The sequence below is a fragment of the Mytilus edulis genome, chromosome 2, assembly GCF_963676685.1.
Source record: "Mytilus edulis chromosome 2, xbMytEdul2.2, whole genome shotgun sequence".
Taxonomy (NCBI): Eukaryota; Metazoa; Mollusca; class Bivalvia; order Mytilida; family Mytilidae; genus Mytilus; species Mytilus edulis.
The window spans coordinates 76759305-77016866 of NC_092345.1; the positions used below are offsets into that span (position 1 = coordinate 76759305).

Here is a 257562-nt window from a genome sequence, read left to right on the forward strand (position 1 = left end):
TCTCAAAGACACATTTCTAATGCAGCCATCAAAAAAGGTTACTTATAAAAAAATCCGTCAGTTGTTAAAGTGAAAGATAAAATAATACATGTTTTTAATATAGTATATTCTCTGTATGATATAAACATTTGGGTAGTGTGCATAGTTGCAGACAAACCTTGCAAACTGTATTAAATGTAAGTTCAGCATTCTATCATTCGTGAAAAATGATACAATAAAAAAATCTGAGAACATACATGCATCCTCTATAAGTAAAACATTCGGTGCATTATAAAAGTTCCACTTTGAAATTGTACACTGTATAATTAAGGAGGAAGTCGGACTATGTGCTCTGCGTGCCTTTATAAATGTTTAAAATACCAAATTTAGCAATCTATCTTTAAAAAAAAGTCTTGACTGAATATGCGCACTTTTGGTATATATATATCTATATTTAGTTGACATAAAAAATATAGCACTTCGAAATAAGTTGTATAAACCCTAAGCTACATTCTATATATACACCGATCAAGTGAGGTACGGGCGGCCAAATGGACACGGATAAAACAGTATATGGTCGTGGCATTTTGTCGAGGGACCAAAATATATAATAAGCGTTTATATGATTGTGTTCTATTTTACAAAGCATTTTGGTTACAACATTTATTTTTGAATAAGCAGCTAATGGTGGAATATAGTTGGGAAATCTCAATTGTATATTTTGTCCAACTCAACAACAAAACACACCCATCCCTGTACACCCAAGTGTAAATTAACATGAACCAAAATGCTATCAAAATGTAGGTGTTTTCAGTTTTTTTCTGCATTTGAAGAAATATAGGCAAACAAACATATTTCTTTATTCATTTTTTTAGCGTTCGGAGCGCTTTTCTCGGTTTACCTTAATCAAAATTTCAATTTATTTATTTATTATTGGCCACTGGGTTTTATTTAATGAATCGTGTGATTGTAAATTCAGGAAATAATTTTTGAGATACGGAATTGAAAGAAAAAATATGTAACGGGGTCTGAATGATTTTATTTCATCCCAAAATGACAGGCCTTTGTTAACTTATTCCTCATTCTGGTGTTGCTGTCCTGTGTTAACTGCGCTTATACGATTACAGAATTGGCAATCTATTTTTTACAAGCTTCCGGGAACCATATTTTCTGTACTGTTCAATAATATTCCAAAACTGGTTACACTTGTAACGTTTAAGAGAAAGTTGTGTGCCAAAATAACCAAGTTCAAAGACAATTTTATTATTCTTCTTTGTTAATTCCATTCCTAAAATCATTTTCTGCTTGTACTATGTATTTTCGATAAATTATATCCCGTATTATTTTCCAAAAGAATTTTATTCTATTTTGCAAGCAGCGTTTTTCGGCAACCATTTTAAAACGAATTGCTTTCTTACGAAATTGAACTAATAGTGTCACAAAAATTCCCCGTATTTTCACACATTTATCCTGCTTTTCTATAGTTTGAATTTATACGTTAAAAAAAATCATCGGGAAATGGCGTGCATCAGAGTTAAGCTGGGATCAAACATTTACGATTTTTACTGCCGTCCTTGCCAGGACTATTCCCGATTAAAATTTGTCAAAAATCGAAAATATGGGAGGTTGCTTTGGAATGTCCCTCCTTGATGGGAATGTGTATGCGTCTAATCATGTTTCAGGCATATTGCACCCTATCTGTCTATCAGTGTATCTCTTTTGAGCGCATCTCCTCCAAAACAACTGGATGAATATTGATGAAATATTTACACGAGAAAGTTCTAAATGTTAAAGAGGAGATACTCATTACTTTAATATATGGCATTACTAATCTTTTAAGCGAAACTCTTCCCAAATGTTTTAAGGATTTTAATGAAATGTATGTCGGAAAAGGTAAGGAAGAGACAAAGGGAGAGAGAAGGGAGAAGGGAGAAGGGAGAAGATGGCGGGATCAAGGAGAAACTTCCCCGCTGTCCAGCCCCTCTTTAATAGTAACAAGGATCATTGTATAGTACAAATCCTTGATAGTAACAATTTAAATATACGATTCATTGATAGTAACAATTTAAATATACAATTCCTTGATAGTAACAATTTAAATATACAATTCCTTGATAGTAATGAACATGAGTTGACGGCAGTGCCATTTATTGGGGGTCTCATTCGGGGTGGGGGTGGGAGGGGGTGGGGTGGTGTTCTGATCCCGGATCCCGCTTACTGTTTTGTCAGATTCCCGTATCCCGCTTACACTATGTACGTAAGCAATTCTCATTTTTTTGTAATTTCACGTGTCCCGCTAGATTTCATTTCCCGTTTTCACGGCACAATAATTTGACTTTCACGTGTCACGCTTACGAAAATTCGTCAATCCCGCGTCACGCTAAGACCCCCGATGAATAAGACCGTGTATATTATGTCTCTGTTGACCGCGGCAACTGCAATTACAGGGCCGTAACTAGCCTCTTTTAAAAGTGAGGCAAATATATAAAAAAAAAATTAGCGAGGGGTCTGGGGCCGCCTAAGGCACCCAGATCGAAGCTCTGAGGAAAATAATTCAAAATTGTGCATTCTGAGCGTTTCCCAAACTCTTTCTTACATTGAAACATAATTAATTTTCAGCTATTTTTTCACCAATATTCTGGTCTACAAGCAAAAACATGGATTCATTGTAATTTAAGATTTTTAGGTTTTAGGGACAACATTTAAAGACTAATATGTAGGATGAAGCAAAAATCGTAATTATCATACTCATTAATCCCGGATTTGTCTGTCTGTTCTTGTCTGGTACTTAAGACTTAGGTAATTTTTTTATGACTAGATTAATATATAGTGACAGACTGAGTGCAGTTTTATACTTTAATTACCAGTACTGCTTAAGTCGACACTAGGGAACATCTTGATCGTGTTTTACGATATTAATGATTCTTTTCTTGTTGAAGACCCTCCAGCAACTATCAAGATGTAGAACAGGAATAAAAACTTTGACCATTGATCATATCATGTATTTTTTCTATGCATCATGACTTTGTCACGGTGCGATTAGGCAACGTGCATGTTTACTCGATATTCCTTTATTTTCTGTTAAAGGGTCTGAACACGACTGAATGCAAGTTTAACCCTCCAATAGAAGAGGTCATATGGCAATACTTTGTTGGTTTTCCAAATTATGCTCGAAAAAAGCTAGCTAGACGCATGAAAAATTCCAGACTTGGATTGCCGTTAGCGTAAACATGGTAAACATGCAAGTCTTTGTCCTGTATTTAAAAAAGGTGATAAACACAATGCAATAAACATAATCCCATTTCACTTTATCTTGTACTAAACAGGGACTAAAGTCACTTTCTTTACTTTGTATACAGAAAGTCCCTGTACTAAAGCATCGATAAATATAATTGTCCGGTGGCCTAACCAGCTAACAGTACGTTAGTACTTTGATTCTAAAATGTTGTGACAATCAATATCCAGTGTAAGTCGGAATACAATTATTGATTCAAAAATTCATAAAATAAAATATATTTTTTTTTATGGAAACTCGTTATTTGTCAATATACACATGGCATGTGATATTAATTATTGTGAAATAAACAGCGCTTGCGAAATTAGACGACCTTGACCCTTTTTTTGTTTCGGCCAATCAACGACAAGCTTTTCATTCAGTTCGGCTTGCATAAACAGGAACTTGGATAAATTTTGTGGGGTTGGGTTCACAGATTTGCAAAAGTCTGCAACATGGGGTTCGAAACATGTGGACCGAACGAAGTAATGGTTGTTTCGGGTAAGATTTTATTATAATCAGGTCATAATTACGGTCATACATATCCCTCAAATAGACGCTGAAACATTTTTTTATGGGTTGCTACTTCAACTCTGTCTCTGTCCCATCACGGCATCATCTCATCATAAATACATAATAAAATTTAATATGGGATCATACAATATATACAGTCTGTACTTAAATGTAATACTCAGACTCAAGTCTCCTTTTATGATTTAACTTAGAGAAAGAAAATAAAACAGTTTTGGATCTGATAAAGTTATATGTGACACAATCAGTGAAAAGATTTGTTGGGAGTTTGCCAAAGGAGGTCATGAAAATAAATTTGTAGCTGTGAAGTTGCTAATATGAGAGTACCCAAATTGCACCTATATTTTAAATTTTTATCACCAACTTTTTTTTAAGAACCAGACAGATTGTGAATTATTGTTTTAAAATTTTGTTAAGTTTTGAATACACCTAATCACTATTTGTCCGCCATTACTGGATATCACACAGGTTCCCGTAAAATTTTGACGTCATAAACAATATATCTGACGCCACAATAGAAAAGTGATTGTTGTATGCTTCTAAAGTACAAGCGGCCGGGTCAGCCGGGATTAGTGATAAGGTGTATAAGTCTGTGGGCTACATGTACAATGAATAACAGTGATCATGATCACATTCAACAGTATAACCAATGTCATTATCACTGTTCTTTGATATGGGGAATTAGGCCGAGAAAAAAAAGATCGAAGTTTCCGGTAACCCGACCGACCCTGTTTTTTAGCCCCGACCCTAACTTTTTTATTGGATCTTCAAAAAAAAATATTAAAAAATTGTATCAACCGACCCCGTTTTTGACACCGGCTTCTGATAGATGACATAATATTTTTTCTCTCTTGCTTCTACTTGCATAGAAAGCCAGTAAAATATTTTATTAATGTCAAAAGGTATTCCAAATAGGTTAAAATCCAAGAAATTTGCACAGCAGGTGCTTCAAAAACATTGCAAATGGCACACTTCCGGTATTTGAAACTAATTACGGATCCGGACTTGGAAAAACCATGATAATTTTCCGGATTTCATTTACGATGTCAAAAAAAAAAAAAAAAAAAAAAAAAAAGAATTCCGACCTACCGACCCTATTTTTCAAAATGATGTTACCGGAAACACATATTTTTTTTTTTAGGCCTTATGTGGCAAATGTACATAAGTAGTCATGGTCAACCAGTGCACTGGAGTTTTCCCCCATTGGCCATTAAAGGCATTATAAAAAATCCTGAAATGTATTGCTTGCAGAGGTTTTTTCTGTGTTCTCATGGCTGGACCGACAGGCCAGGACAGAACTCTTACTCTAAATATGTTATCATTAATTAGGATTTTGTGACTTTAAATGAAGCTAGTACCTGTGATTATTTAAGAAATTTGTTTTGACCTCACTGATAATGGAAAAATAAAGCAGACGAAACTTGGCGTCAGATGTTGTTGTCCAAACTTCTGTAATTTCCGTGGTACAATAAAATTTAAATAAACTTCACAAGTTACCAAAATTTTCTGAATTCTTGTTATTGTAAAAAAACAAAAACTCATGTCGTATTTAACATTGAAATTATTCCGATGTGTCCCGTTTTTCGAGTTCTAGTTGAAACGTTAAATTCGGCAGCCATTTAAAAAAAATAATCATAAGAGATTTAATGAGAGTGATGAAACTTTCCAGATGGGTCTTGTAGATCTATAGAGAGTTATCTTTCTTTATTCCAAAACGATGCTTCTACCATAAGTGCCAGCTAAAGCTGGCATATTATTAGTGAAAACTAACTCAATCTGCACTGATGCGCAAAGACTGAAAAACCATCATGACAAATTGCAAGATTAATTAAAAATTTAAAACTGTCCCTTTGAAAATTATGTATGACAAATTGACAATGAAAAAGGCCTGATTACTGGCGTTAGACAAATTCTGAAATTGAGGTTCATCAATGACAATAGTCTAAATAATTATGATGTCTTGGAAGGCTATTTAAAATTTTTGCTTTGATGCCTTCCTGCGACCATGTAAGGCGTCAAAGAAAAAAATATAATAGCCTTATAAGATCATGAAGATGTCATAATTATTTGGACTACAATCACAATATAGAGACAATATACATGTACTTTGACAAAATAGGCTGTGTTTATACTGTCCGAAAAAATGCAGGTCGATCAAGGCTTTTATAGTTTTCTCTTAGATCTCACTCTTAGATCTCACTGTCTTTCAGTTTGTTTACTTTTGATAATGTTAAGTTGCTGTTACATCAAAACTGAACATTTCTAATGACAGTTGCTTGAGTTGGAAACCCTAAGGGACATTTTGGTCTGGTACATTAAATGACTGGAAATGTAACTTAGTGAAATTATTGTCTATTGTAGGATGTTGTCATGGTAGATCACTATTTGTTCCTGGTGGTCGATGCTTTGTATGGCCAGTTATACAGAAATTACAGAGGTAAATATACAAATATAGTACAGAACACTTATATTTATATATATTGACCATAAAATAATGGGATTATTGATAATTTCAACATATTAAGAGTGTACTCGGAAATCTTTTAATACATTAAGACTTCTTTATGTATAATTTGTTATGTAAATAAAACATTGCAAACATGATTCAGATTAAATACAGATGTAAAAAAAATTGTAATTGTACATGTACGATGTTCACTTCCATTTTGTGTAAGAACGTAATTGGCCATGATGTCTGACAAGTACTAATAATAATAATACATGTACTTTATTCAGAAGGAATACAGCTTATATAATATACATGTACATTTTTACAATAGTTTTAAATGCTAAATGTAGGTCAATGTTTGAAATACATGTATTCATGTGTTGTATTACTGTTATTTTAGCCTAACATGTATATATTTTGTGTTAAATCATTATGAACTACATTTTATGCTCCAATGACATGTTAGTATTAACTTTATACAATTTACCTTGACTTGTTTCTTATACGACCGCAAACATTTTTTGCGGTCATATATTGATATGACGTCGTTGTCCAAAGACACATTGGTTTTCTCACTATAACTTTAGTTTCAGTGAATAGAAATCTATGAAATTTAAAGGCTATGACCACAAAAGGAAGATTCATGGGATTGATTTTGGGGTTTTGGTCCCAACAGTTTAGGAATGAGGGACCAAAAAGGGGACCAAATAAGCATTTTTCTTGGTTTCGCACCATAACTTTAGTATAAATGAATAGAAATCTATGAAATTTAAACACAAGGTTTATGACCATAAAAGGAAGGTTGGGATTGATTTTGGGAGTTTTGGTCCCAACAGTTTAGGAATTAGGGGTCCAAAGGGTCCATGTTAGATTTTTGATTATGGACCCAGTTTTCAAGTTGGTTCAAATCCGGGTCCAAAATTAAACTTTGTTTGATTTCAACAAAAATTGAATTCTTGGGGTTCTTTGATACGCTGAATCTAAACATGTATTTAGATTTTTGATTATAGGCCCAGTTTTCAAGTTGGTCCAAATCGGGGTCCAAAATTAAACTTTGTCTGATTTCAACAAAAATTGAATATATGGGGTTCTTTGATATATGCTGAATCTAACCATCTATTTAGATTTTTGATATTTGGGCCCGGTTATCAAATTGGTCCACATTAAGGTCTAAAGGGTTCAAAATTGAACTTTATTTGATTTCATCAAAAATTGCATTCTTGGGGTTCTTTGATATACTGAATCTAACCATGTATTTAGATTTTGGATAATATTGGACCATAATAGCATGAATAGGTAAATGTTCAATTTAAAATTTTTAAGTTTTTTATAAGTTGAAGTTCTTAGACCACATTCATTCTGTGTCAGAAACCTATGTTGTGTCAACAATCCAAATTCAGAGCTGTATCAAGCTTGAATGTTGTGTCCATACATGCCCAACTGTTCAGGGTTCGAACTCTGCGGTTGTATAAAGCTGTGCCCTGCAGAGTATCTGGTTTTTCATATATTTTGGTTTGAAAATAGATTTGAAATTGGATAAAAGTCAGTCCAGATCAAATATGAAAGAATCTTGTACTTTTGATTTTGAGATACAAATGTACCTGTACATGTAAATGTATATAAATGAATAGAACATGTTAAAAGGAACAACATTGTTTCTAAATTTCTTTCAGTTTTGTTAGTACCATCAAATAAGGTGTGAAATGTTTTGTTGATCATACCACTATACATGTAGATAGAGGTTAAATACATATTTCATGATGTCATCACTGGAATATATTTTTGTAGGTGATTTTGAAAGAGGTGTGATTTAGGTGGAAGCATTCATAACATATCATATCATGTTATTCCCCTATAGTTGTTAACTTCCTCTTGTATCTTTGATCAGTTGTCTCATTGGCACAACTGCTTAATTTTAACATAAGATTTTTATAAATTCTTGGGCAGTAACTAAGTACATGTAGTAATGTCTTCTAAAATCAGATTACAAGTTAACTTTGCTTCTGATACATGATTACTAACTCTTTTGTGCTGACCAGAATGAATCTGAACACTTTGACATTGTCTATTGAGAGTCCACATGTATACACTGCTCAGGGCGTGGCAGTGTCAGTTACTGGCACGGCTCAAGTAAGTTAATTTACCCTGACTGTCACTATTTATTGTGATATATATGTATAACTTCTTGTTTTTATAGGTAGAGTATTGTTGCCTTGGGATGCTGCCTCCTGTTGTTATTGCCTGGCCATATTTTGGTTTTATTGCCTGACCATATTTTGGTTTTATTGCCTGGCCACGTTTTGGTTTTATTGCCTGGCCATGTTTTGGTTTTATTGCCTGGCCTCATTTTGGTCTTATTGCCTCACCATATTTTGGTTTTATTGCTGTTCTTTTGCATTGTTGAAATTCATTTCATGAAAGAGAATATTTTTTGCTACCTTTTTGTTTACACTAAATAATTTCCCACTTCTTAAATGCATTTTTATTTTTGTCTGTGAACAAGTTAAGTTATATCTATATATGATCATAAACTTTGTTGTCTCATATACAGTTTCAAAGATATAATGTACTCAATAACAAAATTGATAAAATTTAAAAAAAATAGATAGCTTTTTTTTAATAGTCAGAATGCATTTTACCAAAAATTTAGCTACAAAAGTGCTTTTTATGGACAACATAAATTGGAGTTTTGAAAAATGAACTTGAAAATATGAATGAATAATCCAAATTTTTGACGGAATATGATAGGTATATTTGTCTTGACCAAATTTTTGAACATAAACAACATCAGCATCTAAAATATTATGAAATATCATGACTAGAAAGGGAGACCCAAAGCATCATAAACACTCACTATTTTTCCAGGTGACCTGTATATTGGCATCCCTTGTTCAGTTTTCCCTATTAGAGATTAATTATGCATCTATGTGTAGATTTGCATAATCCTGTTTTAGTTTAGTTTTGTTTTATGTTTGCAATGGTTATGTTGTTTTGTATAATTTTGTTAATTTTGAAGCATTTGATTTTCAGACTCTCCCTAAACACCATGACTTTACACATTGAAAGTCCAAATGTGTACACCCAATTTGGTGTAGCAATATCAGTTACTGGTGTTGCACAGGTGAGAAAAGAACATTTTACAATATTCAAAAGTTTGGAACTTTCCACTTTAATTTATCTCTCTTAGTCCAATAAAGTAAGTTTTGAGGGTCATGATGATTCTATATACATGCATTTCAAATGAAATTTATCTTGTACATGCAATTCTGTTGGCATTTTCAAATTTTTATCATTGTACATGTATACTAAGACATTATATAGATTTGGCCCAAAATTCTTGTCAAGCAAAAATTAGTACATGTAATAAAAATTCATCTTTTTATATTAAAAAAAAGCCAACCTGATAGTTGAAGAAGTACACATGTATTAGATTTTAAAGATACTATATTACACATTGCATTTAAAGAACCAACTTTGACAAATTAAGAACTCATTTTATTGGACAAGGCATCCACTTGCTAACATTTGCATTTTTCACATACTAACAGAAGCCAGAAATGCATGGTTTTGGGAACCAGAAGTGGTAGTTTCTTTCAGTTTGCATTATGAGGTGATGCTCATTCAAGTTACATAAATTTTTATTATTATAATAAATTTATTTGTTTTTTTTTGAGGTTATTGAATTTTTTTTACAACATTTGAATTTAAATGCAGCAAATATGATATATAAATGGATTTTGATTTGGTTGTTTTTCATTATGTCTCATTTTTTGTCATTTTATTCTAATGAATTTCAGTTACTTTTCCTTGTGTTGTGTCAGAGTTAGTTATTTCTCTTTCATATTAGATTTTTGTAATTTTCTCTTTATCAAATCTTTTCTGTCAAATACAAATATTTATCCCTGTGTCAGCTGCAAAGAATGATCTTGATTGTGAGATGTAGGAATGTTAGTGCTCTCACATGTACAATTCTTGTCAAATTTTTTGGAAACTTATATCATATACATATGTAGCTTTATATATTAGAAATGTCTTGGACTAGATTTAAATCAGTGCCAATCAATTATTTTTAAAAGAGTTAACATTATGCCCCAGTCTGTACGGTTAGCCACTGGTCCGATGCCCCAGACTAGTAAAATTTCATTTGGACTAGTAAATTTTTACAAAACTTTGTTTGGCCAAATAAGAAAAATGTCAGAATATTGGTCTTCGGACTAGTAGTTGAAAAAGTTTTTGGTGCAGACTGTGCCCTTGGAAATATTGATTATATGGAAAATTGCATTGTTAGCACTCTCATGTGTACAATTCTTTGAAATTAATTATAACGAACATGGCATTGTATTTGCTCTGAAGCCTTCATTTCCTATAAGATATTTATAAAGAGTTTTTAAGAACCCCCCAAAAAGTGCCTTTTTAAGTAATTGCCTGGTACATTTGTACCTTGAAAAGATAAAATATGTGCAATTTGGGGGACATAGGAACCCTTGAGACAGCTTAGTCCAAGCAAAATTTATTTTGATTTCTGAGATCGTGAAATTGTCCATTTACCTTTTTCCCCTGTACAGATTGAGATACTTTAACATGTTTAATCTTCAAAGTGCTTAAACAGTGAAATAATTTACCACTTCTTGCATGTCTTGTATTAACCAATACTATTATGCTTTTTTGTTGGTAAAGCAAAAGAAATGCAGTTACTTGTTTGTACGCATGTCTTTGTTAAAATAAGCATATGTGTTTAAACATTTTTATAAACTAATCAATATTGGCAGACATTGCATTATGTACACCTATTGCTTTGCCAACAATTTTCTTCCTATACTTACTCAGTGTTTTTTAGTTTTGCATGCTTAACCTTATATCCTTTGTTGACATTTTATGATTTGTTTAGTTTTTGTTGTTGCTACTTGCTTATACATTGTAACTGCTTTGTTTTTAGATTATCACTGAATACCATGACTATCCATGTAGAGAGCTCAAATGTCTATACACAACATGGTGTAGCTATTTCAGTACTTGGTATTGCCCAGGTGATGTAGTGCATGGTCTGAGCCTGCAGATGAAGAAACCCCATGTTTTGGGTTGAATTATAGAATTTTTTCTGTGCATAATGATGCTTTGGAAATTTCTTCAAATTCAATATTGAGAACTGAAAATGAATTAAAAACTTGGCCATTCAAGATGTTAAATATTTCCTTTGAATTATTATGAATAGCAAATATTTACAAGATAAAAATTATCATCCCTTTAGCAAGTTTTTTTTAACTTCCATAAAACACTTCTTTTCTGTCTGTTATGTGTCTATATTTAACCAATATTGCCGACAAATTTTCAAAGTATCAAAAAAGATCACTTGAAACTTGCATGGTTTTCTGTTGATTTTGAGAGCTATGTGATTTCAGAGTCCGCCTTAATTTAATGACTCTCCATATAGACAGTCCTAATGTGTATACATTACAAGGAGTAGCAGTTTCTATGAAAGGGATTGCACAGGTAAGAAGTGAAGTCCGATATACCGGATGTAAATGTGTTTAGTTTTCATATTTCGCTGTCTTGAGCGTGGCCCCTGCACCTTTGCATGAGTTTTTCCCCATCATACCAGTTCACTTGATTTAGAGTAAGAAGGTAATTATCAGCAAGTCTAGACTTTTTTGCCATCATCCACTGTCACAATGTGAGTAAGTATAAATATTTACGTAAGTCTTCACTACACATGTACATATAGCTGTAGTAGAGGGTTGTCTTCCCTTTGTTTAATGTAATCAAACTACATGACATGTCTTCATGTTAATAAATAATAAAGCATACATTGTCGGTAGACCACTACAGCGTATAATGTAATGACTTTTCTGTTGAAATGGAGGAAACTGATTTGCTTTCAGGCTTGACCTTAATCTTATGACCCTCCACATAGATTCTCCAAACGTGTACACCCTGCAAGGTGTTGCTGTATCTATTAAAGGCGTAGCACAGGTAAGGACAGTTTGATTAAATAATACAATAGAAGTCAGATGAGTTTTTATCTTATTGTGGCCCAAGCCAGACAAGCTTAAAGGTTAAAGGTTGACATGAATGCATTCACAGTGTAACTGTAACTGAAAAAAGTGTTTAACTTTCTGAAACACAAATGCATACATAACTTACATATATTTAGATAATACCAAAAACTTCAAATTGTACTAGTTAAGCTGTATTCAGAACAAAATTTAGAGGTGTTATCTCTTTGTTATTATAAGCAGAAAGGTTATGACAAACCTTAACCAAATGTTATGATATTTAAATCCTGTCCAGCACTGACCATCTCTTTCCACTTCTTCTCTGCCTGTCTAGGGTTGTAATCATTTATGTTAAATCCTTAAATGCAGTTGTTTCAAGATGTGCATAATATTTGCTTTTATATAGATTTTGTATAAATTGTTGTTGAAATAGACCTTCACCATGTTCACCTTAAAGTCATATTTTAATATTGTTAAGTAAACTAATATAAATTTTGGCCCTGAAATGTTTATCTTTAAAAATGTTGTGAAAGTTCTGTGAGATTATACATTAAAATGTCCAATTGTTTCAGTGAAAAAAAGATTTTCACACATTGCGTTATTTTTGATGTATGTATGACATCAATATAAGTGATTTTCTCTAAAACCTAATTCTTTTCCTATTTTGGTCAAATTCAAGACAGTCTTCTGAAAAATTAATTCGCCAAAAAATGATTTTGCTCAAGTATTCTTTTGAACCATATTCTTTGATTTTGAACAAAAATTTCAATAGAGGAGTTGGTTCACTAACTGATAAGAGGTGAAGGTAGCACCACACACAAAACAATGAAAATAGGTAAAAAAAATGACCAATTTCTTAAAAAAATTGACAAATATGAAATTTCTTCCTATTTCAGACTTATATGTGTAATTATAGAGCAGATCTTCACTTTTACGTAGTAAACGTTCACAAATAATACATTTATCTATATATTCACATTAGATTAACTCAGACAGTTGAAGTTATATGAAACTACATTTTTCTTGTAATAGAAAACTATGCATAATATTCTATACCACAATTTTTACATTTAACTTGCATTTCAGATACAATGTAGCAGTAATATTTCAAAATTTGTTTTAAGATATTTCTCTTAGTCTTAAAAGATAATTCCTTTTATATTTTCAAAAAAAAAAATAGAGTGACAATTTTAATGTAATTTTGAGATTTGAAAACCATCAATATTAAACATTTACTTCTAAATTTAGATCAAGCAATAAACGTAATTTTAAATATCTATATATGACATTGTTTCAAGACTAATTTAGCTTCTCAGTTTGAATTGTTAACATAATACATAAAGTATTGTATATGTACATGATGTATGAAGATGCTTTTTAGCATAATCATTTATATTTTTACAACTTTTATTATAGGTAAAAATTCAAGGATCCAACCAGGACATGTTAGCATCTGCTTGTGAGCTATTTTTGGGGAAGTCAGAAGCCCAGATAAGAAATGTTGCCCAGGAGACACTTGAAGGACATCAGAGAGCTATCATGGGAAACATGACAGTTGAAGTATGTACACTTTGGTTACACTCAATCACAACCATTGTCCTAGTTTTTATAAGACGGCAAAAAATAAATAAATTTGGTCGTATATTGCTACCAAGTTGTCGTCGTGTCATCGTCAGCCTCGTCCGGAAATAAATGGTTTCCGGATAATAAATAGTATAAGTAAACAGAAATCAATAAAATTTTAATACAGGGTTTATAGCCACTAAAGGAAGGTTGGGATTGATTTTGGGGGTTATGGTCCCAACTCATTTCAGATTTCAGAATTTTAAGAAAATTTCTTCAAATATTTTTTTTTTTTTTGGGGGGGGGGTCAATTTGCAACAGCATAAGCATTGCACAAAAGCAAAAAAATGAATATAAATTCAAATCATACAACCAATTTGAAGTTCTTTGAATACAGTTATTATTAGAAACCTATTATGTGTCAAAAATTTAATTACAATCCAAATTCAGACCTGTATCAAGCTTAAATATTGTGTCCATTTTGGTCCCAACTTTTCAGGGTTGGACATCTGTGTATCCAGTTTTGCTCAGCGAAGCAATTTATTGACTTTGAAATGGCACTTTACCATGTGGCAGAGTAAATTTAGTAAACTGAAACTATAAGACATCCCATTTTGTCATGACTTGTACATAATGGATTGGCTAATGGGACCATTGTTTGTAGTAATAACATTGGTATTATGGTGTCATTTGCCATCATAAAAACAAAATATTCTCTTCAGAAAAAGTCTGAAAATTTAGATTTAAGTTAAGTCGTCTTGCAACAGGCATTGACATAATGTAGATGTCTGTGTGATGTTGAAGACAATGTGTTAATATGGAAATGTCATTTTTAGTTTAATTGTTTTTTAGTGAACGTTACATAGAAGAATAAACAGTAAACAATGGTTCAGATAAAATACTTTAAGTGCAATCTATTTTTATGCAATGCTAAATTTTTATTTGTATGGAACTTATGTGGTGGAAAAATTAAACATTTAAATCTTGTTTCAAGCAATATTATTGGTTACATAGTGTGCTAGTATATGGGGATCTTCGCTCTCACCCCATATGGAATTTACTGACCCCATATATACTGTATAAGGTAACTAGCACACTTTATAACGAATTTATCTTAACGTGTGAAATTTAGACTAGTGACCTATCAAAATGAGCAAGTCTTCAATACTGTTAGCATTAAGAAACTATATACTTCCATTGATCTTGCAAAAACAGATACCAACAATAACAACTTGTTAGGTTTTAATGTGCTTTATGAATTTATTACAATCTTAATCATCAATTTCTTTGTCTGTTGAAACTTTTAGAATTTTTTCTCAGTACCGTTTTGGTTTTATAAAGGAACGTAACACCACTACTAACTGTGTATGAAATAAGCCCAGCTTCCCTACTACCTTATATGGTATATAAAGGGATGTAACACCACTACTAACCGTGTATGAGATAAGACCTGTCTCCCTACTAACCTAATATGAAATATACAGGGTCTCCACGTGGGCGCTTTTAACCCATCACATTCCTAGAAATGTATAGGAGGTACACTGTAAGAAAATTATATGTCAATTAATATTGAGCCGAGCATTAGAAACCTTTATCCATAGATGTTTTCTGTCACAAAGGCACAAAAACTATATATAATGATTGTTTTGTTTTGATCAGGAAATCTACAAAGATCGTAAGAAGTTTTCGAAGGCTGTGTTTGAGGTGGCATCATCTGACTTGGTGAACATGGGAATATTTGTTGTCAGTTATACCATTACTGACATCAGGGATAGTGAGGTAGGCATATATATTATAACAAACTTGTTTCATGGAAGTTTTTAGAAACTTGTTTCAAAGGTTTCATGCTACATGTATTATATTCACATTTAATGTTTTGTATATTTTTCTTACTTCTGAAAGCAGTACCAAGAATATGAATTCGTCTAGAGCAAAATGTAAAAAATATGAACTGTTTAAAAATGCTATTCATTATGTCATATACAAAAAATATTCCAGTCGGTGAAACTGGTGAGACATTTCAGTGTGTATTCTGTTGTTACATGTATACTAAGCAATGATCTATTCATATGCTGTTTACTTCAATCTAATTTCATTTGAACATTATTTTTGTCATTTTATATGTTTACAGCTTGTAGAAAAATATTTGGTATTACATATGCAGTGACATTGTTTATCAACCTGAATCAGAATAACGCATATGTTTATAATTATTTAGTAGCTTTGGAAAGGAAATGGTTCTATCAGATACTCAGGTTAAGAGATGTCATATCAGAATTTATTTTTCAAATTTAACTTGAGAAATGATTGGTAAATGCATTACAAATTTCAGGGTTATCTACATGCTTTGGGTATGAAACGTACTGCTGAAGTAAAAAGTGCTGCTAGAATTGGTGAAGCTGAAGCCAAGCGTGATGCTGGAATCAAGGTGAAGTTTATCGCACATAAATTACATATTTATTTCAGGAATATTATACACGGCAGACAAAAGAATGCAGTCACTGCTTGCTGCTTGTATACATTGTACATTTATTTATGAAAAACCCTGTTCTCTCAAGTACTAACCTTTTTCATTAGGGATATTTGAAGTCACTTGGATTAGCTCGTACTGCTCAAGTTAAGCGAGATGCCCGTATTGGTGAGGCAGAGGCCAGAAGAGATGCCGGTATTAAGGTATCTTGTTGTGTGCTGCCCTCTCAGTGAGTGGGAGGAATTATTAGGAAATCACATTCACACTTCAGCAGATATGCTGCTAACATTTAATATCACTGCTTTCTGTAATATAAATAGGTGAAATATTATTTAATCTCAATATGTCATATTGATTTAAGATATATGATATATTCATGAGTTTTTATACAATTTTGAAAATGGTAATTAAAATTTTAAAAAATCAGAATTAAAAAAATCAATTTACTTTGCAAGCCACCTAAACTTTGTAAAAAAGGTAAAAGTCAGAAATTTTAAGAATTGGTATCTAGATGAATGATTTTCAGCTATGTATTGTAGAATGTACTGACACTACATTGACTATTTACCATGATTAGGATTTGATTTCTTTCTCCTGAACTTTCATATTAGTGCATGACGTGGCTATATTTGTTCCTTGTATCAGTAAAATTATTTTTTTTTTTAAGCCTGGCATATGGTATTTTTTTATAGATTTTCTGCCATGACCATGTGCATCTGTTGGAACATGGACTCCTTCACATAATAAATCTACAGTCCTGTCAAGACTAATGGATCTCTGTGAAAAAAGCATGTACATACATACTACATACATGCTTCTATTAGATATTTTTACCTGAATCAACTTTACTTTTTTGTTGATATGCCATCTTATTGAAATATCATCCAAAAAACAATTATTCATGCACATCATGTGACTGATGTCTGTAACATTTATGACCTGTTCAAGCAGTAAAGTTGATAAAGAAACTGATTGATTATTAGAATGAAATGCAAACCTATGCCTTTAACCAATCATATACTATGTATCAGTAGATATTTAATTTACCTTGTATCATTCCATGCTTAAACTTTCCCAATACGGTACCATGCATCAATATACATGTATGCTGTGCTATTCCCCATTTATACCATGTATCAGTCCTTGATCCCGTTTCATCTGTCTTTGATGGTACTGCAAGCCCAGTAGTCATGGTAGTCAGCACACCTATACTGACATAATATATTATTGTTCAGTCATTTTCATTTAGTTTTCTGTCCATACAAGTTTTGTCATTTGAAACACCAATTTGTTTCTACCCTGGGGAATAGATAGCTTTAAACATTTGGTTTTTAATTTTTTTCAACTTCATTTTTAATTTTGCCTTTAAACTGTTTTGTGTGCCATTAAAGAGTCTTGTGTAGACAAAACATGCATGTGTATGGCATACTAAATTATAAACCTGGTAACCTTGATGAGTTTTTACAAACTGTTACTTTTCTCTCATAACATGAATCAAAACAATTTAAACTTATCCCAATACCAACAATCAATGTTTAACTCCATACTGTATCATTCCATACTGTCCTGTTTTATGTTTGAAGTCATCATGTGACAATCCTTTGTCATGTGACTATCTGGTAAAGTATTTTATATTAGTAAAAGCTAATTACACAATTAAGGAGTTAGAATGTACAATGTGTACAATAACTGATAAACTAGTGGAATAAATTAAACTTAACTGATGTTTGAATGTGAAATTCCAATATCTCTTATTTGATACCTTTATACATGTAATTCATCATTGTGTTGTTCTAGGCTTGCTTACATTAATACACTCACACATGTCATCATTTTTCTTTTATCATTTTAATTTTCTAATGCTCTAGAACAGCTCTTTAGTTTGAATATGAATTGTTTTAGTGGTAGCTATAAATAAATGATACATGCATATTGAGCTCTCATGTGCATGTCATGTGCTTGTCTTGGTATCTGGAAACTCTATGTCGATACATAATAAAAAGGAACACATTCTCTGGCAAAAAGTAGTCAGTTGGGATTGTGTAAGATTTTGAGTTTACAAGAAGCAAGTTTCCCTAGATACATGATTTAAAACCTTGTTTCTACCTGTTTCACTAAAGACAAAAACAGGTCTAGTAACTGACTGTCAAAAAGACCTTGGGGTAGGAAACTTTAGTTTAATAGCTATATATAGAGGAATGAGTTTGAAACTCATGTTTTTATGCATCTATAATTTTTTTAACGAGTTTCTTCATAACTGTTAATATCAATAGTTCTTTTGAAATTGATAAAGATTTTAAGACTGCTGTAAAAATCAACTAAATATAGAATAAATGGAGGTAGAACCTTAATATGTCTGCTTTGGTCATATCTGGAAGAGCATTTTGATTCTCAAATACTTCAAGTATAGAATTCGGCATATCCCACAGTTTATTTCTGACTGTGAGAATTTTTTCCTTTGAGATATATAGGCTATTTTTGACCTGTTTAAATCAAATATGTAATAAAAAATATGCCTTCGTGTGCTACTTTTTGAGTAAATTGGGGTCGAATTTCAGATATTTGCTAAAAATTCTGAGGAATTTTTCCTCTCGACAGAAATGCATAACTTTTTTGTTTTAAAAGATAAACACAAGCTGTTTTTTGTTAAATTGTTTATAAGTTCTCTTTTAAACAAGTATCCTATAAATTTATGGAATATTTTGTTTAGAAATAACTGAAATTTATCAAATGTTCATGAATGTAGAAAAAAACAAAAGTTTTAGCTGTATATTTATGGAATTTAAAAAAAAATCCATCATTGACTTTTCATGAAATTTGGTACAAATAATCTTCATACGCAATCAAACCAAATGTCATTTTAAAACAACGGGGTCCATGAACTCGTTTAAAAGTTAAATCAGTTTGAATGATGAAAATCAGTCAAAAAATGCATCTTTTCCCGATATGGTGCAGTTTGACATCTCAAAAATAACATTTTACGTTAGTAACTTCATTACCTCCCCTGTCACTGTAACATATGCCCTTAAGTGACTGTTAAACTTAACTAAACCCATTAGAAAACTTTTCTATTTGCAATTAAAAAAATATAAGAACATATCAATGGGGAAATTTTTTGCCTGCCAAACTATAAATAGAATCGCTTTTATGTAGCGGTGCTAAGGCAGATTATTAAGACTTGCCCTGTTCAGTAATATTCTGTTTTCGTGATGTGAAACACTGCTAAATAAGGTGCTAAATGTTTTCAAATCGATAAGAATGTGTATATATGTGAAGATTTACTTGTAATAAATGTTTACTAATGATATACTAGTTCTGTGAAAAAAATAAAGTAAAATTGAAAATACTGAATAAATATCAATATCTAGCGAGTTTATTATTATTGATTTATAAATAACTTAAGTATCTTTCGTTATAAATGAGAACTAATGTTTTACACAAAAAATTTAAAGAAGTTTTTCATCCAATAGTCTTTTATTTGCTTCCTTTCCTAGTCATGACAATTCTTCTGACCATTGATAGTATTGTTAAGCATCTATATTCTATACTAAGGTCCATTAGAACATTTGCACTCACTTAACTATCACACTGAAAAAAACATAACTGGTTGTTTATTTGCATAGTGAAAACAAATGTAAATGATTTCTCTTGTTTGACTGAAATAGATTTTTTTGGTAATCTATTTTTCTCTGAATATAAATACTGTTGTAGTTTTCATGTTTATTTCTGATCAGATCAATATCAGTCTAGTTCTATAAGCATGCCTATTATTCTCATAGGAATGTCTAATTGATCATGCATTAATTTCTATTGATTTATGTTTCCAATGTCAATATGAGATATGTTTGTAGAAACAATGATATCTCCAACATGTCTAATATGTCTTTAAATATATGAATAATTAATTTTCAAATTTTGATTGATTTCCCTATAGATTTGATATTATATAACACTATTGATGTTTTGTTACATACACTTATAAGCTAATATCGGTCACTAGTAAGTCAGTATGGTTGTTGATGATAGCATTGTAGATCTACATAAAACTTCACTATCATCATGCTAAGTTGGGAATTAGAACAAATAAGTTGTTTGACCTTAATTTCTATGTTTAGCCCTCAGTTTGACCTTAATTTCTATGTTTAGCCCTCAGTTTGACCTTAATTTCTAGGTTTAGCCCTCAGTTTGACCTTAATTTCTAGGTTTAGCCCTCAGTTTGACCTTAATTTCTAGGTTTAGTATACTAATGTTTAACTTTTGATTCAAGTAGTTTGATGTGTATTGGTAATATACTTTTAAAAATGCATCAAATATGGAAAATACAGTAACACATTATGTTGGAAGATATGACTTGCTATCTTGTTGCTATTACAAAAAATGTATCTTATATATAACTTATAAAAAATATAATTTGAAAGGCAAATTGTTTTTGGACAAAAAGGAAAATCCCTACTGGTCAAAGAACTAAAAATCAATAAAAATACAAAAAATGTATAGCGCCATGTAGGTGTAGAAAAGGTGTTTCCCTAATGATAATTCTACGATTTGGCATGAGAATATAAGGAGAGGGAGGTAGATCCATATTTATTTTAGCTCCATATATCCAAGTTATAACATATCTCTCTCTGTATACTTTTTTATAAGGCCCAGTCCATCTTTTAAAATTTGATTGCCTAAAAGCAATAGTGAAATAAATCCATGAAGCAGTTTTTACCTTAAAGTTTAGATTGTTCCAAAATGATGTTAATAATAAATCATTTTGGTGGGAAATTTTTTATATAAATATTTATTGCAATCTTGATTAAAGAATTTAATGTTTGTACATGTATATCATTATTTTATGATACATTTTAAAACAGGAAGCCATTGCAGAAGAGGCAAGAATGACTGCTCGTTATGCTAATGATGTAGAAATTGCAAAGGCCCAGAGAGATTTCGAGTTGAAGAAGGCACATTATGACCTGGAAATCCAAACAAAAGCTGCAACTTCAGAACTAGCTTATGACTTACAGGTTATTTTTATTCATTTGTTAAATTAAATCTATGAATATTTTTGTAAAACAAAAGATGATTCTGTTGAAAATTTATTCTATGAAACACTGCAATATGGCCAATGAAGAAAATTAATGATATTGATATGAAAACCGAAGAAAGTGTAACAAGAAATTTGTCATTTCAAACATCTTATTGTCATTTCTATTTATTATCAAAAGGCTGCCAAAACTAAACAGGCCATCAAAGAAGAACAGATGCAAATCAAGGTCATTGAAAGGTCACAACAGATTCAGTTACAAGAGCAGGAAATCACCAGACGTGAACGAGAACTTGACGCACAAATCCGTAAACCAGCTGAAGCAGAGAAATTTAGACTGGAAAAAATTGCTGAGGCTAATAGGTAAGGCATAAAGATTTTTTGTTAAAGATTGCAAGAAAAAAATAATCTAAACCATTATCAGTCAACTACAATTATTAAAAAGGAAGAAAAATCAAATTAAAGAAATTGCCTAAATGTGTGTCATTGCTATTTAATGATTATTTTAATTTCACATTGCAAAATTAAAGTTATCTTTAACCTTCAGTGCTCACCAACACTCTGATTAAAGTTTTAAGTCAGTGTGAAAAGTCAGCATAAAAACCTCAAAGAAAATATATCTCTTCTCATAAATAGATGTATTTGCCACTGGATGTCAAGCAAACCCCAATAAATCACTATATTGTCTTTCCCATGACAACAAGCATTTATCACACTAGTCTTGAAACAACTAAAACATTTTGTTTAAACCATAATTGTTTGAAATTATTTCAAGTTGAATATGAAATCAGTACATGTATTCGTATGTTTTCTTGTGTCATTTATATAGGTCAATATTGACTATATTTTGTATGCCATGTTGAACTGTTTTATATATTATAGAAAGAGAATTGTTCTGGAAGCTGAAGCTGAAGCAGAGTCCGTCAAGGTATAATTACTTTAGTAAAGACATTATCTTACTTTAAAATTTAAGTTTCTTGGATACTGTTGAAATAAACATTTAACAATTCTTTTTAAAAGCAATTTTATAACTGAAGAAACATCACAAATAAATTTTAGATGACGAAGCAAGGAATAAATTAATTTTAGAATGTAATTTGTTAAATTTTTCCTATATTGTCATTAAAACTAAAGCTTTTACACATATGTTCATAGAAACTACTGAAGCAAATCTCATCCAAATATATATGGTATTCGTATCTTTGCATTATGATGGATCCATGTAAATGTCGGATTGAAAATAAGAACAGGAAAAACTTGGGGATTGAAAATGTTTTAATTCTTATTAATGAACCATTGAATATTGGACCTTATATTTTTTTTAATTTAATTTATCAATTTATCAAATATATTTTTACTAGAATTGATTTTGATTGTAGTTGAGGGGTGATGCCGAAGCCTACTCCATTGAAGCCAAGGCTAAAGCTGAAGCTGAACAGATGGCCAAGAAGGCTGATGCCTGGAAAGATTACCAAGATGCTGCTATGGTTGACATGATTCTAGAAACACTACCAAAGGTTTACATTTATTTTCATTTCAATGGATAAAAATCAGTATATTTATTTACTGTCTACTTCTTTTCAGTCTAAACAGTTCTTAAAATCATGGGGATGATATTTTGGTTATCTGTTCTGTGATTATGTAAAATTGTTAATTCAAGATAGACTTGCCACAATTTTTTTATCATGGGTGGGAAAATTTCAAACAACTGTCTTCGCTAGAAGCATTTGCTGATTCCAGGAACAAAAGATTAGACATCTTATCTATCTTAATGCCCTATTTTATTTGTAATGAAATCTGGTCAGTCGTTTGCTTTAGATTTTATTTTTATTATATCCCTGCTGTAGTGGAGGGAATATTACGGCTTACCCTTGTCCATCTGTGCGTACGTCCCAAAATTGGTTTCCATTCTCTAACTAGAGTTTGTCTCAACCAAATGTTATGAAACTTATACAAAATGCTTATTACAACATAACACAGATCAAGGCTAAATTTTGGTAGTATCACCTATACCATACTAGAGTTATGCCCCTTTATAAATGAAAAATTTGCAAAAGTTTTAGTTTCCGTTTTCTAACTAAAGTTTGCATCAACCAAATGTTATGAAACTTATACTCAATGCTTATTACCACAAAATACAGATACATATGTGAATTTTGGTAGCCTCACTTTAACCATTCAAGAGTTATGCCCCTTTATAAATGGAAAACAATGCAAAATGTTTAGCTTTCATTCTCTAACTCAAGTTGCCTCAACCAAATGCAATGAAACTTATACACAATGCTTTACCACAAAATACAAAGCTAGTTGAATTTTGATGGAATTATTTTAATCATTATAGAGTTATGCCCCTTTATAAATGAAAAAATTACAAATTATTTAAGTTTCCGTTCTGTAACATAGTGTATGAGACCTATACACAATACTCAATACTTATTACCACAAAACTCAGATCAAGTACACATTTGTGTAGTGTCACTTTTTATTGTTCTTGAGTTATGTCCCTTTATTTGGGGACACATTCTTCATTTATTTAAAGATAAAACAATTATTTGATAATGAAATTTTTATGATTGATTTCAACCATGAGCCAGAACTAGTTTACAAGTGTAAAATATAAATAATCTGAATATTAGTTTGCATGAAGTTAAATATTTGCCATTATGTTATAGATTGCTGCTGAGATTTCAGCCCCATTGACTAACTGTAAGAAGATCACCATGGTTTCCAGTGGTAAGGGACCAGTAGGAGCTTCCAAGGTCGCTGGAGAAGTTCTGGATATCATGGAGAAGATTCCTCATGTTGTAGAAAGTTTGACAGGAATTAATATTTCAAAGGTCAGTCAAGAAATCAGACTTCAAAACCCTGGCTAAAAACAACTCAAGCATGCTCTTATATTCATTATATTGAATCTGCTAATGTGTTTGTCAGTTTTTATGCCCCACCTACGATAGTAGAGGGGCATTATGTTTTCTGGTCTGTGCGTCCGTCCGTCCGTTCGTCCATTCGTTTGTTCGTCCGTCCGTCTGTTCGTTTGTCCGTCTGTCCCGCTTCAGGTTAAAGTTTTTGGTCAAGGTAGTTTTTGATGAAGTTGAAGTCCAATCAACTTGAAACTTAGTACACATGTTCCTTATGATATGATCTTTCTAATTTTAAAGCCAAATTAAACTTTTGACCCCAATTTCACGATCCACTGAACATAGAAAATGAAAGTGCATGTTTCAGGTTTAAGTTTTTGGTCAAGGTAGTTTTTGATGAAGTTGAAGTCCAATCAACTTGAAACTTAGTACACATGTTCCTTATGATATGATCTTTCTAATTTTAATGCCTAATTATATTTTTTATCCAATTTTGCGGTCCATTGAACATGGAAAATGATAGTGCGAGTGGGGCATCCGTGTACTTTGGACACATTCTTGTTCTTCTGGCTTCTAAATGATAAGGGTCAACCTACTAGCTATTTCATGAAATTTAATTGCTATATCTCTTTTAATATTTATATAATAAACATAGGTTCAGTTTGATGAAATAGATCTGTGAGAATTTCTGTATGTCGATGCACAATTTGATCAGGTACACTCTGATCCAAAAGTTGTTGAAGCCAAAGGTATAAAAATGTAAGGAAAGCAGGAATCAATCAATCAAAACAAACCACTGTTGTAACCTTAGTTGGTGTAGAAATAGCAAATTTGTCAGCTGAAAAATTGTTCAGAGTAGAATTATTCAAATATAAGGATTACTTGTAAAACTTCATGAGTCAACATGAAATTCCATACTTGATAGGTTTCAGACAAACACATTTTAAAATGATATGCATTTGCTTATGGTCTTTGTAAATAGGGTATTTGAGTTTATAAGATTTGGATACACTTGATTTGAGGTCAATAAGTAATTCATGAGGGGCCTGATGGGTTATTTTCGTTCTTCGTGATCAGCGCATTTTTGCTATCGTAATCCGTTTTTTTTTATATTTTCATGATCATGGAAATTAATTTTATGTGAATCGTGATTGACAAAAAAATCAACTCATGAATCTTGATGAGACTCCCCATCTGGCCCCTCAGTAATGGTAGGTTAATCATATAATATTTTTATGGCCCCACAACGAAGTTGTCGGTGCCATATAGTTTTACCCTTGTCCGTAATTCCGCCATTCCGCAACAAACCATTATACAGAGTTTTTTTCTAAACGCCTTCAGATATTGGGCTGATTTATGGTATGTGAGTTCACCATGATGAGTTACAGATCAAGTTTAAGTTTCTTTTTGCTCTGCTAGTTTTTGCCAAAATTACAGGCTTTGGACTTTGATAATATTGTTGAGAATCACAGTTATACAGACTTTTTCTAAACTCTTTCAGATATTGGGCTGATTTTTTGTATGTGAGTTCACCATGATGAGTTACAGATGAAGTTTAAGCTTTGTTCCGCTCGGCTAATTTTTGTTGAAATTACAGGCTTTGGACTTTGATAAATTGTTGAAAATCACAGTTATACAGACCTTTTTTCTAAACGCTTTCAGATATTGGGATGATTTTTGGCATGCGAGTTAACCAAGATGATTTACAGATCAAGTTAAAGTTTTGTTCCGCTCGGCTAATTTTTGCCGAAATTACAGGCTATGGACTTTGATAAATTGTTGAAAATCATAGTTATACAGACTTTTTCTAAATGCTTTCAGATATTGGACTGAGTTTTGGTATGTGAGTTACTCATGATGAGTTACAGATCAAGTTTAAGTTTCGTTCTGCTCCGCTAATTTTTACAAAAGTTAAGGGTTTACAACTTTGAAATTTGTTGAAAATCACAGTTATACAGACTTTTTTTCTATACGCCTCCAGATTTTGAGCTGATTTTTGATATGCGAGAAATAAAAATAAAAATGTAGGTAATGAGGCAATGACCTGCATTGAGAGAAAAAACTATGATAAAGATCAGTTACTAATAAATGTTCAACACATGGAAATGTTTTCACTGAAGTTGTTGACTTAACCAAGCAAAAGAAATAAAAATTCTTGTTATAATGAAACACTGTTTTTGTGTCCACATGTGTTTTTGATATTGCAGATTTTTCAACTTTTTGACACGGGGCCATTTGTGTCGCTTTGACACATCTAGTTTTTTTTCTATATTTAGAAAAACATCTAACAAAACGAACTATATACATTGAGGAGCTATGCACAGGCAATAAAAGAATGACATTTTAGAAATAAGGGTGACCTGAACTTAAGTTGCAATTCTAAAAATTTTGTAATTGGCGAAGTCCTTAGTTCTATTGTCTCCAAATTGTCAAAAAGTATCAGGACCTAAGAGCTACTGTTCCCAGCTAGGTACCAGTCAACTAGTAGACACTGTCTTTTTATAAAATTGTATGATAGATAAATAGTTGCATGTTATGTTAAGAATAATATTTTTTTTTTTATATATATTTCAGAACATCAAGGCTGCAACAAGACGATAAAAAGCATTTGAATGAACTTTTAACCTAGAATGAACTTTGAACCTTTTTCTGATACTCTAAAGTTGTAATTACGCATCATTTCATTTGTGTGTGTTATTGTTCGTTGTGTATATACTATCAGTATGTTGTTAACTTATATTACTTAGATACACTACAAGAGAATGAAGAGATCTAGATTGCCACTGTGTAATATTTATAGTTATTTTAACACTAAATACTATCATATAAGTGAATGATAATTCAGTCATTAAATGTTATTTAACATTCTGTATTTTATACATGGACTTTTATATTTTATTATTACTGTCAGTACCTTGCAGCTTTTGTCCAAACTACTGTTGACCACTGTGTATATGATTACTATGAAATATTTTTTTTTATATGATATGTGTCATTGTAAATTCATTGTAAGTTTTTCACGAGTAAATTTCATAATTGAATCAAGATTTGCTGCGATAACAACTTGTATGCTATGGAAAAAAGTAAATGTTTAACTGATTTGATATCAGACATCTTAATGTTTATTGTACATAGTTCACATGTTTCTATATGAAGCTGACATGGAATTTTTGGCCTTATATTTCAAACATGAAATTGCAGTATTTTATCCTCACAAAAAAATTATAGTATCTAACTTTATAATATTTTCAATAACTAGTCTAATTTTAAGTTTTAAAAATTTATATGCATTTTTTTTAATTTCTTGTTTTGTATGTAGAATTAGTTATTTATAAGAAGGGTATCTTTGTGGTATTTATCTATATGGAACAAGGATAGAGATAATTGCTAAGGGAAAGCACAGTGGGCAAACACAATTTATAAATTGTAATTTTCATTTGGATTTTTAATAACCTTCATGCAGATTTTCTCTGTAGTTTGATTGGAGATACATTTAAATTGGGATGAAGTAAGTGTTATGATGGAGACATTTAAAACAAAAATTCAATTGAAGCAAGCTGCAATTTTTCTTATATTTAATTGTGAGTCAACATCTGATAGAAGAACTAGCATTAAAAATTCCGGGATTTGAAGAAAGTGCAACAGTATTAAACTTTCCTTTTCTTCTTGCATGAGATTTACTTGAAAATTACTTCTTTTTTGTCCGATTCCTTAATTTGTTTTTAACTCAGGGTTATCTTGTATATTTTTATGGCAATTTGTTGTTACATTTGTTATTTTATTGATTAAGATAAAAAATTACATTAATACTTTGTTTTAATCAGATACTTCATTATAATTCTTTTTATCCTGAATTAAAATACTGTTGACAGTCTGAATATTTGCAGTTTAAAAACTTCTAAATTCTGAATGCTTAGATTTAAGTAACTATTGAAAAATGTATTTTTATGTAGGAAATTTGTTTTTTAAAATGATTAGATTTGTGTGTAATTTTAGATATGATCATGATTTATTTTAAACATCTGAATACAATCTTGAAGATGTTAATAATTTGGTGTGACCTTAATAGTCCGTAGATTTCTTTTTGTGTCCAAATTTTAACTTTATTGAATGGGTGGTATTTTTAGGAACAAAGATAAAACCATCCTATTGTTGGAATTAAAAAATAAGAATCATCCTGTTATTTATTGCAATATTTGACTATATTCATATAACAGTCCAATACAACATTATTTCATTGTCAATACAATCAAATATGTATAATCTGTATAGTGAATAAAATATTTGTACTCCTTATACTTATTCCTTTTTGTTTTGTTTTGTATTTTCTGTTTTGATCTTCTGATTACTTAATATTTGATGGCAGATGTCATGTTTGACCTTCTAGGAAACTATAAGCAAATACAATCCACATTCCACTTTTCATAAAGATTCTGAATAACTATATTCTTTTATGCTATTTTCATCTCTTTCAGCCCCTGTCTTAACTTTTACAAAAATCTTCTTTAAAATTACATGGACAAATGTAATCAACCTTGTCCACAACAATCAATGGGGTATTTGTTTTAAAAATGTGTACTATTGCAAAATATGCGGTATGGGCTCTTCTAATTTTGAAGGCCATACCGTGACCAATAGTTGTTAATTCTGTGTCATTTGATTTATAATGCATAGTTATCTCATAGGCAATTATCCAAGAATTCCCTTTTATCTATAGCATGGCTGACATGGTTAAAGATATGGGAGAAAAATCTGATTTTGGCAAAAATATTCAGAATGTTGAGGTCTACCAACTGTCCTTTTACATCAACATTCTTACTTGTTTATTGTATATGCTCATTATGTTGTAATGTATACTGTTAAGTCAGTACAATTGAGGAAAACTAAAGTAGTTTAAGAAACTTTCAACAGACACAAGGATATGCAAGACTAGATCTTCAAAGAAGTTAAAATTGCCTGAATTGTCAAACGACTCAATATGGATGTTATTACCCGTAAATGACAAATTTTGTCTCGCCTTAACAGAGCTGACAAATGGAGACTTGGATATGCTGTTTCTGTTTGAAGCACAACTTATTAAAAAATGTTGAGAATTAGTTCAGTTGAAGGGGAACAACTTATGATATGTCAATGATAATAGTTATGCTGTTGCATAAGCATTGCACATTTAATTTACGTAGAGATTGGTTGGTGCAATTCATTCAGTCATGGTTCCTTGACATTGAATATTTTATTTATGTGTTTCCCTGGGTTTTGGTTTGTAAACAGGATTTTTATGCCCCACCTACGATAGTAGAGGGGCATTATGTTTTCTGGTCTGTGCGTCCGTCCGTCCGTCCGTCTGTTCGTCCGTCCGTCCGTTCGTCTGTCTGTCCGTCTGTTCGTCCGTCTGTCCCGCTCCAGGTTAAAGTTTTTGGTCAAGGTAGTTTTTGATGAAGTTGAAGTCCAATCGACTTCAAACTTAGTTCACATGTTCCCTATGATATGATCTTTCCAATTTTAATGCCAAATTAGAGTTTTTATCCCAATTTCACGGTCCACTGAACATGGAAAATGATAGTGCGAGTGGGGCATTCGTGTACTGAGGACACATTCTTGTTTCTTCTGAATTGATTTATATGACTTTGATCTGTATACTACTGTTGCCTTTATTTACAAGGATCACTTAAACTTCATATTATCAATGATCAATAAATGAGGCCAGATGAACACTGTAAGTCAAACATTCACATCTTTCGATCATAAATATAGACCGTTACTTATAGTATCCAAGAAACAGACCATATAGAAATTGAACATTGACTGAGGAACCATAAAAATTTGGTCAAGGTATGAAGACCCTGCCAGACCAACATGTACACCTTACGGTAATTCCATAAACCAAAAAGTTTAGATCCATTGTCTACAGTATGATAAACGCACAAGACCATGCAGATTACTATTAGTAATGAAACCATGATTTTCATAAAGTCAAATCAACCCAGTCGACCAGACATGTACAGATTTTTACAATTACTCAATACACTAAATATAGCTGATCTCTTTCTAATAGCATCTAATAAACGGACAAATCATCAAAACCTTACATTTACCAATGAACTATGAAAATGGGACAAAGGTCCGAACGACCATGCCAGTCCGACACTTTAAATAATGATAATTTCATACATAAAATATAGTTGATCTATTGCTTACAGTATCCGAGATACAGACTTGAATACAAACACTTAACTTTGATCACAAATCCATGAAACGAGGTCGAAAGGTGTGATTACATAGAACGTATAAGGAACCCATATACCAAACATAGCTAAATATTTTATACAGCATCATCTAAACACTAAAAGATCTAAATACATGTATTCTACATTTAATGAAAGTTTTATTATTATTATTAACGTTAGATCAATTATAAACTTAAAATGGATGGACAAACATATATTGTGATACCATTATACATCTACTTTATGAAGGCCATTTGAAAAATTAGAATTTAGTTAGAATCTTTCAATTCATTATTTTTCCAAGTTTAGTTAAAACATGCTATGTGATAGCTATAAAACTGCCTCATCATTTTGTTATTCATAGTTGAAAGAAAAGCATATTACAGATCTTTCTATTCAAGGTGGTTTATAATAGAAAAGGCTAGACGACAAACACGACACTGTTTTTAACATGTTGCCTGAACACAACATTGTTTAAGATTTGTACAGAATTATGAGTACCCTTCTCACTGAGGTCTACATCATGTTCATTCGTAATCATGAAGATATTTAAGAAAAAAAAAAGAAATGAAAAGGCTTATAGTTGCATTAAGATCCGACAGTTTATGTCCTATCTTTTTGTAGTTATTGTACGAGTGATTAGATGATGCTAGCATTTGACGTATTGGATTTTTTTTTTATCATTTATCTTAACTACATATAGTAGGATGAGCTAAAAGAAAAGAAAGTTAAGTTACCTCCAAAAGTATTAGAGCATTTCCATTACATATAATCATGAACGACATCAATAGATATTCCTCAAACATAAACTGAGTTTTTTCTAAATGTGATCAAGTTTTTATTTTTGATGTTGTATCGCATTGCTTTAACTAGAAAACCATGCAATATAAATCAGAAAATGTGATAAATCATGTGTACCAATGAGACAACTCTCCATCCAAAAAGTTAATAAACAAAATTACAGAACTTCGCGGAAATTAAAAAACGTACTCCCTAATCAAATGGCAAAATCAAAAGTCACAATGTAAGAATGTAAACAATTGTAAGTAAAAGTATGGCCTTCAACACGGAGTCTTGGCTCACACTGAACAGCAGCTATAAAGGACTCAAAAAAGATTAGTGTAAAACATTTTTTTTGTAAATACCAAAATGATACAGTTTTAGATATGCTTAAAACAAATGTGAAGTGCACACACAATCAGTTTACTACCACATAGTTCTTATGGTGCTGCTGCTTTCAAACTGATATTTATAAATAACCTACTTAATAATACATGTGTTCATAACAAGGTCATTTGCTAGTGTTGTTATTTTGATGCCAAACAAACGTTCAATATGTTCTGAAACGTAGATTTTATGAAAAGACGATGTGAAATAAACATGATTAGTGTGCTATAGGATGGACAACTCCAAAATTCACTGGGATGACAAATTTGAAAAGAGTACTAAACGTTATACCCGGTCAAGACTGCACCAGTTAAACTTCAATCTGTCAATGTGTTTTGATGGAATTGCAGATTGATATTACATAAATTATTAAAGGCAACAGTAGTATACCGCTGTTCGAAATTCATAAATCGATTGAGAAAAAAACAAATCCGGATTACAAACTAAAACTGAGGGAAACGCACCAAACATAAGAAGAGAACTACGACCCAACAGAAACACGCCATTAAAATGTAACACTCACAGAAACGATTTATAATATAACAATGGCCATTTTCCTGACTTGGTACAGGACATTTTAAGAAGAAAAAAATGGTGGGTTGAACCTGGCTTTGTGGCATGCCAAACCTCCCGATTATATGGCAATGTTAGATATAACATTAAAATGACAACATTACATGACAGGACTACAATACACATAAAAGGGAGAACATATAGGACAGAGAAACACACGAATAATAGCCAACAAAAGGTTCCAGATCAAAATCGGATACATTACATAAAACAATTTAAACTAGCACCTGGAAATACACAGCGGAGTTAACCAAAGCCATCACCGCAGTGACTTCACATTTGAATTTCTAAAAAACTTTCCCAAAAATAAAATAGAATTAGGATTATTTTGAATAATTGAAAATTTCAATGCAACTTAATAAAGTAATTAGATAATTATTTGTATTTAGCTATGTCGGTGTTTCTTCTGAATCAAACTGTGAACCAAATGTAACGTATAAATTTCGTTGAAATTATTGTAACGATTTGTCACAGGAATTTTCCTTTGCAGTCTTGCAATATTCTTACTAGTAGGAAAATATATAGCATAACTTATCAACTCAGGTTCATTAGCATTTTGTAAAACTACGACATTACAGTTTTTGCATTCATTTCTATCTGCGCCTTCAGTAATCCAGTCTTTTAACATTCTGCTTGAGTGATATCAGTATCATGTTTCTTACATTTTAAAATATGATTTGAGACTAAATAAGTAAAGATGTCAATAATAGAGGAAGAAAAGTCAACATTGTGTTGTACTCTTAATCAATATAATTCTCCATTTTCCACATGAGGAAATGCCCGTACCAAGCCAGGGGCCGCGTCAACGAAGCTGTCCTAGGACTAGGACATGTCTTAGGATGGTCTTAGGATACGTCTTAGTCCTAAGTCAGGTTAACGAAAGTCTCCTAAAATAAGATGTGTCCTAAATTTGGTCCTAAAGTTAGGACATACAAATAGGTGTCTTAGGATAGTCCTAAAGGTTACAATGTCCTAAAACGTAATAAAAACAGCAAATATGGCATAAACTCAATACTAAAAATACTAATACAATATTAAACTATCAAACCATTATAAAAATTAAATTTATAAAACAATTTTTTTTTTCAATTTTTGTTAAAGATTCAATTGTATTACATTAAATGATTTCGTGTTGCCTTTTTTGAAGCCTAAAAAATACTATAAGTAAACAACATTTTTGCGACTTACCAAAACGGTGCAATAAAAAGTTAGATATGGGAAAAAAATTACTTCTTTTTTTAACTAATCCTCATTCGATACATGTAATGAAATCGAGTGGACCTATATACAAAACTAGTTTAGGTACTAAAATTGCAGCACGAATATCGCATTTAACAAAGTTTTGTGACTATTTACTTTTGTTTTCGTATTAAAATCTTTTATATCTTCCATCATATTTTTAATTAACGTATTTATTAGTATTACGTTAAATCTTTAACTTTTATTTTGCGTTAATTGTTTTCCGTATACAAGTCACCCTCCCTCTCTTTACATATATAAATATTAAAATACAATAAAATCTATGTCATAGAAATCTCTGTATATTTTTTCAATTAAATGTATATGTGTAAGGATGGTCCTAGGACCATCATAGTTAGGACTTAGGACAGCTTTGTTTTACATCCTAAGACATGTCTCAGACACGTCCTAAGACCATCCTAAATAATGTCCTAAGACCTATCATAGGACATATCCTAGGATACTTTCATTGACACGGCCCCAGGAAGATAACAGTTGTTTTTCCATTCATTTGATGTGTTAGAACTTTTGACTTTACCGTTTGATAAGGGACTTCCCGATTTAGATTTTACTTAGAGTTCGGAGTCTTTGTTATTTTTTTTTTTTTACCTTAAACCACAAAGTATTGTTCAATTTGGATGGGCTATTGATCCCCCGTAGGAGGAAGATGTTTATATAGTTTAGCTCCCTGATGATAATCGGTTATTTATGTATGATAATCTATGAAATACATTTTGAATTTAACCCAAATTAATCTAACCCAAAACTTTTTTAAAAACAAATCACAAATTTTCCCAAAACTTTTATTCTATTTTCCATACAAGTTATCTGGAACCGTTTCAAGGTTACAGTCATCTCCTTGGCAACAGAAAGAACATTCAAAGTGGGCATCCTGTAGAATGACGACATTATAGTTCTTGCATTCATTTCTATCTGCGCTTTCAACTATCCAGTCTTTTTCACACTCTGCTTTAGTGGCACATCTGAAAAAGATACAGACAGTTAATATGATTTGATCGTAACTAACAATGGCTAGACTGTTTAAATTGATCCCTTTTGCATGTCACTACAATGTATTTCCTACTGAAGATGTTACTTATAATAATTTTGAAATAATTTGATAATAAGAATTATACTTTGATCTTATATATTAAAAGTGCAATAAGATTCAGGCAAAACTTCAGTTTTTCCACAAATATATTTCAATTGAAAAGAGGAGATAAGAGAAGAATATTTGAAGACAGCTATCAGAATGATTGGTAATTGGCTTTGAGTCACAACATGTCCAAACTCTGAAGGTCGACGTTTTATACTTGACGACTGTTTGATGTAGTTTTTTTGGTCTCAACTGCTATATGCAAAAACTTAAAGGTAAGACCATATCCATAATTAAACGCACAACAATTCAAGTACGCAATGTCTTCTATAATGCTTCTATAATATTTATCTGTGACAACACAGAATGAACCAAACTTCCCCAAAAATCCCAAAAGGGATACAGAATTAAAAACAAATATTTCTGGACACAAAATGTCTTCTAAAAAATTCAGCATTATGCGAATATCATAATTAAGTACCGCAATGAGTTGCTTTATCTATTATGGGATATACTAGTTGTCATACAAATTAAATAAACGTAATATCTGTTAAATATAAATAAAGGCTACAATAATACACCGCAGATCAAAAGTCATAAGTCGATTGAGAGAAAACACAAAACCGAATTACAAAATAGAACCAAGGAAATCTCGTATTTACTACAATTAAGTTTATCTGAAAGAACTATCAACCTACCTTCGGGTAACATATCTGCTACCATCTTTAAGGTTTTCTACATCATTGATACAAAACTGTTGTGCTGGGTCAAGACATTTACTTGACACGTGACTCCTTTCACATATAAACTTAGGTCCACGACATAGATGACAAGATACTGAAAAAGTGAGACCGGAAATAAGTTCTTTTACTAAGTCAACAGTTTTTTTTTTATTTTACAAGATAAAATAATGTAAACGTACGGGAAAAAAAATCAAAGATACTTGTATTGGTTAACTTTTAAGATTTTACTTTTTTTGTAAGACAAACATCGAATTTATTATCACTAGAATGTGTGCTTATACAGAAACAATCCTTTTAAGTTAATAGCTCTGATCATATACTAGCGAACAGTGCAATGAATCACTGATTTTACCAAATGAAAAGCCCCAAAAAAGTTAAAGACAAAACGTACTCGGCTCTGCTGGAGTTGTAGGTGTAGTGGTTTGTGTTGTTGTAGGCGTGGTTGTAGGTGTAGTAGTAGGTATAGTTGTTGTCGTAGGAATAGGTGTTGTAGTAGGCGTTGTAGTGGTTGTTGGAATAGTTGTTGTAGTAGGCGTTGTAGTGGTTGTTGGAATAGTTGTTGTAGTAGGCGTTGTAGTGGTTGTTGGAATAGTTGTTGTAGTAGGCGTTGTAGTGGTTGTTGGAATAGTTGTTGTAGTAGGCGTTGTAGTGGTTGTTGGAATAGTTGTTGTAGTAGGCGTTGTAGTGGTTGTTGGAATAGTTGTTGTAGTAGGAGTGGTTATAGGCGTGGTTGTAGGCATGGTTGTTGGTGTTGTTGTTGTCGTCGGAGTAGCTGTTGTAGTGGGGATAGTTGTTTGTGATGGTGTAGGTGTTGTAGTGGGAATAGTTTTTGTAGTCGATGTAGCTGAGGGAGTTTGAGTTTGTGTTGTTTTATGCTCAGTGGAATGTATTGTAGTAGACGTAATTGAAGGTGTTGTTGTGCTCTTTGTTGTCACGATGTTTGACGTTAATTGAATTGTAGTTGTCGTTTTAGGTACAGTTGATGTATCCGATGTATATTTGTACGGAGTTGTTGATAAGGCTTTGTTTGTTGAAGTGATAGTTGGTAGACTTAAAAATGTTGTTGATGTAATATTTGTCGTAGGCTTAGTCAATGTAGCAGCAGCAGTCGTTATTGTTGTTGTAGTAGTGGCTGGCGTAGTTGTAGACATAGGGTTTGCTGATGTACTGGGAGGTATTTTGGTTGGGGCGAAAGTCTTTTGAGTCGGTGCTGTAAATAAAGGATTACTTAGTATATAATAATAATAATATAATAATAGTCATAAATAAAACTATTTGGTAATGATGTGATGTCATACGTTATTTTTGAATCAATAAGATTTTCTTTTATCTTTGTTATTGTGTGAATTCTTTAACTTTTATTTAAAATCATTTTTTTTTTCAACAGATTAAAATGTCCATTAGACATATTTCTTATATTTTTGCTTACAATAACAAACACAACTAAGTTTTTTATTCCATGAAAATGGAATTTACTTTTTTTAAAGTTCAATATTGAACAACAAACAAGTAAATGCAAAAATAAGAGGGACCATATATCAAGGTAGCATTCAACATCTCTAATGTATCGTTCCATTACATGTTTCTGATATAAAAATGTCTGATCATAATATCATCATAAGTTTAAGAGAGAAAAAAAACCCTGATAATACCATGGTTTGAATGTAAAACCAAGAAAACACTAAAACGCCTGGTAATCCACCAGAACTCAAACAAATAGTTAAGCGAGGAAAAGTTTACTAGGATTTCCTGTTGAGCTTTTTCTGGTACATAATATGAAACAATAAAGATGGGGTAGATAGACTTTTCATCAATTCATTGTCAATCTGTAATACATTTGCTAAATAGAAGATTGCCATGCCATATATAACTACATGTAAATGAGAGCTGGCCTCATTCATTACTCGGACCAATATAATTTAAAACAAGAATGTGTCCATAGTACACTGATTTTCTATGTTCAGTGGCTCGTGAGGTTTTGTCAAAAAAAATAATGAATTCATCAATACATGATATATATATATATCAATAATATAAGTGTTCTCTTTCGTCACTGTAAACGTATACTAAACAGCTTCATAAGAATATAATTTTGTGAAGCTGAATATTTCAGGTTGTGATATTCTGGAACGATTCTGACATCGTCTGTCGAATGAAACTTCAAACTAGTTAATAGTTAATTGTTAATCGAATACGACTGTAAAATTCTTGAAACCTCTGTATATATGTATAGTGGTTATCATATTAACGTGTATTATTGTTTTGACATCATTCCTATATCATTGAGTCTTGTAGACTTTATACCTGGTTAACTAGATTTTAAAAATACAACTATTTAGTATCTGTATTAGAAATGTCAAAATCAGAAACAAGTTAAAATGACAACCATTATACAGAAAGTTCGTGAATTTAATGCCTTTGACGGATGCATCTGAATGATTCGGGTGTTAAATTTTCAGATAAGAGACATAAAATAGTGTATGCCTCTGGTAAGACTTAAACCGTAAAATGGTGGATAATTGCAGAAGAATCAAAAGGTCATACGAATGATGGATAATGCGTAGGAGACCCTTTTTATATAGAATAGTATTCGTTTTAAATTACTTACGACAGGTAAAAGTTGCTGGACGAACAATTGTATGGTGCTTTTTTTCATCTGAAAAAAGAGTTTGGTTTATTTTTGCTTGATTAGTAATGTTTAGCGGCAAGCGAAAAAAAGTTACCAATAATATAAAAATAGGAGACGTATAAACAAATTCATACTATGATTAGGTGTCTATTTTATGAGGAGAAAAAAATCATAAATCTATTTTATAATTAATTTAATACACGCATGCAACAGCCTTAAAACATTATTTGAGTAATTCTTAAAATGAAGTATTCCTGAAATACTAATGTTGATATATACCATATCAAACTTTTAATCTACAACGAATAACTATTGTTAAACTCAGAAGTAAATATAATATATTGCGTACAACTTTAACTTGATCTACAATTGCGAAAACATTAATGCAGTTATCAGTTTAATTCTGAAATATCATTGATTGTCTTCATATGTTGAGAATGCCAATTAAATCAGTGGATATGGGTGTATTAATTATCTTGAATTTTAAGTTCTACGAAACCGAATATTCAATCCTTTATGGGTCGATTTCAAATACATACATAAAGAAGCAATGGATGTGGTTGTTAAATTTGATAGATGCGTTTGTGCTTCTTTGTTAAATACGTGTTTGTTTTTGTTCTAATTTAGATTGTGACACAGTGATGACTGCAATACCCCTATTTTGACAATTTTACTGAGTATGTCTGTTTTGTTCACGTATCATTGTTATTACAATGGAATTTGATGCGACCGTCTTACACGTGAGAGGTTTAGCGATATAAAACATGGTTCAATCCACCATTTTCTACATTTGAAAATACCTGTACCAAGTCAAGAATATGACAGTTGTTGCCTATTCGTTTGATGTGTTTTATCATTTAATTTTGCCATTTAATTAGGAACATTCCGTTTTGAATTTTCCTCGGCGTTCAGTATTTTTGTGATTTTACTTTTTTCATAGGATCTAGAGGTAAACATAAGGTCTTTTTTGCGATGCAAAAATTACGATCAGTAAAATCAGACAAGACATTGCAAGCATGCGCATAGTGAGGTGTCGTCTAAAAATCTTTTGAAAATATCTATCAAGTGTCACTTCGTTTATTTTTTATGAAGTCTACCTTTGAATGTACTTAATAACAGCAAAGGACCAATCCAACAATAAGAAGGACACAGTCAGCCCCCTTTAAATACCAAAAGTAATAACTAAATAAATTCACTAGATTAAAAGGTAGTTAACAATTTCAAGTCCTGAAACAAATAAAAATGTAAATTGTACACCAAATTTTAAACGAACATTACCTTTGTAATGGTCATTACACAACGTGGTGTTGCAGCACTTAGATGCCAACTGAACTTGGCGTTTGTTAACAGTTGGCAAGTGCTCGCATACCTGAAAAAAAAAATTTACCTTGGAATTTGGTGGAAACATATTCATATCAGGAGTCAAGTATTCGACTTATCTATTTTTTATGTGTGTTTCGAACCGTTCAAGTAAGCTGAACATTGCGATTTTACTTGTATTTCGTTGAAAATAAGGATTGTTATTTTATTAGACCTTGGATATTTTTTAGTTCTGGCAAAATAAGATAAAAAAAAAAAGGTAACTTGATATTCGATAATTGTACTAAACTCATGTCCATCCCAACTGACCGTCAATGTTTTTGATTGTTTTTGTTTGATCTTTTTGGTTATTATGATAGCATTATAAATTTTTATATATTTGAAAAATCTTATAAAATATTTGTTATCTTTTAATAGGTTTTGGGAACTTAAACTTGTCAATGATAAAGCTATGAAAAGTCTAGAGAGAACATTTTTCCGCCAAAATTTCAATGGCTAATATCTCGAAAACAAGGACACGGACCTATATTTTTTCCCGATCTTTTGGTTTCTTTATTAATCTCCTATCAATCTATACTAGTGTTATGAAAAGCTTGTTATTTTGAAACTGAGTAGCGAACTTCCTTAACCAAATCGGAAAAACCAAGGGTTTATTTCAGATAACTGAGTTTATGTTTTTAACTACTAGCACGTTGTCAGCATCTACCAAAGTTCCTTCTGTTCAGTATTCGATGCATTTTTTGACATGAATTAAGAAATAAGATTCATTTTATTTTTGATTTGATTTCAGACTATATGCAAGATGGGACCAAATGTACTAAACAATACAGGATTTTTTCTTTAATGTTCAGGGCTATTATGTTTTATTTTAATGCACGCATTCACAATTCAAAAAAAATTATTCGTAGTCAGATTATAAAGAAGTTAAATTATAATGAAAATGTTATTATTGAACTACTAAGTGTTTCAGTCGAAAAAAAAAGATTTGATAGTTCATACGATGTCTAATGAAGGAAGTTTGATGTGTACTGGTTTCAACGGAAAATTAAATAAGTTATATATCTAACAAACCTCTCGTTTGTATGAGAGTCGCACATAATTCCGTTATACCGACGGTGAAGTATGAGCAAAACAAACAGACATAAAAGTTCAAAATGTCAGAAAGTGTTGTATAACTATTTCAACAAAAACAACACAAAAGAAAAAGTAAAATGACACTTTATAGATAAAGCACATACCCAAAAAGTAAACAAAAATGACGATAGTACTATAAGACCATCATGTTTTATTTATGAAGTTGATACGAAATATTTATCATCAAGGTCTTCGTATCTTCTGATATAAAAAAGACGAGATGTTCATCAACTTTATGTTCAGACACTAGTGACGTTTTTACAGTCTGAATAGCAACTGCAATCTCTTTATTATCAAATAACTTTGTATGTCCACAATGTGGAGGAGTAGGCCGTGTCTTTTTTTCTTTAATTGTTTGTTGTGAAGAATATATCAATGGAATGCGATCATAAAAGTTTTGATGGAATGAACCTTAATATTCCTGAATGTGAAATTAAATGATTTTGATTCTTTTATCATCTTGTTTTGGAAAAGTGTTTGCAAGACCTCTGACTCGTACTAAAGTTGGCACACAGTCCGTTCTCATAGGAATGACGACAATTTGTTGAAACAGTATACCTCCAAATTCAACATATATGTTGTTAATAAGAAATCCCAGCATACTTTTCACTTGTTCTTCGGTGTAGCAGTATTTAAAATTTTGGTCACTTACACAATATGCCATATGGTGTTCTAAAGCAATACATTTATGACGTATGCTACCATTTTTATATTGAAAAGCATTGTGGATTATTTCTGTTAGACCAGTTTTTAATTTCATAAGGAGGACGGCGGTAAAAAGTGTTGAAAAATCAAAGGTTTTGGTGGAATTAATTTTAGAGAAAGATTGAGATTGAAGATTATACATTTCTTTTTTATATAATCAACATATGGTTAATGCCACTACGCGAATAAACAGTTTAACGTCGTTTCTAAAGACCATCTTTGACGGCGGATTACATTTATTGCTTTTCATTGTCTGATTCTGGTATTTTAGTTCACATGTTAAACGACTAAGATTGAAAAAGGAGATATTTGAATTTGCCACCTTTTATTCTGGTTCTGATCAATTGAGTGCAGAATTCACATTTCTACCTGTTTTTATGTTTGAAGATCTTGTTCTCAACAAATCAGACCTACACTCATAACGTCACCGAATAAACATATAGGTAAAATTGAACATTATTACAAACGTTCAAAAATTCACTCATAAGTTCTTAAATGATAAACAATTCCTATATCTCATGTAAATGTAAAGATTGTGCTCTAAACTCATAAACAGTAAAGGATGACGAATTTGATATTATAGACAGAGAGCTTTTTTTGTATTCCATCATTATTTCATCTAGGTCTTTCTAATGTAGGAATAACATTTTATATACTACCAGCAATATGAATTATATAATAGAATAATGACATCTTCATAATCCAAACAAATACATAACATCTTAATAAGAGAGGTAATATAAAAATAAGTCAATTACCGTCCTTTGCGTGCAGCCTAGATCATATCGAATGTATACGTCATTACTAGTTACGGCTTGTGCTCCTACACTACACATCTAGGTTAAAAGAAATTATAAAGCCTTTATCAACCAAATTAAAATTATTAAATTAGAATCTTGCTCATATCAAAATACCACAACCTGTCTTTTTTTTTTACTTGAGATTCACTTATTGCCATTTTTTTTTTTGGTTCCACAAAACAGAATTGTATTGAAATTGATTTTTTGTGAACACAAATAACCACGAAATATCACCTAGTATTGAACTTCCATTTCACATTTTCATGTAAATTGAAAACAACGAAAATGTTCATAATAAGTCAATTACCGTCCTGTTTTTAACACTTTACCCTTCGTATTGTTATTTGGATGGAGAGTTGTCTCATTGGCACTCATACCACATCTTCCTATATCTATATCAAATAATTTCGCTGAATGAATATATGTAACATAAATCATTGTTCGATATTTAAATGCATTTCTATAATGTCCATATGCATACAAAATACACCGAATTTAACATACATTCGCCTACAGAAAGAGCCATGGATTTGATGGGAAAAATAAAAAAAAAAAAAAGACATAGAAATGAACGAACGGACACACAACGTGAACAGATGTTGCCCACCAGTTTAATGAATATACAGTGTGTCTCAAAGCAAGTGCATAAATACACTTACTTGTGGAACATCTGTCTCATACGAGCCGGCAGGCAAATAAGCACAGTAAGATCTTACAGAATGTCATGTTAACTATCTGACGTACTATTACTCATATGCAAGTTCACACCCAAATGTCTCATTATTATCATCCGGAGGTTGTTACATTTCACCTCTTTACACATTTAGTCCCTGTTAAGTTTGCTTCGTATCTTAATGTTTTCCTCGTTATTGACACAGATGGACGACTTCAAAGTACAATATATGACAAACATAATGATTTCAAATTGTCAACTTCCCATTTTTCAAAAGACATGATACTCTATGCTCCATCGTATGACTTTAATATTTATCAGTAAATATGTTTCGGCCGTGTTTTTTTACACTTTATAGACTTCGTTAGCGGGTGTGTGCTCCTTGCCAACAAATTTGAGGAAGAACAACTGAAATCAACACTACATATGTTTACGGATACCATCATCACCCGTTTGATCAATACGATGTGTCGGTGTCTCAACTCACTAGCCAACTGTTTATCCCCTATTGTAGATCTTTATATATTTACATTATCGTGCGAACTGCAATTTTACTTGTTGTGTTTGATCCTAGATTTTGAAATTTTGAATGAGTGTTGATTCGAATTCTGTTGATGCATGCATAACAGGAGACGCTCCTTTTGGAGTAAATGTAATTCCCTTAGTTTTCATCTTTACCTTGATTGGTATAATCTTAATCAATTCATGAGATGTGAACACCCGGGTGAACTACTGTTGCAAGTAAACGCTTAACCATACAAGTCATACAAGTGTGGAAAAAGAATGGCCACTTAGGGTTTTACTTGAGCAACTTGTTCTCTTCTGCTACTTCTACTAATATATGTGATATTTAGTGACAAAAAAAAAAATTAAATTAAACAAAATCATAAAAAAACTAATAAAATGTGTTACACCAATGACTTCAATGAGTGATTTTTTCAAAATTTTACCAAATATAACTACACAATGTGTTTACCGCATTAGGAGGACAATCTACAATAGTGTGACATTTCGAAGGATCTCTGATGTTTTCACAGTTATAGCATGTTGTAAAATTTAAATGGTGATCATTTGGCACTGAAAAATAAATGCGTTATCTTTACTGTTATGTTGTACGAAATAATCTAAAATATAGTAAAAGCATAAAGTAGTCTTTATCATTATAAATATAAGTTAAATTTGAAAAAAAATATTTCATGGAAATTTACTCTAATAAACTTACCTTTAATTAATCTATTGAAACAACAATAATTGTCCTTTTTCCCCAATCAAAATCCTTATGTTTTATTTCTGTTTAATTGGATTCATTAGAAGCTTCAAAAAGTTTCATTAATAGTTATTGCAAAACTAACACCTTTAGGTGATTTAAGAAATGAGGTTGTATCCTCTGAGAGTTTACATACTTTCAGTGGACATATTTTACCATCTAATTCCACCTCTAAACCCTTGAGCCTTGAGGTTATTCTTTTGTTATATTTTTTAAAATTGCCATAATTTGAACTTCCAATACAAAGCTAACGAAGACATTGGACATCCTTGCCAAATTCCGCGAAAAATACTAAAACTGCTTGACAACCAACCATACCAGAGCTTCTCATTATCCAATTGTAATACTTGACCACCGTTAGATATTCTTTCACGATCTTTTTTCTCGATATACCGAATGACTCTTGTTATATTGTACTTGTTATACATGTTCACCCTACTTAAAAAAAATGCTTTTATCCGTTTTACTGAGATAGTTGCAATTATTATATGAAGAAGTCAAACAAGTCTTCATGTAAGTTTAATTCAGTAAAGAAATTTTTATTTAAGGTGTGTCTTGAACCCTTTTTATGTTTTTATAACGCAAGTTCAATCTGCAATCATTATATATTCTCAGCTACAGGTAAAGTATAAATAATCATTAAAAAATTATGTACATTTGTATTTGACATGAAAATTGTTTTCTGTTCGAATGAACTTAATAAAGATCTACGATATTTTACCATGAAACTTCACTGCTTACAGTTGCATAGTTTCCCATTACAATATGACGATGGACAACACTCTGAACAGTGTACAAGTTTTGTGTGATCCTGTCTTTTACTGTATTCATCTTTGAGGCAAGTCTGCAGATGACAGGTCTGAAAGATGTACAAAAATATTACAAGACATAAGACTATTACGAAGTCATTGAATACATTATGTCTACTTTATTATGACATTAGTATAGATATACTACTAACACAGTTTTGTTACATAGTAATTAATGGTTGTAAGTTTTATTATCAAATAATGTTCTGATATTATATTTAAGTATTTGTGTAGATGACTGTTAAACTGTCTTTTTGATTTCATGCATTTGATTGTTTGTAAAACCAAATTGCATTGTTGCCACAGAAGTCTGTACTTCAAAAGCCAGTGACAGATGCGGGAATTGGAACACAGCATTTTTTCATCGAATAAAGATTGTTCTTTCTTGTTTTAAAAAAAATTATTGCGGTATTTGAATAGCATCTGCAACAAAGTCCCTTAAAATGGAATGAAGATATGCTACGGTAAGCTTATTTGTTATCTTAAGTCCTTATAATTTCAGATAGCGTAAAAATTAAGTTTTCACACAGGAAGGTGGGTTCTACCATTAATATATGTTTTAACTATGTAGCTATATGAAGTTGCTTATTTTGGTTTCTTTAATTCTGAAATTTCTAAAAACATTTACCTAAACAATTTTTTTTAAATATATGAATTGATTTCTGTTTAAAATCAATGAAGAAAACTTTTCATTAGATTATAAATGAAAAATAGATAAATACATGTAAACAGTAGAAAAGCATGGGTATCACAAAATTTACACCAACTTCAATTCGGAAATCTTAAATTAAACTTATTTCAAAACAATTGTTAACAGAAACATTCTTGTCCTCACCCAAAGTTTCTCAGACTAAAATTTCTTATAAATTCGATGACATCTTAATATTAAAAGGTTCGATTCTTTGTATACCTGTTAATGGAAATGTCCGATAATCCAACTTTTGATGAAAATAAAGAATGACTCGTGTTAAAACAATAACTTATTTTGGAGCAGTAGCTAGAATGATGACATTGACCATTCTAAAGCTCTCGTAGAATGATATGTAAGTTATTGCCCGCGTCCCTGATTCGTTTTACTTTTCAAATGCCTTTTTTTGTTTTTACCTATACTTAATTATGCACAATGCTTCTGCTAATAGCATTATAAATAACGTAACTTTACGTTTGAGGTGTCATCGACAATTTGCCATGCAGAATGAGAATTATTAACAGTTGATGCATTAATTTAAAATATTGACAAATTAATTAAAATATAGTTCTCTGATTTCGTAATAATGTAGATATGAATTAATTAGATTGGCATATGATATGTAATAGGTTTATATTTATATCTATCTCACAGTGTAGAACACAGTGTATCAATTCAGTATAGTGCATATTTTGAAGTGCTTATCATGTAGCAACTTACATCTGAGGCACGACATCCTCCAACAAAATAATCTGTTCCCTTCTCCAAATCATAAATATGTTCTAAATAGCAATACTGAAAAAGTACAGTGATATATTATATGTAACAAACTTATATCTATACTCTCACTGAAAATGTACTTGGTAATGAAAATATAATGTAAATTGTGATTTTTTTTCGTCACTGCGACCAAGCGCAAATAGAACTATCAGAGTGAGATCGGGAAAATTATTTTCATTTGAATATTTAGATTTATTTACCAAAAATACATTGTCTATTAACTTGCTTTCTGTTACTGTGAGAATTCTTTGATTAACAAAGATGAATTTTTGTTTTTATGGTGTTCTATACCGGTTGTTCATATGTCATTTTTAGTGTATGTTTCCTAATATAGACTTTACTGATCTAATTTAAACGTGGTTTAAAGGGAAATGGTTGAGATCTATAAACTAATGAAATAGTTCAATACGGTCTCATTCATCAGCATGTCTCAAATTATGATCACATTCATTATCTTTTGTTATATCTTATAGTGTTCTGTCATTTAGATAATTTGGTATTGATAGCAGATATTGAGTAGTCTCTGTTTATTTATTGTTTTAACTTGGTTAAGGTATTGTCATATTGCATCAACATTAATATATAAATTTCTTGTGTAATTTGCGATCAACAAGGAAATATAAACGCCCAAATAATACAAAACTAAGTAAGGAAAAGGATAAAATTACAATGGCTGATCAAATAGTGCATACAGACAAAAACGCGAACGGATAAACAACAGTCCAGAAAAATAAACTACACAAAAGACTTAAGATTGGCCAAACCAAACAGAAAATCGGATGTAAAAAAGGATATGCATTGTGACTTTATTTGGCCTTTTTAACTTTTTGGGATTCGAGCTTCACTGATGAGTCTTTTGTAGACGAAACTCGCGTCTTGCGTAAATATAAAATTTAATCCTGGTTTCTTGATGAGTTTATTAATATTATATAGCTATTAACATATTGAATAATATTGTAGTCACGATAAAAATTATAGATTTCAAGAATAAAACTGATTGTAGGGGTTTTATGCTCTCGTTTATGCAGTTGGTTTGTAGCTAATCCGATGAAGGGTTCAGAAACACTAGCGTATTAAAATTGGTCGATCCAATGACGCTGTGCAAGCAGAAAGATTACACGCAAATTATTGATCTTTTGTGTGTGTGTGTGTAGATGTTACAGTAGAAAGTCAGTAATTCAAAGGTTTTTTTTTTTATCACGGAAAGTATTTGAACACCCCAATTGGAAATCTATGTTATAATTAATAAGACCCTCATTTTCTCTTGGGATATGTTTCTGGCTGATAAAATAAAAATAAAAATGTTAAACAACGTCATTTCATATTTTTTTTTGTATTCGCCTCGCCTATTACATTTAATATTTACTTTATATATTTTGTTTTATATGTTAAGCTGCAGAGGAGGATGTTTAATCTTTAACATTAATAAGTCATTCCAGATCTTACCAATGTACCATTTACATGGAATGCACAAAGTATAATTTTACCAAATGTAATACAAACTGAGAGAGTATTTAGTAATGAAAACTTACTTCACCAGGCTGACATTTTTGTAAGTCCGTGCAATCTGATAAATGTTTTGCTGGACTGCCTTCATCTCCTAGTCCACAAACATAGCAGGTTAAACCATCTAAGATGTCAGTCGCATTTGAATCTAAAATATGACGTTTTAATGATCAAATCAGGGACGAACACCAGTGCTAGAAATCAAATCATAATAGCAGTATTCAGAAAGATTTCAGTAAGGACTAGATCACACACCAGCTGATAGAGCACCTGCTGATATGTACCACTGTCAGCTGGCGATATGGCACATTTTTGGTAAAATTTGATTTGCATAAATTTAAATGATAACAAATAAATTCTTATGTTCATATATCAAAACAAGTTTGTTTTAAACTAGATTACAATTCTAAATAATAATTAAATAATGATCGAAAAAAAAAACACAAAATGTTTCAAGCTGCCATGATTGCTAGTATTATATCATATGTATATATTCTCTTTTGTTTACTTACTTCTCTTTATTATGTTTTTTCCACACACACTATATAATGTAAAACATATCAAACCTGCAAAAACAATTAAATGCATTTTTCATGTATAATTCAATTGTAGTTAAATATATACCATATTCTACATTGTAAGCCCCGCACAATCATAGTTTATTCAATGTAGTACGTCTGTTTTATAGTTATAGTACAGGCTAAAACCAATTTGAAATTAAACAAAAGAAATGTTACACAAGGTAAAAAAAGCAAAATTGGTATATTTGAATTGTTTACATCGGTTTCTACGCGTTTGACTTTTTTTTTTTTTTTTTTTTTATAAAAGTGCATAATTAAATATTTTATGCATCTCATATACATGTGTTAACTTAAATGATAGTATGGAGCTTTAAGACTATTGTAAACTTTCTATTATTTTCAGTCATTTTCATGTATTTCTGTTTAATAAGAATCTTTTTATAGCTGACTATGCGGTATGGACTTTGCCCAATGTTGAAGGCCGTACGGTGACTTATAGTTGTTAACTTCTGTGTCATTTGGTTTCTTGTGGAGAGTTGTCTCATTGGCAATCATACCACATCTTCTTTTTATTATATTTACTACGAATAACTTGTATTTTCAGTTGACTATACATTCCAAGTTTACCACCCACAGCGGATATTCAGTAACCGCTGTGTATAGTAAACTTGAAATACAGAACTAATAATACAGAAAAACGCAAAAATAATTGAAATCTTAAAATTCACAGTACTAGATAATTAAATGTATGGGTCGAGTGAAATACACTCCAAAAGATCCATTTCAAACGAGTGAGTGTGATCGAATAACTATTTTTTACTTATAAATTACTTAACGACAGACCTTAAAATTGGATCTTAAAAATACATAACTAAAAAAAAACTTTATGTGTACGTTATTTAAGGTTATTAGTCTTCAAATTCCTAAAATGTTTAGTCTGCCCTTCCACGAAATATTCAATTAGAATATTTTAGATGTTTTTGAACTTTCGAAAATTCAACATGACAACCGATCAGACAAAAGTTTTAAGTTGGCTGAATGCAGAAAATTACATCAAATAAAGGCAACAGTAGTATACTGCTGATCAAATATCATAATTCATTTGAGAGAAAGTAAATCAGGGGTTAATAGTTATCAAAGGTACCAGGATTATAATTTAGTACGCCAGACGCGCGTTTCATCTACACAAGACTCATCAGTGACGCTCATATCAAAATATTTATAAAGCCAAACAATTACAAAGTTGAAGAGCATTGAGGATCCAAAATTCCAAAAAGTTGTGCAAAATGCGGCTAAGGAAATCTATGCCTGGAATAAGAAAATCCTTAGTTTTTCGAAAAATTTAAACTTTTGTTAACAGGAAATTTATAAAAACAAATGACCACATTATTGATATAAATCAGGGGTTACAAACTATAACCGAAGGTAACACATCAACTATAAGTGAAAAAAACCCAGATCTACAGAAACACTCAAATGCAACAAAAACAAACGCCAACATACATAGAAATATACTTTTTGATAACAACTTCTACATCAACTATTACAGGAAAACAATGGAACAACAGAAACACTGAAGTGCAACAAATACAAACGCCAACATACATAGAAACGAACTATTTGATAAAAACTGATTTAATGATGGTTAATAGCTAGTAGAAACGTTTTCTTTAAAAAGACGACTGGCATATAAGGGTCGTAATGGTGCTGTGTTGATAACTGTTTCGAATTACAAGAGCTTAATTGGCGGCGCGCTATCCCTACACAGGCTTCCGTTTGTACAATTGTAAAAATTCGCTAGCGTTAAGGGAAGATAATTTTGACGAAATAAAATCAAAACTGAGTACATTTCGGTATATATATTTATTTACTATTAATTGGTTTCGTCATTTATATGTAAATTATGAACTGCTGTGACAAAATATGAGCTTCCTTAAGCTAGGAGATCGATTGAAACAGCTCCTTTATAAATGAAATGCAAAAAAAATTAGTTAAACACGTAATAGGAAAATTTTAAGAAATGAAATGGATATCAGAAAATAATCTTTGCTAATTTCTAACTTCACCCTTATGTAACCTATTGCTTGGTGTGTCATCTGTTAAACTCATATTTCCTAACGGCCAAAAATATAATAGAGACTTTTGTAAAACTTTTGAACATTGTCATTGGTAACCACTGTTACTAACTAACTTTCTAGTAAGAGACAACTTTATATAAAAAAATAGAATAGAAAATGCAAGCATTTGAATATTGTATTAACTTGGAGATGTACACTCAATACATCGGTGATACTTTAATATTGCTTTTAAAAGTTAACATGGAAAGGACAAACTTCAATGTTATCAGAACAGAAATATCTTAGCAAGTCTTTAATGTGCGTCACATTATCTATTTATGACTTGATAAATAAACGTCAGAAACGTTCATTTGGTTAAAGAAGTCCTTTTATCCAGGACCAAATACGAATTTGAATCTTTAAATTTACATAGAGATAACACAATTTACAAACATGGTTCTTGTGACAGTAAATCGACCGCTGACCGTGTACTGACTTTTTGCAGTTGACGACAAGAAGTTGGAATTTTGGGAAAAAGCAAACAAGCTAAGGACTACAAGGAAACTTTAGAAATAATGCACGAAAAGGCTTCAGTTTCTTTATATTTCACTTTTTTCTTGTTGTTTTTAATCGATAGACCCCAAAGATTGTATAGAAATATGGTCACCTGGAATTCTTTACAGAGGGTGTCCCTTTTTCTGTGTGGGGAGTAGCAATACGTCCCTGGGTGTGGAGAGGTAACTCTCTCTACACGTCGATGCATTTTATGGTAAAAAATACGTATGGGGCCCATAGATTGTCTATCGCAAGGCAATTTCTTTCTCTAATCAGCAGTTCCTCCTTTCAGAGAGACAGTCATGACTTTCCTTCTTAATCCCGATTGATTGAGAATTTTGAAAACATTATCAAATAATAGTAAATAAACAACGACAAAGTTTTCCTTTTCTTTCTAATTTTTATTCTACTCTCTCTCGGAGTTAAAATAGATATGCATTAATGTATGTGTCTCGCAATATTATGAATTGTTATTTTGCATTTTTTATTTAAAAATAAGATGTGGCATGAGGCTAATGAGACAAGTATATATCTGATTTCAAATTACGTGGATGAAATCAACTATAAGTCACTGTGCAACCTTTATAAAGTAGATATAATAGGCCAAGACATACATATGAAACAATTAATAAAAGAGAAAACAAACGGCATAATTTATAACAATACAATTTACGTAAAAAAATATATATGACGGACAGATCCAACGACAATCACTCAATTAAAGACTCCTCGCTTGGAACAGGCACATAACAAATGCGACATTGTTAAACATGTTGTAAACGATCACTCTTCCACTGACTTTACAAAGTTGTAATAGCACAGCATAAGAACAAACTATAAAAATAACCTGTAAATGGCTTATATCAATATATCGATGCGAAGCACTAAAGGCTATACATATGATTGATAATAATGATTTATTAAAAAGAATATGTGTTCGAAACGTTCGTTAATTTATTTGTGTTGCACTCCTCAACAGGTTTTTATTAACATATTGATATGCCAGCAATGGACATTTTTTACCAATGTTTTCATAATATAGTTATGTAGTCGTTATTATCAAACTTTTCATGTGTGAACACATACAGTATAGCCATTTATAAAAGGCCAATACATAAATATGAAACGATTAATAAAAGAGAAAACAAACGGCATAATTTATAACAATAGACAATTTACGTCAAAAAATATATGACGGAAAGATCCAACGGCAATCACTGAATTAAAGGCTCCTCGCTTTGGACAGGCACATAACAAATGCGACATTATTAAACAAGTTGTAAACAATCTCTCCTCCCCTGACCTTGGACAATGATGTAATAGCACAGCATAAGAACAAACTATCAAAATCAACTGTAAATGGCTTACTATTATATCAATCTATTGGTATGAAGCACGAAAGGCTATACTTATGATTGATAATTATGATTAATAAAAAAGTATATGTGTTTAAAACGTTCGTGTATTTATGTTGCACTCCTTAACAAGTTATTGTTAAAATATGCCAGCAATGGACTTTTTTACCGATGTTTTCATAATATAGTTATGTAGTCGTTATTGTCAAACTTTTCATTTGTAAATAAAGAATGACTGGGCCAGTTCATAAGTTTCTTGTTTTCTAACATCGGTATACTAGTAGTTCTTAATTGTGTAAAATATGTATATTTTATATTAAATCTTACCATAAACGAGAATATTGATCCTGAAACGATTCATTTTAGCATAGACAACCATTAATTATATGTAATGCCCTTAATCCTTATCATTATAGTTAAATTCGGTACAAAGGAGGAACTACAGAACAAGTCAAAAGATAAGACAGCCAAATACGTGACACTAACAGGTCATGTGGTATCCAGGACATGGGAAGAATGGCTTTTCTCGAGTCAATATCGGTATGACGAAAATTATTATAAAAAGACGAAATAAGATGAAATTTAATCTAATCAAATACTGTGAAATAACTGACATCGAAGGAATTTTAATGTTGATCTTAATTACTTACTGTAATATATTTCAATCAAATAAAAATAAATTTACCAATTGCTATATGTATTTCCGACAAAACGATATTTGTTCTACATGAAAGGTTTTCACATTTTAGAACAGCATCTTATCTGTCAAATATTTCGCTAAATCAATGTGATGTTTGCCGAGTTCCCAGGATTCATAAAACTCGTATTCGTAGAAATGCCATCACCAAGGGATCAAGTCGGATAACGTTAGATATATACTGCACATAATTATGTCCTACTTGACACCTGTCTATTGCTGAATACTATTTATTGTACAGAAAAATATTTAAGTATTACTATGCCCGGTAAATTTAGAAGTGCATATGCTAAATTTAGAGCAGGTGTTGCTCCGATTAAAATTGAAACTGGCAGATATGAAGGTATAGATGTAAATGAAAGGTTCTGTTTTAATTGTAGAAAAAATGATTTGAATATAATTGAAGATGAAAAACATGTTTTATTAGAATGCCCAGAATATGCAGATCTGCGAACGATATTTTTTAACAGTGTATGTAATATAGAAAGTAGTTTTAGTAATTTAAGTAATGAAGAAAAGTTTTTATTTATGTTTCATGATGATAGAGTTTGTTATTTTACAGCCAAAATCTGCCATGAAGTACTTTTTAAGAGAAAGTGTATTTTATACTCGTAATAAGTTTCTATAATGTTGTTTGTTTTCTTTTGTATAAGTGTTTTTAATAGTATGGTGTTTTATGCTAAGATATATTGATATATGTAATAGATGTAATATAAATGTATTTTAATCTGTGTTTTTACAGTCTCTCATAACTCTTTTTAGAGTGGCTCTTTTTTATAAATTGTTAATATTATATTGTGTTGTATATCAAATGTTTTAAAGAGGTGAGACTCTAATAAATTATTTGTTTGTTTGTTTGTTTGTTTACCATGAGTGGAAATTTTTATTGTGATATACAAAAATGTGATGTTTGCCGAGTTCCCAGGATTCATAAAACTCGTATTCGTAGAAATGCCATCACCAAGGGATCAAGTCGGATAACGTTAGATATATACTGCACATAATTATGTCCTACTTGACACCTGTCTATTGCTGAATACTATTTATTGTAGTATATATGTCGTTTGGTTATTACAAAGGGTCGTTGGTTGACTGATTGAATTATATCCCACATATCCTTAATATTACCCATTTATAATTTCACGGTAGGTGTAGTGTCCGGCTAGGATCGTGGTTTTTCGGGTGATTTGATCGGGCTTTTTCGAGAGTGACCACTTTTTTTCGAGTGAATATGTTCAAAAATGTAAACAAACAGACTTCTTTTCTAACAAGACGTGATATATAAGCTTCAGTTTGATAAACAAGGTTGTACATGATATGTTAGCATTTGAGATATAAAGACAATATTATTCTGACATTACTTTTCGTTTAAAAAGTTAAATTTAGCCTTAAAATGCTTTTATTCTAAAGTACCGAATAAAGCCATTTTCTTACACATACCAATGCAAATGTCGACGGAAATGCATACATGGATTCTATGTATCCTTAGATATACAGACACTTTACAAAAAATATTGTTTTTGCATTGAAAACGACATTTTGAGAGCAAATTCAGTTTTTCAAGTCCGGTTTTTTTCGAGAGCAGTCCGGGCTTTTTCGAGTGTGTCCTTTTTTTATCGAGTGATTATACACATTTCTTATAGCTAAAAATCTTGTGTGTTTACGTTTAAAAACTATAAAATAAAGGCTCAAATTAAGTACTTTCAAGGCAAATGGTGTATCAACACTCGCGTTTTATCATGAAACCAGTATCGTTCATTTGTATATATATTCTTTTTCTCAATCTTATAAATTGCATGTGCAGTATATATCCGTGATGTCAACAATCTAATGTGAGTGTTCCGGACTATATAAGTATTTGGACCTCATGTGATGACTATTACTTAACAGCAAAATGTCGACTTGGAAGATAACTTCCAAAAATGTCTTAATGAACTATTAAACAAGTTAGAGTTCAACGGTTTTACTAACTGACAAAAAAAAATCGATATGATAAAGAGTCTAATAATTGATACTAGAGACGGACAGAAAACAGATACACCAAAACTTAGACAATTAATTGAAAGACAATGGGTTTCAACTTGTAACTTGTGCTGATTTGGGTAGCCTTTGAACTTTAAAATTAATACATTTCATGTAACCGTCATTGTTATAGATAAGTTTATTGGTTTATTGAATCGTTTCTATTGTATAAAATTGAGAATGAAAATGGTGAATGTGTCAAAGAGACAACAACCCGACCATAGAACAGACAACAGCAGAAGGTCACCAACAGGTCTTCAATGCAGCGAGAAATTCCAGCACCCGGAGGCGTCCTTCAGTTGGCCCCTAAACAAATATATATACTAACAAAGGCCAGAGGCTCCTGACTTTGGACAGGCGCAAAAATGCGGTGGAGTTAAACATGTTTATGAGATCTCAACCCCCACCCCCTATACCTCTAGCCAATGTAGAAAAGTAAAAGCATAACAATACGCACATTAAAATTCATGCAGTTCAAGAGAAGTCCGAGTCTGATTTCAGAAGATGAAACCAAAAAAATAAACAAAATTAAAATAATACATAAATAATAACAGAGGGGGGGGGGGGGGTATAACAGACTACTAGCAGTTAACTGACATGCCAGCTCCAAACTTCAATTAAACTGATTGAAAGATTATGTCTTCATCGTTTGAATATTAGGCAAAATTCATCTCGTTAGGGGTTTAGTATCATACCATCATAACATATATGAGAAGATATACCTATATGGTTCCAAATTGGGGTTCCCCTTGGGCACTTATTTTTTCGTCACTCTTTAGCCAAAACAATATATTTTTCGCCACTTTATAACTTTTTTCGCTAAATAACATAGCTATAACTTTCGTTTAATTTTTTTTCTACCCAACCCCACCCCTAAACTGTTAGTTTTCCCGTTTGAATTGTTTTGAACTAGTTTAAGGGGCCCTTCATAGCTTGTTGTACGGTGTGAGCCAAGGTCCCGCGTTGAAGGCCGTACCTTGGCCTAATGGTTTACCTTTATAAATTGTTATTTTGAGGGAGAGTTGTCTCATCGGCACATATACCACATCTTCCTATATCTATCACATGGTCCGACCATACGCGTACAGTTTGACCATATGAAAATACGCATATGGTCGTGACCATACGCGTATGGTCCTTATACTCATATGGTCCGGAACATAAGCATAGACAATTCGAATTGAGACGTACATGCATATATTGTATAAGATGAGATGTATGTTCTTTTAAAAGAGTATACATCTTGGGATATATTTCATGATCTATTTGCCTTGTATCTTGTATTATCATATACTTAGACTAAATAACATATGATTTTTACTGTATGATAATAACATTAAATTAACGTAAACTCCATATGTTTGGAATTGGTGCTTAGCGGGCTGATATGAAAAGTTTATCACATGCTTCGATTGTTATCACATGCCTTTCCGTAATGTTATCGCATGGCATTCCGGTGATACTCGGCAAATTCCGGAAAATACACCTCAATGCTACGTTTTCAGTGAAAAAACATTACAAGGTAGTGTACAAAACAATTATTTGGATACTGGAAAGTATATATGTAAAATAATAAAAGACAAAAAACAAAAACAAAAAAAATATATAAATAAATGCTTTTCTTAAAAGTTTCAAACATAATTTAGAAAGTGACTTAAAAAAAGTTGACTTTTCCAAACAGTGTTCATTATGTATATTGTTGAATAATTCTTTTTGTCGATTCGTTCATATTAAAATATTTTTCTTCTTTGTTGAAGCATATGATAGAAAGATTTCACATCGAATGTACTACAACAATGTAAATCTGGGGTCCGACGTCCGTGAACTTTTCAATCTTTGAACTTCGATTTTGGAACCACGTAAAATGATCAATATATGAATCTGTTATTTTTCTCCATTGTTGAAGCATATAATAAAAAGATCATGACATGTCATTTTTCATATCTCATGTATTATCAGCCCTCGGTCAATATCAGCCCTCGAGCCATGCGGCTCTTGGTCTGATATTGAACCTAGGGCTGATAATACATGCGATATGAAAAATGCCATGTAATAATATGATATTATTTATTTTATTGCTTAAGAAATGGAAACCGAAAATGACTAAATGCTACAACTGTGAGGAGGAGTCTGATTATATATATAATAATTGGTATACAGCAACTAAACACCATGATAACCCCCTTGTAATAAAAGAAAAGTGTCTAAAAAGTGGAAAATATGAATATTAATCAAGACATTAAAATGTTGTTCCTGGTGTCGTTCGATGCACTGGACAATCTAGCTGGTGATAGCATATGCTATACACATTTTGTATTTGTCTATCATTGCTAAAGTACATAATTAGGCTTATGATCTATTCATTTCATTGTTGATTTTATCTGAAATTTTATTCACATTTTATGCTCAATGGCAATAAAAATGGGAGGGATTAAGTGTGTGTGTTTTTTTATGTTTTTTTTATTAATAGGTTTCTTTTATTAATCTTCGGAGTTAACTGTAAAATCAAAAGTAGCATGAAATGAAGTTAAAATGAATATGAGACCCCTGCATAATGTTCTAGACACCGTTTTGTTAAGGATCAAATGAACACCGGAAAGTAGTTCCAAACAGAATATTTGCATTAAATTGAAAAAAAAAAGATTCATTTTGATATGTTTTTGATGACTTATTGGGAAAATATGATATTGTCCTTCACTTAATTACAATTATAAACTAGAAAAAAAGTAATTTTTTAAAGCCTAGAATACCTTCAAATTTTCTGTAAAAAAACACGGACCATTTGTCTAAAACCCCGGACGAAATCACAGTTGCTCTCGAAAAAAACCCGGACAATAACAAACACTGATTTATTAAATAAATACAAGGAAATTGAGATTCTTTGTTGATCAAAACATATATAGTATTCAATATAAGATGGGTAGTAATGTTAAAAACTGTTATAATTACGAAATATCCGTTAATTGAACTTACCGCATGTTTTATCACTCGAAAAAGTCCGAACTACACTCGAAAAACCACGATCCTAGCCGGACACTATACCTACCGTGAGTTTGGTGTACTTTAAAATCGGCCCATGACAAATCACAATAACAAAGGTTATATTAAGTAAAGTTTATGTACGTTCCTTCTATTAAGAGTATGTTCAGAAGAAGACTGATGTTTGCCAACGATTTTGAACCAATAAAAAAGAAAATATATAATTTATCATTATTGTACACTCCCACCCATTTAACTGTATTCTTCGACTAATTCTAAACACATGTCGCATCACGAGGCAAGAACCGATGAGGTTTTTAACTCGAGTCAGCTATATAACTGGGAACACGAATTTGGCCGGGTTACACTATTTTTTTTCAAATATCAACCCTCCTAATGAAGATTTATCCTTCTTCGCGTGAGTACTAATTTTTTTCTCTAATTTTTGTGCTTTTTTCACATTTCTTGAGTGGAGAAATATCGTAATACACTTGTTGCAGTGTAGGAATCTATATCTCATGGTCTAACTTCTTTATCATGCCTGATCTAATTAAAACATCCTTCATTTTTTTATATTAATAAGGCCGTTAGTTTTCTCGTTTGAATTGTTTTACATTGTCTTATCGGGACCTTTTATAGCTGACTATGCAGAATGGGATTTGCTTATTGTCGAAGACCGTACGGTGATCTATAGTTGTTAATGTCTGTGTCATTTTGGTCTTTTGTGGATAGTTGTCTAATTGGCAATCATACCACATCTTCTTTTTTTATAATAAATGTTTCTGGTTGACTAAAACGTACTTCAAAATTATTTAACACGAAGAACAACACCTTTTCTGACATAATACATGAGAAAGTTTAACTTTGAATTAATACAAATGACTTTCATTTATAACATGTTCACCAATCACTAAAGTTTATGGCAAAATAATAGCTTTATTATGATATTGTGAAAATGGGATCTTTACTGCCATATAAGGGGTTTCGCATTTGGCAAATGATACATATTTGGTATTGAAATATAAAATCAATATTTTGTGTCTTTTCTATTTCTTAAACCATCATGATTTGAATCAAGATTCAAAATTTTGCCATTGTTTGACTTTTTTTGTACTTGGAAAGTAGTTTTGGTAATCCAACATAACACTTACATCCAGTTAAATTATTGATGATTCTGATTTTAACATATAGTAAGTTTTTTTTTGTATAAGACTAAAAGTACTGAAGACGCAGACGACATGACAGTATGTGTAAAACGGACCACAGGTTAACAGGGTTTCCAAGGGGTATCAGGCGGATAACAAGTCAGCTAAATGATATTTTGTTAGTTAAATTATCAATACTTTGCTCAATGTAATGCAGAAAATTTATCCAAAGGAATTTAATTTAAATTATTCAAATACCAGCAGTAAACTCTATCATTTTCTTGATTTAGACATTTTTAGTGTCACACGGAAAACACTGCACAACAATTTAGAACACACGGATTTTTCATTGGCCTATAGTATTCCAACTTGTTTGCTAAGCGTTTATCGCTAGTGATGTTTAAATTTTAATGAACGTTATCTATATATATAATTATTTCAAAGATACAAAGATTTGATCTTGAAGTTTAGCTGTTCTCCTACAAAACCTATCACAAACAGGATGTTACTAATAATATTTACGTTACGATAATGTTGGAATTGAAAAGCTACGGATTAATAAATGCATAGAAATGTAGGAAGCAATTTGATCAAAAGGGAATTAAGAGAAAAAGCCAAAAGATTAAACATGATAATATCAAAGCACTTACATATGATTCTGATGTGCATGCTTTTAAACATACCTTGTCAAATAAAACTATTCACTTCTTCTGGACCGCTGGTTTGTTTATTTTAATGGGGCAAACTTCATAAAGCAATACAAAGAAGCTTGCATTTTCCAACAATGTCCACGAATTTGACAAAATAATTCAAAATTTGGTAAATTCTATCTCATTAAACATTAAGAACAAAACGGTATCAAAGATTATAAATCGACAAAAAGCAACTAGCGGAGCAAGGTCTGCTTAAACTTCAAAAGTTGTTCATGAGATCACCCCTTATTTTAGAGGATTTTATATTACTCAATCTATAATTTATTATGTTGTGTTTTTTTTACTTGTTCGTCTTTCGTTTTTTGACATTGTGTTGTCAGTTTCTCATCGACTAACACGTTTTGTAGGTCCCCATGGTATTTTCTCTTTTTTTTTTTAAAGTATGTCTTAACTGATAAGTTTTACTGACTTGGTTAAGGAATATGTGTCACAAATAACCACGGTTTTAGCCACTTTACGCAGTTTTCTGTTAATCATGTTGTCTAATCTTTAGCGATCTGTGTTGTGCAATTTGAACTGTTCTTGGTTTTTATTTTGTCTCTTTTTAACATTGTTTATTTGTCCTTTGATGTTTGATTGTCCTCTTAATATTTTCTTCTTTTGATGCTATTTATTGCAGTATCTAATGTTATTTTTATAGTTGCTGATGAATTAGATCTATGCTGTTGTATTACTACTATTTAAATATTTTTGGGGAGTTTAGCTTAAGGCAACAGTATTTAACCGATGTTCAAACTTAATGAATGGATTATGTTGATACAAATCAAGGTAAGAAAAATTCCAATAACGTCGTTTGCGTCTTCTATACATCCCACTATGTGAACGTTAATTAAATTACAGATCATATGACAGTCTAGAACCAATAAATAGAAGACTACAAGAACATATCGCTTAACAGTAGAGACACTGTGTTCGAAGGTCATGCATGGATTACTAGTAAGTGAAAACAAATCCGGGTCATAAACTAAAACCAAAAGAAACACAACACTCTAAGAGGAAACAACGGAACAACAAAAGCACTGAACTTCAACAAAACCAGATGCCATCATACATAGAACGGACTATTTGATAACAATAGCCATATTTCTGACTTGACACAAGACATTAAAAGAAAAAATATTAGGTTGTTCTTGGTTTTATGGCTAGCCAAACCTCCCATTAGCAATAAAACAGGAACAAAGATACCCCTTCCAATAGTAAAAGCGCGTTATAACATATTTCCGCCAAAAAATAAACCATGCCTCGTCAATATCCCACATCATACTTTATTTAACGGGTACCATGTATCTAGAATGCAAGTTGATAACCTTCGTACAAAATGAAAGTTAATAAATAAAGGCACGTAAGTTTCTGTCTACAATAATTGACACATTTTTTTAGTTACAAAAAAGGCCTTCTTGATCAGGTTTATCCAATAGGAGGTCCATTTGCAACTTGAACTGACGAACAGTGTTTGCAAGTCTTTGCACAGTAGATCTTAGCTGTGGGTACATCACAGATATTGCTAGCAACAAACAATTTACAATCTAATTCCGTTTTGTCTTCGCAAGGAGGACCTGTAATAGTACATACATAGAACTAAACAGTCGAATATCAGAATCTATTTATATACTTTTATGTTCAAATAATTACATTACATGTATTTTTCATTATAATAAGTTACTCCCCAGGAAAGCACTTCATACAAAATATACTTTTGCAACGCTTTAATATCCCAATACATTTGCAAAAGAAGACTTCAGTTCTAAAATGAACCTCTGAAAATGGCGCTAGGTACGCAGCAAATAACGATAATAACGAAGGAAGTTTGTCTTACGATCAAATAACCCCTTTCTCACCTGTACTATTGGAATAACTTGAGTTCAACTCTTTTGTGTAGCAATAACATATATGTGTGTTAGGACAAACTAGCCATATTTAATTTTATTTTTTAGAACTAATTTTGAAAACATTTAATAACAATAACATGTAAACGTGTTTTTTTTACTGAACTAGAATTAAAATGACTTTAAAAAAGTACACGTCATTCTAATGCTAAACATAGTTGTTTGTGGTAACTAAGTCGTTTGCTCTGTTTATTTTTCAAGGCAAAAGGTAAAAAACCTTTATTCATGAAGTTTGTTATAAGAAATCAATTGTAACTTACTGAAGCGTTATTTTACATGTCAACATCAAGATCTTAAACATTGAAATTGGAATGAAATTGACAAGTTTTTAAAAAAACTGCATTACTTTGTCCATAAAATCCCAAAATATCAGTATATTTTCGGTTTAGAAGTTCTATATCTATCTTTCGAAAACTAAAGAATTCAAAAAGTTTTGGAACACCAATGGACAAATCTTGCGTAGGTTAAAAAAACAAATTTAAATTTCATTCCATGTCTAATCCAAGGTGTTATTGTATGCTCTAATGAAATCATGAAAACACAGCAGAGAGGAAATAATTGATATAAAATTTGATGAATTAAGTGAAGTCCACGAAAACATCGCTACCACATGCACAACTTACAATGATTGCACGATCTAGCACATAAGGTATTGGCTACAGCTGTTGAGCAGATATTGGTTACCATAAGAATGGTACAATTTACACCAGGGCTATCATTGCATGTTGCTGAAACAAAGCAAAATGTATTTGAACAAGTGTTAAACGTTTCACTCTGCATACGTTTTCTTAATTCTTATAGAAGCATGTCGTTTGTATAATAGTTCTACAAAAATTATTGACCATCTCAAAAACACTGTTCTTGTTCTGAACCGACATGGATTTTGGGGATCCTTAAAACCATTAACACACTTGATTGACTTATAGACCGTGGCATGTAAGAACAAAAGGTTATCATTTCTGTCTATAAGACCATCGATTCCCCTTATACTATTTTACAAAAAGATAAATTCTAGATGTCCTCTGGTTTTTGATGACTTGTGCTTGTTAGCGTGTTCTTTACTTAGGATTCGTTCTATATTACCCATTACACAAAACAGGATGCAATTAAAAAAATTCATTGTCGAAAAATATCGACACTTGAAGTGATCGCCTTGGTTCTTCATTGACTCAATTATGATAAATCCAATCTTTTTAAGATGCTAAGAAACTCTCTAAAATAAGTTGAAACGTATATTGTATTATATAAGAGCAATACCAGATCTTTGTAACAGCAAAAGAAAAAATCTTAATTCAATTGAGAGTATACTTAAGCTTAAATTAGATAAATATGGCAAAAATGACATTTTCAGTTATGTCATTCTCATTTTATATTACTGTATACGTATTATACGTATTATTTGCGATGTTGTGTTATACCTTGGTTGTTAACGTTTTGGCTTGCAGACACTGAACTAGCAAATTGAGTTGTTGATGTTATTGATGTTTTCTGTACAGTTGAAGTTGTTTCTCTAGGAAATTGTGTAGTGGTTAACAGTTTTGTGGGATTACTTGCATTGACAGGAATCGAAGCAAACGCAACTGGCGTAGTAGGGGTTGTTCTTTGCAAATTTTCAGTGTTAGGCAAGGTTGTTGGTTCATGTGAAGCTGAAAACGTTGTTGTTCGTTCACGTGAAGTGGTAGGCGTTGTTGTTCGTACATATGTGGTCGTTGGCGTTGTTGTTACGTGTGTAGTGGAAGACGTTGTTGTCGATTCATGTGTAGTGGTAGGCGTTGTTGATTGTACAAGTGTAGTGGTAGGAGTTGTTATTGATTCATGTGTAGTGGTAGGCGTTGTTTTTTGTACATTTGTGGAGGTAGCTGATGTTGTAACCATATGTGTAGTAGTAGGTGTTGTTTGTTGTACTTGTGTGAAAAAAGAAAATGAGTGCACATACCACCAATGAACGAGTTTTTAATGTATGTAAATCGGATAAGGTAGAAAATGAATATAACTTTTTATCGAATAATGAAAAAAAATCTAACTTTAGAATGAACTTTAAAACTATTATATTCAAAATACTTCCTTCAAGTTGTAGTATGAATCAGCTAAATATGAAATGTTGCATTCATAGCAATTCTTTAAAAGTACTGAAAGTGACAAGTTCTTATTCACATAAATGTCAGGTATATATAAATGGAAGTTGGCTTCTTTATTATAACATATTATTTCATTATGCTGTTTTATACAGTTATTTAATATGTAACTATGCAATAGATCAAAATATATTTCCCGAGGTATGAGGATCAGCGCATTGTTCTATTGCCCGAAGGCAACAGCTGAGGGCAATAGAACAATGAGCTGATCTTCATACCGAGAGAAATATATTTTGATCTATTGCACTGTTACACATTCAATAACTGTTTTATTACCTATTACATACTGAGTCATTTCTTACAAATTCTTAGAAATAAATCACATGAAATTAACAACTGTATCAAATATAATGTGTAAGGAGCATACATGTGCAAGAATCCAAGAACGTTTAAAAGACCCAATGCTATTGGACAACATGAATACCTTTCAACTAATCCGATTTCAGAAAAAGAGGTCATAACAGGTCAGTGCAATAGACTGCTCATAGGTGTAATAGAACGATAATTTCCAGTGCAATAGACCGTGGAACAAAAAATAGCAGAAAATAGCAAATGATATAGAAATATTAATAAAACAGTAAAATACTCTTTATAAGGTAATAATCTACGGAAGCGTATTAGTGACATAGAAAAAATAAAATTGGCAGTGAAATTTTTTTTCAAAGTCGAAATTTTGACATTTCAAATCTTAAAATTTCGACTTTTACTTTTCTTATCTTGAAATTTTGACTTTCAGAAAACTTGAAATTTCGCCTTTTGGAAAAGTCGATATTTTGACTTTTTTGGAATTCGAAATTTTGACTTTATAAAAAATCGATATTTCGACTTTAAACTCAAAACTTTGACTTTTTTAAAACTCGAAATTCCTACTTTTCTAAACTCAAAATTTCGACTTTTCTAAACTCGAAATTTCGACTTCTTTTAAACTCAAAATTTCGACTTATCCTCAGTATTTTTACGTTTGCGATTATCACATTCACAGTCATTTATATCAGCAAGCGGAGAGTCATATACATTATTAACTTGATAAGCACATTTTAATAAACTAAATCATTTTCAAGAGGTTATCTTAGATAGAAAATCTTGGAATAAATAAAATATGTTTCACGTTCAAATACATATTTCAAGTCTGGATTTCAGATATTTGTATGAAGACAATCCCGTTATTCCGACACACCTATATATTGACATACATTTATTCAACAGTCTAATATATAAAGACAAGGGTTAATAGTTGTGTCATAAGAATGTCAACTTGTAGAGAATGTTTAAAAAAAAACAAAAAAACCAACATTTCAAAATTCCAAAACTAGAAAACTGAGCAGCTAATTGGTCGTCCTGAATATGCATGGCATTTTTGGCTACTTGATTTAACATTCTTTAAACAAGGCAAAGTCAGGGACTTGCTATTGGGAAACCAAACAAACGTTGAAACTGTGGTGCTAAATGTCCTCAGATCTGACGATCCTATGACAGTGTCGATGAATCTTAAACATTGAATATGGGAAAACATTTTTTTTTCTGTCAACATGCATGTTTTTTTCCGAATGAAACTCCTCAATTTTAAATGCTGATCCATATCTTAATTTAAGAACAAAATCAATTTCTGAATATAAATGTGTGGATGACGCTTTAATAATTTGCGTCCATATTTACCCCTTCTAAAATTGTAAGAATTGTGTTTGAATACTAACATCAAAGTTTTAAAAGTACTTAGAAAAAGTCAAAATGTCATGATTTCAATGGTCAAAATTTTAACTTTAAAATAAAAAATTCGAAATTCTTAAAGATGAAATTTTGAGTTCAAAGTCGAAATTTTGAGTTTAAAAAAATTAGAAATTTTCAGTTTAAAACCAATCGAAATTCGAGTTTAAAAAAGTTGAATATTTTGAGTTTGAATTAAGTCAAAACTTCGAGTTTTAAAAAGTCGAAATTTTGAGTTTATAGTGGAAATATCGACTTTTGTAAAGTCGAAATTTCGAGTTTTAAAAAGGTCAAACTTTCGACTTTTTAAAAATTCGAATTTGGAGATTTTAAAAAGTCAAAATTTCGAGATTTGGAAAGTCAAAATTTCGAGATTTGAAAAGAAAAAATTTCAAGTTATAATAGTTAAAATTTCGAGATTTTAAATGTCTAAAATATCGACTTTGAAAAAAAAGTTCACTGCCAATTTTATTTTTACTTATACCCTAATACGCTTCAGTAATAATCATTGTTATAATGTAATGAAATATTGGCTTTTGCCAATTATTTTAATTATAAAAATATTTGCATTAGTTTGTGTTTTTGTAATTGGATTCCTACTATAATATATTGCAGTTATAACTCGTGAAAACATCATTTGCTAGATTGAAACATCGGTAATTAATTGTAGTCTTAATTTGGTATACACAAAAAAAAACACAATAAAAGAAATCGAACAGACTAACAATACAACACTCACAAACCGTTGCTAAAAACCATTTACACATGTAATATAGCCTAAACATGCTTAATACTAACCTTGAATTGAAGCTAACAGGTATGTAACTAGCAAAAACATAATATGAAAACGGTCTCTATGATTTCAATTTACCTTCTATCCATCAGTTTTGAGCTTATGACGTTATAAGACATGTATTTTAGGTTTAAACATAATGCAATACTATAAATTTTGTCTCAGTTCTATTCCTTCTAATTTCATGTAACAATGAAATAAGATAACGTACGGAGAGAGCATTATGAGAATTCTTCTAAATCCCATAAACATCTGAACACTACTGTAAGCAGATTTTGGTTATCTTTTTAGATCCGCACAAAATTCAAAATGTATATATATTTGATGGCTTTCAATCTTAGATAGGTTTCTGAAATGTGGCTATTTCTGTTCGTTGTTGTTCTTTTTTGTCATTACATTACACGTTTGTCTCCAACTTATGATTTTTAATGAGCCCTTTGCTATATCCATCTGATTTTACTTTTTATTAATTGATTGTGTCCCTCGGGTATGTAAAGTATATCTTTACAGATTTTGTTTTCATATTACAATTTATTTTAAACTAATAATTTGTTTAATTAGATTTCCAAGATTGTTAATTTATGTGACAAGAGTTTAGGTAACCAATATATTAATGTGTTGGATTATTAATGGTATGAATATTCATTAGTGAAGTGCATTTAAATCTCAGTGTATTTTTTTTTCTATTGCCAATGTGTTTTTGTTCACAATATTCAGTTTGTTTTTTTTCTATTTATGTAGTCATAGATTATAATGTTGGAATCTCATTGTGTAGTTTTTGATAGGTCACTCAATGGAAAGTTCTGCAATATTAAATAGGGTCAGAATTGTTTGATAGGGGTGGTTATAGTTTGATAGTACGGCAACACCTATGCATTGTTTCTAAGCAAATGTTGTGTTTTAATGTTTTTCCATATCTTTCAAACCATTTTTACCTCCCGATGATTTTGAAAATCTGCCCCCATTTCAATATGGCTTGACTAACCTTGATGGTGCCCATTCTCAGAGTGTGTATTTATATGTCAATGAGTATTATTTCGAAAGGTTTTGACGAGAACCACTTGCCGTAGTTTTAAGACTTTCGGTTCAAAACCTTTGTAACATGTATTTACCTTTCTTATCTCTTACATACAAGTACAATACAAAGGTCAGAACAACTCTAAATTAAGGACACTTCGAACAAACATTTGATTATGGACTTTCCCAATTGATCTTTCTCTAAGTTCAGTATTTTTGTGATTTTACTTTTTGATACGTAATTATGTATATTCAGAGATACTACTAGTTATTCCATATCTTTAAGAAATGGTATACATTATAACCTTTATAACAAATAAGACATCGAGGGTTAATGTGTACAGTAATTTCGGTCTTATCAAATTAACAAATGTATCTAATTTATACAGTTCACATATCTTATTGTATATCTGCCTATCTGTCTATCACACACATATATAAAATGATAAAATTATCATTAGACATAACAATGATCATTAGTTCCGACGGATTTTTTCTCAACACAATGTTTTTTACAGATACATTGTATTAGCTTTCAAAGTGTACTTACTTATTTTTGACATGCACACAGTAGAATCACAATCACAGTATCCATTTGTTGGTAATAAACTACAAATATGAATTTTCTACAAATAAATAGACAAGATTTTATCATACCAATATCGTAAATTATCAGTCGTCAAACACAATGTAAACCTTTTTTGTCGGATGAACAGCTTCACATTGTGTCGAACGGTTGATATTTTACGATATCTATACATATAAAACCCGAATATATGTGTATGGATAACTTCTTCTCAGACATTGCACGACAGCGCTGTAACTGCTCTACAGACATTCCCGAAGAGAAAGTTGATAATAAATTGAAGCAGACGCGATTTAACATTATTCATTTATTTCCCGTTCCTGAGGGTGATATGAAGATTTACTCACCGAAGAAAAATTATTTCACGAGGGCATTGCCCGAGGAAAATATGACTTTTCGTGGGTGAACAAATCCACATATCTTCCTAAGCCAGGGAAATGAGTGTGTTATTCCACTGCCTTTACTTTATTTTTACTTCTGAACATAAGACATCAATTTACCTAATTTATTTCTTATCTTTTTTTTTATCACTAAACACAACATACATAATGATAATATATTTATTCTTTTCTCTTTGTTTTTAGATCTGAAATAGCTTTTGTTTTTTCGTTTCTTCGCCATCGATTTATGTGATTTGAAAATCGATGTACTACTTTTGTGTAGCTAAAGGAAGGCTATCAAGTCATTCCAACTTTCAATATTACATATCCCATTATAAAATACTCAATGGCTTTATTCTTCATTGACAGCTGAGGCGTGATGCTTACTCAACGTTATTTGCTATTTTTGCAGTGCATATATTTTGTGCCATGACCGGATATCCCATATCCTTTCTTTGCTATGCCTTTATAAATTTCGTGCAACAAATGAGCTTTTCTGGAATTGCCTTTATTACGATCAGCAACGCTCAGAACTAGAAGTTGAAAATCAAGGAAGTCTAAAAACGTTAAACAGTTAGTATAGACAAGTACCTTAACATAATACCCAATTTATTTTAGGTCAACTGAAGTAAAGTTATGTTAGCAAACGAAAAAAAAAGTTGCACGACTGTTTTGTCAGACTTTAAGGTGAAATTTTCGCACGAACCAATACAGAAGCGCCTACAATTGGAGAACAAATACAGAAGCGCCTATTACTGGGAGAACCAATACAGAAACGCCTACTATTGGGAGAACCAATACAGAAGCTCATTCTATTAGGAGAACCAATATAGAAGCGCCTACTATTGGGAGAACCAATACAGAAACGCCTACTATTGGGAGAACCAATACAGAAGCGCCTACTATTGGGAGAACCAAAACAGAAGCGCCTTCTATTGGTAGAACCAAAACAGAAAGCCTACTATTGGGAAAACCAATATAGGAGCGCTTTCTAATGGGAGAACCAATACAGAAGCGCCTATTACTGGGAGAACCAATACAGAAGCGCCTTCTATTGGGAGAACCAAAACAGAAGCGCCTTCTATTGGTAGAACCAAAACAAAAACGCCTACTATTGGGAAAACCAAAGCAGAAGCGCCTTCTATTGGGAGAACCAATACAGAAGCGCCTTCTATTGGTAGAACAAAAACAGAAACGCCTACTATTGGGAAAACCAATACAGAAGCGCCCTCTATTGGGAGAACCAATACATTAGCGCCTACTATTGGAAGAACTAATGCAAAATCGTCTGCAACTGCAAAAACCAATACAGGAGCGCCTACTATTGAGAGAACCAATACAGTTAGGTATTGACATTTCACTTGGAAACTCAACATATACCCTCACGATACTTACCAAAGAGGAAATGCTGGATAATCATAGATCTGTTCTATGTTCCTTTGGAATTTTAACCAAAGATGAATAACTTGATCTTCCATCACTGTATGGATACCTAAACTCCATAAGTGTCCTTACAAACAAAGGGTTATTGCTGTGTCTTCCAAGTGCTCCACGAAACCTCTTTCTAAATTATTAACATCTATTTAATCAGCAATCAAAGCCGGGCTACAAAGTTATTGTGAAACTGCATATTCTAGAGGTGGCGTGAATCAGATGTGGATACTAAAAAAATCCAAAGATCTTTTAGACTTACATACAATCTAAGACTCTTTCATCTTGCAATAGTATTAAAACATTTGACTTTTCTACACTTCACACAAGTATTCCCGATTCCAAACTAAAGGACAAATAAAAAAAAGAATGGTCAACGTAGATACAAGTTTCTTGTCTTATGGTGGGATAAATCCTACTTTGTAAAGGATCACTCTGATTCAAACAAAAAATCTCTGAAACTGACATTATCACGATGCTTGATTTCTTGATTGACAGACTATCGGCATTCCAATGGGAACTATATTTGCCCCTCGTCTTACCGACTTTTTTCTTTATTATTATTAGGCTGACCTCAGACAGGAACGTCTTAGGAAGAAAGATAAGAAGTTAGCAATATCATTTAACTTTACTTTCCGCTATGTAGATGTTCTCTCACTAAATATTTCAAAATTTGGTGACCATGTTGAACGCATCTATCCCATCGAACTAGAGATAAAGGATATAACAGATATAGTTAGGTCGGCCTCATATCTTGAGTTACATCTAGAAATTGACAATGAGGGTCGGTTGAAAACAAAACTTTACGACAAAATAGATGATTTCAGCTTCCTAACTGTGAACTTTCCATTGCTAAGTAGCAACATTCCAGCATCGCCTGCATACGGTGTATATATTTCCCAATTGATATTCCCGTGTTTGTATTTCCTATCATGATTTCCTTGATAGAGGGTTGCTGCTAACAAGGAGGCTATTAAACCTAGAGTTACAAATGGTGAAGTTGAAATAATCCCTTCGTAAATTTTACGGACGCCAAAACGAGTTGGTTGACCGTTATTTAATCAACGTTTCACAGATGATATCGGATATGATTCTTAAGTCGTAACTACAATCACCTTCCCCCCTTCCTCTGAAATGTGACCTACCGTTTTAGACTATCTACCAGGTTTGTAATATTATGAGCAACACGACGAGTGCCACATGTGGAGCAGTATCTGCTTACACTTCCGGAGCACCCGAGAACACCCCCAGTTTTTTTGTGGGGTTCGTGTTGCTTAGTCTTAAGTTTTCTATGTTGTGTCATATGTACTATTGTTTGTCTGTTTGTCTTTTGCATTTTTGGCCATGGCTTTGTCAATTTATTTTCGCTTCAGGAGTTTGACTGTCCCTCTGGTATCTTTCGTCGTCCCTTTTTTAGCACTTGCTACTGCATAGGCGAAGGAGTTAACAAAGTACATATTTTAGCAATAACTGGACTGTCTAGTTACACTAGTTACTCTATTGAAAGTTTTGATTGAAAAACTAGAGTGCAGAACAAAAACGGCGAAATGAGATTACTGACCTGTTGTTTTTGTATACAGGACGCTGAAATAGGTACACTGTTTACAAAATTTACACGACAAACCTACAAGAGATGATAATATCTAATTAAATATATATCTGCATGCATATTGGATTGAAAACGACAAAACGAGCTCTATAACAGTTCTTCATTTATGCTTGTTGTAACACGACGAAATAATTATTTTGAGGCGTCTTTATAGATGATGATTTAGGTATCTTTTATTTTATATCCTACTACAAGATTTTCTATATTAAAAAAAAGAAACTAATAGTGAAAGTAAATAAAGTTACATATATTTAGATATAAAAAGACGTAGTATGAGTGCCAATGAGACAACTCTCCATTCAAGTCACAATTTGTTAAAAGTAAACTATTATAGATGTACATGTAAAATTGAGAATGGAAATGGGGAATGTACCAAAGAGACAACAACCCGACCATAGAGCAGACAACAGCAGAAGGTCACCAACAGGTCTTCAATGCAACTAGAAATTCCCGCACCCGGAGGCGTCCCTCAGCTGGCCCCTTATTAAATATATACTAGTTCAGTGATAATGAACGCCATACTAAACTCCAAATTGTACACAAGAAACTAAAAGTTAAAATAATACAAGACTAACGAAGGCCAGAGGCTCCTGACTTGGGACAGGCGCAAAAATGCGGCGGGGTTAAACATGTTTGTGAGATCTCAACCCTCCCCCTATACCTCTAGTGTATAGTCTGATACATACTTGTTGAGGAGTTGTACATGAAGTGCTGAAACAGGAAATTGTCTTTGGAGCTGGATGTAATAATTCTAAAAGATGATAGAAAACACAACTTTTTACAAATGTTACAAATCGGCAAGTATATTTCATTAAGTCAAATGTCAATGAAATATATATAATAAGAGACGTTTGGTAAATCACCACAACCATATATATTGCAATGGTTGTCGTAAGTTCATGTCTTTCATATTTGTGTCATTGATGAAAGTCGTCGGATGACCGTAACTTGGTGATATCTGTTTTTCAATCAAATCACAGACTCGTATATATATAAGTACCTATAAAATCAACTTAACGATGTTAGAGTAGATTTGATTCGTAACTTCCGTATCTATAATACTAAAATTACGAGGTCCAATTTGTCAGCCGTCATCCCGTAAAAACGACGAATCAAAATATTCAACTTTATAACTAATATAGTACAAAGGTGTAGATTAAAAATCACACCACTCCAGGCCCTTTTGTTTTCCACGTAATTAATATTGCCAATAATTAAGAAGTTCCGGGTCGAGTCCGATACCGATACCAATAGTATATTCACCTGTTACCGATTACCTTATCTGTACGTTCCGCATCTGACAGGCGCACCACCAAACGGTGTATTCAGGATTAATATGCTATATAGTATTACACGGGTCATAATCACAGGGTTGAAACTACTCAATTGTCAAATTGTTACCTATTGTAGTATTTTAATCAGTGAGACTTTCTAAGATAAGGCGTATAGGTACAGTTTTCAATTTGTTAGCGGGCATGACGTAAAACAGCGAATTAAAGAATTCAATATTTATAACTAATATAGGACAATGCTGTTGATTATAAAATACTCCATTCCAGGACCTTTTGTTTTCCAAATAATTAATATTATCAATAATTGATAAGTTCCAGTTCGACGGGTTCAAACAGAAAGATTTGAAAGCAGAGAAAACTGTGTATCTTATAATCAGCATGACTTTATCAGATGACAAAACCAATACCAAAATAAGGCTTGCGCATAGTTATATACTTTAATTCAGTCACGGACCCGCGATATACGGGTGTGTTCTAGTGTATATATATATATATATACGAGTCTAAATTGAAAACTACGTTCAAACATATGATTGCGTTGGATAAAAACCGTAATATATATATATATATGTAGGACTCTAAAGTGCGATGGGGACGCTAAAGTACGATGGTCACGCTAAAGTGCGATGGTCTACGCTAAAGTGCGTGGTTCCATACGCTAAAGTGCGATGGTCCGGGAAAATATAGACGTAAAAACGTAGTTCGATAATGACGTTAACAGTTGTTTATACAAACTAAAAATGAACATACCAGAAAATATATTAGGAATATTTGATTAACAATTTTTACACCATATGTCCATGACTTACGAGTAATTGATTAAATTTAACCGTTCTTTGTCGGCTGAATCACAATGTTTATTTTTTTTGAGTGCTGAAAAAAGGATTTGTATCCTATAGTCGACCATTTTACTATATAAATACAAAACAGTATAGGCATACTTATCCTGCTTCTATTTGAAGCGAAAGGACACATTCGAATCATTGTTTATGCTGCAGTTTACTTTGTGACCCCCGTTAAAATGCCGTCGATTTTAATGAAAAGTAACGTCGGGAAAATAGAGATACATGTTTTCATGCGTTAACTATAAATTGTCTGCTAAAACATAAGTTCGTACTGTATATTGTAGGAAAATACGGAAATGGAGAAAGCTCGGCGAACATTGCATTTCTCTCGCATTAAGATTTAAGCTTATGCAATAAATGTTGCATATTCCGACAATGAACGAATAAGGGATTTTTAATTTTCAATGACAAATGTAAGGGAGGTATATTAGTGTGAACGGCAATCTACACCAATTATCCAAATATTCAATACGCTCCGAATTGTTAAAAATTCATTTTACATGAAATATAATATTAGCAAAACATAAATTACCTTTATAGCAATTATTACTTGGTCGGACTTGTTAATTTAGAAATAAATTACTTCCGCCTACCGGTAAATTGTAAAGCCTATCACATATGTTATACCTTAGCATAATAGCTTTTGCAAAAAGACTATTCAAAACCTCGATGTTTTAATACTTCGAATCTTACCCTTTGGACCATTACACTTTAGCCTGATACACCATCGTATTTTCGCGAACAAACAACCAACGCACTTTAGCGTGAGACACCATCGTACTTTAGCGTAGACAATCGCACTTTAGCGTGACCATCGCACTTTAGAGTACCATCGCACTTTAGAGTCTTACATATATATGTTCTAACTAGTTTACTATTTGGGTTTGAGCGTTTCTGATAAAGGGAAATCCAGAAAAGTATTTTGGAAGTACGAATTTCATAAAGTGATATTTTCGTCTTTTAAGCGATATCAAATTATATCATATATATTTGATGTTCGCGATAACAATCACGACTTAAAAGTTTGGGCGTATCACTGACTTTTTCCGCGAAGTCAACTGCATGATCCTTTACTTAATCGATCATTACGAGGCAAAAAAAAATATACAAGCTCATGTCTGCTTATAAAACTGCATAAAATTAATGTAGTAAAAATTATAAAAATAGCTAAGTCATACCACCTACTAAATAGCATATAACTACAATTAGCCGTCTCAGATGATAATGTATAAAACAAGGCAAAGAAACAACAGTCATCACCATATAAAATTATTCTTTCCATACCTGAATACTGTGCACAGTAATTACACGTGCGAGGGCATGTTTTAATTGAAAACTTCTTGGTATGTTCAGGCGCACTTGCAGAGCATATTTGATTTTTGAACGTTTTGCATCTGCTGTCATGGTCAACACACTGCTTCCATGGTACGGTTGCATCTTGTAAAAAGAAAAGTTTATGTAACTTAACTTTGCAAAACTGTTCATAGCACTTTAATAATTTTTCAGAAATGCTGCACTACAACGCCATTACAATTAATTGAATAGCATAACTTGAAACTAAGTTTAACATATTGGCCAATAGTACCTTGGACCAATGTATATGTTCCTGATTGTATACAGTACACAGTTTTCATAGAGAGTAAAATGCAGGTATCGTCCCTTTATATGTAATGGGGTTAGAACCCTGGTTTAGGTTAGTATAGTCATTAATTATAACTGTTTTGCAGGACTACCAATGTATATTTTAAATGTCATTATTTTGTAAATAACCAGAATACCGAACTTTTTCAAACAGACAAGCATACCACCAGCTGTTTAAGAAAAAATGGTATTGAAACATGGAAAATATTGGCAGAAATGTTTACCTTTACGATAACATAACAGAAAATAAAATATGCCAACAAATTAAAAGGTAACACGTTTTTCGTTGTAACTTTAATCAGTGCTGTAATACCAATTTAATGGATTTTGGTTTGTGAATACTTTTTATTTGATAGTGTTGAACTATATCATGTGTCCTTTACTGGTCATGCAAATTGACTCACAACTACCGTGATTGCGACTCTTGTTTTGTAATACTTGTCCCATGAATAACCAAAACTTATGAGCATTCTAACAGATTACACCAACATTTATTAAAAAAAATAAGGTGTTTTTTTCCATTTTTTTTCTCGGAAATCATTTTAATTAAGAACTCAATCTCCCTTGTGTGAATTAAATCACTACACTGGTGCATCAAGTTGAAATTGCTACCGTTTATGGCATAACGTGCCCACACTCATCCCTTTTGCCTTTCAAACATATGGCATAAAAATAAACATACAATAAAATACCTGCATTGTGCAGCTGCCAACAAGATGACTTCTGATTTACTAGGAAATGCAAGGTGACTCATTACTTTGAAACTAGGGTCAAAATGTGCTCGCTGGTAAAAGAAGCTTATTAAATTATTCACAACTGTTTTGGTGATAACTGCTGAAACTTAGGTGTCTAACTTGGCAAGGACATGTCAACATAAATCAGCAGCTACATTCCTCACACACTCTTTCATAACTAGTTAGAACCTTGTTAAATCTTGTCAACACTTCAGTAATAACTCAGTCTACATCATTTAGACAAAATTGCAGCTGTACGTATCGCATGTTCATAAAAAAAACCAATTTATTACTGATGGCATTGAATCCGTATATTTTGTTATTTACCTGAAAGTGCCCAGTATTTCCTCAAGTTTAATACAAATATAATTCCCTATTCTTATATTATATCTCTTATTTTAATCGATATCAATGAATTATAAAATCTAGATATATTTTTATTTATTCCATTACTTGATGTATCATATGTTCCCTTAGACTCCATGAATTGATTAACTAAGCTGTATATGGCAAAACATTTCGGAATTTTGAGATCTCAATGCTGCTCGTATACTGCGTACTTTTTTTTATGTATTTGATATTCACTGAAGAGTCTTTTGTAGACAAAATGCCTGGTGTACACAATTATAAGCCTGGTATCATTGATGAGGTTTTTTTTTCGATTATGTAATTTTTGTTATACATTTTAGGAAAAAAATAGTGAGAACAAACTCATTATTCCCATGATGATTCATACTACAAAATGTTAAGACTCAGTTAGAAAAAAACCCGTGATGATAAATATATTTGTTTTCTATTAATAGAATACTTACTATGAATAGAGTACAACATATCTACAAAGAGACAATTCATAGCATGAGTGTTAAGAAACATTTCAATAACAACGACGATAATAAAAGAAAGTGTAAAAGGAGAACAATGATAACAACATTCTTCATTCGAACAAAAAATAAAATTTATATACTTGCTATTATTTGGGACTATGATGATAAACCATAACATATTTTCGCCCCAACGACCGCCTCTTATAATAAGAATTCATTGCAGATAAAGACTAAAATTGAACGGTCAAGTCCTGTTACTCTGGAATGGTAAATCCTGAATTTGTTAAAAATGAAAGGGGACTTTCTGTTCTGTACCAATATTAACTTTTAAGTTAGTAGAACTAAGCAAATTGAATCTTGTGGTTAAAGTTAATGCAGGCAATGATACAGCAAACCAGATATTCTCAAAATCAAAAGGGAGTTTTTTTTTATCCATTTCAGCAACAGCTAAATGATCCAGGAATGTTGGAGTAAGTAGGCGAATTTTAAAAATTTGTCTTAGCTATGACGTTGAATTCTCCTAACCATTGGACGACATACGCTTTTTTTTTTAAATCGATAGTGAGCTTTATTCTATTCACGTAAATATTCCATAATATACATGACAGTAGACTGCAAATAAAATATTTCTTTCCATGGTCATGTTATAATTAAATAACTTACCAATAACTGACATGCAATTAGCTGAGTAGCAGTCACATGTTCCGTTTTTTGGGAAAGGACCACAAATCTTCGAATTCTGTTGAAAAGAACAAATGTGTGTCATAACATTAGTATAATGTGCCATTAACCCATATTATATAAAAAAGAAGATGTGGTATGATTGCCAATGAGACAACTGTCCTAGATTATTTCAACAGTAAAAATCACGAACAATCAACACTATTTCTATTTTGGTCTGAATTTTTAGTACTGGTTAGTTATCGTGATTTTATTCATAATCATATTTGCAAGTTTTTTTCCGTTTTCTAGTACATTGAAGCGTTTTATTTTCTCTTAGAGTAATATAGTATATGTTGATTTGACTTCTGAAATAATTTTTAGGTCAATAAATTTGTCATTCTTCCCTAAAAAGCTTTCCTTTCACGCTCGTTTAAATGTTTGGTTCGTACTTAAGCAACATAAGACCAACCTTTTGAACATCTACGCACGAACCGGAGACAGGAACATTATTCTTGACATACACTTGACATACCTATTGAAAAGAAGAGAACTTTTATAAATCGCTAATCTGTTACCTATTTTGAAGTGAAAACCCTCAAAGATAAACGAATCACGTTTTACGGCTTACAATTCGAGTAAGTCACGCATATTTTGATGTTTTGTGGTATAATTTTTTATATAGGCTAACACCACTTTGTTTGGTGTATATCTTAAAAACGAAGTTGATGACCTTAGTAATTGGATCATTGATTGTATGACAAATGATTGTTTCAATAATATACAAAACACTAGGACTTATTGTCTGAAAATCTTCTTTTTAGTCAAATTTCAAATTCATCCTGAAGCGCACAAAAAGTTATAAAATGTCTGATGTTAAGGTTTGACATCGGAACAGGACATATGACGTCAATGGCGTCATATATGTATGTGCAAAAGACTGGATCAACTATTTCCACAGACGATTCAGTCAGTTGTATTAAATCAAGATAACAATATAATAAATCGAGAAAAATTGTGGCGATAGAATAAATCGAGATAACGCTTTATTTTTTTATTGTCGTGTCCTCTGATGAGCTCTGTTGAAAAGAAACATTAATAACCGAAAAAGATATACTTGCTTTAGGAGTCGTGCAATTTGATCCAAAGCATGAAAAAACTTCAGTAATCTGGAAACTTGCTGCGTTGTAAGATAAATGGTACAATGAATCAATAAACAAATAGATATCATAAATTTGCATTACTTTTATGTTTTGTTCATATTTTTTCTGTCACACATTATTTTGTGATATGTCTGAAATATCGAGGTTTCTCGATAACTGACTGGTTTTTCTGCGTTGCAAGATAAATGATACAATAAATCAGTTATATACAAGAAAGTATATACATAGTTTCCATAACTTATTATAAATTCCATTTCAGCATTTTTAAAGAAAACATGAAAATGTGATACATCTGTAATATCGAGTTTTTTTTCTCGAAAAACTGTCTGTTCTTCCTTTACATAGTTATTTTATGGTACACGAGCCGTAGTTAGAAGTTTGTATATTCTCCATCCTGAAAGATGAATGTGTTTACGACTATGCATTGAAAAAAAACCCCAAATATACGAAAATATATCATGCATATACATTTCTAGCTTTGGAATCGATTTGATATTGGCATTGTGGACGCAATACGATATTCTATAAACTATGATCGTTCAAATGACCCCAAAACAAGCACTTTGATCAAGTAATATGTTATACCGTCACGTCTGAAAACAGACATGACGAGATTTTTAAATTGCCTTCAATAATCATTATATAAATCGAACTTATAAAGTTTTATATATATTAAAGTAATCTACTTACCTTTGAACTCATTGCATAAGTTACAGGTCACTGGACAATTCTGTATAGCAAATGTTTTTGTTTTCTCATCACTCGAGTTACACATCAAGTTCTGATACAGAGGACAATTGGTGTCTTGATCAACACATTGAGGACTTGTACTGCTGCCTATATTTATATATTATATATTTAACTTGCGACTGTTTTAATTGTATTCATATGTTTTTTTTTTTATATCCGACGCAAGGCTTATCATAACATGATATGCATTAAATTTCGTCATGCCGGGGTTCTTTATAACTTACTTTATGGTATGGTTTGGTCACTTGTGGATAAATGTGTCATTTGTATTTATACTACATGTATTTTTATAATCTATGCTACTCATTATATATTAAACTAAGCTTGGCTCAATGCTTAAAGCCGTACAGTGACATCCAATGTCACTTGATCCCTGGTGGAGAGTTGTCTCATAGACTTTCATAACTTTCTTTATGTATTTTCATAGATCTGGTATCGCTGATCAGTTTTAATTGATAGCTAGTTTTTACCTTATCCAATATGGTTTTGGGATTAAAAGGGAAAAAACATGGGAATTAGCAACAAAAATCGTCAATTAATGTCAATGATTTTTTAAGAAGTCATCTTATAGTTTTGATGCAAACAGGAAGAAGCTATTTCTTTACATTCTGAGCATTTGTGATAATATCCCTCATGAGTATGAACCTTGACTCTACTAATATACATGTTCCAGACCATATGAGTATTTGGACCGTACGCGTACGGTCCGGACCGTATACGTATACTCATACGGTCCGACCATACGCGTACGGTCGGACCGTATAAGTATACGCGTACGGTCCAGTACGATCTGACAATACATGTTATTGGATCATATGGGTAAAATTGAAACAATCTTTATTTTTAGTTTTACAAATTGTTATTGATAATTTGTTACAATGAGATAGATAAAATGAACAAACGAACAATTGAAATTAGGTATTTGTTTAATTGTATATATGAATCCTATTTTGGTACTCTCGCCCAAGGTGACACAATTCAAGTAACGTAATATTTTTAGCAATTTCATGTATGCAGTTCATGCATGTTCTTTTGCATTTTTTTTTTTTGGTAAAGTTGCTAAATATTTTAAAACAATTGAACTGCCACTTTATGTTTACTTCCGATATCTTCAATTTCAGCGTTCATAATACAATTAATGTACTACTGATCGACATGCTTAATACAAGAGATTAGCATATTTAATTAGCGTGAATTAAAAACAAGTTTGAATATAAAGTTTTAGTTTCAATTACAATTGAACTTTTTTATATTAATTTGATAGTTAAGTTATGTTGATCTGCTAAATGCATTTGTATCTAATAAACTTGACCAACTTTTTAATAATAGTCCGACCGTACGCGTACGGTCCGACCGTATGAGTATTTTGAAAAAGTACGCATACGGTCCAGACCGTACTCGTACGGTCCAAATACTCATACGGTCTGGAACATACATACACACTATTTTGGACTATATTTGCTATATTTAATTATTGCCTGAGCTCGACAATTTGTGTTCCTTTAAAGAACAGAAGACCTTGCAATAGAGTTGTAAAATAAGTTAATTTTATGTTTGTTAAGAACTCAAATTAAAAATAGGACTGAAGCCGCGTTACAAAGAGCCTTTTTATAACCTCGAAAATAAATTGAACCACATCTGTGAAAATGTCTCAGATTAGAAACGAGCCATTATACATATCGATGTTTACGATATAGACAGAGGAATAAAAGAAAAGGTTAACATTGAAGCCCATCGTGGCCCATTTATGCCCCTGTCAGTTTTTTGTCTGTCTGTTACAGCTTTCAAGATATAAGACAATTACTGCATTTTATTCTCAAATTCTATTTTTGCCAACGTGGTCAGATTTCTTTTCTATTTGAAAAATACACAAACTTAATATTAGGTTTCCTATGAATCATTCACAAAAATTTTGAAAGGAATTCGATTTAGAAGTTTTCGAAGAGAACATCTTTGAAAAAAGGGGCAAAAGATACAAAAGGTACAGCCAAAATCACAGATCGAAAACATCATCTTTATAGCGGAATGTAAAATTAAAGGATATTTCTATCTTCTAATTTTCATCCTAAGTAGTTCCTGTATGAAGTCAGCCTCATGATAATAAAGGAACCAGTCGACAAGAAGAGGGGCACAATTGGTTTCCATGGGAATGTAGCTAGTTTGTTGAAGAATGCGTCCTTCAAACATAAAAAATATGTTGTCAATTTAGAAATCAAGCATCGTGATAATATCAGTTTCAGAGATTTTGTTCGTTTGAATCAGAGTGATTTTCTACAAAGAAAGATTTATCCCTCCCTAAGACAAGATACTTGCATCTACTTTGACCTTTTTTTGTTATGAAACAATTCAATACCAACTTTTTAAATTGTGTTTTAGTTTGGAATGGGGAATTATTGTGTAACGTGTTGAAAAGTCAAATGTTTTAATACTTTTGCAAGATGAAAGAGTCAAAGATTGTATGTACACTACAAGATCTTTGGAATTTTTTAGTATTCACATCTGATTCATGTTTTAGTATTCACATCTGATTCATGTTTTAGTATCCACACCTGATGTTATATTTGTTATTCTCATCAGATTTTGTCTAATGCTTAGTTCGTTTCTGTGTGTGTTACATTTTGATGTTGTGTTTCTGTTTTGTCATTGTTCTCCTCTTATATTTGATGCGTTTCCCTCAGTTTTGAATGGTAACCCGGATTTGTTTTGTTCTATCGATTTATGAGTTTCGAACAGCGGTGTACTACTGTTGCCTTTATTTATTCATGCCACCTCTACAATAGGCAGTTTCACAAAAATTTGAAGCCCATCTTTGATTGCTGTTAAAATAGATGTTAATAATTTAGAAAGAGGTTTCGTGGAGCACTTTGAGGACCAAGACGTGTTTGTAATTGAAAATTTTAGTTGCAACTGGTTTAGTATAGGTATAAGAAATAATTGGTACAAGGCTGATCTGAAGTAAATAATAAGGAGGTGTTTTCGATTGAATTCAATTATGATGAAGGATATTGCCCAAGTTCACGCTACGAAACCTTTGTTGGCAAAGGAAAATTTAAGAAAAGAAGTTTCTCTTTTTTATCCTTTCCAATGCGAGCATGGTTTTAAAAATCTGTGACTTGCAATATCCGAAATGGTAACTGTAAGTTTGTATTGGTTTGAAAGTAACAGTGGTTTTCAAGCACAAATTGAACAGAGAATGAATTTTTGAAAGGGGTTATGAATAAAATTTCGTGCGTTATGACGGCTTCTGTATAAATGGCATCAAGTCATTTATAGACACATCATGCAAAGTAGGTGATGTATAATGATGATGACCATGACTGAGTCTACGTCGAGGAGTAGAGTTGAAAATATACATTCACCGAGCTAAATGAAGGACTAGATAGAATACCTATATACTATCAATTCTGTCATTGCAAACATATAGTGTCGCAGTTCCCAATTGTCGAATCCAGTAGTCCTCTTTTTGTCTACGGAGAGACGTTGCAAGATGAGGATTGTTGGTACTGTGGTATATCTTTTCCATAATGCGAACGTTCATAAAGACGATGGATAGATCAGGCTGATTAAAATGCTTGTAAAGAATGTCGCTTGCGTTAAGGTGATTGTCTAATCTATGGCACCACCTACGTTTGTTTAGCCTTCCTTTCAAAAAGTTTACAACGACAATGACGTACGGCATGTGATGACAATAGTTCATAGGGCATTGTAGTGGAAATGAGTTAATAACAGAAATAATACGTATAGCTTCAATGAAGAATTGCTTGTATGTTGACCAACATCTAGAAACACACAATGAAGGGTCGGTAGACAACTATAATTTATGAAAAAAGAGACGATTATATTTTTCTCATCGTCAACTTTTCCTTTACTGTGGCATCAAAAATATTTAGCAGCTCCTGCATATGGATAATTTATCTAAGCTAATACTATATATCGGGTTTTATACATGTATATGATGATAGAGCATTTTTTGTTTTTACAAAAATACTTTTTTTTTTATCACGGGTTCCTAATTTGTTGTTCCTTTGGATATTTTGCAGATGTCTTCATGTTTTTATTGACCATAACGGAATATCTGTGCCACATATATTTCACTTATCGTAACTTCAAACCCGTTCTGGTTTCTTCGAATGTGACACCATCGAATAAGATTTATCTACAATTTTAATTTGCCATGAGCAACACTATAAGTGCCACTATTGAAGTTGATAAACGGAGCATCTTACATTGGACGATATTGTATAGTTGTGTCTACAGGATTTTTTGTGTAGTGTGTTTTAGACTATAATTGTTAGTATTTTTATTGTATTTGGTTTTCTCTAGAAAAAGTGCAAAACAGATATGGATAAAATGTACGTAGCACTTTTTCGATTTGAGTCTTAATATTAGTTCAATATCATATATTTAGATATTTATCTACCGCATGTTAGAGTGAACTTACTGTTAGTTGATTCTTTGATAAGTGTCACTGAAAAGCGAAACAAAAATTTAATTAAGATAAATGTTTTAAAAAAGTTCCTTTCGACAGCCAATGCATCATAAATTATTTCAACTAAACAGTTTTCAAAAGTCGCCTTAATTAAAAAAAAGAGAGAGAAAAGATACCAGAAGACAGTCATACATCGAAACTAAACTGACAACGCCATTGTTAAAAATGAAAAAAAAACCCAAACAAACAGACAAATAATAGAACACATCAGACAACATAGAAAACGAAAGACTGAGCAACACGAACCCCACCAAAAACTGGGGATGATCTCAGGTGATCCGAAGGGTAAGCAGATCTTGTCCCACACGTGGCACCCGTTGATAGTCGAGATTCACGATGATAGTAAACATGCACATTTAAAGTAAAAATATGGTATATTAGTATATAAATGGTACAAATAAGTGATATATATAAAAAAAAATCTGAGATTTATGATAAGGGTGAGGGACTATGGGGGGCTCATAACAGGATCCTGTCCTCAAGCACCTATGGTTACAAGGATATTTCGAAAATAACAACTTGTAAATAAAGGCTACAAAGTAAAAATATTGTAAAATTGCAGTCAAATGTGTGCAATTGAAGATAAACATCGTGTTTGTTTTATGGGGATTCAGGTTATAACACAATGTTCACTGCTGTACCCTTATTTTTGACATTTTTACCTATTAGGTCTGTCTGTTTTTGTCACACATTCTTGTCAAAACAACGGAATTTTATGCGACTGTCATACAATTGAGAGGTTAAGATAGCTATAAAACCAGGTTTAATCCACAATTACCAAGTCAGGAATATGATATGTGTTTGAGCTTTTGATTTTGTCATTGATAAGAGACTTTCCGTTTTTTAATTGTCGTGTGAGTTCGATACTTTTGCTATTTGACTTTGTGTTCTAGTTTGTCCAGCTATGAAATATGTGCAAACACAATGTTTACCCAATTGTTATTGTTCTGTGCCTTAGAATCATAAACTGGTTTGGCACAATATATCTAGAAGTAAATACAGATGCACTGTATCTGTAATACGGTCAACAACAATCGTGTTGTATCAGCCATCCGTGATGAGATCGATATAAGTCACGGTTGCAAAGGCTTTATCACAACTTTAATCTGTATGACGTCACGTCACCAATATAATCCCAAGAGCACCCGTGTCTCGGGTTGATACGGATATGATATATATAAAAAAAGATGTATGATATTCTCTGTATGTATTGTATTCAAGCGCCTAGTAAGTCTCTTGTCAAATTATGTAAATATGTATATAAAAAAAACCTGCCTGGAGTATGATATCTCATATAGTTTAAAAACTTTACATTTCACATAGTATTTTACCCGTGTTCTATACTCTTCTGAGTATATGTTGTGAATTTCCCATTGTATGTTTATGTTTTTGCAATAAAGATAATTTTTTCAAAACATGTGTCTTGTGTGAAACAATATGATTAATCTAGCATAGTGGGTCCTCCATAACTATCTCATATACGTAGCTAAGTTTAATTTATACTTACCAATCACTACAGAAAAAATAAACCATATTTGAATTGTACACATCTGTAGGTCAACCATTATGTATAGAAAGGTCTGTTGATAGTGTAGACTCAAGTAAGCACTACATAACACTACGATAATAATGTCAATCAATATATTATATATAGATATCTATGAACTTTCAACCTCACTGGAACACTGTGTTCAAATTATTAAATAGTCATTTTCTCCATACAATCATGTTCATTTTGATTATTATAAATGAATGAATATGTTACTACTATTCATAAATTCCTGAACGTAACATGCATTTGGCTGTTCCTGAACTTTAAATGGATTTGGCTTTTCTTGCACGTAACATGGACTTGGCTTTTCCTGAACTTTACATGGCGTTGGCTGTTCCTGAACTTAACATGGACTTGGCTTTTTCTGAACGTTACATAGACTTGACTGTTCCTGACGTTCCATGGATTTGGCTATTCCTGAACTTTACATGGTGTTGGCTATTCCTGAACTTTACATGGCGTTGACTTTTCCTGAACTTTACAGGGACTTGTCTATTCCTGAACGTTACATGGCGTTGGTTTTTCCTGAACGTTACATCGACTTGGCTATTCTTGAACGTTACATGGCGTTGGCTATTCCTGAACGTTACATGGACTTGGCTTTTCCTGATGTTTAAATGGCGTTGGATTTTCCTGAACGTTACATGGCATTGGCTATTCCTGAACGTTACATGGTCTTGTTTATTCCTGAACGTTACATGGAGTTGGCTATTCCTGAACTTTACATGGCGTTGGCTTTTCCTGAACGTTACATGGACTTGACTGTTCCTGGACGTTACATTGCGTTGGCTATTCCTGAACGTTACATGGACTTGACTGTTCCTGACAATGCATGGAGTTGGCTATTCCTGAACTTTACATGGACTTGGCTATTCCTGAACGTTGCATTGATTTGGCTATTCCTGAACTTTACATGGACTTGGCTTTTCCTGAATGTTACATAGACTTGACTGTTCCTGGACGCTACATTGAGTTGGCTATTCCTGAACGTAACATGGACTTGACTGTTCCTGACGTTGCATGGATTTGGCTATTCCTGAACTTTACATAGACTTGGCTATTCCTGAACGTTGCATTGATTTGGCTATTCCTGAACTTTACATGGACTTGGCTTTTCCTGAACGTTACATGGCGTTGGCTTTTCCTGAACGTTACATGGACTTGACTGTTCCTGGACGTTACATTGCGTTGGCTATTCCTGAACGTTACATGGACTTGACTGTTCCTGGACGTTACATTGCGTTGGCTATTCCTGAACGTTACAAGGACTTGACTGTTCCTGACGTTGCATGGATTTGGCTATTCCTGAACTTTACATGGACTTGGCTATTCCTGAACTTTTCATGGACTTGGCTATTCCTGAACGTTGCATTGATTTGGCTATTCCTGAACTTTACAATGACTTGACTGTTCCTGGACGTTACATTGCATTGGCTATTCCTGAGCGTTACTTGGACTTGACTGTTCCTGACGTTGCATGGATTTGGCTATTCCTGAACTTTACATTGACTTGGCTTTTCCTGAACGTTACATGGCGTTGGCTTTTCATGAACGTTACATGGACTTGACTGTTCCTGGACGTTACATTGCGTTGGCTATTCATGAACGTTACATGGACATGACTGTTCCTGACGTTGCATGGATTTGGCTATTCCTGAACTTACATGGACTTGGCTATTCCTGAACTTTACATGGACTTGGCTATTCCTGAACGTTGCATTGATTTGGCTATTCCTGAACTTTACATGGACTTGGCTTTTCCTGAACGTTACATGGCGTTGGCTTTTCCTGAACTTTACATGGACTTGGCTATTCCTGAACGTTACATGGACTTGTCTATTCATGAACTTTACATGGACTTACCTATTCCCGAACGTTACATGGCGTTGGCTATTCCTGAACGTTATATGGACTTGGCTTTTTAAGAACGTTACATGGCGTTGCTTATTCCTGAACTTTCCATGAACTTGGCTTTTCCTGAACGTTACATGGCATTGGCTTTTCCTGAACGTTACATGGCGTTGGCTATTCCTGAACTTTACATGGACTTGGCTATTCCTGAACTTTACATGGATTTGGTTATCCCTGAACTTTACATGGACTATGCTATTCCTGAACGTTGCACTGATTTGGCTTTTCCTGAACGTTACATGGCGTTGGCTATTCCTGAACTTTACCTGGAATTGGCTATTCCTGAAAGTTACATGGTTTTGGCTATTCTTGAATTTTACATGGACTTGACTGTTCCTGAACGTTACATGGACTTGTCTTTTCCTGAACTTTACATGGACTTAGCTTTTTCTGAACGTTACATGGCGTTGGCTATTCCTGAACTTTACATGGACTTGGCTATTCCTGAACGTTACATGGCGTTGGCTATTCTTGAACTTTACATGGACTTGATTGTTCCTGATAGTTACATGGCGTTGGCTATTTCTGAACTTTACATGGACTTGGATTTTCTTGAACGTTACATGGCGTTGGCTATTTCTGAACTTTACATGGACTTGGATTTTCTTGAACGTTACATGGCGTTGGCTATTTCTGAACTTTACATGGTGTTGGCTATTCATGAACTTTACATGGACTATGCTATTCCTGAACGTTGCACTGATTTGGCTTTTCCTGAACGTTACATGGCGTTGTCTATTCCTGAACTTTACCTGGACTTGGCTATTCCTGAAAGTTACATGGCTTTGGCTATTCTTGAACTTTACATGGACTTGATTGTTCCTGAACGTTACATGGCGTTGGCTATTTCTGAACTTTACATGGACTTGGCTTTTCTTGAACGTTACATGGCGTTGGCTATTCCTGAACTTTACATGGACTTGGCTATTCTTGAACGTTACATGGCGTTGGCTATTTCTGAACTTTACATGGTGTTGGCTATTCATGAACTTTACATGGACTATGCTATTCCTGAACGTTGCACTGATTTGGCTTTTCCTGAACGTTACATGGCGTTGTCTATTCCTGAACTTTACCTGGACTTGGCTATTCCTGAAAGTTACATGGCTTTGGCTATTCTTGACCTTTACATGGACTTGATTGTTCCTGAACGTTACATGGCGTTGGCTATTTCTGAACTTTACATGGACTTAGCTTTTCTTGAACGTTACATGGCGTTGGCTATTTCTGAACTTTACATGGTGTTGGCTATTCATGAACTTTACATGGCGTTGGCTATTCATGAACTTAACATTGTGTTGGGGTTTGCTGAACGTTAAATGACGTGGGCTTTTCCTAAACTTTACATGAACTTGGCTATTCCTTAATTTTACATGGCGTTGGCATTTCCTGAACTTTACATGGCGTTGGATTTTCCTGAACGTTACATGGCGTTGGCAATTCCTGAACTTTACATGGATTTGGCTATTCCTGAACGTTACATAGACTTGTCTATTCCCGAACGTTACATGACGTTGGCTAGTCCTGAACGTTACATAGCGTTTGCTATTCCTGAATTTTACATGGACTTGGCTATTCCTGAACGTTACATGGCGTTGGCTATTCCTGAACTTTACCTGGACTTGGCTATTCCTGAACGTTACATGGCGTTGGCTATTCCTGAACTTTACCTGGACTTGGCTATTCCTGAACGTTACATGGCGTTGGCTATTCTTGAACTTGACATGGACTTGACTGTTCCTGAACGTTACATGGCGTTGGTTATTTCTGAACTTAACCTGGACTTGGCTATTCCTGAAAGTTACATGGTTTGGGCTATTCTTGAATTTTACATGAACTTGACTGTTCCTGAACGTTACATGGACTTGTCTTTTCCTGAACTTTACATGGACTTAGCTTTTCCTGAACGTTACATGGCGTTGGCTATTCCTGAACTTTACATGGATTTGGTTATCCCTGAACTTTACATGGACTATGCTATTCCTGAACGTTGCACTGATTTGGCTTTTCCTGAACGTTACATGGCGTTGGCTATTCCTGAACTTTACCTGGACTTGGCTATTCTGAAAGTTACATGGTTTTGGCTATTCTTGAATTTTACATGGACTTGACTGTTCCTGAACGTTACATGGACTTGTCTTTTCCTGAATTTTACATGGACTTAGCTTTTTCTGAACGTAACATGGCGTTGGCTATTCCTGAATTTTACATGGCGTTGGCTATTCCCGAACTTTACATGGATTTGGTTATCCCTGAACTTTACATGGACTTGGCTATTCCTGAACGTTGCACTGATTTGGCTTTTCCTGAACGTTACATGGCGTTGTCTATTCCTGAACTTTACCTGGACTTGGCTATTCCTGAAAGTTACATGGCTTTGGCTATTCTTGAACTTTACATGGACTTGACTGTTCCTGAACGTTACATGGCGTTGGCTATTTCTGAACTTTACATGGACTTGGCTTTTCTTGAACGTTACATGGCGTTGGCTATTCCTGAACTTTACATGGACTTGGCTTTTCCTGAACGTTACATGGCGTTGGCTATTCCTGAAATTTACATTGATTTGACTGTTTCTGAACGTTACATGACGTTGGCTTTTTCTGAACGTTACATGGCGTTGGCTATTCCTGAACGTTACATGGACTTGTCTTTTCCTGAATTTTACATGGACTTAGCTTTTTCTGAACGTAACATGGCGTTGGCTATTCCTGAATTTTACATGGCGTTGGCTATTCCCGAACTTTACATGGATTTGGTTATCCCTGAACTTTACATGGACTTGGCTATTCCTGAACGTTGCACTGATTTGGCTTTTCCTGAACGTTACATGGCGTTGTCTATTCCTGAACTTTACCTGGAATTGGCTATTCCTGAAAGTTACATGGCTTTGGCTATTCTTGAACTTTACATGGACTTGACTGTTCCTGGACGTTACATGGCGTTGGCTATTTCTGAACTTTACATGGACTTGGCTTTTCTTGAACGTTACATGGCGTTGGCTATTCCTGAACTTTACATGGACTTGGCTTTTCCTGAACGTTACATGGCGTTGGCTATTCCTGAAATTTACATTGATTTGACTGTTCCTGAACGTTACATGACGTTGGCTTTTTCTGAACGTTACATGGCGTTGGCTATTCCTGAACGTTACATGGACTTGACTGTTCCTGAATGTGCATGGATTTGGCTATTCCTGAACGTTACCTGGATTTGGAAATTTCTGAAAGTTGCATGAATTGGCTTTTCCTGAAAGTCATATGGATTTCACTAATCCTAAACTTTACATGAACTTGTCTATTCCTGAACGTTGCATGGATTTAGCGATACCCGGCCGATACATGAATTTGGCTAATCCTGAACGTTATATGAAGTTGTCTATTCCTGATTGTTATATGAAGTTGGCTATTCCTGAACGTTACATGCACTTGTTTATTCACTAGACGTTACATAGATTTGACTATTCCTGGACGTTACATGGATTTTACTATTCCTGAAAGTTAAATTGATTTAGCTTTACTTTTGGTGATTGATGGTCATTAAGGTCCTCGCTCATTAAAATGCATGTACTTGTACATCATTGATTTTCACATTATTGGAATTAGGCTTGTCTTGTTAATATAAATGCAAACAAGTGCTAAATGTCATAAGAAACCTCAAATTAAAAAAAATAATGCATATGTTTTTTTATAACTCAATGGATAGTTTTCATTTTAAAACTTATGTACATTTACTTTTTAAATTGTTATTTGTATGGAGAGTTGTCTCATTGGCACTCACACCACATCTTCCTATATCTATATACTTTTTTCTGAAGAAAATTCTTTAATTCATTCATTTCTAGAAGAAGTGTACTTTATTTTAATTGCTTCCTTCCCCCGACATATTTTCCGTATGCAAAGTGACCTCAGTGTGACCCATCTCGTAAAAATCCGGTGATCACAATACGCATGGATGTCCTTAAAATAAGCTATTATCTGAATTTACATGTTAAACACGTGCTCAATTTACATGCTTTTTTGTTGATTTTTTGTCGATGGTTGACAAACAGGTGACTATCGTTAAACTTCGGCTTCAAACCACGAACTTTAATTACCTGCCATATTTTCACAACAACACAGACCGATTGAAAAAATAAATGACGATTATACGAAATTTACACGAAAAAGATGATTAATTTGTGCACAGAAGACTAAGTTTATGATGTTTGTATGCATTGGTTCAAGAATTGGAAGAACATTATTTTTCACCGGTCACTCGTTTATGACTTTTAGAAGCACAATATAATAAATGTTCTTTTCATTTTCTAATTTAAGACACTTTGTTAAACGTTTGAATGTTAAATACACTAAATCAAATGCTTAAAATTGACAGATTCAATATGAAATGGCTGAAATATTGAACAGTTTATTTTTTCTCTTATTTCTTAAACAAAAATTTCGCAAATCCCACAGAGAAAGGTCTGTTGATAGTGCAGTTTCAAGTAAGCACTTACTAATATTACGATAATAATGTCAATGTATTGTATATTAATAGACAAGTAACTATACACATCTCTGATATAGAAAACTATGAACTTTCAACCTTACAGGAACACAGGGTTCAACATTGTAAAACGTATTTTTTTCCATACTATCATGTTCATTTTGATTATAAATAGATGACTATTACTATTATTCATAAATTCTTGAACGTTACGTGGATTTGGCTATTCCTGAACAGTACATGGATCTGGTTATTATGGAAGTTTTTATTAAAATTTAATAGTCAATGTATAAAAAAGAAGATCTGGTAAGATTGCCAATGAGACAACTATCCACAAAAGACCAAAATGAAACAGACATTAACAACTATAGGTCACCGTACGGCCTTCAACAATGAGCAAAGCCCATATCGCATATAGTCAGCTATAAAAGGCCCCGATAAGAAAATGTAAAACAATTCAAACGAGAAAACTAACGGCCTTATTTATGTAAAAAAAAATGAATGAAAAACAAATATGTAACACATAAACAAACGACAACCACTGAATTACAGGCTCCTGACTTGGGACAGGCACATACATAAATAATGTGGCGGGGTTAAACATGTTAGCGGGGTCCCAACCCTCCCCTAACCTGGGACAGTGGTATAACAGTACAACATAAGAACGAACTATAAAAATCAGTTGAAAAGGCTTAACTCATCAGATGGACAAAAATACAAGTGGACGTACGTGGCCGGGTACTTATACATCCCGACACAAAAAGACACAATGAGCAGATTGTGGTAGATCAGTACTCAGCTCAACTTGTTGACATAAATAAATGGTAAAGTTGCATTATAACCAACCTTGTGAACTTGATTATGTGTACTTGTTTAATTATTTTCAAAACATTCCGACTTTCAGAAAGTGTACTTGTTAACTTTTTCTGAACAAGTTGACTATGACAAAGTGAACAAAAAGTATAGACTCGCCTTGCGTACATGGTCTGTGTTCACTTGTAACATACAACTAGTCTGATTATGAATGAACAAAGACCATGTACACAAGGCGAGTCAATACTTTTTGTTCACTTTGTCAAAATCAACTTGTTCAGAAGAAGTTAACAAGTACACTTTCAGAGAGAGTCGAATGGCTTTAGCATGACTGTTATAAGCTTCCATAGGTATGTGACGAACTTTTGTCATGGCTTTGTCATGACTATCATAAGCTTCCATAGGTATGTGACGACCTTTTGTCATGGCTTTGTCATGACTATCATAAGCTTCCATAGGTATTTGACGAACTTTTGTCATGGCTTTGTCATGACTATCATAAGCTTCCATAGGTATTTGACGAACTTTTGTCATGGCTTTGTCATGACTATTTTAAGCTTCCATTTATATGTGACGACCTTTTGTCATGGCTTTGTCATGACTATTTTAAGCTTCCATGTGTATGTGACGACCTTTTGTCATGGCTTTGTCATGACTATTTTAAGCTTCCATGTGTATGTGACGACCTTTTGTCATGGCTTTGTTATGACTATAATAAGCTTCGATAAGTATGTGACGACCTTTTGTCATGGCTTTGCCATGAATATTATAAGCTTCCATAGGTATGTGACGAACTTTTGTCATGGCTTTGTCATGACTATCATAAACTTTAATAGGAATGTGACGAACTTTTGTCATGACTATTTTAAGCTCCCATGTGTATTTGACGACCTTTTGTCATTTTCTCTCGCCTTAACAGTTTTGAAGATTCCATTGGCTTCTTTTGTCTCCACCTCCATAGCCGGGTCATCAATATGATCGACTAGATATATTTCTAACATTCATATCCTCATTCTCCCTGCAGTAAAAGATGTTTCTCTAAAAAATTGCGATGGACGTGTGTTCAACTTACTGTGTCAAAGGGATGTGATCAGATGTGGACTCTTCAAAACTCTATGAATCTACACCCTAATCTTCAATCACAATTTTTACAACGTTTTATCTTTCAAACTTCAGTAAGAGACCGGAAACGAAAAATTCAACATTTTTTTTCCATTTGTTAAAGGGGCACAAATCTAGAAAGGTAAAAATGACGCAACCTGAATGTCAATCTTAATCTGTGTATTTTTGGTAATAGGCATTGTGTATAAATTTCATAACATTTGGTAGAGGAAACTATATTTAAGAGAACAGGAACCAATATACGTACATACAGTAGGACTGCGGTACCGACGGACAAGGGTCAAACTTAATGCCCCTAAGCTATAGCCGGGGCATATAAATTATCTGCTTAAATAAACGAAGCAAATGAAAACTGTTTCTGTCATTGTTAATTTTGATAAAAATGTGTCTGCAAAGATTTCTAGAAATAATGGTATGTCCACGAATCATTTCAATTTCAAACCAGTACGATACTATTACATCAACAATAAATATAACTGTAAACGATTTGTACGTTCTAGTTAATTCAATAACATACATTTAGATTTTTTTGTCAAGGTAAATTAAAGTCTATAAATCAAATTGAAAACAAATATTTATTACAGTTTTTCTATACCTTTACAGAGTTTGATTTAAAAAGAGTGTTTACATAGGCAACATCAGCTTGTATATTAAATGATTTCGGTTTAAGATTAAGTGGGTGCATGGCTGTCACAAATTTAAGTAATCCAATGTCATGTAATGATTTGTAAATTTTTAACAGCTTTGGATAATCTTCTTTTGACGGCCACGAGGGAAATAAATGGTACTCCAACATAAATTGTTTAATGTTCTTGAAGAGGTTTTCCTGCAGCAAGTATTCGAGGATGTTCCATTCATATCCTTCGACGTCGATTTTTAAAACATCAATTAATCTCTGAAAAGTAAAAGTGTAAGGACTAAAGTGTAAATATCTAAAGTTAATATGTAAGACATATAAATGAGAAAGTAACTAATATCCAGGAAGTGGTATCATTCTCCGTCATATTATTCTTGCAACATTATTATTTGTTAAAAGAAGAAAAACCAGGTGCTCTACAGGGCGCAGCTTTATACGACCGCAGAGGTCGAACCCTGAACAGTTGGGGCAAGTATATGGACAAAACATTCAAGCGTGATACAGCTCTGAATTTGGATTGTGATCAAATTTTTGACATTATATGTTTTTTTTTACACAAAACAAATGTCAAGATTTTACAAATCAATTAAAGATTTTTTCTTCAAACTTATTTAAATCTAAAATTAAATAGTTGACACAGCATAGGTTTCTGACACAGAATGAATGTGGTCTAATGAACTTAAATTTTTTTTTGCCTTTGAGCAATTCACTTTGCTGTTGAATATTAATCCTCTCAAAAAAATGTTTGAAGAAATTTTCTTTTTATTTATGACATCCGAAATGAGATAAATTTACCCCCCCCCCCCATTTTTTTTTCACATCCCCCTTTCCCTTTTTCCAAAACTGATATCAATTCAAATTTCTAATGGAGTTTGCAACAATAACTACTCTTTTAAATACATCATAAAATATTAAAATGTAAAATAAAGTGCTTGTTATCACTGAATGGTAAAGATTGGTTGGTAGTAAAAGTGAATATACATTGTATATTGTATAAAATAATGATTTAAGTTGATTCAACTACTATTCTGAACAAAGAAAGATAACTCCAATTGAAAATTTCTTGCTATTGCACAATATTGTGCAATTAGATATTTCTTGCTATTGCGCAATACTGTGCAATTGAAAATATTTGCTATTGCACAGTATTGTGCAAATGAAGATTTCTTGCTATTGCGCAATACTGTGCAATTGAAAATTTCTTGCTATTGCACAATACTGTGCAATTGAAGATTTCTTGCTATTGCTGAATACTGTGCAATTGAAAATTTCTTGCTATTGCACAATACTTAACATAATAATTTTGGATCCTGATTTGAACCAACTTGAAAACTGGGTCCATAATCAAAAATCTAAGTACATGTTTAGATTCAGCATATCAAAAAAGACCAAAAATTAAGAATCTACATACACAGTTAGATTTTGCATATCAAAGAACCCCAATTATTCAACTTTTGATGAAATCAAACAAAGTTTAATTTTGGACCCCGATTTGGACCAACTTGAAAATTGGACCAAAAATCAAAAATCTAAGTACATTTTTATATTCAGCATATCAAAGAACCCCAAAGATTCAATTTTTGTTCAAATCAAACTAAGTTTAATTTTGGACCCTTTGGACCTTAATGTAGACCAATTTAAAAACGGGACAAAAACTTAAAAATCTACATACACAGTTAGATTCGACATATCAAAGAACCCCAATTATTCAATTTTTGATGAAATCAAACAAAGTTCAATTTTGGACCCTGTGGGCCCCTTATTCCTAAACTGTTGGGACCAAAACTCCCAAAATCAAACCCAACCTTCCTTTTATGGTCATAAACCTTGTGTTTAAATTTCATAGATTTCTATTTACTTATACTAAAGTTATGGTGCGAAAACCAAGCATAATGCTTATTTGGGCCCCTGTTTGGCCCCTAATTCCTAAACTGTTGGGACCTCAACTCCAAAAATCAATCCCAACCTTCCTTTTGTGGTCATAAACCTTGTGTTTACATTTCATTGATATCTATTTACTTATACTAAAGTTATTGTGCGAAAACCAAGAATAATGCTTATTTGGGCCCTTTTTTGGCCCCTAATTCCTAAACTGTTGGGACCAAACATCCCAAAATCAATCCCAACCTTTTGTGGTTATAAACCTTGTGTCAAAATTTCATAGATTTCTATTTACTTAAACTAAAGTTATAGTGCGAAAACCAAGAAAATGCTTATTTGGGCCCTTTTTGGCCCCTAATTCCTAAAATATTGGGACAAAAACTTCCAAAATCAATCCCAACCTTCCTTTTGTGGTCATAAACCTTTTGTTAAAATTTCATAGATTTCTATTCACTTTTACTAAAGTTAGAGTGCGAAAACTAAAAATATTCGGACGACGACGACGCCAACATCATACCAACATACGACCAAAAAATTTCATTTTTTGCGGTCGTATAAAAATCATAAAACGTAAATAAAATAACAAGGCAGTTTCATTTCACGGCCAAAGCGAATTTATTCATGTAAGACGCTTTGCACATTGTTATATTGGATTGCATGTCAAACACTGTTGTCGTAGACTGTAAATTGATCCCTACGCGCATAATTTGTTGTTTTGATAAAATGTTATGTTGAGTTGTTGTCTTGCAAAAGGTTGTGCAAACATTTGCTTATATAATTTTGATATATATTTTTTTTACATTAATTAAATTTTTAATTTTCTCGTTTGGATTGTTTTACATAATTTCATGTCAGTGTCATGTATAACGTGCTCTATGGTTTTGTGCTCATGTTGAAGCCCATACGTTGGTTCAGTATTACTTTCTTCACCTTTATTCGATCTCTGATATACTGAATCAACGTATGGACTTCAACATGAAGACGTTTTGATAATGATGATGTTTTGCAAAGATGGATTTAATGTGTAATAATTCGTAAAATGTGTTTATTGATTCAGCTTATTTGAGCGAGCATAAAGCTTGAATGTATATTATCTCATCTACTCACCCCTTTATGTCCTAATAAATCCATTATAGTTTTTAAATTCATTACTGGCCATGTTGTATTTCGCCGTACATACATATCCCGTCGAGGTGAAAACTGTTTCGTATTACTATGACTGAGACCAATTGGATGGAAATTCACAGACGTATTACGCACATGTGCCTTCATTTTCATACTGTAAAAATACACCAAAAATGTATTTACCTTTTATGTTCACAAAAAAGAAGCAGCTGCGGGATGACAACACATTTGTTTTTGCACATCAGAAAGAAAAGTGACAAATACCAAAGGATATTAAAACCTATAAGTCGAAATTAAACTGAGAATTAAACCGAGAATTAAAATGAGAATGCCATGGCAAAACATAAAGACAAACATGACAAAAATTAAAAAAAAAAGGCAAACAAAAATACCAAACTCCAAGAAAAATTCAAAACGGAATGTCAGTAATCAAATGGCATATTCAAAGCCCAAGCACATCAAACGAATGGATAACAACTGTCATATTCCTGACTTGGTAAAGTCATTTTCTTATGTAGAAAATGTTGGAATTAACTTGGTTTTATAGCTAGCTAAACCTCTCACTTGTATAAAAGTCGCATAAAATTCCATTATATTGACAGCGATGTCTGAACAAAACAAACAGACATAATAGGTAAAAATGTCAAAAATACAACTAGAAGAATGAAGATAAAAATTGACACTGGCAAGAAATTATCTTCTGTTGAGTAAATTGCATTAGCGAGTTCTTGGCATGCAGGTTTAATTTCACGAATTCCAGGAATAAAACGTTAATGAGAAGCACAAAAGGAGAGGCAGACGATACCAGAGGAATATTCAAACTGATAAGTCGAAAAGAAGCAGATAATGCCCTGGCAAAACATACCATAAACGACCAAAAGTCAAAATTCAGTACACAAAACCTCACATAAACAACTCAAGTCTGAGCAACACGAACCCAAATTGTCATGATCTCATGTATTCCGGAAGAAAAATATTAAATTATAGATGTTTTTCAGGATATATATAGAATAATTACATTCTAATTTTGATACTGACTTTATCAGCAAGAATACCAAGCGAACCGAGTCGAGCTGATAAAGTCAGTATTAAAAAAATATTTTTTTTATCAGCAATTTGTATTAAAATTTAAGCAACAAGAATGTGTCCTCAGTACACGAATGCCCCACTCGCACTATCATTTTCTATGTTCAGTGGACCGTGAAATTGGGGTAAACCCTCTAATTTGGCATTAAAATTAAAAAGATCATATCATAGGGAACATGTATACTAAGATTGAAGTCGATTGGACTTCAACTTCATCAAAAACTACCTTGACCAAAAACTTTAACCTGAAGCGGGACAGACGGACGAACGAACGGACGGACGGACGAACGGACAGACAGACAGACGAACGGAGGCACAAACCAGAAAACATAATGCCCCTCTACTATCGTAGCTGGGGCATACAAATTTAAAAAAACACTGAACCCCGAGGAAAATTAAACAAGAATGTCCCCAGTACATGGATGCCCCACTCGCATTATCATTTTCATGTTCAGTGGACCGTGAAATTGGGGTAAAAACTCTAATTTTGCATTAATATTAGAAAGATCATATCATGGGGAACATGTGTACTAAGTTTCAAGTTGATTGGACTTCAACTTCATCAAAAACTACCTTGACCAAAAACTTTAACCTGAAGCGGGACAGACAGACGAACGGACGGACGAACGGACGCACAGACCAGAAAACATAATGCCCCTCTACTATCGTAGGTGGGGCATAAAAAGGAAAGTCTCTAATCAAATGGCAAAAGTTCAAATAAACTCATCATAGATACCAGGATTAAAAAAATCATTTACGCCAGACGCGTGTTTCGTCTACAAAAGTCTCATCAGTGACGCTCGAATTAAAAAAAAAAATTATAAGGTCAAATAAAGTAAGAAGTTGAAGAGCATTGAGGACCAAAAATTCCTAAAGTTTTGCCAAATACAGCTAAGGTAATCTATTCCTGAGGAAGAAAGCCTTAGTATTTCAAAAATTCAAAGTTTTGTTAACAGTTAATTTATAATTATGAATATATCAATGATAACTCAAGTCAACACAAGTGCTGACTACTGGGCTGGTGATACTCTCGGGGAATTAAAACTTCACCAGCAGTGGCATCGACCCAGTGGTTGTAAATAAAATCATCATAGACACCAGAATTAAAAAATTCAAACACATCAAATGATAATACTTATTTATTAACTGTTGTTAAAGGAATTTTCTCATGTAGAAAATAGTGGATTAAACCTGGTTTTAAAGCTAGCCAAACCTCTCACTTATATGACAGTCGCATCAAATTTCATTATATTGACAACGATGTGTGAACAAACAAACAGACATAATATGTAAAATGTCAAAAATAGGGGCACAGCAGTCAAAATTATGTTATAATAATAATCAAATCACTATAAAAACAAACAAATATGTAACAAAGAAGCACAAAATGGCATACAGACCAAGAATGTTAGCAAACATTAAAGATAAGAATACACAAATGTACCATAGGACAATAACGGGATGTATAAGTACAGAGCCACGTCATATATATATATATCAAAGAAACATACACAGACATATAGATAATGCACATTAGCAAAAATGAAAGACAAGAATACGAGAATTATAATAGAACAATAACATAATGACAGGATGTACAAGTACCGAGCCACGTCAAATGGATATCAATAAAAGAACAGACTAAACAGTGAAAGTAATATTCATTAAGACAATTAAAAGAACAGTTTAACACGTAATAAGATGATAAACAACGACAGTACCAAGAATCTCTATATTTCAAGACCATCGTGTATTATTTGTGAAGTTGATTATTTATCAACAAGGTCTTGGTACCTTCCGATGAAGTTTTTTTTTTTGAAAAATGACGAGACGTTCTTTGACATACCCCTGGTTCATCAACTTTTTGCTCAGACACTGATGACGTTTTACAAATATGAGTAGAAGCTGCAAGCTCTTGAATACCGAATAAGTTGAAAAATGTATGTCCCATATGCAAGTGAAGTTGGTATATTGCTACTAAGGTTGGGGAAACTGACAATTTCAAATTAAAATCGTCTCCATCGTCATAGATTCTGGTACTGAGATGACCGTGTATGTCAAATTCGAGATTTAGGTATAAAAATGAGGCGGAGGAAGCCTCGTCTGTTGTTTCTTTAATTTCTAGTTCTGGGGGATATATAAATGGTACCATATCAGAAAAGTTTGGATTGTTAATGGATAGAATAATTTTTTATCATCAATATATCTGAAAGTGAAATTAAATGATCTGGCTTCTTTGATCTTCTTGTTTGTGACAAGTAAAATGTACAAATGCCGATAAAAAATGATCCAAGTACATATCCTTTATCTGAAATACAGCATTTCCATTCTCAATTTTTATCATTATTTATTTTAAACCGTAAATGAAATATGAATCAATGTATGAGTATATTAAAAAATGTTTTATTCATGACTAAATCATGTGATCCCTTCAAAAAATCTTACCTCGGATCAAAAGAATGCACCTCACAGCCAAGACTAGCCATTGCATCATCGAAACTAAAATCAAAACCTATGCTGAAAATATACACATCAACAAAATTAATAAATATTTCATTATGTTTATACTGGATAAAGTCCTTATAAAAATATTTTTTAAGCCGGGTTATCAATTATAGACTAACATATTTCTATTTATAACGTTATTTTTGCTGTCGTTCATTCTACAGTAAAAGATGGTCTTTAGAATTATTGAGATGAGGTGTATTCAACCAGTGGTGTCAATCAAATCAATTGGCCGACTACTACGATGTTTATGGGGTCTTATAGTCGTCAGATCTGTAATTTTACCGATTGTGTCCAAGCTATTTTCGATTGTGACAATTTGACTAACCCACAATGTAGGTTATGCAATCACAGCAGAAGACGCTTATCCTGTTGTCGCATCCGGTCTCGCAGCATTCTAGAGTTTTAAGGTTCCTTCAGTTTTTGTTTGTAACCTTGATTTGTGTCTGAACATCGATACATTAATGTTGATTTAAGTCACCAAGCTAAAGGAGGGACGAAAGATACGGGAGGGATTTTAAAGTGCAGTCCACAATAACTTTAGAAATTATAAAGAAAGGTTAATAACTTGGCCTGACCAGAATATAAATAAATCACTTTGCACAAGACAGGATGAAAATGAATATTCTGCAATATGAAATAAGGTTATGTCCCCGAGAATACAAAAGCGAAGAAAATGTTCGTGCAATGAAGCCGCTGAAAAATAAGCATGCGCAACAGCAGATAAAAAATAAAAGATATAAAATCATTTTGCCAGAATCCCGATTTCTTGCTTTTTTTTTTCAAAAGAAAGAACTTTCTTGTAACATGTGTAACAACAACCCGTATATTTATAAAACCAATTGTTTTCCTGTCAATAAAAATTATATTGCAAGAACATATATTTTCACAAATTGAATCAAACATGTCTTACCCAAAAGAATATACAAGACAAGGTTTCTTGATTTTGTATCCCGGATCCAAACAAATCCACCAATTTCCAACTGACTTGAATCGTTTACATCGATAATCTATGGATCTGTGTTGAAGGTCCCTAAAGTATTCATAAAATTTAGTCATTTTAGTATCTCATCCCTTTTCGGATTTTTTTTTAAATAGACTTTTGATTAGTTAACTCTGGTTGCAAATATTTCAAAGATTGACAAAAACAATTAATCTATAACCTAAGTAGGTTCTTCCCATTAGATGGACCAGAAAAGAAAGGGCGGGAAAATGAGACCATCTTCGCAGTCTCTAAAAAACCCAAATGCTATGCCAATAACTATGAAGTATGTCCAGTGCACGATGTTTTGTCGATATTGTCAACATCGCAATGTCAACTTTATAGTGTCGTTATTGTGTTAACATTGTATTCTATCTTTATGTTCTGTACCTTTGTTCTTACATTGTTCACATCGTATATTCGTGATGTTAACAATGTCGTGTCAACATCGTGTTTATGTTGTATATCGACTCTATAACTTTCTGTTTACATCGTTGACATCGTATACATCGTGATGTTGACAATATCGTTTTTACATTGTCAACATTGTATAGATGTTGTGAACCAAGTCTTTACTTTTGTGTTTACATCGTTCACATCGTATATATCGGGATGTTGACAATATCGTTTTTACATTGTCAACATTGTATAAATGTTGTGAACCAAGTCTTAATCTTTGTGTTTACATCGTTCACATCGTATACATCGTGTTGTTAACAATATCGTGTCAATATCGTGTTTATATTGAATATAGAGTCCATACCTTTCTGTTTACATCGTTCACATCGTATACATCGTGATGTTGACAATATCGTTTTTACATCGTCAACATCGTACAGATGTTGTGAACCAGGTCTTTACCTTTGTGTTTACATCGTATAACACGCAATGTTGACAATATCGTGTCAACATCGTGTTTATGTTGTATATCGACTCTATAACTTTATGTTTACATCGTTAACATCGTTTACATCGTGATGTTTATAATTTCGTTTATACAACATTTACATAGTCAGCATCGTATAAATAATGTGTACCAAAGTCTATACCTTTGTATTAACATTGTTCACATCGTATACATTGTGATATTGACAATATAAAAAAAAATTCAATGAAGTTTGTCGATTACATGTATACAGTTTGCATTTTTATGGTTTTTTTTTACACAAATCGGTGTTTAAAAAAAAATGTGATGTTATAGCTATAATTTGACACAAAATAGTGTCAACATAGTTTATATGGCGATGTAAACAATGTAAACACAACATCGTGTAAACATTGTACACATCGCGATGTTAACGATGTCAACGATGTAAACAATTTATAAAAGTTAAGACAATGTAAACGATGTTTACACAACATCGTGTATGTTGACACAACATCGTGTTAACATTGTATACATCGCGATGTTAACGATGTCAACGATGTAAACAATATATAAGGTTTCAAACAATGTATACGATGTTGACACTTCATCGTGTTAACATTGTGTACATCGCGATGTTAACGATGTCAACGATGTAAACAATATATAAGAGTTTAAACAATGTATACGATGTTGACACAACATCATGTTAACATTGTATACATCGAAATGTTAACGAAGTCAACGATGTAAACAATATATAAGGGTTGAATCAATGTATACGATGTTGACACAACATCGTGTTAACATTGTATACATCGCGATGTAAACAATGTAAACACAATATATTATCAAGATTGTATACATCCCGATGTTACCGATGTCAACGATGTAAACAATATATAAGGGTTGAAACAATGTATACGATGTTGACACAACATCGTGTTAACATTGTATACATCGCGATGTAAACAATGTACACAATATATTATCTAGATTGTATACATCGCGATGTAAACGATGTCAACGATGTTAACAATATATAAGGGTTCAAACAATGTAAACAATGTTGACACAATATCGTGTTAACATTGTAGATATTGCGATGTCTACAATATTGATTAATCATCGTGCACTGGACATGAATGATAACTATCTGATTGGTTAATTTCTAGTAAAGTAAAAACATACGACATTGTCGGTTTGCGTATGAATTACCACGAGTATGTCCAAATACCTTCGGAACTGAAAGTATGGAAGGTATAAATAATACAGCGCTAATATATAAATACCATGAAAACAAAAAAGTATAAATAGTGCAGCCAAATACGCCCAAGGTCAACTTAGTCGGAGGTAGTTTTCTCCTTTTCTTTTTTCATGGCAGCACACAAATTCTATTTATTAGTATTGTGATGATCTAATTTGTAGAATAATTGCGTTACTTTAATTTGATCTGTAATTTACAGAGAGCAAAGGAGTAAGTTCGGTAAGGGCCATATTTGGCCCCAATTCTAAAGTTCATAGTTACAAGACAATAAATGCTTTAAGTTGCCTTAAAGACATGTGAGAAAGTTAAACAGAACTGTTTTTGTCAAAGTTTAATTCTAACACGTTGATTTTTACATCCCAAAAAGGTCAAGATAAGGGATTTTTGTGAAATTTGACAAAATCAGCTGGATTTCAACCAAATAAAGGACCAGGAAACATAGAGCGCAGGCGTCGACAAGCTTAATATTCAAATAAGACATGTCAAATGTCTTCACAAACATTATTTTAAAAGATCTTTGTTGTCGACGTATGCGCTCTATGTTTCCTGTCCAATAATCTATGTAAATTTACCCATTTTCATTGATTTTTTCGTGAAAAAGCAATATGAGTACAACTTGTGACGTCATAATGAAACGCAGAAACGTGAAATTTTCAATAAAATGGCTTATATCCTATCTAGTCAATGTAATAGCTAAAATTTATTGTGATATTGTTAAACACATTCCGAATTTGAAATTTACGCTAAAAAAGGGGGCCATTTTAGGACCTTATCGAACATACTCCTTTCATTTAAATCATGCCAAAACCAAAGCACAATCGACTAGAACATGCACGATTCCGACCGTTCTAGACCCTCATGGGTAGTCAAGGTCGTTAAACACCACGTAGTGGTCAAACATTGCACACTCGATTAATGACAAATTGTGCAAGTTTGAAAGTATGATATATTATTTTGTATGCTGGATCAATCCATCACATGAAACGCTCGAGATAAAAAAATTAAGTCGAAGTATATAAAAATGTTTGGGAACATACAAACCCGTTAACCACTTACATTTTTCAGACAATAATTATGTGGATTATATTTGAAATAATTTATTTAGAAACATAAACTACCTAGATTTGAAACTAGTCCTAAAAGAAGATTAACTGTGTTAAAAAATGCAATATTAATGACAGAGAGAGAAATAGTTTAAGCATTGTAAAATGACGTTACCATTGTAAGAAAGCAGCTGATCTCCACCATTCAGTTTCAGTAATATTAATTGATACGTTATATGCAGGAAGTTTAACATTCCAATCATCTATATTAACAGGTTCAACTGGTACCTTCTCGGGAGGTTTGTAAACTGGCTTATTAAATGCGGCCGTTTTATTTTCTGTTAAAAATAAATGATAACAATAAATAAAAACTAGAGGCTCTAAAGAGCCTGTGTCGCTCACCTTGGTCTATGTGCATATTAAACAAAGGACACAAATGGATTCATGACAAAATTGTATTTTGGTGATGGTAATGTGTTTGAAGTTCTTACTTTACTGAACATTCTTGCTTCTTACAATTATATCTATAATGAACTTTGCCCATTTGTAACAGAGAAAAATATTTGGTAAAAATTTACATAAATTTACCAAATTAATGAAAATTGTTAAAAATTGACTATAAAGGGCAATAACTCCTTAAGGGGTCAATTGACCATTTAGGTCATTGGACTTATTTGTAGATCTTACTTTGATGAAAATTATCGCTGTTTACAGTTTATTGCTATCTATAATAGTATTCAAGATAATAACCAAAAACAGCAAAATTTCTTTAAAAATTACCAATTGGAGGGCAGCAACCCAACAACTGGTTGTCCAATTCATTTGAATATTTCAGGGCAGATATATATTGACTTGATTAACAATTTAACTCATTGTCAGATTTCCTCTAAATGATTTGGTTTCAGAGTTATAAGCAAACAACTACATTTTACCCCTGTTCTATTTTTAGCCGTGGTGGCCATCTTGGTTGGATTGCCAGGTCATCGGACACATTTTTCAAACAAGATACCTCAAAGATGATTGTGGTCAAGTTTGAATTAATTTGGCCCAGTAGTTTCAGAGGAGAAGATTTTTGTAAACGATAACTAAGATTTACGAAAAATGGTTAAAAATTGACTATAAAGGGCAATAACTCCTAAAGGGGTCAACTGACCATTTCGGTCATGTTGACTTATTTGTAAATCTTACTTTGATGAACATTATTGCTGTTTACAGTTTATCTCTATCTATAATAATATTCAAGATAACCAAAAACAGCAAAATTTCCTCAAAATTACCAATTCAGGGGCAGCAACCCAACAACAGGTTGACCGATTCATCTGAAAATTTCAGGGCAGATAGATCTTGACCTGATAAACATTTTTACTACATGTCAGATTTCCTCTACATGTTTTGGTTTTTGAGTTATAAGCCAAAAACTGCATTTTACCCCTATGTTCTATTTTTAGCCGTGGCGGCCATCTTGGTTGGTTGACCGGGTCACGCCACACATTTTTTAAACAAGATACCCCAAAGATGATTGTGGCCAACTTTGGATTAATTTGGCCCATTAGTTTCAGAGGAGAAGATTTTTGTAAAAGATTACTTAGATTTATGAAAAATGGTTAAAAATTGACTATAAAGGGCAATAACTCCTTAAGGGGTCAACTGACCATTTTGGTTATGCTAACTTATTTGTAAATCTAACTTTGCTGAACATTATTGCTGTTTACAGTTTATCTCTATCTATAATAATATTCAAGATAATAACCAAAAACGGCAAAATTTCCTCAAAATTACCAATTCAGGGGCAGCAACCCAACAACAGGTTGACCGATTCATCTGAAAATTTCAGGGCAAATAGATTTTGACCTGATAAACATTTTTACCCCCTATCAGATTTCCTCTAAATGCTTTGGTTTTTGAGTTATAAGCCAAAAACTGCATTTTACCCCTATGTTTTATTTTTAGCCGTGGCGGCCATCTTGGTTGGTTGACCGGGTCACGCCACACATTTTTAAAACTAAATACCCCAAAGATGATTGTGGCCAAGTTTGGATTAATTTGGCCCAGTAGTTTCAGGAGAAGATTTTTGTAAAAGATTACTTAGATTTATGAAAAATGGTTAAAAATTGACTATAAAGTCATGTGTTGTTCATGATATAGACATAACGGCACGATTACCTAACTAATGTTGCTGTCATGTGTTGTTCATGATATAGACATAACGGCACGAGTACCTAATTAATGTTGCTGTCATGTGTTGTTCATGATATAGACATAACGGCACGATTACCTAACTAATGTTGCTGTCATGTGTTGTTCATGATATAGACATAACGGCACGAGTAACTAATTAATGTTGCTGTCATGTGTTGTTCATGATATAGACATAACGGCACAAGTACCTTACTAATGTTGCTGTCATGTGTTGTTCATGATATAGACATAACGGCACGAGTACATAATTAATGTTGCTGTCAAGTGTTGTTAATGATATAGACATAACGACACGAGTACCTAATTAATGTTGCTGTCATGTGTTGTTCATGATATAGACATAACGGCACGATTACCTATCTAATGTTGCTGTCATGTGATGTTCATGATATAGACATAACGGCACGAGTACCTAACTAATGTTGCTGTCATGTGTTGTTCATGATGTAGACATAACGGCACGAGTACCTAACTAATGTTGCTGTCATGTGTTGTTCATGATATAGACATAACGGCACGAGTACATAATTAATGTTGCTGTCATGTGTTGTTCATGATATAGACATAACGACACGAGTACCTAATTAATGTTGCTGTCATGTGTTGTTCATGATATAGACATAACGGCACGATTACCTAACTAATGTTGCTGTCATGTGATGTTCATGCTATAGACATAACGACACGAGTACCTAATTAATTTTGTTGTCGTGTGTTGTTCATGATATAGACATAACAACGGCACGAGTTCCTAATTAATTGAATTCTACTTCTTTAAGATGCATTAATTAAATGTCGGAACTAGAAACAGCTACCAGTCGGATAGACGTTGTTATTTACAAATTTTATCCATTTTTAATTGTCTACATAATAGATAAAACTGCACGCATGAAATCAGCTATATGGCGATCAATTATTAAATCATTTATTTTCTCTTACATCTGTGATATCATTTATAAAGCATGCAGATGAATCAAAGCTAAAAATAAACAGATTTTATACAAAACAACCGTTTAAAAATTTTTAATAATTATTTTAATCACAAATTGGCCATTGATAAATTAAGCAATAACTAAGAAACCTAAGTTCCAACTGCCACAAAGAAAAATTGACATGTCTTTGAGATCACATGCATCTATTCATTTAAGTTCTTCCAATTGGTCAAAGAGTTCATAACCTTTATACGTCATTGTCCATCCCTGGCTTTAAAATGTTTTGGTTTTAGCGTACCTGGGTAACTTAAATCCAGATTCGAGAATGCTCTTCGAACGCACGAAATTGATCAGGCGTTATTTTCATATGCAAGCAAGAATCGTCTGCTTGGTATGGATTAATGGTAATTTTGTAAACAGTATTTCTTTTAAAATAAAATTCTATAATTCTCGCTAACGCTCGTACTTAATCATGGAGAAAAGGATTATCATTCTCTTTCATATACATATTTGTTTACTAATAACCACGTAGAACGCCACATGCCGGGTGTCGGCTATGCTTGACACGGGGTGGCGGATTTGAAGTGGAGAAAAACGATTACAGTAAGTTCAAGTTTAAAAATTTCTTTTTGAGAATTGTTAGTAACAAATTATATATTTTGTAACATAAAACGGCATTTTTCCTTTGAAGTTTTTACGTGATATTCTGCTTAATAGTTCGGTTTTTGAAAAACCATGGTTTAATATAAAGATTGATATGTCATTCCATTAAAAAGAATCATGACGTACTTTGCCCTTGCAACTTCGAGTAGATAGGCGGAGCTTGGACTGATATTTTTTTTTAATGTTAAACCATGATTTAAACTCCGCCACATTGTTACGTCTGTATGTGTATAGGACAAGGATTTCGTTTGTTTTACAAAAAAGATTTCTACTTTCCGTCACTGACAATAATTTTAACGAACCTTTTAGACACACCTCTTAAGACTTACATAACCGGGATTTTTTTATTTAATAAATGCAATTAAATTTTGTTGCAATACAATTTTGTTGGGGAAAATCTTTTAAAGATTTGTTTATGACAAATCAGAGCCGGAATAATTTGTTCTAAAAATTCACAGGCCATCAAATGGTATGTGCCTTAGAGGAACATGAGTCGCTCAATTCATAAAAATAACTTTTTGTCATATGGCTGAGTTCAATATCGTAGCAGCTACGTAGCGGCTACGTAGCAGCTAGTCTATAGCTACACGTTCAATAGTCGAAATCTACGTAGCAGCTACGATATTGAACGCGGCCCTGATGTGCCGTATTCCCAACTGGATCGGTTTTCTCGTGCGCGCTAAGCAGCGGGCTAGAACGACACTCCCATTGGGGTTTTATTGGATAAAAAATCACCAGGGTTGAGTTCAATATCGTAGCAGCTACGTAGTGCTACGTCGATTTTGACTATTGAACGTGTAGCTATAGACGAGCTGCTACATAGATATTGATAGCAGCTACATAGCCGCTACGTAGCTGCTACGATATTGAACTCAACCCAGGGTTGAGTTCAATATCGTAGCGGCTACGTTGTACTACGTAGATTTTGACTATTGAACGTGTAGCTATAGACTAGTTGTTACATAGATATTGATAGCAGCTGCTACGATATTGAACTCAACCCAGGCCACTTTCGAATGATGTTAAAAAAACATATACACCACCACGCCTTACTCATTGACATATTTAAAAGAACTCATCCTGCGGCTTCGTCATTTAAATATGTTAACTCGTAAAAAGCGTGGTATATATAATACTTATTTGCTTCTATTCTTACAAACCTGTTTTGATCATGTTTGTATACTGAGGATCCATTGATATATATAGGAAGATGATAAAAAGTAGTACCGGAGCTAGATATTTTCCCCAATATCGTATCGGTGTCAGCATTACTGAAATATAAATAGATCTCATATAACACGACTACCACATGATCAAGAAGCATTTTAAAAATCTGCGTTACAAAAGACATAATAAATTGCTTTACATTTTTTTAAATGGAGAGCATGGATTGGCAATCTTTAACGAGAATAATACCGGGTCTAAATCTGCGTTGCTTGCATGCAATGTGGTGGTGGTAAACATGATAGTCCTTTTAGTCATATTTATATGTATTGCTCTTTAAGTATTGAATTATTTAACAAAGGTTCGACCGAACCATTAACTCTTGTGTTCACATTTAACGTTTGGACTGTTCACTTTAGATTGATTCAAACTAAACTACCTCTGTCTCTAATTTTATAGTTTAGACCGATCGATTCGATGCGTTTATATCGGACATAAAAGAACCGATTTAGTTTTAATCGATCTAAATATCTAAGTGTGAACGGGGTTTTATATATAGTCTCACTTTCATGGTTGCAATATTAAAACTATATCATAAAATAACCAGTGATATAGTTTTGACATATGTAATTAACATATTTGTAGTGTATGCATTTTTGACAAGAATATTAGTTAGTAATCGGATTAATTACTTGTCAGTCATCATACATGTAAATGTAGTGTGTAATGAAAAATGTGTTCTGTTTAAATAGTGATGTTTTGATGTTCATTATGTTACACCTTACTGGTCGAGGTAAGTCGTCCATTTTAAATTAGAAAACTTTTTAATTTACCCAAAGAGGGTGTATGAATGCTGCCCAAAAAATGGCTTAATTGCAAATCGAACGAAATTCATCATTTGAAACCTATGACCTTCATAAGATGAAAACAAACACGTTATTTCTAATTAGCAATACCTTTTTCCAAACATTGAAAATGTGTTTATTTGATCACTTGTTATAGTTTCTTGATGTTACTCTTTATTTATTTTAAAGGATTTTAGTATTCATTGAATATTTCATTACTTGTCATCTATTACAAAATTATTTTATAATAAATTATCTCGTTTTCGTTTGGCAGTTATCATAGATAATTTATTACAAACATAACTGAGAGCAAGCAAGATTGTGCACTGCTTTATGCATATGTCAAAAATAACAACACGGCAGGGTGAAAACAAGTTCGGACTATAATGATCAGAACCAGAGACATATAATACAATTGTATGATAACATTGTATTATATGTCTCTGTCAGAACCTATATATGGGCCAATTTGAAATCATGCGAGATAACTCGTACTTTCCTTCACTGCGGAAAAAAGGTTGACCATGGTTTTATTTCCCGTTAGAAAAAAAAATATAATACACAATTGGCAACAGTCAGTAATTACGCCGTTTCAGAATCTAAAGGACTATGGGTAATTTAATTGTTCATGCGCCAAAATGAAAATATCGCTTCTTCATTTGTTGATTTTTCTTTGTTTATGACGTAACCAATAACTGTGTATACACTTACCGTGACAAGAGTTGCTTTCTGAAACGGGGAATTAACATATTGACAATTATAAATTTGTCTTTTTTTGTGAAAAGTAGTTTTTGGGGATCACTAATATTCTAATACTAGTGTTTTCACTATTATTCTAAGCATGTTCGGTAATAAAAAAAAAAGATACAGAATGTCTAAATTGAAAAGAGAAACAATGGATCAACCAGGAATTTGAGAACCATTTAGTTGACTAGTTCGTCACATAAAAATCATTCTTATACTGGTGAAACTATTTTAATCTAAGTTTTGGTGAAATCAAACAAGCCCGAATAAAACCCCGTCATTATACTCATTATCTATAGTATATCATTATTCATGTTGATACACTAGGTCATCAGTTTTTGTACTAGGTCATTCGTATTGTATTGTTTTTTTTTTAACTTTCTTTTGTAAATTATAATAAATGATTATTGAAAATATATCAACTTTACGAGTTATAGTATAATAGTTAAAAATATAGTTTTAAAAAAAAGAAGATATAAATCTTTGTTGTCGTTCGTAGGGTTCCTTCTTACTTATTTACTTACAGAGTTTTTAAAATCACTAAAAAATGTAAGGAAATTTCCTTTCTTACATAGTAGACTTTTATCGTGACTTCAAATTTGCTTAGACAAGCCTTTCACGTGAAAAAGCCAAATTATGTGCATGTAAATGTGCATATTATTGTTACTTTTTTTTATATTTATCATAATATATTAAGTACTAAATACAGAAATTTTGTATATTTGATTAATGTTTCTTTTTCCCCGGTTTGTATCACATACCCTGTATCGCATACCCCGTATCGCATAGCTAAACCCGTCTCGCACTCCTTTTGGAACATCTCGAGATTATATCCGGAAGTTCTCGGTTGTCATTCACTTGAAATTTATTATTGCAATTAATTATTCATTACCGTATCGCTTTCAAATATAAGACCAAAGATTATATATTTTAATCTTTTCCCGAGGTCTTCAATGTTACATCATCAATGCGTGGTGAAGTCATATATATATCGAATGGCGTCAAGTTGACTGTTCGTCCCCGAGGGTATCACCAGCCCAGTAGTCGCCACTTCGGTGTTGACATGAATATCAATAATGTGGTCATTTTTTATAAATTTCCTGTTTACAATACTTTGAATTTTTCAAAAAAACTAAGGATTTTCTTATCCCAGGCATAGATTATCTTAGCGACATTTGGCACAACATTTTTGAATTTTGGATCCTCAATGCTCTTCAACTTTGAATTTGTTTGGCTAATTTCTCAGTGATATATGAGCGTCACTGATGAGTCTAATGTAGAAGGCATACTCAATTATAAACCTGGTACCTTTGATAACTATTTAAAATATGACGCCCATGCAGTTGCCGTATTTCGTGGCATGAAATGACATGTTACCACGTTAAACTGATAAAGAGTCAGAAAGAGGGCTAATTAGCAGTCTGTTAGCTTACGACCATCTAGGACATCTAAGGGATAGCTGAGGTGAGCTAGCAAATTTGATGAGGTCATGATATTTAGTTCAAACATAAAGGCGATCAAATTATGTCTGTTCAATCCACCTGGGTCCGTCTGGACTAGAATATTTATTTTCTGATCATTTCCAAATTGATTAAAATCTGCCCCTCTTCGCCACCACTCAGCATTAAGTTTTCACCCCGTTATGATACAGATCACGAAATATCATTACCAATTGGGTCATCAAAGATCATTGAAAAGAGAAGTTTCATTATCCAAAATGATAAAATTAGCGAGATTTTTTTTTTAGATTTCATGAACGAAGTGATATTTGTCACTGCATAATTATTCCTCAAAACAACAACTGACAATACTTTCGTATTTTATGTTTATAATGGATACCTTTGTAAATGATTGCAATAATGAATATCGGGCCAGAATATTTATTTTTCATGTGTGATTAGACAAGATAATTCATTTAAATCTAAATGAGGGCCAGAATATTTATTTCTTAAGTATGGCAAACCCCACCTCAGAATCAAATGATTGTCCCCTTTTTTCTGGTTTTGTTAAACGTACAAAAATGCAAAGATTAATACATAAACATTTAAAAAAAAGGTAACATTTGGTTTAATTATATAAATACATCATTATGCACAAACAGTAATGTTTGCAGCATCAAATAATAAATAAATTACAGATGAATACACTGTCCAGAACTTATGTTCAGAATATTCATATTTTTATGTGTGATAAGACAATATAAAAAAAAAATGTGGTATGATTGCCAATGAGACAACTTTCCACAAGAGACCAAAATGACACAGACATTAACAACTATAGGTCACCGTACGGCCTTCAACAATGAGCAAAGCCCATACCACATAATCAGCTATAAAAGGTCCCGATATAACAATGTTAAAAAATTCAAACGAGAAAACAAACGGCCTCATTTATATAAAAAAATGAACGAAAAACAAATATGTACCACATAAACAATCGACAACCACTGAATTACATACTCCTGACTTGGGACAGGCACATACATAAATAATGTGGCGGAGTTAAACATGTTAGCGGGATCCCAACCATCCACCTAACCTGGGACAGTGGTATAACAGTACAAAATAAGAACGAACTTTAAAAATCAGTTGAAAGAGGCTTAACTCATCAGATCGACAAACATACAAGTGGACGTGTCCGGGTACTTGTACATCCCGACAACAAAAAGACACTAGGAACAGATCTGAGAGTACTCGCAGTTATCTGACAGCTAGTTCAAAGCCACTTACAACTAATAAAAAAAAATCATGCATCTAAAACTAAACAATCAATCCGTACACATCCAACATCCAATGGATTTAGTGTAAAGACGTCAAAAACAGTCAGAGAAAAACATGACCTTGTGCAATGCCAAGTTATAGGTATCGACAGATTGTAGATTCACGAATGTGTATATGTATATAACATACTAGTAATATTTAGTTTGCTTTTAATTAACTGATAACAAAATCAATATTTATACCAATAAAACAATATTCAATGATCTTATTACAGTGTTGAATTGTTAACCTTTTAGAATAAATTTGTTTAAAGGAGCGATAAGTTTACAAGGATCATTTCTAAATTTCCGGGCACGGTTAACAACATTTCCGTAAAAATGAGGATGTGCTATCCCGTTTGAAATAAGTTTTCGACAGGTACAACCAAAATTCAAAACCAAATCTTTATACCTATGGAAAAATTTAGTGAAGGTTTTAAGTAATTTATGGTAACGATATCCATGGTTTAATAATTTACCAGTTTATACATAGATTGTGTTCGTTAAAATCAAAAACGTCACAACAGACAGTCACGGACATAGCGAACGAAGCTGTGAAATAAAAACACCGTAAGATGGTGCCAAAGGAACATCACCATCTAAAAATGGAAAATTAACAATAGCTAGGGAACGAAAAATCGTCCCTTTTGTCGTAAATTATTTATTTCTAAAATCTGACAGGCTTCCACAGATCAATACATGGTAAAATCCGTATCGCATGCTGTATCACCACTCGACCAATATAACCCCTCGGGACCTTCGGCCCTTGGGACTGATATTGGTTTCTCGTGATACGGATTTTGCCATGTTTTATTCTATATGTAACCAAATAATGTCAATGTATAATGACAGGCCAGTTTCTGATGTTCTGAAGGGGTGTGGCTACTTTGGTTTTCTCCAGTACCAAGAAAGTGATATGTGAATCATTAAAATTGGTTAGTTGGTAAATTAGATATTTTTTGTATACGCCTTAGTTAAATTAACTAACTTTCATTTCTTGTAAGATGCCACAATACTAAATGACAAAACAGTTCTTTTTCGACTAGTCAAGAAAATAATATTCGAGCCATTTAGACTTTCTCTATATCTGACTTTGTGTATATATACAGACACATTTACAAAACATTTTGGGAAGAAATGTGTTTTGAAATGGTAATGATGAGATATACACATTAAATTGGATTGAATCACAAAAATAATAATAGAATAGGCTTGAAATTGAAAACATAATGAACATATATATGTAAACATTTTACTACATTGTTGTACTTACTGATTAATCTCACCAAGTGCGTTTGTTATTCATTCACACAGAATACACATTTCCTCGTAGTGTGTCTGCACTGTCTACACTCTTACTATAACTACTTACATCAACATACATATAGATCATATTGCAGCTGACTGGCATTGATTGTATGTAGCTATATTTTATTACATCATTTTAAAGCGATTACCATATCCCGGAAAAAGAAGAATAAGATAAAAGTCTGCATGGTCTTAGAAGGCTTAAAAATAAGATTCCGCTGAGGGTGGGAAGTTGGGCTTTAGCATGCAGTAAGGGTGTCTATAATTTACTACGAGATATTATGGTAACCGTTAATGTTAAAGGTTAGATTTCAATAATTTAATTTAGAGGAGTTTTTTTTCACAATTTGTTTTAATTTAGAAAAGCATGTAGTAAATGCATTTATCCAATAACATTTAATGTTATCTTACGTACATGTATCTGTCCTTTCTCCGGATGCCCATCATATGATGTCTTTGTGTATATCTTTTGTCTGTTTAGTGTTTTAAACGATATTGTTATTTATAAAATGAAAACAATACAATTTGAACGACAAACACTTACATTGTGACAATTTTTAGGCAGATGTTTATGGTCAATTGCATTGTTTTGGTTAATTTCATTCTAACACAGCTTAACGTTTACAAAGATTGTTGTTTGAGACGACATATATGCTGAAATGTATGTTTTATTCTTGGTTTATTGTAGTTTAGAAATTGTTGATTTATAGAAAACGTCCTAAAATTTTATGTCTTATATATATAAAAAATGGACAAATTGTCATTTTTTTTTAATTTCCAACCCATGAAATGTTCATTTACCAGTGTTTTTGTTTCCACGTGCACAAGACTAAGAGAAGAAGAAGTTGATTGTACTAAATTCTATCATATGTTTAACTAGAATTATACCCAATAATCTTGAAAAGTTTAAATGAAAACATAATCAACATAGTTGTTTTATTCTCATCTGATGAAAATATTATTCAAAGGCCAACAAGGTATTATTTGACACTGGACATGACATTTTTAACCTACTTTTTTCTATTTTCATATCAAAATAAATCCTTAGAAGTGGAAAGAACTTCAATTGGTTTTTAATGATAAGTAAATTTGCTTAATTTCAGAAATATTTTTGTTTATCAAAGGCAGAGATTGGATTATTTTATTTTATTAATTAATCCGTTCAAACGTAGTAACTTTTCAGTTGGTAAATTTTGCACAATCGTGGATTTTTTCTCTCTTGAGCAAATGTAGGACGAATTCGCGCATACGTAACGTGCCCATCCTATCGACGAATCCGGTCTCTCTTCTCTGAAGGGCATGCAAATTCCAACAGTCTTGATCCGTATATTCTTTATAAATCAATCAATAATATTTGAAATGACGATTGATGTCAAATGTAACATTTCAAATGACAAAACTTTTCTGAATTGAATCAGTAGTTTTGAATTTACACGAAGTCGAGGGATAAACAACTGATAAAGGGGGATATAGAATTTACACGAGGGTCTAACGGGGTTTATAGAACTGATAAAGGGGGATATAGAATTTACACGAGGGTCTAATGGGGTTTATAGAACTGATAAAGGGGGATATAGAATTTACACGAGGGTCTAATGGAGTTTATAGAACTGATAAAGGGGGATATAGAATTTACACGAGGGTCTAATGGGGTTTATAGAACTGATAAAGGGGGATATAGAATTTACACGAGGGTCTAATGGGGTTTATAGAACTGATAAAGGGGGATATAGAATTTACACGAGGGTCTAATGGAGTTTATAGAACTGATAAAGGGGGATATAGAATTTACACGAAGGTCTAATGGGGTTTATAGAACTGATAAAGGGGATATAGAATTTACACGAGGGTCTAATGGAGTTTATAGAACTGATAAAGGGGGATATAGAATTTACTTTACACGAAGGTCTAATGGGGCTTATAGAACTGATAAAGGGGATATAGAATTTACACGAGGGTCTAATGGGGTTTATAGAACTGATAAAGGGAGATATAGAATTTACACGAGGGTCTAATAGGTTTAATAGAACTGATAAAGGGGGATATAGAATTTACACGAGGGTCTAATGGGGTTTATAGAACTGATAAAGGGGGATATAGAATGTACACGAGGGTCTACTGGGGTTTATAGAACTGATAAAGGGGGATATAGAATTTACACGAGGGTCTAATGGGGTTTATAGAACTGATAAAGGGGGATATAGAATTTACACGAGGCTCTACTGGGGTTTATAGAACTGATAAAGGGGGATATAGAATTTACACGAGGGTCTAATTGGGTTTATAGAACTGATAAAGGGGGATATAGAATTTACACGAGGGTCTAATGGGGTTTATAGAACTGATAAAGGGGGATATAGAATTTACACGAGGGTCTACTGGGGTTTATAGAACTGATAAAGGGGGATATAGAATTTACACGAGGGTCTAATGGGGTTTATAGAACTGATAAAGGGGGATATAGAATTTACACGAGGGTCTAATGGGGTTTATAGAACTGATAAAGGGGGATATAGAATTTACACGAGGGTCTACTGGGGTTTATAGAACTGATAAAGGGGGAAAAAGTGCAGATCAAAGGGCAATAAAATGACGCAGCTTGATATGACAACAGGGGTTGAACCCATATATATATATATCAATTGACCTCTACTGTAAGCCTACAAATAAACATCAGTACCTTTCTCCCCAAAGCTGTCACCCTAAACACTGTACAAAAAGTATCCCGTACAATCAAGCTCTTAGAGTTAAGCGAATTTGCTCCTCTAAGGAGACTGTCATTAAACGGTTACAGGAACTTCGCGGATTTTTTACCAAACGAGGTTATAAGAAATGGGACATAGATAAGGGGTTTGAGCGTGCTAGCAATAACAGCCACAATGACCTGTTACAATACAAAAAGAAAAGGCGTAGCAAAATAGTTCCATTTGTGTTAACATACAATCCCGCCTTTACTAACCTTTCACGTTTGATCCGTGCCAATTGGAAAATTATTGCCAATCACCCAAAATTATCAAAAATCTTTCCCAATTCTCCTGTCTTAGCTTTTCGAAGACCAGCAAGTCTGAAAGACTTATTTGTGAAATCTCACGTCTCCTCTAATACAAGCTGTTCAACTGCAGGATGGTGCATGTCGTGTGGCAATAGGCGATGTCTGACTTGCCAACAAATATTGAATACTCAATTATTTGTTATCTTTCAGGTATTTTGGTAACAACATCTAAATGTAAAGACAACACATACAACTACAATACTGTTACAGCTGTGTTATTGACAGAATGTGTCAAGCTTGTGGCAGCAGCTTGTATATTTTTAAAAGAGCGAGTTATTATAAGTGAGATATTTGTCAAGCTCATTTTATCTTTGGGATACCCTGATGTTTAATTTTTTTTCTGGACGCTATTTGAAATTTCGTCGGAGAACACTGACTTGAATGTATTATATATCATGTATATATTATGGAAAGCCACGGCTGTCTTATGTGGAACTCTGATATTACGTTATCTGGTTCTATAGGATTTCTCAACCTTTACTGAGAGGAATAATTTGACATTTGCTTGCTTTAAGATTTTTATATCTTTTGTCGAACGAAGTTGGGGAAGGGATATAGTGTTTCATTTGTCCGTCACAAAGTTTAATTCCATCTATCTGTGGAATATGGAAAGCCACACTGAAACACTATATCCCTTCCCTAACTTCGTTCGACAAAAGACAGCTGTGGCGTTCCATACCTAGACATAATGTTTCATTTCTATTCGGTTTTGGTGAAATTCAAAAGTATCAACAAACAGTCATAACAATAGGAATGTAGCTTTGTATGATATTTAACCATCAATTCTGCCCAAACCAATTCGAAGGGTCAACTTGAACTTACTACCAGTTATAAGAAATATTGATCATCGTTGAATGCCTCATGGTGACTTGAAGATGAAGGACAACAATAAAATCGTTCCATATTCGGGTTTTACCACATAGTGATTATGTTGATATTGATTTTATCTCGTGTACATTCACTCCATATCCTTTCATAGTATTTTCATTGGGTATACGACAGACTAAAATACTGCTACATACTACAACTAAAAATCAGAAAGCTTTAGTCATGGTATCTCTGATGAGTTTATTTACAACCACTGGGTCGATGCCACTGCTGGTGGAGATTTATTCCCCCCGAGGGTATCACAAGCCCAGTAGTCAGCACTTTTTGTGCTGACATGAATTGTCATTGATATGGTTATATTTATAAATTTACTGTTTACAATTGTTTGAATTTTTTGAAATACTAAGGCTTTTCTACCTCAGACATAGATCACCTTAGCTGTATTTGGCAAAACTTTTAGGAATTTTGGTTCTCAATGCTCTTCAACTTCTTTGGCCTTTTGAATTTTTTTGGATTCGAGCGTTACTGATGAGTCTTTTGTAGACGAAACGCGCGTCTGGCGTATATACTAAATTTAGTCCTGGTATCCTACATGTCCTATGATGAGTTTATTCTGACAAACCTTTTACAAAATGTTTTCATTTCAATCTGTTAGGTTGCAGAGAAATTGCAAAGTATTAACGAACACCAAGTGGTTATTTGAGGGGATCGAAAATCACTTTTAGTTATTGAAACAGGCGATACATTCCCCATTTCCTTTCTCAATTTTACCTATAAAAAACCTCCCGAGATCGTTTGCGTTGAAAGTAAAGATATCTTTATTATAATTATGTTTTTAAATGATCAAAACTGTATATTTTATAATCAAAATATCATAACAAAACAATGAACATTTCGTTGTTATAAATATTTTTGCATCATCTTCTTATATGAAAATTAATTTAAAAAAAATTGAATTCACTTCAATTATCTAAAATTTTTAATTTTCTTATACCGCAAATGGACATTGGCAATTAAAAATATTCTTTTTGTTTGATCATGACAAGGATTTGAATAGTACTATACAAATCCTTGATCATGATCATTGATCGTAAAAGATATGATAAGTTTTACAATGACGGCTCGTCTAGAACGATATATGAAGAAGTTTTACGACGGCTTATCGTTATCATCCTATATTTACAAAATAATATTACTTTTGGGAATACGTTTATGACATTTTGGTGAATCGTAAATCGTTTTGCTTTTGCGATCTGTCTGTGTATTAAAAGACTTAAAGTTCTATTTGAAATTGTCTCAATAAAATCTCAAATATGTGTGAAGGTGTAATTAACGCAAAATAATTACATTAGATGTATGTTTCACTATAATACGTATTCTAATTAGCTAACTGTACATCACGTGTTATTCCTTCAGCAATTGCATTACTCAATAAAACTTTTCATTCATGATGACACGAGGTCCAACAATAAAGTGCACAGGTGAATTAAATAAAAAATGATAAAATTCGTGTTTTCATGATCCTAGCTAAAAAATGTAATTATAAGTAGTGAATGATTCTTTTTGTAACTTCATAAGGTTGTAAAAGCGTTGACCGTGCGCACATTTTTAGAATGAAGCGCTTCCGCGCTTCATACAAAATGTACTTCGGTCAACGCTTTTACACCCCAATGAAGTTACAAAAAGAAGCATTCAATTTTTAATTAAAAAGACTTAATTTTTCATAAAAGAAAAAAAATATAAGACACAAAGTACAAATTAAGGCATAGAACAACAATATTGAACATGTTGAAAAAATAAAACAGTACGCGCAAAACAATATAGAAAACTACATATCAAATATATCGAACCTTCTGATTAGTTATTTTACTTTCTTCTGTTGAAAACACGAGTACGCACACTGAAATCTTCAACGCCAGTTAAGGTTTACTACAAGCATCTTATAAACTTAATAACATTTCTGTTGTCATATTACTCATAATAAGTGTTAAATTCATATGACAAAAAAGCTATAATTTTTTTTGCACTCGCTGAACCATGATAATGAGGTAAAAGACAATGGACATATGACAGACGGAATATTTGTAACATAATGTATAGATCTGTAAACAACGTGTGAAGCATCCAGGTCTTCAACCTTCTAAAATATCCAGCTTTAAACAAATAGGTAATGACGCCGCCGCCGGATAGTAATTCATATGGCATATTGCCTCGCAGGCGAGACAATAACAAAAAACGCAACTTAACTTTAATTTTATTATAAGTTTTTCAATTTTTTTTCTTGGGAGTTGGCTGTTAAAATATAACAAAGATTGTTTGTTTTTTTAGTTTCCACATTATACGAATTGCTATTTGCTGTAATTATAGATTGATAGCATTACTAAACAAGCTTTTTACAGCATAAATATACGGATTGCTTCGACAGAGTTTTAATCTAAGAATGATCTGTTCTGTTTCTAAAAATCGATTAAAAAAAAGACATTTTACGTGCAACAGTCCTGTTATCCATTGGTTGTCGTCGGTTGCTATCTGTCGTTTTTCGTGTTTTGTTTCAGTATTAAAAGGTTTGGTCTTTTTTTTCTCATTGTTTTACAGTTTGTCATTCCGAGATTACTATCTATGGATTTATTCATTGACAAAGACCGTGTAACAACCTGTAGATGATCATATCCTTATTCTTATCGTCTCATTGTCAATCCTACCAAAACCTCCTTATTTTTACATTTCGGTAGTATATATTCTGTGAGATTTTAACTTATTTTCACTCACTTGAAGTCATTAGTCTTTTCCATACGATATTGACGTTACGCACGATATTGCATCTCAAATGGTAACATCAAAGTTTACGATTTACGGCGATTAATGATTATTTATTTTTAAAGCTTACAATTTTTAAAGCTTGCAATTTTTGTTTTGCACATCAATATGGATACTTCTTAATGTTTGGTTGTATTGAATATGCCTGAAATATTTCCCACTGAAAGTAACGTAAACAACAACCAATAAAATATAAGAATGCACAAGTCTATATGAAATGAGAAGATATATATGGTATGACAACTTTTTTACAACTTAAGAACCTCATCTAAACGAATAACCCTAGTCATTGGATTTTTTTTTATGCTGTGTAGTCTTGTTGATAGTATCTGACTATCAAGAAAATTCTATCTGAGGAAATATATACAGATGATCCACCATAAATTACGTCCCGAATCGACAACGTTGAAAACGTATGAAAATCGTCCAGTGGACAAACTTGCAAGACATTTCATTTCTTTGAAAACGAAGTCGTTTTGACTACGGAAATTATCAAAAAGTATGTAGCTGTTTTGTAGAGTTGAAGTACAATTACGGAAAAGCACTATTTAGCATGCAACAAATCTAAATTTTAAAAGAAATAACCTCGCAAATGACAGTTTATTTGTAAAAATCGGCGAAATCCGACATTAACGCAAGTTTAATAGGATGTCCTCACACATTTTGACGTGGCTGAAAAATTTTGGTTGACATATCTCTTCTCATTGATTATCGTGTTATTAAGAATGCATTCTGGTGTCACAATTTCCATTGAAAAGGCATGCAAAGTAAGAATTCATATGACATACAAAAACATATGATCTGACCATATACATGTACATGTATGAGGGTAGTAATGGGGATACCTTATTGACGTATTCATGCCAAATGAAGTTAACAGTAATTTTTAGACATGACAATAAAATGTACTTTTTTTTATACAATAAAAAAATCAGCTGAATTTGATGAATCACGCTATTTGTTTTCCAAAAATAACAGTAATGATAATTATTTGAGACATCTGACAAATCACCTTAAGGATATTTTGACGAATCACAGTTAAATTTAACCAATTTGAAGCTAAAGGTATCCGAAAATGACTGTTTGACGCCTGTTGGTAAAGGGCATTACCACCCTCATGTATGTATGATAGGTTATCAGCTTTTTCACACATATCAGCCAGTGATCCTCAATGAACCTTTCATGGTGAGTGAGTGCAGCTAATGAGCTGAAGTGAATCAAATTGTGTCCTCAGTGGGGGATATTTTAAGGGATCTATACGAAGAAAACCTGATTATCTGGTTATCGTTCGGTTACTGGATTTTTTACCTCCCTTAGGCAGCAACCATTTGATTTTCGGGTTGGGGGGGGGGGGGAGGGGGGGGGGGGGAATAATTTGTTTTTGACCCAGAGAAAAAAAAATTGTTTGTTTCACCCTCAGCTGCCACTATACATGTATGTAATATATGCTAAAATTAAAAGAAAAACATTGTTTTCGACTTGTCGCCAAAAAAATAGATTGTTTTTCGTCGAAAGCGAAAAAAAAAGTTTGTCCGGTTAAAAAAAAAATCAATACCCCCCCCCCCCCCCCCCGAAAATCAAAAGGTTGCTGCCTAACTTAGCCTATGACAGTTTTTACAGACGAAAGCAAGCTTGATAACTACTCCTCACACACATGTATAGACTGTCGGATTTTCTACACATGAATATAGTAAAATATTTGCCAGTGTCAGAACCGCAATGATCATTTTTAGCCCCGAGTGAGTCCAGTTTATAATGAGCTAAAATGAATCAAATTGTGTGATATTTTAAGGTATCTTTACAAAGAAAACCTGCAAATCTCAGTGGCGGATCCAGAACTTTTCATAAGGGGGGGGGGGGGGGGGGGCTCTGACTGACCAAAGGGTTGCCCACTCCCGTCATGCTTCGATGATTTTCTATTTAATCAATTAAATTTTACCCACCCCCTGTGTCTGTCTATGCATCTGTTTATGTAATAGTATGAAACTGACTTTTACCACGATTTTTCACCTCCTTTACAGGAGATTAATTGGTATTAAGTATTTACTGACTATGACTATGACTAATTTACTTCGACTACTGATATGCAAACCTAAAAACAGACACAAAAATATCATAAAATAGTGATTGAAAGATTGATTGCACTTTGAATGTATAATTCAGACACGCGTTACCTGAGCCGGTTTAATCACGTGATCACACACTGACGTCACAATTTGCATCGATCTTGAAATGAGGGACATTGGTCAATTTTCCCCTTTAATGATAACCCAGGTGGCAGAGCTGTAGTTCAAGTCCAACACACACAGCATCTCTTATCTATATCCTATATAAAATTACAGTGTTCACATTTCTTTACATATAAGTATTGTTAAGTTTTGTTGATTGAAATGGGCTACACAGTTCACTCATACAGTTTTCATTATCATGCACACATGCAACGTGAATATGATTGGTTATCAAATAATACAGAAATAATGCATGTAAAGTTTTAGAAGAAATTAGTTCATCAAATAGATTAGATTTTCACTTTTGACACGAATAGGTCGGTTGACATTTCTGTCATCGGGGATAATATTGAGATAAATGGGATTAAACTGACCGTCAAAAATGTCTAGAGAAGCACATCTCGAGAACCTTAAAATTAAAAAGCCATACTTACCAAAACCTCTCTAAATTAATAAATCCTATCTAGGTGAAATTTCACAATGATTACGATTAATAATGTTGATGATGACAATGATGCTGGTTAAATTGGCGCAAAAAATATGCTTACTCCTATTCAGTGGCGGATCTAGAAATTTTCATAAGTGGGGGCCCGCTCCCGTCACGCTTCAGTGATTCCCTATATTATTAACCAATTTTTTTTTCTCAAAAGGGAGAGCCGGGACCCTTGACCCCCTCCTAAATCCGCCTCTGCTATTGCTGTACGTAATAAAATTTGTATAGAATTAAATTTGACTAAAGTTCAGCATAAAAAAAAACCCATAAAAATGCAGAAGCATGACAAAATGTTACTGATAAAGTGTGTATATTTCTGTAAACGAAGTTGCCTGTATACTTCACTAAGGATTACATTTGAGCGCAAGGAGATCTCTATTTGTGAATCGGTTTATTAACCCCTTTGAACCCAGGGTCGAAGTTCAAGATGTAACATATTAACGGAATTTTTTTGCGTTGCGTTTACATCATTGAGGCCATCTATTTTTATTGCGGGGTTTCACATATTTAAATCGGAATTATAGAAAAAATGGAATGTTGTTTGCAGAATCAAATTAGAAAATGATGAACACTTGATTATTTTCAGCAATACATAAATTGGAGTAAGGTGGTCTGTGTATTCACATTATTTGTAAAACTCTCCTTATTCCTGTGAAGCGTGTGCTTTACATCGAGGCTTGCTATGCTTTGATGAAACGTGCGTCTGGCGTACATACTAAATTCAGTCCTGGTTTCTATGATGAGTTTCTTTACAACCACTGGGTCGATGCCACTGCTGGTGGAGATTTATTTCCCAGAGGGTATCACAAGCCCAGTAGTCAGCACTTTTTGTGCTGACATGAATTGTCATTGATATGGTAATATTTATAAATTTACTGTTTACAAATTTTTGAATTTTTTTAAATACTAAGGCTTTTCTACCTCAGCATAGATTACTTTAGCTGTATTTGGCAAAACATTTAGGTTTCTGTGTATTCACATGGTTCACAAAAATTAATATTTTTATATTTGGTATAGTAATAATCACTTCATTTAATGATATGAAACCACAGCCAGTAATATATAGAAACATACAACTTAAAGTTATATGAACTTAATACATGTAGATACTCTTACCAATCGTCGTATTTTAAAAGGTGAATATATTATAATGTATAATTTACAATAGCCAATAAACAACGTTATTTTCAATCATGCCTTGATTCACTGGTGGTAAGTGGATGGTCGTAACTAAAAGTTACGACCATCCAGAGATGGGAGACAACTCTAGGGATAAGTTTTTCTTTTCCGATTTTCGTGCAGTAAAAGGTTCATTTGAGCCAAACCGCTTGTCTCATATACACTTATCGTGAGTGCGTTGATATTGAAACCAAATTTGATAGACAAAATCATTCCAATTGTCGTAAAATAGTCATTCAAAAGTTCGAGCATGATGGTCGTAACTTTAAATGTGTGATGGTCGTAAATTCAACTATAATATTTTGGATGATGGTCGTAACTTTGAAAGATGACCGTAACTCGAGTATTTAGACAAACTTTTATTAATGTATTTTAAAAGTAAAAGTAATAAACTCAAATGTCATATTTGATTTGTTACAAACAATATTATTTGTTACTATAATAATGGTATGCAGAAGCTAGAGAATTAACAAACACACACAGTTCTGATGTATTCCAAACGCTCATCATTTAGGAGCAACAGTGAAAACTTATCAACTCGCATTAAGCCAAAAAGTATGTTAAGGTTGAGTATTAAAATTTTTACTGTACGTTAAGGCATAAAATTATTAAATGCACGTGTATTCCCTCACATTTTCTTTATTTTCGACTTTTTTTTATCTGCAATCATGTCGGCAGATGAAATTATTAAACGTACAATTCTGAACAATCATCTTTAAATTTCAATCAGCTATTGCAGTTCTTATAAACTATAGGCCTTCACATATTCGAAAATTAAATCCACAAATACACTTCGGAGTCCTGGGTTGAGTTCAATATCGTAGCAGCTACATATAGTGCTACGTAGAATTTGACTATTGAACGTGTAGATATAGACTAGTTGCTACATAGAAATTGAAAGCAGCTACATAGTATTGCTACGGAATGGAAACTGAATCCATTGTGTCGCAATGAAAATTGTATTGACATCGAAAGTAGGAATATTGTTGATATATATTTTACACTGCTACATGCGCTGAATTTAAGAGTAAAATAAAGTACTAGTTTGTAGCCAGGCTTAAGCTTGTAACCAGGATAATATGTCAGAGACTTAGGTAGAACTAAATGCACTGCGGCAAGTATCACAAACAAACCCCACGGTATGCAGGCTGAACATTATGTGTATGTTATATGTTTATATTGTATGAATGGCTACACGCTACTCATGGACTTCGTAATGGACATAACTGTCCACCTTATTATCAGCTTGATTTCACCAAATAACAATATGACTTCTAAAAATCCAGGCTAAAAATAAAGCGTATGTTCTTTAACTCAGGTACGGACCTGCGAATTCACGGGAATGGTCTAGTCTAGATAACGACCTTCATAACCTATCAGTATTAACTTTTAGATTATTAGACTCCTTACTAATGCTCTTTCGACTTAATGTATCAATCTTAAATTGTAGATTTAAAAAAAAAATCAGCTAGTAGGTACATCCTCAAAAAGTTTTTACAATGTTTATCTTTTCAAAATATGCAAAATCTAAAGAAGAATAAAAAAAAAAGGATACAGTTATTTCATGTGATGTCCAATTTATTAAAAATGCCTTTCCTTAAAATCATTTATTTTGTAATTAAAAATGATTTGATACATTTTGTACTTTTTATTTCTTACTAAGAATTATCATAACAAGGTTGTGTTTCTTGTTTTAAAATGAATTCTCCACTTTTGAGAACTTTACATTGTTAATGAATTTAATCGCTTACATAAATTCAACTATTTGCCTCGGTTAGTTTTATACATTATATTTTCAGTATATATGACTGTCATTTCATTTTGTATTGTTTCGTTCGATTCGTTCCAATTTTCTTCCGTTTCGCACTTTACAGGTACCCCCTCTCTTCACCCCTTTTAGTTGATGAAAACAACTTCACAAATATATAATATAATATATTCATATAATAAAAGACACGTTTTAACTCTTGACTTGCCTTGTTCGGTCCAAAACATTTAAAAAATTTGGAATTTTAAACCAATTTGAAACTTTAATCAAAATTCCCCCAAACTAATATTTGAATTTTTACACGGATTGAAATTGCTTTATTTTACGTTGTATTTAAAAAAAAAAAAAAAATCTTTAGAAATACATCATTTAATATATGCATACAATAAAAAAAACACGTTTAAAACTTTTGACTTGCCTTATTCGGTCTTATCTAAAACAGAGTTACGACCATCACAAATTTTCGTTACGACCATCTTCAACATTTTTGTTTTTTTAGTTACGACCATCATGCTCGAATTTTTGAACGACTATTTTACGAAAATTGGAATGTTTTAATGCATCAAGTTTCAATATCACCGAACCACCGAATAGTATGTATGAGACAAGCGGTTTGACTCAAATGAACCTTTTACTGCACGAAAATCGCAAAAGAAAAACTTATCCCTAGAGTTGTCTCCCATCTCCGGATAGTTACGACCATCCGCTTACCACCAGTGTTGATTGCATTCGATTCGGTTCCTGAACATAACCACCTCGTGTTAACGAGTGTATTGTCATTGGAATATGAATAAGACTGTTATCCCTCTACTAGATTATGAAGTAAGTGAATCTAGCAGCGTGATTCTGTAAGAATTTTTCAGGGACACATGAAAGGTGAGTTAGAAGATATAAACATTTTGTGAGTTACTTAAGGATTATGTAGCTTTGTGTAGATTTATGCAAAACATATAGAAATTTTAAAGAAAATCCACAGCCTTACCTTCTTTTACTGTCATATTTGGCAATTCGATGCTTGATAGATAGACAGATAGAGGATTATTGCATGCCTTGCTAGCAATGATTTCCTTAAAATAAGTTTTTAAATTTAGATATTGGTTAAAACATATATAAATATGGACCAATTCAAGTACACCTTCTAGGGTGCGCTCGACTTAAGTGAAGCAGCAAGAGTTGTTTTTGAATTTAAAGGTTGTTAAGGACTTTTGTAAACAATAAACGCTAGCACACCATAGAAAAATAAGTGAGTAACCTATGTTTAAAATTTTAAAACAAAAAGCTCTGTATTAAAGTCTGGATTTTCTACAAAAATCTTGGTTTTATTTTGACCAAATTGTCTTTTTCTACTAAATGCAATTAAACTATAAATAATAGTGTATTGCACGAATTTTCCTCTTGGTGTATGTACAAAATAACCCATCTTTATTATTTATTATCATTGCTGTTTTGATACTATTGCATTTTGAAAAATTCGTTATTCACAGGGCATAGAAGGGGTCATAAACCTTAAAAAAAATCTTGAATATTGTATAGTTGTATCCAACTTTATATACTGGAGAAGTATCTTCCAAAAATCTTGATAGGGAGATATCATTTAACAAACTGATTTTTTAATAAAATACTTTCAACTGGAAACTATCCTCAGACATGGGCTAATGGTTTTATAACTGCCTTATTTAAAAATGGTTCAAAGGATGATCCATCAAATTATCGTGGACTAACTGTGACTAGTTGTCTTAGTAAAGTATTTACAAAAATTCTTACTAAAAGATTAGAAAAATTTTGTATTAAAAGAAATATCATTTTTCCTGAGAAAATTGGTTTCTGCAAAGGCAAGCGTACTTCAGATCATATGTTTGTCATGAAATGTCTTATTGAAAAATATACTCAAACAGGTTTAAAACATTTGTATACCTGCTTTATTGATTTCAAAAAAGCCTTTGATAAAGTTTGGCATGAAGGCTTATTTTATATATTAAGAAAACTTGGTGTTAGTGACCTATTTTATAATGTTGTTAAAGATATATATAGTAAACTTTATTGTCAGTGAAAATTGACCCTAATCATGTAACTGACACTTTTCCATCTTTTATAGGAGTGAGACAGGGAGATAATTTAAGTCCCATCTTATACAACATTTTTGTTAATGATATTCCAGAAATATTTGATGAGGATTGCTTTCCAGTTAAACTAAATAATACAACACTTAATTGTCTGATGTATGCAGATGATCTAATTTTGCTTTCTGAAACTCCTAGGGGTCTACAAGAATGTCTTGATAAACTACAGATCTATTGCAATAATTGGGGACTGGAAGTTAATATTACTAAATCCAAAGTCATGATTTTTAGCAATTCTGGTAGACTTCTTTCTACTCAATTTCATTTAAATAATACCCCCCTAACGAACACAAAAAAATATACCTACTTGGGTGTCAAATTTAGTATTAATGGCAAATTTACAGATGCCCAACATGAAATGTATAATAAAGGGTTAAAGGCCTTATTTAAACTAAAAAAATGTTTCTCAGGTCATAAACCAAAAATAAAAACTCTCATTCATGTTTTTGACCATACAGTTAAATCCGTCTTAATGTATGGCAGTGAAATATGGGGTGACATTAACTTTCACAAACTAAACACTCAAGGGGATAACTATTTCAAAAAACTATGTGGAGACCTGGCAGTAGAGAAGGCTCATTTAAGCTTTTGTAAGTTTATACTTGGAGTAAGTAAAAAAGCAACAAATATTGCAGTTATGGGTGAACTGGGCAGATATCCTCTATTTTTGGAGGTTTTGTTAAATATGTTTAAATATTATATACGTTTAAAAAAATCTGATGACTTATTATTAAAAGAGGCTTTCAACCTCTCAAAATCTCTACATGATGAGCAGAAAAAGAGCTGGTATACCAGTATTCAAACTTTATTTAAATACTTTAGCATCAATGAAAATTATGCACTTAATTTAAAGACGAAGTTAAAAAACTATTTATGCAAAAAGATGCAATCAAAATATGATTTAATATGGCAAACTGAGCTTAATAATGATTTCAGAGGCAATAAACTATATGGTAACAAGCTCAGAACTTATAGACTTTTTAAAAGCAGACTTTGCTTAGAAAATTACCTTTTGCAGGAAAATTTTTAGATATAGACATTATTCAACAAAATTCCGTATCAGTGCTCACGATTTAGAGATTGAGAGGGGAAGGTACAAAAATCTGACAGTGTCAGAACGTATCTGTAAATTGTGCGGTACTGAGGTTGAGGATGAAATTCATTTTCTTCTTCAGTGCCACAAACTTTCAAATATTCGTTTCAACTTTTTAAATGAAATAAAACAACGGTTTAAAAATTTTAGTGGTTTAGATATTAAATCACAATTTATTTGGCTAATGTCCTCTGAAGATACTTTCATACTCCAGAAACTCGGAGAATTATTGGAAAATTTATCCTCATATAGGAAAGTTTCCTTAAATGATATATAGATATAGAAATGCCCAGTGACCCCCCTTATATTATTAAACACTGTGCTTGTTGTATTCTTGTACTTGTCTTAAGTAATAAATATTTTTTGGTTGGGTTGTTTTTTTGTTTTTTTTGTTTTTTTTTATATAACATTGTGTCTTAATCATATTAAATCACTTGTAATCATTTGTATCTAATTAATGTTGATTGTTCTGCTCCTTGTGGGCGCTTTGATTAGCAATAAAATATATTTGAATTTGAATTTGATATAAATAACAATTCATTACATAATGTATCATCAAAATCATCAACATCTTGAGATAGGAACCAGGGGTGGATCCAACAATTTTTAATGGGCTATTCCAACTCTTTAAGTCCCCATTCAAATGCATTGATCTTCAACAGGGGTTCAAACTCCGGGATCTACCAGTCTGACCGCAGTCATCAGGTACGACAAATTATACAATGTTCTTTTTATGCCCCACGTACGATAGTAGAGGAGCATTATGTTTGCTGGTCTTTGCGTCTGTTCGTTCGTCTGTTCGTTCGTTCGTCCATCCGTCTGTCCCGCTTCAGGTTAAAGTTTTTGGTCAAGGTAGTTTTTGATGAAGTTAAAGTCCAATCGACTTCAAACTTAGTACACATGTTCCCTATGATATGATCTTTCTAATTAATTTAAATGCCAAATTAGAGTATTTATCCCAATTTCACGACCTACTGAACATAGAAAAGGATAGTGCGACTGGGGCATTTGTGTACTGGGGACACATTCTTTGGAAAATGACGCTATCAGCGGCATGTTTCCGATACCATTGACCAGAACTTACGGAAGTCGATTGCTGACTCCGCCTACCGCATTCGGTTTCATATTTACTATTTTACATACTAGTAACTGGAATCTGCTTGTATTACGCTACACTCAAACAGAGTGTTGTAGTAGAACGGAAACCAGTTTACAAACTTTATTTTATTTACCAAAAAGATATCTTGACCATATGTTTCTGTTATTAAATAGTATTTGGAGCTATCCCTTTGTTGAATTTTCATATTTATTCGAGCATTCACTTTACTGCACATGTCTTACAATCGTAAACAATCGGTATGTATACATGATAAATAGATCCGTTTTTTTATGGTGTTGGACTTTTTAATCTCCAATGATCAGCAATCGATCAGCCTAGACAAAATAGTTCTCCTAATTAATGTCAGCCTTTCATGCCATTTCAACTCCACAATCATTAAAAAAAGTGATAATCGAATCATTTTGATATCCATTGGATAGAAACTGGCCATGGTCTTTATCCAGATTAACGAAGATTTAAAAAATCGGAAATTAGTAATACGGTTATACCCACGCGGTGCGTATGAATATTTGTTAACAAAACAGGATTTCGGAACGTCTCTGTTTTTTGGATCGTAAGTCACGATGAAATCAAACTGAAAGTAAACGTAAACAATAAGTGTTGTTTGTAAGACCCAGTTTTTATTTACTCACCATAAACAAGCTGAACGTTTCGTTCAGTATGACATATATTTTAGGTTGAAGACATTTAAAAAGCATTATGAAAGTAGACGATGGAATTATTTCAGGTTTGGGGAACAAGTAAATTATCACAAAGTTCATTTCTTGACGACCTCATAATTTCATCATGTCGATGGTACAAATCCATGTTTACTTTCGCTTCTCATGTTTTGTAAACGGTCTTTTATTTTTAAACTCGAACCAGGCAAGATGAGTTTTCCCTCTTTATATTGAAAACTTTATCTCTAGGATGACGGGAACCATTACGAACATCCATACGCCAGTGATGGTCGAATAATTGACATCCAAAGAGAATGTCCAAAAGTTTTACGATTAAAATCTTTAGTTTCTGTTGAAAATGTTCTATTAGGTACTGCTCTATATGGTATGCAGATGTAAGGGATCATGAGAAATATACGCCCTAATATTGATACTTATTTACTTATTCGATGAGATCATTCTCCAGATACCATTTTGTATCCGAGTCTTTCTTTTTACCAGGAGCCAGAACCTTCGACTTGGATGAATTAAACAAACTTTAAGTTCCATTGTGAGACAAATTTATTGGCTATGTTTAAAAGAATTTGTAGCTCACCTTCCGTGTTTCCTATTAAGCAGGACAATGTCATCATCGAAAAGAAGACAGTCAATTAACTCAGAGGCGATGCTTATACCTAAATTTACCTCCTTCAGCATATCGAATAGGTCAGTCATTAAAACGGAAAAAAGTGTAGGAGATAAAACGCATCCATGTTTAAAGTTACAATAATAAAGCATTCAAACCAAAAGTTTAAATGCCTTGCTTGCAAACTGTGTTTGGTTGTTTGTTCAGGCATTGTAATTAAGATTAGCACCTAAATTCAATGAAGAGACGGAGTAACAGTTTGTTCACTATATAAAAAGAGTTGATTGGAGAATGGATAATTGTAACCTTACGGTAGTAAAGGACCCAGAGCGGTATCAAACAAACGTCTATTGAGCAGCAAGGTAGACTACGGTACGATGGAAATTTTAATCCTTTTGGACTACAAACATGTTCATATTATATCATTCTATAACAACCGGGCTGAAGTACGTTCACTATTCACTATTCACTTTTCTATAACAATGTGAATTAAAGCTATTATATGAATTGTAATGATTCCATTTACAATTCAAACTCGCCTTTACTTCCTTTTTCGGAATTAAATCAATTAAAGGAAAAGTTCAACTGGAAATAATTTAGATAATCACATATTGAAACATTAAAATAAATGTGGTCATCCGTATGTAACGCCACAGCTGTCTTATGTGGAACTCTGATATTACTTTATGTTGTTTTACCATTACTTAATAATAGTTTGTCTTTATTTGATATGGTTTTGACATTACGTAATGATGTTTTAATATATAGTCATTACTTAATGATATTTCGATATTACACGATATGGTTTCGTATTGACTTGATATTGTTTTGTCATTACTCAATATGGTTTTGTCATTACTCGATGTGGTTTCACCATTATTTAATATGGTTGTGTCATAAGTCAATGTGGTTTTACCATTACTTGATGTGTATGTGACTGAACGTAATGAAGTTGTTTCATTACATGATCATGTGGTTTTGTTATTTCGTGATGATTTGTCTATTCTTCATATGGTTTTAACATTACGTATAATGTTTCAAAATTTGACCATTCTACACTACTTGGTCCGAGTACACAGTAATTTCGTAGTGCATTTCTTTTAGACGATAAATGAAAATTAAAAAAATCCCACCTGCGCTTTCTCAGTAATATTTTTACAGTGTGTTGTACTACTTTTGGGACAAATTATATCAAAATTATAGAAAACTTCATCAGCTCTAACTCAAAATATGGACAATTTTATGTTAAGGGGGTCTTGAAATCTTTTGACAGCTTCCGAAGTGCTAATTTTTGACCTTTTTCAGCAGGACCTAATCACTACTTTACATTAATATTTATGACCAAAATTTTTTTACAGTGTCATTGCTATATGAGGCATAAAACATGGAGAAATAAATTTGTAAGGGGTATAACAAAAATTGGCAAGTAATACACTGTCCACACTAAGTACTATATTCGTCGAAAATCAAAGGACGATAACTGTGTACTCGGACCACTTGATGTGTTTGTTTCATTATTTGATGTGGTCTTGTCATTCTTTAATGTGGTCCTGTCATTCTTTGATGTGGTTATCCCATTTCTTGATGAGGTAAAACCACGTGACAAATTCGGAAAAACCTGTTCTATTTTTAGATAGATTTCCATGTTGTATGTGCCTTGAATGCGTTTGGCCATCAATCTAATTAGTGTTCAAATTAAAGTTCGGGTTACTGTTTAATTTAAACTTTTAGTTAGTTTTTGAATGCAAGTCATACTTATAATTAAAGTTCTAGTTAAAATAGATTTTCGAGTTGGACTTCGAGTTTGAGTCACATTTAAAGGCAGAGTTCTAGCCTCAGTTACAACTTTGAATTTGAGTTAATTACTTCTTGAGGTAGATTTTGAGTAAGATTCGAATTTAAGTCTAATTTTTATTAATTAAGATTTCGAGTTGAAATTCGAGCTATTTTATATGTCTTTTTGAGTTCGTAATTAAATTTTCTATCGCGGAACAAGCCTAAGAGCTTTTGCTCGGGCTTCCGAAAAAAGTGCTCCGGGATAAGCGTATTAAATTAACAATGTTGCAGTATACAAAACGCAACATAGGAGTTGAAATAAAGTTATATGTGGTGTGATTGCCAATGAGACAACTATCCACCCGAGTTCAAATGCAGTGGATGTTAGTAGTAAGAAATCATATATAGGCAACTGTACAGCTTTCAAAAATCCGTTTAGTCAGCTACAAAAGGCCCCCTTGAACAATGTGGATAAAAAAATCTATTTTTTAACAAATTTCAATATGTCGTTTGTGTAATGTGCTTTGGATTGGTATCGCCAAATTTAAAAATCAAATTAAAGTTCGAGTGGTTGTTCAGAGTTATTTGGTATGAAAAAGGGGAACGGCAGACAATAATAAAAAAATAAAATAATAAAAATTTTACAGTATTTCGGACATAATTGGGATATCCCCAAACCACTTGGTCCTGTTATTTGATCTATTATAGGTGTTCAAATAGAAGCAGTATTATAATAAATTTGTAAAAAAGTCAACGGAATGCTGTGTCTCGCCTGCTATTGCTGCTTTCAGTGTAAAAGCGTGTAATGTTGATCGGCTGTACATTCATCGGTCAAAAAATGTAAAAAAAAAATGTTTTTCTGTAGATGCTTTTTCTTGACATTGAAGAAAAACTCCTATACAAGTTTTAAAACACTTCATGGAGGTAATAAATTTATCATATCAAAACAGTTTAATTCGATTTTATTTTACTACAACAAACTGACTGTATAGTTTTCAACAATGAGCAAAACCCATACCCCATAGTAAGCGATAAAAGATCTTGAAATGACGCCACTTTCGATGACGTTGTTGTGTCTCACTGCCGCTACATTTATGTCGCGGGCTCGACACAAATCAAAAGACTAATACGTTTTAAAAATAAGACTTCAAATCAACTCACACTTAAGTCACAAGAAAATCGGAGGAGGGGGGCTCGGACTAAGCGACAAAGCATCAATACTATAAAATAAGAAAAATATAATGATCATTTGAACATATATACGAAAATCAATCTTTTACTTTTAATCAATTGAATTCTCTGATTTACCTCGCACTAATTGAAAAAATAAACTTTTTGGAATATCTGTTTCACATGTGACGGCGAACAGGTTCCAGTTGTCGTAACCATCGAATACCTTCATCTATTACTCGAATGTGACCAAATCACTCGGTTTGTAATTTCGCAAATACCACGACGGATGACACACGTTGAGCAGAATCTCCTTACCTTTCTGGGGAACCCGAGATCATCCCAATGGATTTAAATTACCCAGTCATACCGATCTATTGAGCCAGCCAATTGGAATGGTTTTTAGCCACCGCAACTTTACAGCAACTGAAAGTTGGGGGCGTAGTGTTTAACATTTGTCCGTCCATCGTCTTTCCGTCCAATTATGGGTATATAGTTATTCCGCCATAACTCCTCCAACAGTTTGAATCCTAGGAAGTTTTCTCTTTACTCTCTGTTTGTACATATATTGAAAGTGTGCTGCAGGTGGTCAGGGTTTAATTTTGATTAATATGTGCTCTTCGGGAGAAAGTTGAACTTTGTCATTTTTGGGAAATTTACTTGCATAAGTAGGGCGTTTCCAGCTAACTTCTACAGATTGAGTGTTAGGAATTTACCACTCTGCTAGCTGTTTGTACATGTATTGATGGTGTGCATGTGGTCAGGGTTTTTTCTTTTTATTATTTTTCCTCTTTTGGGATAAAAATTGAACTTTGTCCTTTTTGGGGTACAAGCGGTTAAATGAGTGGAGTGCGTTGGGATGATCTCGCGTTCCCCAGAAAGGTAAGGAGATTCTGCTCAACGTGTGCCATGTTCTCTCACATACATCGATTTCTCTAGCTTACATTTTTTCTCGTATTGTGCTGTTACACTACTGTTACAGTTCGATGTTCTCTCTCATACATGTTAAACTCCGCCACGTGCAATTTCTGTGTGTACCTGACCCAAGACAGGAGCACGAAGTTCAATTGTTGTCGTTGTATACATATGTGTCATATTTGTTTTTTTGTAAAATAGACCGTTAGTTTTTCGTTTGAATTTTTGCTCACATAGTGCATGGTGACCTTTTGTAGCCGACTATACGGATTTTTGAAGGCTGTACTGTTGTCGATACATGATTTCTTACATCCACTGCATTGAAACTCTGCTGGATAGTTGAACCATTGGCAATCACACCACATCTAACTTTATTTCAACTCTTATGTTGCGTTTTCTATACTGAAACATTGTTTATTTAGTACGCATATCCCGGAGCCTTCTTTTCGGAAGCCAGAGCAAAAGCTCTTGTTCCGCGATAGAAAACTTAATTATGAACTCAAAAAAACATATAAAACAGCTCGAATTTCAACTTGAAATCTTTATTAATCTAAATGAGACTTAAATTCGAATCTAACTCAAACTCTACCCAAAGAAGTGACTCAAATTCAAAGTTGTAACTAGAACACTGACTGCCTTTAAATGGGACTCAAACTCGAAGTCCAACTCGAAAATCAATTCTAACTAGAACTTTAATTATAAGTATGACTTTCATTCGAAAACCAACTCAAAGTTTAACTTAAACAGTAACCCGAACTTTAATTTGAACACTAATAAGATGGATGAGGTAAAACCACGTGACCAATTTCGGAAAAACCTGTTCTATTTTTAGATAGATTCCCATGTTGTATGTGCATTTAATGCGTTTGGCCATCCAAGTAATGGGATAACCACATCAAAGAATGACAGGATCACATCAAAAATAAAAAATGACAAGACCAAATCAAATAATGAAAGAAACACATCAAGTAGTGTGAAATGATCACATTTTGAAACATCATTACGTAATGTTAAAACCATATAAAGAATAGACAAATCATCATAACCAAATAACAAAACCACATCATGTAATGAAACAATTACATTACGTTAAGTCACATACACATCAAATAATGTTAAAACCACATTGACTAATAATTACATTAGATGAATGTTTCATTTTAATACTTTATTCTGATTGGCTAATTGCACATCACGTGTTATTCCTTCAGCAATTGCATCACTCAATAAAACTTCTCATCCATGATAACACGTGGTCCCACAATAAAGTGCACAGGTGAATTAAACAAAAAATAATATAAAATTCGTGTTTTCATGATCATAGCTAAAAAATGTAATTATAAGTATTAAATGCTTCTTTTTGTAACTTCATAGGGTTTTAAAAGCGTTGACCGTGCGTACATTTTTAGAATGAAACGCTTCCGCGCTTCATACAAAATGTACTTCGGTCAACGCTTTTACACCCCAATGAATTTACAAAAAGAAGCATTCAATTCTTAAATGAAACAACCATATTAAATAATGGTGAAACCACATCTAGACAAAGTAATGACAAAACCATATTGAGTAATAACAAAACTATATCAAGTCAATACGAAACCATATCGTGTAATATCGAAATATCATTAAGTAATGACTATTCCATATTGAGTTATATTAAAACACCATAACGTAATGTCAAAACCATATCAAATAAAGACAAACTATTATTAAAAAATGATAAAACAACATAAAGAAATATCAGAGTTCCACATAAGACAGCTGTGGCGTTCCATACAACCGTATTTAACTGGGCATAATTTTGAATAAGTAGTTAATTGCAACATAAGGTTAATATAGTCATTAAATCTCTCGCTATAGTCTATAATTGTCTATATTTTATTTTTAATTTAGAATGTTTGTAATATGTATCATCCTTCTGGAACACGATAGTGTTACATAATATATTGGCAACAATTTTGATATTCATTGACCAATTAAACCTTTGTGTATAGTAAACAGTCTGTTATACTCCACCTACCCATCATTGAATTTAGCTGTCAATCTTAATTACAATGCCTGAGCAAACAACCAAACAAAGTTGGCATTGCCTCAAGCAAGGCATTAAAACTCTTGGTTTGCATGCTGTATGATTTTAGCTGTAAGACCAAATTCTTAATCGAACCATTCAGACTCGTAATTAACAAAAAGGACTTTATTGCTAACAATCTTATATAGTGCCCATAGAATATTCCAGCATTAACCCTGGATACCCCTTTTCCATAGCAGATAGAATATTCCATCCCGCCACACTTTATAAAAAGCCAATCAAAGATCAAGGAATGTCATAAAGGTCTTTTCCTTACTTTTGTAAGAGTGTTACATCTGTAGTTTAGTTTAAACATATTTATACTTTATAGTGGATTGGGAAACAAGTTTTGCAACTTATATTAATCCCTTCCACTTTGCGGGTGCGAGTGCTGCATTGTAGCGGCATTAGCCTACTCTTTTTCGACATCTACAAGGGTGTCTTTAACGTGCAAGAGATATGGCTCTCTCTTAACACGGGTCAGTCATTTATCGTCTCCTTCCGACGGACAATCAACGATTCCTCAAGACCATTTGTATCAACTCAGAGAGTGTGTAGACCCACCTTTGTGTATGGGTATAATGATTCCTTTATGCCATTCATCTGGAATTGTTTCTGGATATGTAATTTTTGTAAAATATGAACAAGTGAGTTCAACAAGATGTCCCAACCATATTAAGGAATTCGTTAGGAATGCCATCAGTACCACCGACTGAAATTTTATTTTCGTAGAAATTAACCGATAGGGAAGAATCTGATATTGATATATTTTCTTCAATCTTTGTAATAAGGTGTTTAACATCTTTTTCAAGTTCATGGCATTTTCTCATTTTGAAAGGAGCCTATAGCGACAAAATGCTTGGAGATGGCATTATCTATCTTATCCGTAGCCGTTAATATTTTATCCGAATTATGTGGATCGTAAGCTCTATAGAACCTGTATCGGTTCGTTTAATTTAAAAAAAAAATCCAAAACTCTTTCATTTTTTTTTTGCATTGATACATTTATATTAAACTGTCGGATTTAAGCTCAACGTTCTTTTCGTTTGATGGCCTCTTGTATTTGTGCTTTTCTATTAAAATATATAAATGCACATATACATTTATAGATGCTTTTCTGGGTTCAAATCTTTTTGATTTATATATTTTTCTATAATTTTCAATCTCTTTTTAAACATAACTTCTTAGTGCAATAGGCTCTTTATTTATAAAGAGCCTATTGAAGTAACTTTATAGATATCAACGAAAAAATGTGTTCCGTGTCATTTTCCGGACTCTCCATGAATTTAATTAGGAGTAAAACACTAACTGCGTTGTCATCTGTAATTCTATTATCTACAGCAGTTTAGGTGTGTTTTAAGAACAAATAATTATTTTTTAATTCACTCACTTTTTAATGAAAAATTTAACTAGTCAAATTGAGTATTGAATTCATGAAATGTAAAAAAAAAAACCGTAGTCGAACACACCGTGCAGTAACATTCTTTTTTTTTTTACCGCAAAATCTTGACGACAGACTTTACAAGGGTTGCTTGAAAATGTATAAATTCAGAAATTTTGTGGGTGTATTATCTACTTTTAAAATGTGTTTTGGGCCCTAAACATAAACCTATACATGTAACGTGTAATGCATTTGTAAACACATTCTCATCCTTGATTGTTCTTCTGCTATACATGTTGAGGAAAATGTTTAGAGCTTCAAAAGGTTTAACCCTCTATGTGTTTAACCTGACAACATGTTGACGATAAACATGTTTTGATGCAGTAACTGCTACTTATTGAAACATTTTAGGTAATAAGTTACAATTTTTAATAAGTCCCAACAGAACTTTGATAAGGCTAAAAACTCATTAAACACATTTTTTAAGAACATAAACTTCATACCTGCCATTTTTCAAAATGCCCATGGGGGTTTTACGTGCGCGATGGCTCTTATGGTCCTACAATACCTTTAAACGGGCCTTCAAAAACGTTTTAATGTTGTTTTTTGTCTTCTTCATACTTTCACAAGCCTATAGCCATTTTAAAATTCATTATTTTGTTTAAAATTGTGGACAAAATTGCTCTCTCAAAATTTCCATTTGGGAGCTTCCATGGGAGAAATCCCCCGCAAATAGTGACAATTGGCAGGTATGAAACTTAGTGTCTCATAAAACATAATAACTCATAAGAATATATGATAGGCCTAGTGTTCAATTCTTATGAAAAGGAATACTAGTATAAGCTTAGAAAAGAGATTACCATCGATTCTTGTGATTATAAAGGCCGTGGCTTGTGGCTGTCTATCACATTCTCATAGACATAGTCTATATATCGACTATCTTCTTTTCCTTTTACGTGTAGTCTCGAGATTGTTATCCATTCTGTTAAGTATAAACATACATGTAGGCTTGTGATTGTCTTCCATTGATATGAATATAGACATATGCGTTTGATTCTCTTCCGTCCTTATAAATAGAGGCTCCAAGTCAATAAACGTATGACTGTCTTCTGTTTCATGAATACAGGCTTAATCAAACTTGTGACTGTTCTATTCTTATAAATACAGAACTGAGGTATAAGATTGTAAAAGTCTCATGCTCTTAGAAATATATAGGCTTTGACATCGGAATGTCTTCTATTCTCAGAGAATATATAGTGATGCTCGTGGCGGTCTTCTGTCTTCATGAATATAGGATGTAGCTTGTGACTGTCTTCTGTTCGTAGAAATATAGACTTTGGCTTCGGAATGTCTGTTATTCTTAAGATAATATAGGGTGAGGCTCGTGTCTGTCTTCTCTTCTTCTGAATATAGGCTCAGGCTTGTGACTGTCTTCCGTTCTTATAAATATAAGCTTTGGCTGTAACTGTCTTCTTTTCTTTTCACTTCTTCAATTCTTATGAATATAGACTCATAATGAAGTCTTAAATTCTTATGAATGTCGACTATGGCTGTGACTGTCTCCATTCTAAGGAATATTATAGGCTTATTCATGTCTTTAGCGTTTGATTGTTTCCCACGCATAGGACTTTATGCGAAGGAATGAATTTCCTTTGATTCATAGGTACTCATAATTTGCCATTCTTTCGCAACAGAATATATACGCTTTGGCTTTTGTGACTGACACCCATTCTTAGGAATATAGTTTTTGGTCACAGGCACTTGTCTTAGACCCCCCTTTATATATCTTAATATAATATATATATGTTATATTAAGATATATAGGAGACAACAATTCTGAGACAAGTGTCTGTGTTTTTGTCAATGGTTTTATCTTCCAGACTTAGATATCTTAATTCAGTATAGCATGGCATTTCTTAATTTCGTGTAACATAGCATACATAAATTTCGTGTAGAGTATAGGCCTAGGCTTCTGACTATTCATGATTTGTCTTCTTTTCTTAGGAATATAGGCCCAGACTACAAAATAGGTTTAAAAGAGTCAAACAAAATACAAATAGTTTAGGTTTAAGATGGATGGTCATTTAATTTGATGTCATTTAAAATATACATGCGATAAAATAACCCTTAATGCAAAAACAACAAAAACTAAAAATAAGTCATAGTTATTTGAGGCCAGCAAGGGATATAATAAGTATAACATTAACTGTCCTCCCTATCCAAGCTTACTGTGACATTATCCCGGTCCCGTACACAAGTACAGGACGTGTTCAAAAAAGAAATCACCGATTGATTTCTTATTTTGATAAAATACTGTAATATTTAAACATGACTGTTTGTAGTCGCAACACAGGAACGTATGTATTAATGATAAGATAACATTATGTACGGTGACACGTCAAATCCACAATGGCCGGTTCTTGTAACGGTAAGTCTAACATGTATTCTTTATTATCATTAACGCTGTCTGTTTTTTATTTGTTTTATACAACATAATATATGTGTACATATATGGCACTAATTTACTACAATAAGTAGGTCAGTTTGTTATGAGTGGTGATGTTGCTTACTACTATTTTGATGGATACTACGTAAAACTAATTAATTAATGTGTTGAAGGACCCACACTAACTAACGTAAATCAGATGATAAATAACGGTTGATAAATATGTACTTATAGTTCAGTTCCTTTCCGAAATTATCAGTAAAAATTATCAGATGCTCATTATCCCCACGTTGGACACCAAGTAATAGTTCAGAACATGTTAAGTCATTTTTGTTATTGTTTTGATCCACTTCTGTTAATGTTGAATACCTAGTAAAATATGAAGTTATAATTTAAATGGTTAAGATTTGGCACCAAACACCATGCAATGTTATGCTCATGCAATAACCCAAAAGCTGTCAGATATTTCTTATAAACAAAACCCATGTATATACCTTAAACATCCCTTGGGGGGTAAACTGAGAACCGATACTGGGGTTAGAGGACAATCACTGAATTTCCTGGGAGTAGGCAGGAGGATTTTTTAGTTAACGAAATATTCATGCGCCCTTTGTTGTTTGTCTTATTTATTTACCGTATGTACACACTTATTTCCTGCATTATGTTGGCTAGAATATTTTTTATATCCTGAATTTGTAAAGGTAGCTTTTTCAGTTCTGAAAGAATATTTATTTCGAAAATAAGGGGATTTGCTTTCTGTATTTCGTTTAGAAGGAGTCAGGAGTTTCTCTGATGTCTGGTACCATGGCCCCATTCAGTCCTAAAAATGCTGTCATACGTTAAGAGAGATCTCAGACTAGTTAAGGGCTTACCTTTGAACTAAAAACAAACCGTGCATAAAATGGAAATGACCACAGACTGGGATATTGGTACAGCAACACAATATAAAAAAAAAATTCATATCTTAAGTAATACAAACACATAATATTAAGTATCACACACATACATTTTTCTTAAGTATCATTCATTTCTCTATACATAGTATGCGACGCGTCACTGTTTATAAGTAGATGTTCTCTTATATGCATTTGATACGGTGCATTTGTTATGGATATATTTCAGACTTCATTTACGAAAGGAAAGGAAATCTATAGAGCAGAAATTTGATTTTTTTTGTATCAATTTAAATGTAGATTCAAATATTTTTCACTTCAAAAGATAAAGTAAAACTTCTTTAAAATTTATATATGATGTATAGTTCGGCGTCCGCAAAAAAGAAGCCAAAGAAAGTGTTTATCTCTTCTTCACAAATACGTATTTTATTGAATCTCGATATTTATCATGTTTATAAATTTTATAACAATGACGTTCTACCTCCATAAGCCTGCAAATGTCATGGAGTGTCACATATATCTTAAGTAACCGTTATATAAACATTAATTTCTTGAGGAACACACACACACATATCTTAAGAAACAGTAACATACATATCTTGAGTAACAGTAACATACATATCTTAAGTAACATACATACATATCTTAAGTAATACACATTCATATCTTAAGTAACAGTGAAAAACATATCTTAAGTAACAGTGAAATACATATCTTAAGTAACAGTAAAATACATATCTTAAGTAACAGTTACATACATATCTTAAGGAACACACACATACATATCTTGAGTAACAGTAACATACATATCTTAAGTAACACACACATTAAAATCTTAAGTAAAAGTAACATTCATATCTTGAATACAGTAACATACATATCTTAAGGAACACACACATACATATCTTAAATAACAGTATCATACATATATAAGGTACCAATAACATACATATGTACATATCTTAAGTAACACACATACATATCTTAAGTAACAGTAACACACATATCTTAAGGAACACACATACATATCTTAAGTAACAGTAACATACATATCTTAAGTAATGATTTATTTAAGGTATATGGCAAGTGATCATATAAAAATTTAGTCAGACAATATAATGAAATAGCTTTATGTAGATAAAGAAAGATGTGGTATGGGTGCCAATGAGACAACTCTCAATCCAAGTCTCAACTTATAAAAGTAAACCATTATAGGTCAAGGTACGGTCTGTAACACGGATCCTAGGCTCACACCGAACAGCAAGCTATGAAGGGCCCCAAAAGGGTAGTTATTGTACATGTAGATAAAATTGATAGAAGAAACTGGCTATTTTATTTTCTGGTAAAAACTTATTATTGTACATGTTTTCACTTAAAAAATGTATTCTTTGTATTGTGTAGATTACTACATGTAAGTGAGTAATATTAAGTGGTTACATGTATGGTGTTGATTAGATCATGGAAAATTACTTTATTTATACATTATACTAATGTTCACACAAGTGTTTCCGCTCCGCAGCCGTCACATTCATGAAGAATGAACATCTAAACTTAGGATTCGAATCTTTACACCACTAATAATGTAGAAAACACTTTTTTTTTAAAATAATTTATAAAAAGTGGATCAAATTAAACTTGATAATCAAAACGATGAATAACGTAGGCCTTGTTTGGACGTATAGTTTGTATACTTAATTTTATACCTTAAGTGAAAAGATAAATACCTTCTTAAATTGTTTAAAATATTCTTTATGCTTATAGTAATTTGTTCTATTAGCATGAAAGTAATGGTTTACTCTAGAAATATTATGGTGGTAGGAAGTATTTTGTTTTTATTTGTTTTAATTAATACCCCGAAAACACAACAGACCTTTTTTACTTGCCTGACTACTAAATGTGTCAAAAACCAAACTATGACTATTTATATGAACTAAAAAAAAACATTTCACATGAGTAATTTCTATTTTGGTCGAGATTAATTATTAGTAGTACATGATTTTGTACAAATGCACTGTATACTTTTAAGTTGTTTTATTTGTTTGTAATAATTTATTTATTTCAGTAGGAGATAACAAATGATTCAAGATAACATGTATAATTCAGATTCACTGAATGCTTTTTTTTAGCATTGATTCAGTTAAATTTTCCAAGTTCATACATTGCATTTTAGACAGTTTAAAACATGTAACGTTTAATAGTGGTCGAAGTATTTACTTTAGCATCAACATTTTAGATATATGTTCACCTTTCGTAAGCTATATATATGTGTGTACTACTTGAACGAATATTTGTGTACATCTTTGACTAAAAGTGTGTAACCCTTCAACACCCAGTATTACACTTTCATAGCCTACTGGAACTCTAGAATTATGTTCCAGAATGGTGTTAATGTCTAGAAAATCTAATATAAACATCTTGATAGGAAGTCAATCGTTTCTTTAGTTTTTAATCATTTATATTTGTATACTTATGTGTACCCCCAGTTATAATCTTAACCGTATTTAGCATTTAATTCGGAATCTTTGGTCTGCAAATTTGTTTTGATTTGTCCTTGCATCTGATTTGAATGAATGGAGCCTTATTGAGGAGTCTTATGCTTACCACTCGGTTGATGCCACTACATGTATCATCACGGTCTTTCAATTTCGTATTTAAATGCCCTTCAATGTGATCTGATTCTAGAGCCGTAGATGTAATTAATGGCACTTTTTATTATCATATATATTCAGTTTATATTGGTTAAGATTTATAATGATATCAGCTTTGATTGGAGGAAGCAACTGGAACATGAATGTGTCTTAGAGGTGCCAAAGTCGGTGTTCGTAACGATGTGTCCTTGAAGTTGGTCCCAGTCTCGGATTATCCAAGAAGTGTTCATATTCAGAAATGTTGCACTGTAGTTACATTATATTGGCAGAGTAACGATTGTTATCACGATAATACCGTTGAATTGGCTACTTGGTGGTATAGTACCTTCTGAAATAGGATTAAGCTGTTAACTGTTCATATTGTTTCAAGTGTTGGCCTATTTAAAGAGTGCAAGATTGTTGTCATTGCGCCATGTTCGTTATTGTAGTTGTTGGTTACAAGTCATGCCGCTCTGTGTTACATCATATCCAACTCTTTGATGTCGTTCTGCCAACGTGGTTCCCATACTGAAGTGCTGAATTTTAGATGTGATCTAACCAGGGCAATATAAGCATGTTGTTTGACATCTGGAGGCAACTAACTATTCAAATTTCCAATTGAGCTTATTGTCCAGCTTCACTTCTCATTATGGGTTATGGTCTTTTATTGAAAGTTTTGTTTCATAAAAGAAGGTACTTCATGGTTCAAATCTATTACGGTTATTACGAATTACGTGATGAACATTGCATTTCTTTTGATTGAATGACATTAATAGACCACCTTTATACGCCATTTTCATAGGTCTTTTTTTGTAGAATTTTTGTGTTGTTTCGAAATATTTGAGCAGTTATCTACATAGAGTCCTTTTCTGGTGAAGTTGTAAGTTCCTCTCCTAAGTATTATAGATAAATAGAAGTGTACAAATTAAGAAGAGTACCTTGGCTAACTCTTGATCGTACTCTTGTAGGATGTGTTTTTCACCCATCTAGAAGTTTACTGATTTGGACTATTTTTCTCTCCAATTGACTTAACTTGTGAACACCATTATGTTTTATTTTTATTACGATGTACTAGCTGGCAATGAGGCACAGTATTTAAGAATTGTTGTTCACACGTGTATTTTTTTCTTCACGTGTATTTTTTCTTCTAAATCCATAGGAGTATGATGACAGGAGTATATTTCCATCTAGATAGTTCATGAAATATTAATGGAAAGAATACGATTTTGAAAAAAGTGGCAAAGTAGAGATGCGCAAGTCAAAAGTTTATACAATTTGTATTGGTCTTTCATTAAAGTTTCTTCATATTTGATTTTACATAATAAGGCTTGTATGTTATTGCGTAACAATTAAAATGTCAATAGCCGGAAAATATACGTACACAGGTCAGTGTGTGTTCATTGTATGTTACTACGTTTTTTGATGGAGTTAAGCCATTCCAATTCTTTATATCTTGCTGTTCGGTGTGAGCCAAGGTTCCGTGTTAAAGACTGTACCTTGACCCATAATGGTTTACTTTTTTAAATTGTGACCTGGATGGAGAGTTGTCTCATTCGTACTCATACCACACCTTCCTATATTTAGGTATTTTGTTTTCTGAATATTTTATTGATCAAGTGATCGCCATCTACATTTTTATCTTCATTCCTAAATATCTTAGAAATCCCCCCCCCCCTAAAAAAAGAGGTAAATTCAAACTCAATATTCAGTATTGCTAAATAAAGTGACAATCCATTTTTACAATTAATATGAAAAATACAATTTAAATAGTGGCGAGTAATTCGTTATAAAAGTTTCTTTTATAAAATTTATGCAAAGTCTGTTGTACTGTATTAAAGTCGAACATATTTTTATGGGTATAAAGAGTTTCCCACAAAGAATATGAGAACAGTTTTGTTTGACTAACTTTGATTTACTTTGATCTTCTGATTTATGAAAAATCAATACGTATGCACTTTTTAGCTCACCTGGCCCGAAGGGCCAAGTGAGCTTTTCCCATCACTTTGCGTCCGGCGTCCGGCGTCGTCGTCCGTCGTCCGTCGTCCGGCGTCCGTCGTCCGTCGTCGTCGTCCGTCGTCGTTAACTTTTACAAAAATCTTCTCCTCTGAAACTGCTGGGCCAAATTAAACCAAACTTGGCCACAATCATCATTGGGGTATCTAGTTTAAAAAATGTGTGGCGTGACCCGGCCAACCAACCAAGATGGCCGCCATGGCTAAAAATAGAACATAGGGGTAAAATGCAGTTTTTGGCTTATAACTCAAAAACCAAAGCATTTAGAGCAAATCTGACATGGTGTAAAATTGTTTATCAGGTCAAGATCTATCTGCCCTGAAATTTACAGATGAATCGGACAACCTGTTGTTGGGTTGCTGCCCCTGAATTGGTAATTTTAAGGAAATTTTGCTGTTTTTGGTTATTTATCTTGAATATTATTATAGATAGAGATAAACTGTAAACAGCAATAATGTTCAGCAAAGTAAGATTTACAAATAAGTCAACATGACTGAAATGGTCAGTTGACCCCTTTAGGAGTTATTGCCCTTTATAGTAAATTTTTAACCATTTTTTGTAAATCTTAGTAATCTATTACAAAAATCTTCTCCTCTGAAACCACTTTGCCAAATTAAACCAAACTTGGCCACAATCATCATTGGGGTATCTAGTTTAAAAAATGTGTGGCGTGACCCGGTCAACCAACCAAGATGGCCGCCACGGCTAAAAATAGAACATAGGGGTAAAATTCAGTTTTTGGCTTATAACTCAAAAATCAAAGCATTTAGAGCAAATCTGACATAAGTAAAAATGATTATCAGGTCAAGATCTATCTGCCCTGAAATTTTCAGATGAATCGGACGACCTGTTGTTGGGTTGCTGCCCCTGAATTGGTAATTTTAAGGAAATTTTGCTGTTTTTGGTTATTATCTTGAATATTATTATAGATAGAGATAAACTGTAAACAGCAATAATGTTCAGCAAAGTAAGATTTACAAATAAGTCAACATGACTGAAATGGTCAGTTGACCCCTTTAGGAGTTATTGCCCTTTATAGTCAATTTTGAACCATTTTTCGTAAATCTTAGTTATCTTTTACAAAAATCTTCTCCTCTGAAACTACTGGGCCAAGTTCATTATAGATAGAGATAATTGTAAGCAGCAAGAATGTTCAGTAAAGTAAGATTTACAAACACATCACCATCACCAAAACACAATTTTGTCATGAATCCATCTGCGTCCTTTGTTTAATATTCACATAGACCAAGGTGAGCGACACAGGCTCTTTGGAGCCTCTAGTTATCTTTATTTAAAAAATAAAAATTTAAATTTTGTCTCTCATTCGACGGAAGGTGTGTTAAACATGATATGGTACAAATCTTGGCATACAATTGTTGTGAGGGCGGTGTAAACTTTGAAAGCACTATACCTCCATGGTCAGAAGGAAATATTTATTTTGTATCTCTTTTATTGGATCTGAATGTACTTAAGTTTATTCAATCATCTATTATTTTTTTTCTAAACTTCTAATACATAGCTATAAAATAATATATTCTAATTTAATATCAGTATTAAACGTCTGTCTGTCTGTCTGTCTGTCTGTCTGTCTGTCTAGAATTAAATTTTTGATAAAATATTTATTAATTATAATCCTGGGGCCGGTAACAAGAAATTATATTAAGAGAGATCGTAAGTATTGAATTAAGGGGAAGATAAGATAATCCTAAGATCATTCAAAGAGTGTAAATCAAAGCTCCCTCAGGTTGCTCGTAGATCGGTCTTATTTCCCCCTTAAGTTGCATCGTAATAGTTTTCAAGTTACGAGTTCTTAATAATTATCCGGCGTGTCCGTGTTGGGTTCCTCTCAAAGAATTTAGAATTGCCTGAAATGAATCATACAAACGTTTTAACGAACGATAAAATGCAGACAACAATCAACTTCCCATTTAACGTAAGGAAACTAATTCTGGCCTCAGACCTCATACATTGTATATTATCCCCCTTTGCTACAAAGCATTTTTAATAAAAGTCAAATTGAATAAAAAAAAAATGCACCGCTTCAAAAATGAAATAAATTTAACTGGTTACAGACCATTGTAACTCTATTAAAATATTCTTGTCCCAGGACAATCCATCGGTGCTTTTTCTTTTGAGAGCCCTGTGAACATGCCAATGGAAGGATTTGCAACTTGAATAAATGACGAAGGCTAAGTTCTATCCTACTTTCATTTCGGCCACTTACACTTACACTTTTAACAATATTTTTTTCCACATCTTTTTACTTATTTCAATATATAGGCAACTCTTAGGACCACATAAATAGTCAACTTTTCAAAGAAAAAAACAGAAGACCATCATTAATTGTGGTCTGAAGCCTTCTAACAAAAAGTAAAATCACAAAATACTGAACTCCGAGGAAAATTCAAAATGGAAAGTCCCTTATCAAATGGCGAAATCAAATGATAAAGCACATCAAACGAATTGACAACAACTATCATATTCCTGACATGTTACAGGCATTTTCAACAGTAGATGGTGGATTAAACCTGGTTTTCTAGCGCTAAACCTCTCATTGTTTGGCAGTCTTATTAAATTCCATTATATTGAACACTATGCGTGAACAAAACAGACACCATAGACATAAAAATGTCACAAACATCAACACGAACCCCGCTAAAAACTGGGGATGATTTCAGGTGCTTCGAAAGGGTAAGCGGATCCTGCTCGCCCGTCGTGTTGCTCATTATACGTAGCCGGTAAATAGTCTAATTCGGTAGGTCACATTCGTGACATGGGAATGGGGTTGTAGTTACGACATAACCGATATCATCTATGAAACGGATATTCCATAACGTTCATCCAACTCATAAAGGCGTCCGTAAAATTTAAGAAGTGATGATTTCAACATCACCATTTCGAACTCTTGGTTTAAAATTGAAACAAAATCACAATTTTCTCTTTGCTGTAAATAAAACACTTTTCAAAACAGCAGGGCTCAGAATGAAATATCGAAGGGGGAAGAGCCCGCTAAGCCAATGAAACCAAACTTTAATTCTGATAAGTATTAGATACTAGTTGACGAGGTTGAAAAGAATAAAATCTTCTTCCTGTGAAAACTCACAGATACAGTAAAAAAACGAGAGGAAGAAAAAGTTGTTGGGCACAATAGTGGACAGAGTCAGTGCAGTGGGGGCAATAAAGTTATGCCTCTTCAATAATGGTTTAAAATTTATAATTAGATCAAGTCAGTATCTTGAATCGCGGGTGAGTTACACTTATTGATGTTTTGTCGGTACCAAACATCAATGTGTCCTGCTAGCTGGCCAGCAATGCCTCATTTCTTATTTCTAGATTAATTTTATGAATTTTTGGAAGAAGGTTCATGTGTCCCCCATGTTTTGAATTTTTATCATTCCTGAAGAAATTATATAATTATATATATATATACGTCTTACAACATCTTTTTTTCTCCTTGCTAAAGCCTTTTATTTAACACTTCTCTCAACATGCCAAAATTGTTATGATGTTTAGAAAATATTATCCTCTACACACATGGCTAAGATAACACTTATATATAATTTCTTATTTAGTTGTTTTATTTATTAGAATAAAAAGTTCCAGGGTTCACGTTTTGTCTTTTTTCAAAAAGCAACTTGTTAGATTAACTAGTGAATGTGCAGCTAAGAGTAGTCGGGACCACTCTTATAAAAAATATCAAGAGAAGCTGTTGCGAATTGTTCTTGGTACACCCCTAAGTTGCTAAGTTTGTTTTAAGAACACTTAATAACTGACCACAATTTAAGAATGATTTCGTGTTACCGGAATTAGTAAGATCGCTTTAAGTTAGACCTAAGAATCGTTCTTAAATCATGCATTTTTTCAAAACATTAGGGGCTGTCAATCATTCTAAGATAGGTCCGAGGTTGGGTCTTGTTACACTCTTAAATCTTAAGACACTCTTTAGATGTTCGTAAGACATAAGAATGCTTCTTGTTACCGGCCCCTGGTACCTTTGATATATATTTTACTAGATTTCTGTTCAAAGGGAAATGACTCTATTTGTTTTGTTAAAGATTTGTAAAAGACATTGTATTAAGATAAAAGACATCTTGTTTTTTTTCTGTTCTACAGTAAATTGTTTTAAGAAATTTAGTGGTAGGTTTGTTTGTTATTTTATGCAGTTTACACCATGACAAGTTATAGATCAATTTAAAATTTCGTTCCATTACAACGAATTTTTACCAGTAGGGACTATCATGTATTACCATGCAATACTCACAGAATGATTGTTTATTTTAGATAAATCTTTAAATTACTTATTTTTGATTCCAGGTTATCAACATTGGATAAAATATGTCGTTGTCGTAACCATACTGATGACATGTTTGTACGTGACTTTATACCAAACAGGTAAACATTACGGAAGAAATCATCTCTGAAATATGACTTCTAATTAGTTCAAATGGATCTAATTTATCCTCTCTATGAATATAATTGTTGACTGATTTGTATTTATTAGCATGAGCTTTAATCCAGTTGAAGAAAAGACAAAAGAATTCCACCGATAATGCTTTATAATCAGCAATAACTGTCCTTTTCTAGATTTCGATGTTTACTGTTATACAGTAATTTTTTTCGCAAATGACTGTCGCTTTAAAAGATTTAATGAAACTTGAACCCGATAGCTACTATGTTTGATTTTTTTAATAGCTCTAGTTGTTCACTTTGTTTTTACATTTAGTCATCTTATGAAAATGGAAGTGGACAATGCATTAGCAAAACATTGGGATTCATAATAATGCATGTTGGTATTTTATATTTTGCAGGTTACATAAATCGCACAAATATACCAACCACATTTTTTATACCTGAACCAAAGCCAATCAACAAAACAGAGCCACTACCAAACAAACAGACGCAACTTAAGTATGTAGCACCGACGGCGACCTTAGTCCCTGTTGTGCCTGTAGTCGAAAGTGACTGGAATGAAACATTTCCAGTATATGATGATGTACCTAAAAATATATATAAAACTAATTGGTGGATGTCAGCAGCGTTTTTAGAATGGTTAGTTGTATCTTACATTGTTTGGTCGTCTACTATTAAGACTAGTTATATTGCAATTTTGCAAAGCAACCTGGTAAGAAATATTCGCTACGGCTCAACATCCTTGTTAGCTTACCCTGCTAGAGCGTTGGGTGATGGGAGCTCAGTTATATTGCCAATGCATATCGACCGGTCTTAGTCGTCAGCGTATGTTTATTTAAAATCTTCTATAATACTAGAACACACCCGTGATATCGCGGGTCCGTGACTGAATTAAAGTATATAACTATGCGTAAGCCTTATTTTAGTATTGGTATTGTCATCTGATAAAGTCGTGCCGATTATAAGATACACAGTTTTCTCTGCTTTCAAATCTTTCTGTTTGAACCCGTCGACCTGGAACTTTTCAATTATTGGTAATATTCAGGTCCTGGAATTGAGTATTTTTTAATCAATAGCATTGTCCAATAAAGTTCAAATCTTTGATTCGCTGTTTTGCGTCATGCCCGTTAACAAATTGAAAACTGTACCAATACGCCTTAGTCCAAATTTTTAGTATTCGTATTGTTATCTTAGAAAGTTTTACTAATTAAAAAATTACAATAGGGAACAATTTGACAATGATTGAATTTAGTTGTGTCGACTTTGTGATTATGACCCGTGTATATAGTAAAATCAAATACACCATTTGGTGGTGCGCCTGTTAGATGCGGAACGTACAGATAAGGTAATGGGTAACAGGTGAATATACTTTTGGTATCGGTAACGGATTCGACCCGGAACTTGTTAATTATTGGCAATATTAATTATGTGGAAAACAAAAGGGTCTGGAGTGGTGTAATTTTTAATCTACACAATTGTCCTATATTAGCTATATATAAAGTTGAATTCTTTGATATGTCGTTTTTACCTGATGCCGGCTGATAAATTGGACCTCGTAATTTTAGTATTATAGATACGTACCACATTAATCCACGCCATGTGTACTGTTGTGGATAGATGTGTCCATAGCAATTATAAGGCTGCTACTTTTAATGATTTTAATTTTGCATATTTTACCAAAAGAGTTATTCTGGTGGCTCCTGTCAGCTCCTGTGTTTTACTTTATTGCTTTTTTTTGTTTTTTGTTTCAGGGATTTAAAACACAGAGGAATTGACTACCAATGTCAGGACATTAAAAAAGTTGGAAACTGGTGGATCTGCATAGATGAAAAATATGTAATTAAGAAACCATGTTTAGTGTATTCATTTGGGTAGGTAGCGTATCTTAACAAAAAAAGGCTGGATAACAAGATGCGGATCCAGAATCTTGAAGGGGAGAAGGGGAGGGGAATTTTTCAGCATCTTTACCTATGCATAACGAAAAAAACCACAACAGTTAAACGTAGCAATATCTCATTGTGTTAAGTAAAGTTAAGTTGTGATATATAATATAAAGGTCCTAAGTCAGGAATCGCACCGCTATCCCCAATGTATTTGCAATATATACATTGTAAGCTGGAGCTTGATTCTCGGTGCTGTCATTGAAAACATTAACAATTGGCAATTTGACATTTAAACTACAGAGACGAACATTTATGCAATATAAGGAAAGTAAAGAGCAAACTCTTAAAAAAGGAGAGGATGTAAGTACTCAAACTTGTGAATAGCTTACATCTAAAAAAAATAAAAAAAATGAGCAATTGTAATAGATTTATTAATCACAAATCTGCTGCATTGTACCAACAAATATGCACATTATTTAAATTTCGTTAATTTTTGTGTATACACCGTTTTTCATGGGCTGGCTCACTTATAAATGAAATATCTAAATCAGGTTCACAAACTTTGAAACTGATTTGCTTGTCTGTGCGACCGTTTGTTCGTGTGTTTGTCGGTCCGTCCGTCTGTCCGGCTTCAGGTTAAATTTTTCGGTCGAGGTAGTTTTTGGTGAAGCTGAAGTCTAATCAACTTGAAACTTAGTACCAGGGCCGAACAACATTGAGGCAAATGAGGCAAATGCCTGTACACTTGTTTCCTATGATATCATCTTTCTAATTTCAATGCCGAATTAGAGGTTTGGTCCCAATTTCACGGTCCACTGAACATGGAAATTGAAAATGCAAGGTTGATATCCGTTACATTCGTGTTAAACCATGATACTAGAATTGCCATGTTTGTTGTTGGTAGGTACTCATTATATGAGTTAGTGTAGAAGATACACAAACTTGATACCCCTTTTATCAACACTTAATACATATTTATATTTGCAGAATTGCTAATGATTTTAGTTTTGATGATGATATGGCTGAACATGGCTGTGAAGTACACTCATTTGATCCAAGGTAACATACTATTTAATGCCCTCTTTTGTTCCGAGGTATCATATTATTTAAATGCTCCCCTTTATGGACCCATGGTAACATATTATTTAATGGTCTACTGTGGTCTAAGATAACATATTATTTAAAGCTCTCCTATGATCTAAGGATATATAACATATTATGCTCATCTTTGATCCAAGGTAAGTTTATTTGAATAAATGCTAGATACCTTGATCTATGATAACGTAACATATAATGCTCTCCTATGACCCAAGGTAAAAACGGTTTAACGCACTCTTTTGTTCCGAGGTGACATATCATTTAATGCACTTTTGTTCCGATGTAGCATATTATTTAATGCACTCTTTTGTTCCGACGTAACATATTATTTAATGCTCTCCTTTGATCCAATATAGCATAGTTTGTAATGCTCCCCTTTGAATCAAGTAAATCAAGTGAATACTTTATGTATTATTATACTTCACGTTAAAATGCCAGATTTTTATTTGCTAAAATACGAGGGTGACACATGCTTGTTATTTAATGCATATTATTTAATGCTCTCCTATTATCTAAGGTATTATATTATTAAGTGATCTCCCATGATCAAAGGAAACATATCAGTCAATGCACTCCTTTGATCCAAGGTAACACACTATTTGATGTTCTCCTTTGATCCAAAGAAACTTAAAGGTAAACTAATATGTTATTTAATGCGGTCCTTTGATCTAAGGTAACAAATTAATCAATGCTCTTCTTTGATCCAAGGTAACACGTTATTTAATCCTCTTCTATGACCTGAGGTAACATATTATTTGATTCGGTCCTATGATCTAAGGTAACAAGTTAATCAATGCTCGTCTTTGATCCAAATTAGCATATTATTTAATGCTCTCCTATTATCTAAGGTTTTATATTATTTAGTGCTCTCCCATGATCTAATTAAATGGAAACATATCAGTGAATGCACTCCTTTGATCCATGTTAAAACCTAATATTTTTGGTCTCATATGACCTGAGTTAAAACATTATTTAATGATCTCATATGATAGAACTTTAAGGTTATATTTTATTTAATGTGGTCCTATGATCTAAGGTATCAAATTAATCAATGCTCGTCTTGATCCATGGTAACACATTATTTAATGCTCTTCTATGACCTGAGGTAACATATTATCTAATGCGGTCCTATGATCTAAGGTAACAAAATAAGTAAATGCTCTCCTTTGGCCCAATGTTACATATTAGTTATTGATGTGTTTAAAATCCCAATGCTGACAGTTAATGATCGAATGCAGAAGCACAAATATTGGCCTCATCAAGACCATATGACAGTTATTCTCGATATTTTAATTTAGTGAACTTGAAGAAAAAAATATTCATCCGCATTTTTAGGAACTTATATAGTTTCAACATGACTCTAAATTAAAGTATTTATTATGTTATATATCACATAGACAGCAAGCCTTTGACACAAAATGACAAAAAAAAACAAAAAAAAAAAACTCGTGAGGTCAGCATACGAACCTACACAAAATGTCTCATTCACCACAAACTTAAAACAACTAATAAGTTTGGGGTAAAAACTTAACACGAACAATCATGTATCTTTCTGTATGACAGTGTCTTTGAATATGTAAATGCATTTCACATTTCCTATTGAATGTATATCGTAACAGAGAAATAGTTTTAACCGATGATAAGCATTACTTCTTTATATTAAATGATGATTGATTGATTGTTGGTTGCTTAACGTCCAGTGGCAAATATTTTATGCATATTCAGGACGAGAACAAGTTCACAATAAATACAATATGTAGGTTTTGTCACAAGAGATACCATCTGGGATGATGGTTGGGGAAATTTGGACTGCCACTGGAAAATGAGGGTATATTGGATAGGGACAGAAATTTTGCCTTGCAACAGGCCACCTGCGGACCCCTCGAAGAGTTGTTGCAAGGGTTCTTAACGTGCAAAGAGCGTGGCACTCTCTTTACACGAGGCATCGTATTTAACGTCCCCTTCTGAACGGACGTGACTGCGAACTTGATACATCCCGCACAGCCAAACGGACGCCCCACTTCGGCAAGTGTTTTACTGCCGGTCGGGAGAAGACCAAGTGACCATATGTCTATACCCCAGTCACCCTTGGGGTTTTATATTAAATGACAACTAATATTTAATTTAGGAATTTTTAAACCTTCAACATGCAGTTGATTGAAATTAGTCCTTACAAGTTTTCCATATGTTACATTTACATTTAAAATGTTTGATTTTCAGTATGAAAAGAAATGATTTTACCAGACCGTCATCAGTACGTTTCCATGCTTTGGGCCTAAGTAGTTATACAGATGATAAGTTCCTCCCTCGAAAGGATATTTATGTTCATGATAATGATACCTGGACTATTATGACACTTAATTTAATAAAAACAGCTCTTGGTCATAAAGAAGTAAGTAGAGTACACAAACCATTACATCTTTAGCTTTTGTTATTGTTTTACAATATTTCACTTCAGAATGAAAGGTTTGTATCAACATTAGCATGCTTAGTATCGAACCTTTTATACTGCAAAAAAAATATGTTAAGAATACTTATCAAGCAGACATACACCTTCATAACTGTGAGAATTGCACAAATAGAGTTATTGCAATTTCGGACCATTGTAATACTCGATTTATTTCAATTGACTGGGCGGAGTTTAACCGATTCGCTCGCAATAAAACAGTCCATCTTCAAATAGGTGTTTTAGGATAAACTCATCAATGAAGTGTCCTGTCATTGATTTATAAATTCCTTTGATGACACTGATAGGTGATTAGAAATCAGTAATAATTATAACGGCAATCATCCTTTTCACCCTAAAAAAATAGACTGTCCTTATGCAAATTAAAACGTAAGCTCCGTCCGATCAGTTGAAATAACATTGGTAATATATATACACGTTTTGACCGACATAAAATCTTCACTTTTTTATATGAATAGAATTTCTGCTTTTTGACATGAAAATTATCATATTACATTTGTATTTTCACAGAAATAATTTTCGTTTTCATCAATTACAATTATTCTGTTTTTTATTTGCATGAAACATTTGAATATGGACTTAACTATGAATCGCCATTTAGTAAACGATCGAGTAAAAAGTAAAATCATAAAAAATACTGAACTCCGAGGAAATTCACAAAGGAAAGTCTCTAATCATATGGCAAAATCAAAAGCTCAAACACCACATCAAACGAATGGATAACAACTGTCATATTCCTGACTTGGTACATGCATTGTCTTATGAAGAAAATGGTGGATTAAACCAGGTTTTAAAGCTAGTTAAACCTCTCACTTGTATGACAGTCGCTTCAAACTCCATTATATTGACAACGATTTGTGAAAAACCCCCAGACATGATAGGAGAAAAATATTAAAATAAGTTGTACAGCAGTCATTATTGAGGGGGAGGACAGGGTGGTACCCTTCTCCCTTCTCCCACCCCTCTTCTCCTTTCTCCTACCCCGTTCTCCTTTCTCCCATTAGAATAAAACATTTCCTTTTGAGATATTTTTTCTTGAAATATTAGAAATTTTTTTAAAAGGAGAGATATTTTATTTTTCTCCTTTCTCCCAGCCTTCCTCTCCTTTCTCCTACCCCCTTTCTCCCTGTCTCCCTTACCTCTGTCCTCCCCCTCATTATTATGTTTTCTGTAATATTGGTAGTCACTATAAAACAAACAAATATGTAACAAAGAAGCACAAAATGGCATATCGACCAAGCACAGACTAGTAGCAAAAATTAAAGACAAACATACGCAAATTTACCATAGTACAAAGCACAATGACGGTATCTATAAATACAGATCCACGTTATATGTATCAACGAAACACCAAGAAAATCCAAGGAGGCATATAGACAAAGCACATTAGCAAAAATAAAAGACAGGAGTACGAGAATTATCATAGAACAATAACACAATGACGGGATGTACTGAGCCACGTCAAATGGCTTTAAAAAACCCAGACTAAACAGTAAAAGTAATATAAAAAAAGATAAATAAAAGAACAATATAGCATGTTATTAAGATGATAAACAACGTCAGTAACCAGAATCTATACTTCAAGACCATCGTTTATAATTTTTGAAATTGACACGGAATATTTATCAACAAGGTCTTGGTACCTTCCGATGAACTTTTTTTTTTTTTAAATTGACGAAATGTTCTTTGACATACCCCTGGTTCATTAACTTTCTGCCCAGGCACTGGTGATGTTTTATAGAGTCTGAGTAGGAGCTGCAAGCTCTTGAATACTACTGCAGACTTGCACTGAAATCCCACGAGAAGGTTGTAATTAAAGTAGCCAAATAAATGGTCCTGTACAGATTTTAGATTGATATTAATACTATTGGACAAATTGTTGCTACGTGAATATAAAGCATGTACAAAAACATGCGAAATATGTTTCAGCTACCATACAAAATGGTTTAAAAAAAATGTATTTTGTTTGATGATACTTACTGGGATGCATCGAGTATTTTGATGGTAATAAATTAATATATATGGTCATACTTAATCAGAATGAACCAAGTGGACAATCAAACCGCATTAGTTGAAAAAAACCAAGATATAACCAAGACAACAAAATTAACATTTTCCATATTTAGAATCCATGAGAATGGGGAATGTCTGCGTCAGCAAGAATATTTCTTTGAAAATAACTTTTTTATGTTTATTGATATCTTGAAGAATTTCACAGTTAAAATTAATGACGTCACAGTACACTTTCATCGTCGGTCTACTATCCCGGTCCAATATTCGAGATATGGACTGGCTGCATGATGATTAATACTGGTAAATAGCGGTAACATTTTATGTTATTTTGATGCGTAATGAAACTGTTAATTATTGAAGTGTGTAATATTCCTTTAAATAATTGAATATTATGTTGGTAAAACATGTATTACTGCTTGATATTTCACTTTTCTCTTTTGATTTTGCAGAGGGATATTGATGTGTTAAAAATAGACGTTGAAGGCCACGAGTGGGCAGTAATAGAAAATCTGTTTGAAGATAAAATCTTCACACATGTTAAACAATTCATGTTAGAGTATCATTTATTCCCGGATTGGCCATCGAAATCAGACTATTCAAAACTTTTGCGGACTTATAAAAAATTACATGACATAGGATATCATAAATTTGTGACAGCCATGCATCCATGTACTCATATACCAGAACAGTTTAATATTCAGGCTGACGTAGCATATGTCAATACAAAATATATTACGTCCAGAAAGAAACGAAGACCTTTATTAAAATTGAAAAAACGAAAAAGACTTAACGTCGGAAAGTTTTAAGGCAGTATAATAGGAGTTCTGTAACCTGAAGAAGAGTATGGCATTGAATATAACTGAATGATTGTTGTTTGCACGTTATTATTGAATCTCGGCGGAATTATGTGTATGGATTTGACATATAGCTTATTATGTTATTAGAAGATCATTTTATGTGAACTATAAAATGTATATTCATGTTCGATTTTGCAACTGTTGGTTATATGATGCATTTGTACAAATGAATCATGTCTTTCTTTTCAAGAATTAAGAAAAAAAGGACGATAACTTTCCAGATGAAATACAATTTGACAATTTTACAAATGAATCATGTCTTTCTTTTCAAGGATTCAGAAAAAAAGGACGATAACTTTCTAGATGAAATACAATTTAACAATGATATCATACATTCCTTCTATGCATTAAGATTATCATCTGAGAGACCGTTCTTTATGGTCGTTGTAGTAGGATTTTCGTCTTATAATTAGTGAATATCGCTTTGCAAAAGGGGGACGAAAGATATCAGAGGGAAGTCAAACTCATAAATCGAAAATAAACTGACAACGCCATGGCTAAAAATGAAAAGGACAAACAGACAAACAATAGTTTACATGACACAACATAGAAAACTAAAGTATAAACAACACGAACCCCAAAATCGCCTACATCACCCTGCACAGTGGCTCATTAATTCTTGCAACTTTCGTATCTCGGCTTTGGAACGTCAGCGGACATTATCAGCGACGTCATAATGTTTTATATTTTTTTCAACGTATATATGTATATAAAGATATAGAATATTAACAGCTAGACATATTATGAGGCTTTTTACACCCGCCCCTCCATTTTTCTGCCTTTTTATCGTGACAAAGTCGCATCGCTGATAAGTCTCCTCCCACAGTGTGATGTCACTGATAACTTCTCTTCAGACGTCTACTCACGTCTCAAAGCCGTCAAATGAAATATCATATTACGATATCTATACGTAGAAAACGCGATATTCTATTTCAAGACTCCTCACACATTATGACGTCGCTGATAACGTCTTCTCGAATATTACGACGTCGCTGCTTCCCCTCCTACATTGTGTCGTCGCTGATATTGCCTGCTCACGTCTCAAAGCCGTGATACGAGAATTAATGAGCCACTGTGCAGGGTGATGTAGGCCAGTGCAAGGATGATAATAATATCAGCTGGTAGCTATGACATCAAGCATTTTGTCAAGTTAGTTCAGCGAACGAACGAGCGCAACTCGCATTATATCATTTGGTTTCTGGTTGAAAGCTCTATTATTTAACAATAATTTAATTTTGGATGTAACACGTCTTCTGATTGGGTGAAGTTGTTTTGTCTATCAGCTCATAGACAGAATTGTGTCATGTGACCATTACGTCATCAACGTTTTTTCATGATTTACTCCGATTTAAAATGAAATTAAATTATAAGGAATGACTGATATATATTTTTTCTGTCTGTGTTATTCAGTGTGCACCACATGTTTTATGTTATTTTCTTCATAGACAGAAAAAAATGTTACAGTTATTCCTTCAATATCAAAATGATAAAAATCTAAAAAATAGTCGTTTTTATAAGTGTTTATGAAAGAAATAAAAGAAAATCGGAAAGAAGACTTCAAAGTTAATGAAAGAAGTAATAGTATATTATGTCAATGAAAGACTTACTATTTCGAAACGAAAGTAACCGGTATCTTATATCAGTTTAATAAATATATTCTCGAAAAATATGTTTTGAATATATCACTTATCCTTTTTTTGCGAGGATTATCGCGATTTTTTTTTTTTTGCCCCCGCAATTAAAAGTTGTGAGCCGTAACTAAAAGTTGTTGGGCATATTGTTTTATCCCTGTCCGTCCGTCCCATCATGGGTGTATAGTTATTCCGCTTAACTCCTAGAGTTTGAATACTAGGAAGTTTTTAGTTTGCTGCCTGTTTGAACATATATTGAAGGTGTGCATGTGGTTAGGGTTTTGATTTATATTAAAGTCATAAGAAACGAGTGACCGGTGAAAAATAATGTTCTTCCAATTCTTACACCAATGCATACAAACATCATAAACTTAGTCTTCTGTGCACGAATTTATCATTTTTTTCGTGTAAATTTCGTACAATCGTCAATTTTATTTTTCAATCGGTCAGTGTTGTTATGAAAATATGGCAGGTAATTACAGTTCGTGTTTTGAAGCCGAAGTTTAACGATTGTCACCTGTTTGTCAACAATCGACATAAAATCAACAAAAAAACATGGAAATTCAGCACGTGTTTAACATGTAAATTTAGATAATAGTTTATTTTAAGGACATCTATGCGTATTGTGGTCACCGGATTTTTACGAGATGGGTCACACTGAGGTCACTTTGCATACGGAAAATATGTCGGGGGAATTGCTTCCTGGAAGGAAGCAATCAAAATAAAGTAAACTTATTCTAATTATCAATAAATTAAAGAATTTTCTTTAGAAAAAAGTATATGTACATAAGTTTTATAATGAAAACTATCCATTGAGTTATAAAAAAACATATGCATTACTTTTTTTGATTTGAGGTTTCTTATGACTTTAATATTTCCTCTTTTAGAAGATGATTTAACTTTGTCATTTTTGGGGTATAAGCGGTTAAATGTCAAAGTTATTTTGATTTTTTGCATCTGTGGGGGCATTAAGTTTGTCTCCCTGACACAATGATATCTCAAAGAAAGTCCTACATTCAATTTTTTCTTATTTTTTCGTGTTTCCATTTTCAACATTCAACATTCGATTTCAACTTTCAACATTCGTTTTCAACATTCAACATTCGTTTTCAATATTCCATATTCGTTTTCAACATTCTACATTCGTTTTCAACATTGGTTTTCAACATTCAACATTCGTTTTCAACTTTCAACATTCGTTTTCAACATTCAACATTTCTTTTCAACATTCGATTTTCAATTTTCAGCATTTGTTTTCAACATTCAACATTCGATTTTCAATTTTCAACATTCGTTTTCAACATTCAACGTTCGCTTTAAACATTCGATTTTCATCTTTCAACAATCAACATTCGTTTTCAACATTCGATTTTCAATTTCAACATTCGTTTTCAACATTCAACATTCGTTTTCAACATTCAACATTCGTTTTCAACATTCGATTTTCAACCTTCAAAATTCGTTTTCAACATTTAACATTCTTTTCAGTAAATATCTCATAAGCACGTCGAAAAAAAAAAACAAAAAAAAAAAAACAAGAGCAATCTTAAAATACAAAAGTCGTACAAAATTTTAGAAAATCAATTAGTTGTTGAACAAATAATGCAACACAGAGAAGTAAAAATTGTTATTCAAATAAAACAAGCGAAATAGTCTTGAAATTGTATCTTCTCCGACAGCATTTTGGTTCAAATCAGGCTTTCAACTTGAGTATTAAATTTTGAATATTTATATAAGTTTTGACATAAAGCATTATAGCATTACTGCAGTCCAACCTTCAAAACTGGCATGAAAATATGGATATTAGTTTTTTTTTAAATGTTCAGTGATGAATGTAACAAATTGTTAATATTGAAGAATGTAAAAGTATACAGTGATTTATTTTCCAGATTTGTCTATACTTTTGAACTGTTTACATTATATCAGCCCTCACTCGTATTTATAATCAGGTATACATTTCGAAGACAATTTTACTTCAATCATCACTAAATAAAACTTATATTGGTATAGCTTAATGTTAATAGTTGCGTACTGCAAACCAGTTTTAGAAATGTCAACTATAGACTCACGATTATATAATGGTTTTCAAAAACTAAATTTTTCGAAATAAATATCTTATGCCGACAAGATGATTCATAACAATAATAGTTTATATGAGGGAAAATAATGTTTTGTAATAGGTAAGGAAATGTAAAGAAAATAGTTATTCATATTTAATGTACATATATTGGTGTACGCTTACCTTTCTTTATATGAACTGCTCCAGTCAAAATTGCAAAATGAACCAGATGAATAGCGTGACTGAAATACATTTCTAGTCAATCTAGTTGACTCATCGACAAACAAAATAGCTATAACTTTAAACTGGACCTGAACTCTTTAAATACATGAGTCCATATGAATGTTGCTCAACATGAAACATCATTCACTTGGTCAATGTAATTAAATTTTGAACGATTGGGCATTATTGGCTACGAACTATTCACAAAAAAAAATAGAATAAGAAGGATCTTTGATGAATAAGTTAATTTTGGTAGATTTGACATTTTAGTGAAAATATAAGTTATCTACGTTCATATCTGTAGATATAGATATTTAACACCCTGAAGTACCCCAGTACACCATGAGGCGTAGCCGAAGGGTGTTAAAATATCCATATCTACGGATATGAACGTAGATAACGAAATTATCCCCGGTCTTAGTCCTAATCGGGCAAGTTTTATGGAAATTCGGGTACAAAGCGTAACGTGAAAACGTTTTTTTCATTATCTAAAAAAATTTATTGAAATTTGGAAATTTTACATATTTTTTACGGGTGTAGGGTACTACCTTTGGTAGAACGCTACAGGTAGTCAAATATAAGACGTTTTTAATACGGAGACAGAGAAACTGGATTGAGTCAAATATGGCGCTCAATGTTGTGAGAGTTACGTCATAGACGGTGTGACGTCAACGTGGGTCATTTGCATAACTAGGTCAGTAGTCGCATTCCTTGAAAATGTGGCAGTCAAGTGATGCATTTAATGAAATGATTGTAAATGATCCGCATAATAGCACATAATCGTTAATGAATTAAATATTTAATTAAAAACATCATGGATAATCTACAGAATTCAATATTTCACAAGGAGCAATCAAGGAATAAAGGAAAACGTGCGTGAAGTTCCACGGGAGAATGGTTAGCAACGTCCGGGGATATGGGTTAGCAACACCTAGGGGCTATAGGTTTTGTATTGACGTGCGTTAACCAATCAAAATCCTAGATATATACTAAGCCGGGGATAATAATCAAGTATATACTCTGATTTTTTATAATGTTGAAACGAGAGGTATCCAAAAAATTAAACAGAGTTGGTTCAGATATTTCAATATTCTTTGTGCTACTGGTATGTTTATATAATGCGATTGTTACTTTTTACCAAGTTGCATGTAACATGGAGCATGACAGAAATGTGAAATTTAAATAGAAACTTCAGTAAACGCCCGACTGACGTAAAGATACCGAACTGATATGCCTAGAATCTTTGATGATTTTCCATATATACTGTGTTGATGCCACTGCCTACATAACAAATAAATGGTCCTGGGACAAAAGATATTGTCTTTTGATTTTCGTTGTCTACAAATAAGGTCCTTACTGTGGATGTTGTATCAATAGCACCTTTTTAACGCTTTAAAACTTTATTTCTTTATACTTAAGGCATGAAATTGTAAGTAGGGAGATGACATTCCATTTAAATATATGTTATAAACTATATTGTTAATTTAGATTTTAGGAAAAAAACAGGTGCAATTGTTCTTATTTGCGTTTTTTTTATTTTGTCACTGTTAAAAAATTCGCGTTTTTAATCCCCCCCCCCCCCAAAAAAAAAATTATCCTAGTTTAAATTTTGCTGAACCATATCTTTCTAAAAATTCATACATATATGATCAATTTGATATAAACAGGTAATAGACATTCGTCAAAAATAATTCAATATCAGGAGCTTTATATTGTAAATATGCGATTATTCAGCTCTATCTTTACGGAATTTAGAAAATGTAAAGAAATATCTTAAAATCAGAAACACAAACAACAAACGTTAAAGACAATCGTTTGATTGCAGCATTTTCTTTTTCTTTTTCTTTTGATACTTATGTTTGTTTCAAACCAGCCCAGGCAATTTTGCATCTATGACTGATAAGCTTGTTAGTGCATCATTATCTGCTGCTACTCAGTCATCATATAATAGAATGCTAAGTGTGTATTCAAATTTTTGTCAGAAATATTTTCCAGGAGTTAATGTACTTCCATCTACTCATGTCATGGTTGCTCATTTTATTTCACATTTATTTATTAAAAGTTATCAACCATCTACAATTGCGTCTTACATATCAGCCATCAGTTTTATGCATAAAATTAAGGTACAAAACAGTTGAGACATTCTGTTGATACACGGCTGCCAATAACCTATGACATTCTTGTAAAATTGGTTAAGGCTTTACCAAAAGTAATAGTAGGCATTTATAATCAAGTTTTGTTAAAAGCTATGATGTCTACAGCTTATTTTTGTTTCTTAAGGATTGGAGAAATCGCAGTTAAAACTGAGTCTGAAATCTATAGAGTAATTCAAAGGGAAGATATACAGTTTGAAAGAGTAAATGGTCATGTGAGCAATATGACAATTACTATGAAGTTCTACAAACATAGTAATCTACAGAGCAAGACATTATCAATAGCTAGACGTCCTGAAAATTATCTATGTCCTGTTAAAGCTATTGAGGAATATCTAAGGTTACAAAATTGTCCACATGGTCCTTTATTTCGATTTAAATGTGGAAAACCTGTTTCGGGTTTTTATTTCAATTCTTCACTAAAAAGTTTGCTTAATTTCGTAGGATTAGACACTAATTTTTATAAAGGTCACAGTTTCCGAATTGGAGCTGCGACATCTGCAGCTGCCAGAGGGGTGCCGTTAGCCTTGATCCAAAGCATGGGTAGATGGAAGTCGAACGCTTTTCAACATTATATTCGACTTGATAATTTTCACACTTAGATGTAATATAATCTCAGTCGTTAACTAAGTACTTTGGTAGAGGTCAACATGGCTTGCTTTACCTTATTGTGATTTTTTTTTTGTATTTACTTTTAGAGAGGTCAACATGGTTTGCTCTGCAAATTTAAGTTTTTTATTTCAGTCATATATGTTATAAACTATATTGTTAATTTAGATTTTAGGAAAAAAACAGGTGCAATTGTTCTTATTTGCGTTTTTTTTATTTTGTCACTGTTAAAAAATTCGCGTTTTTAATCCCCCCCCCCCCAAAAAAAAAAAAATTATCCTAGTTTAAATTTTGCTGAACCATATCTTTCTAAAAATTCATACATATATGATCAATTTGATATAAACAGGTAATAGACATTCGTCAAAAATAATTCAATATCAGGAGCTTTATATTGTAAATATGCGATTATTCAGCTCTATCTTTACGGAATTTAGAAAATGTAAAGAAATATCTTAAAATCAGAAACACAAACAACAAACGTTAAGGACAATCGTTTGATTGCAGCATTTTCTTTTTCTTTTTCTTTTGATACTTATGTTTGTTTCAAACCAGCCCAGGCAATTTTGCATCTATGACTGATAAGCTTGTTAGTGCATCATTATCTGCTGCTACTCAGTCATCATATAATAGAATGCTAAGTGTGTATTCAAATTTTTGTCAGAAATATTTTCCAGGAGTTAATGTACTTCCATCTACTCATGTCATGGTTGCTCATTTTATTTCACATTTATTTATTAAAAGTTATCAACCATCTACAATTGCGTCTTACATATCAGCCATCAGTTTTATGCATAAAATTAAGGTACAAAACAGTTGAGACATTCTGTTGATACACGGCTGCCAATAACCTATGACATTCTTGTAAAATTGGTTAAGGCTTTACCAAAAGTAATAGTAGGCATTTATAATCAAGTTTTGTTAAAAGCTATGATGTCTACAGCTTATTTTTGTTTCTTAAGGATTGGAGAAATCGCAGTTAAAACTGAGTCTGAAATCTATAGAGTAATTCAAAGGGAAGATATACAGTTTGAAAGAGTAAATGGTCATGTGAGCAATATGACAATTACTATGAAGTTCTACAAACATAGTAATCTACAGAGCAAGACATTATCAATAGCTAGACGTCCTGAAAATTATCTATGTCCTGTTAAAGCTATTGAGGAATATCTAAGGTTACAAAATTGTCCACATGGTCCTTTATTTCGATTTAAATGTGGAAAACCTGTTTCGGGTTTTTATTTCAATTCTTCACTAAAAAGTTTGCTTAATTTCGTAGGATTAGACACTAATTTTTATAAAGGTCACAGTTTCCGAATTGGAGCTGCGACATCTGCAGCTGCCAGAGGGGTGCCGTTAGCCTTGATCCAAAGCATGGGTAGATGGAAGTCGAACGCTTTTCAACATTATATTCGACTTGATAATTTTCACACTTAGATGTAATATAATCTCAGTCGTTAACTAAGTACTTTGGTAGAGGTCAACATGGCTTGCTTTACCTTATTGTGATTTTTTTTTTGTATTTACTTTTAGAGAGGTCAACATGGTTTGCTCTGCAAATTTAAGTTTTTTATTTCAGTCATATATGTTATAAACTATATTGTTAATTTAGATTTTAGGAAAAAAACAGGTGCAATTGTTCTTATTTGCGTTTTTTTTATTTTGTCACTGTTAAAAAATTCGCGTTTTTAATCCCCCCCCCCCCAAAAAAAAAAAAATTATCCTAGTTTAAATTTTGCTGAACCATATCTTTCTAAAAATTCATACATATATGATCAATTTGATATAAACAGGTAATAGACATTCGTCAAAAATAATTCAATATCAGGAGCTTTATATTGTAAATATGCGATTATTCAGCTCTATCTTTACGGAATTTAGAAAATGTAAAGAAATATCTTAAAATCAGAAACACAAACAACAAACGTTAAGGACAATCGTTTGATTGCAGCATTTTCTTTTTCTTTTTCTTTTGATACTTATGTTTGTTTCAAACCAGCCCAGGCAATTTTGCATCTATGACTGATAAGCTTGTTAGTGCATCATTATCTGCTGCTACTCAGTCATCATATAATAGAATGCTAAGTGTGTATTCAAATTTTTGTCAGAAATATTTTCCAGGAGTTAACGTACTTCCATCTACTCATGTCATGGTTGCTCATTTTATTTCACATTTATTTATTAAAAGTTATCAACCATCTACAATTGCGTCTTACATATCAGCCATCAGTTTTATGCATAAAATTAAGGTACAAAACAGTTGAGACATTCTGTTGATACACGGCTGCCAATAACCTATGACATTCTTGTAAAATTGGTTAAGGCTTTACCAAAAGTAATAGTAGGCATTTATAATCAAGTTTTGTTAAAAGCTATGATGTCTACAGCTTATTTTTGTTTCTTAAGGATTGGAGAAATCGCAGTTAAAACTGAGTCTGAAATCTATAGAGTAATTCAAAGGGAAGATATACAGTTTGAAAGAGTAAATGGTCATGTGAGCAATATGACAATTACTATGAAGTTCTACAAACATAGTAATCTACAGAGCAAGACATTATCAATAGCTAGACGTCCTGAAAATTATCTATGTCCTGTTAAATCTATTGAGGAATATCTAAGGTTACAAAATTGTCCACATGGTCCTTTATTTCGATTTAAATGTGGAAAACCTGTTTCGGGTTTTTATTTCAATTCTTCACTAAAAAGTTTGCTTAATTTCGTAGGATTAGACACTAATTTTTATAAAGGTCACAGTTTCCGAATTGGAGCTGCGACATCTGCAGCTGCCAGAGGGGTGCCGTTAGCCTTGATCCAAAGCATGGGTAGATGGAAGTCGAACGCTTTTCAACATTATATTCGACTTGATAATTTTCACACTTAGATGTAATATAATCTCAGTCGTTAACTAAGTACTTTGGTAGAGGTCAACATGGCTTGCTTTACCTTATTGTGATTTTTTTTTTGTATTTACTTTTAGAGAGGTCAACATGGTTTGCTCTGCAAATTTAAGTTTTTTATTTCAGTCATTTACTATATGTAATGGTATTTATTGGGTTGGTAGAGGTCAACATGGCTTGCTTTACCTTTCCTTACAAGTTTAATTATCAATGATTATTTTGTTTACTTATATATCATTTCTTTTTTGTTTTGTTTTGTTTATAATATGTGTTATTATTTTTGTGAGGTCAACATGGTTTGCTCTACACTTATACTGAAATGCTAAAGTTAAAAAGTGTATATTTTATTCAATTTTGGGTGTTTTTTGTTGAGGTCAACATGGCTTGATCAATTTTCTAATTCTGGAGTTTGTAAGTTGAATACAGAGTCCTCGGTTGGGGATCCCTCTTGGGATTTGTGGCACTTTTTCAACCCCACCTTTGCTTATTAAAGTCATTGTCATTTATGCAGTACTATTATAATTGTTAAGATGTAAGTTGCATTTTAAATTAATTTCTGAATAAATGACATTTTACTCAACTTGTATTTTATTAACAGCAAACATAGCTCAGACTCTTTGATCTAGGTCATTTATACAAGGTTTTCTCGTTGTTATCTGTGTCAAGGAACATTAGTTGACAAAAATATGATTATCAATCAAATTGTCAATCGAATCAATTGTATACATATGTTAAAACCATCTATATTACTATTACTAAAACTGTGTGACTATCGAGATTACCGGCATTAATATTCCATAAATACAGTTTTTTAATTCATGGTTTAATAATTCATGAAAAACTCATTTCACATCCAAACTTATACATACAGTAACACCAGGTCTTAATCTGTCCAGAAGTGATATCAGTATGTCTGATGTTTTAAGTCAAATTATTTAAAATTTAGATACGAGAAAGTTCACTGGTATCAGATCCTTATACGTATACATACGTAAACAAAATAAACGCTTTGTAAATTTCGTGCTCCAGAACAGCTTTTCGGGATATAACTTTCACATGGGATAATAACAGGACAACATTAATTCGTGGGACTAGACTACATTACATTTTGATTGCATTGATAACAAAAGTGATAGATTTTCTATTTCAAATATTGTTTCATCCATTAAGAATAGCGTTAGATTTCTATTTTGATGATATAAAAAAAAATCTGTTTAGATTTGCCAATATCAATTGTTTCGGGATGTAGAAAATGAACACGGGTAGGGATGATTTCGATATTTATTAATCACATGTGTTCATACCTTCGCCTTTTTTTGCAATAGTATTAAAACATTAGATTTTCTACACTGAACACAAGTATTCCGGAATACAGACTAAAAGACAAATTGAAACATATGGTATTGTTTTGTCTAATCAAAAGAATGGCCAACGTCGATATAGGTATCGCTGACTTCATGCAAGAACTTCTTGGAAGAAAGATAAGAAGTTAGCAATATCCTTCAACTCTACTTTCTGCTATATAGATGATGTTCTTTCACTAAATAATTAAAAAATTTGCTGACTATGTGGAACGCATCTATCCCATCGAGCAACAGATAAAGGGTACTGCAGATACAGTTAAGTCAGCCTCATATCTTGACTTATATCTAGAAATTGACAATGAGAGTCGGTTGAAAACAAAACTTTACGACAAAAGAGATGATTTCAGCTTTCCAATTGTGAACTTTCGATTTCTAAGTAGCAATATTCCAGCAGCACCTGTATACGGGGTATACATCTCCCAATTGATACGATATTCCCGTGCTTGCATTTCCTATCATTATTTTCTTGATAGAGGGTTGCTGCTCACGCTATTAAACCAAGAGTTCCAAATGGTGAAGTTGAAATCATCCCTTCGCAAATTTTACGGACGCCATCACGAGTTGGTTGACCGTAATGGAATAACCGTTTCACAAATGATATCGGATATGTTCCTTACGTCGTAACTACAATCCTCTTCCCTTTCATAAATGTGACCTACCGAATCAAAACTATTTAGCGGATTTGTTATCACATAAGCAACACGACGGTTGCCACATGTGGAGCAGGATCTGCTAACCCTTCCGGAGCACCTGAGATCACCCCTAGTTTTTTGTTGGGGTTCGTGTTGTTTATTCTTTAGTTTTCTATGTTGTGTCATGTGTGCTGTTGTTTGTTTGTCTTTTCATTTTTAACCATGGCGTTGTCAGTTTGTTTTAGATTTATGAGTTTGACTGTCCCTTTGGTATCTTTCGTCCCTCTTCTATTAAGGAGGGATAAATCCTACTTTGTATTCTAACAAATGTTGTTTTAAGTTAAAACTAATATCATCAAGATGCTTGATTACTTGATTGATAAAATATTTGTTACGTTCAGAGAAAGTGCTTTTCAACAAATTATCCGCATTCTCATGGATACAGACTATGTCCATCTTTTTTCCGATTTTTTATTTTTTCTTATAAGGTAGCAATACACAGTTAGGAGTTTAGTTTCGCATTTTGGCCCCTGTGGATTTTTCAAATAGGAAAGTTATTGTGTAATAAAATTCATTTTTAGACAGATGAGTGCTAATTTAGCCTTCAAAGATGGTTTATAAGTACAGCAAGATTATTTTTTACATGTTTTATGGGCTGTTTTCTGTTTGACAATCCGTATTTTCATAGCTAGACCGGCCATCGGTCCAGAAATTATTGTACTGTTTACAAACACTCTTTTTCTACACAAAGTTTTTGACGCAATTTTCCAAAAAATGAGATGAAAGACATATGATTTTCATTGGATTTGCTGAATGATATATGTGCACAGTTTCAGAAAAGGTATTACTTCAAGCGATTGAAATTCTACTTTTAGCCAAATTTTGGGGAAATATGTGACATCTTTCCCCCCCCTTTTTGCAATATTTTATAACAAATAAATGCAGATTGTTGCCATGGATACACCAAAAAGAAATGATATTTTACCATTTTATATGCTGGATATAAAATCTATGGAAGATTCTGATTACATACATATGCCCATATATGACACAAACAGTAAGCTTGATATTGCAAGAAAGCAATGAAAAGGGGATGGTAAAATTCACAAGGGCAAATTTTAGTATTTTTTCCTAACTGTTTATTGCTACCTAAGGCAGACATCATATAGGAACTAGATATATCAGTTTTCCACAACTTTACTTTCATCTTTTAAATGATGTTCTCTCACTAAATAATTCAAAATTTTGTGACCATGAGGGTCGGTTAAAAACAAAACATACTGACAAAAGAAATTATTGCAGCTTCCAAAGGTATCCATTTCAGCAGCGCCTGCATAAGGAGTATATATATCTCTCAATTGCAACGTTATTGCCGGGTTTGTAATTCCTATCATGATCTTCGTAAAAGAGGATTGCTGCTCACAATGACGCTAATAAACCAAATATTTATAATGGTGCAACTGTAATCATCCCTTCGTAAAATGTACGGACGCCATCGCGGTTGTTTGACCGTTATGGAATAGCCATTCAGCAGATATGTTCTTTATGTCGTATTCACTTTTCACGAGTGTGACCTACTCAATACGACTTAGTATCAGGTTTGTTATTATTTGAGCAACACGACGGGCGCCACATGTGGAGCAGGATCTGCATACAATTTCGGAGCCCTGTTATCACCCGTATTTTTTTTAAGGAGTTCGTGTTGCTTAGGCTTTATTTTTAGTTATGTTTTGTGTATTATTATATAGCTGTTTGTCCTTTTTTGGTGATTTATGAGTTTAATTGTTCATCTGGTATTTTTGTCCATCTTTCAGTGCTAATAAAACTGTTTTTTTTTCTCAAAACTGTTGATCAATGATGTCCAATAAAGAATTAATGATTTTTCTAAGATATTGAAGAAATGAAAGGGATGTTCTGACAACTTTCTTTCTACATTAAAAAAAGAGAAAAGGATATCTCGACATGACTATGCAATACGTAAAGCTCTCTAATTTAGACACTTTTTTCAATCGTGTAAGAATAGTTCTGTAATGATTCAATAATAACACTTTACTATGAGTGAAGAAACGTGACTTGTTTCCAGTATTACATTTTGGTACATATATCATAAAACGGTACATTTGCGAATTGAATAAGACAACACTATAACAAACGACCTAAGCAATTATAGGTCACCTTATGACTTTAACATTTACCATAACTCATACCGTTATTGTGAGGTATAAAAGGTCCCTACATCACAATATGTGAAATAATTCAAACAAACAACCAACGCTGAGGTTAATGATAAAATATTGAACAAAAAAATTATAGCATACATTTACCAAATACAATTTCTAAATCACAGGCTCCTGATATTATAATTTTAAAACTTATCCAAGAGATTCTGTCCCTGGATCGTATTCTTTGTCTGTTTTAACGTATTGTGTATCCATCACATTGCATTATCATCTCTCGGTATCTTGTTATTGTATTGTGTGTTTGTTTGTCCTCTTCATTTTTAACCATGGCTAAGCTCCTACTCAGACTTTGTAAAACGTCACCAGTGTCTGAGCAGAAAGTTGATGAACCAAGGGTATGTCAAAGAACGTCTCGTTCTTTTTCTAAAAAAGTTCATCGGAAGGTACCAAGAACTTGTTGATAAATATTCCGTATCAACTTCACAAATAATACACGATGGTCTTGAAGTATAGATTTTGCGTGCTGACGTTGTTTATCATCTTAATAACGTGTTATATTATTCTTTTATTTGTCTTTATTAATACTACCTTTACTGTTAAGTCTGTTTTTTTAGATATCCATTTCACGTAACTCTGTGCTTATCTATCCCATCATACTTTGAACGGCAAAATTATTTTATGACGTGACTCTGTACCAATGTATCTTGTCATACTTTGAAAGACCATTTTTTTTTATTAATATTACTTTTACTGTTGAATCTGTTTTTTGTGATAAACATTTCATGTCATACGTTGAACCACACTATTATTTTATTTACTATTATTACTTTAATTTACTGTTAAGTATGTTCTTTGTTATATCTATTTTACGTGATTGTATTTATGTATGCCGTCATACTTTGAACGACAAAATCATTTTTTATCTATACCTGTGCAAATTTCAAACGCGCAATTTTACACCAGTACTTAAAACCTTCCATCCTTTATGGGTGCTTTTAATATAGATAAATAAAATCGTATAATATAAGCAAAATGAGGATGTTAATTTTGATGCATGCCTTATTTTGCTTTTTCGTTACATTTATTGTTTTTATAGTGATTAAGATGATAACACAATGTTGACTGCTGTACCCCTATTTTTGACATTTTTACCTATTGTTTCTGCTTGTTGTGTTCACGCATCGGTGACAATATAATGGCATTTGGTGCGACTGTCATACAGGTGAGAGGTTTAGCTAGCTATAAAACCAGGTTCAATCCACCATTTTCTACATAGAAAGTCAGGAATATGACAGTTGTTATCCATTCGTTTGATGTGTTTTAACTTTTGATTTTGCCATTTGATTGGGGACTTTCCTTTTTGAATTTTCCTTTGAGTTCAGTATTTTTGTGATTTTACTTTTTGTATATACATAGTATGTCTTAAACACACTTTTAAACTTTAGGTTCTCAGTGCTGTTCAACTTTGTACTTGATTTGGCTTTCAAACTTTTGTATATGGGTGTCACTAGTTAGTCTTGTGTAAACAAAACGCACTTCTGGCGTATTAAATTTTAAACCTGGTGCCTTTTGTTAGCTATCATTCGTGTGTTTCTCTGTCAAATTTGTTCTCCTTTTTATTTGTATTGTAGTCCTGTAATGTTATGTTGTTATTTTAATGGTATATTTAACATTGCCATTAAAGCAGGAGGTTTTGGCATGCCACAAAACCAGGTTCAAGTACGATTTTGTTTTTTAAATGTCCTGTACCAAGTCAGGAATATGGCCATTTTTATATTATAGGTCGTTTTGTGTGTGAGTTACATTTTAACGTTGAGTTTCAGTTGTGTCGTTTGTTTCTTTTTATATTTGAGTGTGAATTCACATTACTATGAGACGTTTAACGGTACTTTTCTAACTCAAATTTATGCATTTAGTTTTGATGTTATATTAAAAGAGGGACAAAAGATACCAAAGGGACAGTCAAACTCATAAATCTATTAGTTATTCTCATCGGATTTTGTCTAATGCTTAGTTCGTTTCTGTGTGTTTTACATTCTAATGTTGTGTCGTTGTTCTCCTCTTACATTCAATGCGTTTCCCTCAGTTTTAGTTTTTAATCCGGATTTGTTTTGTTTTTTCCTATCGATTTATGAGTTTTGAACAGTGGTATACTACTTTTATTGAAACGTTGTCCCGAATATATTGATCTGAAGAAACTTTTCATAGCTACCAGAATTGTTGTACGTCAGACGTACATCTTCATAAGGGTCATACTCCAATCAAAAAGATTAAAGATAAAATAAAGTAGGAAGTTGAGCATTAAAGAAGAAAAAACTTAAATGAGTTGCAAATTATAGTTAAATTAATATATTAAAATCCTCATTATTTTGAATAATTCACAGTTTTGAAAAGAGCTATTTATTTAATCGACCATATACATCATAATTTATGTCAACACAGAAGTGCTGACTAGATTGTGATACTCTCTGGATGACAAACTCAACCAGTAGTTGCGTGTAAAGAAGTGGAAGTAATTAAATTTATCATAGGTACCAGTATTTAAATTGTGTACACAAGACTAGACGCGCAGCTTGTCTACAAAAGACTCAGTAGTGACGCTCGAAAATGTTTAAAAGGCCAAATAAAGTACGAAGAGCATTTAGCAATCAACGTTCCTTAACATTTTGCCAACAATAGCTTTCATATGATAATCTTATCCTTTGGTATAAATCCTCGGTATTTCGAACAATAAATTTATAATTATGACCATATCAATGAGTATGCAATGTTTACATTTGGCTGGTGACACTATCGGGGATGAAAACTCTTTCAGTCGCATCTATCCATTGGTTGTAAATACATTCATCATATATACCAGGATTGAAATGTTGTACGCGTTCCGTCTTCAAAAGTCTAATTAATCAAAGAAGTTTAAAAAAACTAAAACAAATACGATAGTAAGGTGCATTGAGAACACAAAATTTTAATAACATTTTGACGTCACAAATACAACTAAGGAAATCTGTTCATGGGTCAGAACATCCTTAAGTTTAAAAAAAAATCCAAATACCACATTCATCAAAATAGACTTCTAGAATACATTTGAAAAAAAGTCATATTACAAAAATATAGCAATTTGTATCTTATAGGTTGCATTTCTGTTAATATTGACTGCAATTTCCCATAGGAACTCCTTTTACGGCTAAAACTATACAACTTTTACTATGAAGTTTTGAAAAAAATATCATTCTAGAACAGAGCGGGAACACAGGGAGCATAACTTGGAACCAGTATGTAAATAGAATTGATTTTATATGAATATTCTAAGTCTCCCCAAAAGAGGTGTGGTTTGAGAAACAGCTGTATAATTTACAAAGTGATACCCATATACCGGTATGGGATTCACATATGTGCATGTTTGCAGTTTCAGTACAGGTTAATTACTTGATTATTGAAGTAAGTTGCTTTCATTTAGTTAAATTTACTTATTATTATATTTCTTTCAGATTACAATTGAGGATGAAGATATGTATTATATAAAGCCATCTGATATCATCAATTTGCAGCTATCAAAAGTTAGAATCGCCAAACAAATTCAAAGGTATATTTGTTTGTCTGTCAAACCCTCCATATGTCTTGTACAGTATTAAAGTCCTTTTTAACCAATGGGCTAATAGGTTTAATATTTACACAATATTTAAATGGAGATGATTAGACTACCAACGTTCTTAGTTTATTATTGTAATATTTGGCTACACTGCCACTGGTCTTGTAAACACAACTCCTCATATATGGCATGATTGGTATTGATGAAACGTTACTTATAATGTTACAATGAGCAATTGAGAATGTGCACAATGGGAAATAATTGTGTTCTAAAATATTTCAAGGGAGATAATTGAACTAACTTAATCTACATCCAATATGTTGCAACAGGTCTAATGTATTAAAGCTCAATCCTGTTTAATGGCTTGAATGAAATTCATGAATCTTTTTACAGTTGCTTTACACAATCATGGAATACTTCATTTACTGTTTAGGCCCTTTTATGACTTGCAAAAGCAATGAAATTTTGTTCTCTGACAAATCCTTTTAGTTTTGTTTACAGTGCAGCAGTGATCTCCCCCCAAAAGATGGAAATAATCTCTTTTGCTTTAACATTGTTAAAACAGGTATCCAAAAGAATCAAATTTCCTGTCACACCAGAACACAGGGATAAAGTGGAGAAGACACATGAAGTCTCTTATGGCCAAGAACTCAAAAGAACAAAGAATATATGTTGGTGACCGTGTGCGCAATGGAGTCAATGGTGAAAGTGGGAGAGTTGATGAATTCTTTTTAAAAGTTGGTCTATTTTTATATTTTCCTTTAATTCTCACATGTTGTGATAATCAGCATGCCTTGCAATATTTTGCATTTCCTCAGTTAATGGCACGAGTATGTAGATTAATAGGATTGAAAAAACATGATACAAATGTATACGAGTGTGAATCAACTAATATAAGATTCATGATCTTTAACATATAATTACCAAATACACTTTTGTGTTAACAGCTATAAATGAACCTTTAATCAGAATTACAAAGATTTAGTAGTCTTGCTTTATGTTAACATGCATTTTATTATACATGTACCTCTAAATATGAAGGAAAGATACGTGTAAGTTTGTTCATCTATACATTTGTCTGTTTGACCAGTACATATTTATTCCACTTATACTTTTCATTATACAATGCTTTTGTGCAATTTCTTTTATTGAATTTTGATAAAACATAGACTTGTATAAGTTAATATGATATTATGTTTCCAATACCTGTAGTTACTTTTAATTATCTCAATATTATTTTCTAGGATGAAGATCAATCATCAGACTGCCAGAGTATTTTTGCTTCAGTTCAGTGTGACAAGTAAGTATAATTATTTTGATGTGTCGTGTACAAGTTGCGATTTTGTACAGGTTATAACGTGAACACAATATTTGTACATGTTATAATTTGTACAATGCAAAAATACAAGTTATAACATGTACAAAAGTACCACATACATGTTATAACATGTACAAAATATTGTTTAAAAATGGTTTTAACTTGTACAAAATTTGAAAATAAAAATATGTTTCTATTAGAAGCATATTCAAAACAGTGTAGCTGTGGCCATTGATCGTCAACCTAAATCATCCCATTGACTGGGACAGATATGGTGAGTGTTTGTCTGTAACAACCACTGCTCACAACTTACTTCTTATAGAATTTAAACTGTGGGGTCACTAAATGTTCTTAACGTCTTTAATAATAAAGTTATTCGAAAAATAATTCAAGAATAACCTTTATGTTTTGATTCATTTTTATATTGATATAAATCAAAACACTGTGTTATTCCTCATTAACATGTAAGAGGTAATTTTGTACATGTTATAACTTGTATTTTGCTATTGTACAAATTATAACATGTACAATATTTTTGTACATGTTATAACTTGTACAAAATTGCAAGTTGTGCACGACATTATATACTCCATGAAATATTTCTTAGTTAGTGTATGCTAGATAGTTCTTGAACTACATTTCACAGTTTATTAAACTGAAAAATGTGACAGGAGAGGCAGTACTTTTTTGTTTAAAGTTTTTGGTCCAGGTTGTTTATGATGAAGTTGAAGTCTCTTCAACTTTAGAATAATAACAAATGTTAACCATTATATATACAGGTGTGTGACACAAGCTCTTGAGAACCCTTAGTTTCATATTTTTTTTAGATATTTGATTTAAGAGTGTTTTGGTAAACTTATATTTATAACCTTTATTTTTTTCATTACAGTTCTTCAACTATTGCAGTAAACACTTCTGGTCTAGTATTATTGAATGAACCTAATGTGAGTATATACATCAGTGTGTGTCCTTTATATAAAACTTACATTTGAATTTATATGCTATACCTATGAAAGTTTTAACCCTTTCCTCCATGGAACTGGGCTTTTCACATACTTGATTTGCAAAGGCATTTTTTTATAAAAAAGAAATCATCAGGTTTAAAGTATTAATGCATTGAGAAAATGAATATTTCATCAATGAAATTCAAGTCAGATATTCTCAAATATACATCAAAAGGCATCATGGTGTAAAGGGGGTGGCGTAAAAAAAGCGTCATTATGGAGGAAAGGGTTAAAGGGGTTGGGGAAAGGGGAGGATTGAACCTGAATTATGTCTTAAGTTCAGTTAGATCAGTCAGTAAGATTTAATCTTAGCAGCCAAGTCCATACCTCAGATAGTTAGATACTATTTATATACAATATATTTGGATTATGAAATGATGGTAAGGTTCTGCAGTAAAGCTAAAGTGTTTGTGTCTTGGTCTCTTTCTCTTAAGATGGAACTCAGACAATTTAGAATTAAAGTTTGTGTATTGAATTGGTGTAAGGTGTATGTTTTGATGAAATGCATTAGAATTAAACAGTTAAGGGGAGATAACTCTGTACTTTGCTATCTTTCTAACCAAAACTTATCGTTAGAGATTTTGAGTTTTTATTCAAACATACTGTCTGATCTTTTAAAGACTGGCACTAGTAATTCTTATAATTTGCAGGTTAACATTACAACAAACACCAAATTTAATCATTAAGAAGCTTAAAATATTTCCTTAACAATTCAACTTGATTAAAATGTTTAGCTGATTTTACAGAGTTGATGCATTAGTGATACCTTCACATATACAATAAAATTAGATGAGTACATCAATTTTTGCTCACCTTACACAAGGGCTTAAACCTTGTTCGTTATAAGAGTCTTTTAGTTAATGTGTTTATTTATTTTCCAGGTATATGAAGGAAATGATCATGGTAGAGTTACAAATCTGATCCAATTATCTACTGAAAAAAATATGGATCTGTATAATGTCCCTGTAAATGTATTTGTCGATGATACCAGTGCAAATAGGTAAAATTTTATCAAAATTTGGTGTTAACTCAAAACTGGCTGGAAAAATATTTGACATTTTCTACATTGATTTAGGCTTTTAAAAAAAATCTTCATATTTTTTTTTTTTTGGAATTGTTGATTAACCAAGTGGATCATTGCTATTAAGTTAGATGTTTATATTTCTGTGCAATACTTCAGAATTCTGGGTACTGTCCAAAGAATCCACACTGCTCTGTGTCTTCACTTGTTTAAACTGTCCTACCACTTTACATGAAAAAATCTGTACCATTAATAATGGCATTACAGTATAGGTTTTCTACTGTCAAGTTTGGACTTTTTTTTCAGATCAAAGAAATGGAATCCAATTAATGTTTGGACTCTACAAATAGCTGGTATTCCTGCTAAAGAGAAAATGGCAAAGAATTCGCATCATTTTCTTGGTGTTACGTCAGGAGATGCTAAATCTCTAGCAACACCAGTTGTAGAAGACCTGAACACACTTTACCAGTAAGTTAACTCATTCTGAATTTAATATTTATATAAATTGATAGTCGTCCAACTCAGTATATCTTTTATTTACAGATTTCCACATAAATTTCCCCATCTCTGATAGCAGTTATGTTTTAAGGTCTCTTCCGTCCATCTGTTGGTATATTTATGTTTTTTTGCATGTGGATACAAAACTCATAGCCCCTGAGTGTTGCTTACCCATATCCCTGCACTTTGCGGTCATCCGATGATCAGTACTTCAGTACTTTGATTGCATATTGAAATTTATAATGAAGTTGTCACATGCAATTGAAACTTATCACATGTCATTTGGATGAGATCATTCTAAATTAACTGTTGTTATGATATTAGATATTTTCGAAAATGCTTGAATAAAACATGTTTTAATACTACACAGCTTTCAAAAAAAATGTGAGAAAAAAGAAGGGAATTTTTGTATTCTATTCTATGAAATTCCACAAAGCATAAACAATCTTTAATAACACAGATTTCATATTTTTTCTTTTATATTTAAATAGTGAAGGGAAAGTGATGTATGACTCTTATTTGAAAAAAGAAGTAATTGTGACGTCACAACTGGGTATAGGGTTGATGGACAATGCAATGGCAGCAGAGTTCTGTCACAGTATGGGTGCTGCAGCTAAGGAAAATTGCAGATTTTGTAAGGTGATAAATATTATACAATGCTCATGATAAATATATATAACATTACTGTCAATGTTTCAGACATTACCTAATGATACTGCAACTAAATATACGATTTAGTCCCAACATGTTAGAGGGGAATATAATACTCAGAAGTGAATAAAAAGTTGTGTTTGATGTCACATGTGAAAGTTTCAACCAATCAAATGTTGATTTCGCTTTCAAAATCAACATGCAGTGGGTGGAATAATATAAATTGTTGAATTTATCATTTCTATTTTATAACTTAAGTTTGCATAAACCTAAAGGTATGAAAAAACTTTTATAAATTGATATGTTAATATTATATTGTGTTTGATATAAAATGTTTTATAGAGGCAAGACTCTAATACTGTGGATTCATTAATATTCGTTGGATACCAATTTTCGTGGATTTCGTGGGCACAGTAAAACCACGAAATTAAATATTCAACGAATGATAATTTTTCTATAGGTTTGTATGCAGACTTCAGCAAAACCACGAAATTAAATATCCACGAATATGCAAGTTTTACTTAATCCACGAAAATTGGTACCCACGAAAATAAATGAATCCACAGTAAATTATTTGTTGTTGTAGTTGTTTGTCATTTCTAATGGTTTCAAATTTTAGTATAGAGGTAACTTTTTGAGCAAAGGTGAGCCAAGAACAAAGGAGAAGACTGAGGAAATATTGCAGGAGGTAGATCAGTACCCCTCACATTCTACAATCCATGGCATCAAAAGAAAGAAAAAGGCTGATGAGCTAAATAAAGCAGAGTTGTGGGATCCTCATAGGTAAATAAAAATGTACAGGGTAAATCTGAAATAACTTATGTTATCGCTATTTTGTGCATTTCTACTTTGATCTTTTTATGCCCCACCTACAATAGTAGAGGGGCATTATGTTATCTGGTCTGTGCGTCTGTTCGTCTGTCTGTTCGTTTGTCTGTCCGTCCGTCTGTCCTGCTTCAGGTTAAAGTATTTGGTCAAGGTAGTTTTTGATGAAGTTGAAATCCAATCAACTTGAAACTTAGTACACATGTTCCCTATGATATTATCTTTCTAATTTTAATGCCTAATTATATTTTTTATCCAATTTCATGGTCCATTGAACATGGAAAATGATAGTGCCAGTTGGGCATCCGTGTATTTTGGACACATTCTTGTTTTGTGATAATTTTCATATCATGCCTTTCGCTTGAGATGGAAAAAATTATCACTAGAAACATAGTCGGCAATGTGGCGTTGCTAACGAAATTGATATGAAATTGACGTCCTCATAGGTAAAATAGCGATAAACAGATTATCATTGGTCATCTCAACTTGATTGCTGTTCTCACTTTTGCTGTACCAGCTTAAGCGAGAAAATCAATCTTGTTGAGATGATCAAAGATAATCTATGAATTATAAAACATTCATTTGCCATGATTTGGAATAAAATTATGACATAACTTTTTGAAATTGGCTGATCGAATAAATTTATTATGACTGAATTTATTTCTTTTTGAAAGGGATCTACCACCAGATTTACTGCACTGCCGATATTTGGGTGATATTTCGATATTGCTATCCTCCATGCTCAGTTGCTCCACAGATTTACAGAAGGTATTTAAAATACTAGTAATAATTTTATTTTAATGTCCCAACAAATGTAGCTTTTGATTCTGATTTTGATTTTAAGTTGGGGATGAGGATGGAGCTAGGCTATGATGAAATAAAAAAAAAGCAGGACAGGAGTTTTAAGTTATAAAAGAGAAAGATAACAACTAAAAAGAAAGAAAAAAAAATTATTTCACCCACTATAAATCAAATGATTATAGTATTAGACAGTCTATCTACTAAGATATGATACTTTTATAAATTTTGGACATACAATATTTTAGATTTATATTTATAGTATTTTGTGAAAGGCAAAGCCCTTGATAAATATATTTATTGTCTTATTTTTTTTTTTAGACTAAGCAACATCAACTTTGTTTATAATGTCCAACTTCATTTAACATGTATCAATTTTTACCTAAAAGAAACGCCCTTAATACATTCAAGATCATGATTTTTTAAATAGTAAAAATATCTCCCTACTTTTTAATGATAAATAGTAAAGTCTAATAGTTAGTCTTTTAGAGTTAGAATTTCATCGAATATTTCTATATTATCTTGCTTTGATAATTTGCATGTCATACAGGAAAACATACAACTAGCCATTAACAGTGCTGAGTGGAATGGTTTTCATCACAAATGTGGAAGTTCTTTTATCCGCTACCATAGATCTAGTCAAGGGAAGGATTTTAAAGCTTTTGTAAGTATATCTTTTGAAACATTCAAATAATTTACAATCAAAAGACTATATCAATTTATAGATTGTCTATGTTTTACACCATTTCAATGGCCACTTTTGGTCTGTATTGTGGTGGTCAGCTTTTATTGTTGGAGGAAGCCAGAGTGCCTGAAAAAAAACCCCACCAACCTTCTATTGGGAAACTGACAGGTCTTAGGTCAATTTAAGTTTGAGTCAAATGCACCAGCACATACAGGTTTTCAAATCAAGTGTTGACTGGCTTGTAATTACAGTAGTAGAACAACTTATCTCCCTGTAGTGTTAGGTGTCATGTTTAATAGTGTTTGTCTTTTTTGTCTTTTTCATTCTTAGCCATGGCGTTGTCAGTTTGTTGTAGAATTATGAGTTTGACTGTCCCTTTGGTATCTTTCATCCCTCTTTAATAGCATTGGCCACTGAGGTCCCTCAAAACGTAATGACAAAATTACATAAATGTTAATTTAAGCTGGTACCTAACACAACAGGGAGATAACTCGGTAAAATAATCTAAACATTCTTATCAGCTTGTATAACCATTAAGGAAATATTACTCTTCTCAATGGTAAAAATCAGTGTTTGTCAACTGCTACATATCTGATGGCTTTTTTTTGACAGAAAGTTATTTTTTTTAGATTTTATTTTTATCGAGGGGTCAAATTAAATATTTAATGTTTTAAAATCAATTACAAAAGTAATGGAGAAGATTCTTACGAAAATTTACTCTAATTTCACTGAAAATAAAAAAAAATGTGATTTGTAAAATCAGAACATTCTCAGGTTAAAGTTTCAGGTCAAGGTTACTTTGAATGGTAATGGGTCATCAGTGTATATGTACTGTGGACATATTCTCTTGTTGTTTTTTTTGGCAGTTTATAATTTTGATATGTTTTACTGATTGCCAGGTTCAGCTTGCTCCATTTGTAGTGAAAAGGGCTGGATATGAGCAGGAAGTAGTTCAACTTTGGTGTATGCTAGCAGAGGTAATAAAAATACTTTTTCCACAAAAATCACAGGAAAAAAATTATCATTTAACCATTTTGTAACAGACATATTAAACAATTTGAAAAAAGCTAAAAAAAAACCATATCATTATACAGACACTTTAATCTTTTCCAGTTATTTTTGAAAGGAGCTCCATGACCAATCAAAATGTTTAGCTTATTTTGATCCTTAACTAGTACTCTTCCAGCTTAAATCTGTAGTTTTATTTTCTTGATTATTTAATTTTTTTACCTCAGATCACCGAAGTACAGCCTTAAAGATTTTATATTATATGTGCATACTGTCAGAATTTTACAAATTCAATTGTTGATCTATTATAGATTATACAACTAGATAGAAGACAATTAAAAGAGTCAGAACTTGCACACCTGGAAGACATTCAAATTACGTTTAACCAAAAGGTATTTGACAGGTAAGTTGACATAAAATTTCTATAATTTATAACACTACATCAATACTAGTAAAAATGTGTTGGTTTTTAAATTATCAGAACTAAGACTAAATCAATACATTTTGTTTCAATCGAAATATAAATTGAAAATAACAAAAACCAACTTGTTCACATGCATGTGTGGTCATCACATCTGAACTCCTTTTCTGAGTTATTAATACATTTACAGGTATCAAACCATATATTAGTTTTTATATGTACGATATGTTTTTATTAGTCTTTACACCTTTAAATATTGGCTTGATTCAGTATCATTTGCTGTCAGTGAATCATTTTTCAGTTTTTGGGGCATTTTTTTTTTGGATGAATTTTGTAGTTGCATCAATTTGAAACACAGTTCTCAGGTTAAGTATGACACATGATCTTTCCAAATCATGGTAACCAAAATAGATGAATATAAGTAAATTTGTTAAAATTGACACTGTTTCCATTTTTTATAAAATTCTTCCAAAGGGAGAGAATATTTTAAAGAAGCAGTCTGCTATTGATACTGGTCCATGGCAAATTCTAGAGTTTACAATGTCAAATAGCCAAACCTAATTGCCTAATTGGTAATAATCAAATTGAGTAATTGTTAACAATTAATATAGTTATTGATTTACAGGTTTCCAGAGACCAAAAGGAAACAAAAAATGCATCACAATTTGCATACGGAAGACAATATAAGGATGCATGGTGTTCCAACTGAGTACACAACAGGTACAAGACATTCAAATGCAATTATTTTGTATCAAATTTTATTACATTCTGAAGCCTTGAAGAAGTCAGAACACTTCCTGTGTTTATGTTTGAGGTCATAAAGTTAACCTATAGTATGATGTAACCTTCTTTTGAGCCAAAGAAGATAACATCTTTTAACGGAATTCTCTTGAAAGAACATTTAATTATACTGAAATAATGATTGAAATTGAATTATGTGCGTTGCCAGGTGACAAAGCCTATCCTATATCCGCATATCATTTATTCATTTTCTACAATGTGCCAGTCTTAAAAAAAATTGTCTTCCTCTTTTTCATCACAGTAAACTTTCATGAAATCCTATGACAATAATGTATAATTATTTTTCTAGAGGCAGGTGAAAGTTGGTGCGGGATAGTAAAGAACTGCCAGTATATCACCAATCACCACAACCCAAACCGTGATACAGCCTATAAACTGACTCATGTGGAAGAAATTGGACATATCATGGATAATGGTACCTGGAAAGTTAATGGGAAAAGGTAGGTCCACAATTTCTTACACATGATTAAATTTTCTCGAGAAAGAGGGTAATTCTTTTTTTTCAAAGATTTCAAATAGTTCAAAAAGGTCATTACCAAATTTAAAGAAGATTATGGATTTTAATTTGCTTTCCAAATAATGCCAATGCTAAATATCATGTAAAAGTCAGAGGAAATCATTTCGGGCAATTTTTGTAACATCAAGCATCATGAATAGGAGATTATAAATTTTAAAGCCTAGATTTTTTAGATTTTACCTCATACATTTTTAAAGCTTAAATCTTTACAAATCACTAAAAATGATAATAAGAAAAGGTGTCACTAACAAATATTTTTTTACAGAATAAATGTCAAATGATATGGTTTAGATGAATTAAAATGATATCTAAATATTTATAAGCTATCATTGAAATATGTTTTGATAATTCTTATATGATTCGCATATAAGGGAATCATGATTTGTATATCATTTTCTTCATCATTTGTTTTTTTTAAATAAGGTATGCTTCAATCTCTATTATCCACTTAAATATTTGCAAATGTGGTCTTTATTGAAATGATTACTATTGAATTCTATTTCAGATTTTATCAGAAATATATTACTTTCAAAATTAATACATTTAATATTAATTGCAGAGTCAGTCCAGCAAGACAAACAGTCGAGGAAATATGCCACAGTAGAATTCAGAGTTTTGTGTTTGGAAACCAAACTGAAAATAATGATGGTATGGATATCATGTTGTTATGTTAAAAATTGATATAAAAGTATTCAACATAGTATTGGTTAGGTTTGGTTGGTGAATAAAGCTTAAGTGCTTGGAGAAAACAACATACCTTTAAAAGGGAGTTGGCAATTTAAACATCTGACTTTTATCAACTAACTCTTTTAGTGGGTTTGCTTTACAAATCTTTTATTTACTTTTAACAATTTTATGATTAATTACACCTTATGTAAGAATCATGGATTTTGATTGGTTGATAGCTAGAGTATTTTTCACCAATTTACTGTGATCAAATGAATATCATTCATTTTTTAATGCGGCTGTGGTATTTGTCAAACGGATATATGCCTTTCTTACCCTCTCTGCCGTCGACTTACAGCTCGTGAAATTATACATTCTCCACTGGTATTTTTCGCAAATACCCCTTCTTAACATGATATATCTGTTAAATATAGTTTAAACAAGAGTGCACATGCCAAAATGTCTCGCCTTCTTTACTAATCATTGAAAATAGGTTGATAGTCCTAAATATAAAGCTTTATTACAAAGTTCTGTTACTTAAACTTAATATTTAGCAAGAAAATAAAACAGTGACAAATGAACCATAAAAATGAGGTCAAAGTCAGATGAACCATGCCAGGCAGGCAGAAAGTCACAGGCTCAACAAAAATCAAGATATATATAGAATAACCATACATTGTATCGAAATATCAATGTTATTTGTATGAGGCTTAGAAACAGTTAGAAAGCAAGGCTGTACCGAGCATTTCTACCTGTTTCGAGCCGAGTACAAATAGCATTGATATTTCGAGACAATGTATGGTTATTCTTTATATACTGCAACTCTTAAAAATGTTCTAAATGGAATATTTAGGGTAAAAACATCATTTTCTAATTTGAAGCGGTGGGACGTAAAATTTGCACGAACCTGTATGTTTTATTGACGTCATAAATAAAACTCTACGGAAACCCATTGTCAACTTCATAAACAAGGTGATATATGGTCAGTGACTGTATATGACATATAAATATCTAACATTGTTGGGTTGATGTTTAGACGAGTTGTATATGACATATAATTCTAATGCAATTATTTTGTAACAATTGTTCTGATTGGATGACAGCAAGCGTAAAATTCTCTATCTCCTTGTCTGTAACTAGGGAAGCCGACATTTTGAATTTCGGATTGTCGCCAGGTATACTAAATTTGCGACAGTAAAACTACCAATGGACGTCCTTAAAGCTTCAAATACAATACAGTTATCTCTTAAATATACAGTCAATGCAATTTGACTGCTCAAAAAGCACAGCTGCAGTATATAAAATTGAGAATGGAAATGGGGAATGTGTCAAAGAGACAACAACCCGACCAAATAAAAAAACAACAGCAGAAGGTTACCAACAGGTCTTCAATGTAGCGAGAAATTCCCGCACCTTTATTAGCCACTTTATGATAGTTTCAATTTACTTTATTAATAATAAATGTTTAACAGGTGTTATTGTATTACATTTTAGGTCACAGCTCTGTAAAAAGAAGTCATGATGGCTTGATAAAAAAATCCAGAGGAAGAACAAAAAATGGTGAAAAATTAAAAAAAGGAGATGTAATTTATTACTTCAATAATGATCAAGTAAGTATTCACTGAAAACAGTTATGTGTTTTAACTTTTTTATCATGAACAAATGAAATAAGCAGTTTCATTGTTTAGATCTGTATTCAATGAATACAAGACCATACATACTATATATAAAACACTAAAGGCTGAGAAATTCAATTCCCTGAACAGCAGAATGAAGTGACTTCTAATGCTCCAAGAGAGTAATCAATTACTGCTCCTAATTTGGCAACCATCTTCTTACTTAACAGTTGTACTAGTATTGTACTGATATTTGTATGGTTTATTTGATGAAAAAGCAACATTTGTTAGTGTTTGCCTTGCACACGATAGACAAGTTTTTATGAACAGAAAAGATCATGTAAAAGTCAAAAACAATCTATTGTTTTAGATCAATATTTCCAAAAATGAAGAATCCTACAGGGAAAAATATCTAATATAGATTTATGTTTGTATATTTTGCAGGTCAAATTTGGTGAAATAATGAATATTTCTACAACACTGATAGACATTTCAAGAATGGTTAAATTAGATGATGAAGATAGAGTATTTAATTGTTATAAACTACGTAAATCATCTGATGAATTATCTCTTGCAATTGACGATGTGCAGGGCATTGTGTATGTTGTGCATGATTGTGCTAGTTGTGGATGTTGTGTCATTATGACAAGGAATGATGGAAAAATTTCAAGGGTTTTCAAGCACAAATTAGATCATTCTGTTTTTTTAATAAATAGATTTAAAATGAATTTTGACCATAAATTGTGCTGATTTTTGTCTCTTTTTCTTCTGTATAGCATATTTTTGGTTGATAGACACTAGGAATCATTTATCAATAATAAATATTTGTGTTCTGTCTGTATTATTTCCATAATTGCTTCAAAATTTAATAGTGTTAATTTCTTTCTTTGCAAAAATTTTTTTTTTAACTGAATGAATTGTAGAAAATTTGGTGGTTAAATAATAGAATTGTGATTTTGTCCTAAACATAGATTTCCTGTTTGAATGGTTTTACACCAGTAATTTTGGGGCCCTTTATAGCCGTTCGGTGTGAACCAGTCTCCATGTTGAAGGTCGTACATTGACCTATAATGGTTTAATTTTATAAATTGTTATTTGGATGGAGAGTTGTCTCATTGGCACTCGCACCACATCTTCCTATATCTAAGCCTTGGTAAAGTGTTATGGTCACTATTTTTTTGTAACCTTATTCATTCAAATATTGAAGATGTTACCAATATTATACAAATATAGCTTTTGTATGAGGTCAATACAAGGATATATTGACCTGAAAGAGGTATATTGACTGAGGACACAATTCTATGAAGACTGGTTTAATAAAATATTTGCATTACATGTATTTATTATAAATTTAACATGTTTTGGCATTGCATATAGTATAGAAATTATAAGAAGAAATATTTATTATATGATAGTTCAATTTTCATTATGTTGAGAATATAGAATTGAATTAACCTTAGTTTCTACAGAAATTTATATTTTTTTATTTGATGTATTGTTGAGGGAATGGCATTTACTGGTCATGCTGCATTACAATTTTTCTATAAAAGCATGCATGAACAGTGAAACTTTGAACAGTTGCTTGCTATGTTTTTTAACTTAACTATGTGCGAAGTGAAGTTAATTTTCATTGTCTAATCAAATTCTAGTATGACTTAAACTCTGCCTACATTGTGTTTGTAATATAAACAGCCAAACATACAACATGTACATAGCAACCAAGTTGATCAAATTTATCTTGCAAGCATAAATAGAAATTATCAAGAACAATCTTTATAATAGTTGTTACCAACTGTGATTAGGTTTTAACCTTATTGTATCAAGTTTGTACCAGATTAGATCAGATTGCTTGAAAAAAATAATATAGTTGATGACCTAAAATAAGTGTACATTTTCAACAGTTCTAAACATCTTTTACATATGTTTGTAAAAAATTATTAATATTTGTTATTCAATGTGATAAATCAACAAACAGATTGTATATATGATTTCTATAATATATGTATACTAGCATATAAATATGTTCAGTAACAATTGGTGCAGTTGTAAATTTGTAAGAGTTCCCTTCATGCAATGTACCAGGATATATACTTCATACATGCTAGCTTTGGACAAATTACAAGTGAAAAGAATTGCAACTTGGTAAATGTTTATATAGAAAAAAGGAAATCTGTACATGGTTTTATCATTAAAAATCTTACAAATGAGCATATAAATGAGGCTGGCATTATGTTATTTTTTGTTATGAAATAATCAGTATTGGCAAAAAATAGTATTATTAAAACCACAGAATTCAAATTTAAGACTGGAATAGTGGTTTTATGCTAATTATTCCCTCACACAACACATCATGATAGAGAAAAACAGTCCCAGTCTTAAGTTACCTGTTCAGGTTAGGTACCACGTCACCTGCGGATTCACTTCTTGTTGTGATGGCATGTTAAACAGTTAGCTCGTTAGTGCATATTTAATCAGTGTAGTACAAAATGAGTAGTTGTTTTTATTCTTGTCCCAATCATGCACTTAACTTGCCAATGGATAACAATACATCCACACTAAAGTCTATTTGAAAGCAATATAATTATACATTTGTAATTTTCAAGTCTTGGTAATTATGTTTTGACTTTACCTAAGCAGGACACAGATAATATGGTATTATACAAATATAGCCTTTGTATGAGGTCGATACAGGGATATATTGACCTGAAAAAAGTATATTGACTGAGGACGAAGTCCGAGGTCGATATACTTCTTTGGGTCGATATATCCTGTATTGACCTCATACAAAGGCTATATTTGTTATATTATTAATTTCCTACCATGTTTGTATCAAAATCGTCATTTAGGTTTGTTGGAACTTTATAGATATTACATTGTCTCCTTGACAATAACAACATATTAGCTGTTATTTCATTTTTTTTTTGGACATCTTATGTATTTGAAGACTTGTTTTCGTCAAATAATCGATCACAGATAACATTTGTTTCAAAACGTTAAACAATATCCTGAAATTCATTACATGACGTTGAGACTACTTTAACAGTTATAGTAGTCTCAGCATGACGTCACAAAGTATATCGGTTTTTAGATATTCTAAAAATATCCGTGCAATATGCTTTTTGCCGGTCAATATGCATTTTGCTATCCGCCGTTTTTTCTCTACCTTCGAAAATATAGTTTAACATGTGACTATCCCTTGACGAATCAAATTTGTTAAAATATACGAATTAATAATATTATCAAATATAATGTAAGTGAGGCATAAAGCCGAAAAACATATATACAAGAAAATTACTTAAATAGCTGCTGAAGCAAAGCAAAATCAGATATAAAAAAAAACAGCACAAAAAAAATTAGAATGAATAACAACATTCATAAAGGATGGAAACATACAATATGTCAAAGAGACAAAAAATTACCAACCCAAATGTACAGTAAAACTCAAGACCAGCAATATCTTGCTATTAAAACATAATTATATACTTTATTGGGTTTTCATTGAGCATCGATTAAGCATTAAAACATTAACATTTGGTTAGGAAAAATAACATTGTAAATAACACAGTGATCTATTAATGCGTGTACTGAAATGTATGCAGTACATGAACAGTTATGATAAATCAGATTGATACAATAAAACAGAAATATATACAAATATGTGTATATATATATCTTAACTAAAAGTACTGATCATAACTAAATAAATCAGTACTGGAACAGTAAAAACAAAGTTGGTCCCCAATTCCGTCCTAATACAGTACTTAAACATTACTGACAAAATCAGTACTAAAACAGTATTGAAACAGTACTGAAAAATAAGTACTGAAACAGTACTTAAACTTTACTGAAAAAATCAGTACTGAAAATAACAGTACTGACAATATCAGTACTGAAACAGTACTGACAATATCAGTACTGAAACAGTACTGACAATATCAGTACTGAAACAGTACTGACAATATCAATACTGAAACAGTACTGAAAAAATCAGTACTGAAAAAAATCAGTACTGAAACAGTACTGACAAAATCAGTACTGAAACAGTACTGACAAAATCAGTACTGAAATAGTACTGACAAAATCAGTACTGATTTCATTGAAAGTATAACATTATAAGTTTTCAGTCTTTCCTTGCAGTACTGATATGCACGAGGGTAGAAATGTACCAAAAAAGTATGGGTAAATTATTGGTAGTGTAAGGGACCTTCAGCGATTTTATCTCAAGTCATTAGAACGTATGATAAATGCAGGCTTTTAAAATTCATTCAATGGCATCTTAAATCATATAATGTGAATACCATATATTCTGTGTGATTCTCTCTTATTATCTTCTAAATTTTATATTTATATTATATATCAGAAAATGGGATACGGTCCCATCAAGTGAGTGATAAAGATTACAACTACATTTTAAATAGAAAAGTGAAATTTTGTAGCATTGAAAACATCTATTCGTTTTTAATTTATCATGCATTTTTCTTCTTTTAGTGGCATTATTTTTACCCTTCCCTGTATTAATCTTTTACTTTTACTATTATGTTGGTACAGAGGTGACGATTTTCAAGAAATAGAACATAGTCTATCTAAAAGTAACTATCACTATTGTATTTGCACCATAGTAATGTTGCAGTAATCTCGTTGTTAGTATTATATCAAGGTCATACACTATTGTATTTGCACCATAGTAATGTTGCAGTAATCTCGTTGTTAGTATTATATCAAGGTCATATATGACTTTATTATTATTTTTCATTGACTGTGAACTAGCTTTCAGTAACTGCAAGAACTCTTAGGTCTGTACATTGTGTCTTTTGAATATTTTAGTGCCTTGTATGTTAAATCATATTCAACTGATGCCTATTGTTTGTTCTTATGTTTTACTGCTAAATATTACTGTCAAAAGTTCGGGTTTGGTTGGGGCTTGGCGCCAGCAAATATATTTAACACCTCATTCTGTATGCACCTATTCCAAATTATATAACAGCCTGTTATTAAGTGGTTGTCGTTTGTTTCTGTAAATCATATTTATTTTCCGTTTATAATCTTGTAGGCCGCTTGTGGGTTTTTTCACTTCAAATGAGCTACCTTCGTCATTTGACAGTGATCTTCAGTTATTAAACTGTATGTTTTTTTGGTCTCTGGTTTATATGGGGTTTTTCATAAGCATAGAAACAGATTGCTCTCTATCTATTTGAAGGATGATTTAGGGAAAAATGTCCAAAAAAATCCCTCTTTTTTCTGTTTTCCATATATCTTTTAAAGTTATCATGTGCATAGACTTAAAATTCGAACCACAATTGATTATGTTATGTACAGAATTCGATAAAACATGCATAACTGTGAATGAACTTTTGAATGTCGGTTATGAATTTTTAATGAAAACATTACTAAAATGATGTTGCACTTTCTACAAGAATAGTGCATACACACCAATAATTATATCCTAAATGAAATTATTGTAAAATATGAAATTCTCGTGTGAAGAAAACGATGAACGAAACCTGTCTTCCAAGACTATAGTGCATACACACAGACACTCTAGCTCGAAGGTAAAATACCCAGCACGCTTGTTTTGTCTTATACTTGTACTTTTTATTTTGACACTAAACCTGCATATCATTTCCAAACTAAAATTCATGTAATGACGTCTTTCGTGAAAATTACTGTTAAGTCGTAATTTTATAATGTATCATTTGAAAGATAACCAGCTGTTATTTAAATATAAGTATAAATTTATGTTAAGATAATTTTTATGTATTATGTAAACATTATTATTGCAAAGATGATACCTAAAATATCGATTTCGATCAGGATTTAATAGACAAGACGTTAACCTCACTTTCTTGTTTGTATGTCTGAACCACTGGGCCAATAATACTACTAGTTAAAGCTAGGTTCACATTGCCGATCAGACCAACTTGATCAATCTCGATCAAGACAAATTAAGCGATCAGGAGACTGGTCTGTCTCAATCGACAAGAATGTTCGGGATGATCTACCTTGTTCGTCATCGATCTGACTTTCTACCCGAGAGTTTTTGACATGTCAAAAACATTCGAGTAGTGATCGAGAAGCCAGTCACTCGAGAAGAGATCGAGAATTCGTCAAGTAGCGGTCGAATTGATCGAGAAAGGATCGTGTAGAGATCGAGTTTGGTTGGAGTACTAATAGTTTACCGATTGGTACTCGAACATTTCGATCTTTGCTCGACTAATACCCGATCATTACCCGATCAACAACAACCTGTACAATATGTTGCCATATTAACTCGACCAATACCCGATCTCTTCTTGATCATTGCGACTTCTATATTTTTTTCATCCCAGACCAACTCGACCAATACCCGATCTCTACGCGACCACATTCGACCACTCTTCGATCTCTTCGCGACCACATTCGACCACTCTTCGATCCCTCCTCGGCCATACACGAGTTAACATGACTGCTACACGATTCTATAAAAATATGTGCAGATCTGATTATCTCTCATAACTTCGCAAACATATATTGTCACTATTAATTTCTGACGGTATACAATTTCCTCCATGTACAGTTCGCGTCTATACTTTTGCAATGAGGTGTAAAGTTTTAAAAGAGAAAACACAGATACCGAAGGGACAAACAAACTCAGAGGTCCAACCGACACAGCCAAAGCTAAAATCGAAAGCCAACGAAAAGACAAAGAGAAGTCTACATAACACAACTTAGAAAAATAACAATTAAGCAGCACGAAACCCAATAAAACCTGGGATGATCTTAGTGGTTTCGGAGGGGAAGGAGATTCTGCATTTTGGCGCCAGAGTATTTTTCAATTATGAAAGTAATTGTGCATAAGTATTCACTATTAGACAGCTGATGACTAATTGAGCCTTCAAAGTTAGTTTTTAAGAACATCAATATTATAGTTTAGCTGTGTAATGGGATATTTTTGCTTGATTGTCCGTATTTTCCGATGTCTAGACATTTTTGTAGTACAAAAAATAAGAAGATGTGGTATAATTGCCAATGAGACAAATCTTCACAGGACACCAAATGACACAGAAATTAACAACTATATGTCACCGTACGGTCGAATGTTTACAAACACTTTTTTTCATACGCTTTTTGACCAAATTTTATTAAAAAAAAAGAGACGAAAGACAAATGATTTTAGTTGAATTCGTGATAGATATATGTAATCGGTTTCAAAAAAGGTATCTTCCAGGAGATTGAGATTCTATTTTTGGCAAAATTTTGGGAAAATATGTGACATCTCCCGCCCCCCTGTTTGCAATATTATTAGTAAAAAAAGGCAGGTCGTTCCCATGGATACACCAAAAAGAAATATCTTGAACCATTCAAATACTGGGTATCAGATCTATGGAAATACTGATTACATACATATGCCAATATATGACACAAACAGTAGGCTTAATTTGTAAGAAAGCAAGGAAAAAAAGGGTGTGGTAATGTATATTGCTATATAACATCAGTACTTATCCAGTGACAAGCTCATTTTGAAGAAAAGAGCAGTAAAACTCCCATAATAAATCAGCGTCCTACTTTACTTTCAGGAAGTTTTTATAACCACTGGGTGTTCTTTATTCAGCTCCTGCAAGTTTCTCATACTTTTGATTTTGCTATTTGATTAGGGACTTTCCGTTTATAATTTTCCTCGGAGTTCAGTATTTTTGTGATTTCAGTTTATACTGCCACACAGTGGTCGCCTTGTCAGCAACTGCACCATCTTGATTTTTCGGCCCCCTTTCTTGTGTACCCGTTTGTGTTCGTTTTTAGCTACGCTCTCTTCAAGCTCTGTCACAGTTTTTATATTGTCTATCTGAGCTCTAACCACCTTGCCAAACAATCCCATGTATATATAGATATTTTAAATTCATAATTATAGTTTTACTCAGCCCTTCTGTGAACTACTGAATCTAACCAAATAAAATGGACACAGAACATGCCCAGCTTGCATATAACGTTATAAAGAGTCATTACTCAAGAACGGTAACAGTGAAATCACCCAAACTCGCATTGTGTTTTATGGTATTGCGTTTAATAAATTTGGTTGAAGCAAAATAAATTAGAGAACGGAAACTAATTGTTGGGACGTATGTATACGAACTTACAGACGGACAGGGTAACACTTAATGTCTCCTACGCTTCAGCGGGTGATATAAACAAAAAATCAGATGTTTTATACTGAAATTGTACATACCCGACCAATGCCTGACTATCCCTACGATCCCTATACGATCAAGTCGTTCTGGTCTGGTCGTCATCAGGCTGAGATCGAGTACAGTTGATTTTGAACAGCAAGTCGAGTAAATATCGTGTAGAGATCGTGAATTTGTCGGAATTATCAAATATGTATTCAATTGAGTTGTGATGGCGTCGTTAAGGAGTCCTGAATGGTCGGGTCAAGGTCGTGTACAGTCGGATAGCAGTCGGGTTGAAGTTGTTAACAGGCCTGATCAAGAATTTGGTCACGCTTGGTCGTGGAAATTTGGACAATTTTCACACTGCCGATCAGACCAACTTGATGAATCCCGATCAAGACAAATTAAGCGATCGGGAGACTGGTATGAATCAATCGACAAGAATGTACGGAAGGGTCTACCTTGGTCGACATCGATCTGTCTTGCTACCCGATAGTTTTTGACATGTACAAAACATTCGTGTAAGGATCGTTTACAAACACTTTTTTCATACGCTTTTTGACGCAATTGTATAAAAAACAATTGAGACGAAAGACAAATGAGTTTTATTTTAATTCGTGAAAGATATATGTAAACAGTTTCAGAAAAGGTATCTTCAAGCAGATTTAAAATCTATTTTTGGCCAAATTTTTGAAAAATATGTGAAATCTTTACCCCCTTTTTGCAATATTATTAGTAAAAGCAAGCAGGTTGTTGTCATGGTAACACCAAAAAATATATATTGAACCATTCAACTACTGAGTATCAGATCTATGGAAATTACTGATTATATACATACATGCATACACATATATGACATAAACAGTAGGCTTAATATGTAAGAAAGCAAAAAGTTTTTATAACTATTGAGATGCTCTTTGTTGAGCTCCTTCAAATCTCTCATACTTTTGATTTTTTCATTTGATTAGGGACCTTCTAGGTTCCTCGGAGTTCAGTATTTTTGTAATTACAATTTATACTGCCCACACAGTGGTCGCCGTGTCAGCCACTGCATCATCTAGATTCTCGGCAGCCTTTTCTGTCTACCCCTTGTTGTTTGTCTTCTATGCTTCCTTCAAGGTCCGTACCAGCTATTAACCTGTCTATCTGAGCTCTAACCACCTTGCCAAATAATACAACTGCTTTATTTTACACTTCGATAAGACGTGTCGCGGTACTTGTCTATCCCAAATTCATGTATTTGGTTTTGATGTTATATTTGTTATTCTCGTGGGATTTTGTCTGATGCTTGGTCCGTTTCTGTGTGTGTTACATTTTAGTGTTGTGTCGTTGTTCTCCTCTTATATTTAATGCGTTTCCCTCGGTTTTAGTTTGTTACCCCGATTTTGTTTTTTGTCCATAGATTTATGAGTTTTGAACAGCGGTATACTACTGTTGCCTTTATTTATTTCCATGTAGATACTTTAAATGTATAATTTTTCTCAACACATTCTGTGAACTACCGAATCTAACCAAATAAACGGAGAATGTATCCATATGGGATATAGATAATGCCCCAGCTTGCATATGACGCTATAAAGAGTCATTACCAAAGAACGATAAAAGTGAAGCCACCAAAATTCGCACTTGATCTGTGTTTTATGGTATTTAGCATTGTTCAAACGTTTAATAGAATTTGAATGAGGCAAAAAAAAAAATTAGAGAACGGAAACTAATTGTTGGGTCGTACGTATACGAACTTACGGGCGGAAAAGGGTAACACTTAATGCCCCCTCCGTTGTAGCGGGTGATATAAAAAAACCAGACGTTTTATACTGAAATTGTACATTCCCGACCAATATTCGACTTTCCCTACGACCCCTATACGATCAAGTCGATCTGGTCTGGCCGGGATCAGCCTGAGATCGAGAAAAATTGATTTGGTATAGCTAGTCGAGTAAAGATCGTGCATTGGTTAGAATCATCGAATATGTATTCAATTAGTGGTCGTGATGGAGTCTTCAAGGAGTCGTGAATGGTCGAGTTCAGTTCGTTTACAGTCGGATAGCAGTCGGGTAGAAGTCGTGAAAATGCCCGATCAAGAATTAGGTTTCGCTTGTTCGTGGAAATTTGGACAATCGGGATCATCGAGTTTATCTGATCGGCAGTGTGAACCGAGCTTTAGGTTGCACTTGTGTAAAACCAGCAATGCAATTTTCCATAGGAACTGCCTAAATTGCATAATTTATGCAGTCACTCTTCATTCAGGAAGTTTTGAGGAGAATGTTATATTTCCCTGGAAAAAAGACATGCACTACTGTTTTTTGCACCAATAAAAACATATAGCTGTGCGGCATATTTTCAAGTTTTACTGCCCTCCATTTATAATCATTGCAGGTTCGCACTGAATTTTTCCACTAAATTTGACTCAACATCCAAATGTCTTCCAGTCCTCCTGAAAAATAAGTTAAATAAATAGACATTTTTATTTATATCCATTTAATTCTCCAATCAAGTCTTAATTAAAAAAAAATTACTTTGCATCCATGGCAACAACTATGTAAACAGTAGCAGTATTTAATGCGTATTCAATTTCTCCCCAAAAGAGGTGTGACTTGCAAATCACACGTGATTAACAAAGTGAAACCTATACTGTACTTTCAAACCCCTTTTAGTATCAAAATATTCTTATATTCTTGTTGTTATTTATGTAAGTAATAGAAAATAATAAGTTACAATGGAAGTTTATTCATTATTGTTTTTTTTTTTTATAGTACTTCTAGTAACTAAACCCTGTTTGCGGCAAGATGTGATTTTTTCCTTTTCACTAGATTTTTTTTTGAATTCACATTATTATTTTTTTTGTCTACTTAATAAACTCATTATATATTTGTGTTTTTCCTGTGCCTTGGTGTAATAACTATTTGAATCATGGTTAGTTTTACTACAGTTTGTTTATTTTGTAAAAGTTTTGTCTTAAAAAAACTATACCTATAACAAAAACATACACCTTATCTTTCCTTTCTGTTTATGTTATAGCACACAAGCCTGTCAGCACTGATAAAAAATTAAATGAATAGAGGTCAAATCATATGAACTTGTTAAATTACAAAATAATGTGATTAGCCATCATGATGATTTTTATATGATTTATATAAAAAAATCTTACATCTGGGGTCACCTTCAGTACCATCAGAAATAAACAAAAAACTTAGTCATTCATGATTGTATAGTTGTAAGGTCCTATATTTAATGTTTAAATATTAAAATACTGGAATAAAGTGCATTTGAAACAATTCTTACAATAACAATGGGTCTTATCCCATGGTGTCTAAAGGAAATACACATTTCAGAAAGGAAACTAGCCATATAATAAGGGGAAAGGATACAGAAATAAGACTTTACCTGCTGAAAAAGGCAAATATGTGAGACTACCAAAAGACTTGTATGACTTAGTGACTAAATCTCTTCATAAAAAGAATGTTCAAGTAATTCCTGCCTCTACAAAGTCAGCTCGCTTTCTAAGGCCGAAGCCTCCGACAAAAACGGAAGTTGAAAAATGTGCTGAAAATGAAACAAAAACAGGGTAAGGTTACTTTTTGATGTTATAAAGCTTTCAAAAATAACTAAACTTGCTTAAAAAAGCCACTTATAAACAACTATGAAGAAATAGACATGTGTCTTATATGCCAATTCTTTAAATGTGACATCTGAAGAAAATGCAAGCTAGGATTATTCTTATTTTAAAATTTTTTGTCCTATATATTTTCAAGAGCTAAATAGTGCATGGTTTTTATAAATAATATATATAAAAACACAGGCAAAGAAAAAAATATTCACTTTTGAGAGTACATTTTGTCAAAAAGCTTATTTAAAGAAAACATTATTGTAAGGAAGATAATTCAAAATAGAATTATTTTTACATTTTCGAAACTTAGTTTTGACAAATAAAAAACTAATTCACTTCAATTTTTGCAACATTTTTCAACTTCAGGTCAGGGAAAAATAGTTTTCGACTCCTTCGGATCAATGAACTTGAACAGATGTGGAATGAGGTTTTCATAGAACACAAACAAATATCACCTATGTGCTCAGGATTCATATCATGGGACTTAAGTGCAGAGCAGCAAAGAGGGCCTGCCTGGAGGGAAAAGGCAAGCTGCAATGAGTGTTCTTACCATTCAAAAATGTTTAACCTTTACAATGAGGTGATCGCTAAGAAACGTGGTCGTCGAACAGCAGCTATTAATTTATCCATACAAGTCGCACTTAATCACATAGCTATCAGCACAACTGGTCTACAGAAATTATTTCTTGGTTCTAATATACCAGCTCCTTCCGCTTCAAGTATGCAACACAGTGCTAATGTTGTTTCTGAAATTATAGAAGTGTACAATCAAAAGGATTTGGCTCAGAAAAGAAAATTACTTAAGGAAATAAACATATTGAGAGGTGATAATCCTAATATTATTAACATTCAGGCCGACGGAATGTATAATAACCCTATTTATTCCGGAATGGGTAAAACACCATTTCAACCAGCTACCCAATGTACATATAACATGTTAGCATTGTAAGCACAAGACAAGTGTCTAAGCTTTGCTCAAATAAGAGTGAACATAAAACAAAAACAAAAGTTAAATCTCACAAAGGTCATTGTTCCGCAAACATTGAAATGCATGACAGCATAGGCAGTGAGGAGCGATGGGCGACTGCTTGTTAGACCTGAAAAATGATGGTTTGGAAGTTCAAGAAATTACTACTGACACTTACAGCAGTGCATTTAGAGCTACAGAATCTCTTTTCAAAGCTGGTACAACCAATACTCAGCCAATTCATTTTCTAGATACGAGACATGTGTCCGCAAATCATAGAAATTTTATTAAAAAAATGTCAGGTCTGAAGGAAATAATGCCAGCATGGTTAGTTTCAGAGAAAGATAAAATGCTAAAAAGGTTTGCATTAGATATGGCAGCACGTTGTCAGGCAGAGTACAATGCTGCTTTTGATAAATTCAATATGGACTCTGTACGGGTAAAAGTTCACCTATCATATGCATGTCATGCTATAGTTTCTTGCTATCAGGGCGATCATAACGGGTGTACAAAATACTCCCTTGTTTGTTCAAATAGGAACAGTTTGAAGACATGGACTGAAAAATCAGCTTATCTAAAAAATAACTTTAAATTAAATAAATCAGAGAACACAGCAGCATTGTTACGTGAATGCGTAAAATATCGCCTTGGACCTACCATGCTAAACCGTACATGCAAAAATACTAACACAAAAAGCTGAAGCAACTAACCGTGCAATACGTGCTACTGTACCTAGCAATGTAACATTTACCAGAAACTACATAAGAAGGGTACATACAGCTATACACAATGTAAATAATGGCCCTGGAGAATCCATCGTTAAACTCTGTAAAGCGGCTGGTGTTCCCATCGAACCAGGAAGTCGTGCTGCCCGAGGTCTGAAAAATATTCAACGACACAATAAAAACATAAATTATATAAGCAGTCAAAGCAGTATACAGACCAGAGATGCTAAAAAAAGCATGAACTATATAAAATATATGATGAGTATCAAGAGGAAAAAGACTATGAGAAAAACAAACTTTTACCGACAAAACGGTTGGCCGCAAAATAGCGGTAGATAAAGATATTTGAATACAATTTTCTTCTAGGGTTTTGGAATATTAACAAGTTACAAAAACAGATGAAAATGATTTTTTTTATAAAATTTAGTTGCTTTTGTATTGTGCTACCTTAAATAAATCAGAGTATTTCTTAATAAAAGTTTGATCTTGTGATTCGGACCATGATGGATGATAAATGATTTGAAACTAAATGATTACAAACCCAAAGACTATACAGCTGTTTGAGATATAGATTGTCCATGTTTGTTTAAGTAAATTCTAAAACGATTTAAATAGAATAGGTTGAGAGGAGACAAATTAATTACAAGCTTATAGACAAAACTTGAAGGAATCGCACGAATTCTAGAAGGAGCAAGAACGGGTACGTAGACAGGGAAAGCGTCTCACGTCATGGATGTGCGAATTTCACGAATTCACAATTCCATGATCGGTTAAATTACAGGTCAAGTATTGCAAGACGATCGTGAAAGCTCCGGTAACGGGTCGTGAAATAAATTTAACCGAGAAGCCATATGAAAAGTCAGTAAATAATCTAATTTTATCAATTACAAATGACAAGGTACAATAAGCCCTAATTGTTTTTTTACTTTGGCGTTTCTTTAAACCCTTTAACCCCCCTAACCGTAACAATTTGCTGAAACAAATAGTTTTGATTTTTTTCCAAACAAACTTCAAGTAGCTTTCAAATACAAAATTTGATAAATGAGAAAAATAGGAGGCCGAAATGGGGGCTTATCGTATCTAGTCCTTTACAACAGATTAAAACTTTTCGTCAAAACGGTTTAACATTGTGAGCAGTATGAGAGAAAATCCAGTTATAAAAGTACATAGTTTTTACAAAATAACAAAAGGCAGATTGCTCCCATTTCTATGACATCAAAAATATATTTTTCAACAAAGGAGTAGGTCCGATAAGGCCTGATTTCGGCTTCAATTTTAAAGTTCATCTAACGAAAAATTTTAGACGCTTTTTTTTTTTATCTGAGCGTCACTAATGAGTCTTATGTAGACGAAACGCGCGTCTGGCGTATTAAATTATAATCCTGGTACCTTTGATAACTATTTAAACACTTAAGTGTCTATTTCAATTGATTCAATTAGTTAATGGGAAAGATTTCAACTGATTACGTCATTAAAAACTCTCCGATTCAAGCTTAAATATGAAAAATCTATCAAATAAGCCAAAAATCGTCACTTTTAAGATGTTTTTTTTGTCAAAAATGAGAGTGGCCGCATCCGTGTTCATCCTCAACCTTTATATATATTATGTATTGTCATAAAATACAACTTACATTTCAATATTATGGATGAACACGAATGCGGCCACTTTCATTTCAGACGGAAACCGTCTAAAATTTAACTAAAATGATCAAATTGTGAAGATTTCAGTAACTTAGCACGACTTAATGATTCTAGTACTCGATATATGTGCACTGTATTGTCAAAAACAGCCCATATTTATGTAGCAGAAGCATTCTACTTTTCAATAAATATCTTAACGATTACATATTCACAATTTTCTAAAACTGTTATATTTTGGGGCCAAAAATGGGTCTTACTGAACCTACTCCTTTGAATAAAATAAATTATTTTTCTCTGAAAAAGGGCATTCTATTTGAATGATATAAATCGTTTTCATAGTTATTTTTCATAATCTGAAACTTGGTAAATAAAAAAAAAAAAAATTATTTATACAAATTCGAATCGTGACAGACCTGATGCTACGAAGACGTTCAAATTATTCTTCAATTATATGATAATTAATATTTGTTAGTGGTATTGAAAAAAAATAGACATGACTGACCCGGGTCCATTTTGTTGCTGAATAGGGGTATAATCGTGCAATGCCATTGGATCTAATTATCTTTAAGTCTGACCCTTTTTAAAATGTTATGGACTGCTTCGCAATCTAATTTAAGGTAATATATGTGCTTGTTGTGGTTGTTGATTTAGTATTGAAAATTTTGTATTTTTAGATATGAATTGAATTTTTTTTTGCATTAAGAGTATGCGTTATACACCCATGCTTTGATACTTTTTTAATTCCTTGTTGAAAATCAAAACAAATACAAATAGAAACGGTTCTCGGGGTGTACCTCTCTGCAGGTGTACCTAGATTGTCATTGGTTAAACAATATCCTGAGATAATGCATTTTTGTATGTATAAGAACATTGTTAAGCAATGAAAATCGTGCGTTGTGCAGACTTACAAAGCAAATAAATACGTATTAATAATTGCTATTTCAATATTCAATTTATCTGTGAAATATATGCAAAATAAAACGAAAAATATAGGCAACAGTAGTATACCGCTGTTCAAAACTCATAAATCTATGGACAAAAACAAAATCGGGGTAAAAAACTAAAACTGAGGGAAACGTATTAAATATTAGAGGAGAACAACGGACTAAGCGTTAGACAAAATCCGATGAGAATAACCAATATAACATCAAAACCAAATACAAGAATTTGGGATAGAAAAGTACCGTGACACGTCTTATAGTAATGTGAATTCACACTCAAAAATAGGAGAAAACAAACGACACAACGGAAGCACAACGTAAAAATGGTACACACACAGAAACGAACTATGCCATTTTCCTGACTTGGTACAAGACATTTTTAAAGAAAAAAATGTTGGGTTGAACCTGTTTTTGTGGCATGCCAAACCTCGCCCTTTGATGGCATTGTAACATTAAAATGACAACATAATAATACAGGACTACAATACAAATAAATAGTAGAACGCATTAGGCAAAGAAACATGAATAATAGATAACAAAAGGCATCAGGTTTAAAATTCATTACGTCAAAAACGAGCCTCGTCCAAACAAGACTTACCAGTGACGTCCAGATATAAAAGTTCGAAAGTCAAAAAAAGGGGGGTACAAAGTTGTACAGCTCTGAGGATCAAAAGTTGAAAAAGGTTGTGCCAAATACGGCTATGGTTTTTTTGCTTGTGATAAAAACATCCTTATTATATAGAACAATTTATGCTATTGCAAACAGTATATTTTATCAAATGAATATAAAAGATTTACATGATAAAACTGACGTCTTAACTTATTACAGAAAACAAAACCCGAATACATAATACATTGAAGACCAACACAGAAAGTATACACACCCGACTCAGTGACAAACCAGGCCTGAACGCAAAAAGTCATAACAATGACGTCACATACGAAGTGGTGAAAAGGCACACTATTACGTCATGCAGACATTTGAATTTCTGAAACAGCACAAATATGACGTCATATTTGAAAAATTATGTCTAAAAAAAAAGGATAGAAATAGGATTGATTTAAGATTATAATAGAACTAAATACTGATATTACATTTAAACACAATGCACTAATCAATAGCAATTAACTATATTATATATATGTCCGGTATGTTTTGAATCTAACTTCAAACATTAAAATCGTACAGATTATGTTGAACAAAATCAAAACTAATAAATGAAGGCGGTGATTAATTTTCTTTACCATAACCCATGAATTTAATAGAAAAGACGTCAACCAATTTGACAAAATCCGATGAAAATTACAAATATAACATCAAACTAAATACATGAATTTGGGATAGATAAGTACTGTAGCACGTCTTTTAGTAATGTGAATTCACACTCAGCAAAACAGTTACAATCGGGAATAAGTCACGTTCAGTAATTAAAAGATAAGACGACGTAATGACAAACCACAATCTACCATGTGGTAAAAATGTCCTTAGCTAATTTGGTCAAAGACACATCATATGGATTAACTAATTCGTGATGGTGTTAATAAAATTTACGGAGTGTCAATTTTAATCTGTCCTCCTCATGGATTAATGACAGTTGATCGGAACTGACATACATACTTAATTTTCCGGCATTTGCCGTCTTATCCTGAGACAAGAAAAGTCTATAATTCTTTATCTCATTCAAGCCAATCGCTGAACATTGCTGTATGCTAATGCAACCAATCAGAAAAATTTGCTATAGGGCCACGGTGTTTAGTGTATTGTGTACATGTCTGTCTTCATGTTTTATATATGACGTCAATTGTATTTGATAAAATGAATTATAGTAAGATATTTGATTCTGACTGTCGGTCAGGGTTCATATGCTTTCTACCTTATGTTCCGAATTAATTTGCCAAACATAACTTTTACATGTGTCAGTTTCTAAGGTACCGTAAGCATTGGAACACATATATTTGGTGTTTGGGAGTTTTGTAGAGATCTGTATGACATGGTTCATCTGACCTTGACCTGTTTTTTTGAATCATTGACAATCGTATGTGACACTTCTAGTAAAAACCTTAATAATACAGACGTTCAACAAAAATACTCTCATAAGTAAATAAGACGGCACATTTTAGCATTAACGATGTGGTATTCTATAGTCTGTAATATATAGTTATCTCATTGAATATCAATCCACATCTGCTTTGTTGTATATATATAAAGATACATAGACCTTACAATGTTGGTTATCGTTTGATCTCTGATTATTCATGAAAGATGCTGTTTTTGCTATTAGTTTTTAGTTAATGGTTAACTTTTTGGTTTAAACGTTGTATATTATTGGCTAAATAGAGGCGGTCTGCCTGAATTGTATTTGGCCCATTCTCAGGGCTGAATTTGTCACATTGATTTAGACACGTTTTTAGATATTATCTTTTTCTTTTTATGTTAGAGGTAAATTGTTGAATTAAGAAAACAAATTATAGCTTTAATATTCGTTCTCATCAAACAAGTTATGTATAGCAAATAAACTCATCATAGATACCAGGACTAAATCAGTGGTAAAAAGAATATACATTTCTGATTTTTAAGTCTGGCTACGCATTACCTTTCACGATCAATATAATGCGTTACCTGATCTTTCAAGATCAAGCTTGATAAAAAAATCAATAAACTTTAAGGTTTTCATAAACCAATAAACGGATTTAAGAGAAGAGCATATTCTTATTTTACTGTACTTTCGGACACATCAAAGATACAATTTCAAATATATCACGATATATTGAAATATGACAATTATAGGTACAAAATAAGTGTTTTTTAATTAATCCCATAGACATACATAGAGCCATTGTGTGTTTGGTTTTTTAAAGTACTGTATATTTCATTATCTTATGGCACAGTAATATCGAGGAAGTTCAATCATTTTGACAGACATATTTTTGTTCTGATTTGTTCAACGTTTTAAAAATTCACATTCTGATGTAGAATTGTCGGGGCTAATTTTACTATCGTATACAGAAACAATACAACCATGACAATTCTCATCTGTTTGCTGAATCTCATCCACCACGTCTTCATCCGAGCCTGCGTCCACAATTTATAATTTAGATCTTTAAGAATATCCTTTTTCTGTATCACGGAATTTAAAATAGCTGTGACGTCCTCAATCTCTAATTTAGAACTGTCTCTCATGTCTTAAAGATTCTTCAAAAGTCTTGTAATTGCTCCTTTATGCCCGGAACGAATGGCTTTCAGAGTTGTATTCATTTTCCCTTTTGGTTACGGCACCATAAATGTCGGGGCTAATTTTACTTATAGATTATTACATGGCATTTTCCATATTGGCCCTGGTATCAGCCCTAGACTCCCATATCAAGGCAGAGGGCTGTAGCTGATGGCTGATACCACGGACCATATGGAAAATGACATGTTATAATCTGTTTATCACATATTTTCAAGTAAGAGAAAAAAGATAACATATACCAATTTATCTTTGATATTTTCAACAAAAATTCAAAAAAACATTTAACGAAAAAAAAAAAATATTACAGCAGCTCCTTTTTCCGTAAAATTGAATTGAAAAGATCGAGCGCAAAATCTTTGTTGATAAACACTACAATAATTTATGGACCTATGGGAGGTACGGATAGTAAAATACGGACTGTCAAACAGACAAATAGCATATAAATATGCTAAAAACAATCTAAATGTTCATATAAACCCACTTAGAAGGCTAAATTATTCTTCAATTATCTAAAAATCAATTATATTGTACAAAAACTTTCATATTAAAAATTCACCATGGCCATAATGCGAAACTAAACTTCTAACTGTGTATTGCAACCTTAAGGATTTATAATTTTTTTCCAATTCCACTTTAAATGGATTTCTGTTTTCTGCTAGCTAAAACGAGCAAATTGGCCCGCTAATTTGAAAATCGGTTCAGAAATAAATATTTCATTAAGGTTAGCAGTTGACACTGAAATGCAACAAAAAAGTGATTGTATGAAAGATGCCATGTCAAAGTGCATTTTCTCTTTTTTTAGTCAAATTTCTCAAACTATACCTTCTGTGCCTGTCTTTTCTTGTTTAAAAACTTAAATTAACCTTTACAGTAGACAAATCATACAAGTTAAAGCTATTTGAAAGCTCTAGACTGTCAATTTTGTTGTGTATTAGCATACCAAAGCCTTGGTTAAAATTTAGTAAATACTGAATTTATTTATTACAGCGGGGAAAAAATAGACTTAATTCATGCTATACTTGCTAAAATAATAAATAGGATTTATTCGCATGAACAAATATAAAGCGTTCCCTTCTAAGGTTTCTACATAACGCGCATTCTTTTTTTCCAAGGGGTAGCCAATAAAGTATCAATTTATGACCGAACCAAGTCTTCGTGTCAAAATGTCTACATTGGTTGCTTAGGACAATAAGCAACAAAACTAACATATATTGTTATACTTAAGGATGTTTCTTCCTCAGAATTGTATCTATAATCTAAATATCAATAGATTTGTGGTATGATTTGTTTAAAAATAAGTAATTCTGTGCTTTGTCAAATGCCATAAGGTAGCAATACACAGTTAGGGAAAAAAAAACTTAAAATTGACAATCAAAATTTTTAAACACCCCTCCTTTCTAACAAATAAGGCTTAATATTTGTGTTATGCATGTATTTATCTATAGAAAGAGAATCTTTCATAGATCATAGATTTGATTTTTAATGGTCATAATGGCGAAATATAATCCCTTTTGGGTGTAACCATGGCAACAATCTGCATTTCTTTAATACAAAATATTGCAAAGAAGGGGTGGGGGACATGTCACAAAAGTCTCCAAAATTTGGTCCAAAGGAAAATTTTAATCAATTACAGTGATACCTTTCCTGAAACCATATGTTTATATCTATCAAGTGGTCCAAAAAAAAAAGGCATTTCAACTCGTTTTTCCATAAAATTGAATTGGAAAGATCGAGCTCAAAATCTTTGTTGATAAACACTACAAAAATTTATGGACCTATGGGCGGGTACGGATAGGAAAATACGGACTGTCAAACAGATAAATAGCCTATAAAACATGCTAAAAACGATATAAATGTTCATATAAACCCACTAAGAAGGCTATATTATTCTTCAATTATCTAAAATCAATTTTATTGTACAAAAACTTTCATATTCAAAAAATTCACCATGGCCATAATGCGAAACTAAACTTCTAACTGTGTATTGCTACCTTATTTCGGGGTGTTGCTAAACGGCGGAAACGGATAACGGAACGGAATACGCAACGGAAACGGAAAACGGAAACAGAAAGAAATATTTTTTTTCTTTTTTGGTTATTTTATCTACATAGGCATGTTTTATATAGTACTACACATGTTCACAAGAAAAAAACCCCAGAGGAATGTATTTATAATAAAAGATTTCAAAGCATAAAGTATTGAAATAATTACCAGGAGATGATGAGACTATGTTTTTTGAAATATTTGATAAGGTCATGCGTACGTCGTTCATGCGATTCAGGATAGTCTGTTCCACTTTTCTTTAAAAACAAAAGTTTGATCAATGTCAAAAAGATAGCAACCCAACAACACAAAAAAAAAAACTCTTTAGGCCTAAAAAAGATTGACTCGATTCTATAAATAGGTTGTGAAGTGATAAACTTTTGGGGAAATCCAAATGCATCATTTTTCTTTGTTTCATTTTTAAATGCCTTGAATCAAGATTAGTGATGTGGTGTATCTTGTTGCGTTGTTCTGCATTGGTGATTTTCGTTGTATCTTTTCTTGTATAATGGAAAGAAAACGTTAAAGAATCCTAATAGAACAATGGTGTCTGGACAAAATCCGATATGAAAACCAGGGAACTAGAATAGAAACTTGTATATACTTTATTTTAATGAAAAAAAATTACAAAATCTCTCACTATTCAAAGCCTTTCTCATCCTTTTATAATACTCAGAGATTTGTATAGTTATTCCTTGCAATACTGCTGTATTTACATAGGAAAAGCATTATATCTCCTAGAATTGAAATCAATAAATACGAATTGATGTGTAGAGAGTGACAAACAGTTAGTAGCCTACATGGATATGTGACTATTTGCACAGTGTCGTCACCAAGTTAGTCGTAGTCATGTCCTAAGGTTTTCAACATCAAATTGTCCACGCTGCTTTAAATATCATGCCGCTTAATTCTTTTCTTAAAATTCAAAGCCGCAAATTTTGTTTCATAATATTAAAATTGAAAATAGTTTCACTCATTCAGTATGCTGTTTTCCTATAGTAGAAAACATAGAAAGATAGGTGAAAAATACCAAAGGGTTATTCAAACTCTGAATTAAGTCGAAAACAAACCGTCAACGCCATGACTAAAAAACTAAAAAAGACAAAAAAGACAAAAAGACAAAAGACAAACAATTCTACACAAAACACAACATATAAACTAAAGGCTGAGCAACACGAACCCCACCAAAAACTTAGGGTGATACCAGTTGCTCCGGAAGGGTAAAAAGATCCGGCTTCACATTGACACCCGTAAACATCGACATGTATTTATGTTCATTCACACAAAAGGAATATTGAAACTTGAAAGTTACTTTTATTAATATTGGTAGTCTTTAATGATTTTAGTGCTATGTCAAGACAACTGAAAACTCGTACTGCTCTGTTCTTTTTTGTTATGACGGAAATGATACTTTATTTTACACTTGAAAAATAGATAATATGCATCCGGTCGTTTGGATGTTTCTATACTGGTCATACACCCGATTTCCCAAGATATCGCTGACATCATTTACTAAATTACACACCTGACCCAGAACAGTTCATTGAGATACTCCAGAATCAACGGCCTGTTGGACCTGTTTGATGTTGTTCAACAACTTTTCGCTTGCGTAAGCATAGAAATGAGTAAATCCAATATTGTGTTTTACCTGGTTTCCTGTAACTGTTTAATTTTGATTTAATAGTTTATACGGGGCTTAATCAAAATATGCAATAATACATATAATCCTTAACGATTTTTTGGCGCAATCCTTGATGACAGCATGTATAGTTGCAACTGCGACATTTACGTAAATATATAAAAAGAAGATGTGGTATTATTGCCAATGAGACAACTCTCCACAAGGGACCAAAATGACACAGAAATTAAGATCTATAGGTCACCGTACGGCCTTCAACAATGAGCAAAGCCCATACCGCATAGTCAGCTATAAAAGGCCCCGAAATGACAATGTAAAACAATTCAAACAAGAAAACTAACGGCCTTATTTATATAAAAAAAATTGAACGAAAATCAAATATGTAAAACATAAACAAACAACCACTGAATTATAGGCTCCCAGCATGACTTGGGACAGGCACATACGTACATAATGTGGCGGGGTCAAACATGTTAGCCGGACCCCATCCCCCTAACCTGGGACTAACTAACAGAACAACATAAGAACGAATGATAAAAATCAGTTGAAAAAGCTGTCTATTAAAAAACGCTATGAATAACCAAAACCTGATGTGAAAAACATGTCTAATCTTACATCGGACTCGAACTTCTTTTAAAATTAGTTTTAACGTGTGTATCGCTTCATATGTGTTTCTTTATTCTACGTTGGCTAGAGGTGAAGGGAAGGGTTGGGATCTCACAAAACATGTTTAACCCCGCCGAAAAGTCAGGAACCTCTGGCTTTTTTTAGTTTTGTATATTTTTTAAATTTAATCTCATTTATATGTTTTTGGAGTTTAGTGTGAAGCCCATTCTCAATGAACTAGTACACAATTTTATTTAGGGTCCAGCTGATACCACTTCCGGGTGCGGGAATTTTTCACTGTGTTGAAGACCCATTGGTTGCCTTCGGATGTTGTCTGCTCTTTGGTCGGGTTGTTGTCTCTTTGACATATTCCACGTTTTTATTCTCATTGTATTAGAATGTTGAGCTCTACATAATGTCCATTCACGTCAAAACGGTCAAATGACTTTTAATAGGAGTTATCGACCTTATATGACGAATTTTCTCACTTGCATGTTCGCCTGTTACATTGAAATATATAATAAATTATAGATAGAAACTTTGAATAGCAAAAATTACCATCAATACCAGATCTATTGATATTCACAGTACTTTATTAACCCCCTTAAATTCCGTCTATATAAAAATGTCTTTCCGTTTCCGTTTCCGTTCCGTTTTCCGTTTCCGCCGTTTAGCAACACCCCCTTATTTCGTGTCCATTGTAGTTGTTCTTCATAAAAAAAAACTCTGTTAGTGACGTTTTTAGGAATAAAGCCCATTCCTGATACAGAGATTTGTAAAGTATTTACATGAAGAAGCGTAACGTATTAAATATGTAAACGTCATAGTGTTAGCAGAAAGTGGCCGAACAAGGGTTATTTCAAAGAACGTCTGGTTTTATCATTTCAATGTTTATAGGAAGATACCAAGACCTTGTTGATAAATTTGCTGAATTAATTTCACAAATAATACATGATATTCTTTGGGTTTAGAATAGTTAGACTGTGTAATACATTTTAGTTATAAACATTCTGGCGTGGCTCGGTACTTATGCATCCCGCTTATGTATTATTAAAATTCCGTAAATTTTATGGACACCATCACGAATTAGTTGATCCATATCATGTATCTTTGACCAAACTAGCTAAGGACATTTTTACCACATGGTAGATTGTGGTTTGTCATTACGTCGTCTAATCATTTAATTACCAAACGTGACTTATTCCCGATTGTGACTATAAGACGTGTTACGGTACTTATCTATCCCAAATAAATTCATGTATTTAGTTTGATGTTATATTTGTAATTTTCATCGGATTTTGTCAAATTGGTTGACGTCTTTTCTATTAAATTCATGTGTTATGGTAATATTAATCACCGCCTTCATTTAGATCTATTAGTTTTGATTTTGTTCAACGTAATCTGTACGATTTTTATGTTTGAAGTTAGATTCAAAACAAAGCGGACATATATATAATATAGTTAATTGCTATTGATTAGTATTGCAATGTGCATTGTGTTAAAATGTAATATCAGTATTTAGTTCTGTTATAATCTTAAATCAATCCTATTTCTATCTTATTTTTTAGACATAATTTTTCAAATATTTGCGCTGTTTCAGAAATTCAAATGTCTGCATGACGTAATATTGTGCCTTTTCACCACTTCGTATGTGACGTCATTGTTATGACTTTTTGCGTTCAGGCCTGGTTTGTCACCGAGTCGGGTGTGTCTATTTTCTGTGTTGGTCTTCAATGTATTTATATTCGGGTTTTGTTTTCTGTAATTAGTTAAGACGTCAGTTTTATCATGTAAATCTTTTATATTCATTTGATAAAATATACTGTTTGCAATAGCATAAATTGTTCTATATATTAAGGATGTTCTTATCACAAACAAAAAACCTTAGCCGTATTTGGCACAACCTTTTTTCAACTTTTGATCCTCAGAGCTGTACAACTTTGTACGCCCCTTTTTTTGACTTTCGAACTTTTATATCTGCGCGTTACTGGTAAGTCTTGTTTGGACGAGATGCGTTTTTGACGTTATGAATTTTAAACCTGATGCCTTTTGTTATCTATTATTCATGAGTTTCTTTGCTTAATACGTTCTCCTATTTATTTGTATTGTAGTCCTGTATTATTATGTTGTCATTTTAATGTTATATTTAACAATGCTATCAAAGTGAGAGGTTTGGCATGCCACAAAACCAGGTTCAACCCAACATTTTTTTCTTAAAAATGTCCTGTACCAAGTCAGGAAAATGGCCATTGTTATATCATATGTCGTTTCTGTGTGTGTAACATTTTTACGTTGTGACGTTTGTTTTCTCCTATATTTGAGTGTGAATTCACATTACTATAAGACGTGTCACGGTTCTTTTCTATCCCAAATCCATGTATTTGGTTTTGATGTTATATTGGTTATTCTCATCGGATTTTATCTAATGCTTAGTCCGTTGCTGTGTGTGTTACATTTTAATGTTGTTTCGTTGTTCTCCTCTAATATGTAATGCGTTTCCCTCAGTTTTAGTTTGTTACCCCGATTTTGGTTTTTGTCCATAGATTTATGAGTTTTGAACAGCGGTATACTACTGTTGCCTTTATTTATGTGTTGGTTTGCTGTGGTTATTTTTTATATTCTTGTCTTCCATTTTAGCTTTAGTGCTTTGTTTGTATGCATACTTGCTGTTTTTGTTGAAATATTTGTTGTTTTTTTGTATAGTGATTGACTGCCGTAAGCCTATTTATCATAATTTTACCTATTTTGTTTGTTCACGCATTGAGGTAAATACAATGGAATTTTATGCTGCTGTCATACAAATGAGAGGTTAATCTAGCTATAACACCAGGTTTAATCCATCATATCTGAATAAGATATTGCCTGTACCAAATCTGGAATATCACATAATCTCGCTTGTTTACAAAGCAGTCCGATATGCGGTTTAAATAGAACAAAAGAATTCGACCTCTTGTGTTTAGAAGGTAGAAAAGTGTAATGAACTTTGTATACGGTTGTCAAGATGTCACAAAAGTTACTTTCCGTAAAGTCATTATAAATATTTGCATTGACGTTGTTTAATTTTCATATTGTACAATTGTTCACAATGCAACTTCCAAACAATCGTTTTTAAAACGACCATAAGTCAAGCTGTTACGTCATTTAGGGGGTCTCCTTATAAACTGCTACTTTTTTTTGCTCGACATAGAAAAAATCTGGGGAAAATTACAAAAATTGAAAAATGAATTTTCAATCGTTTAAGACCATTCCCAAAGTGGCACATCTAAATTTGACATTTGGACGCAACTTCAAAGTTGGATGTTATATGACGGGGTTTTGTTAATTAATTTACGCATCGAACACACCCGTCCTACATATGTAACATCACATGACTTTTAAGTGATTAAAACTATGCTTGACATGTTTTTTCTTAAACAATTACATTTACACCGACAGTCATAATTTCTGTATTATTTAAAAAAGTTTTGTTACACATTTTGTTACACCTTAGTTTAAACAGTAACCCGGATTGGTTGACCATTGTGAAGTTGAGTTTTTGGGGTAGCATAGATTTATATCGTTGTATTCCTTTTTTTGTGTTATCCAATTGTCGTTCGGAATTATTTTTTATACATGATTTATTGATCTTGCAATTCTTGTAATGTAGTTTGCGTCTTATTTCTTGAGTGTCATATTTTGGCTATGTTTGTGTTCGATCATACAGTATAACAAGTCGGCAGTTGCCCGCGAATGGATTTTTTTTTATTTCTTGTGACTCTTTGCGTCTTATATGCTGATTGCAGTTGGTTTTTTGTTTTGTGTCATATGGAGATATGATGATTCTAAAAAATAACGAAAATTAACCATATATATGCTCTTTTAACTGTTATTGAACAGGGCTCCGAGTTTAAAAAAATTCAGATTATCAAGTTCTTTGAAGAAGGAGAACGGCAATGCTATAATATCATCTCAGAAATTATATAAATTATTACCATCATTAGTGCAAGGCTATATAAAGGATGCATTTACATCCCTTCTGTTATGGATACGTTTGACAAATTCTGTATATATAAAAAAACAAGTTCCTTTTGTGGCATAACTTTATTCATATAGATTATTTCTCCTACATATCTTTATATATTGCTTTCTTTAGTTCAAATTGGAATCTCAGATAAGCATCTGGTACTTTAAAACCTCTCCTCTCTGTTCCATGTCTCTGGTCGCCTTGTGTACTTCAGAATAATTCCTGGCTGTCAGATGTATAGCAGAACTTTCACATAACTTCTTGATAAAACTGTTGTCTTACTCCCCTTTCGACACTGCAAACGAAAAATTGAACAGGCAATTAAAGAGGGGGTTGCAACCCGCACATGTTCCCCGTACAAACTGATCGGAACTAAGAGCTCTTCCCGGATCTGGCACTGGATTTATACATCAGATGCGTCACAAAATATAAACATGTTATTAAATATACTAGAATATGGAATAAAGAAAAATATTGAATAGAAAATGTTGAATTATCATTTATGTCTACGAAACCACAAGATCCTACCTAATTGGCCATGTTTTCAAATCATATCAAATGTTTTCATTGGTCTTCACTTGTTAGAAAAATGTACTTAAGTTATTGTTAGCTAAATTATCAATGTAAGGTTATTACATATTCTTCAGAGCTGTATCTTGAACTAATGATAAATTGAAAAGGAGGGGATGGGTATACGTACTAAACATTTGTCTGTATTTTCAGCATGTCTAACAGATATGTAAGAAACATTAGTTTTAGAATACGAAATATTTTTCATTCTGTAAACAGATATTAGTTTTCTCGTTTTAATTGTTTTACATTGTCTTATCGTGGCCTTTTATAGCTGACTATGTGGTGTGGGCTTTGCTCATTGTTGAAGGCCGTACGGTGACCTATAGTTGTTAATATCTGTGTCATTTTGGTATCTTGTTGACAGTTGTCTCAATTGCATACCACGTCTTCTTATTACATTGTAGGATTGTTAAGGTATTTTGGTGTTTTTACCCCCCTTTTTTTGTAATATACACCACAAAAACATCTAGTTAGGATAAAGAACTAATAATCAAAAGTCCAATAATGTCAGGCTTCAGAGTTTCATATCATTTACATTCAACATGTTTATCGGATTTATTTTTACTATCAATGTTGAAACATTGAAAGTAAACAAAAATTCGATAAAAAATGTTGATTGTAAATGATATGAACCTCCGGTCTTGTATTAAAAGACAATATATAAGACTTCTGAGATTCATATCATTTACATTCAACGGTTTTATCAGATTTTTTTTTTACTATGAACCGTTCAACATCAATAGTAAAAAAAAAATCCGATATAAAAACGTTGAGTATAAGTGATATGAACCTCCGAAGTCTCAAGTAATAGCACTACGGTAAATAGAATAATTGAAATTCAGTTAATTGAGTATGGGAGGCTATTTTAATCCACTTTATGAGTGTGTATTATATAATGTTACAATGTAACAAACCTATCAAACACACCGTGAAAAATAACATTATCTCCCCTGGAAATGCTTAACAACAAGACACAAAAAACTGATACCTTTTTTTGCTCTATATCACATAATTATTAAAACACATTACATAGATAGGGAATACTGTGCTTGTGTACACGTTTGAATGTGTAGGTGGCACACTCAGAACGATCGTCTCTAGATTTTTTTTTTAAATTCGTCCCGGCCTTTCCGGGTTCACGTAGCAACACGTTTCTTTTCTTCCCAGCTATTCCTGATTATGAATTAATCCAAAACATGCATTTATCCAAATGCAACAACTATTAAACAACTCACCTATACCAATGGTTATGGTCTAATTCCTAGCTGATTCCTTTAATCGTACCTTTCTTGACGACACCCATCGTTGTAGCGTCTATCATTGGAGGTAGCGAAATTACATGATTTGACAGGAGAGCGAAATAAACAAGGGGAGCAATTTTATCAAACCGCATTCCGGACTGCAAAGAACAAAGTTGAAGAGCATTGAAAACCAAATATTCCAAAAATTTGTGCCAAATACAGCTTAGGTTATCTATTCCAGGGATAAGAAAATCCTTAGTTTTTCGAAAAAATCAAAGTTTTGTAAGGCCACACCAATTTAATTTCTTGTTCTAAGGATTTTTGGACTTTAAAAATTGGGGCGAGCGAGCGATTTGAAAATTTTAATAAAAACATATTTAATTTGCAAATTTTTGAGGCGAAGCTTGAAAAATAAAGGCGAGCGATTATAATTTTTTTTTGTAAACATAAAATAGTAGGATTTGACAAAATTAAAACTTGGTTTATCACTTGTACTTTGACATTTCTTTAATTTATGAAGTATTTTTTCCCTGTTTACCAAGAAATAATTGTATAATTAAATCTGGTCTTTGTATGTGTGACTGACAATGAGACAATTCTCCATCCAAGTCATAATCAGGATGGGAACAACCCCTTAATGTTATAAATATCCCTTTTAATGAGGGGTCAATATAACTTTATAATAATTTTTTTTGAAGAAAAAAAAACACTTTTTAGTACAAAAGGGCTCATATTTACCCAAAGAACTATATATCTATCTGGTATTAAATGGTCCAAGAATTTTGTAATATTTCTGGCCCCGGCGCCATAAAACTTTTTTTTGCTGAGTAAAAAAATATTCTCAGAATGAATTATTTTACTCAGCTAAGAATGAGAACTTTTTTATCCGCCATAAAAAAATATTCTCAACGTTGAGAATATTCTCAGCTGAGAATATTTTTTCTCAGCTGAGAATTTTTTTCTCCACGATGTAAGCGGTAGACGGAACTCTTTCGTGCTTGAAACCGAAAAAAGAGTGCTAAAGTCCGCGAAAATGCAGGTGAGTTTTGATGGTAGAGTCGTCTGTCAAGGTAAGTTCTGTTGTTAGTGGCCTCCATAATGGCTGAAAAAAACAAGAGAGGTGCAAACTGGACCACTGACGAGGAGCTAGCCCTTATAGACCACGCAAATCAAAGGGAGGATGCCCTTTTTGGGAAAATGAAAGGTTGTGGGGATGTGAAAATTGCTACGATTCGGCAAAATGGCTGGAAGGAAATCTGTGATATTTTGAATGCGTAGGTTCTCATTTTCCCAATTTATTAAACGTTCTCAGAATGAGTATGTCAGTTGTATCAGATTCTTCGTCATTATATAATTGGAAGAATCCGGATCCATTTGGCGATTAGCACTGTTTCACGTTCGCCCTGATATCTTTATTGATTTTGTCAACAAAATAGTTGACGAGTTGTTCCCAGTCCCAGCAATGCCAATATAACTGCATGATACTAGTCTGGAAACTAAATGTAATTTCAGTGGCGTAGCTTGCCTTCTGTTTATAACGAGGCAGGTGGTCAGGGGGGCACCCCCTGAAGCTATTTAGGTTTTTACAATTTGAACAAGAAAAAATTGTTAAAAATAGTTGCTGTTCAATGTTATTTCATCATAATAGTGTTAATAACATGCCTTACTATCTATACTCAAAGCTATGAAAATAACAAAATATGTGAAAATACATGTATCCCTTTTCTTTCATTCACGATGAACATGACAATTGGCAAATGACTAACATTTACTTTATTCTGAAGTCTTCATTATAAATGAACGGTATTTAGTTGATTTGTTTTTATAAATAAACTGACATAATGAATTGACTAACAAACATATTTTTTGTGTGTTTAGTGATTCCGTTAAATATTTTAAATTCCCTGCTTGTGAAAACGTCTATTATGTACTTAAATAGTGAGACTGAAACTTGAGAAGCACAGCATATACTGTGCACTATGATATTTTGTTTTGTTGGGTACCAGAGTCAATGAACATAGTCGTAGGGGAACATGTCAACGGTTATAAATGAGGGTTTGAATGCTTAGAATGGGATTATCAAATATTTATTTATTTAATCATTGTCGCCCATGATTTGATTTTCCTTTATTTATTAGTTAAGCACCATTTTAAATCCATATTCTTTTAAATTTAAATTAATTTCAGGGCCTAAATTTTCCTATTATTCATTAACATTTGGCTTTTTAATTCTAATGCAGAAGATTTACAGTTCGTAAAAGAACAGCTGAAGAAGTAAAGAAAAAGTACTACAACCTAAAACAGAGAAGTAAGTTCAATAGTTTCATGTTGTGTTTATACTAAAGCAATTTATTATACCTCAGTATGTTTTTTTTATATAAAAAATAATGAAATAGTTGTGCTATTTCATTCCACAGAAACATTTGCCAGTCAATAATTTGAAAGACTATTGCCCTGGTTAATAGTTTCATAATCATCTTTCCCATACTTTTTTATGCTTATTTTTCATTGGACAATAATGATGTCATTGACTACTCTGCTTGGTTATGTATGCTTTGCAACGTCAAACTCTAATATTGAATCTTTTTTTATATGAATTCAAAAACCCAAATAGAGTCAGGTGAGCAATACCGGATCTTGAGAGCCTCTAGTTCTTTTCTTTCAGATGTTATATATACACTTAGAAAAATAATTATTTTGTATATAAAATCACTTAGCGGCTGTGTTGTTCAGTATAATAAAACAGCTAATGACTGGTTGTGCTGGTAATAGCAAGTTTGTGGTCCCTTCGCTTACCAACTATTGCTCTCGGCTTTGCCTCAAGCAATAGTTGGTATCTCAGGCACAAAAAACTTGCTATTACCCTCACCCCCAGTCAACAGGTGTATAATATCTCATTCATCATAAGGCAACATTAATTTAACAATTTGTTGCTTCATTAAATGGGAACTAGAAAAACAACAGAAAATTAAGAAAATAATTCTCATTCCATACTATATTCAAAATGTACATTTTAACTGCAACATTTTTATGCCCCACGTACACATGTTCCTCATGATATGTTTGTTTTTAAAAGTTTTAATGCCAAATAAGAGATATGACCCCAATTTCACAGTCCACTGAACATAGAAAATGATAGTGCAAGTGGGGCATCAGTGTAATGGGGAAACATTAATGCTTCCTTTAGATGTGAAATCGTTGATACATTTCTATAATGTATGTTTAATATTATCACGATTTCTCACAATGTGATTGGCTGATATTGTCCTAATAATTTCCGGTACAAATTGTATCCCCTTTAATCCCTTTTACCATTGACATAATAACAGAAATTGAGTTGTTTTATAGTCCAATATATTTAACTTGCTTAATTTGAAAAACATATATGCTTTTTAGGTAGAGAAAAATATGACCTACAAAAGAGACCAAAAACAGGAGGAGGTCCTGCTGCCAAAACCACTCAGGCAGAGGAACTCCTCATCAGTCATATGATTGAAGAGAAGCGTACACAGCTGACTGGTTTTCCAGACGGTGTAGACACTGACAGTTAGTATTACATGTATATATATTGTTGTCTCATTGGCACTCACACCACATCTTCCTACATCAAGATATTAATCACTCTATTCTCTCTGACAATATATTGTGACATGCATGTGAAACGTGGAATTACCACCAGAATTACATGTAGATTTTATTTATTAAAGTCTGTAAATAATAAAGTATAGAAGAAGTCTAAAACTGAATACAATAATATGCAGCTTTTGATAAATTTGGTGTTGCATCAATAATGCATTAAAGTTATCATAGGATGGTTTTTACAATATAGTTAATAATGTTTTTCTATTGTTGTTACTGCATAATAAACACATGTAACCTGATCTGTAATTAACCTATATTAAACCAGTCATCTGTCTTTTTTTTTTCTACATTTTGATTTGAATTAATTTAAAGGTTTTATTTGTGGGACTGTTGGTCAGTTAGTTACATGTGGTATTTTGTCCGAAATGAGAACTGATAGTATATGCCTTATTTCAGCAATTGCATCACAACCTGAATGTTCTGGATCTTGGATTTCAAGACAGAAGGAGGCTCTTGATGCCTACAAAGAACTATCAGGTATTTTTATTTTTTACAATCTCTTGTTTCTTTATACATTTATTACAGTTTGCTGTTTTCATGCTTCTTGTGTAAGAAATAAACACATATGAAAGAAAGAGGCTTGAAAATTGATCATGCTCAGGGGTAAGATTTTCATCATCTCCAATCTAACTGATATTATTTGAGGAACAGATATTGTTACTTATAGATGTCTGTCTTTCCTGCTTATAAATCAGAAAATTACTTAAGAAAAAAGCTAAACTTTCATTAAATGGTCACTGCCTGAAGTCCCATAATGACAATTAAGTTTAGATATACAATAAATAAGCACCAACCTGACATGTATGTCTTGCACTACAACTTCCTATATAGGTCAGAAATGAATATGCATAGAAATATGACATGCATAAAGTCATTTCAACCATTGTCTCATTTTTCAGAAAGAAATTTGGTGACAACAGCCAAGAAAATGGCAGTAAAAATAGAAAATTTTTTAGACACTCATACAGTTGTAACACCAGTCCCAAGAGCCAATGATATTCACATTATGGATACCTTAAAGGGAATTTCTCAGAGTGAGGTGGAGCAAGATGAATCACAAAGTGATTTATTGGTGAATTACCTATGTCACACATACAGTTGCCTGAGAAATTTAAAAACACCTGATTTACCTTCGTTGATCAATGATTTGGTGATATTTATAAAAGAAAACACATATAAAGGTTTGTTGCTCCAACCAATTTACATGAAATGAATAATTTGGCAACAGAAAAAGAAACTAATTTCCGGTTATTTAAAATATATATTAGTATACAATCAATGTGATGGTGTGAAAGGTCAAGGAGGTCAACTTCTATTGGGTCCAGTTGTTGACCATTTGATATATTTTCCATTTCCTTTCTCAATTTTCTCAATATTGTAATTTGTCTCCCTCACCACTGCTCATGTCAGACTAAGTTTTAGTGTAAAAAAACTATAGTTAATGTTTTTAAAAATAACAACAAAAATATTGTCAAGGCAGTGTCAATTTTATTACATTTCTGAAGTTATAGTAAATTATTAATAAACTTATACAACATAATGCAATTACATTTCAGAATCGACACAAAATGAGGAGCTTGATGGACAGATTGAAGCTGACAAAGAGCCTACATGTATTGAAGTAAATTTAGTGGAAGAACAAGGTAAAGTTGTTAATACATGTATATAATTCAAAGTCTTGAGTATGACAAAATCTATTAAAAATATGGTCTTCAACATTTATAACATATATGTTACATAAAGTATTTCATTTTTGTCTTTCCTGTAATGGATCCCATTGGAAAAATTGACAAGTGATAAAAAGTTTGATTGAGCAATTACACACAGGTGACCTTTACAAATGGAAAAAAAATACTTCAAAATCACAGGCCCCAGATATGGCATGGACATAACATGAAATTAACCCAGCTTATTGTATATTTGATTATTTTAGAACAACAGTTTTTTTTAGTTTGCAATTGAAACTATCAAGTTATATATGACAAACATATGAAAAAAGTGATTTTTGATAATTGTTGAAAAGAAAATGGTTAAGTTGATAACATCAAAACTGTTATTAAATACATATTTGAAATAAAACATATATATATATAACCTTTTTGAGATAATAAACGTCTACAGTAGCAAATAAAACCTGGGCATTTCCTATATATTTGTGAAATAGTATACCTCTTTACAATGTATCGATGGGGTTGATGTTTGAAAATTGAAGTCTTCGTCCATGTAAAATGTAATAAAAATCTATGAATGTTTACATGAAAATTGATTTTTATAGAACAAAATGGTGAAAGGACAAGTGTACCAAGTTCTAATCCAAAGGGTAAAGGTAAAGGTAAGTTTCCTAACATAGGGCTAATTTGTCTTTCAAAAGTTATGGATTCTGATATGAGTTTATTCTATGGCTTTGGAAACCCAACCATGTTCTAATAATAAATTCGATTAAAACATGTGAATCACATGATTGCCGTCACAATTGAAATTGCAACATCATTATCACTTTGAACCAGACAAGAGATCAACATAGACATATTTGTTCATGTTGCTACCTAGGAAATTAAATAAAATCATTTTAAAAGTAGGATAAATGTTTCTTTAAAAAAGAAGATGTGGTATAATTGGCAATGACACAACTCTCCTCAATAGACCAAAAGACATTAACAACTAAAGACTTTTGTTTAGCCTTCAACAATGAGCAGTCTATACAGCATTGCCTTCTATCAATGTCCCTGAAATGACAGATGTATAACAATTCAAAAAAAAGAAAACTAATGGCTTAATTCAGGTACAAAAAACAAATCATATTTATTTATGTAGAATTATAATTAAAAATTCATTCTAAACACTGTTAACAAATAAAACAGATATATGAAAATGAAAATGTTTCTAGGATTTTAAAATGAATAATTATTTCAACAAGCAAAGGGGAACTAAATCTTTGAAAATTTAACCACCTTGTTGCACAATTGTAATTTGCATATAGGACATAACTTAATAAATACAAATTAATTTTCTTGATGTCTTTAAATGGATTCAGCTATTTTATTATAAGAAGGTTTGATATTAACTTATTTTATGACACAGCTCACAAAGCAGATTCATCATGAAATTCAAAAAGAATGTACATTTGTATAACTTTATAACAACTTTATATGTTTTATAATTCATGTCCATAGGAAACATCAAAAGGGGACGAAGGAGTTTGGCAGAGTTGGAAGAGGAAAACTTAATGTTGGACAATGAAAGGTTGCGTGAAGAAACCAAAAAAATAAAGATGGAACAAGAAAATTTGAAATTGGCAAAAGAAGTTTTTATCCTGAAAAAACAAACTTTAATCTGTAAACTTCAGTCTGAGTTTCCTGACTGTGTACAAATTTTAAATGAACCATAATTACAACATGTTTATTAGGCCAAATAAAAATATATGTGTGGTTCCAGTAACCCGACCAACCCTAGTTAAAACCCCCAGACCCTAGAACTTTTTTTTCATTTCTTAAAAATAAATTTTCAAAAGATCAAATTTTGAGGATTGTGAATTAAAATAATTAAATTCATAGATTTCTGTCATCTGAATTTCCATCACAAGTATCTGTTATGGTTAAATGCAAGAATTCATAACAGAATGCAACAAAATTTAACTAAAAACGTATCATGGCTGTTCATTTTACAACCACACCCATGTAAAAATGTCAAACTTCCGGTTGGGGCGTGTATAATAAGGGAAACAATTTCGGTAAACACACGATTCTTTTCCGGATTTTGACATTAAAAAAAAAAAAAAAAAAAAAAAAAAATTGCTGACCTACCAACCCTATTTTTTAAAAGTATGTAACTGGAACCACACATATATTTTTATTTGGCCTTCCTTTAAATCTGGATATTTTGGCATTCAATTTTAAATAACTTAAAATTATTACTGTTTTTCATTCAAACACATGTACTTGGTAAAATTTTGTTTAACATTGTAACCATTTAGGAGATAACTGTATTGTATTTTAAGCTCCGATGGCATCAATTGGGGATTTGATTGGCGCAAATTCAGTTTACTGGCGACGCGTTAGCGGAGACAGTAAACGTGTATTTGCGACCATCAAATCCACAATTGATGCCGTCGGAGCTTATAATACAATATTGTTATCTCCATTCTAATGAAACTGACAGAAAACAACGTTAAAACATGTATTTAAAAAGTGGCATATGCCGTCTGCGCTTGCGCGTACGCTTCATAGCATCAATTAGGAGATAACTGTATTGTATTTAAGCTCTGACGGCATCAATTGGGGATTTGATGGTCGCAAATTCAGTTTACTGGCAACGCGTTAGCGGAGACAGTAAACGAGTATTTGTGACCTTCAAATCCACAATTGATGCCGTCGGAGCTTAAAATACAATATTGTTATCTCCATTCTAATGAAACTGACAGAAAACAACGTTAAAACATGTATTTAAAAAGTGGCATATGCCGTCTGCGCTTGCGCGTACGTTTCATAGCATCAATTAGGAGATAACTGTATTGTATTTTAAGCTCCGACGGCATCAATTGGGGATTTGATGGTCGTAAATTCAGTTAACTGGTGACGCGTTAGCGGAGACAGTAAACGATTATTTGCGACCATCAAATCCACAATTGATGCCGTCGGAGCTTAAAATACAATATTGTTATCTCCATTCTAATGAAACTGACAAAAAACAACGTTAAAACATGTATTTAAAAACTGGCATATGCCGTCTGCGCTTGCGCGTACGTTCCATAGCATCAATTGTTAATTGATGCCCTGTAGATAAGTGACGTTATCCAATCAAAATGAACGTTACAAACGTTGTTGCATTAGAATTTGTCACTTTGACATATATTCATATCATTTAAATGTAACCAACTGTATATTTCAGCATATTTAATTCAGGTTTTAGATCAGTAGTGGCTATAAATATGTTGCATATTGCTTATCAAATCTTTGTGTAAGAGATCCCTTATTTTTTTAATATATTCGTAATTATTAATTCAAATAAGACCAAAAATGTATTTTTACCTGTCAGACATGACTTAGAAAAGTTCTATGTTATAATAATCAAGTGTGGTCAAGAGAATGTGAATATGGAAATCTAGTAAGATGTTTACAAATGCAAGGTTTACTTAAAAAAATTGTCTTGCAATGTCATTCCTTTTTGCGGTGCCGTCAAAGGTTGGGTTCATATTAATACAACCCGTACAATCTGCAATAGCAAGTTCCTCAATATTATTATTTATTATTATGTCATTATGATTAATGCCGATATCGTGTAAAATAACACATGATGTAACGTATTTAATAGACTGTTCTGGTGTTGTTCTTAAACCATCATGTAAACAATTGAACCTCCTTTTTAGTATCCCAAATGTTTGTTCAATTAGAACCCGTGTTCTGCAAAGAGCTCTGTTCAAATTTCCCTGGCAGTTATCAGCTGGACTTAGATACGGGGTCATCAAGTATTTGGTACATGGATACCCAGAATCCCCTAGTAACAGTCCTTGGTGAATTCCTGTTAAAATAATTTTTTAATGTAATATTTACAGATTGTATTTCAAATTAATCAAATAAATCAACATTCAGTTTAAAGCAGTTAAAGCTTGTAACATAAACAGTTATAGAAACTACAGCTTCCAATTTATTTGTATTAAAAATCAAATAATATACTTTCAGCAAAGGGAAGTAACTTCACAATTATCTCCCCACTATTGATGCATTTGAGTATAAGCACAACAATTTATTTGCATTCCTTCACAAAAACTATACAAGAAATTGTAATTAGCATATCAACACCAAATGACCAAATATGTATATATGTTTACTAGCTTGTGTTAGCTATTTAAATGACTCATTATTATATTGTAAGATTTATGGTAAATTTACATGCAAGTTCATCTTAAACCTAAAATATGTGTAAATGCTGGAATATACTATATGTTAGTATGTAAAGTTTTAGTTTTGAAGATTAAGAAGTTTTTCTACAGTTCTACTAATAAGAATAAACAAAATGAGATTAAGTTACCATTTTCAAATTGTTGACATAGTCCACTTGTTCTGAAAATTCTGCTGTCGTGCACTGATCCAGGCCATTTTGCACATAAAGAAGTGACTCTAAAATTTGGATCACAAACCATCTTTAAAAAAAAGAATGGTATATTTAAAACTAAGGCAACATATTTTTTAATGTAAACAGTATGTATCATGTAATCTGATTGGCATGACATTCAAATTATCAGGAATTGAAATTAACATTGTTTACCTTAAAAAATGTAGTATTTAATTGCACACAACAGATCCGCTTATTTAAATATAAAAATAAATAAATAGTTTTAACTTTTGCATTAAAATACAGTTCTCTTTTTTGCATATAAGACTATTTCCAAATTTGACAATCGACAATTCATTTTTCGAAGTACAATGCAAAATTGTAATTGAATGAAATTATGATTATATCAGCACAAAAAAAAAATGATATTGTTTGAAGGATTATTTTCTGTAATTGTTAATCTTACTTGAATATTTAAAGAGTGCACTCCTTTTCGATTCACAAAATCGGCTTCATTTTCATGTGGGCTGATAATTTTTACAAACGTCCCATCTATACATCCTAGTACATTTGGAAATCCTTCAAATATAAAAAAGAATCATTAAAAGGTGCTCAGTATAATAACAATATTTTATCATAGGATTTAAAGCCTATTTAAAGGACTTCACTGGTGTGTAAATTCAACCAATTCACTCACAAACAAATTGAAGTCTGAAGGACTTTTATTATATGTTTATGAGTTATTTGGTCCAGTTTATACACCAATGAATTCCTTTAAAAAGGCATTCAATCCTTATAATTGTTTAAAATTTGAAATAAGGAAAATATGTTTTCCCAACACTTAACCTCTGTCCCACATAAGTTGTATATTTATGCAAAAATATGTATACCTTGAAATTTGCAATCTTGTAAAAATTAAACTACAAAAATTCTTATCATTCAAACAAATCTATTTGTTTTAGTTATTTTATTTAACGAATAACGTGCAGTGAATTGAATTTTATTAACTTCTTTGTTATTATCACCGCCATCTTGTTTACATTTGTTATGAAAAGAAGTTCGGCCAATGTGGTCTATTGAAAAATAGCCAACATCAATCTCAACTACCGGAGGTCCTCTCGACCAACCTTTTAAGAATTATTTGTTCGTAAACAATACAACTTATATAATATATAGTGCAAATTGGTACAATATATAATTTGGATATTAAACAAATATAGCCTTTGTATGAGGTCGATATATAGAGAATAATACATGGTAAAATCTGTATCATATGTCGTATCATCCTGAGACACCAATATCAGCCCGAGGGATGATATTGGTCGAATGTGATACGGATTTTGCCATATTCTATATATTTTTGGTCCGGTTTTCAAATTGGTCTACATTAAAGTCCAAAGGGTCGAAAATTAAACTAAGTTTGATTTTAACAAAAAATGAATTCTTGGGCTTCTTTGATATGCTGAATTTAAACATGTAATTAGATTTTTGATTATGGGCCCAGTTTTCAATATCTCAGATACTATAAGCAATAGGGCTAGTATATTCGGTGTATGGAAGGACTGTAAGGTGTACATGTCCAACTGACAGGTGTCATCTGACCTTGACCTCATTTTCATGGTTCAGTGGTCAAAGTTAAGTTTTTGAGTTTTGGTCTTTTTATCTAATACTATATGCCATAGGTCAACTATATTTGGTGTATGGAAATATTTTATGATCTTTATGTCAGTCGCACAGGTTTTATTTGACCGTGACCTCATTTTCAAGGTTCATTGCACAGTGTTAAGTTTTTGTGTTTTGATCTATTTCTTCCGACAAAAAGAAGCTGTTGACTTTACATTGCTTTTTTGGTGTCTGAAATTTAGTCATGATTTCAGTCGTATTTCATTTTTGTCTTGCCTACACAAAGAGTAAAATACTGAGACAAAAGTATAGTGTTTCCAGGGGCATCAGCTGAAAAAGGTTTATGCTCATATAAATGTTAAAAGATGTGATATAAGTGCAAATGAGACAACTCTCCATCCAACACCCACATGGGGAAAAGTAAAGCATTATAGGTCGAAGCATGGGCTTCAACAATGAGTTTTGGCTCACATCCAACAACAAGCTACAAAGGGCCTCAAAAATGATTAGTTTTAGTCCATTCAAAAATGAAAATCAACGGTCTAATCTTTATAAAAACGGGAAACAATTATGAACCACATTAACAAACAATTGTCATTGAACATTAGCTTCCTGACTACAATGTATATAAAAAGATGAAGAGAACAAATGACACAGAAATTAACAACTACTATAGGGCAATGTACTTCAATAAGCAGAGTCCATACCGCATAGTCGGCTATAAAAGGCATTTCATTGTGAAAGTTATGATGTAGTATGAGAAGTTAAATAGGAGCAACATACGGTAAGTTAATGATATGTTATAATATAAGTCACGGTACATCTCATTTCTACGGAGATTTTTGTAATTTAAACCCCTCATTTTTTACATGGCTTATTAACTGATTTTAAAAGTTTACGATTATGTTAGTGAAAATTCTTATTCACCCGGTGGAATATTTAATTATCGGGTAATGGATATTTGGAAAATACATCAGGGTTTGAATTAAAAATGAAGATTAGAGAAAAAAGGGGTTAATTTTTTGAAGATTAGAGAAAAAAGGGGTTATTTTTTTTAAAGATTAGAGAAAAAAGGGGTGAAAATTAAATGTTTACAGAATAACAGACCCCCCCCCCCCCCCATCCAGACCCTCATACATGTAGTTGCAATAGCCCTCTAACGAAAAAATAACTATCTGTAAAGTGGAATAAAGTAGAGGGATGAACTCAGAGAAAACTTTTGAGTATTGTTTCCTGTCGACCCTTGTATTTTCTCTTCTTTTTTTAGAGGGAGGAAAATACTATAAAGGGATTTGAATTTTACTTCATAAAACAAACATTCCCCAAAAAGGGACGGTGCTATTCGAGGTAAGAAAATGGTGAATTCCATTTAAAATAAAAGTGATGGTTGGTCGACGAAACCTATATCTCTCAAACAACTCATTGTCATCCATAGACTCAAGTGGATTGAGCCTGTCTCTAAAAACCCTTGGCCTAGGTAGGTGTCTCTGTCTACGATTGCGATTTCTCATACGGCGTACATGGACAGCAGCCATTGTTTATATAATACTTAAGTCTTAAGTCTTGACTTAAGTATGGTTTTGGCTGTACTCAAATATTTAAGAATATTCTTAACTTTGAGTAAGAAAATACCTGAGAATTTTTTTATGGCGGAGTATTTTGCTGAGAATAAAAAAATTGAGAAAATTCTCAGGCTGAGTAAAAAAACACATTTACTTTAACAGTTTAATATTATTCAAAATAAGTGGACCCATCTTTTAGAAAAAATGTTAAAAATATGTTGTATTTAACCTCGTTTTGACTAATAAAATGCTAAGTTATCAAAGGTTTTGTATAGTAGCACTTTATAAATCCTTGGTATTCGTAGATCCGGACATCCTGGCATTTACATTTGTCAGGAGGTGATGAAATCCGGAATCCTCTAGATTTTTCATCTATTTGAAGGGGATAACTGATTATTTAGGGAGCTACCATTTGATTTTTATGGGGGGGCTAGGATGAAAAATTTTGTCCTGCTTTTTTTTTTAGTTGTAATCTCTGTCCTGCCTTTTTATTTTTTACTCTATTCGGTCCTGCCTTTTTTTTACTAGTTTATCCTGACTTTTTTTACACAAATTGTCATCCTGCCTTTTTTTTTTAACAAGTTTCTCATCCTGCCTTTTTTTTTACTCAAAACTCCTGTCCTGCCTATTTTTTTCAAATTTCATCCTAGCCCCCCCATAAAAATCAAATGGTAGCTCCCTTATATTGCCAATTATTTTTTAACCAGAGGTTATAGTATGTTAAAAATCAAAATGGGGATAGTATATAGTGTCTTTAACAGTATTAAAAGAGTAAAATTACTATATTCAACTGGTTATGATATATATCAATTAAATTAATTTGCAATAAGTCTATGGAAAATCTAGAGGAATCTTATCCGCATCACCTATCAACATTGTTTACATAACAAAAATGCTAATCATTGATTGGTCAGTTACATGTTGTGATGTCACTGCAGATCTGAGAATTTCTATTTTCTTATCTTCAACAGAAAAATGACCCCTTGTCTGAAAAGAGGAGGGGGGGGGGGGGGGGGGGTAATTGTTCCCTACCTGATAATAACAAACACAGGTCAAAGTACGGCCTTTTACACAGGGCTTTGATCAATACCAAACAGCAAGCTATAAGGAACCCCAAAATCATTAGTGTACACAATTCGAACAACGATCTAATTTATATATCCAAACGGGAAAATACCAATGCACCATGTTGTAAATGTGTACTTGTGGTTCCCAATTAATGATTTATTATCAGTTTTATGTTTTGAGAGTGTTAAATGTGTTAATTTTTATATATAGTTTCTGTGACTTTTTAATGCACAGAAAGCGTACGTTACATTTTTAGTTGTTAACTATATTATCAGTGCCGTAATGGCGCAATTTTGTCATGTACGGTTCAAGTGCAGCCATTTGGTAAATATTCTAAGTACGGATCCAAAAATACACAAGAAGCATAAGCTTAAGTTAATCTATGCTTTATTCTAATAATTTTACCTATTTTCTTACGAAGAAAGAATCATTTTGAGTCGAGGACTACCATGTTTTTGTCAGCGTTTGACGTTTCATTTCTGTTCCGGATTAGAATGTTTACTTCCGGTAATTTGAAATAAATACTAGTGCAAAGGTCAAATTCGGCAGTCTTTGCTGTTTACATTTTGGCAATTGCAAAGATCCCGGGTGGTTCCTTCAGAGGTAAGAAGCAGCGCATTAGCTGTATGCCTCGCATGGTCTAAATTATTTACTATACACATATATATATCGTTTGGCAATTCCTTATCCTAGTTCCAAAAACACATGCGAAATATTATTATTGAGATCAGCTCCGCCTATTTATGCAAATTTACATGACAAATTATTTATAGACAAGTGTCTTGAGAATACGTTGGGAATTATATGTTAAATATATTACAATAGTTTATTCTGTACATTGTTGAATGGTGCCGTAATAAATATATTATTTTACTACGAATTATTCATTTACGCTACCAGTATTCCCGTAGAGAACATAGGCCTTATGAAAAGACAGACAACACTGTAGTTAAACAATTTAAAGAGTTTCCGTCGTATATATTTGCTCAAAACTATACAAAAACATAGCAAAAAGCAGAAAATACAACATTGGTGGCAGCGGTGGGATGCCCCATGGTCAGGTCCATATGTGGTGATGGAAATACTAAGCCCTGTTGTATACAAAATTCGGAACCAGAAGAAAACAGAAATCATACATCATGATCGATTAAAACCATACTCTACACAACAACCTCCAAGTTGGGTACACAAATTCCAGAGCTCCATTAAGCCAAAAGTAATATGAAGCTTATGCCTCGCTCTCTCTCTCTCTCTCTCTCTCTATATATATATATATATATAAAAGATGTTTTATTGCAGATAAAATCATGTTTGCCTGTAATGGGAACCTGTGTATTTTTAAAACTACTTCAAAGAAAATAATGAAATGGCATGTTATTAGACATCATATGCCGCTAGAATCTGTTCCTTTCCACTGCACCCTCTGTCAGTATAGAGCCAAAACTTCATGCAACTCAACAAGCATTTTGATCAACAAAAACATAAATTAATGAATCTACAGCAGAACCGAAGTCAGTCACAATGTATCGGAACCAGTAAACCTTACGAGGTGACCTTCACTCATGATAAAAGAGGAGATGTCCAAATATTGCAAGCAGAGTCAATACCGGGAGAAGACATCGCTGTACAAACTGAGGAATCAGTTTCTTTGTCAGATGAAGTTACCCTGGAAGACACAACCAACATTACAGAGGAAGGTATTTTACAAAAAGCCGTAAAATATGCAGAAATTCAGGAAGAAGAAGACTTTATTCCAGATTATGACGACTACTCATTAGATGATACTACAGTAAATAATAAACCAAAAGACAACTCCTGTCAGACAGATGAGGATCTTTCGCAGCGTGTAAGCCTGTTGGATGAACAGTTAACAATGGAAAGGGAGACACATAAAATTGAAACTAACAAATTGGCAGATTTCATTGAAAGGTTACAGACCAGACTTGACCAAAAGGAAGAAGAAGTTAAAAACCTTAATTCCATGATTGTAACTATTGATGAGTATGAGAATTTACCGAAATACGGAACACGTAGTTCCCATGCTTTAGATGAATTCGAAGAGCTTTGGAACAATCCAGATAATGAAACAGTACGATTACAATAGAAATTCAAAGATATTAACAACAATAATTCAAATAAAAGACCAATAAACAAAAGTCCTAGCCCAAATAGAGACTAAAAAGTGTGGTTATACGGCCAAAGTCTAGTGTTGAAGTGTGGAAAGAATTTGCACACAAAGTTAATAAATCATATAAGAAATTAAGGACTTGTTACCCAGAAAGGGATACCGTTTTTAAATGACTTAAATATTTATAATTACTTATGACTACACATGTTACAAATATGTTCTGATTTTTCCTTGTATTTTTATGAGTACAAATTTTTATTTATGATGAAAGGGAGAAGTGCACATAAACTGAAAATTCAAATGTATGCTTTGATACTATATATGCCCTTGAATTTTTACTAAATAACATTTTTGTTCGCTTTGGGGATTCCGTATATCGTCAGATTATCGGAATTCCAATGGGGACTAACTGTGCACCACTTATTGCGGACCTGTTTTTGAATTGTTATGAGTTACAATTTATGACAAAAATAAGCAAAGACCCATCGAAACAACATCTGATAAACAAATTTAATAATACTTTTAGATATTTGGATGATATTTTGGCTCTCAATAATGACGACTTAAGTATGTATATTAATGAAATTTATCCGGTTGAACTTACTTTAAATAAAGCTAATACTAACAACGACCACTGCCCTTTTCTCGATCTTGATATTTATATCACTAATGGAAAGCTGAATACTAAAATTTATGATAAAAGGGATGATTTTTCATTTCCTATCTTTAATTATCCGTTTTTAGATGGTGACGTTCCCTTGTCACCATCTTACGGTGTTTATATATCTCAACTTGTACGATTCGCTCGTGTATGTAACAATGTTTTAGACTTTAACGAGAGAAATTTATGTATTACTGAAAAATTATTACACCAGGGTTTTCGATATCACAAACTAGTCAAAACATTTACTAAATTTTATCATCGGTATAAAGACATCATTCGTAAATATAGCTCAACATGCAGACTTCTAATACGTTCAGGTATTTCACATCCATTTTTTTATGGAAATATTCTTTATAAAGCACAAAGGTGTCAGTATTCACCTCAGAAACTTACAAAACCTTTGAATAGACTTATTAAGAAGGGATATAATTACGATACTGTTGTCAAGTCATTAAAGATTGCATATTTTGGCGTTAATATTGAGTCACTGATAAGGTCTTTGCATCGGAACTAAACACATTTATTCTAAAAACAGTTGTTGGCATGACACGGGTTATGTTCTTCTCATATATGTTATGATGGTATGATACTAAACCCCTAACGGGAAGGATTGTGCCTGATGTTCATATGATGAAATCATAATCTTTCAGTCAGTTTAATTGAAGTCTGGAGCTGGCATGTCAGTTAACTGCTAGTAGTCTGTTGTTATTTATGTATTATTGTCATTTTGTTTATTTTCTTTGGTTACATCTTCTGACATCAGACTCGGACTTCTCTTGAACTGAATTTTAATGTGCGTATTGTTATGCGTTTACTTTTCTACATTGGTTAGAGGTATAGGGGGAGGGTTGAGATCTCACAAACATGTTTAACCCCGCCGCATTTTTGCGCCTGTCCCAAGTCAGGAGCCTCTGGCCTTTGTTAGTCTTGTATTATTTTAATTTTAGTTTCTTGTGTATAATTCGGAGTTTAGTATGGCGTTCATTATCACTGGACTAGTATATATTTGTTTAGGGGCCAGCTGAAGGACGCCTCCGGGTGCGGGAATTTCTCGCTACATTGAAGACCTGTTGGTGACCCTCTGCTGTTGTTTTTTATTTGGTCGGGTTGTTGTCTCTTTGACACATTCCCCATTTCCATTCTCAATTTTATTATATATATATATATATATATATATATTCAAAGAAAGGAAATCAATTTTACACTCGTAAACAGGCGCATTAGTTTGTTTATTCATGCAATTCTTTAAACGGGCGCATTAGTTCGTTGTTATAATATAAAATGAACTTTAATATTTCGGGGACGAAATACATTCTAAGGGAGGGGCAGTGTTGTTAATGTGTACTTGTGGTTCCCAATTAATGATTTGATATCAGTTTTATGTTTTGAGAGTGTTAAATGTGTTAATATTTATATATAGTTTCTGTGACTTTTTAATGCACAGAAAGCGTACGTTACATTTTTAGTTATTAACTATATTATCAGTGCCGAAATGGCGCAATTTCGTCATGTACGGTTCAAGTGCAGCCATTTGGTAAATATTCTAAGTATGGATCCAAAAATACACAAGAAGCATAAGCTTAAGTTAATCTATGCTTTATCCTAATAGTTTTACCTATTTTCTTACGAAGAAAGAATCATTTTGAGTCCAGGACTACCATGTTTTTGTCAGCGTTTGACGTTTCATTTCTGTTCCGGATTAGAATGTTTACTTCCGGTAATTTGAAATAAATACTAGTGCAAAGGTCAAATTCGGCAGTCTTTACTGTTTACATTTTGGCAATTGCAAAGATCCCGGGTGGTTCCTGTAGAGGTAAGAAGCAGCGCATTAGCTGTATGCCTCGCATGTTCTAAATTATTTACTATACACATAAATATATCGTTTGGCAATTCCTTATCCTAGTTCCAAAAACACATGCGAAATATTATTATTGAGATCAGCTTCGCCTATTTATGCAATTTTACATGACAAATTATTTATAGACAAGTATCTTGAGAATACGTTTGAAATAATATGTTAAATATATTACAATAGTTTATTCTGTACATTGTTGAATTGTGCTGTAATAAATATATTATTTTACTACGAATTAGTCATTTACGCTACCAGTATTCCCGTAGAGAACATAGGCCTGATGAAAAGACAGACAACACTGTAGTTGATCAATTTAAAGAGTTTCCGTCGTATATATTTGCTCAAAACTATACAAAAACATAGCAAAAAGCAGAAAATACAACACACCACATCAACAAACGACTACTGCTGAACGACAGGTCCAAGAATCAATCAGGACAGGTGCATAAACATACAGCGGCTATGGATAGTTTTGTTTCGCCAGCATACAATAAAATTGCAGTTGAAGGCAACTCTTTCAGAAGTTCCTTGTATTTTGAGGCTTGTTTAGGGGGTATCAATATCCCATATCCCATTAAGTTTTTATCCCAACATCCCTATAATGTTCACCCCTAATATCCCAATTAATATTTTTTACAAATATCCCATATCCCTAAAACTATTTTGAAATATCCCAAAAAATCATTATAAATTCATTCCCAAGCCCATTTTTTACCCTCATCATCACAACGTCAACAATTTTGACTGGGAAAACAAAACTGTGTTAAAGGAATTTTACGGTGTATACCTCCAGTGTTAAATAAGAATATATGTGTCCAAAAGATGAAGTGTTCCATCTTAGAGCCTTGTATAACAATCTCTTTTTATGTGATCTTAAACGATAAATTTAGTGCAAGGGGTCTAATTTCAAACATTTTTTTTAATTGTTCAAACCGTGATGCATACGACTGTTTAATTTCATTTTGATAGCATTCTGCTTTCATCGATAAGAAAATCCTACACGTTAACCTATGTTGGAAAGAACAGAAGGACTCAACCCTGTCTCTTGTCCGAGATTGCTCTGACATCCAACGGCTGTTTTGCCAGACAAGCTGAGACTGTTGGACGTCAGAGCACGTCCATATCAAAAAGTGGATATTTAGCATGCAAGTTCAATAACTCAAAATTTAACACAAGAAAGCTTTCTGCTAATGTACCTACATTACTGTACACTTAACTGTTGCAATATTTTTACAGTAGGCAAAATTTGCACAGCCCTTGCTTTGCAAAGAAATAACACAAAATTTGACTCTGTGATCTTGAACTTATGAATTACATAGATCCCAATATTTTTGTTACTTTTTTTACTTTTCTTCCTCACAACACCAGTAATAGAAAGAAAATATATTAATTTACATTGATTATTTAGTAATTATTCGTTATTAACATAGTTTATACGACGAAATATCTACTTTTTGATATGGGACGTGCTCTGACATCCCTCGGCCCCAGCTTGTCTGGCAAAACAGCCGTTGCACATCAAAGCAATCTGTGAAACGTGGAGACCTCTGAAGATCCTCGCCACGTAAAAAATACGAGGTAAAACACTAGAAAATATCCTGTAATCATATAAAGCATCAAAACAAATAAAAACATTGACAACAATAAGGCTTAACTCATCAGATGGATACATCTAATAAAAATCTATGAATATTTCAAGAAAATTGTCAATGCATATAAACTTATAATATAAAAAAAGATGTGGTATGATTGCCAAATAGACAACTCTTCACAAGAGACCGTGTGACATAGAAAATAACAACTATAGGTCACCGTACGACCTTCAACAATTAGCAAAGCTCATACCGCATAGTTAGCTATTAAAGGTCCTGAAATGACACATGTAGAACAATTCAAACGAGAAAACTAACGGCCTAATTTATGTATAAAAAAAAGAACAAAAACAAATATGTAACACAGCAACAAACGACAACCACTGAATTAAAGACTCCTGACTTTGGACAGGCACATACATACAGAATAAGGCGAGGTTAAACATGTTGGCGGGATCCCAACCCTCCCCTTAACCTGGGACAGTGGTGTAACAGTACAACATAAGAACGAACTATACAAATCAGTGGAAAAAGGCTTAACTCATCAGATGGATACAAATAGAAATACATCTTACAAAAACAGAGAGTGGACGTGACCGAGTACTTGTACATCCCATCAACAAAAAGACACCAAGTACAGATCTGAGAGTACTCGCAGTTACTGACAGCTAGTTCAAAGCCAATTACAACTAATAAAAAGTAATGCATCTGAGACTAAATTATCAATCATTACACATCCAGCATCCAATAGCACGGTAAACAACATCTCCGTAAAAATGAGGATGTGCTATCCCGTTTGAAATAAGTTTTCTACAGGTAGAAACAAATTTCAAAACCAAATTTAGAATTTAGTAAAGATTTTAAATGATTTGTGGTAACGAAATCCCTGACTTGATAATATACCAGTAATACATATAGATTTCATTCATTAAAATCAAAAACGTTACAACAGACACGGGCATAGCGGAAGTGTTGTGATATACAAACACAGTAAGATAGTGCCAAAGGAACATCACCATCCAAAAAAGGAAAATTAACAATAAGGAACGAAGTATGGAAAGCAAAACAAATACTTTTAAAATTATCAGTCCATATGAGCATATAAATAGATCAATACTTTTCGCTTGGTTTTAAATGACTATAAAAAAAATACGACAATAAACTCAATTAAAATCAACAAAGCACTAAAATGATAATTAATATTAAACTTTTTGGGGCAATTTTATCAAGCGAGATGCAAATATTTCTGTACTCAACTTTTAAATTCCACTTATTTTTTTTTCAGGTTAAAAATTCAATATTTTTATAAATGCATCAATATCCCATATCCCATTTACTTTTAGGACAAATATCCCATATCCCTAAAATTAAAATGGCAAATATCCCGTATCCCAATATACTCTATACAAGCCTCTATTTTATTCTAACAACGAACATTTTTGATAGGGAATATAAGTAAGGGGGAAAGAAACCTATGTTTTGTTCTGTATAGGTATTCCGCTGTTATATTTCGGAGCACTCCAACTTAATTGGATTAATTGGTTTCACAGATATGTACACTGTGGTGGGGTGCTAATAGGTTTAAAACCGTTATATACAGGTTTAAAAGACTTCGATCTAGAAGACAAATGTTTATATCTTTTTATAATATTTACAAAACACGGTCCGGGAAATGGACATGATTGCATGTACGGATGCGGGAATATAAGAAAAAAAAATCTGTTTTGAAAAAAATAGGTGCGGGCGGGTCCGTCGAACAAGAAATTAAATTGGTGTGGCCTAACAGGAAATTTATTAAAATGACCATATAATTGTAATTGATATTCATGTCAACACCGAAGTGCTGACTACTGGGCTGGTGATACCCTCTTGAACAAAACGTCCACCAGCAGTGGCATCGACCCATGTGGTTTAAATAATTATCAAAGATACCAGGATTATAACTTACTACGCCAGACTCGAGTTTCTTCTACACAAGACTCATCAGTAACGCTCTGATCAAAGTGCTAAGAACATTACGTTAAGCTCTAAAATTTAGGGGAAGTTAGAATAGAGCAGATACTATATAGTTTAAACATGTTATAATAGTTCTCCAATGATTCAATTATAATACGTTTCATCAACTTTACTATGAGTGTAGAAAAGTGAATAGTTTCCAGTAACACATATTTGTTTATAAATTATAAAATGGTAAATTTTCCAATAAGATAATAATCTTACAAACGACATAAGCAATTATAGGTCACATTATGGCTTTAACATTTACCATAACCAATACCGTAATTGTGAGATATAAAAAGCCCCGACATGACAATGTGTGAAACAATTCGAGCCAACGACCAACGGCGAGATTAATGAAAAAACAATTAACAAAAAATTAGTATAACATACAGTTACCATTGACAACTTCCAAATTACAGGCTCCTGATATTGATAAATTTATTTAAACTTATAATCCAAGTGATTCTGTCCCTATTTAATATTCTGTGTCTGTTTCAACTTAATATTGTGTATCACATGTCATTCTTATCTCTCGATGCCATGTTAATTGTATTGTATAAACATTGTATGTCTTAAAAACACATAGAGGCGTTGTCTCGAATATGTGTATCTAAAACAAACCTTCATAGATACCAGAATTATTGTACGTCAGACGCATGCGCGTACGTCTTCAAAAGACAAAAAAAAAAGTACGAAGGTGAAGAGCATTGAGAACACATTTCCAAATACCACATACATAAAAATGTAGGAGGGGGCTTTCAGCTATTTGATCACATGTCATTGGAGCGTTTGATAAATGCAGACTTGCCAATTTCATTTAATAGCATCTTTCATAAAATGTGAAAACCACAGATTCTGTGTGATTCTATCTTATTATAATGTAAATTTTATGTTTTTATTATATATCATATAATGTGATACGGTCCCATCTAGAGAGTGATAAAGATTTCGATTAAATAGAAAAGTGAAATACTGTAGCATTGAAAACATATCTCCGTTTTTGTTAAATCATTATGTGTTTTTCTTCTTTTAGTAGCATTATTTTTATCCTTTCCTGTATTACTTATACTATTATACTGTAACAGAGGTGACAATTTTCAAGGAATATAACATATTCTATCCAATAGTAAATATCAACTATTGTATGTGCACCATAGTAAATTTGCAGTAATCACGTAGTTAATCTTATTTATCCTGCAATTGGGTGTCCTACTATACAGATACAGCCCTACAGATATCGCTATGCTGTATCCGTATACTATACAGATATCGCTTTAAAGCTCCGCCCACTGCCGGACTGAGTATTGTTTGAACCTGTGTGACATCAGAATGTGTATTCCAGTTGCATTCCAATGACGATGACAATTGTCGATTTCAACACTTGAATGTGTATGATTGTGTTACAAAATCTACCATGTCAATTTCATCATGCAGGTTTAGTGAATGTCAAGTCTGAAGCGTACGACAACTCGTACACTTCTGTTTCAAATTTGACAATGTTTTGTTATTTGTTTTTACTGTTGAAATAAGTTCTTATGTTAAAATAGATATTTATTCACTTTGAGCGATGTATTATTGTTGACCATTCCAGATTCTATTTTGCGAACTCGTCTTCAGCGTAATGTGTGATTTTGATATTACTACGCGGGCCTCAAGGGATTACAAATCGAAAATAAATGCTAAATATGGTAGTTTTTGTGTCTTTTAAAACACAAACAATATACAGAGTTAATTGCAGGATAAAGACAATAACTGCAGAGTTCCAATATATGCTTTAATTAAGGAATAACTGTAATATTCTTTCTGTCTATGAAGAAATAACATTAAAAATTTGGTGCACACTGAATAACGCGCGTAGCGGGTTATTTAACAGTGTGGACCACATTTTTTTATGTTATTTCGAATAGACAGAAAAAATATTACAGTCAGTTCTTATAATTTAATTCTAAATTCCATTTTAAACCGTAGAAAACCATGAAAAAACGTTGATGACGTCACGGTCACATGACTAAATGATGTCTATGGGCTCATAACAAAAAAAACGTCAGCCAATCAGAAGACGCGTTACATCCAAAATTAAATTATATAAAAATAAATAATGTGCGATATAAACTAGCGCAATTCTAAAGCTTTAACGGTAACGACACTAATGATGGTACAAGTACGATTACGTCAATTAAAATACCAGTACTGAACGATCTAAATTTATAAATATTTCAAATTGACAGATTAGAGTAGTTGCAACAGAGTCTGTGTATTTAAACATCGCAAACAAACGGCTGTCAAAATATTAAAATAAGGTTTGATATTTAGCTCGAAGTCAAATTCTCAGCTCGCTTGTTTTTTTCTTATACTTGTACTTGAAGTTCTATCTGCGTCTGGTAAACCAAGGTATGGACCTCGCATGGATACTGGGCCTTTACGTAAAACACTTTGAAAGATTTTATGTTCAGATTTGTTGGTACTGAAATATTTGTCATTTTGGTGTTTTTTAGTTATAAAGCATAGAGATTGACCGTGTCTTTTTTACAATTTGGCTTAGTTTTCACTCTTGGTTTTATATGTTTCTTTTGATGTCTAGAGGTCTTTCGAAAAGCTGTACATAACGTCAAATTATCTTTTTTGTACTCGGCACAGCACTGAGAAAGGGCGACGTAAAACCTCGCACTAAAACCTCGCCCTTCCCAAGTTTCTCAGCCTCATACAAAAAGTTTATATTTTTCCTTAGCCGATTTCAATCAGGATTTAATAGACGTCTCGTCCGTTCTTGTTTGTATGTCTGAACCACTTGGTCGATAACACTTCTAGTTTTTTTTTTTACATTATTACCAATCTTATATTGAATACTTTACATGTTTCGATCAACAAAGAAGCACAATTTTCTTGTATTTAACCCAAAAATTCAGTGTTTATTATTGTCCCGGTTTTTTCGAGAGCAACTGTGAAATTATCCAGGTTTTTAGACAAATGATCCGGGCATTTTACAGAACATTTGAATAAAAAAAGGTATTCTAGTTTATACCTGTAACTTAATGAATGAAAACATTATACTTCATTGATCTTTTTGAATTTAATGCAAGTTTTCTGTTCAAAAACCGTGCTACTGCCAACTTTCCAGTATTGAATTAGAAATAATTAGATCCTTTATAAAAAAAGGTATTTAGAACAAAGTGCAGAGAATCATAATCTTTTTAACTTCATTTCATGGCCCTTTTGTTAGTTTAAACATATTTATTTATAGTTGACTGGGAAACAAGTTAGTGCAACTTATATTAATCCCTTTCCACTTTGTAACTTTTTTTGTCAAAGTAAATAAAATTTTCGTGCTGAACCATGGAGTTTTTATACGGGACGTATCATGGTACCTCGTTGTCCATTCAACCATCCATCGTCAACATGTCTGACAAAAACTCAAAAAAGATGTAACCAATTTACATAAAACCTCTGTGAATTGTCTATCTATTGAGGTATTCTCCCTTTCGAAGTTTTAGAAATTTTAGATTTTACGTTTCCGAGTGATGGTTTTTTCTTAAACATTATAGAGTGTCTAAAGAGTCTGTGTTACTCACATTGATCTATTTGCTGCGGTGCATGTCAAACAAAGGGCACTCTTCAACATTAAAAACAAGAATAGAATTCATGGCAAAATTCCCTGTTCTGGTGATGGTGACTTGTTTGTAGATCTAATTTTACCGAACATTCTTGCTGTTTACAGTCATCTCTATCTATAATGAACTTAGTCAAGTAGTTTCTGATGAGAAGTTTTTTTTGTAAAAGTTAAGTTTTTAACATTGAGAAATTATTTATAGGTGTCATACACCCGATGCAACTGGGGTTTTCCTATTCAATAGATATTAGGTTATGTGGGGTTATGCTGTTCAGCTGATAACATAGTATACTCTGTTACTATATAGTTTGGGTTATCCTGTTGAATAGAATGATTTTATGCAGCAATTATAACCAATCAATTTGCGATTAATAATGCAGTTTCCCAGCATGCTTTTCAAAGAGTTCTAACATTAGCCATTTTCAAATTACATAAAAAGCACGTTCAAGTTTCATCAAGTTTTCCTTTAATTTCTCGTACATCTCAACTAGACATGTCGGTAAGCTATTTTAATGTTTTGGTTTTATACGGTCCGACTAGAGATATTTGAAATATTACAGGGCTGAACCTGTGCCCACCTTTATTGCAGACTGAAATGTGATGTTGCAGTGCTGCGTTATCCATACCCTATAATGGTAATATGAACTAAGCAGATTTTCTTGTTATAATAATGATATATGAGCGTTGCTTCCTTTGTGCGGTACTGGATGCACTATATGCAGACTATGCAACTACTTTCTAGAAACTTCGTAGCAATTGAAATTGAAAAAAATAGACGCTTGAACCAATGATGCTCGCTTACAAAATCTATAATATTATATATATGAGATTTATTACATGATTTTAAAAAGATTTCCAGTAAAATGCTAAGAATTTGTCCGCGGCGGGATTTTTACCTTTGTCACGTGACCGTTAAGTCAAAATGGCGGACATCCAGTAATAGAAAAGTGGCCGCTACAAAAAATATTAGTTGCGGTTTATCGGAGGACCTCCAATGGATTTTAAACGGGAAGCTTATTTGCTTACAAACCTTTGAAAAATTACATATTAAACCATCAGATATAGAATTTACTACCGTTAACTCACAGACAGTAGTTTCTGTCAATGGAAAAAGGGGGGTTTACTATCCACATTCGTTAAATCACTCGCACTTGTTTTTGTTAATGGGGGGTGGGGGTGAAAAACTTTTCATTTCTGTAGTGTTAATTGTTTTCGCTTATTATTCTTTATCTTTAAAATACTGGCTATTATGTAATCACTTGCATTACTATTATCTACAAATGATATTTTCTGTTCTTTATGTCCACCCACCCCATTTTTTTTCTTTAAATCCTATCCACATCCTCATTTATAGTTTATAGGGATATAAGACTTATCTTAACAAACTGACCACTTAATAGGAACTATGGCTGTGTTGACATCTAAAATAATACTCAGAATTAACTGAGCAGAGGAAAACATCTTGACTCTTGAGGCCTTTTTTCTAATTGCATTATCTTAATTTACTCTTAAACTTGACACAATGACCAATGATATGATTTGTTGCATTTATAAAAATAAATATTCTACTACTGCACTAAGTGCGAAAATTAAGATTTAAAAATTTCATCCATAGTATTCTAATAATGGTTAGAAAAACAGCAACTTCTTTCTTCTTCTTCTTCTATACACATGAACAATATTAAAAGAATGGACAAGAGGAATGTGTAAAAGAGTCAACAAACCAACTATAAATCACAAAACAGCCAAGGGTCATCAATGAATATGCTTAAGCTTGTAAAAGAAATTTTTTATGGATGACCTTATCATGCTGATATTAGAAATATTATTTATATTATTTGATAACTATATTTCCTTTATAATTATGTAATATTCTTTTCATTGATAAAACCAGTAACAAATAAAATTGAGAAAGGAAATGAGGAATGTGTCAAAGCGACAACAACCCGACTATAGAGCAGACAACAGCAAAAGGCCACCAATGGGTCTTCAATGTATCAAGAAACTCCCGCACCCAGAGGTATCTTTTAGTTGGCCCCTTAATAAATATGTATACTAGTTCAGTGATAATGGACATCATACTTAACTCTGAATTATACACAAGAAACTAAAATTAAAAATCATACAAGACTAACAAAGGCCAGAGGCTCCTGCCGAAATCGATGGGTCACTGTGAAAACTGTCTAATGATGAGAAAATAAAGGTTGGCAGGTAGGTGAAACTTACATAAATGAAGAGATAAATGAAAAATGAACAGATTGATGCCCGATTTATATATTTCCAAGGCCGTGAGTCGGCACCAGAAGCGACGAAGCAGCGCATCTATTTTGGGTGGGCAAATATCCACTTTTTGATATGGGACGAGCTCTGAAGTCCCACGGCCCCAGCTTGTCTGGCAAAACAGCCGTTGGACGTCAGAGTAAACTCGGACTAGGTAAAAACGAACATTTTCCATTGAGTCCCATTCCTCTTCTGATCATCTACAAAATATCAAATGTGTTAACTGTGTGTGACTAAGTAAATTCTAACACATTAACATTGTTCAGTAATGAAAGTAAGAGAACATATATTTCACATACAAATTTGATTTTAATTTTGCCGTTTAAGATATCATTTCTTTGAAATATTTAGATTTTGAACAGCAACATTTGTTTCATGCATTTTATAAAAATTAAAAACACAAAAATTACTCGGATTAGTTCTACAATAATAGGGTGGTTTGATAGAATAAAAAGTCAAAGAAACTGAAATGGTCAAAATGGTGTATTCAGTATTTTGTTTGATTGTTCGTTGTCATAATTTAAATATACTTTATTATAGTACTAATGAATAAAATGTGTGTGGTATGAATAACACTTAAATAAGGCTTGTATTAAATATTGGAATTGGGTTTTAATCAATTTTCAACAGTAACGCGTAACAAAATCGAATAAGTAGCAAATATAACAGTTATATCGGAAATGCAAATAAGCGGCATTAATATTGATATCTAAATGAAATTAATAGGTAGACTGTTGTCCACTTTAGTTAAATGCATACGAAACGGAATCCAGAACATCAGCAACATCGATTGTAATAATTAACAAAAAACGTGAAGGAAATCGTTTTGCGGACCTAACGAAATCTCCTAGATTAATTAATTTATCGACTCTTACCCTCAGCGATCAGAGTTGGAAAGACTTGGTGTCAACACGAAAGGCGGCATATACAGGTTTGAACCCCTAACACTTAAGCAACACAAACTAAAAAATATATGAGACAAAAACAAAAAGATTCCTATATTCTAATCTTTTCGCTAAATTTAGATTATCATGAAAACATCTTGTTTTTAGATAGTTTACTTAAACCACGTGCTTGCAAATCATGTTAACGGTAAAATGAAGTTGATAAACAATGCTGAAAGTCCATTAATCTTTACTTTTCTATCTACATTTTACGAATTTATCTGGCGTATTTCATACAAAAGTCATATATTCGGGTCAGAAGGGGGTGACGCTGAGGGTTTTGTACGCTACCCTTGTTTGATTAAGATTTTTTAAATGTATAACATCTGGTGTTAAAAAATTGACTACCAAAGTGTCGAAGGGGAGGAAATTGGTGGATAGAAACAAAGCCATGAACTCCCAGACTTTTGGCTGAGTTTTTGTCTACAAATTTTCCCTCTTCGTCACTTTGGTAGTAAATTGGTAGTAAAACTAGATAAAAACCAGGGGCTTCCGAAAATCTGACAAAAATTCCCAAACAAAACACGCGAAAATTCCCCCAAACTAAGCTATTATATCTCTTTGTATACTTAAGGAGGCTCGGGGACACAAAAGTTTCAGCACAAATTGATTTTTTTTTTCATTACAAATTTTATTTTATTACAGATTTACGGAAGCCCCTGGTTTTTATCAAGTTTAAATATATTTATTTATAGTGGATTGGGAAACAAGTTTTGCAACTTTTTTAATCCCTAGGCTTTCCACTTTGCGGGTGCGAGTGCTGTCTTATAACGGCATTAGCCTGCTCTTTTTCGAAATCTATAAGGGTGTCTTTAACGTGCAAATGATGTGGCTCTCTCTTAACACGGGTCAGCCATTTATCGTCCTCTACGATGGATTTTCATCGTTTCCTCAAGAACATACTTGCAAATGGTATCAAGGGAGAACCGAACATTCAGTTTTATCTATTTGATTGCCTTAAAAAAATGCCCATTGACCCCAATTTTCTTTTTATAAATCTTTTACATGTATAATTATGTCCATCTGTAAAAGTCTTGTAAAACCTAGAGTCTTATTTTTTGAAAGTTTTTGAGAACTTAAACTTGTCAATGATAAATTTATGAAAAATAGAGAGAACATTTTCACGCAAACATTTCCATGGTTTATATCTCTAAAACAAGCACATTGCCCATATATAATAATTATATTTGTTTGCTCTTTTGATTTCTTTATTAATCATCTATCAATTTATACTTGTGTTTTGAAAAGCTTATTATTTAGAAACTGAGAAGCGAACTCCCTGAAGCGAACAGACTGAAGTGATCGAACAATTGAGTAAAAATAACGTCATCTTGGTACATTTTAGTGTACTAGTATGTCAGCGAAGTCACGAATAAGCCCAACATTGTCAAACGATATACACACAAAGGACGCTTCTTTAAACCGAAGGTAGCAACCGTTTAACTTAAAAAAAAAGACTAGGTATGATGGTCATTGAGGCAATTCTTCACAGAAGAACAAATGAAACTGAAATCAACAACTATACGTCAATGTATGGACTTCAACAATGAGGAAAGTCCATACCGCATATTTAGCTACAAAAAAAAAAAGATCGCGAAATGACAAATGTAAAAAAGTCCAAGTGAGAAAAACTAACCTTATAAATTTATGTAGAAAATGATAAACGAAAAGCAAATATATATTGTTGTGTGTTAGTTTTTTCTATATTGGCTAGAGGTTAAGGTGGGGAGTTGAGATCTAAAAAAAAAACATGTTGTCTTTTTGACACATTCCCCGTTGCCATTCTCAATTTTATGTAACACAGAAACAATCGACAACCACTGAATTACAGGTTTCTGACTCTAGGTTAAAAACAAATGCGTACACATGCATACATATATCCAGGAGAGATGAATTAAGCATTACAGATGCATATATACTTTTTCTTTTAAAAAGTTACGCTACTGTAGGTACTGTAAATTCAGTAATTATTGCGATGTTTTTATTTTTGCGAAAAATGCGATAGGGTTATTATCGCAATAATGTAACTCGCATTTTGAAATTTTTATATTAATTAAACATAATTTTTCTCAATGTCCCAAAAAATAAAATCACATTTTAGTCTAAATGACAAAATCGCAATAATAAATGCATCCAATAACTACTGAATTTACAGTAGTTTTATTTTGGAATCTAGTTACTTAGTCATTGAAACGAATTTAAAAAACAATATGAAAGCATTAATGTCCGTTCTTATTAATTGATAGCATACTTCAACTAGTTGCAAGTATATCAATTGGTTAAAGAAATAGAACGAAATTCATAACAGTGTGGTCGACAGTAAAACGTTTATTAGTAATTGTACTGCAACGTTTACCATTAACTTGTTTGTCGTGGGCGATGATTTTATGCTCACTCAGTCTATCGGAGGCCTTCAAGTGGGGATTTAAATAATCATTTGTTACACATTTTGATACATAAAATGAAACTTTCTTTTCACATATCATTTAAGGAATTTATTTTAAATAATTGTTATACCATCACTTACAACAGTTTCACTTTTAAGAATATTAATGTCCAGAGCTGATATCAATAAATAATAATAAAAAAAAAAGTTTATTCATTGGTAAAAAAAACAAAAAAACTTTTAAGTTAATAGGGACCCGCGTTATTTCAGAAAATATCTTATTGATTAAGAGAACAAAAACTTCTACGTTGAGATCATTTAAGAGTGGCCTTGTATTTATTCAATGCTAACCATGTGGGCTTTGTTTTTTTTTATATACCATCAATCGATTCGTTCATTCAGATATTTGTCAGTTTGCCTTGTCTCTTCAAGTCAAACACACAACTTCTCACGAAATTGGTATTTTTCTTACAAAAATTACATCCATGTGATGTATTCTTTTCATGGAGAATGAATGTTGCACCTTATTTTATATGTTATCGTGTTTTTTTGTGTGTATCATTGACGTATAAGACAACCTGAATCTTCTTTATTCAAATTTAAAACATACGAGATGGCAATTATGACACAAAATAACTAGAATGAAATTCAAAACAGTGTGGCTGTGGCCATTGATTGACACAATAAATCCATCCATTGACTGGGACAATTTAGGTGAACGTTTGTATGTAACGACCACTGCTCACTATGTACTTTTTAAAGACACTTAAACTATGGGGTCACCAAAGGTTCTCAACACCTTAATAAAGTAATTCGAAAAACTAATCAGAAATAACACGATGTTTTGATTTATATCAATTATATAAATCAAGACATAAAGGTTATTCCTGATTAATTTTTCGAATTATTTTATAATTAAAGGCGTTAAGAAACCTTTGGTGACCCCACAGTTTAAATGTCTATCGTAGGTACGTCGTGAACAGTGGTCGTTACAGACAAACGTTCACGTAAATTGTCCCAGTCAATGGATGAATTTAATGTGTCAATCAATGGCCACAGCCACACTGTTTTGAATTTCATTCTAAATTAAACTTACAGCAGAAGAAAGATAATGAACATCGCTTTTATAGTCTTCTAAATATCGAAGACGCGTGGTCTTTTTAAAAATGATGTAAATTTATAAAGGAAACAACAAACAAAATATAGTTCGAATATTTATATTGGAAAAAGTAACGGTGTGTAAATCATAACAATTATTTTATTTCAATGAAAATCAAACTGTTGAATTTTTTCCGCTGCGAGCAAATTTTTAATTTTGGTCGCATTTTGAAAATCAATTAATCTTGTATTCTTGTTGGAAGCTGCACTGTGTAGTTTATACCCGTTTTTTTCAATGCATGGGTAGGCATTATATTCGTGATTATTTTTGCCCGAGCGATATCGAAAAACTATTATAAAAAGTTTCCTAGTTCAGTGAAAATGTACGTCATACTTATTTCCTAAACAAATAAATGAACAAACATTAATTAACATACAACACTACCAAAGGCCAGAGACTCCTTACTTGTATGATTTTGTAAAAAAAATGCATCTTTTTAAAACAGTCGAAAACAAAATTGTCTGTCCAATGGAAAAGCCGAAGCCCAAAAAAGATGAACAGTGCATTATAGAAACATAGAAGCTGGTTGCAAAAGTTGACGACAAGCCTTGGGCTTTTTGTTCTTCTTTTTTTGCTCGTTGGGCTTTTTTTTTTCTTTTTTTTTTTGCTCTTTGGTTAGGTTTTTGTCTCAATGACAATTCAATTTTCATTCTTATCATAGATATAACTGCATGTTAAAATAAGAATATGAAGTGTGATAGGCAATCAGACACATTCTTTCCAGGGACCAACAGGCGTTATCAAGCTATAGGTCCCCGTATGGCCTTCGACCATTAGCAAAATACACACTTTATCGAATGAAAGCTCCAAGAGGTCTTGGGATGAAAAAAACAAACATAAAAGATGAGCGAGAAAAAAAATAGGGATACCGCATGGAAATTGGAAAATGGTCCGCAACATTAATTTAGTCAACTCACTTAGTTGAAATTAAAGACCTGGCGAATTTTAGCCTTTTGCAATGGATGTGATGTATGTTTAAAAAAATATCATGGTTTGTTTGGACATTTTTATAAATCAAGTCTTGTTTTTAAATTATTTGCAAGTAAGTTTTAAGTCATGAACAAATAATCACTCACAGAAAGACGTCAAATCCATCAACAAAAGAAAAAAAATAATAGACGACCGACAACGCACAGAATATCATGTATGTGTTCCGGACCATATGAGTATTTGGACCATACGCATATATCATGACCATACGGGTATACTAATATGGTCCAACCATACATGTATGGTCCAAATACTCGTAAGGTCCGGAACATATTTTATTTGCGATCACAAATGCACGAAGACGTCCATTTCTATGTAAATTGGGTCGATTTTTTTATATAGATAAGATGAACGCGTTTCTGTTGCCAAGTGTTTTTCACAAGTATAGTAGCAGTATAGCAGAACGGTTTAAGTTTCCTATATACACCAAATGATACATTTTGCCAATACAATAACGTAAATGCATGCAAATTTCACATGGTTTAATCCAAATAACTTTCTTACTATCCAATAACTTTCAAGTACGAAAAAGACAGGGCAGAAGTATATTTTGTCTTTATGTTTCGTATTTGCACAACATTTGAAAGTGGATTATGCATTCGTTCTAAAATAAAATTACACCAGATAAAAGTTAAAAGATTACATAACTCGACAATCGCAATTGTTAAATCCGAAAAAGATAATCAATCAATACATACATTCAGTAAGTCTATTCTTTTTTCTGAAAGAACATGGCTTTGCGATATCTTATTATGAAAATTGATTGTCGAAACATAACAAAAACACAAGTAAAGGACGTTTAATTAATCAATATAAATCAAAACACAAATTCCTGATTAGTATTTCGAATTATTTTATATAGGCGTTGAGAACCTTTGGTGACCCCACGGTTTAAATAAAATTGAGAAAGGAAATGGTGAATATGTCAAAGCGACAACCACCCGACCATAGAGCAAACAACAGCCGAAGGCAACCAATGGGTCTTCAATGTAGCGAGAATTCCCGCACCCGTAGGTGTCCTTCAGCTGGCCCCTAAAATATGCATAATAGTACAGTGATAATGGACGTCATACTAAACTCCGAATTATACACAAGAAACTAAAATTTAAAATCATACAAGACTAACAAAGGCCAGAGGCTCCTGACTTGGGACAGGCGCAAAATTGCGGCGGGGTTAAACATGTTTATGAGATCTCAACCCTCCCCCTATACCTCTAGCCAATGTAGAAAAGTAAAAGAATAACAATACGCACATTAAAATTCAGTTCAAGAGAAGTCCGAGTCTGATGTCAAAAGATGTAACAAAAGAAAATAAATAAAATGACAATAATACATAAATAACAACAGACTACTAGCAGTTACCTGACATGCCAGCTCCAGACCTCAATTAAACTGATTGAAAGATTATGTTAAATGTTTATATTAAGGACGTCGTGAGCAATGGGCGTTATAGACGAACGTTCACCTAATCTGTCCCAGTCAATGGGATATTAAAGTGCGCCAATCAATGTCCATAGCCACACTGTTATGAATTCGATACTATTGCTTTCTGACGATAAAGTTTGTCCGTCTATGGACGTTTGTTTAAAAACGCTTTTTGATTTTCACTTTTTTAGTGGTTATAATATAACAGGGATTTTCGTCGTTCCCGTTATTTATGGAAGATTTATTGCTATTGCGCAATACTGTGCAATTGAAGATATCTTGCTTTGATGTAATATTATAGCACAACACTGTGAAATTAAAGATTTCTTGCTATTGCGCAATACTGTGCAGTTGAGATTTCTTCCAAATAGCAATATTGTCCGATAGCGCAATACTATGCAATTAAAGATTTCCCGCTATTGCACAATACTTTATATAATAATTTACACATCATGTTTGGTGTGTATCTCCTGTCATATCAGTATTTTTTGCTTTAATATACATATACATGTTAGAAATATCAATTAATGGAAAAATGGAAAAAAATACAGGTTTCTGACTCTAGGTTAAAAACAAAGAAAAAAAATAATGAAAAAAAATACACACCCTCCTACCCCCATTTATTTTAACCCCCTTTTAGTAATAACCCACACATTTAATGCCAGTTTCCCCTTTGTGGCATGGTACCTTGCTGTACAATTTTAGAGAGATCTATACACTTGACTTCAAGTAATTGTCTAGGAACTAGAAAAATGCTTGTTTTGGCCCCTTTTTGTCCCCTAATTCCTGAACGTTTAGGGCAATTACCCCCAAAATTCATAAATCCCAGTCTTCACTTTGTGTTTGGATACCTTGTATTATAATTTTAGAGGGATCCATACACTTTACAAATTATTGTCTGGAAAAATGGCAAATTGTTTGATTATTGCCCCCTTTAAGCCCTTAATTTCTAAACCTTTAGGGCCCCTAAACTTAATCCAACCCCCACCCCCTTTGTGATATTCAACCTTGTGATACAATTTCAGAAAGACCCATTCACAAACACACAAGTTATTGTCTAGAAACTAGAAAAATGCTTATTTTGACCTCTTTCGGGCCCTTAATTCCTAAACTTTTGGAACTATAACCCCTAAAATCGACCACAACCTTCCTTTTGTGGTTGTTGTGGTTGCAAACCTTGTGTTTTAATTTCAAAGAGATCCATTCATTTAAACTAAAGATATTGTCCGGAAACCAAGTGTACGGACGACGACGACGACGTAATAACAATATTCGACCACAATTGTTTGCAGTCATATAAAAAATTCTAGGAAGTTTCGAGAAGCATGTAACTCGAAAAGAGGTCAGGAATTTGTCGAGTAGCAATCGAATTGATGAATTGACGAATTTGCTTCCCAATCAAAACGACTTATAATATATTAGATCCCAGACAAACTTGACCAATACCTGATTACTATTTGGTCGAATTCGACGATTTTTCTACCTTTCACTCTGTTATACACGAGTATACATGACTACTACACGTTTCTTTAAAAAAATAAGAGTTTCAGATCTAAAACAGCATAACTTGCTTCTACAAGAATAAATTGTCCTCGTTTGTTATTTCCCCCTCCTCCGCATTAATGTTGTGGGGGCATACTAATTTACCCTGTTGCGTCCGTCCGTCGGTCCATAGTCAGTCCGAGCTAGGATACATAGTTTGTCAAGCTATATTCTACTACAGTTTCAAGGATGATTATACACATGCATCATGAAGGTTTGCATAGTATACATATTTTTTGAGGGGCCAGCTGAAGAACGCCTACGGGTACGGGAGTTTCTCGCTACATTGAAGACCCATTGGTGGCCGTCCGCTGTTGTCTGCTCTATGGTCGGGTTGTTGTCGCTTTGACACATTCCTCATTTCCTTTCTCAATTTTATTGCATGGTCACAGGATTATGATTTCTTTCAAATATTCTGAAAATGACGGGTTTTTTTGAATACTAAAAACGAATGTTGAAAACTAATGTTGAAAGTTGAAAATCGAATGTTGAAAACGACTGTTCAATGTTGAAAACGACTGTTTAATGTTGAAAATCGAATGTTGAATGTTGAAAACGAATGTTGGATGTTGACAATCTAATGTTGAAAACGAATGCTGAATGATGAAAACGAATGTTGAAAGTTGAAAATAAAATGTTGAAAACGAATGTTGAATGTTGAAAACGAATGTTGAATGTTGAAATCGAATGTTAAAAGTTAAAAATAGAATGTTGAATACGAATGTTGAATGTTGAAAACGAATGTTCAATGTTCAAAACGAATGTTGAAAGTTGAAATGGAATGTTGCAAACGAATGTTGAATGTTGAAATCGAATGTTGAAAGTTGAAAATCGAATGTTGAATACGAATGTTGAATGTTGAAAGTTGAAAATGGATACAAGAAAAAATAAAAAAAAATTGAATGTTGAAATCGAATGTTGAATGTTGAAAATGGATACAAGAAAAAAAATTAAAAAAAATTTGAATGTTGAATGTTGAATATTGAAATCGAATGTTGAATGTTGAAATTAGATTCAAGAAAAAAAAACAGAAAAAAAAATTTGAATGTTGAATGTTGAATATTGAAATCGATTGTTGAATGTTGAAATCGAATGTTGAATGTTGAAAATGGATACAAGAACAAAAATAATAATTTGAATGTTGAAT

General features: G+C 32.5%; 8 protein-coding genes and 1 long non-coding RNA gene across 18 annotated transcripts; 4 read left to right on the forward strand and 5 right to left on the reverse strand.

The window, feature by feature from the left end:
• Positions 1–3590: 3590 nt before the first annotated feature.
• On the forward strand, positions 3591–28445 carry LOC139513005 (flotillin-1-like). Of its 4 annotated transcripts, none has more exons than XM_071301052.1 (12): positions 3591–3754; positions 6146–6221; positions 9264–9354; positions 13643–13786; positions 15449–15568; positions 16122–16217; positions 21119–21271; positions 21473–21654; positions 22174–22219; positions 22671–22808; positions 23964–24128; positions 26724–28445. In XM_071301052.1, exons 1-12 carry the CDS (start codon positions 3709–3711, stop codon positions 26748–26750), a joined length of 1284 nt encoding a protein of 427 aa, XP_071157153.1. In that variant the 5' UTR covers positions 3591–3708; the 3' UTR covers positions 26751–28445. The 4 variants fall into 4 exon arrangements, with proteins under 4 accessions (XP_071157153.1, XP_071157152.1, XP_071157155.1 ...); XM_071301051.1 differs by lacking the exon at positions 16122–16217 and adding an exon at positions 16367–16462; XM_071301054.1 differs by lacking the exon at positions 9264–9354 and adding an exon at positions 12113–12203 and having other exon boundaries at positions 3612–3754.
• Positions 28446–34141: 5696 nt separating this feature from the next.
• Positions 34142–52437, reverse strand: LOC139513006 (integumentary mucin C.1-like). The gene is made up of 12 exons (XM_071301055.1): positions 52318–52437; positions 48015–48068; positions 47529–47650; positions 45937–46011; positions 44461–44578; positions 43429–43529; positions 41738–41815; positions 39099–39189; positions 37800–37847; positions 35583–36401; positions 35147–35285; positions 34142–34335 (listed from the first exon to the last, which is right to left on the reverse strand). The coding sequence occupies exons 1-12, from the start codon at positions 52367–52369 to the stop codon at positions 34161–34163; spliced, it is 1872 nt and encodes a 623-aa protein (XP_071157156.1). The 5' UTR covers positions 52370–52437; the 3' UTR covers positions 34142–34160.
• Positions 52438–60791: 8354 nt separating this feature from the next.
• On the reverse strand, positions 60792–85121 carry LOC139513007 (location of vulva defective 1-like). Of its 3 annotated transcripts, XM_071301057.1 has the most exons (15): positions 84993–85121; positions 83438–83464; positions 78937–79083; positions 78205–78263; positions 77556–77618; positions 77087–77162; positions 76412–76432; positions 74509–74661; positions 71774–71838; positions 71040–71102; positions 67632–67707; positions 66070–66096; positions 62851–63336; positions 62056–62160; positions 60792–61102 (listed from the first exon to the last, which is right to left on the reverse strand). In XM_071301057.1, exons 1-15 carry the CDS (start codon positions 85048–85050, stop codon positions 60954–60956), a joined length of 1575 nt encoding a protein of 524 aa, XP_071157158.1. In that variant the 5' UTR covers positions 85051–85121; the 3' UTR covers positions 60792–60953. The 3 variants fall into 3 exon arrangements, with proteins under 3 accessions (XP_071157158.1, XP_071157159.1, XP_071157160.1); XM_071301058.1 differs by lacking the exon at positions 66070–66096; XM_071301059.1 differs by lacking the exons at positions 62851–63336; positions 66070–66096.
• An 8808-nt stretch (positions 85122–93929) lies between these two features.
• Positions 93930–144083, reverse strand: LOC139513008 (probable methyltransferase-like protein 24). 4 transcript variants are annotated; one of them, XM_071301061.1, is made up of 8 exons: positions 143983–144061; positions 118332–118592; positions 109714–109824; positions 104935–105097; positions 101516–101635; positions 100543–100614; positions 96994–97165; positions 93930–94263 (listed from the first exon to the last, which is right to left on the reverse strand). In XM_071301061.1, exons 3-8 carry the CDS (start codon positions 109820–109822, stop codon positions 93958–93960), a joined length of 942 nt encoding a protein of 313 aa, XP_071157162.1. In that variant the 5' UTR covers positions 109823–109824; positions 118332–118592; positions 143983–144061; the 3' UTR covers positions 93930–93957. The 4 variants fall into 4 exon arrangements, with proteins under 4 accessions (XP_071157162.1, XP_071157163.1, XP_071157164.1 ...); XM_071301062.1 differs by lacking the exon at positions 118332–118592 and having other exon boundaries at positions 143983–144083; XM_071301063.1 differs by lacking the exons at positions 118332–118592; positions 143983–144061 and adding an exon at positions 115788–115825.
• On the forward strand, positions 110444–161620 carry LOC139511024 (uncharacterized). Its single transcript, XM_071297590.1, has 8 exons — positions 110444–110510; positions 118575–118706; positions 152958–153035; positions 153452–153692; positions 154805–154924; positions 155924–155995; positions 158255–158426; positions 160964–161620. The coding sequence occupies exons 1-8, from the start codon at positions 110444–110446 to the stop codon at positions 161318–161320; spliced, it is 1239 nt and encodes a 412-aa protein (XP_071153691.1). The 3' UTR covers positions 161321–161620.
• A 16981-nt stretch (positions 161621–178601) lies between these two features.
• On the forward strand, positions 178602–190528 carry LOC139513009 (uncharacterized). Its single transcript, XM_071301064.1, has 13 exons — positions 178602–178701; positions 179273–179444; positions 179952–180007; positions 180915–180969; positions 181911–182029; positions 182357–182518; positions 183040–183187; positions 183819–183982; positions 184699–184792; positions 185373–185486; positions 186407–186484; positions 188814–188902; positions 190415–190528. The coding sequence occupies exons 1-12, from the start codon at positions 178628–178630 to the stop codon at positions 188856–188858; spliced, it is 1281 nt and encodes a 426-aa protein (XP_071157165.1). The 5' UTR covers positions 178602–178627; the 3' UTR covers positions 188859–188902; positions 190415–190528.
• Positions 190529–218140: 27612 nt separating this feature from the next.
• On the reverse strand, positions 218141–238326 carry LOC139513038 (uncharacterized). Its single transcript, XR_011662375.1, has 2 exons — positions 238250–238326; positions 218141–218377 (listed from the first exon to the last, which is right to left on the reverse strand). It is a non-coding gene; the product is annotated as an uncharacterized lncRNA (long non-coding RNA).
• Positions 220706–230537, forward strand: LOC139513037 (myb/SANT-like DNA-binding domain-containing protein 4). Of its 2 annotated transcripts, XM_071301124.1 has the most exons (8): positions 220796–221170; positions 222137–222204; positions 223293–223442; positions 223935–224015; positions 224438–224719; positions 225095–225181; positions 225814–225870; positions 226712–227329. In XM_071301124.1, the coding sequence occupies exons 1-8, from the start codon at positions 220995–220997 to the stop codon at positions 226924–226926; spliced, it is 1116 nt and encodes a 371-aa protein (XP_071157225.1). In that variant the 5' UTR covers positions 220796–220994; the 3' UTR covers positions 226927–227329. The 2 variants fall into 2 exon arrangements, with proteins under 2 accessions (XP_071157226.1, XP_071157225.1); XM_071301125.1 differs by lacking the exon at positions 224438–224719 and having other exon boundaries at positions 220706–221170; positions 226712–230537.
• Positions 225007–232747, reverse strand: LOC139510378 (putative nuclease HARBI1). The gene is made up of 4 exons (XM_071296959.1): positions 232530–232747; positions 230056–230188; positions 229566–229677; positions 225007–229055 (listed from the first exon to the last, which is right to left on the reverse strand). The coding sequence occupies exons 1-4, from the start codon at positions 232745–232747 to the stop codon at positions 228670–228672; spliced, it is 849 nt and encodes a 282-aa protein (XP_071153060.1). The 3' UTR covers positions 225007–228669.
• Positions 238327–257562: the final 19236 nt, after the last annotated feature.

Coding starts and splice junctions, on each gene's coding strand:
- LOC139513005 (XM_071301052.1), top strand. CDS start 3,709: ATGGGGTTCGAAACATGTGGACCGAACGAAGTAATGGTTGTTTCGG. Junction 9,355..13,642: donor CAGTTACTGGTGTTGCACAG/GTGAGAAAAGAA, acceptor CTTTTATTATAG/GTAAAAATTCAAGGATCCAA. Junction 21,272..21,472: donor AACTAGCTTATGACTTACAG/GTTATTTTTATT, acceptor TATTATCAAAAG/GCTGCCAAAACTAAACAGGC.
- LOC139513006 (XM_071301055.1), bottom strand. CDS start 52,369: ATGGTTGTCTATGCTAAAATGAATCGTTTCAGGATCAATATTCTCGTT. Junction 46,012..47,528: donor AAAAATGTCAGCCTGGTGAA/GTAAGTTTTCAT, acceptor GTACTTTTTCAG/TATTGCTATTTAGAACATAT. Junction 37,848..39,098: donor GTGTAATGACCATTACAAAG/GTAATGTTCGTT, acceptor CTCTTTTTTCAG/ATGAAAAAAAGCACCATACA.
- LOC139513007 (XM_071301057.1), bottom strand. CDS start 85,050: ATGGTTGACCTACAGATGTGTACAATTCAAATATGGTTTATTTTTTCT. Junction 76,433..77,086: donor TAATTGCATGTCAGTTATTG/GTAAGTTATTTA, acceptor GTCTCTTTGTAG/ATATGTTGTACTCTATTCAT. Junction 66,097..67,631: donor TGTGTGCATGTCAAAAATAA/GTAAGTACACTT, acceptor TGTTTTTGCTAG/TTACATACCTGTTAGCTTCA.
- LOC139513008 (XM_071301062.1), bottom strand. CDS start 109,822: ATGCTGACACCGATACGATATTGGGGAAAATATCTAGCTCCGGTACTA. Junction 101,636..104,934: donor TCAGCTGCTTTCTTACAATG/GTAACGTCATTT, acceptor TGAATACTTTAG/GGACCTTCAACACAGATCCA. Junction 94,264..96,993: donor ATTTATTAGGACATAAAGGG/GTGAGTAGATGA, acceptor TTTACTTTTCAG/AGATTAATTGATGTTTTAAA.
- LOC139511024 (XM_071297590.1), top strand. CDS start 110,444: ATGAAAAATGTGTTCTGTTTAAATAGTGATGTTTTGATGTTCATTATG. Junction 118,707..152,957: donor AAAAGAGCGAGTTATTATAA/GTGAGATATTTG, acceptor TTTTGATTCCAG/GTTATCAACATTGGATAAAA. Junction 153,693..154,804: donor TCAGCAGCGTTTTTAGAATG/GTTAGTTGTATC, acceptor TTTTTGTTTCAG/GGATTTAAAACACAGAGGAA.
- LOC139513009 (XM_071301064.1), top strand. CDS start 178,628: ATGTATTATATAAAGCCATCTGATATCATCAATTTGCAGCTATCAAAA. Junction 178,702..179,272: donor ATCGCCAAACAAATTCAAAG/GTATATTTGTTT, acceptor TTGTTAAAACAG/GTATCCAAAAGAATCAAATT. Junction 183,983..184,698: donor GAGTTGTGGGATCCTCATAG/GTAAATAAAAAT, acceptor TCTTTTTGAAAG/GGATCTACCACCAGATTTAC.
- LOC139513037 (XM_071301124.1), top strand. CDS start 220,995: ATGGCTGAAAAAAACAAGAGAGGTGCAAACTGGACCACTGACGAGGAG. Junction 223,443..223,934: donor AGACGGTGTAGACACTGACA/GTTAGTATTACA, acceptor GCCTTATTTCAG/CAATTGCATCACAACCTGAA. Junction 225,871..226,711: donor TCCAAAGGGTAAAGGTAAAG/GTAAGTTTCCTA, acceptor TCATGTCCATAG/GAAACATCAAAAGGGGACGA.
- LOC139510378 (XM_071296959.1), bottom strand. CDS start 232,747: ATGGCTGCTGTCCATGTACGCCGTATGAGAAATCGCAATCGTAGACAG. Junction 230,189..232,529: donor ACCGTCCCTTTTTGGGGAAT/GTTTGTTTTATG, acceptor CACCTTTTAATG/ATTCTTTTTTATATTTGAAG. Junction 229,056..229,565: donor ATGTCAACAATTTGAAAATG/GTAACTTAATCT, acceptor TTATTTTAACAG/GAATTCACCAAGGACTGTTA.